General features: G+C 38.8%; 3 protein-coding genes across 6 annotated transcripts in view; 2 read left to right on the forward strand and 1 right to left on the reverse strand.

The window, feature by feature from the left end:
- The first annotated feature begins 29,106 nt into the window (after positions 1-29,106).
- Positions 29,107-137,241, forward strand: FAM184A (family with sequence similarity 184 member A). The gene is made up of 18 exons (XM_047759581.1): positions 29,107-29,754; positions 70,331-71,185; positions 72,570-72,705; positions 74,122-74,303; positions 78,308-78,505; positions 84,147-84,269; positions 92,164-92,325; positions 94,635-94,756; positions 95,223-95,373; positions 116,126-116,338; positions 117,453-117,606; positions 121,720-121,847; positions 123,166-123,350; positions 124,058-124,204; positions 130,524-130,641; positions 132,509-132,613; positions 135,106-135,308; positions 136,891-137,241. Exons 1-18 carry the CDS (start codon positions 29,587-29,589, stop codon positions 136,970-136,972), a joined length of 3,432 nt encoding a protein of 1,143 aa, XP_047615537.1. The 5' UTR covers positions 29,107-29,586; the 3' UTR covers positions 136,973-137,241.
- A 54,856-nt stretch (positions 137,242-192,097) lies between these two features.
- MCM9 (minichromosome maintenance 9 homologous recombination repair factor) overlaps positions 192,098-288,358 on the forward strand; it is a 118,887-nt gene continuing 22,626 nt past the window's right edge. For 3 of the 4 annotated variants that reach the window (XR_007132130.1, XM_047759617.1, XM_047759604.1), the window contains exons 1-12: positions 192,235-192,364; positions 195,665-195,983; positions 204,369-204,685; positions 206,519-206,600; positions 212,520-212,720; positions 216,876-217,001; positions 218,655-218,774; positions 250,279-250,453; positions 283,946-284,148; positions 285,027-285,230; positions 286,315-286,397; positions 287,259-287,404. Coding sequence is in view for 3 of the 4 variants with exons in the window: in XM_047759617.1 (XP_047615573.1) it covers positions 195,680-195,983; positions 204,369-204,685; positions 206,519-206,600; positions 212,520-212,720; positions 216,876-217,001; positions 218,655-218,774; positions 250,279-250,453; positions 283,946-284,148; positions 285,027-285,230; positions 286,315-286,397; positions 287,259-287,404 (1,961 nt within the window). In the remaining variant the exon portion in view is untranslated. Of the gene's footprint in view, positions 192,365-195,664; positions 195,984-204,368; positions 204,686-206,518; positions 206,601-212,519; positions 212,721-216,875; positions 217,002-218,654; positions 218,775-250,278; positions 250,454-283,945; positions 284,149-285,026; positions 285,231-286,314; positions 286,398-287,258; positions 287,405-288,358 lie in introns of all 4 variants that reach the window. The other variant, XM_047759595.1, reaches the window with a different exon arrangement.
- On the reverse strand, positions 222,215-235,781 carry ASF1A (anti-silencing function 1A histone chaperone). The gene is made up of 4 exons (XM_047759632.1): positions 235,244-235,781; positions 228,951-229,066; positions 223,896-224,072; positions 222,215-222,612 (listed from the first exon to the last, which is right to left on the reverse strand). Exons 1-4 carry the CDS (start codon positions 235,350-235,352, stop codon positions 222,400-222,402), a joined length of 615 nt encoding a protein of 204 aa, XP_047615588.1. The 5' UTR covers positions 235,353-235,781; the 3' UTR covers positions 222,215-222,399.

Genomic DNA, 288,358 nt, shown 5'->3' on the forward strand with positions numbered 1-288,358 from the left:
TTAAAAATTCTTAGCTTGCAAGCTGACCTTGGGCTGGGCCACATGTGGGCCTTGAGCCATAGTTGGCCAACGCCCATTCCTGTTCTAGAGCATATAAGCTAGAAGATTATAAAGTAGAAGGCAGAAAGTGCATGTTTTAAACTGAGATTTGGAGGGGGTCAAGTTTCTAAGCGTGACTATGGAAATGGCTGTGGATGTGTAGAAGGAGGAGGGAGTTACCTGGTGGCCCAGTGGGTTGGGGATCCGGTGTTGTCTCTGTTGTGGCTAGGGCTACTGCTGTGGTGTGTATTCAGTCTCTGGCTAGGGAACTTCCACCTGCCATGGGTGCAGCCAAAAGAAAAAAAAATGTGTAGTAGAAGGAAAGATTGCTAGATGTTAGGAGGCTAGTAACTAGAGGCTGGTGTTCGCAGACATGGATGTTGAAACATTGAAATTGATGAGGGAAGGGAGGAGAGAAGGTTGCCAAATAAAAAATTATGTGTTATTTGTCAGAAAATCAAATTTAATAGGCATCCTGTATTTTCATTTGCTGAATCTGACAGCCCTAGGTAGAGAGAAATTCTGAGCTGGAAACTGAAGTTTTCTATGAATAAGAGATGATAGCAAAGGTATTAAAGCTACATGGCACAAGCTCTGAAGGACCATGACTAGGGGAGGGAGGTGGAAAGGAAGGAAAATGTTTTCTGAAGTGCAACTGGGAACGAGGAGGATTCTTACCCCACACCCTGGCACTGAGGCCTAGTGGGATCTCGGGAAGGATGCAGAGACCTCAGGATTCAGTCAGGTCTCATTATAGCAATGACAGGAAAGGATGTTGAGAATTCAGAGATTTGGGAGATTTTATGGCAGGTTGAATGTTATGTGATGGTTGATTACAGTTCTAGGTGTTCAAAGAATCCCGTGAGATTGTTTAAAAGGGAATAGATGAATGAGATAAACTGAAAATGAGTGATTTGGGGAGTGGGGCTTCTGAGGCTGCCTGAGATGAATGGGGAAGCGAAGCCTGATAGTCATCATGTGTCTACTATCCTATCAGAGGAAGTTGGGCTCAAGAATTACTGTCCTGAATACTTAGCTTGGTCAATTGATGTGTTTATTTGTGTATAAACAAGGACTTCTGAGAAGCTGATGCAAATACAGATTAGATAGAAGTCCAAGATATTAATTAAAGGAAGTGCTTGTAAAGGATAATAGGGAGAAAGCAGAAGTAGGAGGAGAGAGACTTTAGCCTGCACTTCAGATCCAGCACCTGTGAACGAAGAGGGGGAAAGAATTAGAATTAGGAGTCTCAGACTGTAGTCCAGTTCTAAGAAAATGTCCCCAGGCTGGAGGGGAACCCACTCACCAGAGCTGCCTTTGAGAGCAGGGCCCTGTCTGCAGGCTGCCAGGTGCCTTGTCAGCTGGAGCAGCCCTGGGCAAGTGTCACGAGCTGTCAGTGCCCCCCTCAGCCATGATAGAGGAGTAATAAAATTCCCCCTTCTTTTCTCCCAAACAGCTCCACTTAGCATACCAAACCAGGAAATACGTATTTTAAGTGGCTTTTATAGGAGTTAGTGATTTTGTTGCTGTTCTTTGCAGAGATTCTTCTCCCTCTGTCCCACAGAAATAAATCTTCCATGATATCCTGGATTCTGCATCTATCCTTTTTCATCTTTTCTGATATTTCAAATATCTTTCTCAATTCAGAGCGTATCTTTTCTACATGTGCTTTCTTTAAAAAAAAAAAAGTGTGACTATCTCAAGTAATGAAAAAGGATGGTAAGTGACTACCACCCTCTTTCATTTATTCCTAGAAGAGTATAATTTCATTTTATTCCCAAAATAATAAAATTAATATGACACCTGTCAGGTGGCCCACTCTTTAGAGGTATAAGAGGTAACAGCTGATGGCAATCTGAATCACAATTGTTGGAATGGAAACCCATTTAACTGAAAGAAGGGAAAAAAGGGGAGACTGCTTTATGTAAAACCCGTTAAAATTTCAATGACCAGAAATCTAGAAATATTGTCCTAAAAGTTTTTTTTTAATGATTTAAATATAACGTTACGTATGACATATTCAATTTGAAATGTGACAATTCAGAAACCCTATGTAACAGGCCATTTCATGGACCCAGGAGGTCCCCACCTGCTTTTTTTCCAGAATAAATAAAATTTGGTGATTATTCAATTTTTAGCATTTAAAATAACATATACAGAGTTATGGTCTTGTTAGTTTGCTATGTTCTAAACCTACCTAGAGACCATAGAATTTAAAAAATTTTCTACAGCCGTTAAGCAGTCCAAAAACTATTTCTGGTAATGAAAATATTCAGCTCCATATACCAAGAAATTTCTTTTTTAGAGAAGTATGAATTGCCCCCAATTTACCCTTATTTGCCTTCTTCCCAGAAGTTGAATCTGATACATAGTATTTTTGTAATACATCAAATTGCCGAAACAATTTGCATAGTGATTGGAACCTGACAGTCTATATCAACAGGCAAGGGACCTACTTCTTCAGGGCTAGAAGAAACTCAAAAGACTTAGTATCAATTTGTTACTACCTGGTAATATAAATTAGAGTATGCCCAGGTTCTATATGCTATAGAATCAGCCTGCTCGCTTCCCTGGAAATTCAATATTTTAAAATTTGTTTTTATTGTGGTAAGATATACACAAGATAAATTTTACCATTTTAAAGTGTACTGTTCCGTGGCATTAAGTACATTCACATTGTTGTGCAACCATCACTGCTATCCATATCCAGAACTTTTGTATCTTCCCCCAACTGAAACGCTGCACTAATTAAATACTAACTCCCCTTTCCCTTATTCCTCCAATCCCTGGCAATCATCCTTGTATTTCTGTCTCTAGGAGCCTCAGATAAGTGAAACCACACAGTATTTGTCCTTTTGCGACTGGCTTATTTCACTTAGGATAATGTCTTCAAAGACATTCATCATGTTGCAGCATGTGTCAAAATTTCCTTCCTTTTTAAGGCTGAATAATATGCTATAATCTGTACATACCACATTCATCTGCTGATGGACACCTGGGTTGCTGATACCTCTTGGCTCTTGTATGTAATGCTGCTATGAACATGGTGTGCAAACAGAAAATTTAGTTTTTGGTAAGCATATGGCTGCAGCAGTAGCAAAGATACTCATTGCAATTTTCTTTTCACTTCCTGAGTCATTATGGTGCATTTACAGGTACCAGAATAAGTATCAAGTTTAAACTGCAGGTGGCAGCAAATATCAATAAACTAGGCATAATGCTTGACAAAAACCTGTTTTTACCTACGTTTATTTTTGGCCCTTCAAACAGAGTAAAATCAATATTTTTCTCTACATCACCTACATTCAATATAAGAAACTCTTGAAGCATTTATTTGAGGGTTAGCTAAAAAGGAATATTTTAACTGAGAAATATAAAAGACTAATGATTCAGTGGAAGCAGTATCCAAGGGTTTGAAATTCTGCTCAGAGCTTGCAACAGTCTTGCCTGAAATGTCTCAACCAACCACACACAGACTGTGATTGTCTTGCCACATCTTGAAACTGTGAAAGTAGGTTAAATCGTCCCTGAATGACTTGCCTCTGGCTTTTCTGTGATAGACACTGCTAGTTGTTTATCCAATATCATTCTCACTATCTTCCGTAATAATAAAAACTCAATTTTTATTAGGCCAACTGTGTACCAAAATTAAAAAAAAAAAAGCTGCATTTCCTCACCTTCACTGCTGCCAGAGGATACCACACGACACAGTTCTGTCCTTGACATGTAAGTTCAAGACTGCTGCAGATCAAGAGTTTTATATTCTTGATATAGGCTCTCCTCCTCCCTTGTTGTTTTTGTGGTTTTCTTTTTTGTTTGTTTGTTTGATTTGTTTGCCTCCTACCTAAAACTTGGATGGGGAATGAAATGTAAGGCAGCTGTATGGTAACCATGAGACAACCAGGAAAATAAAAGGCATGTGTTCAACATTGCGCAGTAGATAAAGGAGCCTGGAGAAGATGACCCAGGTGAGGAGCTAGCCGTCCCTGGGCCCCCATGTGTAGCTGGATTACTTAATTTTCAGTAGGACTTCCTATTTCCTGTTATGTGAGAAAAATATTCTCCTCTTTGCTTAAATCACTTTAGTTGGTTTTATGTCAGTTAGGCAGACCCAATCTCTAAGTCAGATGGATGGACATTCTGAGATGGATAGGTGACTCCTATGTTTAGAGACAGGATTAATAAATGTACTTTTTTTTTAATTGAGAAAAGGTGTTTAAAATATAGTGCAGAGTTACATTTTAATCCAATGTGCCCCTAGAAATAATTCAGGAAGGCAGACATTGTGCAGCATTACAAGTAGCAAGTTAGTAGGCCTTTAGATAAACAAAGGAGTGGCATTTAGGAGTGGAAATAGCAGAAAAGAATGACTTCTAAATAATAAAAGTAGAGTTGAGTTTCTTAATATTTCTCATTAAAAAATCCTCAGGAGTGTGGGAATTCTTATTCATTAAAGAGTTCAGTTTATCAGATTTTACCACATGCTATAATATCTCATTTGTGAAATGCCACAAGGTCAAGATAATGCTGTTCGCAGCCATATTCTGTTCTATTTTATGAGAGCATTTTATGGTCTGTATACATAGCTGATATGCATCCTGTGAAATGAACATTTATCAATATCCAAGAGAGAAAGATAAGGATTCATTTTAAAAAGCAAAATAAGAGAGTTTAGAGAAAATATTCCAGAATCAGGGCACATGGTAGAACAGAACTAAATAGAAGGAGGGGCAGAGGCTCAAGTGCTAAAACCACTTCTAAATCTGTGACTTTATTTTCTACACTAAGAGCAGGTTTTTGCATTTGTAAAGTGAGAGATGTGAAATGTCCCATGACACTTATAATTTTGTTGACGTATAAAAAAAAAAAACCTAAGAGTTGTTTACAATAGAGCCAACAGTGTGGCACAATTTATAATTAATGGCTAAATTATATGGTTCAGAGAATAAGCGCTACAGAAATTGAGACTATTAGGCCAAGAATATTTGAAAAAAGTTTCCTGGAGGAGATGTGAATAGGAGGAATTTATGAAGGGAGAAGTTTAAGAAAGAAAGAAAAGAACTTTCCAAATAGAAAGGATGGAAAGGCAAGTAGGTATGAGCACAATCAACTTCTTTATGGGATGGAGAGGGAAACTTGTTTTGGAAAACAGTGAGGAATAAATAGATTTAGGTTTGCAGTGTTGGGTCAACTCATGGGTGCCCTCACAAACTAAGAAGAAAAACCTTGATGCTGACTAGAAGTCAATGCTATTTCCTAGAGAATACAGGTTATTGGTTCCAGCATTCCTAGCTTCGTTCAAACCCTCGAGGACTAGAAAACATAGGAGCATCTCAGGGTGCCAAGTTTTCTGCCAAACAGACTCAAGTTTGTCTGAGTCTCAGTTCATGGACCAAGAGCTCTCTTCACTCCATCAAACCATCCATTGAAGCCTGGTTGACTCCTTCCAAAACAGAAGCCAACCCAACCTCCGGAGGGCCTTGTCATTTCTAATCCGTGATGAGGGGCTAGGAAACCAGCTGGTTTCTGCAATTGGAAGAGAAGTGTACAATTTGAAAGGGTAGCTAGAGAGTCCTAAAAAATTTCAAGAAAAAGGTTCTCAAGAGTACAGCCAGCATGGGGTATAGGACCTTTAACAGTGTTTCAGAAGAGAGAAGAGACCCTCGGTCCCTGGCTGTGGTTCTACTCTGGTCTAAGCAAATTCTCCAGTTCTTCCTGCTTCCACATCCTCATTCAACAAAAAATAACTATTTGGTAAGAGTGTCAAAGAGAATTCACCCATTCTATATCAAGGCAACAAAAGCTCTGGATAAGCTACCTATGCTAACTACAAATAGAAAGAAAAGGAACATTATGGCAATCATGGAAGAACTCTGCACGAAAAATTATCATCAGCAGCATCATTATCCTTAGTATTTCTCAAACTTTAGAATACATAGAATTATATGGCGAGTTCATTAAAACAGATTCTGGACCTCACCCACAGAAATCCTGACTCTACTCTCTGGAGAACCTTGCCTGACTGACCTTTTATTCCAAGTCAGTTGATATTTGTAAAGAATGTTGCTACCTGGTGAATATATCTTACATTTCCTCAAACTATAAATAACAGGAAATATCAACTTTTTTTTTTTTTTGGTCTTTTTAGGGCCACACTCACGGCACATGGAAGTTCCCAGGCTAGGGGTCAAATCAGATCTGTAGCCACTGGCCTACGCCACAGCCACAGCCATGCCAGATCCAAACTGAGTTTATGACTTATACCACAGCTCACAGCAATGACACTGGGTACTTAACCCACTGAGGCCAGGGATCAAACCTGCCTCCTCATGGATACTAGTCAGATTTGATCCCACTGAACCACGACAGGAATTCCAATATCAATGCTTTTTTAAAAATGTATATCAAAAACTCAAAAAAAGAAAGTTTGGAGATTCTCTATCCCATATCCTTCTTAATATAGAAATTCCATCTATGACATCCTTTTCAAAAATATACCCACCTGGATTTCTCTTGGGGTGCAGTGGGTTAAGGATCTGGCTTTGTCACTGCAGTGGCTCAGGTCACTACTATAGTACAGGTTCATTCCCTGGCTGGGGGAACCTGCGCATGCCACAGGCACAGCCGAAAAAACCAAAACAGAACAAAACAAAACAACAACAGCAAAAAAATAGTCCATCAAATTTATCCTGTAGCCTGCAGTGATGAAGTGCACATCATTTCACATGTTAGCCCAACTCTTTGGAAGCAGCTATAAAATTGCTATAAAATCCTTCATGGAGGTGCTAGTCTTATCTTTCCCTGGAGAGATTTATTTATATTTCAAAGGGTAAGAGTAAGAAGCTAGGATCCTTCTCAAGAAACAAAGATTTTTGTTCCCACTTTTCAGGAGAGGAGGGGAGACAGCAGTCCTTTATATATAAACACCTAGATTTATATTTTAAGGGTTCTTAACCATATTGTAAATTCTGATATGTGTGGAATAATAGCAGATCTACTGCTCCTCACATTACAGTGTGGTTAAGAATTGGGACAAAGGAGAACTGGCACAGTTATTTGCTGTAAGCAAATAAAACTCTGATCTGCTTCAGAAACCTTGAGTTCACATTCAGGGTAATATTAACAAACCATGACAACCTAGGAAAGCAGTATGAACATAAGTGTCTGTGAGAGAAGGCTTTGAAAAATTGAGATCATGCAAAAATTATTTTTTCCTATGCAGTTTATACACTTAACATTTAAGCGGTATTTTCAATTATCTTTTGTTACAGATTTAGGATAACAGATTTACCCTCAAATTTTGATTTTCCTTTGAGAGCTGTGAAAGGAATATATGCCTACTTCATAAAGTGAATAACCTGGATAAATCAGTATGACAGATGTAAATGGGTTTTTTCCTCATTTTTGGAAAAAAGTTACTCCCAATTGCTAATCTCTTCTTATAGAATATTTCCCATTCACCATAACTTCTCAGAGATTTTTTTCAGTGAATGTTTGTATTTACAGAGAACTTTTAGTATTCTGAAAGATAACTTACCTACCACATACTTTATGCTTTATTACTTTACTTATTATCATAACAACTTTGTATCATATGAGCTAATTACTAGCCATCATTTTTAGAGAAGAGAAACTGAGACATAAAAAGATTAAGTAATTTACTAAAGTTCATCTAGTTAATTACTTTTAAAGCTAAGGTGAGAGCCAAGCAATTAAGTAGCTATATTGAGTTTACTCTGAATAGTTCATGTAACCTCTAGTTGTAATAGTTGAATTAGTAAAATAACCTAGTGGCCTTGTCAGTACTTGGCTTACTATTTTTCAAAATCATAAAATTGTGGAAACAGATGAGACGACAAAAGATTACATTCTGGATAATAATTGCAGAAACTATTGTTCAATACATTATCTTTTTAAATAAGTCAGTTTGATTTTTTAATAGCATTTCTCTTCTTGGTAATATGCAGTTCACAAATGACAGTTTATAATAAGCATGCCAAGGATTTTTCTTGTGGGGAAGCTGATTAAGGATCTGGCATTGTCACTGCAGTGGCTTGGGCTACTGGTGTGGCATGGGTTCAATCCCTGGCCCAGGGGCTTCCACATGCTTGGATGTTGCCAAAAATAAATTAATCAATTAAAAAGCATGGCAAAATTCCAAGGTAATTCTCTGAAATTGGATAGTGATGTAATTTTTTAAAGTATAGAATTGGTAACTTACACTTGGCTGTTCATGACTAAGGTCTTTTTTTTCCCTTTTTAAAAATGAATTTTATTACATTTATAGCTGTACAATGATCATCACAACCAATTTTAAAGCATTTCCATCCCAAACCCCCAGCCCGTCCCCTCCACTGCCAACCTGTCACCTTAGGAAACCATAAGTTTTTCAAAGTCTGTGAGTCAGGATCTGTTCTGCAAAGAAGTTCATTGTGTCCTTTTTTTTTTTTTTTTTTTGATTCCAGATGTAAGTGATAGTATATGATGTTGGTGTCTCACTGTCCTGACTAGCTTCACTTAGCATGGCAATTTCTAGGTCCGCCCATGTTGCTCCAAATGCCGTTATTTCTTTCCTTCTAATGTCTGATTAATATTCCATTGTGAATATGTACCACATCTTTATCCACTCCTCTGTCAATGGACATTTAGGTTGTTTCCATGTCTTGGCTATTGTATATTTATAGTGTGGCAATGAACATTGGAGTACATGTGTTTTTTCAAGTCATGGTTTTCTCTGGATAGATGCCCAGGAGAAGGATTGCTGGATCAAATGGTAATTCTATTTATAATTTTATGAGGAATCTCCATCCTGTCTTCCACAGTGGTTGAACCAATTTACATTCCCACCAACAGTGTAATAGGATTCTCTTTTCTCCACACCCTCTCCAGCATTTATTGTTTGTAGACTTTTTGATGATGGCCATTCTGGCTGGTGGTACCTCAGAGTGGTTTTTTTTCCCCTCTTTTTTTTATTACTCAAATGAATTTATCACATCTGTAGTTGTATAAGGATCATAACAATCTGATTTCACAGGATTTCCATCCCACAGCCCAAGCACATCCCCCCACCCCCAAACTGTCTCCTCCAGAGACCATAAGTTTTTCAATGTCTGTGAGTCAGCATCTGTTCTGCAAAGAAGTTCAGTCTGTCCTTTTTTCAGATTCCATATGTCAGTGAAAGCATTTGATATTGGTGTCTCATTGTATGGCTGACTTCACTTAGCATGATAATTTCTAGGTCCATCCATGTTGCTAAAAATGCCATTATTTCATTCCCTTTAATGGCTGAGTAATATTCCATTGTGTGTATGTACCACCTCTTCTTGATCCACTCCTCTGTCGATAGACATTTAGGTTGTTTCCATGTCTTGGCTATTACAAATAGTGCTGCAGTGAACATCAGAGTACATGCGTCTTTGTGAATCATGGTTTTCTCTGGATAGATGCCCAGGAGTGGGATTGCTGGATCAAATGATAGTTCTATGTTTAGTTTTCTGAGGAATCTCCATCCTGTTTTCCACAGTGGTTGCACCAATTTACAATCCCACCAACAGTTTTTAACAGGGTTCCTTTTTCTCCACACCCTCTCCAGCACTTATTGTTTGTAGACTTTTGGAAGATGGCCATTCTGGCTGGTGTCAGATGGTACCTCATAGTGGTTTTGATTGGCATTTCTCTAATAATGAGTGATGTTGAACATCTTTTCATGTGTTTTTTGGCCATCTATATGTCTTCTTTGGAGAACTGTCTGTTTAGATATTCTGCCCATTTTTGAATGGGGTTGTTTGTTTTTTTTGTATGGAGCTGCAGAAGGTGTTTATAAATTTTGGAGATGAATCCCTTGTCAGTCGATTCACTTGCAAAGGTTTTCTCCCATTCTGTGGGTTGTCTTTTTGTGTTGTTTAGGGTTTCCTTTGCTGTGCAGAAACCTTGAAGTTGAGTAGGTCCCATTTGTTTATTTTTCTTTTTATTGTCAATACTCTGATAGGTAGATCTGTGAAGATGTTGCTGTCGTTTATGTCAGAGAGTGTTTGGCCTAAGTTTGATAGTGTCTGGTCTTATATCTAGGTCTTTAATCCATGTTGAGTTTATTTTTGCATATGGTTTTAGGGAGTATTCTCATTTCATTCTTTTCCATGTGGCTGTCCTGTTTTCCCAGCACCACTTATTGAACAAGCTGTCCTTTCTCCATTGTATATTCTTGCCTCCTTTCTCATAGTTGAGTTAACTGTAGGTGTGTGGGTTTAATTCTGGGCTTTCTATCCTGTTCCACTGATCTATATTTCTGTCTTTGTTCCAGTACCATACAGTTTTGATGGTTGTTGCTTTGTAGTATAGTCTGAAGTCTGGGAGCCTGATTCCTCCAGGTCCATTTTTCTTTTTCAGGATGTCTTTGGCTATTCTGGGTCTTTTGTGCTTCCAAACGTATTTCAAAATATTTTGTTTGAGTTCTGTGAAAAATGTCCTTGGTGATTTGATAGGGATTGCATTGAATCTGTAGATTGCCTTAGGTAGTATAGTCATTTTGATAATATTAATTCTTCCAATCCATGAGCATGGTATATCTTTCTATCTATTTGTGTTGTCTTTGATTTCTTTCATCAGTGTGTTATAGTTTTCAGAGCACAGGTCTTTTGTCTCTTTAGGTAGGTTTACTCCAAGGTATTTTATTCTTTTGGATGTGATGATAAATGGGATTGCTTCCCTAATTTCTCTTTCTGCTCTTTCATTGTTAGCATATAGAAATGCCGTCCATTTCTGTGGATTAATTTTGTATCCTGTGACTTCACCAAATTTATGTATGAGCTCTAAGAGTTCTCTATTTTGTTCCATTGGTCTGTATGTCTGTTTTTGTACCAATACCACACTGTCTTGATTATTATAGCTTTGTAATATTGCCTGAAGTCTGGGAGAGTTATGCCTCCTGCTTGGTTTTCATTCCTTAGAATTGCTTTGGCAATTCTGGGTCTTTTATGGTTCCATATAAATTTTTGTAAAATTGTCACTCTATGCAGATGACATGATACTACATGATTATATGTAGAAAACCCTAGGACTCCACACAAAAACTACTCAAACTGGTCAATGAATTCAGCAGAGTAGCAGGATACAAGATTAACATTCAGAAATTGGTTGCATTTCTGTATATTAACAATGAAATATTAGAAAAGTTATATTAAAATGCCTTTTAAAATCACACCCCCCCAAAAAATTAAATACCTAGGAATAAGTTTGACCAAGGAGGTGAAAGACTTATATGTTGAGACCCACAAAACATCAATCGAGGAAATTAAAGAGGATTCAAAGAAATGGAAAGATATTCCATGCTCCTGGGCTCGAAGAATTAACATCATAAAAATGGCCATAATACCCAAAACAATCTTCAGATTTAATGTAATCCCTATCAAACTACCCATAACATTTTTCACACAACTAGAACAAACAATCCACCTTTTCTTAATATTTGCAAAATCAAGATTTTCTATAGGGCACTTTCTCTCTACTTTCCTGATAAAATTGAAGCACATTTTTGCTATAATTTATATTCCTTTGTAAGCCTGATTCTAATTAGAGGTTATTTTAGGCACAGAATTCCTTTCTAAAGCCTTCTTGGTCTTTGGTTTATGATAATTTCTTAGATAATTTTTCCCCTTCACCTCAGCTCAAAAATAGCACCTGCTTCTTACCCTAAGGAAATAGCTCTTTACCCTGGAAGTAGCTGCCTACCCTCTGTTTTGCTTTCCTAGAGTCCACGGATATGTTCAGAGTTGATATATAAAGAGGCACTGAGTGTTTCCAATCTGGAGTGAGAGAGGTTTTTAGATTATCAACAGTGAAACATAAAATCCTTTATATTGTACACTTTATGTTATATACTATGTATACATTCTTATTATATACTTCCTTCACATTGCCTTGGGCATTCAGCATAGGCAAGCCACAGGCATCTTGAGAACATAGAAATGGCACTGTCACCTATTAAGTCTACTTGTCATCAGTAATTCTTACTCCAGCAATTCTCTCTTTCACTTGTCCATTAAACTTGGGGGAAATTAAGAATTCTACTAACCATTTTCCTACAGCAAATTCTAAGTGAGTTGCTGTGGCTCTGGCGTAGGCCGGTGGCTACAGCTCCAATTTAACCCCTAGCCTAGGAACTTCCATATGCCACCGGAGTGGCCCAAGAAATAGCAAAAAGACAAAAAAAAAAAATTCTAAGTGACCAATATCTTACGTTTATGATCAAATTTGCTCTTTTCATGAAAATTACTCTCCAGATCTTCTGATGTGGGAAGTAAAATGATCTGCTGCTTCCTTCTTGTTCCCTGCCTTGACCCTGTACCCTGTTGGAATATTGCTCATTTTCTTCCTAATATTTCTCTATTTGTAATGGATTTCTTTTATTCTTTAACTTTTTATTTTTATCATGGTCTTTTGTCTTCTATTATGAATCTCAGATACAACAGCAAAGGAAATGAGTATGAGAGACTCACATGATTTGTACTTAATATTTAATAAGTGCTATTAGTATATTACATCCCATACTTTTGCTCAAAAACAAATGTGTGCTATTACTGGAGACAATGGGAGTAGGGTAACCAAAATTAGTCAAAAGAGCCAAGTTTAAGCCAGCAACTTACTTGTTTTATGACCTCAAGGGAGGCTATTTAACTTATCTTAGCCATAATTATTTTATAGTAAAGTGAGGCTAAAAATATTCGTCTCAAAGACTGTTTTGAGATTAAACAATATCATTGATATGAAAGTGCATTGTGAGAAACGTAAGGCATTCTGGGGGATGACCATTATCATAGAGCCTAGAAATACACAACAAGGATATGGAAAAGAAATTTTTTTTTTTGTCTTTTAGGGTCATACCTGCAGCATGTGGAAATTTCCCGGCTAGGGGTCGAATTGGAGCTATAGCCGCTGGCCTACACCACAGCCACAGCAATACTGTGACCCATACTACAGCTCAGGGCAATGCCAGATCCTTAATGCACTGAGTGAAGCCAGGGATCAAACCCGTGTCCTCATGGATTTTGTTAGGTTTGTTACCACTCAGCACAATGGGAACTCTTAGAAAAAATAAGTTTTACTGTTTTAAGAAACCTAAAACAACTGGTCAATACAGAGAGATAAATAAGCAGAGGACTTTTAAAGACAAAAATACACACCTCTGACATCAATGTCCTGCTCAAATCCCCTCAGCCTACCCTGCAGGTCGGCTGTATTTGGGAGACAATTTGCTTACCTCCAGTGACTTCTTATTTTAAGCATTTTCCTACCTTAGGGCTTGTGGAGAGTTAATGCCTCAGGAGCAAACTTCAACCATCAATGAGTGGATATTGATAGGTAAAATCTCCCACTTCCTTGTCCTTTTTTGAAACTATTTCAGCTGTGTTTTACATAGTCTCCCAGAGGGGCCACAGGGGAAGTGATGCCAGTTGCTCACTGCAGTCACCTTTGCAGTAACAATGCCCTTTTTTTTGGCCCATCTCCTGTTTTCTGTCTCACTTCCCCTCTCCCTCATCCTGCTTCCTGCAATCATTTCCCAGATAAACCACTTGTACCCAAAGCCTTGTTGCAGAATCTACTTTGGGGTGACACTCAAAGGAAGACATCCCACTTTTCCATTTTCTATATTCATTGTGGATGTGTGAACCCTGTTTCTCAGGTGTCGGTTTGTAAGGGCTCTCATTTTGTTTCAGGCTTTGGTTTTCATCACTCTTTTTATAAAGGTAGCCTGAGAAATTGGAGAGTAGGACAGGAAGAAGAAAGAGGAAAAGAGGTGGAGAATTGAAAGCTAAGTTCTTTTACTTACATGAATAAGCATTTTTGAAGAAGGAAGTAGCACTTTTCAAGTTGTGAATAAAACCAGTCATGAGGCAGAGGTGAGAGAGAACAGTGTGAACCACTAGATGGAAAGGATGGAAGATAATGTCGTCATTGTTCAGACCCCAATATTCCTTTAAATATAATTTTCCTAAATCTGGACTCTTCTGGCTTCTATGCTTTGTATTCCCTTCATTCTTCCTTCTCACCCCCCACTCAGGGTGACCCATCAAATCTTCAAATGAGAAAAGAGAGGGAGCTTTGAGTAGTACATGCCAAATGTACTCCTTTGTTTCCAAGTTCTAAACTTGAATGGGCTGCCTGGAAATCAGCCCACATCTACCAATGCCAAGGACAGGCCAGGACCTGAGAGGAACAAGGCGGGGGGCGGGGAGATAAACATGTCTCCAAACATTTACCCTAAGTGCTGTCTCTCCCTGCTGAATCTCAGCCTTGATTCAGACACAATACTAATGATACTCTTAAGGACCACCCTTTTCTTTCTTACTATTCTTCCCATTTTCTGGAAGGATGGAAGATGGGCCAGAAAGTTCACCAAAGAATGGAAAACTTTAATATCTTCTCTGGAAGGGACCCTCTAAGAGACTGCCATGACAGGTAAAGCAAAGTTCTATCTCCTGGACACTGGATTTTTGAGCCTGGAGCAAGTGATTGGACAATTGATAATTTGCTTATAGTTCTTCCTCCAATGCCTTAACACAGGTTAACACACACACACACACACACACACACACACACACACAAAAAAAAAAAAAAAAACCCTGACAGGAAATCACGCAATCACACAACTCCTAGGAGCTAGGGTCTTTCCTGACCTCAACATTAACTTTATAAAACGTCCAAAGATTGTTTCTTCTCTCTCCTAGTGCCTTCAAGGAGACAAAGGTTATTCTCGTAAGAGTGGAAGGGCTTATAAAATGGGAATATGAACCAAAGAAGACTAGGAGACCACTTACGGTATACAGGGTTGGCTTTGGTAATGGAGCAGATGCTCTTAGTAATCTAAGCTACATACACTCAGCCCACCTTTGATTTTTACTGCACTTTCCCATGCGTGCTGGCAGAGTCTCATCCCAAGAGACCTCTTCATCTCTCTGACTTTCTCAAGTCTTTCTCTGAAGCTCTGGGAGTTTATACAGCTGTGTCCAGGACAAGCTCAAAGTGTAAAGAAGAAATGCCCCTGCCCCAAGAGGCATGCTTCAACCAATAGGGCATGGAAACCATGGGATACATGCTTCACTTCCCATTCATTGGAAGGAAATTCTGAACTGTATTCTACATGGTTCCTCAGAGGATCCTCAGAGGCTTGAGCCCTGTTGCCCTCAGTGTTAGTTAGCTCAGTATCATAACTTCACTGACTTTTCTTTACCCAGCCCCACTTTATTTATTTGTTTACTCTTGTGGTGGTATAACTGACATACACGTTATATTAGTTTCAGGTGTGCAACCTGATTCCATATTTGTATATATTGCAACGTGATTGCTGCATTAAGTCTAGTTAACATCTGTCACAATACATAGTTACAAATATTTTTCTTGTGATAAGAATTTTTTACAAATTACTCTCTTAGCAACTTTCTTTTGTTATGCAGTGTAACATTATGATTTATTTCATAATCAACATCATTTATTTCACCATATGTCCTGGGTATAACCATGGGCTGTCCTGATGCTTGCACTAGGCTCTTAATAATTCAAGGAATCAGTAAATTTCTGGGTGATACCCAAGGCTTTCACTGTTCAGCTTATAATTTACTGACCTTTTAAAATGAGAACTTTTTATTTCTGTTCCACCTCATAGCCATTAATAGTTGATAAATGTGTATAACATCAGGTGACATGACCCGTAAAAACTTGTCCTTATGAGGAATTATTGAATTCTATCCAACCTCTTTTTAAGCCCAGTAGTAGTTAATTCTTAAATGTGAGATTTGTTGAGATATATGAAATGTACATACAGTGCTGATGATTATGGAACAGGGTATCTCAAGAAGATTAACATGAAGCCAATAAAATTTGTAACATATCTTATATGTTTACAGAATGGATTCTTGAAGGTTATTGAGCTTTATGTTTCTATGGTTCTCCAACCTCTCAAATTCTTATTGCTTTTCTAGCAGCCTTGCCTATAACAAAATACTTACCAGAGTTAAGAGTTCAAGCTGGGTATTTAAATGATAAATTTGGCTTATTTTACTGACTTGATCCTTTTAGAGTGCAGGAATATTGTAAAAAAAAAAAATGAGATAAAGAATACGCCATGCTTTTAAAAAAGTATGTTAACTTATTCTAAGTGTATGATAATAAAAGTCAATAGGGGAAATAAGTTTTGATATATAATTATTAGCTTTTTGCTGACAATGTAATACGTAAAATTGGGACATTCTATGTGCCTTTTTAAAAAAATACTTAACATTTAACTACTACTTATATGTTTAAGATTCTTAGGTGGTTTTCGGTTTGGTAGCAAGATTTTAAAATACTTCCTTCAATTCTAGTGTGTTAGAGATCTTGGAGAAACATGGATTTGAGAAGCCAATTTCATTTGTTAAAAACACACAGTCTAGCTCCAAAGAGGTATGCAAGCTGATGGTTAGATTGACCAGGCACACTGGTCAGAAGTGAGTAATAAACAATAAATTAATTGATAATTGTGTGTGGTTAAAAATAAGTACTAGTCCTTTTCTTTCTTTCTTTCTTTCTTTCTTTCTTTCTTTCTTTCTTTCTTTCTTTCTTTCTTTCTTTCTTTCTTTCTTTCTTTCTTTCTTCTTTCCTTCATTTGGGTTATAATTGACCAACAATAAATTGCGCATATTTAAAGTATAGAATCTAAGTTTTGATATGTGTGTCTACATGTGGAACCATCACCTCAGTCAACAGAATGAACACATCCCCTATCACTCCTAAAAGCTCTTTCTTGCTCATTTATAATCCGTTCCCTACTCGTGCTTCTCCCCATCACACCCCCATCTCCTCTCCAGGCTACTTTGATCTATTTTCTGTCCCCATATATTACCTTTCATTTCCTAGAATTTTATGTAAATGGAGTCCTATAGTACACACTTTGTTTGGCTTCTTTAACTCAGATTAATTATTTTGTGATTCATTCATGTTGTCTCATGAATCAATAATTTATTCTACTTCATATCTCTTTTAGCAACTTTCAAACATGTAATACAGACAGTATTATTAACTCCAGTTGCCAAGCTATACATTACATTTCCATGACTTATTTATTTTATAACCGGAAGTTTGTACCTTTTCACCCCCTTTACCCGTTTTGTCCACAATATCCAATTTCCTCTGGCAATCACCAATCTCTACTCTGTATCCATTAGCTTGTTTTTCATTTATTTTTTAGATTCTAAGCATAAGTGAAATCATATGGTATTTGTCTTTCACTGTCTGACTTATTTCACTTGTAAAGCTCTCAATGGTAAGATTTTATTTTTTATGGCTGAATAGTATTATGTCACATTTTCTTTTTCTATTCATCTTTTGATGGCCACTTAGGCTGTTTCCATGTCTTGGCTATTGTAAATAATATTGCAACATAGGGGTACATATATCTTTTCAAGCTAGTTTTTGTTTTCATTGGATAAATACTCAGAAGTGGAATTGCGGGATTATATGGTAGTTCTATTTTTAATTTTTTGAGGACACTCTATGCTGTTTTCCACAGTGGCTGAACCAGTTTACATTCCCACCAAGAGTACATGAGGGCTCCCTTTTATCTAGAACCTGGTCAGCATTTGTTATCTCTTGCCTTTCTGAAAATAGCCATCCTAAAGGGTATAAGGTGATATCTCATTGTGGTTTGAATTTGCATTTTCCCAGTGATTAGTAATGTTGAGCAACTTTTCATGTGCCTGTCAGCCATCTGTATGTCTTATTTGTAGAAATATCTATTCAGATCCTCTGCCTATTTTTTAGATTGGATTGGTTTGGTTTGGTTTGGTTTTACTTTTGAGTTGTAAAAATTTTTAATATATTTTGGATATTAACCCATTATCAGACATATGATTTGTAAATATTTTCTCCCGTTCACTGACTTTTTCATCTTCTTTCTCTCAGTAAGCTCACTTCCCTCTCCAGCAAATTAATTTTCTAAACTCAAATCCTTACTTCAGGCTCTGCTTTTGAAGGACCCCAAATTAAGGCAATAATACCAGATATAACCTGTAAAGCAGACCTCAGTTTAGTATTCTGAAAATGGTTCATTCACCACTCAGATGTAAACAAAAACCCCATTGCTGGTGGTTTCTGTGGCAAGATACCAAGCTCTCAACTATAGTGGATAGGATGTACATGCAGAGGGAGCTTTGCTTATCCAGTATCTCTAATCTTGGAATGAAAAGGGATAATGGCAATTATATATGAAGTGGAATGAAACTGCCTTAGGAGTTTTGAAGCACGCTTTAAAGGAAGAGAGATAAGTTCAACTCACGGCATTCTGTGAAAAGCAGAGTACTCCATGACAAACAGTAAAGAGACCCTAAGGCGAAAGGGCAGACTATGCTAAAAGCCAGGTTCAGAAATAATCTTAGGAGTGACAGAATGGCAAAGAAGACTGAACATGCAGTTCTCCTATGTTAAAGGTCTCTGCTTAAGTGACAGATTTGACAGATAAAGACCAGGATCCCAACACTTGGAATGTAGGCATCTGGGAGGAAATGTATGCAGACCTTAAACCCTGGATGCTCTCCAGTCATGGAGGCTCTAGAGGCCAGCTCTCCCCCCTCACTAGAGGACAGCTGTCTTCCCTTCCTTGAGAGGATAAACACCTCCCTGAGATGAAGACCTTGCAAGATGGTGCTCTCCTTCTTGGAACCCCTTCCACTGACTACTCCAGTCGCTTTCAGATTGATAATGTGAGTTAGGACCTAGCATACCATAAGTGGAGGGCTAATCTCCACTATGGTAAGAAATCATTTACTGAACTGAATTACAGAACTTGATTAGTATGTACTGACAGGAGTGAGGGGAAGATCTATGGGAATAGATTAGAAGGTGTTAAATTGAATAGTGAGCAGGATATAAGAATAAATAGGGGAGAGTTTATTAGAATATATAACATGACATGGGGTTTGACATCCTCTCGATAGCACCTGGAGCTTGTCCCAAAACACTGCTAAGATGGTGCTTTGAAGTTTGGAGAAGACAATGATGAGGAGATGCCAGAACTGCCATCAGAGTATTAAAGAACAGGGCAGAAGGCTCAAGGTGGCAAGCATATTAAAATGAGGTTTTTATGCAAGTCCCACTGTTGACTATGTTTCCTACGGTACTCCCTTCGCTAGGGCAATAAGAAATTCACTAGCATTTTAAAAAAGCCCAGTGACATTGTTGTCTGTGAACCAGGGCTCATAGAATAAAGTGCTGTCACATAATTGGGTTCCCTAGAGTCAATGGGAATGAAAGAATTCCCTGATATTAGAGGCCAAGTAGCTGTACTTAAACATCAAAGGCATAATTATATAATAGGCAATAAGATTAGAAGGGTAACCAGGGCGCCTGGACCCAGGGATTTGGAATAATTGCTAATAGACCTTTGTGTTCCTAGGGATAAGACAGATAGGCAGCCTGTAAGAGTATTACTTGACTTTCATATTGAGAAAAAAATTAAAAGCAGGTGAGCAGCAGGCTAGGATCAGCAACCACAGTATAAAATCATAATCCTTTGTTGAGTTTCCATATCTGAGATAGTTCTCAGACCAGGGCACACTGACCAAAGGGGAAGCCTAATCCCCCTTCAGGAAAGACCCTGCAACTTCGTTATGTATGTGTGTATATGTATGCATGTGTATATGTATGTATATATGTACATACATATATATGTGTATGTGTATCTATATATATAAACTCTTCAGTTCTTCCCCCGAAGAAACATATGACCATTTACCCAGAACTTTCAAGGGCTGTTAGACACAGAATCTAAGGTGACACTGATAATGGGGAACCAAAATGCCATTATAGTCCCATCAGTTTAAAGTGGAAGCTTAAGGCCAGGGGATACATGGAGTACCTGGTACAAGGTACCTCCAGTGAGCTCCCAGGCCAGCTTATGGTCACTCTCCCAATACCCCAGTGAATAACTAAGATGAATATACTCAGTTATTGAACTTTGCATTCCTAATGCTTTGAAAGAAGTACAGCACAAGTTTGGTCTCTTTTAATTTTTTGGAGGCATCAGGTATCCCATGAAGTATACTTCTCCAAACCATTTATTGACTCAGGAATTTTCCAGTTTCAAGTAAGGCCCAGAGCAAGAAAAGATCCTACAGCCAGCATATTCAGGCAACAGTGCAAACTTCCTAGTAGCTAGGACTATATGACCCAACAGATTCAGTGGTACTAGAGATACCCCACCAAAGAATGGCAACTCAGAGCTCTGAGATTCTGAGGCAAGGCATGCTTTGTGCTACAGGAAACCACCTGCTGTTTGAAAAACAGTTTCTGATATACTCCAGGGTCCTTCTAGAGACTGAAAACATGGCCAGGGGATATCAAGTGATTGAAGCTGGAAAGGTCAAATTATCTTCTTGCATAGCAATTCATCATATGATAGAAATGATACATATAGAATCGGGCCTGAGAAAGTCTGGAAGGCACAAGTAAATTTCATAAAGAGGTGGCCAGATTACCAAGTCACTACCCCTCTGTGGCATCAGTGAGTCTCTATCAGTCCACATCTGTGGCCTCGTGGGATGTTCCCTGTGACCAAATGATAGAGGAGGAAAAAAATCAGAGCCTATTTAAAGATGGCTTGTCTCAATATGTTGGTACAGGTGCCAATGGTCTGTTGTTGCATGATATCCCAGTCACAGGGAGTGGGAGTGACACAGTGGTGGAGAGAAACTCCCACAGTTCTCAGAGCTTAGCACAAGCACTTGGGGTATGGAGGAAGAAGTAGTCTGACATAAGGACATATATCTCTCCTATGCAGTGGTGAATTATTTGGCTGATTCATCAAGGGCCTAGAATAAGCAAGATTAGAACATCTAGTATAAAGAGATTTGAGGAAGGGGCATATGTGAATATCTAAAGGAGCAGAAATAAATTTGCACATCTTTATATCTAAAACTAACATCTATCAGACAGCATCTGTCACTGAGGAGGCTCTTAAAATCCAGGTAGATAGGATTCTTCTCAGGTAAATATCAGTCAGCCCCCATTCTTGACACCTCGATGTTAGCACAATGGACCCATGAACATAGTAGCTTTGTTGGCAATGTGGAGCCCATGCATGGCCCCAGCAGTATTGGCTCCTTCTTGCCAAAAACTGACATAGCTACTGCCTCTGGGGAAGTTCTGACATGTCAGTGGCAAAGACCAGTACTGAGCATAGGATATCAATCATCAAGGACATAGCCAGGCACTTAGTGGCAGATTGACTACATCAGATCTCCCTGCCCCCACCCCATCCTTAAAGCAAGCAGCCCCCATTCTAGACATGTGCTTGGCTTCCTTGCTCATAGTATATCTTTCAGGATTATCATCTAAGAGCTCAGGTTAGTTTGGGGACGACATCCTGCATGGTTGAGAGTTGTCCCACAGGATGTGGGACAATGACTGATATAGGCAATGACTGGTATATGGGGCTGTGTATTCAACAGCTAAAATGGGAAGTAGGAATGTCTCCTCTCACCATCACGCCCTGTAACAGAAATACTTGCAGAATTTTTGCTTCCTATTCCCACATCCTTAGGTTGTATTATGTTATAGGTCTTGGTTACCATTAAGGGTGGGAAGAAGAGAATCACTTCTAATAGAAGACACAGTAAGAGTCTCACAAAACCTATAACTATGACTACCACCTGCTCACTTTGGCTCTTCACTCCAGAATAGTTAAATAAAGGCACTTTTTATACTAGCAGAGTGGTTAATCCAATTATCATGAGCGCTTAGGATGGCTGTAAATAATGGAGGCAAGGAAGAGACTTTCTAGATCTCAACAGATTCATTGGGATTCATCTTATTCTTCCATGCCTGGCGATAGTGTTGAATGAAAGAATTGTGGCAACCTAAGCCTGACATGAGAAAGGTTTAAACTCCTCGGGGATGAAAGCCTGGGTTCCCCCCCACACACACCAACAAATAACTTAGACTAGCCGGAACCTGATGAATATCTTACAGCATTTGGACCATTTGCAGCAAGGAACCTCTGCTTGCTATAGTAATTTCTTGCCTTAACTCCTTTTGAAAATTAACAGCTGGCCATGACATTAAAGAATTGGTGAAAGAATGGATTTTATATAGGCCAAAAAATAGATCTGAAAGGTGCAAGTGATGGACTGCAACAGATACTTTTGGTATCCTGTAAAACTTCCTTTGATTTCAGCTGAAGAGATGCTGGACAGTTCCTGTGTACGCAACAGTACCCCTTAAGATGCCTGCTGCATCCATCTGTCTCCTAACTCACAGCTCTCTCTAAAGCTCCAGGAGCTAAACCCACACAGAATGACCAGACGCACAGGGAACTTACTTCCCCTGGAAGCCACCCTCAACCAATGAATGAAAGGAGACAGTGGATAAATGTGTTGGTCAGCCTTTGTTCTGGTGGTGGCAGGGGGGTGGGGTTTTGACATGCATTCTACACAGTTCCTGAGAGTCCTTAGTGAGATTGAATCCCAATTGATCAAAGTGGTAGTTGAATTAATAACATATCCTTCTTATCTCTGTTGGTTTCTCTGGCTCCCATGTTAACCTACCAAGTAAACTCCCTGATTCAGTCTCTGCTTTCAGAAAAACTCAAAGTAGATTGATAAACCAGTTAGCTGCTGGATGATCATGGTATTTATAGGAAAACTTGGCTTTGTTAATAAAGAAAAGTTAATAATAGTTTGGTGGAGGAAGTAAAGTCAACTAAAATTCATAAACAGTCATTAAGCACTTATTATGCATTTTAGAAGGTATTCAGTACCATTCTCCATGGATTGTTATGACAGAGATGAGTATTTTGAACTCATGGGGAAGGAACAAAAAGATAAATAAAAAGGTTAAAAGAGAAAGAAGCATATGGCAAGAAATTAATGAACAGTCAAAACTCTTTTATAGTGATGTCCACCAGCTTCTGGATTTATCTGGACATATTCACAACCTGATTTAGGATTATACTGTATACCATACTTTGGAATGTGTTTGAAGATGAAAGTGAGGGTTGGGACCCGATTGGCTTGTTTTATATCCAGATTATTATAATGAAATCATGTCCTAAAAGTATGAGATGATTCATCATGTAATATGTGAGAAATATAAGAAGCCGTCTAGATCATTTGGTCAATGTCTTTGTTTTAAAGATGAAGAAAAAGAGGGGGCTTAGGGGCATAGTCAGCCTGGAATATCAGGATTATGATACTCTTTCCATTATACTTGGAGCCTTTCATCAAGGGAATTGTTGACATATGAAAAATACTTAATGCAAAATACTTTCTGTATTTGTGTGAAGTCTTACACAGATCAAGTGTGTTTATTGACTCCACTGGAGTTCAGCTGCTGTATACAGCATTGATTCTGAGTCCTTTATGCAATTAAGCCTTGGTCCATGATCTTAGATTAAGACCCATTCAAGTACTGAATGTTCCTAAGAGGTTTAAACAATATGATGCAAAAGAGAAGAGAACTAGAAGGTTCCTTGGAGATTATTGGGCTAACCCCACAGCATTTCTGTAGCTATTTGATAACCATTCCTAATTGACTGATTTGATCTCTATGATTCTTCTGGCCTAAGTGAGAAGGAAAAGAAAAAAGAATATTTCCCCACTTCTTTCTTCTTTCGAACTTCAAATCCAGATGTTCCCTATAGTTAACCATGACCTCAGGTAGAACATGACCATTTCACCTTCACAAAGGAAGCATTCAAAAAGCGCTTCTTGGTTGATAGAACAGCATTCTCTGGTTGTTGGCTGAAATGGATTTCCCATGAGTAGCAAGGATATCTTTCATTGAAGAAATCAGTGTCCTTTTCTTTTCTATTGTGGTAAAACACATTTAACATAAAATTTACTATTTTAACCCTTTTAAGAGTACTATTCAGGAGTTCCCTTGTGGCAGAGCCGGTTAAGGACCTGGCATAGTCAGTGCAGTGGCTCTGGTTGCTGCTGTGGTGTGGGTTCGGTTTCTGGCCTGGAAACTTCCATATGCTCAAGCATGGCCAAAAAAACCCTCCAAAAACAAACAGAAAGGGTATGATTAAGTGCAATAAATATATTTACATTGCTATGCAATTATCACTACCAATCACCTCTAGAACTTTTTCAACTTCCCAACCTGAAATTCTGTGCCTATTAAATAATAACTCCCCATTCCTACTACTCCTTTCTGTGTCCTGGCAACCAATAGCCTACTTTCTTTAAAAAAAAAAAAAGAGAGTAGTCTGTTCCATTCCTCATTTTAACTCTTAAGTTTAGGTACTGCTGCCTGGGGTTAATCTAGGTTTTCTGGAGCCTGAAGTATATACAATTTGGGAAGCTCAAAGGGAAAATATTTTTAAAATGTTATTTTTATAAATTTTTACTAGATTTTATAGCCACATTATCACTTGTGAGGATGCCTCCTGGAGAAATCATGTGGGTCTCATTAGCTTCATCATTAATTGGTCTTTACAGCCTCTGTTACTGCTTTCTTTTCCTCTCCCCTCACCATTTCTAACAATTGGGAAAATGTATAGGGGATTCTCAAGCCTATAAGAAATCACTGCAAATATTAATCATAATTGAAACATCAGTGTATAGAAATATCCTAATAAGAAATATCTAGTTAAAGAATATCAGAATAGGAGGAGTTCCTGTTGTGGCTCAGCAGAAATGAATCTGACTAGTATCCATGAGGACGCAGGTCTGAGACCTGGGATTGCTCAGTGGGTTAAGGATCCGGCATTGCTGTGAGCTGTGGTGTAGGTTGCAGACAGTGCTAGGATCTGACATTGCTGTGGCAGTGTCTGTAGGCCAGCGGCTATAGCTCCAATTCAACCCCTAACCTGGGAACCTCCATATGCCTCAGGTGTGGCCCCAAAAAGAAAAGAAAATATATCAGAACAGAGATTCTCTAATAAATAGCTTTAAACTATATTTGGTAAACCAGGGAGAACTGGGGTTTAATGTAGTTAAGTCATAATCTAGCTCTAATTGGTTTTTTAAATCTGTGCAATTCAATCTTTCTGATCTTCAATAAGTACAAAATAAGAGGCTTGGAACTGAAGCTCTCTTCCAGTTCTAACTCTCACAATTACTTTTACTTCCAGCTCATTCCTCTACTTGCTTTCAGTGACTGTTCCTCTCCATCAGCCTCTACCCTTGCTGTGCCCAAAGTCTGCATTACTATGAGCCCACTTCTCAGGTATCATTCCCTTGGGCCTAATGCTTCCGTCCACAGGTTATGAGTCCCTTCTCAAGGATAAGATGCTCCTTTGTACATACCAATGGCTTCTGGTCTACACTTGTAAGCAATAGTTCCCTTCTCCTGTTGTATTCAAATTTGATTATTCTCATCACTTCTCCTATTCTGTATTCAATTGCAATTTAATCTCTCCACTTAGATGCTCTACAGATATCTCAAAAATAATATGTTCTACCCTGAATTTATTACCGTCCCCCTCTCTCCCTCCTTTTCTAATTCCTGTCTCAGGAGGAGCTCTTAACTACTCTTTCCTCCTCAGTCTCCATGCCCTGTCTGTTTTACCATATGGATGTCTCAGATCCATCCCTTTCTTCTATTTTCATTGCCCTGTTTTAGAACATGGTCCATCTTCTCTCACCTGAATAAGTGCAATACTCTCCTCATTAGTCTCCATGTCTACAAAGTTGCCCATGTAATCCGTTTTCCACAGTCATAAGGATTACATTACTAAAGTACAAACCCGATTATTTCATTCACCTGCTTAATGCCCTTCAGTGGCTCTTCATTGCCTTTCAAGTCCCAACCTCCTCATCAAGGCTTGTAAATTCTCCCTCCCACATAATCTTTCTGCATGTTCTGCCTCATATAGTCGTGTGTGTGTGTGTGTGTGTGTGTGTGTGTGTGTCTTTTTGTCTTTTTAGGGCCTTACTTGCAGCACATGGAGGTTCCCAGGCTAGGGGTCCAATTGGAGCTGTAGCTGCCACCCTATGCCAGAACCACAGCAATGCAGGATCCAAGCCGTGTCTGTGACCCACACCACAGCTCATGGCAATGCCAGAACCTTAACCCACTGAGCAAGAGCCAGGGATTGAACCTGTGTCCTTATGGATGCTAGCTAACTGCTGAGCCACCATGGGAACTCCCTGTTCTGCCTCATATTTTGACATCCCATCCAACCCTCTGCTCCAGCCACATTGTGCCACTTGCTGTTCCCTAAGTGGGTTGTGCTCTCTCTCACCCCCGCTCAGCTTTGCCCTTGTATCCTCAGAGCCCGCAGCACACATCTACTGTCTTTATCTGCAGAACTCATCCTTCAGGAGCCCTTTCAGACATGACCTTTCCACGTGTGTGAAGCCTTCTCTGACACTCCAAAGGGCCTCTCTCAGGAATTCCTTTAACTGACACCACACTGTGCTGCACCTTATTACTTGCCTGTCTTTCTCACTGGACTGCTAACTTCCTGAGAACAGAGACTTATTCTTAGTCATCACTGCTACCTTGGCACCTAATGCAGCACCTGGCACACAATGGGCTTTTGAGAAATATTTCTACAGAAACCATCTCATGAGAGAAACAGGTGCTAAATAAAGATTTCTTGCCTAGCTAACTTTTCCTGTTTTCTCTCCTATTACACAACTCCTTTACTAGATTTTTAAAAATTGAGATTCTGGGTAATAGAATTATGAGTATATTGGTTTTTATGTTTCCATGTATTTATTTATAATTAAATAGCGTTTTATATCAGATGACCTGGTTTATCACATTGTGGTCAGGTAAAACTATTAAATTCTCAGAATGACACTGGGTTCTATTGAGCTGAGTATTTAGGAAAAAGCTCCTCTAGGGCCATGTCATATAGCAATGGCAGGAATGAGTGTGATGGGTTTCAGAATGAACTACCAGTGGACCAGAGTTGCAACCCCTATCTCCCAAGTTAGAGCTGGAAGGATCTGATAACACTGTCTTTCCAGAAGAGAGATGAACAGGATCAGCGACTCAGCTGAGGCTACACATTGGTCTTATTTCTAGTCCTACATTCTTTTTTTCAGCCCACGCCTCAGCCACAGCAACGTGGGATCCGAGTCACATCTGAGACCTACACCACAGCTCACGGATCTTTAACCACTGAGCAAGGCCAGGGATCAAACCTGCAACCTCATTGTTTCTAGTTGGGTTCATTTCCCCTGCGCCACCACGGGAACTCTCCAGTCCTGTATTCTTTCCACTATATTGTAGGAACAAAAAACAAAACACTTTCTTTGTTCTTGCAAGACTTAGCTATAAAACTTAAGGAAACTTTGGGAGCATTTTGAGCCTACTGCTTAGAATGTAAAGAATATGAGTTCTAAAATGATTGTGAATCTTCCATGCCTAAATTTGATGAACTCTAGTTCCTAATTCTCTTTAATTTCATTTAATCATTAGCACTTAAGAAAGGAGCAAAATTTGCATATTTGTTTCTGGCCATCTGCTCCATTCAGAACCTTGGAACTAGACAACTTACTTTCTGGAAGTTCTATTAGAGGGAAGGCTGAGTACCTAGCACCTGGGAAAAGAGGCAGCCAAGCTTCTTTTCTGGAATTCCAACGGTTGTAGAAGTATGTCAAGAGACTATTTGGGAGTTCCTGAGGTGGTATAGTGGGTTAAGAATCTGGTGTTGCTGGAGTTGTAGCTCAGATTGGATCCCTGGCCTGGGAATCTTCATCTTGCTGGCTTAGATTTTGTTCTAATCAAGTACTTTACATTAATATGGCCCACATTTGGATTTGTTAATAATCTCGGATTTATATGATGGTTAGTTGCATGCTAAGTAGAAATTACACATTATAACATAAGGGGATTCAGTCCTGCAAAACTGAAGGAGAACGGATTTTTAAAGAATAGGCATAATTCTACTTTTTTTTTTGGCCATGCCTGGGCATGCTGAAGTTCTGGGGCCAGGGCTAGAACCCATGAGACAGCAGCAACCAGAGCCACAGCAGTGACAATGCCGGAACCTTAACCACTGAGGAGCCAGGGGACTCAATAATTCTATATTTTTAAAGTTTGTGTGAAGAATGCTCTAAAACAGGAGTCTCCATTGTGGCTCAGCGGGTTAAGGACCAGACATTGTTTCTATGAGGATGCTGGCCCTCCTCAGTGGTTTATGGATCTGTTGTTGCCGCAAGTGCGGGCTAGGTCACAGATGCAGCTAGGACCCCAAGTTTCCCTGGCTTTGGCATAGGCCAAGTATCTGCAGCTTGAATTGACCCCCTAGCCTGGGAACTTCCATTTGCCGCAGGTGCAGTCGTAAAAAGAATGCCCTAAAACAACGGATTTACTTAAATACAAGTCATTTGTTTAAAAAAGAAAATCATTTGACTTGCAGGAGTAGAGATGTTAGGAGAAAATTAGTAGGCGATAACATATTTGGTAAGGTGAAAACGCACAAGTAATGACACAAGGTGCTAACATCTCTTTCCAGCTCCAGTTTTCCCCTTTACTTTCAGACTTCATCTATAATTGTCCAGAGTTCCATTAGACTAGGAAAAAGCAGTGGTGCAATGCTATACCAATCCACTGATTACGTGTGTTCTTTCCACACATAGATACTTGGCATTAAATGAGGGGCAGTGCCTGGCACATAGTAGGTCGGACTAAATGTTATGTTTAAGTTTGGAAAAAAGGGCCTGGGTAGGAGTTGCCGGATTCCCGGCGACGTCATTCCGCGTGTCTCAGGTGCAAAGGTCTTGGTTGAGACTGAGCTGGATGTGAGTTTGCCGCTCTTTCCGAGGAAGAGCCGCCTGGGCCCAGCGCACGCGATGATGCACGTGGAAAGGCTCAGTACATTGGCACGCGTTCTGCAGATCGAAGGTGACCACGGTCCCATCTTCTCTGGCTCGCGTGGCACACAGGGCTTACCATCGCCCGGACTGAGCTCGGGGGTCCCCTCCGCAGAGGAAGCCCTTGGTGATGCGCCCCTTGAGAAGGACCCGCACGGGCCGCGGGGCTGCCAGGCTGCGAGGTCGGCGGCCCCAACGGCGGCGCGAGGCGGAGCTTGGCTGCGGGGAAATGACGTGGCGGTCCCCGCGCGCTCCGCGGGCCGCACGCCCTGGTAACGGCGGCTCCGCGACTCCCGCGTCCTCTTCTATGTCCCCGCCTCCCCCCGCAGCTGCCCGCCCCGCTCCTCCTCCCTCCGCAGCCCCGGTGGCGGCTGCCTCGCTGGGTCCCGGGTGCCCGGTGGGAGTTGGACCTGCCGGGCCACGCCGGTCACGACGCCCCCGCCAGGCGCGAGCTGAAGAGCGGGTGAGAGCTGATCCAGCTCCGGGCCGCCGCTTTCGCGGCCGCTGCCGGACCCCTGGCATCTGCCCCGCGCCGGTGTAGCCCGCAGCTTCGGGCCGGTGGGGCTGCCCCATCCCTGGACGGCGGTGACCCGGGAATCGCGGGTGGGTGGGTACGGGTGGCCCCCGCAGCCCGGCGCCGGGTGTGGGGTCCAGAAGCGGCCGCCCCGCCTCCCGCCTCCCAGTCACCGTTGCTCGGCGGGCCGCCCCCCGAGCGTGGGGACCGGTGCCCCGGCCGGGGTCTGCCGGGAAGATGGCGACCCCGGGCATGAGCTGGCAGCAGCACTATTACGGCGGCTCGGCGGCTGGGGCGGCCAAATTCCCGCCCTCACCGGCCGCCGCGCATCAGGCGGGGCACAGCATGGATTATAGCCAGGACCTGCACCTGAAAATGAGCAAGAAAATCGCCCAGCTCACCAAGGTAAGGGCGCGACTGCGAGGTGGGCACCACGGAGACCCCATACGGGCCACTCCGGGCCCACCCGCCCGGCTGGGAGGCTGTGCCCCCTGCGCCCCGGGCGAGTTGAAGGGGGCTGTTCTGGGAAATCAACAGCCAGAGACTTACCTCTTAACCTTTAAAACTTCGGTGCAACACCAGTGACGTTAATTTAAACTAAACAGCTCCAAAGCATGGCTGCGTTTATGGGACTTGTACCCTGCTACCCTTTAGGGTTGAGCCAGTACACAGTAAATTAGGATCTTCTTTTATTGAACAGTAAATAAGTCACATTAGTTTTGCTCTGGTACATCTGTCAAGGCTCCACGAGACTTTATACTCTAGTACTGTATGAAGTACAGTACTGTTTTACCCAACATGACCTGGAATCTTCAGAAATCATCAGTGTCTTTTATTGGTTATGTAGTTAGGGGAAAATAAATCTTCTAGGAGATGTAGGAGGGTGAAACATACCTTGCATCCCATTTTGGGACTTAATGAGTCATTCCTTATCCTTACAAAACGTTCAACAAGGCTTTTTAGATGAATCATGTGTGTGTATTTAGTTAAGTGCTTCGATCTAACAGAAGATAATTTTGAAAGAGCAAATAGCCTGCAGATTTGGCCACCTGTAGTTTAGGATCTTCCTTGGATGGTGAGCTTTTTTCTAGTTTAGTAAGTGTTGCTAATGAGAAAGAATTGGTGTCTGTGGAGCTGGGGCAGTTTAGTTCCATTATATTGCTCTGTTTAGATCTTGGGAGCAATCTTTCAATACCCATTAACTGAGAAGAAGTGATTCATGGTTTCTGAAAGTTAGTAGAGGTGATAGACCTTAATGTGTTTAAACTGAGTCGACTCACCACTTGTTAGGAATGTTGGTACTTGAAGAAAGCCAGGGGTTAGCTACTAGATAACCTCTAAAGTCTGACTCTTTCAATTCCCAAACTCTTACTTACATACTTCCATGACTAGCTGGCACTTTTGAGAGGGTAAAGTTGTAAGGCAGAGTTGGAAGAGAGGAAAAGAAAGAAATGGGAGTGATACTCATGTTGCAACAGAAGAAAGGGTGGGGGGAAAAATGTAATTGTAATGTATACATGTAAGGATAACCTGACCCCCTTGCTGTACAGTGAGAAAATATATATATATATATATATAAAGAAAAAGAAATGGGAGTGAAAAGAGATGACAAGAAAGTAAAAATATTTTGGTGAAGAAATGTAATTAAGAGTAAAAGGAAAATAACTTAAAGGATTAAAGCATGAGGAATCAAATGGAAGAGCAAAGGAAAAGATGCAAATACATAACAGTGAATCTCATCCATGCAAAGAGCAAGGCAACATTGTGGGAAATTTCATTTGTTGGTGTTTGGGTTTTGTTTTATGTCGGCACTGGCCCAGAGGATGCTGCATGTCTGGTTTTTACTGTTTCCTGTCGTGACAGAGGGTCCTCAAATTCAGGGCAAGGAAGGCCCAAGGAGGAACAATAGTCTAGCATCAGAGTGTTTACTCATTTGGGAGCTAAAAGCCAGGCTTCCTGAAATCACGTTTGGTCTTCAGAATACTGATGTCCAGAATGAAGCATATGTATATTCATTTTGATTTTCTCTTATAGTGTGTCCCAAATATCCATTATTCTTATTTTAGATTGTAACTCTGTAGGGCCCTGCTATAGAAATGCTCAATAGGTTGGTAGTGGAACTGTGTGCAGTTTAAGAAAGAAAGAAAGAAAGAAGAAAGAAGTCTTTTCTTTCCAGTAAACTGCTTTTCATTTTACTTAGGCTTTTCAATTTCCTGTCTCTTATTGGGAAAAAAAAAAAAATTCAGTCCAGCCCTTCAAGGTGGGAGTATTAATAGAAGTTGCAATCACTTTCTCTCACTGCCCATCTCAGATCCAATGAAGCGGGAAGCCGCCCTCATACCGTGCTCTCCTCATGGCTTGAGAACTACATCTAATCTTTACTGTGTATTACCTAGACTCCCATTAGTGTTTGTAGTTACAGTCTCTAAACACTCATGCCACCCCTCTGCTAAGTAACTCACACATTTAACCCCTTATAATGTAGTTTCTCAGCCTTGGCACTGCTGACGTTTTAGCTAGATAATTCCTTGTTGGGAGTGGTCAGGGCTATCCTATGCATTATAGGATGAAATTTTTATCACCCTCCTTGGTGCTACCTAGTGGGTTCTGATAGCACCCCCACTTGCATGCACAGCTGTGACAACTAAAATGTCTCCAGTTTTTATCAGATGTTCTGGGGCAGAGGGAGGAGGGGTTAAGGATCACCCTAAATGGAGAACCACTGATTTACACTGAAAAATCCCACCTCTGTCTCTTACTAAGACAAGGCAGGAGAATGAAACAGTCTGATAATAGGACTCTGTTTCAGCCAACACCTGAATGTTGCTTAAACATACAATAAGACCTACTTCCCTTATGTATCAATTTTATAGTCACATGTATTTATTGTAAATACTATGCCATAAGAATGATATCATGAGTAATACATCAACTGTTATAAACTTTACTGGTACCTGCTATATAAAATTTTCACTCATTAATAAATTCACATCAGTAGAGATATGTTAATAGAACTATGGTTAGAACTTGGCAATAGCTTGTATTTCAAAATTAGGCATTATAAATGTAGGCATTAAGGTAGGATTTTTTTCTTCTGAAAATGAGTCAACAGAACTCAGCTCTTCAGCATTACAGTCAGCATGGCTTGGGAACCTGACACACTGTCTTGAGTTAAAACTCCCTCTCTACCATTTACTAGTAGTATAACCTTGAACATGTCATTAACCTCTGGGCCTCAGTTTCCTTATCTTTAAAAAGAGATGATGATATCATGACTCTAAGATAGAAAGCTCTTAATTCAGTCTTCACTGAAAAGAGATATATGCCAACAGATTATTAGTAAAATACTGGATAATATGTTTTTAAATTGCTCCTTTGTTTTTAAAATAAGCCATTCTGCATTAAAAGAGTTATGTGACACTATTATTGTGAGGGTTTTCTGCTAAATTCTTTAAAAATGTATATAGTAATTTTTCTTGTATTTGAATATCAGACCTTATATCTTTCACATTTGCTCTGTGTTTTCATAGTATAGTACTGAAAATACAATATGCCCTTTTTAGACATTTGGCTGACAATAAAAGGACAAGGATGAAAGTAATCTACTATAACTTTACACATAGTAAGATACTTTTAGCTAACTAAAAAGCGTTCTCAGCTGCAGGCATATTTGTTCAGATTCTGTTTTCTAAGAACTTAACATAGCAGCCATCTCATGGAAGGGACATAGTTCTTTAAACATCTTTTTTTGTAAGGGGCACTTTGCTAGGTGTTTGAGATATATCAAGGAACAAGGCAATCTCTGCCTTTTAAAGTGAGTTTATTGTATTTCGGTTACTTATAAGAATTGCTATTAGATTCCTGACTCATGTCATGGCAGATTTCTGGAATTTTTAATGACTGAACTATCTCAAGATAGGCAGAGAAGCTTGGATGGGTTGAACTATGTTTTATAAGATCACATTGTGTACTTCTCTACTCTCCACTGTGTTGATTTTTTTTTTTTAATAGGACCGCATCCGAGGCATATGAAAGTTCCCGAACTAGGGGTTGAATTGGAGCTGTGGCTGCTTGCCACAGTCACAGCAACTCCAGATCTAAACCTCACCTGCTGCCTACACTGCAGCTCATATCAATGCTGGATCCTTAACCTACTGAGCGAGGTCAGGGATTGAACCCAAGTTCTCATGGATACTAGTCGGATTCCTTACCATTGAATGTACCAGGGATGTGTTGACTCTAGTGCATTTGGTTGAAAAGCAGGATAGTGGGATGAAATTATAAAACAGCTTTACTTTTGTCACTCACTCTCCCTTTCAATTTACTCTGTGAGACTGGCTCATTCTGTGCACCGGGATAAAATTGACTTTTCTTTTAGATAATGCAAATTGCCCTTCAGTAACTAAGTCACTGAAGACTCAATTTGATTATTGAAATGTCTCATACCAATAGATAAAAACCCCAGAGCAAACCTGAATTAAGGATGAAGCTTCTCCCCAACGCTTCCTTTAGCATTGCCTATTACAAAGGGAGAAGCCAGTAATCAGGGAAGGAGGCCATCACTGACTTTTTCTCTGACTGGGCTTTTCTGTTCCTCCTTCTTTGCTCACCAATCCTGTTTTCTGACACCTCCAAAGTCGGACAAGGAAGAGAGGAAAGAAGAGCAGCAGCTAACTAACACTTGATTAGTGCCTGGTGATCCAGCTTCTATGCAGTTGTAGACTTGGCAGATGTTTAAAGTTCTTTCACCTGTGGATTCCCCATCTCCCACCTCAGTGGCTCACCTCAACGTTGCTTGACAGTGAAATTGCGTCTATATTCTGGCTGGTTGTTTATATCTTCCTCAGCCTCTTGGCCCTGGCAGGGCCTGCATGTTCATTTTGCTGAGGTCTGTTCAAGCCCCAGATAACCCTTTGAGATGGAGGATGCTGTCACCCCACCTTGCTCTGTCTCTCTCTTATAGGGCCTACATTGGTCCATAAAGATCACTCGTTCTTTGTCCAGACAGATTCTGGAGGTGGTCCCAATTCACTCATCTTGCTTTTGCTCTCATATGCCTCTTCATCCAGCTTCTTATCCTTTAGAATTTCCAGAGGTGAATCAGATACCAGTGCAGTAAGTTCTTCAAAGTGCTTGAGACTTATCAGGCTCTTCAAGTGGTCCCATCAGAACCTTTTCCTCTAGGCTTTAGGTGAGGGGCAGGCATCCACCTCTGCCCTTGCCTGGAAGGTAAGGGCAGCTGTTCCTGTTGCTCTCCCCGAGGAACCCTTCTTCAAAACCCACCTCTTTAATCTCATTCAAGCCTCTTCTCTTGGGGGTAGGAGGTAACTACACACCTCAACACTTTCAACTGCCTCCTTTGAAAATTTTGAGAATATTCTAGCACTTGCTATGGGATGTCTGTTGTCTTTGGCTCTCAGTGGAAATTTCCCTTTTAATATCCTGCTATGTTAGCTGTTCCCCCAACACCTCTTTAACTGATTGCACTGTCAATATAGTTCAGTTATCACCTATGGATATGACTACTATAAGGTAGGGAAAAAGAGCAGGAACAGGTCCTTGTGTTTTCTTTGGCTTAGCATCAAAACCTTCTTAAAAGTCGTCTTTTAATACCCAACTTGTGTGTCTCCTCCTGAGAATTGCTCTAACCAACCTAGGCCTTTTTGGGTTTGCCTTACTCTGAATTACTCTAACCTTCGTCTGTGCTTCTTATTTTATACTTCATAATACAGATTTGTAAACACTGTTTATTGTGTTTATAAATATACTTTGTTTCTAATTTGAGTGTAAAAACTGTATCTTTGATGTAACCTTAATATGAATGCTTTGCACAAAGTATAAAAACTTAATAAATATTTATTGAATGTGATGATGTATTAAGTACTTTCGCTATGTAATAGAGATAGTAAATATTTTTATGGAGTTGTATCTGGTATCCTCCAGGATTAATGCTAGATCATTTCAGCTGTGTTAAATTACTCTTAAATATTTAAATATTTATTGACTTCCCCTTTAAGATGCTTCAAAAATCTATATTGTTTCATAATATATTATTTTTGATGCAAAAATAAAAATTTAAAACACTTTGTCTAAAATGTAAATATTCATGGAATTCGTTGTGGCACAGAAGAAACGAATCTGACTAGGAACCATGAGGTTGTGGGTTCGATCCCTGACCTTGCACAGTGGGTTAAGGATCCGGCGTTGCCCAGAGCTGTGGTATAGGTTGCAGATGCGGCTTGGATCTGGCATTGCCATGGCTGTGGTGTAGGCCGGCAGCTGTAGCTCTGATTCAACCCCTATGCCGCGGGTGCAGCCCTAAAAAGACCAAAAAAAAAGTAAATATTCTTTATCATTTCAAAAAGAAGGTAATTGATAGACCAGATTCTTAGCAAATACAGAAAAATAGTCTTTTAATCAGTCATTTAATACCTATTCTGCCTTTACTGTATTCAAAACCAAACCAATGAAATTTTCAAACAGGTCTGTTTTTTCTGTGTTAAATGCACCCAATTTCTCACTAGTTGCTTTGTTAGAATTACTAGATAGTATTCCATCATATTCAGTTTTGGTTATGACTTGGGTTATTTTAGTTTGGCACATGCCAAATGTATCATCTTCTCCCTCCCTTGTTATATTGCAGCTTTGCCATTCTATTTTGCAATAGCTTGGATGAAATCTTTTAGTCATAGTTGAGTGATTTGAATTAATTTCATGTATTTTACTAATGGGCACAAAAGGATGATATGCTATTAATCAATTGTCTAAAAACTTTTAAAGGGGCTGCCTTTAGAGTTAAAAAGTTTAGAGTTAGAAGAACCCACAGATTCTTACCGGCCCATTAGGTGTGGAAGTTGAGGTCCTTAAGTCATTTGAAGATTATACAGTTTGTCCCTGGCAGACCTTGGACTCAAACCCAGGTCTCTGGAATGGCCCAGGAGAGAGGGAACTAAACTAGCTGGCCTCCTTTTGCAGTGTATGCCTTTCCTTCTAAATAATACTACCCACTCAATTCCTAAAAGGCCACGGAGTTGTTTTTCCCCATATTGGAACCATGCTTTGCTTACCATCTGAATCACAGACTTGATGAGACTGAGACCAACATGCCTCTCCCATGCACTGCACAACTTCTGGGTGTGTAGGTTGTAGAGTTTGTAACTATGGCTTTGGTAAATTAGCTATTTTGTTGTATTCTCAGATAAATGTCATAATATTTTCATGTTTTTATTAACAGCTTTAGTCATTCCAGACTTTAAAAATTCTTTAATTATGTTGATTTAAATATCGTCGTACTTGGTGTCCAAGTTACTACTGTGTGGTTATTTTAAATGATTTGCCTTTGACTGTTTGCTTTCTTAATTGGATTATTGCTTTGGTCCCATTCCTGAGGGCAGTGAGTTGGAAGTTTTTCAACTTTTCTCCCCCACCCACCTGTGTTTTGTGTGTTCATGAAAATCTTTGCTGTTGCCAGCTTCTTAAAAAATAGTATGAAAGATAAGGGTTCAGCAAAATGTGATTGAAGCAGTGTATTTATTTTAACTAATAAGTAATTTCTATACTTTCTTAAAATTATGAGTATTTCTGAAAATTTTGTGTCTCTTAAATTTGAGATGAGAATGAAGAGTAACCTGGGTCTGTAAAGCCAGTTAGCTTCCAGGCTGCCAGAAGGTGATGGGGGTGGAGTGAGGAGTGATAAGATACTGTTCTTGTACAGCATTTATCTCGTGAGATTAAAAAATTTTTAACCTGTGAGCATTCAAATAAGCTTGAATATTATGCAGTGAAATGGGATTAGTGTGACTAATAGAAATTCTTAATGCCATACTATTTTTTTATATCACAGAAACTTTCTATACTACAGGCTCTTTATGAATAAAAAGTATATAAAGTCTCTTGGAATTGGTGTCCCCCATCCCTTTTGGAAGATGAGCACCTGAGGAAAGATGGAAAAAATTGCTACCTGAATTCAAGATTTTTTTTTTTTTAAGGGCCGCACCAGTGGCATATGGAAGTTCCTGGGCTAAGGGTCAAATCAGAGCTACAGCTGCCAGCCTACACCACAGCCACAGCAACGTGGGATCTTGAGCTACATCTGTGACCTTCACCCACAGCTCACAGCAACACCAGATCTCCGACCCATTAAATGAGGCCAGGAATTGAGCCCACATCCTCATAGACACTAGTTGGATTCATTTCCACTGTGCCACAATAATCCCAGGATTTTTTTTTTTTTTTTTGGTAAATAAAAACCATGTTATAAACATGTGAGGTAAATATTACTATCAGGTTTATATTTTATATTTCAGATGTGATCTTTTTAGGTTGATCGTAACTTAACAGTCCTTTAAAATATATTGGAAAGTAGTCTCTGACTGACAGCCAATTAATATATAAAAACGAATTTTGAAAACACCAATCATTGCAGGTTGAGGATCTCCAATTGTAGTCAGTATTTTGGTGTACTTAATGTTTGAGGCCAAAGCAAATATTTTAGAAAAGAAACCTTTTATTTTTAGCTTTCAATTAAACTATAGCAATGAGTATTGTCATTTGTAGGCCTCAAACTATTTCATTAAATTACATCTTTCTTTTCTACCAAAACTTTGACAAGAATGTATAAAAAGTAGTGAGGTTGAATATGTAAATTTCTTGTCCTACATCTTTTTTTTTTTTTTTTTTTTTCTGCTGCACCTGTAGTATATGGAAGTTCCTGGGCCAAGGACTGAATCTGAGCTTCAGCTGTGGCAGTGCTGGATCCTGCACTGTCAGGGGTGGAACCTGTGATTCTGCAGCCACCTGAGCTGCTGCAGTCAGGTTCTTTACCCACTGTGCCACAGTCGGAACTCCTATATCTTTTACTATTGTCGTTTTGAGATACAAAAAGAGGCAGAAGCTGTCAAAGGACCTGTAGTGGATGGAAAAACAAGACTTAGTAATCAACCATAATACTTGGGATTTGAATAATAGACCTAGCTACTGTGTACCTCCTTATTAATTATAAGGGAGATAGTATTTTAATGACTTCTAAAAATTACTAATCTGTATTTATTTATATGTACCATCTCTGTTTTGTGGTTTTAGAAAGGTTTGAGAATAAAAACTTGGTTCATAAAGTACATTGCTAATATTTAAATTATCAATAAAATTGCTTATTTTGGTAAAATGTTAGGATAAATCCCTATTCGAAACTGTTAGAGAATGAATTATTTTAGTCAACTAGAAATTACTATAGTGATTAATGATTTTCCACCTTCTAAAATAATATACTTACATTTAAGTCCTACCTTTCATAAATTACATGAGATCCTTTATCGCTTTCAGATCCTCATTGATAATGCATTTATAGGAGATTAGGCCAAACATATACTAATCCTGTGCCAAATGCTGAAATTTTATTTCTGAGTAAGTTCTGTTACTTTCATTTTTATTTGCCATGTCTGTCTTAAAATATGAAGTGCAAAGTTTAAATATTTGCATACTTTAGATATCGGGCTTTCTGGTTAGAAAGATTTAGTTTATTCTGCTAAATGTGTGTCTGTATGTTCACAGGTATTTGCATTTTTCTTTAAGCACAGTTTCCTGTTTATCCTTAACCACAGTCTTAACAGAATCTCATTTCTTTCAGAAAACATTTCATAAAGAAAACACTAAACAGTATTCCATTGTTAGATCTTTTGCCTCATGAAACACTATGTAAACTAAGTACCAGTAATTTTTAGAGGAAGTTGTGTGTTCAATGTAATGGTCCACTCAGAGCAATACAGAAAAGTATACTTAAATATGACTCAGAGCTTGTTGATGCATATAGATGGTAAACTTTTGTTGACTACATAGTTCATGAAAGATACTATGCTGGGCACTCTTAATTAATCCTGTTAATTAAGTGTTCCACTTTTAGACTATAAATTTTCCTTATTTTGTTTCCTATAGACTTTTGTGACCAGAGTAAAGTAGATGAACATTTTAATCAAGAGGTTAATTTGTTCTGACAAATTTTTAATGCTTTATTATAGGCAGCTTTTTTGTTTGTTTGGTTTATTTGTTTTGAGTCTGTCTATATCTATATCTGAGTTTCTTAGTTAAAGAAGCTATACTAGTACATTCCAACTTCTTTAATAAGGCTTTTAAGAATAATGTTGATGCATTCTCTGGTTACAAATCTATGTAGTGACCAGGGGTAAAGGGAATAAGGGAAATTTCAGTCTTCTGAACCTAGGAGTTATAGGTATGTATTAGGTTTTGGTCCCTCGTGGGTGGCCCAGAGCCACATTCCCAGAGCCACTGGCCCGGTGAGGTAGCAGGGACCGCCATACAGGTTGGAGGTGTGGTTCAGTGGCTTAGACCTCAGTTTGAATTTCACTCAGTGAGTGTTTTAACCTTGCAGCGCCTCAGCCTCCTCATCTGTAAAATAAGAATGACAAAGTCTATCTCACAGCATTATTATAAAAATTAAAAGAGGTAATTTGGGTAGGGAGAGGAGGTCACTAAGTGTCAGTTTATACCCACGTCCCGAGGCCCCTCCCCCTTGGTTCGGTCTTTGTTGACATTGCCTCTAACAATCAAGTATGTTTTTGTATATATTTTCTCCTCTGATGGAGATATATTTTACATTATTAGGGACCACGGCTATCTAAAGTAAAGGTCGAACAGAAAATAAAACACAGTTGATTCTCATTATTAGAGATAGTTACATTCTATCAAGTTATGTGGAGGAAATAAGGGCTTATGTTCCTGACACCCTCTGGTCACATTTTCATCAAGCCATCAATATACATAACCTTGTTTTAGGTGTATTTCTGTTCAATGTCACCTTATTTAATACATACTGTTGATTCATTAACAGCAAACTTACAGCAAACAGCATGCCTAAATGAAGCTTATCTAATACACTGTTTGATTTTGAGGTTACATATACATTTTAGCATGTAGGTGAATTTGGAAATAAGGAGTTCATGAATAATGAGGATCTGCTCTGTCTAACAATGGATGTAGACTTTGCATCTGCTGTTTCCTTAGCCCTGCTCTGGTTTGTCAGATCTTGTCATGGGCCTGTGAGACTCTGACTCTTATTACCATCCTAAATACCCTCACACAAGTGTGAGTATTATTTCCCTAAATACTCTGAGATGAGTAGGCTGGAAGGGATGGTGGGGGTGGGAATTCTCATCTTATGTGTGAGTTGCTAATCGCCTAGCAGCCACCTGCAATCATAAGCATGGGGTAAAATTACAGTCAGATTCTGTCCTTGAATGTAAATTGTAATTTTCATAATTTGAATTTGGATCTATCACCTTGCCCTAGGTCGGAGAAAGAAATAAAATATATAAATTATTTCATGGCATGAAGTGAGCCCTTTGAAAATATAATGTTGACTTATTTTAAGTAAAACAAAGTCTTATTTTTTATAGTCATCATTTACTTAAAATGTTTGCAGTTACAGTTACTTCCTTCCCAGCACAACTGTCAGTGTGGGAGTTGGTTTTGTTAAAAGCCTTTGTCTGGGTACCTAAAGATAACCAGAAATCTCTTCCCCCCTGAGGATACAGCACATTCGGTCAGATGTTTCTGGATAAACTTTATGCAACATGCAGAAAATTCTTTAAAAACTATTTGTTCAAATATGGAATATGTCTGGCAGATAATTAGTCCTCCTGGTGTCCTGACATATACTTTCTACCTTAAATGATCTAGAAGAACGTGCTCTTTCAATGTTGTTAGTTGTAGGTTATGTTCAAATGGGTACACACTTTCTTGTCTCTATCACCTGGTGATTATTCAGAAAATACTGGTGAAAAAGGAGCCCAGATAAAACTATTCTGTGGTCATGAAGGAATTAGCAAAATAAACAGCTGTAGAAAAAAATAGGAATTTGATCTGAAGCCAAGTCTGTCACTTTAATATTACTCTTTAGGATTCTCCATATCTTTAACCTTCACTTGTGAGTTGCTCTTGCTGTTTGTTTTCTCTATTGTTATTTCTGGATTGTGGAACATTGCTAGAGAAAATTATGGGACTGGACCATGGCAAACTAATGCCACCCCTTCCCCATCACCTCCAAGATGTCCGTGTCATAACCCTGTAACCTGTGAATATGTTACTTTACATTTGCAGGTATGATTGAATTAAGCATCTTGAAATGGAGAGATTATCCTTGATTATCTAGACGGGGCCAGTATAATCACAAGGCTTCTTCTGAGTGAAAGAGGGAGGCAGGAGAGTCAGTGTCAGAGTGATAGGATGTGAGAAAGACTTGACTGGCCATTGCTGGCTCTGAGGATGGAAGTGAACCATGAGCCAAGGAATGCATGGCCTCTAGGAGCTAGAAACAGCAGGGAAGCAAATACTCCCCAAGAACCTCCAGATTTTAGCCCAAACTCTTTTCAGACTTCTTACTTCCATAATTATCAATAAAATTGTGTTGCTTTAAGTCACTGACTTTATGGTCAGTTCCAGTAGCAACAGGACACCGGTGCCAGGCTGTCTGCAACATCATGTAGCCCAGGGCTGTCGAATCACTCAGTACTACTGCCCTGTGCTGTGTGCTATCTCTGAATTGTCCACACTTACAGCCTCTCCTCTTTCTGAATACACATTGGGTAGGAAAGCTACCTTCTATTTTACTGAAACCATGAAGACGGTCAAGCTTAAATTACCTGTCGGCAGTTATTATGGGGTCATTTATTCTTTGCGAGAATTTTCTCCTGGTTGTGCCACCTTAACTCTTATATATGTGCTGTTTCTCTATGTCCTAAGTAGATCACTCTTAACAGGGACAGATGAGAATCAAGGAAGCAGATTGGGAGTCAGTTTTAATATAGTGCTTGTGGAATTGTGAGGACCTGAATTAGGACTATGGTGACATAAAGGTGATTTGAGAAACCTCAAATCTGAGGCAGATTTGAGAAACGATTTAGAGATAAACTTGTCTAGATTTTGTGATAGTTTATTATAGGAAAGGTTAAGGATAGCAGGTCTCTGTCATATAGTTAAGTACTCAAATATTGGTTAAATGTATGAGCTACTAGATAGATGTCGATGTCAACTAAGATAGAAATATAGGAAGGACATCTGTTGTTGTATAACAAATTACCCCCATATTTAGCATCTTAAGACAACAAACATTTCTTACCGCTCAGTTTCTGAGGTTTGGGAATCCACGTGTCACTTAGCTGGGTGGTTCTGGCTCAGGGCTGCTCATGAGGCTGCAGTCAAGCTGAAGACTTGACTGTGACCTTCACGTTGACTCATGGCTATTAGTGGGGGACTTTAGCACTTCACCATGTGAGACTCTCCATAGCAAGTGGGTCCAGGGATGTTGAGGGGAGAAAGAGACCAAGATGGAACTTAGTCTTTTCATAATATAAACTTAGAGTGACATATCCCTTCTGCTGTATTCTGTTGGTTAATGAAGGAGGTGACTACACAAAGATTTGAATACCAGGAGACAGAGGTCATTTAGGGGCCATTTTGGAGGTTAGTCCCCACAAGGGGGAAGCAGAATTGAGGGGAGAGATATAATGAGTTCAGAAAATTTGAGATGGCTGTGTATATCTAGGTAGAAATATCTAGCAAACATTTGGATATGTGTCTTAGCCAAAGGGATAGATCAATGCTAGAAGCAAAAAATTCAAAGTCATTAGCATACAGGTGATTATTAAAATTATGAGTTGTTAGGGCCTTAAGCAGGATAGAAAACATTTAGAATAGTTGCTATGGGAAAATAGCTGATCAGATTCAAGCGAAAGGATGTGTGAGGTGTGTGGTTGTCTCAAGAGAAAATTAGGCACGATGTCTGGCATCAATTTGAATGCTTCACAGTTTGCTGCGAAGTCCTCTGCCATCCTGTGGAGAGGACCATTGTTTACCAAATGTAGGGGAGAAAGCACATTGTTAAAGGATTAATCCAGAGTCTGAGAGTTTGCCTGAGAGGTATGGTAGAGTTGGGGTTTAAGAGAATTAAAGAGGAGTTCCATCATGGCACTGCAGAAACTAATCTGACTAGCATTCATGAGGCTGCAGGTTCAATCCCTGGCTTAGCTTAGTGGGTTGGGGATCCAGCATTGCCGTGAGCTGTGGTGTAGGTTGCAGAGGCAGCTTGATTTGACCCCTAGCCTCGGAATTTCCATATGCCTCAGGTGAGGCCCTAAACAGCAAAAAAAAAAAAAAAAGAAAGAAAGAAAAAGAAAAAAGAAAAAAAAAGAAAAGGAAAAGTGAGAGAGAGAGAATTAAAGAGCTTCGGTAGAGAGTAGTTCAATTTACTCTTAATTGTGTGCTGTACAGGGAAGGAATGAGTGCTGATAAAGGACAATTTAGGAATTGAAAGGACCATCGATGTGTAATATAGATAATGGCCAGTGGTCAGGGGATAATGTAAGTGGTTGTAGCATAAGAGGGGGTTATATTAAGACTTCTGAGATGGAATCAGTTATAACAAAATCCAGGGCACAGTCTTGAGAATGTTTATAGGGGAGCAAGGTTCTTAGAGTTAGGATCCCAAAGAACTTTAAGTCTGGTCTTTTGGAGTCTATGTGCATTTTTGAAATCTCCAAAGATAACAGCCAAGTGGGGATAGGAGGAAGATTTGTGAGTCCCATGCCTAAATTTACTCTGAATGTAGGCAGTGACTTGGAGCCTATTTTGTTACTATGATAAGACAAATCGAGTGATAAAGCTAAGCATAGGATGAATCACAAGACAAGAGGCGTTTTTGATTATGGGGGAAGAATAATGATTTGCAATGGTTAACAAAAAATACCATTTTTAAGCAACCATTGCATGCTATTTTCTTTTTTTCTTTTTCATTTTTAAAGTTTTATTGAAGTATGGTTAATTTACAGTGTTGTGATGTTCTGTTTTCTTATAATACTTAATTCTTACCATGCCATGTGAGGTTGCTATGAGACTTCGTGAGGAAGTTGAGTATTGCGCAGGTTAAGTCACTTGCCCTAGACTATGCTGCTGGAAGAGCTAGGATTTGAACCTCAATTTGTCTGACTGCCATGTTGCCCTTTTTAGAAAGCAGCGTTAGGCAGCTAGGTGAATGCCCACATCACTTCCACATCCCTTGCTGTGTTAGGTGCAACATAAAGTCTGGCTTCTGTTGAAAGAAAATCTGTTGCTTTGGCTGAGAGGAGCAGAAATGGGGTTCTGAGGATGTAGGGAGCAGAGAGTGTATGTGATTGTGTGTGATTGTGTGTGTGTGTGTTGCTATTTATTGTTGGGGGTTTTTTTGTTTTTGTTTTTGTTGTTGCTTTGGGTTTTTTTTAGGGCTGTGCCTTTGGCATATGGAAGTTCCCAGGCTAGGGGTCAAATTGGAGCTGCTGCTGCCCAGCCAGAGCAACTTGGGATCTGAGCTGCATCTGCAACCTACACCACAGCTAACAGCAATGCCAGATTCTTAATTCACTGAGCAAGGCCAGGGATCCAACCTGTGTTCTCATAGATACTAGTTATGTCCGTTACTGCTGAACATGGTAATGGGAACTACTATGTTGCTATTTAAATACCAGCCCAGAGAATGCAGAGCATACAATAAAGGGGAGGGGGTATGATGGGTAGTGGTGAAGGAACCAGGGAATGAGGATGGATACTAGAATTTAACTTGCAGACGTTCTGCAGTCATATATCTAAATAAGATGAGATATATGGTCTTACAGAATCTTATTATGCTTAAGTTTTTGTTTTTGTGGGTTTTTTTTTTGTTTTTTTGTTTTTTGTTTTTTTTTTAGTATCAACTAGAAAATTACAGATATTCGGAGTTCCTGTCATGGGTCATTGGAAACCAGTCTAACTAGTAAAAATGAGATTGTGGGTTCAATCCCTGGCCTCACTCAGTGGGTTAAGGATCCGGCATTATAGGTCACAGATGCATCTTGGACCCTGCTTTGCTGTGGCTGTGGTGTAGGCTGGCAGCTGAAGCTCTGATTAGACCCCTAGTCTTGGAACCTCCATATGCTGAAGGTGGGGCCCTAAAAACAAAAAAAAAAAAAAAGAAAGAAAGAAAAGAAAATTATAGCTATTCAACAAACGTTAAACAAGAGGTTAGAATTTTTTTTAAAAGTGTGATGTTTTTAAGTGAATTATTTGATCATGTTATCTTTTTAACTTGATTGTTAGTTTGTTTATATAAAATTCCCTGCTCCCAATACAGCCCCCCTGGGTCACCTGGCTTACTCGCAGGCACTTGTACTTTCTTTTCCTAGACACGTTTTGGGTTTATATACTTGCTCTCTGAAACTCTTATTCCATGTTCAGCAAACTTCTCTGCAGCCACATCCCTTCATAAAATACCCCATCTCTTTACTTTAATTGAAAACCTGGCTCCCTCCCCAGGATACTGCCTTTCCTGCTACTCTGCAGGTGCACACTATCCATTTTCACACTTTTCATCAACTAAATACTCATAAAGAAAATGAAGTTCCATAAGGAAAATAAAGCGCTTGATTTTTTATGCTATGATTTGTGAGTGACCAAGTTATACCTATTAAACATAGTAGCAAGTTAGAAAGTAGGCTATATCTATAAAAATGCAATGGTTTGCAGAGTTTATATTGACTGTATACCAAATAATAGGTTTTTGGGTTGAAAGTAGTAAAATGTGCTTTTTTACAAAATAATATTTGTGGATGAGAGTAAATATGTAAAATTCAGATAGCCAATTCTCATTAATAAAGCATTTATAATGATAAATATCTGAAGTGTCAGTATAGTGTTCTGTTTACAAGAAGCGCTGAATAATTCTTATGCCTGACAGACTATTTACTTATCATGGTATAGTTGGGTGCACAGAATTTGGTTCAAGTAATTATGTCTTTAGTCGTGACCTAATTCAAACACAGATTGGAATAAAAGGGTAAAAAAAACTGAAATAATTCCAATAAGGGAAGAGAATGTTAGAAGCTTTTAAAACAAATAAGCTGGAAACTAAGACCTAGGAAATAGTTTTATTGGATGTGGTGGTTTCTAAACATGAACTGTCAAAATAAATTGGGGAAATTAACAGCAGACATCTATTGGCAAAAACAATATTTGGAAATGAAAGTTTCAGTAGAGGGGAAGAAAAATGTGGAATATGGTCATTAAAGTGAGGAGATTGCTGTGTCACCTGTGTACACTCTGGTTATCTATTGCTGCCTTTCACACCACACAAAAACTCATCTAAAACAACCATCATTTCATTCTCATATATTCTTGGGTTAGAGTTTCAGAACAGAGTCAGTGGGGATGGTTTGTCTGCTGCACAAGGTCTGGATTTTCAGATGGGAAGACTAGAATGGCTAGCTGTGACTCGATCGGGGGGAGCTGGAGCAGTGGAGGTTGGAGAACCCACTTGTAGGATGACTTCTTTACTGAAGTGGTGCCTGGCTCAGCTGGGGCAGTTGACTAGAGGACCTACGTGTCCTCTCCATATAGCTGGGGCTTTTCACAGTATGGTGGCTTCTGGAGACTCAGTCCTCCAGAGACAGAAGGAAAGCTGCAAGGCTTCTACTAGGCTCAGAAATCTCAGTATCACTTTTCCCACATTCTGTTGGTTACAAGTGAATCATTAAGACCAACAGTGTAGATTTGAGAGGAGGAATGTTGGACTACTTCTTAAAGGGGGAGTTGCAAAGTCAAACTGCAGAAGAGCATGTGGGATGGGAACTGTTGAGACCATTTCTGGAAAATACAGTCTGCCAAAACATACACTTTCTGGGAATATAGGAAAAATTTTAACCCACATTTAGAGCTTTTTCAGTGATTAGTCACAGACTTTTCAGGGATTAAAAAAAGAGAGATGGTAACCTAATATGCATTAATAAGAAAGATCTTAAAAATTTTTAAAATTTTTGTTGAGGTAGAGTTGATTTATAATGTTGTATTAGCTTCAGGTTTGCAGTAGAGTGAATCAGCTGTACATATACATATATCCACTCTTTTTTCCCATATATGTTATTACAGAACATTGAAGCAGATCTTCCCATGCTATACAGTAGGTCCTTGTTAGTTATATACTTTATATATAGTAGTGGGTATGGGCCAGACTCAACCTCCCAGTTTATTGCTTCCCACCACAGTTTTCTCCATGGTGACCCTAAGTTTGATTTCAAAATCTGTGAGTTTGTTTCTGTTCTATAAATAGGTTCCTTTTTATCATTTTTATTAGATTCCATATACAAGTGATAGGAAGTGGTATTTGTCTTTCTCCGACTTACTTAGTATGATAATCTCTGAGTCCATCCATGTTGCTGGAAATGACATTCTTCATCCTTTTTCATGGCCATTGTATGTATGTACCACATCTTCATCCATTCTTTAAATGTTGATGGACATTTTAGGTTGTTTCCATATCTTGGCTATTGTAAATAGCATTTCAATGAATATCAGGGTGCCTTTTTTTTGCTTTTTTTTTTAAATTATTCTTTTGGCTTTGTGGAGCCACACCTGCAACATATATAGGCTCCCAGGCTAGGCGCTGAATTGGAGCTGTGGCTGCCAGCCTACACCACAGCCACAGCAACATGGGATCTGAGCCATGTCTGTGACCTATACCACAGCACATGGCAATGCCGGATCCTTAACCCACTGAGTGAGGCCAGGGATCAAACCCGCATTCTCATGGATACTTGTCAAGTTTGTACTCACTGAGCCACAACAGGAACTCCTGCCTGTAACTTTTTGAATTGTGGTGTTCTCTGGGTTTATGCCCAGGAGTGGGATTGCTGGGTCATATGTTATTCTGTATTTACTTTTTAAAGGAACTTCCACTATACCAATTTATATTTCCACCAACAGTGTATGAGGTTTCCCTTTCCTCCACAACCTCTTCAGCATTTATTGTTTGTAGACTTTTTGTTGTTCGTTCATTTGTTTTCAGCCACACCTGTGGCATGTGGAAGTTCCCAGGCCAGGGATCGGGCCCATGCTACAGTTGCAACCTGTGCCACAGCTGCAGCAATGTCGGATCCTTAACCTACCATGACACATGGAACTTTCTGTTTGTAGACTTTTCGATGATGGCCATTCTGACTGGTGTGAGGTGATACCTCACTGTAGTTTTGATTGCATTTCTCCAACAATCAGTGATGCTGTGCGTCTTTTCATGTGCTTTTTGGCTATCTGTATTCTTTGGAGAAATGTTTCTTTAGATCGAATGACCCTTTTTTGATTGCATTATTTGGGTCTCTTTGATATAAAGCTGCATGAGATGTTTGAATATTTTGAGATTAATCCCTTGTCGGTAGCTTCATTTGCAAAGATTTTCTCTCATTCTGTGTGTTTTACTGCCATTTTAAACACACATACAGAATCTCCAGATTAGCAGAGACACTGCCCCTCAACATTTAACAAAGGCATTATTAGATATATGGTAATCTATGGTAATAGAGCTTTTTTATTATAAGCATAGCAGAAAGTTAGAAAATATAATGGAATACACTTTGGATGTTGTCACTGCTTAGCCACTTGCCAATCTTACCTGTTGGAACAATAAGCAAGAAGACTAGATTTTTAATATTTTGGAGATTACTTGCAGGATTTGGGAATCTTTGCTCCAGTGGTAGTAGTACATATGTGAGTCTTTGGGCAGCAGCTTTTATTGGTTTCAAGTTACACACCATTAATTTTAAGCCATATTGTGGGAGAAGTTTTTTAGTCTGATTAAGCTCTTATTTCTGTCCTCTTTGAGAAAGGGGCAGATGGTGGTACTTACATAAGTGTATTGTGTTAGGAAAGAAGAAATCCCACCAAGCCAGGCTGATTGAGGACATAGTCCCATCTAGGGGGATTTAAGATTTGTGATCTTGTGATTTGAATACTAAATGTTTATGATAGCCCTTTCCTTTGTATTTGTCCTTGTCTTCATTTTATTGCAGTGTAAATGCTCAGCATATGTGAATTTACATCACTTTGGAAAAGAAAGAAGTTCTTAGTAGATCGTATGAATAACTTTAGTTTGGGAGATATTTGAAGATGAACTTAACCTCATGGTAGAACCAGGATTCAGTCACCAGTTACTTCAATGCCCAATGTCAAGTGATGCCCTTGAATAAGACAAGAGATACACTATAGGGAGAATGAAATGTGCTGTGGGATAGTGGAGCCCTAAATTAATTTTAAGAAGCTTCTGTCCATTTCATTTTTAAGACTGTCATCTGAACCTGGATGTCTGCCATCACCTCAAATACCACATATCCAAAATTGAATTAATCTTCTCCATCAGACATCTCCCACATGCCGGAGAGTAAAGAAATAAGCCAAAAAAATCCTCCTTTCCTGTCACAACTCTAGCATTTTTGTCTGACTCCTCTACCCTTCTCTGAGAGTGGTACTTTGGGATTAAATTTTTCTTTTAAGTATTTTTGTTTCTTTCTTTGGTATTTCTTTTAGATTTTCCTTTTCATTTGCATCCCCCCAGGTAAGAAATCAAGGTAGTCTCCAGATTTTTGTGCTCTCCATACTTCAATTCATCTTGCTTCTTAGTGCTGTGGTACTACTAATAAATGTAATTAATACATTTCATTACTTATTTTCTCTGTTGTTCACTAGACCAGAGAAACAGCCAATAGGATATATATTGTTCAGTTAATTCAACAAAGAGACTGTGATGGCCTAGGTAAGCAAACCCAAAGCTGAGCCACTAAAGTTCTCATGATTATGAAATCTAAACCTAATTAAGAACGACCAGTCACAAAGAGATAACTGGGCTTTGCGCCGTAGCCAGCCAAGTAATTTTCCTTGCTTTCCTTCCACCTCTTCTCTGTGAAAGTCCTTTCCAGGCCTCCTGGAGTGGAGCATTCCTCATCACTTCCATTTTGGCACTGCCCAGCTTGACTCAATCTTTGCTCAAACTCTTGAAATTTGAAATATCCCTCAGTTTATCTTTTAGCAACATATAATAGGATATATAAATAGGATAAGGCACTGGCTTACATGATTATGGAGGTTGAAAAGTCCCAACATCTATAGTTAGCAAGCTGGAGACCCAGGAGAGCCCAGGTCCAGGCAGGGAGGACAAGTGTTGCAACTCAAAGGGGACAAAGACATTCCCTCTTATTCATTGTTTATCCTAGTCAGGTCCTCACTTAATTGGATGTGGCTCCCACATTAGGGAGCAATGGGCTTTACCCAGTCTACCAATTCAAGTGTTAGTCTCACGCAGGAACACCTCACAGATGTGCTCAGAATAATGTTGGACCAAATGTCTGGGTGCCCCACGATCTAGTCAAGTTGATACATAAAATTAACACTTCACACCGCTTCCACTGGAAAAGATTTTCTTCCATCACTGCTTTTAGTCACTTAGAATTCATGTAGCAGACAGAGTCCAGGCTATAGTGGAAAATGGGGAGTAAAGAAAGAGAATGGGATAACATTTGATAGAGAGGGTCGGGGAAGGGCTAGGACGCAGGGGTTACAGCCTGAGCCTATCAGGAGGGAGAGACTGGAGAGGACCAGAGGGGCTGAGAGGGCCGGAGTGGAAGGGAGAAGTGCTTTGGAATGAGAAGAAATTAGGACGGACTTGGAAATGGGGAATGTCAGATTGGGAAACAGAAGAGGGCATGAGAGAATGGGAAAAGCTGAAGTCTGCAGAGGTAGGGCTGATAGTGCCACTGGGTAAGGGTAAAGCTGCCCATGTGTTCTGGGCTGGGAGCAGGAGAATGATAAATTGGAGACTGCAGGCTCTGGAGGAGGACGAAGAGAGTAGCTGTATTAGACAGGGGTGTGGCTTTGGGGGAGGCAATCAAGACAGGAGCTGATAAACCACATCCACCGCAGAGAGCAGTAGTGGGTAAAAAGGTGTGTTGTAATGCCAGAAGAAATGCCGTGTGGAGGCTCGACACCAGAGATGGGTATTATTTGTACCACGTGGACTTTTACGGAACTAGGTTACCATCACTAGTCCTTGGGAACTGTACATCGAGCCACAGTGAGACATCACTTCATACCCACTAAGGTGGCCATAATTTTATTCTCTTTCTTGTGTGTGTGGTCTTTTTAGGACCGCACCTGTGGCACATGGAAGTTCTTAGGCTAGGGGTCAAATCGGAGCTGCAGCTGCCACCCTACACTACAGCCATAGCAACTTAACTGACTCCTTAACCGACTCAGTGAGGCCAGGAATCAAACCCGAATCCTCATGGATACTAATCGGGTTTGAAACCTGCTAAGCCACAATGGGAACTAAGGTGGTTGTCATTTTAAAAGTGCACAATAAATTGTTGGCAAAGAGGTGGAGGAATTGGAGCCTCGTGCATTGCTGGTGTGATTGTAAAATGATGCTGCCATGTTGGAAAATAGTTGTTCAGTTTCTCAGTAGGTTAACATACATGGAGTAACCACGAGACCTATTAATTCTAGTCTTAGGTATATACTCAGGAAAATTGAAAATGTGTCTTCATTAAAAACTTGTACATGAATATTCATAGCAGCATTACTTATAATAGTTAGAAAGTAGAAACAACCCAAATGTCTAATAGCTCATGCATGGATAACAGGAGGTATACAATGGAATTTAGAAAAAGGAGTGATGGAGTTCCCTTGTGGTGCAGCAGGTTAAGGATTTGGCTTTGTCACTCAGCCGCTTGGGTCATTGCTGTGGCATGGGTTCAGTCCCTGGCCCGGGAACTTCCACATGCCATGGACGTGTGCTGAAAAAAAAAGGGGGAGGAAGTGCAGTACTGAATACATGCTAAAACATGTGTCAGCTAAGTCTTGGACACACTGTGAGTGAAAGAAGCTTGACACAAAAAGCCACATATTGTATGATTCCATTTGTCTGAAATGTCCAGAGTAGACCAGTCCATAGAGACAGAAGGTAGATTAGCTGTTGCCAGGAGCTGGGGTGGGGGAAGGGGTGAGTGGGAGTAACTGCTAGTGGTAATGGGTTTCTTTTTAGGTGGCAAAGATATCCTGGGATTGGGTGGTGATAATGGTTATACAACCTGTGAATATACTCAAAACCACTGTACACTTTAAAAGGATGAATTTTATGGTATGTGAATTATAGCTCATTGTCACAATATTTGATTCCTCAAGGCTCAGAACAAGAGCCTTCCTGAGTGTAGGGCCTGTAACACAGAATGTCTGTCTGAATTCTTCTGTCTGCTTTCATTTTATCCTAAGCAATAATATAGGACTTCAGAGGTGTGAGGAGTCCCTTATTTCTAGGGGCCATTAATATAAATGTGTTTATTACTCACGATGATAACATTGCAGTTCCCTCGTCCCCACCCTGCCATAACAAAACATTGAAAAGGCGGGCATTTTACAAATTTATTGAAGTGAAAGTACTTTTTCAGAGAGAGAGAGTGTGTGTGTGTAAAAGAGGGGCCCATCTCACTTCTACAATTGTTTTTATATCCCCTTGCTGCACACCCAGTTTCTCCTGTCCCAGCCCATCCGCCTGTGTGTAAGGGCTGAGTGTTGTTTGATCTCTGTGTGGGCATATTTGATCTTCTGATTAGTTTGGGGCAGGACACCTTATTTGCTTGGGGAACAGGTTATATGGAGGCTGGGCGAGGAATGGGCAACATTCCTTCCCTAGTAGGGAGTGAGCAGCCCAGGTTGCTCAAGGTAGAGGAAGGGACATTACAATGAGCCTTGGCCAGAGACTTTGGATTTCATCTCCTCGAAGGGGGACTTGAAGCCTACAACACTTGAGCCATCTTCTGTGCCACACTTTGGAAAAATCTGGATTATTGTGTGTACTTACCAAGCCAGCATGCTTTACTTTATTGTAATTCATTCATGTACCTTAGCTTTCCTTTCAGGGTTACATACCCTGTATTTTCTTTTAAATTTTCTGTTAAAATAAAAGCAGGGACAGGATAGTAAAAAGAAGAATATGTGGGTTTTTTTGTTTGTTTGTTTTTTGGTTTTGGTTATTAATTTAATATGAATTTTTTTCTTCAGAAAATTTGAATATTGACAATTTTAAAGCTCTTTTCTAGAATTTCATTACCTTTTTTCAGATCCTTTCAAATGGCACTGAGGTTTTCTCAGTAGGGAGAGCATCATAATACTCGTCTCATTAAACTATATGTAGTTCCTGCTGAGAAATGGATTGAGACCTGAAAATGTTTACCACCATAAGAAACAACAGAAAAAATATTTCAAAAAACAGAGTAACTTCTCTTAGAATTCAGTTTAGTATACTACTGTTAAGATTCAGAATTTATTCTTATAAAATAGGCATAGTATTTCTTCTTTTTGATGACTGAATTGATTGTATAGGCCCTTTTCTTTGCATTTATTTAGCAAAGCAGTAGGTGGTTCGGTCTTTTTTCAAGTCCATCACTCCCCCGGTGGGTGTGTGGATGGCCATCAGAAAGGGGAGAGGGAAGAGTGTTTTTAAAAGGCCGCTTGGTGATTCACATACTACATCCTACCCCTACATCAAATTGAGAATGATTGCCGTAGAGATCGGAAGTTATTAATGGGAGCGTGATATCCCTTTGGTTGTTGGGTTAAACACAATTAGCCTTATAGAAGACTAGAAAAACTTGGGGCAATGTGTCTTTAGAAGTGCCTGCTCTGCTGGGAAGACAGAGGCTCAGAACAGAACTGTGGACCTGGAGTCAGAGGCTCTTGAGTTATACCCCATTCCAGCCCAGATATATCGGAAGCCACAGGTCACTGTCATGGGCAGTGTGGGGAGAATGTGAGTAACCTCACATTAGCTGTACAAGTTAGCTGTACAAGTCCCCTGAAACTCATAAGATGTGAGCCCTGATTGAAGATGGGTTGAAACTTGCAGAGATCCATAACCTCCTTGACTGACTGAGCAACTGGGGAAGGGTATCTCCCCTCCCACTTTGAATCCACCACTAAATTTTCTTGCTGCGTATACTTCCCAGGGAGCTCTTCAATCAGGCCTCATACCTCCCTGCCAGGGTTTATGTGAGGAACCTCAGGTTGTTTCCTAAGTTATTTTGATGTGTTTTGACTGTTCTTTTGTCTCATCCCATCCAAAATATCCTCTACAATGCAACCAGAATTTTCATTTCTAAAATGCAAGTCATATCAAGTTATTTGTCTGCTTAAAACCCTTTACCGGTTCTCCATTATAGACAGAGAAAGGCATGGTTATTGAATTCTGTAAAAAGTGCTGGACCTTGACTTTTGATTGACCCATTATATTGGGGTACTTCCTTTAAGAAAACTTAGTCTCTGGTGGTATGTTTGTTGATTCATTTGGTGAAAGTGGCTTTTAGGGTTAGATCAGGATTGAGGACCAGATCAGGTACAACTTTGAAGGTCACAAAAAAAGGGATTTGGGCCTTTTTTTTTTTTCCTGTATGTGTGTTATAGAAGACTGTTAGAGGGTTGCAAGCAAGGGTTGGTTATGCTTCATATTTTGAGAGGACACCTTGACGTTGAATGAGGGTGGATTGCCGTGCAGTCTAAGGGGGAGCAGGGAGGTCACTGAGGAGACCACTGCAGTAGTCCAGGCCCATGAGCCAGAGGTAATGGTGGCTTGCCCTAGGTTAGTTGCAATGGGTATGGAGAGAAGTACAGAGATTCATGATATATCTGGAAGCATAACTGAGGGGATCTAATAATGGCTTCATGTGGGGGGTAAGGAAAACAGTGGAAGGAAGAATTCTTAAGTCACACATTTGTGTATTTTTCATTCTTTAATAGCATATTTAGGTGTAAAGTGAGGAAGTGTGAAAAATACAATGTAGTTGGATACTGTACAATCCAATACAATTGTGTAGTATCCAGTATAGCTGGATTATTTCAAGTCTTGAATTACACTTGTGTTAGGAAGGGAATGTGTGACCTGGAGGATATAAGGACCAGTCAGGGGCTGATGTAGTGGAGGTCACTGTCTGAAAGACAGTGATTATACCTCAGGAGGAAGGAGGTCCACACCCCAGCTCAGAGCCCAAGTCCTGTGCTTCAGTGCTAGTACTGGGAACCTGGGCCTCTCTGGCCACTGGCTCTGAAGGCTCTGACTTTTCAAGGAGGGTAGCTCCCCAAATTCACGGAGGTTCTGCAGAGCTTGGTATATGTTGCATAGAACAATCTTATCCCAATCCTACCTGATTCATCTCATTGAATTTCACCAACATTTCAGCTCTTATTAAAAAGCCTATTTATTTGAGTCCTGTGGTGAGACAAGATAGCACATTACAGCTCTTCCATTTAACTCCACCTCTCAATCCAATGGCAGGATGTTCTTACCAATAAGGCTTCTATAGTCTTCTGGATCCTGTGATGTGCCAGGTAATGGTTGTAGTGACATTCACTCTTCTTATCTGTTCTGCATTCTTATCTGTTCTTCATTCAGAGGTATATTATTAGAGTACCTAAGAGTAGGGCTGGGGTCTGATGTGGCCTTGCCCAAATACCAGAGACACGCCAGTCATATTGGCTTCACTCTCTTGATATGTGGCCCAAGGAATTCATGCTTTTGATGTGCTGCTTGAAGAGGCACAAAAGTGGTGGAAGATTCAGCTCCTTGCCTGGGCATTCTAAAAGAAGGTACCAGTCAGCTGGTGGAACGTAACCTTGGCTTCATCTTCCTTCTTCCTGGTTGATGACACTTTACTCTTCATTATGTTTCCATAGCACATAGGATCTTTGGAATATTATTACGCTCCTATTTTGTTAGAACCTTTTAGGGCATGTGCTAAAATATTGGTTAATAATTCACTAATACTGCCCAATGCACATTTACATATAAGGTGCTTTTTTTTTAGGGCCGCACCCATGGCATATGGAGGTTCCCAGGCTAGGAACCGGAGCTGTATCTGCCAGCCTATACCACAGCCACAGCAACACAAGATCTGAGCCGCACCTGCGACCTACACCACAGCTCATGACAACGCCGGATCCTTAACCCACTGAGCGAAGCCAGGGATCGAACCTGCATCCTCATGGATGCTAGTCAGATTTGTTTCCACTGAACCACGATGGGAACTCCCATATAAGATACTTTATATGGCCAGTTATTGCAAAGACTCTAAATATGGGATAAAAAAATAGATTTTTGTGAGGATGGAATATATCATGTCATTTTAAATAGCTACCATAGCAGGGATGTTTAAAATGTTATAGGAACTTATACATTGTGGATCGAGGGGAAGACCCCGGGAGGTGGGGGGTTCTGAGGATCACAAGGGCACTTGGGAGTTATATGAGGAACTTACATTTGTCTGTGAGAGTGTGGGCTGTTTTCTAGGGCATGGTGCTCAGTGGAGGGGATAATATCAGTTTGAGGCCCCGCAGGCTGCTCGGCCACACAAATTGGATGCCGAGGCGGCAATACTGTGGAGCAGTTTAGCTAAACCAATGCTCTACCTTTAACAACATGTTATAAATTTTAGCTGAAGTCTTCTCACCCACTTGTATGAGAGCCTCCTCTTCCTTCTGTGCTCTGCCGTAGGTGACCCGGAGTTTGTGTCTTGTGGGTCCTGGGAGGCGTATCTTAGGTTTAAAGCTGGGAGGTATTGTCATGATTTTGTCTCTCTGATAGGTTCAGGAAAACTTATGATTTTCTAGGTTGTTCGCTATTTTTGTTGTTCCTGGGGAGTATTGCTATTTCCACCTTTCTATATCCTGCATAGACACTAGAAGCTCATCAGATGATCTTTTTAAATTGAGCACATACACCCACATATCATTATGACCAGCTCTTTGAGTGGTTCAATTCCTCCAGAAGGCCGTTTAGTCTGCTGTCAGGGACCTGTTATAAACCTGACTCCTGCCATTTGGAATCTGGGGAGGGAAGGGAAGCTGAGGACTCACTCTTTAGGATGCAGGGTTTTTTTTCATAGACTTTATACATTAGAGAAATTTTTGAGTCACAGGAAAGTTGAGTGGGGAGTACAGAATTCCTGCACATCCTTCTCCCCTAATGTACACAGCCTTCCCCATCAACATCCTGTGCTAGAGGGATTCATTGTTCATTGATGAACCTATGTTGACACATAATTACCCCAAATCCACAGTTTACATTAGAGTTCACTCCTAGTGCTGTACGTTCTATAGAGTTTGAAAAATGATTGTAATGACATGTATCTACTATTGTAGTATCGCACAGAATACTTTCACCAACTTAAAGATCCTCTGTGCTCTGCCTTTTCACCCCTCCCTCCTCTTTGGCAACCACTGATATTACTGTCTCCAGAGTTTTGCCTTTTTGAGAATGTCATATATATGTCGCCGTTCTGACAGGTGTATAGTGGTAACTCATTGTTTAATTTGCAATATCCTAAGGACGTGTGATGTTGAGTATTTTTTTCAAATGCTTATTTACTGTTTGCATATCTTCTTTTGTGAAGTGTCTGTTCAGATTTTTTGCTCATTTTTAATGGGTTATTCATTTTCTTCCTGTTGAGTTTTAAGAGTTCTTTGTATATTTTGGGCGACAGTTCTTTGTCAGATGTCTTTTTTAGTTACTGTCTCACAGTCTGTGGTTTTTCACTGAATCCTCTGCTCCTGGTACAATGCCTCATCCCTGCCCTCCTCTGGTCCCCCAGGCTGGAGCAGCTCCAGCTCATTTCCCCAGTTCACTTCTCTTCTGTTTGTTGTTTTATTTTTGTTTTTGTAGTTGTTTTGCCAGCATAGAGGTGAGTTAACTGTCTGCTTGATACAAGTGATGACCTGGGGGCTCAACTGCTCTTGACAAACTTGGAAACAGCCTCTCTATCATCAGCCTCTGGTTACTTCCACTCTGACAAATAATTTACTATTTCTGCATTTTCTTTCTATCCTCTGGTTTCTCTGGCTTGAACTCTTCACTGCTGTAAGGACTCCATTTAGGCTTGTTCCCATGCCTTCCTGCTGTACACCATCAGGTTTCTTATGTTCCTTGTGAGTAGGAGGTTCAGACAGTTTTTGGTAGAGTTGAGAATTGATTATGTTTTACTTTAAACACTTTACTCATTCACTCTTCCTAATGACACCACAGCACTCCTGATTCATAATAGTGGTTGGTTTTTAGGATGCATCATTATTTTTATGTACCATTTTGGGGGAGGAATGCTGTCCATCTATGATACATAATTGATTATAAGATTCTTCCTGACTTAAGAGATGTTTAAATGTTAAAAAAAAAAAAAAATGTCTTAGAATCATTGTCCGGCACCATTGTGAACATACAAACAGAAAAAGATGTATAGATTCTGAATCTCCTAAGATTCCTAGAGAGACTAATTTTCCAATTAAATTTCAGGGACAAAATTAATCACCAGGAAAGATTTAGGACTTTTTTGACTCTAACCGGGTTTTCCTGGCACTCACCCATTTCTCTGTTCAGAGTTATCCGAGGACATCAGCCACCCACCAAAACCATTCCTGCCTTGTGCCTCAACTCAGGTTGCTTTCCTCAAAGTTGTCTCCACTGCCTTTGCCCTTTCAAGCCTTTCTGTTTACTGCATTCTTCATCCAGTTCCTTTACTGAAAACTTCTCGTGCTATATACAGTATTCTGTACTTGACAGCTTGACACTTTACATGTATTATCTAAAATTGTCTGCCACTATTTTGTGTGTGTTTTATTTTAGGCAGGTCTATTTAAGTTAGACATTTATACTTTTCCTTACCAGAATGCGTATAAAAAAGTACTGAAACCACAGTAAGGCATTGGCTAAAAGTTTGTTGATTGATTGTTAAGATTTGGTAGCACAGTTCCCATTGCATGGATCTTACTAAATAATAAGCCTTATAATAAGACTTCTGTTTGCTGTTCCAAAAGTCAAGTTATCTTCTGGGGAAACAGATGTATTCTCTATTGCCATTGAGGAAAATACCTCCAAAGTTATTAGATTTTATATTTTTCCAAAAGACTTTTCTAACAATAATTATATAAAATGCATAGACGGCAACCATATCTTTAAAGGTAATTCTTTCCCAAAGCAATTGGATTTTAAAGCTCTTTTTAAATTAGAGTTTTATAGTGCCCTTGGCTTAAATAAATCCAAATGAGCTTTTTTTTTGGTTAATTGCCTTATAAATGTTTTATTTGGACAAAAGTCCATTGTTGGAATTAATTTGATTACATAATGAAATAAAGCTCCTGTTTTTTTCTTTCTAAGTTATAACAAAAGAAAGTGGACCAAGAAAAGAAGGAAAATGGAAGTAATTCATGGCCATGACTAAATTACTCTGTATGGGTAGTGTCTGTTCTCCTTCACTCACCTTGAACCACAGATCTTCAGGTGCATCTTTCTGGTCGATGCAGTTCTATAGTTATTCATGGCAAATGAACATGTGGCTTAATACTTTGTAAGAATATGTGTTAAAAGATTTATATCTCATGTCATATTCCAAAAGACTGTTAAAATCTCTTTAAATATCTAGCATGTCAGTTGCCTTATTTCTTTACCACACTCACAGCATCTTTGAAAAATGCCCTCTGTAGTTATAAGCAGTTCAAGCCTGGCCTTTGATCAAGTAGCCCACAGGGGCAGCTCTTCCTATGCAGGCAAGCCCCCTTGGAGGGCTTGTCACACAGAGGTAGGATGGGTTTTCAGAAAGACTAAACCTTTTTAAACAAAATTAAATTCATTTCATAATTTTTTTCTCATTTCTTTAAACTGAGGAGGACATCATAAAAGAAAAGCAGTGGGTTGGAAGAAGGTGGAGGAACAGCATTATTTGAAAAGCAGACTGATAAATGTGCCTTCATGATGTGATATTGAGTACTCTAAATACCCAATAGAGTGGACTGAGAAAATCCAACATAAAATTTCCACCAAGAGGAACTTGACATAATTTTGGGAGGTTTTATCATATGTATTCTACAAGACAACCAGACTGATCTCTTCAAAAATGTCAATATTCAGATAAGGGAGACTGAAGACTCAGTACAGTGTGGGATCCTTGATTGGATCTGCACTGATAGAGAAAAGGTGCTATAAATTTCACTATTGAGATAATTTGGTAAACTTGATTACAGGCTGTATATTAGATAATATTCCATTAGGCTAAACTTCTTGGGTGTAATAGTGCTATTGTCTTTGATCTTAGGAAATATATACCTAAGTATGTAAGGGTGATAAGTACCTAGAACTTATTTTCAGTTGGCTCAGCAAAAAGAAAGTGTGTGTGTGTGTGTGTGTGTCTGTGTGTGTGTGTACCATTATGCATGTGCTTGTTGCTGAATGAGTTTGGGATTTTTTTTTTCCTGACACTTATTTTACACTAAATCATGTTCTGTGGGTTTTCCTTCTTCCTATTCTTTAGAATAAATGCTCATTTGTGACCTTCTTATTTTATTTTTCTTCTTTTGTCCACCTCATTTTGATAGCATGGAGCTGCTTGGGACTATTTCTTGAATTCAGTTCTATAAATCCATATTTATAAACTAAGTTTCTTTTCTTACATTGCAGTGATTAATCCTGTACTCTAGGTAGCATAAATATATACTAATATTGTTCATCAATAGAATAGGTAAGAAGGAGTTCCCATCGTGGCGCAGTGGAAACAAATCTGACCAGGAAGCATGAAGTTGCGGGTTCGATCCCTGGCCTCACTCAGTGGGTTAAGGATCCGGCGTTGCCCTGAGCTGTTGTGTAGGTCACAGATGTGGCTCTGATCTGACATTGCTGTGGCTGTGGCCTAGGCCAGCGGCTGTAGCTCTGATTAGACCCCTAGACTGGGAACCTCTATGTGCCACTAGTATGGCCCTATAAAGACAAAAGACCAAAAAAAAAAAAAAAAAAAAAACAAAGAATAGGTAAGAAAATGTGGATGGATGGATTTGTGTAATTTTATCTAAAACACCTTTTAGACCTATTTTATTCACACGCCTTTAAGAATGCTAGTAATATTCAGGTTCCGAAAGGTGAACTGTTTTATAGCAACTTTAGATTATCTAAGTAAGCTACTTAGAGCTCATCCGGAATATTTAATAATTTGTGAAACATTTACTTGTAAGGCTGGTCTGGGAGTGCCATTGAATATAAGTTGAAGTACAGAATTCTCTGGTCAGTGTTGTTGCTGTGGAATAATAGAAGAGATGATATTCCCCATGCTGTACATTTCATGCCCATGACTCCTTTATTTTGTAACTGGATGTTTGTACCTCTTACTCTCTCTCACCTATCTCACTCCTCCCCCACCCCTCCCTTCTGGCAACCACCTGTTTGTTCTCTGTATCTGAGTTTGTTTCTGTTTTATTATTCTATTTTTTTTTGGGGGGGGGGATTCCACATGTAAATGAAATGATACGGTATTTGTCTTTCTCTGTCTGACTATTTCACTTAGCATGTACCCTTTAGGTCCATTCATGTTGTTGCAGATGACAAGATTTCATTCTTTTTATGGCTGAGTAATACCCTGTTGAATGTGTTTATGTGGGGGGGGGGTAGTATGTGTATATACTACATCTTTATCCATTCATATATTGATGAGCACTTGGATTGCTTCCATATCTTAGCTATTGTAAATAACGCTGCAGTGAACATAGGGGTGCATATATCTTTTTGAATTAGTGTTTTTGTTTTCCTTGGAAAATACCTAGAAGTAGAATTGCTGGATTGCATGGTAGTTAAATTTTTAATTCTTTGAGGTTCTGTTTTCACTATGCATTGGTGCATAGTGGCTGTACCAGTTTACATTCCCACGAATAGTGGGTGCACAAGGATTCTGTTTTCTCCACGTTCTCATCAACTCTTGTTATTTGTTGTCTTTTTGATAGTAGCCATTATGACAGATGTGAGGTGATATCTGGTGATTTCAATTTTAATTTTGTTGAGTAGTGATGTTGAACATCTTTTCATGTGTCTCTTGGCCATCTGTAAGTCTTCTTGGCAAAAATGTCTGTGCAAGTCCTATGCCCACTTTTTAATTGGGTTGTTTGATGTTGAGTTGTATGAGTTCTTTGTACCTTTTGCATATTATCCCCTTATCAGACAAGTTGTTTGCAAATGTCTTCTCCCATTCAGTAGGCTGCCTTTTTTGTTTGGTTGAGTTTCCTTCACTGTGCAAAAGCTTTTTAGTTTGATGTAGTCTCATTTGTTTGTTTTTGCTTTTATTTCCCTTGCCTGAGGAGACACATCCAAAAAAAAAAAATTACTAAGACTGATCTCAAAAAGGGTACTGCCTACATTTTATTCTAGGAGTTTTATGGTTTCAGATCTTAATTCATTTCGAGTTTATTTTTATATATAGTATGAGAAAGTAGTCCAGTTTGATTCTTTTGAATGTAGCTGTCCAGTTTTCCCAACACCATTTATTGAAGAGGCTGTCTTTTCACCACTATATATTCTTTGTCATAGATTAATTGTATCAGATTTAAAAAAAAAAGTTGAATCTGAGTTTGCTCCTTTTTTTCTTTGTAAGTTCTCTTGTGCCTCATATAGTGCTTGTATACTCTGAGGATGAGTTCTCTCTCCTTCTTCTGTTGGTCCATCTGTCTCTGGCATTGATCAGAGGAGAAAACTGAACAAATATCCAGAATTTTCAAATAAGCACAAAATAAAGGAAAAACACTTGGAGAGAGCAATGATGAGAAGGATCTGCTCATGGTTGCTGTGTGGTTGAGTCTGTCTTGAGGCAGACATACTGGGAAGACTAACTGGGACTGGCCTTACCAAATTTGTAGCATCATTTATGGCCAATAGAATAAAGCTTCTGATAGCTTCTGCGTTCTAAGAACATGAGCTCATCTCCCTATTAACAAGGAGTGTGAAAAAAACAGGCATGAGTTGTCTGTCTTCCCTCTTCACCTCAAATCCCAGTCTTTAGCCTTGCTTTCTTGGGAGGAATTATTCCCTACCTTCAGTCAGTATCAGTCTCTCCGCCTGTCTCAGGCAATGCTTACCTCAAACTTTCTGCATGACTTTGGTGCAACAATTAGCGCTTTCCTGGATTACATTTCCAATTCCTCTTAAAACAAAACAAAACAAAACAAAAGTCTCCCTGGACTGGACTCTGCTGCCTCCTAAGCCATCATGCTAGATGTATTTCCTTCCTTTTACTAATTATTTCTTGGAGGTTTTCCTCTATCAACTGACTGCATTCACTCACCATCCACTCATGTACGTTTTCCAGTTGTTCACTCACTTCTGCCCTCACCGTTCTTCTGCATGTGCTCTCTCAAAGATTATCTCTGAGATTCAGATTCTGAACGCAGGGGCTTTGAGTCTTACTTTTCCTAATTTTTGTGCACCCTTTGACACGATCCGCCGCTGTCCCCTCACACCTCGGACAGTGACGCCCTGCTTCCGTTCCACCCTCGCTCATTTCAGTCTGTGGTCCTGGCCCTCCTCCTGCCTCTGAACCTTACCCAGCGCCTGGTCCTCAGCCTTTTTCATTCTTCCCCAGTAGCTTTTCCCTTCTGGATTCTGTCTTGCTCAACAGCTGTGAGTATGTCTGCGTGTAGACCATGTTCACCTTTCCAGTTTAGAGCCCCTTCCCCCTCAGAGTTCTCTGCTTTGCCATCTATGTTTCTGCAGCCTATAATTCCATCTCTATAGCTTTCCTCTTAATAGTTTGACTAAAAGAGATTCTGGTAATGATAAAGTAAACATTATACTCAGAATAAGGGAAAACTCGTATGTAACCACTCCCACTCCCATCCTGGCAAAGATTTATTTTGTATTTCCCCTCCTTTGTAAGACTGGTCAGAATTTTACTTTGACTAATTGAGGAAATAGTTCTTTAAGGTCAGTCTCCACTGAGTTGCATGAGAATAGACATATATGCATCCAGTTCACTGCTGTGCTTTCTGTACCAATTAGAGGGTCTTGGCACATAGCAGGTGTGCAGTAAATTTTTATTGAAGGGAGGACTGAATGAAGTAGGAATTGACCATTAAAGATTTGCTAGTAAGCTATCAAACTTTATGTAGGTAATTGACTTTTTTACATTTTCCTCAAAATAATATGTTCTCTCTTATAATGATTAATATTCAATAATCTTAAAGAAGTTAAAGGATAATTTTTATAAATCAGTTTTGTCAGTGATTTTTAAGGAAATTTGAAGGGTATCTGTTGGTAGTTAATATTCCTTTAATTTTCTGTTTTCATTGTTATATTTTTCTGCAGCTAAGGCATTTTGAGTATTGATTCATTCTCTTAGCACTGTTAATGTTAATCTTTTAAAATAGTTTAATGTTTTCTGATTATAACAGTAACATAATTCATTACAGAAAGCTTAGAAATACTGAATATCCTCGGTTACAATTTGGTTAATTTCTTTATACACCTTTGAATCTATATCTGCGCGCGCGCGCGCGCGCGCGCGCACACACACACACACACACACACACACACACTTGCTTTTTTCCCTGTATAAAATTGGATCTTACTGTATATGGTAGCATGTGTATTCACCTTATACAACAGGCTTTTTCTTATGAAATATTTCCCTAAGTGAGATGTGTTTTTTAATGGTTTTATGGCATTATACTATATGGATGTACCATCATTAATTCAATGAGTTCCTTATGTTAACAATGTTAAACCTGTTGGTATAATATGTAACAATTAAGGTCCACTTAAAGTACTTCAAGCTAATATACCATACTTTTTCAGTGAACATACTTTATTACTAGTGAGTTAGTTGGGTTTTTTTGTTGTTTTTTTTTTGTTTGTTTGTTTTTGTTTTTTGTTTTTTGTCTTTTTGTCCTTTTAGGGCCACACCTGTGGCATATAGAGGTTCCCAGGCTAGGGGTTGAATCAGAGCTGTAGCCACTGGCCTATGCCACAGCCAGAGCAACAAGGGATCTGAGCCTCATCTGCAACCTACACCACAGCTCGTGGCAACGCCAGATCCTTAACCCACTGAGCAAGGCCAGGGATCCAACCTGCGTCCTCATGGATGCTAGTCGGGTTTGTTGACTGCTGAGCCATGATGAGAACTCCACTAGTGAGTTAGATTTTAGTGGGAACATGTTTATATTGCCAGTATATTTGCTATGTCTACCATAAAAAATGCCATAGGCCTTTTTGCTGTGTCCTCATGTGGCAGAGGGAGAGAGAGGAAGTAAGCACTCTGGTGTCTCTTCTCATAAAGGCACTAAATCCCATCATGAGGACCCTGTCCTTGTGACCTTCTCTAAACTTAATTATCTCCCATTTTCTCCATCTAACGTCATGTTGGGGGTTTGGGCTTCAACATGTGAATTTTGTAGGGTTGGGGGGAACCCATTTCAATTCATAGCATCAACAATGAGAACTATTTCAGAATCAACTTGTTTTTACCTAAGTAGCCTTTTAAAACTAGGATTTTGAATTGTTCTTATTTTATCTGAAAATCTTCATAGAAAAAATAAAAATTACTCACAATTGCTTATTCATCGTGGAATATATAGTTAAAGTATGCATTACTGGCGTGAAATTGCATGAAATTGCTGAATGATTGTACTATCCTATTCCATGAACGTTCATAGTTCCAGAAAAACGCAAATGGCTCTTAATGTTTTTTAAAATAGTTTATGAAAGGAGACATTAGAGACTTTCCTTTTCTTATGTGGAAAATGCTAGTCAGTTTTATGGATGATTACAATCACTTACTGAAGTTTCTTTTAAAATTAGTCTCATTCCCTCCATAAATAAATGATACATCTAATCCTTGGTATCCTATACTGCTTTATTTTCTAAAAAATATTTATATAACATTATTTTTTAAAATGTCAATATAAATTAACCTTATAGCAATGTCACTGGGGTAGGATAAAAACAATCTTCATTTACATTGAGAAACTTGAAGCTTGGAGCAATTAAGTTATTTTACTTAGGGTCAAAAATTCAGTCTGGGTCTATTACGTTATTTCAGGTCATGTATCTTCTATGTGTTCAGAAAACAAAGAACCATTTATATTGCCTTTGGCTGAGAAATACTAATTAATCAGAGAAGATACTGATAAATGATTACCTTTGTAATTATTAGAAAAGTGAACTGTTAGAGGATATTATTTACACTTAAGTTACTTGAAAATTCATATATAGCATTTTCGCTTTTAAAATAATATAATTAAATAGTGGCATATTTTAAATGGTCATTTATGAGGGCATTGTTAATTTATTATTGTACTTGGCATTCTTTCATTTTTCATTTTTAAGGTTTTAGAAACTTATTTCCTGGAGGATACAAATATATGTGGTCAGTGTAGTACTGTATTTATTTTATATAATGTATGTTAAGGATCACATAATTGGCATACTCAGCATGTGAGTTGTAGTGGTACAAAGCCTGTACTATTTAGAATAAAGTAAACAAAATTATGCAAATTCAGATTTTTTTTTAATAAGCTGCCCATTTTGGCTTGTAAGATGGACTATGTATGTATTAGAACAGAAGTTGGTGATAAAGTCTTTTCCACAACTACTCAACTCTGCTGTTATAGTGGGAAGGCAGTTGTAGGGCAGTCCACGAAGGAATGGGCAGGGCTGTGCTCCAATAAAGCTTTATTTCTGAAGACAAGCAGCAGCAACATTTGGTCTGCAGGCTCTGGTTTGCTAGAATATAAAATGAAATAGAACTCCCTACCATAATATTTCCCTACTATTTCTCAGGTGTTTTGTTTACTTAAATTCCATTCTAAATTAGAATTTAATTAATTAAAACATGAATATTTTAATTTCTAACCTCTGTCCCCTTTAACTTTACTGTTTAATTCACGTTTTTGTGTGCTCCTGAGCATTTATATCTTCATATACTTTTCTAGGCTCTCTAACATCCTCACACAGCTTTCCAGCCTTGCTGTCAAGACCCCAATTTAATCAATCCAACATTTGCTGAGTTTCAGGAATGAATGGTCCTAAGGAAATAGTGATGGTGGATATAAAGAAAAGCTAGAATCCCATGAATATGGGTGATCTTGGAAGACTTTAAAAGAGACAGGACTTGAGCTGACTCTTGAAGACTGAAAGGAAATTAAATTCAAAAAAAGAAAAGAGTATTTCAATATTGTGTTGACAAGGGAAAGCTCATATTTGCTTCCCTCACTCTTTTCATCCCTAATTATATGGAATTTCCCTACCATGGCCTGGTCCTTTTCAAGATCACTTCCTAGAGCAAAGTGCAAACAGTGTGATATTTTCTTTGGGGATTCCATCTCTTTGGGTTCTCTCTTTTCCTTCCACATGCTTAGGAAGATAAAAAGGGGATGCATGCAGACATGCCCTGGGGAGGTCTGCAACCTGTGGTCCAGACCAGCTCTGTTCTAGGCATTCTGGAAGATGGACTTCTCTCCATCTGGTTCGTGTGTTTTCCCATAGTGCCCTTTCCATTCTTTTCTGGCATTGATGTGGTGGACAGGTGTGACCCTGAGGGAATGGAATAGGCAGCCAACCAACTTTCTTGCTTATGGGCTACTTTTAAGATTAAATGTGCAGGAGGTCCCGCTGTGGTGCAGTGGGTTAATGATCTGTGTTGTCTCTGTGGTGGTGTAGGTTTGATCCCTGGCTGGTGCAGTGGGTTAAGAAGGATCCAGAATTACTGCAGCTGTGACATCAGTCACAGCCGCAGCTTGGATTCAGTCCCTGGCCCCAGCAACTTCTATATGCTATGAGTGTGACTGGAAAAAAAAATTAAATGTATACATGAAAATCTTCCATGGCGATCTGTGTTAGCTTATTAGGCACAGAACTTAGAATTTGAAATTAGGTTTACCAAAAAAGAGAGACACTAAGCAAGCATTTATTTCCCTTCTGTGCATGTATTTTCCTGTGGCCCTACTAGGAAAAGGGGTAGTTGTGGTAAGACAGATGCAATCTTGCCATCTCTTAATCCTTTTTCCTTTATATGATTACATCTCATACCTGCTCTCACAAAATCCATACAGCATGGGGTTCCCATTGTGGCTCAGTGGAAATGAATCTGACTAGTATCTATGGGGACACAGGTTTGATCCCTGGCCTCCCTCAGTGGGTTAAGGATCTGGCATGAGCTGTGGTGTAGATTGTAGACACGGCTTGGATCTGGCATTGCTGTGGCTGTGGCTGTAGCTGTGGGCTGTGGTGTAGGCCAGTTGCTACAGCTCTGATTCGACCCCCAGCTTGGGAACCTCCATATGCCATGGGCAAGGCCCCCAAAAGACAAAAACAAAAACAAAAAACTGATGTGGCAGACCTAGAAGCATATGGACAGGGGACTGGATCTGGAAGACACAGCCCCTTTTGAAGAGAGTAAAGCCCCTGTGGGGGGTATCTCCAGTGTGAATTCTTCCTTCTGCAGGTGTAGCCACTTGGCTAGCAAGTGGCAGCCTAGATTTAGCAGCAGGACCTCCAGTTACCAGGATCTATGGAGAGGCAGGTAGTCTGTCTTGGTTGCTCAGGCTGCATAAACAAGTTCTCTACAAGAGGGCAACAGTTTTGCATCTTAATTGCAAAAGCATTTGGTGCCAAACTTCATTTCTAAAGCCAGAGTAAGATCACATTAAAGTGAGTAAAGTTCTAGGACACTGATTTTTAGCTTCTAGATTGTTGAAGTATGTAGTATTCACTTCTTTTTGCTTCAGAATGACAAGGGCACATCTCTAAACCTTAAGTAATAGTTAGGAAGATCGTTGGTTGACCACAGTGGTGCAATGGAAGACCTCAAGGAACATGCAATAATGGAAGTGTGGAGTTCTCATCATGGCACAATGGAAAGGAATCCAACTGTGAGGAACCATGAGGTTGTGGGTTTGATTCCTGGCCTCTCTCAGTGGGTTAAGGATCTGGCGTTTCTCTGAGCTGTGGTGTAGGTCGCAGATATGGCTTGGATCTTCGTTGCTGTGGTTGTGGTATAGACCGGCAGCTGTAGCTCCAATTAGACCCCTAGCCTGGGAATCTCCATGTGCCGCAGGTATGGCCCTAAAAAGCAGAAAAAAAAAAAAAAAAGGAATGGGAGTGTTACTGGAAAGAGAAGATGCTGTTGTTGGAATTAAGGTGGGGAAATCTCAGTGAAATCCTTAAAATTCCAGAACTGAAATGAAAGTAAAGACCTGTACTCAGAACTCTTTGGCTCTAGGAATCTGACTTGCCTGGAGGCAGAGGGGAAATTAGGCAGTGAGTAAAATCACAGGATTTGATTGGTGAGCACAAAAGTGCTAATCGGATTTTGTAAGACCATTTGGGAATGAAAAGCATTAGCTTATTAATGATGGCCATTCTGACTGGTGTGAGGTGGTGTCTCATGGTAGTTTTGATTTGCATTTCTCTAATAATCAGTGATGTTGAGCATTTTTTCATGTGCTTGTTGGCTGTCTGTATATCTTCCTTGGAGAAATGTCTATTCAGGTCTTTTGCCCATTTTTCCATTGGTTGATTGGCTTTTTTGCTGTTGAGTTGTATAAGTTGCTTGTATATTCTAGAGAGTAAGCCCTTGTCAGTTTCTCATTTGAAACTATTTTCTCCCATTCTGTAAGTTGCCTTTTTGTTTTCTTTTTGGTTTCCTTTGCTGTGCAAAACCTTGTCAGTTTAAAAATTACGTATACATGTATGTGTAACTGGGTTCCCATGATGTACAGTGTAAAAAAAAAAAAAAAAAAAGGAAAGGAAAATGTAATAAAAAATTTAAGAAAAAAGAAAAGCATTAGCTTTAAAAACAGTTGAAAGAGGCCTTTGGGAAGACACAGGGCCTGGATCTCCCGCTCATGCAAAGCCTCCTTCATCTCTAGGCCTCCTGGGTAGGGCAGAGACTTACTATGAGGCTTTTCTCCTGATCCCACCACAGCCTCTAGGAAGCTGGACTGGGCTAGAGCAAACTCTGCTCTCAAAAAACAGGTGGTCTCCTTTGTCTCTTTCCTCATCACTGTTTCATTTCTAGGAAAACATACTTAATTTTGAATGCTTTAATCCTACTTAAAAAGTCTTCAAATGCAAATTTTAAGATTGTGCTTAGTAAAGTTAATCTATGTGTACTTAAATCTATGAGTACAAAAGTAAAATTAAAGTAAATCTATGAGTATAAAAGCAAGGCATGAGGTTTTAGTCCTTGATATTTACTGTAGCCAATATTATGTGTATAGAAAAAAAATCAATGCAAATGAAAGAATTAACTTCTAGAAAATAATATAGTTTATTGAATTCTTCTCCTTTTTTCTTAAAACCATGCAGGTAATATATGCTTTGAACACTAAAAACGATGAGCATGAATCTGCAATTCAAGCCCTCAAAGATGCTCATGAAGAGGAAATCCAACAAATTCTTGCAGAGACAAGAGAAAAAATATTGCAGTATAAAAGCAGAGTAACAGAGGAGTTAGACCTTAAGAGAAAGATTCAAGTTTTAGAAGCATCATTGGAAGATCACATAAAAATGAAGCAGGCGGCTTTGGCAGAATTTGAAGCTTATAAGCACAGAGTTGAGGACATGCAGCTTTGTGCAGAAGCCCAGCATGTCCAACGCATCGTAACCATGTCTAGAGAGGTCGAAGAGATTAGAAGAAAGTTTGAGGAAAGGTTACGGAGTTTTGGACAACTCCAAGTACAGTTTGAAAAAGACAAACGGTTGGCGTTGGAAGATTTGCGAACTGCTCACAGACGGGAGATCCAAGAGCTGCTGAAGTCACAGCAGGATCACAGTGCCTCAGTCAATAAGGGGCAGGAGAAAGCAGAGGAGCTGCACAGAATGGAGGTGGAGGCCCTAAACCAGACACTGGAAGAGCTAAGGCTTGAGCGGAAAAAGCTAATTGAAGATTATGAAGGCAAGCTTCATAAAGCTCAGTCCTTTTATGAACATGAGCTAGATACTTTGAAAAGGTCACAGCTTTTCACAGCTGAAAGCCTCCAGGCTAGCAAAGAAAAGGAAGCAGATCTTAGAAAAGAGTTTCAGGGACAAGAAGCAATTTTACGAAAAACCATAGGAAAATTAAAGACAGAGTTGCAAATGGTACAGGATGAAGCTGGAAGTCTTCGTGACAAATGCCAAAAGCTTCAGCTAGCACTTGTTACAGCAGAGAACAATGTTCAGGTGAGTAAAGAATATTACCTTCAACACATGGATTTTTTTTCCAGTTTTCTCTTTTTCTTTCTGATTAGACCACTTTAACTTTTTTTTATCCATTTTGCTTTTTTTTCTACTTTTGTGAGAAAATCAATGGAAAGATAATTTTTACTACCTTGTAGCTGTTACTTCCTACAATGTATGGTATATATATGTGTGTGTGTGTATATATATATATATATCAATGTGTGATATGTATATATCAATGTGTGATATATATATGTGTATATATACATATACATATACATATATTTTAATGGCTGCACCATGTATTTTAATGGCTGCACCTAGGGCATATGGAGGTTCCCATGCCAGGGGCTGAATCTGAGCTCCAACTGGCGGCCTATGCCACAGCCACATCAACACCAGATCTGAGCCACATCTATGACCTATGCTGCATTTTGGGGCAATCCTGGGTCTGTAACCCATTGAGCAAGGCCAGGGTTCAAACCCACATCCTCATAAAGCCTGTGTTGGGTTTGTAACCTGCTGAGCCACAATGGGAACTCCCAATTTCAGGTATTAAAGACCCCAAGAGATAAGCTCAAAACTTTGTTGATTGTTTATGAAAGGATTTTCTTTTCCTTTTCTTCTTTTTGTTTTTCTTTTTAGGGCCATACCCACAGCATATGGAAGTTCCCAGAGCTAGGGGTGGAATCAGAGCTGCAGCTCCCAGCCTATGCCACAGCCACAGCCACAGCAATGCCAGATCCAGCAGCATCTGGGATCTGTGTTGCATCTCGAGGCTAAATCAGATCCTTAACCCACTGAGTGAGGCTAGAGATTGAACCCTCATCTTCATGGATATTAATCAGGTTCTTAAACCCCCTGAGCCACAGCAGGAATTCCATGAAAAGGTTGTTTATGGATATTAAAGAATATTTGAATATTTTCACAGTGATTTGGGAAGGTTGAAATATTGGTCTTAGGGTTTAATTATGTCTTTTCCCTTTCCTTCACTAATTATGGTCTGCACATCAGCTGATATCCAGACACTGAGCAAATAATTAAGATTGCTTTATAAACCTGAATTAAAAAGGAGTATGGCACCAGTCTGAAAAGAAGCCAAAAATTCTCTACAGAAAGCCTCTTTGTTTTATTGGCATAGGAAATTTTACAGCTGTGTTTTTAATATCATGGAGCATTTAAATATATTAGGGAGGGTGGAGTAGGCTTTCATGATTGAGTCATATGCCTTATGAAGATAACAGGTTATCACTAATACAGCTTCAAAACTAGGCATTGTTAATTGTGACTTTTGAATAAGAGAAAGTTACTGCTGGTAGTTTAAATGAATTATTACCTTAGCATCATTCTTGCATATTAATAATGGCTATTCAATCTTTCTTAGGTTCTTCAGAAACAGCTTGATGATGCCAAGGAGGGAGAAATGGCCTTATTAAGCAGGCACAAGGAAGTGGAAAGTGAGCTGGCAGCAGCCAGAGAACGTTTACAACAGCAAGCTTCAGATCTTGTCCTCAAAGCTAGTATGTCTGACCACAGTTCTTGGTGTATTCCCCAGCTAACAGCCACACTTAAATATTAATTCAAGATAAAATTAACCTTCTCTTCTCATATTTTGAAATTATATTTAGACTCTAAGTATATTTAAGGATTCTATTATGGTATTAATTAATCATAAAATAAACAAATGATAACTTATTTTTAGGAATACATTTCTATAGGAAAAATTAAGTTATAGGTTTTAGAGAACCAATAAAGTCAGTCATTAAAAGAAAAACACTGAGGCTTTTTCCTTTTGAAACATTTAAAATACTTTAAATATTCAAAAATACTTTAAAATATTTAAAAATACTTAAATTAGTGGAAATATTTAAATTAGCAGCAGCCTCATTTCATTTTAAGCTAAAGCTGGGTTGCCCATCCTGCCATGGCTGATGTACTCACTTGATAGCCCTTACTAGTGTGTGTGTTGGGGGTATCCATGCCAATCTGAAGTGATATTTTTGCCCGGGTGTTTGGTGAGCCAAGGGGAAGCCATTTGAACAGGTTCTATGAGGATGTCATCTGATTGGTTGGCTCATGGGTGAATCCCAGATACCCCTTCCCTGAAAGGAGTAGCTTTGCAACTTTAACCTGTGTGAGAACCACCTGGAGGGCTTGTGCAACCACAGTTGCTGGGCCTCAACCCCAGGTCTCTGGTTCCATAGGTCTGGGGTGAGCTTCACTGCTGACTGGTGGCCCAGGTGCTGCTGGTGCTGCTGGTCCAGGGCACTTGGAGGACCACTATCCTAACGCATGCCTCCTGAGGCTTTTTTCTCACACTCACTTTTCATCTCTCTGGCTCTGTTCATACAGCCCCTCCCTTTTTTTCTTTTTTTTTCTTTTTTGCTGTTGTCATTTATTTTAGTTTTTCATAACCTTGCTGTCCTTATCTGTCTCTTATTACTCTGCCTTGGTTCTTTATGAACTCTGTTGTCTACAACAAATTTAGTTTCAACCAAACTGCTGCCTGTCCTCTTTACTTCCTGAATACATTTTCTCCCTTTTTATCTTAGAATTTGGGGGGAGAAAGAGATTAGAAAAGAATAAATTACTCATTTTAATGCCATAGTGCCAGTCAGTGCATCTTTCCTTACTTTGTTTTAAGGAACTGCTTCTCCAACTTATATAACTTGAAATCTTCAAAAAGGATTGGAGTGGTCCTCCAACATCAGTGATGTGAGAAGGGACTTCTTTCTAATTTAAGTTATTCTTCTTAGATAGTTAAGTATTCTTGTGGTAAATATCTCTATTTTATACAGTGAAGAAACCAAAGAACTGTTTGTACATATAGACCATTGCTTTTACTTAGGTATTAAGTACATTGTATCATTAACTAGAATCTGTTTTATACCACAATGTAACAGATTTTAAACTGGGGTTTTATTTTGGGGGAGTAGGTCATATTGGAATGCTTCAAGCAACTCAAATGACCCAGGAGGTTACAATTAAAGATCTAGAATCAGAAAAATCGAAGGCCAATGAGAGATTATCTCAGCTTGAAGAAGAAAGAGCTTTTTTGCAAAGCAAAACCCAGAGTCTGGATGAAGAGCAGAAGCAGCAGATTTTGGAACTGGAGAAGGTAAGGAGCAGTGGAGGACGCCACAGCCTCCACCAAAGAAAGGAAGAAAAGTTCAGTTTTACTCTTTTTCAGATATGATTTATTTAGAATGTTTACTTCTATTCCACAATAACAGTCTAGTGATTTTTTGGTTTTCTTTTAAAGGGAAAAGGTACAAAGCTGGACTACTTCATATTGTGTATATGTTCAAAATATTGTCAATAACAATTTATAATATAAAAAGTTAGAACATTTCAACTTATTTCATGCCAAAAACTGAAGAAACCTTTATTTCAATGAAATGTCTGTTATGGTTAAGCATATTTGTTTTTCTTTTTTTCTTTTTTTTTATTAAGCAAAATGAAATATGCAGAGTTTCTTTGATGCTGTCAAACTAACTGATAAAATCAAGCTTTCTTTTTTATGTATTTTTTTTATTAAAGTATAATTGGTGTACAGTGTTGTGCCAATATGTTTGTTTTTCTAGTGATGGAACATTCACCTAGGAAATGTTCTTGTACATTCACCTAGGAAATGTCTCTAAAACCAAAAAAGATGACAAGAATCAACCTCTGAAAATTCATATGCCAGTGTACTGAATTTCTGAATTAAAAAAATAAGACATGTCACGTGTAGAGTAATTACTGAATATTTATTCCAATTTTCCCATATCTACAATACAGTGTAGATCTACAATCTACAATACCAGCTGGGAATTTGGGACACTCTTCCTCCTTCTCTTGAAGCTGAGTGTATTGAATATGTCTGGTCTCCCTGCCATTACTCACCTTCCATTCATCCCACTACCCCAGTGTGAGCTGGTTTCCCTTGTCACCACTCCATAGACTCAGCATCGGGCTCAGCCTCTGGTAACATCTGGGTTGCTGGACTTGGTGGCCCTGGTCTTACTGTGGTACTGACTCTTCTCTGGCTTTCAGCATCTCTCTTTGGTTCTCGCACACTTTCCTCCTGTCTCCTGACCCTGCAGTCTTGTTTGGGAGCTTTCTTTCTCTGCCCTGCATCCTTACCTTGGATGCTCCTCTCGAATTCTCATCTCAGTCCACAAGTGCCTCCATTGCAGTAACATCAGCTGTCGCTTGTTCAAGGAGAGCTCCTCAAGCTGTCCCTCTAGGCCAGGTCCTTCCCTGAACTTGAGTCCTGTGTATCTCACTCCCACTAGATATCTTTGTTTCTCATAAACGTGTCAAATCAACATGCCTGAAATTTTCTCCCCACAAAATAGCATATTTCCTTTAGTCCTTTTTTCAACCAATAGCCCTATAGTCTATCTAGTTTGGTAAATCAGAAACCTAGGAGACATTCGCTATTACCCTTTTCTTAACCCCCTTATCTTTTCCCAAGTTCTCTTAAGTTCTGCTCCCTTAATGTATTTTTATTCTATCCTCTCCTCTTCCTATCCATTTTCATATCCCAGATTTAGACACCTCCACTCTCCCTGCCTTCAGTCAGCTCACTAGCCTACTGCCAAGATAATTACTTTTTAAACTGAAGAAATTCTGACTGTGGGCAGCAGTTTCAGCCATGCCCAGGAATTCCCGCCCACCCTGCCCGATGGCCTCTCTGTTCCTCATCATCACTTCCTTCTTTCTTTCCTTGCTTTTCTGATTGAACCCTAACCCGTACAGTGTTATAGATGGAAGCTGTGATCTACAAGAAGAGGGACGTCATGTCTGAGCTGTGAAATGAAAAGACCTGGAGGTGATGGTCTTTTTAAAAGACCCTTAAAAATGTTTCTTTCAAGTATTCAAGTAGGGGCTCTGGATTCTGGGGCCCCCAAGTCAGAGAGAGCTAGAAGAAGGGTTGGGATCCAGCCCTAGAACACTGCTCTGAGCTCTGAACCCCAGCACCCCTGAAACCTGTAGGGGAGGCTGGAAAGGAAGAGCTGAGACCCAGGCTCTCCCAGGGAAGAAGGGACAAGGCTAGGGGTTTGTTTTCTCTATCTACACCTCTGCCTTTGAAAGGAAAGAAAGTCCAGTACCTTATATTCAAGAATCTTCCTTAGGGCTTTTCTTCCCTCATTGGGCCTTGGGAATAATTATAATCTCTTATGTAAAATAATTGCTAACAACTGTAAAATATTTACTGTGGGCCAGATATGTTGCTAAATATTTTGGGGCAGCTTATCTCATCTTCAGCAACTCTGTAAAATGGATTCTGCCTTATCATTCCCATTTCACATAGAGAAACTGAGGCTTGTGGATGTCCCATGGCTAATAAATGTCACAGTCACATGGCTAATGAATGTCACAGTCACATGGCTAATAAATGGCAGAACTGGAACTTAAACCCAGGTTTGTGAGACTCCAAAACCCGTGTCCTCCACCTCCACCCTGTGCTGCTTCCTACGTCATGAGGACCTTTCATCTCCACCTGGGTAGTTCTTGGAACCTGCAGGCAGAGCCGGGGAGGCAGACAGCAGCTGTTGTAGAGGCTAGACAGCAGGATGGCCCTGCCCACCTGGGAGGCATCAGTGACCCAGAGGAGGTGTGTTGACCTCTGAGAGTCTTCTAGAGCTTTCCTCCTTTCAGTCCGGCTTCCCCTCTCCTGCTCTGTTGAACTGGATTCGATGGCACCCATGACAACACAACCACCACACCCAAAAGCTGTGCCCATTTTCTCAGCAGCACTCACACCAGTTGCCCTCCCTCCTTGTAACACTTCTCCCCACAGGCCTCCGTGGTGCTCCTGGCCCTCCTCCTCCCCTAATCCCTCAGTCCCTCACCGGCCTCTCTCCTTCTCCTCCTCCTCCCTACATTCAGGTGCTTCCCAAAGTTCTTCCTTTCTTTGTTTCTTTTCTACATCTTCCCCATGACAAGTTGACTAGTTTGCTGGGGCAGCTGTAATAAAACCACATAGCCTGAATGGCTTAAACAGCAAGCATGTTTTAGACAGATATCAGTTACTTAAATTTCAGTGATTTCTCATTCTCATCAGAATAAAATCCAGCATCCTTAGTATGAAAGAGCCCTTGTCATCATCTGACCCCTGCCTGCCTTTGAGCCCCATCCCTCACCACTCCCAGCCTTGCATCCCTATGTTCCAGCCACACTGCTCAGCCCCCTGAGCTTCCCGCCTCCCTAACTTCACTGCCGGGTCAACTGCTTCTCAGCTTTCAAAATGCTGGAAGTGTTTATCCAGGCGGGCTTTTGACATCAAATCTAGGTTTGAAATTTTCTCCTCTCTGGTTTCCTGATGGACTTGTGAGAATTAAATGAGAATGTGTCACTATCATCAGCTCAGACATTTTCTCTTCTGGAAAGCCTTATTTTATCTCCCTCCCCCTCTCTTGCTCTCTCTCTCACTCTCTCTTGTTCTCTCTCATACACAAACATTCCACATCTCCTTTCCTGTACACTCTCACAACATGCAATGTATACTACCTTCATAGAACTTAAAACATAGAACTTAGAACATTATATTGCCACTGTCTTTTGACTTTTTCATCTTTAGACTGTGAATGCATAAAAGGTGTATAATCTTGGGATAGACCATGATGGAAGATAATATAAGAAAGGGAATGTATGTATATATATATGTGTGTGTGTGTGTAACTGGATCACTTTGCTATACCACAGAAATTGGCACAACATTGTAAATCAACTATACTTTAATAAAAATAAATTTAAATGAAAGGCATATAAGATGTTCAGTAAAATTGTGACTAATAAGATCATTTGAGTGGGTAAGTTGGTAAGCTGTTTTGTGTGCAACTTTAAAAACATGGGAGGCCTTTTTCTCTAAAGCTTGCAGATGTGCTTGCTCACACTTGGTTCAAACCTAATAATAGTGTATTTTATCATTTGTCTTAAAATTTCTCACTTTGCCTGTGCTACCGTGTGATTTTCTGAGAACACCAATGATGAATTCTTATGTACCATAGTCTAAATCCTGTAGCACTCGGGTCATGCAAGTTTACCTTTTTACTGAGTGTTCAAAATACTAATAGCAGTAATGGAAAAAAAGCAGATGCCAATTATTGATCTTTATTTTTTTTTCAATTTTAGAAAGTAAATGAGGCAAAGAAAACCCAGCAAGAATATTATGAGATGGAGCTAAAAAACCTGCAAAATAGACTGGAAGGGGAGATGGCTCAATTAAATGAGGCCCATTCTAAGACTTTGGAAGAATTAGCTTGGAAGCACCATATGGCAATTGAGGCTGTCCACAGTAATGTAATTCGGGATAAGAAAAAGCTGCAAATGGTGAGTAAAAATTCAACTTAACATTGCATTCTAAATTGGTGGGGTTTCTACAGCGATCCAGCTACTGTCCTGTGATCACTCTGTAAATCTAGGTTCAAAGAGTAACATACATAAAAGTAGTTATATGCAATGTAGTTTGTTAAATTAATATGAGCCCTTTCTACTTTGTGTAAGGTGTAACAGAAACACTCCCATGATCCTGAGCTGCCTTTTCGTGAGGCAGCAACATAGGTGTGCTCCTCAGGAAGCCTCACTAGCCAAAGCACTTATCCTCCTGTAGACAGTTTTCTTTCTGGGAAGATGATTTGTTTTGTTTTGTTTTGTTTTACCATCAATCATCAAGTAATCAGCTTGCTAATAGTAATGCATAACAGACAGTAATTATATAGGAGAAAAAGCAAGGTGTCTGACAGATTGGGGCTTTACACTGAGCTCTTAGCTTATTAGCTGCTTAATCTGGGGCCAGCAATGCTATGCCTCAGGCTCCTTATTTGAGAGATGAAGAGAAGATCCATGTTATAATATCCTTGTGAGTGTTAAGTGAGATAAAGTGTTAGGAGCCCAGACATGTCTGAGCATATAGTGATAAATAAATATTAGTTATCAGTATTTTTTCTTTGGTCTTTTTAGGGCTGCACCCGAGGTATATGGAGGTTCCCAGGCTAGGGGTCCAATCAGAGCTGTATCTGCCAGCCTATGCCACAGCCACAGCAATGCCAGATCCGAGCCACCTTTGCAACCTACACTATAGTTCACAGCAATGCTGGATCCTTAACCCACTGAGTGAGGCCAGGGATCAAACCTGCGTACTCATGGATGCTAGTCAGATTCATTTTCACTGCACCATGATTGGAACTCCTAGTATTTTCTTACTAGTATTTCTTACTCCTAGTATTTCCACTGCGGTGATTTTGTACATTTATTTCTTTATTTAATTCTTGTAGCATTGCTATTGGTTTGACTGTTAACTCATTTTACAAAAAGGAGGGAGGTTAAACATTTGCTCAAACACATGCAATAAGTAAAAATCTGTCAGGCCTTGAATTCAGGTCTTGAATATCAAACCTGAAGGCATTTTTAACCACCACATCATGTAGGCATGTATTAATTATGGTTGTTATACAAATAGCACTTTATAGTTTACTAAAAGCTTTCCTACGTATTCCTTATTATTTATGTCTCGGAGATTGTCATTTTTATTACAGAGATTGTGAAACAGACTTAGTAAACCTAGATGATTTACTCAGAACCACAAACCTAATAAATAGAAGAGGTGAGATGTGAATTGAGATCTTCTGCCTCTTTGTTGTCACTTCCTTTTCTGAGAACTAGTTGAGAAAATATTCAACACCCAAACTTAATTAAAAATTCAAATGAGGAGTTCTTATCGTGGCACAGTGGAAACAAATCCATCTAGGAACCATGAGGTTGCAGATTTGATCCCGGGCCTCGCTCATTGGGTTAAGGATCCAGCATTGCTGTGAGTTGTGGTGTAGGTCGCAGACGTGACTCGGATCTGACGTGGCTGTGGCTGTGGCTTAGGCCAGAGGCTACAGCTCGGATTGGACCCCTAGCCTGGGAACCTCCATGTTGCTGCAGGGGCGGCCCCCTCCAAAAAAAAATTAAAATGAAAATTCCTTTTAGAATGATATTTCTATTTAAACGTACTGTTATATGTTTATATAGCTAAAGACAAAACCTTTTTTAAGTGGACCTGCACAATTTTATTTTTTTATAATGATTTTTATTTTTTCCATTATAGCTGATTTACAGTGTTCTGTCAATTTTCTACTGTACAGCAAGGTGACCCAGTCACACATACGTGTATACATTCTATTTTCTCACATTATCATGCTCCATCACAAGTGACCATAGTTCCCAGCCTTATCCATTCCAAAGGCAATAGTTTGCATCTATTAACCCCAAATTCCCAGTCCCTCTCACTCCTTCCCCCTCCCTCTTGACAACCACAAGTCTGTTCTCTAAGTCCATGAGTTTCTTTTCTGTGGAAAGGTTCATTTGTGCTGGATATTAGATGCCAGATATAAGTGATATCATATGGTATTTGTCTTTCTCTTTCTGATGTACTGTAATTAGCATGAGAGTCTCTAGTTCCATCCATGTTGCTGCAAATGGCATTATTTTGTTCTTTTTGATGGCTGAGTAGTATTCCTTTGTGTGTATGTACCACATCTTCCTAATCCAATCATCTGTCAATGGACGTTTAAGTTGTTTCTATATCTTGGCTATTGTGAATGGTGCTGCAATGAACATACGGGTGCATGTGTCTTTTTCAAAGAAAGTTTTGTCCGGATGTATGCCCAAGAGTGGGATTGCTGGGTCATGTGGTAGTTGTATGTCTAGTTTTCTGAGGTACCTCCTACTGTTTTCCATAGTGGTTGTACCAATTTACATTCCCATCAACAGTACTGGAGGGTTACCTTTTCTCCACACTCTCTCCACCATTTGTTATTTGCGGACTTATTAATGATGGCCATCCTGACTGGTGTGAGGTGGTACCTCATGGTAGTTTTGATTTGCGTAATAATCAGTGATGTTGAGCATTTTTTCATGTACTTGTTGCCATCTGTATATCTTCTTTGGAGAAATGTCTGTTTAGGTCTTTTGCCCTTTTTTTCAATTGGGTTGTTGGCCTTTTTTTGCTGTTGAGGTTGTATAAGTTGTTTGTATGTTTTAGAGATTAAGCCCTTGTCAGTTTCATCATTTGAAACTATTTTCCCCCATTCTATAAGTTGTCTTTTTGGTTTTTTTGATGGTTTCTTTTGCTGTGCAAAAGTTTATCAGTTCAATTAGGTCCCATTTGTTTATTTTTGTTTTTATTTCTGTTACTTTGGGAGACTGACCTGATAAACATTTGGAAGGTTGATATCAGAGAATGTTTTGCCTATGTTCTCTTCCAGGAGTTTGATGGTATCTTGTCTTTATGTTTAAGTCTTTAAGCCATTTTGAGTTTATATTTGTGCATGGTGTGAGAATGTGTTCCAGGTTCATTGATTTACATGCGGATGTCTGGTTTTCCCAGCACCATTTGCTGAAAAGACTGTCTTTTTCCTATTTTATAGTCTTACCTCCTTTGTTGAAGATTAATTGACCATAGGTGTCTGGGTTTATTTCTAGGTTCTCTATTCTGTTCCATTGGTCTGTATGTCTGCTTTGATACCAGTCCCACACTATCTTGATTATTATAGCTTCATAATATTGCCTGAAGTCTGGGAGAGTTATGCCTTCTGCTTGGTTTTTGTTCTTCAGGATTGTTTTGGCGATTCTAGGTCTTTTGTGGTTCCATATAAATTTTTGGATTGTTTGTTCTAGTTCTGTGAAAAATGTCATAAGTAATTTGATAGGGATTGCATTGAAACTGTAGATTACTTGGGTAGTATGACCATTTTCACAATATTAATTTTTCCTACCCAGGAACATGGAATATCTTTCCATTTCTTTGAATCCTCTTGAACTTCCTTGATGAATGTTTTATAGTTCTCAGCATATAAGCTTTCATCTTCTTGGTCAGGTTTATTCCCAGGTATTTGATTTTTTGGGGGTGCAATTTTAAAAGGTATTGTATTTTTGTATTCCTTTTCTAATATCTCATTGTTAGTATACAGAAATGTGACTGATTTCTGAATGTTAATCTTATATCCTGATACTTTGCTGAATTTGTTGATCAGTTCAAGTAGTTTTTTAGTTGAGTCCTTGGGGTTTTCTATATATAGTATCATGTTATTTGCCTACTGTGATAGTTTACCTCTTCTCTTCCAGTTTGGATACCTTTAATTTCTTTTGTTTGTCTGATTGTTGTGGCTAGGACTTCCAATACTATGTTGAATAAAAGTAGTGAGAGTGTGCATCCTTGCCTTGTTCCAGATTTTAGTGGGAAGGCTTTCGGCTTTTCACCATTGAGCGTTATATTTGCTGTGGGTTTAAAGACAAAACTTAATGATGTTATTTCTCAAAGTTGTGGTTGTTTTCTCCATGCCAGCTCACTATTCCAGGACCAGTCCCTCCAGCTTTGATTTCATGTGCGTGTGCATGCTTACCGACTCAGTTCCAGGCTTTTGTTTTTGTTTTGCTTTTTAGGGCTGAATGGGCATATGGAAGTTCCTAGGCTTGGAGCTATAGCTGCTGGCCTACACCACAGCTCACAGCAATGCCAGATCCTTAACCCACTGAGCGAGGCCAGAGATCAAACCCCCAGCCTCATGGTTACTAGTCAGATTCCTTTCCACCACACCACAATGGGAACTCCTGTTCCAAGTTTTATAGTAAAGTGTTTAGTGGTAACTGTAGCTTCAGTAATCTCCCCTATAGCTATTCTTCCTTATTCTTTTTTATATCTACATTCCATTTTCACCTTAGGCTCCTCTTTTCTTATTAGAATATTTAAGTTGCAGGTGCCTTTTGCCTCTCTTTATCCCTTTATACTAAGCTCTAAGTGCTAGAATCAAGGCATCTTTCATCAATATAATTTTTGCCTCATTACTACACTCCTAATCATCCCCTGACCCATTAAATTTCAGTTGCTGAGTTCCTTGAAAATCTACTTTCACTGTTTACATTTCTTACAAGCTCTTGTTGGTTGCCGTGAGATAGATGACTTGAATTTGCATTATGTGAACATAGACAAAACCTCTTGTGATAGCCTCATCTCTACACTTGTCTTTTCTCAAAATCACTTATCACTTGCTCCTTCATGCCTTTCTTGCCCAGATAGCTCATGTCTGAGCCTAAGCTAAAACTAGCCTCCTTCCAAATAGTCTTTCTCCACTGTCAATTATCTTTTAAAGAACATTTAGCTAAAGATAACTTCACCATTCCTTGTTACTTAGTTACCAAAAAGGATGTGAATATACAGAGCCCATGCAGAAAAGAGATAACACATCAGACCTGAAACTGCCATCCTTAGAAAACATTGTGCAAGGCTGGCCCTTGGCTGGTATCTGGAACTTGAATTTTAGGAGTGTTCCCACCACTCCCTGGTAAGAGTGGCTCACTGGGCCTAAATTATGTAGGCAAACAATATGGTTTATGCTGAACCTATACTTTCCTTATTGATCTTTGGAATTTTTGTGCATGCTAGTCAGGGGTATCTATGTGGCCAGTGCCCAGTAAGAAACCTGGCGCTAAGTCCTTCATGAGCTTTCCTAGATGACAACATTTTTATACACATTGTCCCAACTTGCTGGAGAGTTCTGTGTGAGAGGACTCTTAGAAGCTTGAGCTGGGTTTCTTGCAGACTATAATTAAGGGTAAGGCTAATTTGAAAAGCAAAGCATGAAATATGAAACAGAATAGTCTTTTTCTTGGAGTCTTTGAACTACACAATATTTGCAGTTTTGTTAATTTTTTTCTTTCCTCTTTATGGCCACACCCTTGGCATATGGAAGTTCCCAGGCAGGAGTCAAATTGGATCTGCAGCTGCAGGCCTATGCCACAGCCATGGCAACACCAGATCCAAGCTGCCCTGTGACCTACACTGCCACTTGCAGCAACACCAGACCCTTAACCCACTGAGCAAGGCCACGGATGGAATCTGCATCCTCATGGAGATTATGTCAGGTTCTTAACCCACTGAGCCACAATGGGAACTCCTGTTAATTCTTAAAAATTTCTTTTTCTTAAGGAATTGGAGGAACAATATAAAAAGGAGAAACTAAACCTGGAAGAGGATAAAAATCAGCTTCAACAAGAGCTAGAAAACCTGAAGGAAGAAATGAAAGACAAGCTGAATTCAGCCAATCAAGAGGTAAGAGTTCTTTAGGCCAATCAATCCCCTATGTTATGTCTTACTGATAGTATCTTATTTGATGACATAGTATAAGTAGGTGAGCCTCAGTGAAAGTAACATATCTAGAGTAAAAAATAATTTTAAAAAAACCTTTCTTTAATGTGCATTGATTATATCTCACCAGTTAAAATTTTACCACAAAAAATATTGGACCAAGGTGCTTTAATGGGGGAGGGCAAAACAAACAATAACATCCTCTATAGGAAAGAAAACAAAAGAGGTTTCTCTACCCTTTTGCAAAACATTGACTTTGTATTCTCTACACTCGATCTCCATTTTTATTTATTTATTTATTTTTATTTTTTTGAATCTCCATTTTTAAAAAGGGGACTTTACTGGAGTTTCCTAGTGGTCTCGTGACATTGTCAGTGCTGTGGCTCAGGTTCGATCCCTGGCCTGGGAACTTGTGCAAGCCAAGGGCAAGGCCAAAAAAAGGGGTTGGGGAGAGACTTTACAAGTTCTAGACAGTGACATTTAAAATAATTTTTAAATTCTATATGAAAATAGCATTATTTAGCTTGGAAAAGAAAAATCTAAGAATAGGATATAATAAAATATTATAAATCAAAAATGAAGAAATCAATGAATAAAATAAATGTAAAAACAGTTGAAAAGCCATAATATTTTGTCCCGTCCCTTTCCCTTTTGCCCTAGTTCTCCTGTGTCCTAGAACAATCCCTCTCTTGTCCTCTTTTCCTTCCATTCCAGTCCACCCATCGTGTGGCTTGTAGATCTAGTCTTCCTAAAACAAGTTCTCGTTTTGACCCATCTTCGTCTTCTCAGCTGTCCCTACCTCACTAGCCTTATCTTTCCCAGCAGTCTCTAAGTCCTGCTTTCTCATCACTCTGCTTCTGCTCACAGAAACCACACCAAAACACATGAGTGCCCCTGGGCAGGCTAATGATTTGAACTCAGTATTCTTTAGTTATCTTTAAACACTTATCCAGAGATGGTACCAAGCACAACATTTGGGTGTAATAGAAGATTAAGATTGTTATTAGTAGAAGCTCAGTCCCTCCTTGATTGTCCGAGATTGTCCACTGCACCCCACTCTCCATCTGTGTTCCTTGTAATTCTGGTGTCCCACTGTCACTAGAAGGTAGTTTCGTGACCATCTGAGTTTCTCAGGCAGGTCCCCTGGAGTTCTGCTGTCAATTGCAGGAGGGTTAAGTATTCCTTCAACCTACATATGTAATCTCACTGAGAAGAATTCTAATAAATATGTAATTGATTTTCCTTCTGGATGCATTTTCAATTATGTTTTAGCACCTCAGTAATATTATGGTGCTGCTTCAGAATGGCTCCCCAAGAATCTCTCTGACTCATCTGTCATGTGCACCTGCCTTTCCTGCAACCCAGGACATCTCCTAGCGTCTCCAAAGATAATAAGCATTCTGTTTTTTGTTTCCTGCTCTTAAAGTGAAGGATGTCAACATTTCACAGTTAATTGTGATGCTTCTCATGAGTTTTATTTTGTAAATGCTCTTTATCAGGTTTAGAAAATTCTCTTGTAATTCTAGTTCCCTTAATTCAAAATGAAGCCCCCACAAATTGATATTGATTTTTCTGCATCTACTGGAATCATACCCATTTTTCTTTAATTTATTAGTATGGTACTTATGTTAATCAATTTTATAATTTTAAGTCAACCTCGGAGTTCTAGAATAAGTCCTCATCAGTCATAACAGATTATATATATAATTTATATCTTTTTTTTTTCGTTTTTAGGGTTGCACCCATGGCATATGGAAATTTCGAGGCTAGGGGTCGAATTGCAGCTGAAGCTGCAGGCCTACACCACAGCCACAGCAACACCAGATTTGAGCTGCATCTGCAACCTACACTGCAGCTCAGATCCTCAACCTTAGCAATGTCAGATCCTTAACCCACTGAGCAGAATCAGGAATTGAACCCAAATCCTCATGGACACTAGTTGGGTTTGTTACCACTGAGCCACAATCTTTTATACTGAACTAGATTCAGTTTTTCTCATATACATTTTAGGATATTTGAGCCTAGGCTTGAATAAGATTGCTTTGTACTTTTCCTTTTTTATATCATCCTTTTCTGGTTTTGGAATCAAGGAATTCTCCTAACCTCATACAATGAAGTAGGACTTATGTCATTTTCTGTTTTCTTGAAGAGCTGTATGAGACTGACATGCTTTTTTAACCTTAATTGCATCATGGTATGTATGAAAACAATTTTGGAAACTTGTTAAGGCTAATAATGTATGAGAAAAACTTAATGTCCTGAGTGCATCCTCTTGTTTAATGCAGTGTAGTCTGTATTCTGTCCCATTAAATCAAGATTTTTAAGATATCTTCTTCAACTCTTCTATATTCCTTTTGACTTTTATCTTCTTAATTTATCAGTTCCTAAAAATTGATACTATGATAGTGGAATTGCTTGTTTCTCCTCACATTCTGTCAATTTTTGCTTTATATATTTAGAGACTTAGCTGTATGCATACAAATATAAAATTGTTTTAGCTACTTAATCATATTTTTTGGCTCAGCCTGTGTTATTTGATATTGTATAAGTACCTTTCTTCTAGTTTGGTGTGACTGGTACATCTTTCTTTCATTCAGTGACTTTCCATTTTTCTGCTTCCTTGTGTTTACATGTGCCTCTTGCCAACTACCTATAGTCGCATTTAAAAAAAAATCTAGTCAGAAGTTCTGCCTTTTAAATAAGGACTATTCTGCTTATATTTAATAGATGGAAAATAGATACATCTCTGGAAAGACAAGAGGAAAGAGGGCATAGTTCATAAAGACTGAAAGCAGTTGTTTTAGAAAAAATTAAAGAATGTACGATCTTCATAACTTGTTTGATTTCATACCCTTGTAAGTGAAATAGCCTAAAAATATAAATAGTTCAACTATGGATTTAGATGATAAATTTATGAATGCCAGAATCATAATAGGATGTTAAGGGAAGCTAATGAGTTTAAAATCCCAGGTGAAGGATAACCCTATTATCCTATTTATTTGGGATTACCTTTGAAGACAGAATACTAGCTGAATCATCAATAAATCCGGCCATTATGGCCTTTTTAATGTTCTTATAATATTTAAGTTGTAGATTTTCTTCTAGAAGTAGGCTTTTTAAATGTATATGTTTTTTCAATATTTTACTAAAGTGAAAATAATTTGGATTTATTATAAAGTGTTATTATGGTTGTTATGCTGCTTGACACATGGTGAGAGATCAGTAAATATTTGACATAAATCATGGCAATATTTTTTGGATCTGTGTCCTAAAGCAAAAGAAATAAAACAAAAATAAACAAGTGGGGAATTCCTGTTGTGACTGCAGAAACAAACCTGACTAGTATCCAGGAAGATGCAGGTTCAATCCCTGGCCTTGCACAGTGGGTTAAGGATCCGACATTGCCCCAAGCTGCGGTGTAGGTTGCAGATGCGGCTGGGATCAGCCATTGCTGTGGCTGTGGTGTAGGCCAGCAGCTGTAGCTCTGATTCATCCCCTCGCCTGGGAAATTCCATATGCTGCTAGTGTGGCCCAAAAAAGGGGGGGGCAAATAGAACCTGATTTAAATTAAAGGCTTTTGTACAGCAAAAGAAACCATCAACAAAAAAAAGAAAGCCTACTGAATGGGGGAAAATGTTTGCAAATGATATGACTGATAAGAAGCTAATATCCAAAATATATAAACAGCTCATATAACTTAATATTGAAAAAAATAGCCCAATCAAAAAATGAGAAGGCCTAAAAAGACATTTTTCCAAAGATGACATACAGATGGCTAACAGGTACATGAAAAGATGTTCAGAATTACCAATTATTAGAGAAATAAAAAATCTAAAACAAGATCTCATCTCTCATTTGTCAGAATGGCTATAGTCAAAAGATCTACATATAGGAGTTCCTGTCACAGCTCAGTGGTTAACGAACCCAACTGGTATCCATGAAGACATGGGTTCAATTCCAGGTGTTGCTAAGTGGGTTAAGGATCCTGCATTGCCGTGAGCTGTGGTGTAGGTCACAGACGCAGTCAGATCTGGGGTTGCCGTGGCTGTGGTATAGGCCAGCAGCTGCAGCTCTGCTAGACCCCTGGCCTGAGAACCTCTATGTGCTGCGGGTATCACCCTAAAAAGACAAAAGACAAAAAAAAAAAAAAGTCTGCAAATAACAAATGTTGGTCATGATGCAGATGTGGAGAAAAGGGAACCCCTTAACCCCTTTACAGTGTTGATGGGGAAATTCCCTGGAATTGGCAAGACATTGAACTGTTTGAATATGCTGACTTTGAGGTGGCTGTAAAGACATCTAGGCTGGAACCAAGGAGAGTGGACAGGCTTGGAGCTAATGATCAGGCCTTCTTGAAGCCACTGAAGTAGAAGAGCTTACCTAAGCGAAGCCGATGGGAAGATTGCTGGTAACAAGAGGAGCACCAGTGTTGAGTTGACAGAGCCAGGGAAAGAGACTGAACAGGGGAAATCAGAAGCCCCATCACCGGGTTTAATGGATATCAGAAAACCATAAAAGCAGATGCTCGCTCACTAGAGAATGGAAGTGCCTCACAGTGTCAACAGTGACTAGAGTGAGAGCATGAGGCCCCAAAAGGCTGTACCGTCAAGGGTTCTCTGAGGACCTGTCTGTAATTTCAGTAGAAAAGTAGGACAGAAGCTGGAGTTAATGGGTGTGATCTGAATCATAGTGGATGACAATACTTTTTAAAGACTGTGTAAATGGAAGAGAGGAGGAAAATGAAGTTAGATTTCTTCTTCAACTTTGTTCCAAAAAAGCTCCAGATGGGCCAAGCATGGAAACGTAATATCAAATCATGAATGTAAATAAAATAGGAAGATACAAATGACAAAATACAAGGACAAAGAAGCCTTTTGAAATATGATAGCAGTGTCATGAATTAAAAACAGAATATTTTTATGGCGAAAGCTAAATTATGAGAGAGGAAGAACTGGGGGGGGTGGAATAAGTGATCGACAAATTGTGTAAGTTAACAAAATTTATGTCTTTAACATTGTAAGAGTGTATACAAAAGAGTAAGGAAAATACAGGCACCCTAATTTTTTTAATGGACTAAAGAAAAAACATGAAAAACAATTTTATTATCACTGTAATTTAGAAACTGGAAATGAAATCTGTGCGATGCCATTTCATTACCATAAAATTAACAATGATAAAATATTGAGATCGTGTACTGATAAGGACAAAGAAATAAGCACTCAAAAGCTGCTGATGGGACTATAAAATCATACAATTTTACTGGAAAGGAACTTAGCTGCACATATAAAGGCCTTAAAGATGGGAATATACATTTAAATGTATTTAACCTAAGCAAGGACTTAAAGATTATTGATAAAATTTTAGCACTGTTTAGTACTGTTATAGTAGAGGATATTTGATAAAACTTACAAAATGGTGGTAAGTGATTAACAGGGGTTTGCCCCAAAAATAAACGAGGAAAGCTTATGCAAAGGCCCTGAGGCATGAGAAGATTCTCAGAACTGGAGAGATACCAGTATAGATGGAGTGCTTCCAATAATAATTAATATTTATTCGGTTCTTACTATGTCCTAGGATTGTTTTATATAGTCGCTCCTTTATACCGTTTGTTCCTTTAATTCTCACAGTAACCCTATGCAGTAGATATTAGTTACTAATCACAAAAAGTTATGTAACTGGCCCGTGTCACACAGTAATTGGGTAAAGCCAGAGTTCCAATCCTGGTGGTGAGATTTCAGAACTCAATTCTTCTTCTTTTTTTTTTTTTTTTTCCTTTTTCTTTGTATGGCCACACCTGTGGCATATGGAAATTCCCAGGCTAGGGGTTGAATCAGAGCTGCAGTTGCTGGCCTGTGCCACAGCCACAGCAATGTGGGATCCGAGTCACATCTGCAACCTACAGCACAGCTTTTGGCAATGCCAGATCCTTCACCCGCTGAGCAAGGCCGGGGATTGAACTTGCATCTTCATGGACCCTGTGTAAGGTTCTTAACCTGCTGAGCCACAACAGGAACTCCAGAACTCAGTTCTTAACCCAGTGCCTCTCTTCCTCCCAATGGGGATAAGACTAAAGAAGAGTGTTGCCAAGCCAAGGCTGCAGAGTTAGGCAGGAGCTATCCCAACAATCTTGTAAGCCCCTAGAAAGATTTTGGATATTATCCTAAAGGAAATGGAAGGGATTTGGAAGACACTAAGTATAAATGTGTGGATGCTGGTGTCAGGGTGGGGCTTACACTCATGTTCATGTTTTTAATTATAGCAAATTGACTTTGCTGTTTCAAGGAGAATGGGTTAGAGGAGAACAAATGTGGATAGATGCTCCAGGGGAGGTGGTTTCTACTTACTGTAATTTCCTCAGTGTGCACATTATCAAGAAGAATGTGATATTGATCTCTGTGACACATGACAGAAATCCCAGCACTTGAAACCAGATTTTCAGCTAAGTTTAGTACTCTTAACACTGTTACAGTTGTTTTTCTCTCATTTATTTATTCACTGCTGCAAAATACATTCGTGGCAAGCCAGATCAACTCAAAAAGTAGAGAAGATAAAAATAAGCTATATAGACCAGGGAAATGTGACATAAATACAGTGACAGAGAAAATTGTAAAACATTGTAAATGACTGTTATATACAAATATGCTAGAAAATTTTAAAACTTTGAGAAAACTGATGTCTTTGAATGAAACTTTAAATTTCTAAAAAGACTCAAAGTAGTTGAACAGCCTGACCAAACCAGTTATAGCCATTAAAGGAACCAAGTAGTCCAACATCTGGAGAGGCACTAGATCCAGAGGATTTTAACGAATGGATTTCACTAAAATTTCAAAATACAAGTGTTAGCTATGAAAACATTTCAGAGCCCAGAAAAAATGGAAGCTCCCAGCTCATTTTATGAGATTGGCACCACTTAAAGAATACTAAGATAAAATGCTGTCCTCACCAGAATTGTTTGGCATGTACACATATCTGCATGGAAAGGAGACAGGAAGTTGGGAGCAGGGGTTGCAGATCAGGGGGGTGGGGTGGACCGAAGAAGGAATTTCAGTTTTCTTTGTGATGTGTGTATTTACAGTGAGAAATATTCAGGTATTATTTTTTAATTACCAGTTGTCATTTCTGTAGAGTTTTGATTGGTTTGGCTGTTTTACAAAAATGAGAGGGTTTTTTTTGTTTGTTTTTTTGTTTTTTTACTTCATAGATTTTTCTAGATAATTTAAAGCATTTCATTATTGACTTTAGTTTTCACTACTTGAGGGTATGGATCTGCTTAATCAACAAGTTGTCTATTAGCTCCTAATTCCCAGAGTGAGTGTATAAATTCAACTCTTAAAAATTTTGTGACATCGATTTTGTACAGAAACACAGAAATCACAACTTATCCTAATTTAAGACACAGTTACCAGCTTATCAATATTAACTTAAATCTGTCACCTTTGTAAATAGATGGAGAACAGGGCACAAATGAAATAGAAGTGATTCAATTTTAAAGAGATGTATATAATATTTAGATAATATTTTTATCTAAAAAATACATTTTCCTCAGTCTTGGATATAATCTTTATCTTACATCAATTCCTTATTATAGGTGATTGATTATATAGAACTAGGAATTCACAGGAGCTTGAGGTATCAATTTATTCACAGGGTTGTCATGACAAAGGGAAATCATGAACATGGAGGTCTTTTGGAAAAAAAAAAAAAAGCAGATGGAGCCTATTATGATTGCGTGCTTCTTCCAGATTCATCAAGGAAGATCCATCAGTAAAATTATATCTAAAGTATATAAGAAAACAAACATGACTGTTTTGCTAGTCAATTACAGTAGGTGTACTAAAAATACTGTATTTACTTGCAGATTGGCCGCCTCCAAGATATAGTAAGCAAAAGTGAACAAGGTCTTGGTTCTGCAGAAGGACTCATTGCTAGTCTTCAGGACTCCCAAGACAGGCTTCAAAATGAGCTTGAGTTGACTAAAGGCAGGCTGAGGGAGACCAAGGATGCTCTGTTAAATGCTGAGGTAATGTCATTATTCTGCTCTAATCTAAATATCAGCAAGGTAAAAATATAATTGAGTTAATCTGCTTAAAGTTTATTATAAACATCACGTTATATATAATTAGTGTATTGTTTCCTAGGACTGCCGTAACAAAGTACTAAGGTGGCCTCAAACCAACAGGAATTATTCTTTCATCTCACCAGTCTGAAGATTAAAGTTCAAAATCGAAGTTTTATCAGGGCCATTCTCCCTTTTAAGCCTCTAAGGGAAGTCATTCCTTGCCTTTTCCAGCTCCCGGTAGCCCCAGACTTTCCTTGGCTTGTGGCAGCACAACTTCAATCTCTTCCTATATCCTCACATCTTATACAGATACCAGTCATATTGGATTAAGGGCTTACCCTACTCCAGCATAACCCCGTCTTAACTAATTACATCTGCCTCCCGACCCTATTGCCAAATAACATCATATTCTGAGGAACTGGGGTGTTAGAACTTCTATGTATCTCTTGAGAGACACAATTTAACCCATAACAATTAGTAGTATGGACAATTAATTTCCTAGTAAGAGTTCAAACTCTCATGTATAGCAACTGAGTGATTCTCTATGACCTATAGATTTCAGAAAGGATCTGTCTTTCCCCTTCCATTCTCATGAAGCAGAGCAAGTATTTAGACTGCCTTAGAAGATAGAGAAATGAATCCATACAACTAGGGGGATAGTAGCCAGAGATTTATTTTTTCTTTCAGAGAGATGATTTAGTGTGGGCTCTGAAGTAGGCTAGTTGGGTGTTAATTCTGGACCACCACTTAGGGTGTAACTTTGGTAAAGTTATTTATGCTAAGCCTTAATTCTCTCATCCATACAATGCTGTAGGGATGGGGGATAATAATACACTTTATGCTATTGTCATAATTGAATGAGGTAAACCATTACAGCACAGTGCTTAGCAGAATAGTAAGCACTCAGTAAATGTTGCCTTTTATTAGTATGATTGCAAATTTTTTACACTTAGAATTGGATTCAGCTTCATCTTTTAAGGTGTTTGCACATATTTACATTGTTCTTCTGTCAAATATTAGAACATTATAAAAATTGTAAGCAAAACCTTATCAACTGTTCATTTTCTGTTCTGCTGGACAACTTTAATTGAGAAAATACTGTATCCTGGTTTACCATAACTCGGGGAAGCTCCTTAAGAGCAAGCATTTTCTTACTTTAATTGAGAAAATACTGTATCCTGGTTTACCATAACTCGGGGAAGCTCCTTAAGAGCAAGCATTTTCTTACCTCTTTCCCCATCCCAAAAATGTCTAATGAAGTGCTTTGCATTCAGTAAAAGAAATACTTTAAAGTGATTCTGCTCCTTTTAATGTGCTGTCTTTGGTGGAAAAAAATAATTTCTAGAGGCAGAGTACTTAGTGAAAATGACAGTTGGCTAAGATTGCCAAATTCGAGTTTTAGTATTTTCTGCTTAATAGCCAGCTCAACAAGGTAGGGTGGCATTTCAGCACTGACTTGCTGCTTTCCCATTAACCTGGATACGCCTCTCAACAATGCTGCAACACAGGCTCTGAGAAAGTGGCTGATCCAGAAAGGGTCACTATGATAATAGAAGGATGGACCATCATCTGTTCCTTTTCTTTTGTACCCTAAGAGCAGCTGTGCTGATAGTAGGGATCAGTGATTGCCAGTGTTGTTCAAACAGGTCACGTCCAGCCCCAAGCTCTAGAAAACCTCTTGATTTATGCTACTTTACAGAGATTTCGTATGATATATGATATATGTGGAATATGTATGATACATTTGTCATACTGTAAGACTAAATCCATGGACCACTGGTTTGAAGTGACATAATAAAAATAATCAGAAGACTAAATTTCTCATGATTAGTTTAATCATGTCAGAGAGGTACAACTGTAATATTTAAGCTTTGAATATATAGCATACTTTTGATATGCATTATGAATACATTTAAATAACATCTGCTTATGTAATGTATATACATGTGAAGATAATTGAATTGTCACATACCCATGACAAGGAAAGTCTAGTTAAGATTATTAATTTAATGCTGACTTTAAACTATTTAAAATAATGTAAACTTATAAGCCTTAATAAAAAATAGTTTTCACAAGAACATTTAAAATATAAAATGGCATACCATAATTTTATTGTCAGAAAACCTCGAATAATTTTCATAAATGGCAGTATCAATTATTGTGCTGAGAGAATGTAAAAGTTTTAATCCAGACACTCTCCTTATTTGAAATAAGCAACAGTGAGTTTGCTTTTGAAGACCCGTCTTCATTGAAAAGTTTTTACTCTTCAGGGTGAGCTAGAACAAGAAAGGCAACAGCATGAAGAAATACTTGCTGCCATGAAAGAAGAAGAGAAGCTCAGAGTGGACAAAATGGCTCATGACTTAGAGATAAAATGGACTGAAAATCTTAGGTACATTCTTTACTCTGTAATGTAATCATATCTATAATAGTTGTGCAAAAAGTGATTTTCTGTTATATGGCTTATATTGTCTATTGTTGAAGATGTAGTTCCAGCAATTTTAATGTATTTTTGCCATGCTTAAATGCACAGAAATTGGAATTCTTTTTTTTCCTGCTTAAATACAGATTACTTTTGATGTCATGTCCTTGGCTATAACATAGGCAGAGTACTAACCTGAACTCAGAGGACTTACTGTTCTAGTACCTATTCTGCCATTGGTAAATTGATAAGGCAATGATTTTGGGTAAGTTACCAGTTTACCTTGTGGTCCTTACCTATGAAATAATCACCTCTTATTCCTAGTTGACTTTTGAGGAGGATTAATTAAATACTTAGAAAACCTGCAAACAACTATACTACCGTTATTAAGAGGAACAATTCTCTTTACAAATTAAATGCATTTGCTTTACTTTAGACAAGAGTGTTCTAAACTTCGTGAAGAGTTAAGGCTTCAACATGAAGAGGATAAAAAGTCAGCAATGTCTCAACTTTTGCAGTTAAAAGAGCGAGAGAAAAATGCAGCCAAGGATTCATGGCAGAAGAAAGTAGAAGATCTCTTAAACCAGGTATTTAATACCCTGTGTATTATGAAGTTTCTTTTTCCTTGACATTCTCTAGAGAAATATAAAATACTGTGTTAATTCACTGCATTTTGTTATTTTCATAGGGCATACTTAAAATTTTAGATGCATAAAATCAAGGAGACATATTCTTAAACTTATGAAACAGTATACTAAATAATTTTGTTACATCTGCTGTCCTAGATACTGAAAACACACGTTTTTTATTTAATATTTGAACAGAACATAGTAGAGATTTTTAAATGGAAAAGTTACTTATTTTTTGGAAGTATAACATCTTTTTTTCAAGCCTTTAAATACCATTTAGGCAATGGAAGGTAAAATGCATCAAATGTTATCCTGATTTCCTGAAACCACTTACCAGAAGTGAGCAATTTACTTCTTTCTCACCAACAGGATGTTGTTGCCTGTTGTGTTTGAAAATGACATAAATGGAAGGTAGTGGTACTTCTTCTGGATTATGTCAGCCTTATTTCCAGAGCATTTGTTAACTGTAATTAAAAGAATTTTCACATTTTCACTCACACAACTTCTCAGTTTCTGAATTCTTAATATTCTCCTGCAAAGCCAGTAATTAAGTAGGACTTAATGAGTCACCAGTTGATAAGCAAGTCCAGGACTTGGACAAGAAGCAGCTCAATAATTTAATGTCAGAAATCCTCTATTATCTTTATTTTGTGATCATGACGAATTTCAAAATAAACAGGATAAGCTTTCTGTAAGCTTATTTATTATACAGGAACATGCATGTAGTGTCTTTCAAGAGTGCTTTGAGCCTGCCAATTTGTGACTGGTATTTCATAATAACTTATCATGTTACTCTGAAAAGGGGCATGTATATACATGAATATTTATGAGCTTTTGCAAATAAATTTGAAAGCTTTGAAACTCAGACAAAAAATGAGAAAACACTAACTCTCACTAGAAAATAGTTACCTTGATAGCATTGTTTATTAGTTACCTTCTGTATACTTATTTTATATTCCTATTTAGGGATCTAGAAGTATCAATTTTACTAGATAGAGTGGTAGTACTTCTCTATGATGTTCTGTACTTAGGAAGATTTAATTAGTTAAATTGTCTCATAAAAATAAAAATCATCCTGAAAAGTCAGCCTTGTTTTTCAGTCATGAAGTATTATGGACATAGACATTTTCTGGCTGAATTTGGCACTGTAAAGAGGGCCCACCCCTTCTCCCACCTGTTTTCTATCACATTATTTTATTCATTATTCATTTTGATCATTATTCATCTCCCTTGTATTAAATTGTCCCATTTCATCCATGCTTCTCTGATTTCCTGGTATTCTTTTCTTTTTTGGATGTCTATTTGGATGTTCATTCCTGAAGGGACATAATGCTTTCCATCTTGTTCTAGTTCTGTGTATTATAAAGTAATTTATTACATGCGACTCCAGTTTATTCTAGCCTTACAGGAAGAATTTTACAATCAGTTTTCAAAGCAGATTAAACATAAAGATAACCAAAAGTTAATTCCCTCCAAAGAGTAAACTGTTCTGTGCTGCTTCAGGCCACCAGACCATTTCCCAAATTATAGTATCTTCCTTTCTCCCCACTCTAAAGTATGCAGGGCATACCCTCTACCATAGACTGGCACCTGGCTTTTGCCTTCCAAGATTGTCTGTACCTGAAGAAAGTTAAGAAAACAACCGAACAAAGGATTTCACATGAAAGTGAGAGTGGGTATTATATTAGAGGTTTTACTCTTGTAGACATACAAGATGAAAATTCTAGCAGGACCCGCAGAATCTTTAATGGACCTTGTTCTGGACAGAAAACTCATCTTGGCCCTCTGGCTCTTGTTCTCTTGATTCTTTCGGATGGTTTCCTAGAGCTCATGCTCTGACCTGCTCCATGCTTTCTACCTGACTCCTGCTCAGCTCTGCTACAGCCATTTCACTCTGCTCACCCCAGCCCTGCCCACACCCCTCCACACTTAGGGAAGGCAGACCTGGCTGGGGTTTGGACATTAAGGGACTGAGAGTGGGGAATAGAATTGGAACAGCTAGGGCTTAGGCAGAAGCATGTGCTTTGAAAGATTTCAAAGGATCTGTGTTTTCATGTGTTTTAACTATTTCTGAGTGAACTGAACCCAAGTCTGTTTTTGTGCCTTAGCTTATACATGTGTTTCATCTTACTTAGAGCAAAGAAGAAATAAAATAATTTGTCTTTCACATGAACTTAAACTCTCAAGGGTTAAATTTGATTTTAACTAATCTTTATGGCCTACATATCAGAAAACGGTCATGGAAAAGCTTAAGAATTTCACTTTTCTTTATCAGATGTTTCTTACTTTATGAAAACTTCAAAAGCTATTATTTTCATTGTGTGCTCCAATCAGAGTCTAATTTTATATATTTTAGTTTTCTTTTTATACTGCATTCTTTTTTTCCTATCCAATGATTACACTTTAGTCCAAAACTAATTCTGTGTTCTGGGCTAAGTGGTATATACACTTGAGTTCCTTTAAGGCAAAAGAACTGTGTTCTTATTCTTTAACTCTGTCTAAAGAAAAATGACTCTATAATTCTTGTGGAATCATATTTTCTATTTGTGATCCTAAACTGACATCATCTATTTCTTTATTTTCACCTTTTTCAAGGCATATTTTGTTTTGGGTCTAGTATGACTTTGTATTCTAATAGTCGTCATTCAGATCAGTGGACTGATAAATTTGAGAGACACACAGATCATTCAGACAAAGAATTAGGGAATTTTATAGTTTACATCTGACTCTAATTTGAATTTTCTCCAATGCCATTTATGGTTATGGTGGTTATGGTGATATATATGACACAGTGTTTATTTTCCACATGGTTGCAGTCTAATAGGGGAAAGATCTGTGTACCTACAGAAAAGTCACTGTGCAGTAAGTGACTGGGCACATGCTCTGGACAGTCGGTACTGTGGGAGTACTGGGGTAGGAGCTCCACCAGCTCACAAAGCTGAGCGTGGGTGTGCCTTTTCAATTCTGGATTCAGGTTTGTCCTGGCAGTAGGTTGCAATCATCCACGGTGGAAGCATTTACACCACAGATGCAGCAAATGCTACAAATCCGGGCTTTGTTTTTCAGAGAGGTATTAAACATTTACCAACATACCACTGGGTAGCTGAATAGGAATATAGGTCTAGGGTAGAGAAAGATAATATAGCCAATGTAATTGGGAAGATTTCATTAAGGAGGTCACTGTTGGTGTGATGTTTGAATAGGGTGAAGTATGAACACAAATATTTTTCTTCATTTACCAAACATTTTCATATCCTCTTATTTCCTGGACACTATGAGAAATACAGAAAAATAAGAGGACGGTGAGGGAGAGAGACTGTGAAAAACTTTGGCTTAGGAGTTCAACCGTTTACTCTGTAAGGTTTATGGGTAGAGGAATAACATGCTGAAAGTTGTATTTTAGAAAGTATAATATGGCTGTGCTATTGAAGCAAGGATGAAAATCTAAATTACCATGTCTGAAACAGGACACTTGAATACATACTATGCACTCCTCAATAACCTCAGCCTAAGCCAGACTGCTCCTCCTACACACTGTCATCCCTTACTGTTCAGCTATCTCTACCTCCTCTTTCTCACACTGTACAGCCAACCCATCACCATTCCCCACTGTTCTGCCTTCAGAGTGCATCCAGGGTCTTGCACCACTTCCTCCACTCTACCACCCTAGTCCAAGCCATTTGCAGTTCTCTTCTGCACCTGGGACCTACATTTGGTCTCCCTGCTCTTCCTCTTGCCCGCCTACAAATTATTTTCCAACCAGCCAAAGTGATGATCTTAAAATATTAAGCTGGATCATGTTATTCTTCTGCTTCAAATCCACCAATGGCTCCCCATCACCTTTAGAATACAATCCACACTCTTACTATGGCCTGCAGTAGCCTTGTGATTTGACCTCTGGCTGCATTGCCAGTGTCATCTTCTATCACTTTCCCCCTTCTGTCCAAGCCATATGGGGCTACTGGGAGTTTCTGGACCACACACACCAAGCATAATCCATGTCAGGGCCTCTGCATCTGCCAGTCCCTCCACATGGAATCTGGTCTTCCCAAATCTACATGGCTGCTTCTTTCACTTTGTTCAATTCTCTGTCAAATCTTATTTCTTCAGCTAGATCTTCCTTGACCACTTTCTCTAAAAGAGCATTCTCGATCTCTCTCCTTACTTGGCTTGCTGTCTCTTCACAATGTTTGCTACTACATCGCATCAGACTGATTCTCGTTCCTATTAGAATATAGTTGCACAAGAGCTGGGTCTTTAGCTGTGTTGTTCACCGCTGCAGCCCCAGCAGCTTAAACTGTGCCTGGCATATAGAAAGCCCTCAGTAGTTGCTGAAAAGAGTGAAGAAAAACCAAGGCACAACATCCAAAGAGGAAGTTGTCAAATATGTGAAATACAAGTAATTCTACCCAATTAGGACCCGAATTAAGCTTATTTCACTGAGAATTGCAAGAGAAATCGTAAAGGAGTGAGTCATGCAATTTGATGGAATACTTTGGTAAAGGAGAAGGAAATGATAAAGCTGACTCCGGTTTTGAAACCAGGATAGTGAAAAGAAGATCATCCTCTGAGATGGGGAGGTCACCACAAAAAGCTACTTCACTGAAGGGGTGAGGTGGCAAGTTTCGTCTTAGATGCATTGATTCTACAATTACAGGGTATTTTGACATTTTTCACACCCTGTAGGAAAGAACAATGACATGAATGAGAAATAGAGTGTTCAAATAAGTGCTCTTGATCAAGAGCATCTGAAAAGCCAGTTTCTTAAGGCTGTTGCAGGCTGTTTTCTGATTTCCAGACGGCTATGTAAAATGGTAACTACAGGCTACACATGACTATTGAGCACTTGAAATGAGCTTCATCCAAATTGAGATGTCGGCCTATACTGGGTTTTAGAAAGTTAGTATAAAAAAAAAGATTTGGAAGTCTCACTTTTCCCCATAATTAGATATTGAGATGCTAATATTTGGCTTAAATTTGTGCCTAAAAATAATTTTCCCTTTTTTAAAAATGTGACTACTGAAAAATTAAAATTACACACGTGGCTCTCGTTATAATTCTATGAGACAGCTCTGGTCTAGACTATTTAGAACACAAAACTTTTGACTATAATTGGCACTAGAAGCTCAGTACTCATTCTGCTGGCTCCATCTCTTAACTCTTAGAAAGTTTTATGTTAGGAAGGAATTCTCTTTCTTTCAAAATTATATTACTACCTATTGAAAAAAGATTACATTTTCATCAGTTTTATGCCCATTTTAAATGAGCAAAGATACTTTTTTTTTTTTTTTAAGGACTGCACCCGCAACATAAGGAGTTCCCAGGCTAGGAGTCGAGTTGGAGCTATAGCTGCCAGCCTATACCTCAGCCACAGCATTGCAGGATCTGAGCCGCATTTGCAACCTACACCACAGCTCACAGCAATGCTGGATCCTTAACTCACTGAGCGAGGTCAGGGATTAAGCCCATGTCCTTATGGACACTAGTCAGGGTCATTACTGCTGAGCCACAATAGGAACTCCTGCAGTACTACCTTTCAGTGGCAGAATAGCTGCAAGCAGATTCTGAGTGAGTAACAGTAAGGGATTTGGAATAGTCGTCTCTTCTCAGCTGACCAGGGCAATGGCCCTGACAGAAGCCCTGAGCAGTGACAGGAGATCAGAGATGCTGACCCTGAAGGTTTAAGGTTCTCTTCCTAGAAATTAGAATTCTCTTTCTTTCAAAGAAACTGTAAAACAAACAACAGAGATCTAGCCTTAACCCTGGGAAAAGAGACGACTTGAATAAGGAAGAGGGAAGTCAAAGGAGGCAGCAGGAAAACAAGGGGAAGTGACAAGGAGAAAGGAGAAAAGCCAGCCAGAACAGACAATGAGAATAGCAGGCGAGTCTCAGTTTTGCTTTCTCAGAAAATGTGGAATGGAATTAAAGTCTACCCAAACCAGCCAACATCCATTATACCTCATTCTTCCTACTTCAGTTCCTGGATTCAAAGTTAATTTGCAGTATTTTCCTTAGTAGATGTGGAAGTTTGTTTGGAATTTTTCTTCAAAAAAATTAACAAACTTTTTTTTTTAATGACATTCTTCAACTATATTATATTATCTTTATCAGACCCAGGCTATTGTTTTTCTGCTTGAGACTTTTTCTCTTCTAAAATAAATACTACTAAATTGCTTTCTGAATTAATTTACAAATCTAAAAATATTTTCTTTTCCCTGCCCAAACCTCCCTTATTAGAATTTAAGTCTATCCAGTTTTTATTTTTTGGCCACTCTCTTGTCATGTGGAGGTTCCCAGGCCAGGGATCAAGCCCAAGCCACAGAAGTAACCTGAGCCACAGAAGTGACAATACCAAGTCCTTAACCACTAGGCCACCAGGGAACTCCTCCAGTTTTTATATTGGCACCTTTAGGAGAAGAGATTAAAAGATGAAACTATGGTATCTATACCTAGCTTTAAAAGAGGTGTCAAGGAGTTCCCATTGTGGCTCAGTGGGTTAAGCACCCAACATAGTGTCTGCAAGGATGCCGGTTGATCCCTGGCTTCACTCAGTGGGTTAAAGATCCAGTGTTGCCACAAGCTGTAGGTCCCAGATGTAGCTGGAAACTCACGTTGCTGTGGCTGTGGTGCAGGCTGGCAGCTGTAGCTCCAATTTGACCCTTAGCCCAGGAATTTCCATGTGCTGCAAGTGTGACCATAAAAAAAAAAAAAAAGGGTGTTAAAGGATGGTTTTAATGTATTGTTTGTGTGTGTGTGTGTGTATTTGTTCTGCAAAATACAACAGTTAAGACTATGATGAAATGCAAAGCAGTTTGTGCCTTTAGAGATACTAGTGCTCAGAACACACCTGAAAAATACTTAAGAGCTTTTAGATAGTAATAAATCAATTTAATCTATTTCTCTTTCATGTGACAAGATACTAAAGAGAATTAAAATATTTTGGATTTGAAAGGGTTCAGTGGATGTATGATTATAAAGTTATTTAAAGACCTAGTTTCTGAGAAGTATTAATAATTACCTAACAGGAGTTCCCGTCATGGTGCAGCAGAAACAAATCCAACTAGGAACCATGAGGTGGCGGGTTCAATTCCTGGCCTCACTCAGTGGGTTAAGGATCTGGCATTGCCGTGAGCTGTGGTTCAGGTCACAGATGCGGCTTGGATCTAGTGTTGCTGTGGCTGTGGTGTAGGCCGGCAGCTGTAGCTCCAGTTAGCCTGGTAACCTCCATATGCTGCAGGTGCAGCCTTAAAAAAAAGCAAAAAAAAAAAAAAAAGACTTACCTAACATATTATCTTATTTCCACCTTAATTTCATTTCTATGACTGTTATTACTAATTTAGTTTAAATATTAAACAATTGTTCAGGACTTTTTCTTCTATTCTTTGCTTCGAGAGAATTATTGAAGTTTTGATTCCCACTTCTAAATCTCAGATTTATTGGTTGCTTTTTTCTAGATATTAGTATGCTGGAAATTAATATTAGAAAAAACTTTACATAATTTGCTTTAAGAAATTAAATATTCTATTAAATATTGAATTGTTGAACATTATATTAAGCTCTAACATATTTTGCTTGAATTGCTGTGTAAGATTAGTGTAGCTGTTGATTCAAAGAATTTAGAAATTTAACAAATGACATTTCTTTTGTCAGTAATGAGAATTTTATATCTTGGCATTTGATGACATTTTGACATATGTCAGAAATTGAGTGCTTCTGATATGCCAGGCACTGTGCCAGACCAGTAATGGGTCATAACAATCTCTGCCTGCCCAGTGCTTATTATCTAGAAAAGAAGGTGAATAGAAGTAACAGTGTGACACTTAAATTCATTATAACCATGGTACCCAAGCATGTGTGCCATGGGGACCTAACATGGTCTGGAAATGTGGGGAAGGCTTCTCACAGTGGGAGACTTTTACCTGAGACCTGGAAGCAAAGCAGAAATCAAGCCAAAAGGAGAAAGAGAACAGCATTCTGGGCGGAGCGGGAAGCATGTGCACAGGCCCTCAGGCAGCCCCTGGACCCCTTTGTTCTGGAGAGTAGAGAGCTAGGAGGGCAGCAGGGAGGCAGGGTCACCTGAGGCTTTGTTTGCCAGGTAGAGACTTAAGGTGCAGTGAAGAGCTTCTGAAAGGTTTTAATCAGGAGTGTGACACATTCAAATATTAAAATTTCAGAACTCTGACTGTAGTGTGGAGAACAGAGTGGGACAAGATAGATGCCACTCAGAGTACACAGCTTCTCTCTTGGCAGGCCTTCTTTGTTCAGAGTAATATTTTCTAACAGATATTTAGTATATTTAGTATACTCAGTTCATTTCTTAAGGGGATACATTTCTATGTCTTAGATTCTGTTGGCTTTTGTCAACAGGATTTCTGCAAGATATATATGTATTTTTTTGTAAACTTCTTTTTCGTTATCTAGAATTTTCTCATTGCTGCTCCTGTTACTATGGAGGAAGGGGAAAGGAGGAGAGTAGCAAGAACTAACTCAGTAATAAAAATCTGTATCATTCATTTAGTCCCCACATTATTCATTTATTTACTCTTTTCCAGGTACCAAGTTTGGCACTTTGGATACAAAATATGAATGAAACAGGGTCTTCTAAAAGCTTGTGATTCAGTAGATTTCAGTATTTATATACCAATACATTTGCAGACGTCAAACATGTAAAAAGCCTTGTGCTATTTTTCTAAATGAATAAACCAAGGTTTAGAACAATGAGATTACTCCTAAGAGCACAGTTTCATATGTACAAAGCCGTAAATTTCTAATTAAGTGCAGCAAATTTTTTGGTTTTTTTTTTTTCCAATTTTCTTCCTCATTTAGCTGAGAGTCTGATTACCTTTATCCTTCAAGACTAGAAATCCTGAAACACATTGGTGAACCTTTTATGTTGAAATATCCAAGTAATCTCAGTCCATTAAAGAGGATCTCTTGAGGCTCTTTTCATTGACCTCAAAAACTAACAAGTAGCTTAAGATGCTTTCAAACAAATTGACTATATATAGGGCCTCGATTTTTATAACGTGCATCTCGCCCGTATCATATAGAATGCTTGTCAGATAATTTTGCATATAGATTTTTAGTTCATCCATTATTCTTTCAAGAAGAAATTTCCTTGGAGGATCTCATCCAGTCTTGTGCTGTAGGTTTAAATACCACCTATATCTCAGTGACTTCCAGAGTTAAATCTCCAACCTTGATGTCTTCACCCAAATTGACAGTCACTTGGTTGTCTAATAGGCAACTCCAACTTAGCTTTTCTGACCCAGAAGTGTTGATTTTCAATCTCTATCCCATCATCTTCGCTTCTTGAAGCTGCTTGTTGCTCAGAACAAAAACTGAAGAGTCAACCTTGCTTTCTGCCTTTCCTTTAGGTCTCATGTAATCTGTCAGTCCTGTTTAATCCACCTCTGAAACATACCCCAGCTCCAATCTGCTTCCATTGCCCTTACAAAATGCTAGTCCACACCACCATTATAATAGCCTTCTGTTTGGCCTCCCCAGTTTCACTTTTTTTTTTCCCACAAATTTGAAGTAATCTTTTATGATGTAAATCACATTAGGCCATTTTCCTGCTTAAAATTCTTTCAGGTACCCCACTGAATTAAGGTTTTTAATATCTCCCGTCTCATTTCAGCTTCACAAATACCCACCGACACCCAGCCACTCCAGCTCACTTCCACCTGAGGGTCTTTGTGCTGGCTGATCTATTTGCTTGTCCACACTTTCCCCCAAATCATCTCGTTTCGTGGCTTGCTTCTTCACTGATCCCAAGTTTAAATTTCATTTCTTCAAAAGGTCTTTCCTTACCATCAACCCAGTATCACCTCCAGTCATTTCCTATCACATCAACCTTTTTTATCATAACATTCATCACGAACTTTTTATTTTTTAATTTGTGTATGTTTTACTATCTTATCCATTTCTCTATGTCACTCTGTACTTGTAGTAGAACTCTAATAAAAGATTTTTTAGTAAGAGAGTTCCCGTCATGACTCAGCAGAAACAAATCCAACCAGTATCCATGAGGATGCTGGTTTGATCCCTGGCCTCGATCAGTGGGTCAGGGATCCAGCATTGCCGTGAGCTGTGGTGTAGGTCACAGATGCTGCTTGGATCCCGAGCGGCTCTGGTCACCTGTGGTGTAGGCCAGTAGCTGTATCTCTGATTTGGCCCCCAACCTGGGAACTTTCATAGGCTGCATGTGTGGCCCTAAAAAGCCAAAAAAAAAAAAAAAGGTTTTTTAATTTAAAAAAATCTTACTTTATTTATGTATTCACCAAGTGAGGGTATTGCAATCCAGCAGCACTGCTTGCCTTTTCCAGTTGCTGCCACCAGGTCTGTGATGTAAGTCACCCTAGGTCACAATTTAGGGGCCATGCTTTTTGGTGTAGGTGTTTCTATGGCCTGCAACAGTATGTTGACAGAGGTAATGACCATATGAGTTTAGATTCTAAATATTCAAATATACTTCTGTCATAAAATCTAAATTCCTACTAAAGAATCCTTGATCTGTCATTAGTCTAATTTATCAGGAATCCTAAATAACATATATTTTTGTCTGATAATACTTTAAAGAATGAAAAAATCTACTTCATAAGTAAATGCCATACATTTTGGATTAATTTCTAGTAGCAGGACATCAGTTCAGAGAAATACAAAGAGGTTGAAAAAAAACTATAACTTAAAAATCCCCCAGATTTTTGTAAGTTTTATAAAGTCTGTATAAGTTAAGTGTCTCATTGGTATACAAAAAATATGAGTATGAGAAAACATAAAAAAGAAGAACTAATATATATATAGAAGCATAAGAGTTTAAACTGAGAAGTTATGGAATAATCAAATAATCATTTTTTCTCAACTTATTTTTTTCAACTTTATAAACTATATCCTGTATTAGTCTTAAGTTATTAGTAAAAAATTGTTTACCAAATTGCCAGCTTTAGTTTATAACATACCAAAGGATAACCACATTATGGGGAAAAAAGATAATTATGCACTGTCTGAAAATTTAATTAGTGTCCAAAGTAAAACTACCATTTTATTTATTTATGTATTTGTCTTTTGAGGGCCCGATGTGCAGCATATGGAAGTTCCCAGGCTAGGGGTCGAATCGGAGCTGCAGCTGCCAGTCTGTGCCACAGCCATAGCAATGCCAGATCCGAGTCATGTCTGTGACCTACACTACAGCTCACGGCAATGCCGGGTCCTTAACCCACTGAGTGAGGCCAGGGATGGAATCTGCATCTTATGGATCCTAGTTGGGTTTGTTACTGCTGAGCCACAACTGGAAACGCCTAAAAAAACCATCTTAGAGTAACTGTTCTATTAAATCAGTAATATAAATTTAAAATACTATTTTGTATTTTTGGAAGGCAAAAAAGTGAAGCAGTTGAAAATAAGTCACATTTTCTCCATTTTTAGGGTAGGGAAAGTGTATGTTTTTCCAGTTTATCACTCAACATTTCAATGAATTTATAAAAAAAAGAACCCAGATCATACATAATTTTACCAAATGTACCCTAGAAAACAGAGTCGGAAAGATATGAAGGCAGCTCTTTTTCCTTTCCCCCAACTATAAAACCAGATTATTATTACATCTGTACATTTTCAATCTATGTCATATATATTTCTGGCCCCCAAATTATATAGTCAATGAAGTTGGCGTCTCAGTGCTCATCTGCTCATTTCTCATAAGATAAATCCTTTGAGAATCTACTCTAAATGCTGAGTGTAATGCTTTGAAACATTATATTATGGACTTCTGGGAAGAATTCAGAATAGTAATATTTCTTTTAGGTGCTTCAATAACTATTATCTTTTAAACTGACTTCTGGTTTCCATGTACTAGCCTTTGGTAGCTTGCATAGGTAAGTCTGCCGGCCCACAAACACCAGACACTGTCTCTTAAGAGACTAGATAATTTAGACTGTATGTTATGAATTTCTTTTTGTCTGATTTCTTTCTCAGAACTGTTCTCAACTTATTCTTTCTTGAGCATATTATAATTAATGTTCTGTGTCTTACTCTCCGTTTCTCTCTTTCTTGCTTTCACTTATTTGGTTTCTGAATATTTCCCTTTATTTCTGTGATCTTTTCCTAGCGGCACTGTCTGGGTGAAGCTTTGCATAAATCTATCAACAATGTAAGTGAGCGGCACTTACAGCTTGTATACCAGGGCATGTTGCACTTTTGGTTTTGCATAAACATCATCGCTGCTTGAAAGCTTTAACTTATGATATAAAAAATACACTTTGGCATTCAGTAATCTATGTTTTGTATACGGGTAACCAAAGCTTCTAACTTGTAGCCATTCATTTGTGTATGTGCATACATCTAACCACATTTTATTAATAAACATTTTATTTTAAAGCTAGGCAAGATTTTATTTTATGTCTTTTTTTAGGGCCACACCCGTGGCATGTGGCGGTCCCCAGGCTAGGGGTCCAATCAGAGCTACAGCTGCTGCCCTACGCCACAGCCACAGCAACACCAGATCTGAGCCGTGTCTTCGACCTACACCACAGCTCACGGCAACGCTGGATCCTTAACCCACTGAGCAAGGCCAGGGATTGAACCGGCAACCTCATGGTTCCTAGTCGGATTCGTTACCTCTGTGCCATGATGGGAACTCCTCAGGCAAGATTTTACCTTTCAAATATAAAATTCAGTATTTCGATGTTTACCTTGAAAGAGTAATATTTTTGAAAAACTTTTAACTTACTGACCATCATAAAAGTGGAAATAAAATGTAAATGTCTTTCTAGTTTTGTTAAACTAGTTTACTTTTTGAAAAAGTAGTAGCAGTTAACTTATTAACAGTATTAGATAGGCATTCCCTTGTGGTGCAGTGGGTTAAGGATCCAGCACTGTCACTGCAGTGGTTCGGGTTGCTGCCGTGGTGCATGTTTGGTCCGTGGCTCAGGAACATGCCACAGGCATGCCCCCCCCCCCGCACCCCCAGAAAAGTATTAGATAGTTGTGCAGGTTCATGGATTCAGAACATATTTTACATATTAATGTTATAATTTTTAAAATATTTTGAAGCAAAATGGAGTATATCCCTTACCTAAGAATTGACAAAGCTATTCTTTTACTCATGTACATGCATATAACATGCAGAAATAAAACTTCAAGATAATTTTCTGTTTGAACTCATTAAAAATTTTTCTTTACATATGAAAAGAAAAAGATGAGATTTATTTTCACATCAAACCCATACCCAACTTGTTCTTCAAAATAACTTAACAGAGAGCTAAACATCTTTGAATATTTTTCTTGCTATCCGAGGGCAGAGGTCAGCAAACTTAATCTGTAAAGGGCTAGACTGTAAATATTTCTGGCTTCATAGGCCATGTAGTTTTCGTGGCAGCAGCAGACTCTGCTCTTGTGAAAGTGGCCATAGACAGTACATGAATGAAGCCGTGTGGGTGTGTACCAGTACAACCTAATTTACAGAAACAGGCTGTAATGTGCCAGTTCCTGACCTAGAGGAATCAAATCTTGAGGTCTAGAGATGTCCTATGAAGTTTTGATACTTCTAGAGCAAAACTATGTTCTCTTACATCCATAATTTCTTTCTACTAAGCAAGAAAATAAATTTTATCTACTCTTTATACAACTTTACTGTCTATATAAAAAGTAACTGAATACATTTAATGCCATTTTCTTTAATATAATTTGAAATAAGCAGTAAAGTTATTTGTCTCAATGTTGGTGAAATAAGGCTACATTTAAAATTTTCTAACAGTCACATAGAACCTAGTAATAATTTGGGTTTAAGATAAGTTTATTTAAGATTTTTGGGGGTGCGGGGGGGCATGCCTGTGGCACGTTCCTGAGCCCAAATAAGATTATGGTCAAAAATTAGTTGAATTGTACTTTGGAATCCTTGTGACAACATAGTCCCTTTTTCCAAAATAGTTATAAATGAAAAAGCATTCATTAAAATAAAAACAACCTTACTGAGGTTGAATCTGTGTGTAATTGAAATGAGAATGCCTCAACTCATCTCCTACAAAATAAGTAAAACAGGTTTGTAACAATGAAATCAGCATTAGTTCATGCTCTTCTGTAACATCATAGTCACTCAAGACGACCTGTTCACTCTGTCATTGTCCAAACGAGATGTGACCCTGTCATTCAGGAGGGTGAGGTACCCGCCCCTTCAAACAGTGTCTGTAGTCAGCCTTCCATGTGAGAAGTTTTCCACTCTATGCTATATTGTTCTAAAAAACAATCAATTAGTGACACCTCTGTCCTTTATAAAAGCTTTATAATTTTTTTCAAATGAGAATACGAGGATGATTGGAAACATATTCCAGAAATGTCTTAAGGACATTAAGTAGGCATTATTGTAGTTGTTAATCAATAAATTCAGTTTATAGCTCTTCTTGGAAAATACCAAAAAATTGTGAACAATTCAGAATTTTTCATAATGGTCATAATTTCAGAAGCTTATGTTTACTTTTTCTCAACTAAATCTTCAAAAGTAGCAAACTAGAGGTTAAAAAAAAAGGAAAAACCATAAAGTTAAAATATTCATATACCTTCAAACATTCATGGTCATTTGTATAAGTTGTTGACATAGCAATAAATTATCCTTACTGTCCTCTACCAAGCCTTTGGCAGCAGTTTTTAATGTTGCTTTATGTATTTTCAAGTACTGAATTGAATATTAATGTCATGTGATTTAGACTTTCTAATAGCTTATATTGACCTTTCTTGTCAAAATTAGTAAGTATTCTGACTCAACACAACTCCATGCCTATAATTTATTGAAAAATGAAATTACATGGACACATCGTGGTTTTCAAATTGTTTTTTCTTGCTAATTTTCCTGCTTTTACAAAAATGAATGAACCTCTCACACAAAACCTCTAATCTAAAAGCAGATTTTTTTTTTTTTTTTTTTGCTTTTTAGGGCCACACCCATAGCCTACAGAGGTTCCCAAGCTAGGGATTGAATCAGAGCTACAGCTGCCAGCCTATGCCACAGCCACAGCAACATGAGATCTGAGTGGTGTCTTTGACCTACACCACAGCTCATGGCGATGCCGGATCCTTAACCCACTGAGCGAGGCCAGGGATCAAACCCACAACCTCATGGTTCCTAGTTGGATTCGTTTCTGCTGCGCCACGACAGGGACTCCTAAAAAGCAAATCATTTTTGAAAAATCATGATTTATATAACAGCCATCTTCAAAATCACACAGAAGCACAGGATAAACAGTTTACCAATATATTGATAAATTGATCAAAACTACAGGAGAGAAGGCCATCAGTAATATTACTTGGGGAAAAGATTTTGTTTTCCTCCCTATCTCATAAAATGAACCGAGAGTGGAGGTCAGGTAAAAGGCCAGGGCTTCAAACACTTCTCTAGACATTGTTTCAAGATTATCATTAAAGAAGCAGCCAAATCCTTTCATTTTATGAATTCCAAGGCAGTGGTTCTCAACTGTGACTGTGCATTAAAGTCATCTGTGAACCTTAAAAGAGCAAGTGAGTTGAGGCCTCTGATAGACTCACATGTGAATGTTTAAATTATTTGTTGTGGGTGGGTTGTTTAGTGCAGTATTTGTAATAGCAAAACCAGGTGAGAAGATCTGAATTTCCATCATGAAGGATTAAAGTAATTATAGTATATTTATATTTTGGAATGATGTCTATTAGGATACATTGGCTATTAAGCAGCAGAACACCTAGTTAACAGTGGCTTAGGCTGTCAGGGCAATTCATGCTCAAGCACTTTCTGTTCTTCTGCTTTGCCTTACAAAGTTTGCTAACTTTTTGACCTCAAGTTTGTCGTTTCATAGTTGCAGTGTGGCTGCTCCAGCTCCAGCAAGCATGCTCCTGGACAATTGTGCTAATGCAGGAAACCCTCCTGAAGCACTTTTTGCTTTTATCAGGAAGTGAAATCTCTGCCCCGCCACATATTTCCTTTTAGCTTGTTAATGGGGTGATACGCTCTTAGATTACTGTGACTTTCTTATCCCAGTCATAATTCACTCCTTAGGGTTGGGAGAGGGGCCTGCCTTCTTGAAGATAGGAATTTCCATTCTGTCCCCAAACAAACTTGAGTTCAGCTAACTGGGAAGAAAGGCAGGGAGAGATGGGCATTTGGAGAGGCAAGAAACAGGTGTAGCCATTGAAAAGAATGGGGCATGCCTACATGCCATGGGTTGTGCACCCTAGAAATTTTGGCATGAAAGGGAAAACTGTCCTTTAAAAACAGACTCATTGGCTTCCCCAGTGGAGAAATCATTGACCATCATTGAGTAAATCCATGAGTATAGTCATCTCGAAGGGAGCTACTTAGAGTTGCGTGTGTGAAAAGCACTCCATCACATAACAACGCCTGCAGGTCTGGACACCCTCATGGTTTCACGAATGAAGAATGAAGTAGTGTTTATTTCTCTGTGTGAGACGCAGGGAATGTCTGTCTCAATCAGCAGACCCACAAGTCTCTGTTTCAGCTACTCTGGACATTAAGCACTAGCCTCTTGAAGTGTGGCCTTGGGTCCCCAAGTAACTTCTGTGTGTAAGACATAGCCAGCATTTTGTTAGATCACGGCAGATGTACTCTCTACATGGTGAAAATCATCCAGCCATTAACACATTATGTGGTTAAAAAAAAAAAAAACAGGAAATTATATCAAGAGAGATAAGTCTGGGAAGACAGCAAAGTGTTAAAACTGTTTACCTTAGGGACAGGGATTTGGCAAGGAAAGGGAAAGGAGGAAATTTCTGCTTTTATCTTATAAACTCTTAAAAGTTTTTTTTTTCCCCACAGTGAACACTTATTGCTTTGATAATTAGGAATAAAAATATGTTAGGTGGCCTGGGCTCAATTCCAGACCTATTTAATCAGAATATCCAGGGATCAGGTCAAAGGCAAGTAAATTTATTAAACTCTACAGAGATGATTCTGATGTACAGCCCGGCTTGAGAACCACAGATTACATTTGCTATCTCAAGAAGTGCTTTGTTTCTAGGATAAATTATTTGTATACTTTGTTTTCTTTCATTTCTATAATAAGACTAATTTTTAGGGGAAAAAAATAGTGCATCAAAACCGACATTTAGGGTAGGCTGTACATAATTAATGACACAGCTCATGTTGACATCCTGTCATGTCCAGCACCTAAGATCTGATGTTTTAGTGTCTATTTTGAGGGAGTTCTGCAAGCACCAGGGTGGAGGTTCAGCATCTTTGTGAAAATGCCCTGTAGGAAACAGGTAAAGCTTTCCCTTCTTCAGAAAAAATGTATCTTATCCATATGTTTTTAATTTTAATTTGCCTATTTCCAAAAAGACAATAGTATTTTAAGTGCTAGAGATCAGAAGGTGGCAATTACTATCAGCGAAGTTTGGCCTTAAAATGGTTTGCCAAGTATCTGGTACATGTTGGTCAGTAGAATGTATTATATAGTTCACATCTAAACTGCTGTGGTGAGAGTTTTTTTAACTTTTTTTCTAAAGTAAGGATTCTCTTTGGTTTACTTAAAATCAGCAAAATAAAAAGGCTTAAAATTTAAAATTGTAACAAATGTATAGAAACTAATACCATATACTATATAATTTAAATGTATAACTTGAAACAACTACTGCTTCTCATTTACTCAACAAATGCCTTTAACACTGTGATAAAAGTATTGATCAAGGTTGCCCAAACTATTTAACACAAAATCTTTGTTCTCTTTCATTACGAATTAAGTTTTTATTAATAGGTATTTCCATAAAGTATACTAAACTCTGCTACTTATAGCTATAAAACATTAGTTCATTTTACATTGCTTTGCTCCTGATTTCTGTCTTTAAAGTGCCATGTAACTTTCATGCTGAATAAAGGCTGTCCATTTAATGCAATCTACTAATTTTTTAATTTATAAAAAGAACTAAGTAAATTTTGGTGCTGCATTGCATGATAAAGGCTTTCTGCATATAATTCTGTCTTGAGCATGAATCCAAAGATTTTAAGATAGCCTTAATATTATTTTGATTTGCTTTCAAAATTAAAAAAATATCTAAACTAAGTATACTTGAACACTAAATTGCGTGATAATGTCTTTTTGCCTGTATTTATATTTTCTTGAGTATAGATACAAAGATTAATCATATATACTAAAATGAAAAATATTACTTTGGAGTTCTTTCAAGGTAAAGTATATTATGATATAAAATATTTGTGTGTTTTATTTAAGCTGGAGAGGTTTGAAAGTGTGCTTAGATTTTAAATGTATAACTATTAGTGTGATACTTCATTAATTTTTAACTGTTGTATTTCTTCATAAATTTCATCCTTAAATGGTTCAGGTATAAGTCAAACTATAGTCAAATTAACATGTGGGAGCTCTTTTTGATGCAGTAAACTTTAGAAGTAGATATTTCAGAAAACAAGATCACCGCTGTGAACTGATTGGCTTCTTACTAACCTAAGTGCACACTTAATTGGAAGACAGGATCAGCCACTTCAAGCCCCTATCATTTGTGCACAAATCAGAAAATCATGCCTGTTTTCTTGGAGTGGACACAGATGTGTACCAGGGCAGGTGGTTTGGCCAGCAGTTCATTCACTGGCTATGTTGGTCCTCACTTGTTTAGGGGGCAAATAATAGCTTTGACAGTATCAGTCATTGTTGTACATGTAGCAAAGTCTTTTTCTAAAGTTCCCATATATATTCTAACAAGTTATCACCAGAAACAAACTAGTCATGTGGTTCCATATGCGGGGTCTGTGTCTAGGCTTGAATTTGGGAAGAGCGGATAGGTGCCCTTTTAATTTCAAGAACCAGCTTAGCTGGAAAGAAAGTAGCCCTACCCCATTAAACAGCAGGGTTCACTAACACATCTTTTTATTGCCTTTTACCCTTTTGTGATTTGTTTTTATTCCTGGGTTGTCAAATACTCTTGAGTTTCTTTGCATAAAATGGTGAGAAATCACATGGCATACTTTTTTGGTCCTCCTGCTCCACAAATCAGGTCTTAACTGTTGCTGTGGACTTTCTCCTACAGTTTTCACACTTGCAGGCTTTATTTGAGCTGTAAATCATGAGTGCTGCTGCCTTTTAGAGGTATAGGGAATTGCATTGCCTGGAGTCAGTGTTGCAGTTCACCTTGACTTGGAACATATGTAATAACCTCTGAAATCTTAGGTTTGCATAGAAATTAATATGTAGAATTCATATAACTTTCAATAGGTTGAGTTAACTTCTTTGGAAATAGAAAACAGACTGAACATGTGTCAGTTGTATCATTTCTCACCAGTGCTTGACCCTCTGCATAAAGGCACATGCTAAACTTTACAACTAATCCTGAGGTATAACTGTCCAAAACGCTTCCAGACACCTGTCATCCATCCTAAGCGCTGTACAGTCTGTGACTCTTTTCTGCTGCTGACCTCTAACCTCTCCTGTCTTCCAGATCCTTCTTTCTTATTTTTCCTTCTAATTTTGCATCTCTGATGATTCCCCACCCTTTTGCTCCCCGCCCCCAGGTACCTTCCTTGGTAGAACATGTGAGGCAGCCTATATCTGCCTTCCATCAATCAAAAGACACTCTTTTCAAAACACTCACTTTAAAGTTTCCTCTTTCTACTGGATTTCTTGGCCACAGAACTGTTTTACTTGTATTTAAACACAGCATCTTAAGTTACTTTGTGGGACACATTTGATAACTTTTTATCTTAACTCCTTTAAGTTCCTCTTAGCCTCAGACTTCTACTGAATATGATTGAGTTATCTGGTTTCAAGTTTAGTTTCCTATATGTGAGAAATCAAATAAAATGGTTTCATCAAATGTGTATATGAATTCACACACACACACACACACACACACATGTATATATACAGGTGTACGTATTTTGTGCTTTTATTGTTAAGGCGGACTTGATTTTAAGTATTTTAAAGCACACAGAAGTCACACAGACATAGGAAGGGTGATTTATGTTTTCAAAAGTAGGAAAAAAATCAGTTTTCCATAGTGTTAAGAAAAGCACCTGTCATTATAATAAGTCTGGGGTTAGAGAAATGTGGGGGATTTGTGATTTTTTTAAAAGCTTTAAGGTTTGCAAGTCCTGTAATTCAAAATTTAAAAACAATACCTTTTTTTTTTAACACAAGGATTCTAAATTAAAAAATGATAAATCTTTTAAAGAGTAGTTTTTAAATCCTCAATCCTAGCTAGCTCTGAGTGAGCACTTACTGCACGGCAGGGACTATTCTGAGTGGACCGTGTGATAACCCTTTTCCCGCTCACTCAGCCCATATAGTCTTAACCACTCAACTCTGCTGCCTCAAAAATAAGCAATTTAACTTTTCATACTTGATAGCGCAATACCATAAAGTGACTGTAACTTAAATACACTAGTTGTCTTCCATTTTTATTTCATATTATGAATTTTTAGTGCAGTGCAACATAGGTATTTATTATATTTCTAAATGTGGGCTGCAGTGTTCTTTAGAGAGTCTACAAACAATACCACGAAAGCAGTCTATTTTTAGGGTAATTACCAAAAACAGAATAAAATTGGTAATATCTAAAGATGAGGTACCTGTGGTAAATTGTAAAACATTTTAAGTGGACACTTTGTTAAAGCAGTTCTTTTGCTATTATTAATATCTTTGAAATGCTTTTTTCCTTAGGTAGGCAATATGTAAACTATTCCTTGTGTTGATTCTTCTTTGTGTATTGTTCTGTGGCACAGATTTCCTTGCTGAAACAGAATCTGGAGATGCAGCTTTCCCAGTCTCAGACCTCTTTGCAACAACTGCAAGCCCAATTTACACAAGAACGGCAACGACTTACCCAAGAGCTTGAAGAATTAGAGGAACAACATCAACAAAGACATAAATCTTTAAAAGAAGCACATGTCCTTGCATTTCAAACCATGGAAGAAGAAAAGGAAAAAGAACAAAGAGTAAGTTTTAAAGTGACATATTTTCAGATGTAATCCAACCACCTAATAATTATTAGCCTTCTAATTTTAAAGAATTCATTTTTTGCTCCAAAAAATTATGTATTGCTTTATTTCAAGGTGTTTTTAGGCTATGACTTCTGGTAGGGGTTACAGTGATCAAACATATACTCATATAATTGTACACAATAGCAGACAACGTTTATTTCTGTTTCCCATCATAATGCCAAGTTCATCATGGGACAAATACACTGTCATATGTTTGCAATGATTAAATATAGTTTTAACCACTGTAATCACTTAATACTATCGTGAACTTATAATAGCCTTTCATCAGATTTTTAATTTTTCTCTCTCCATCTAGATCTACAAAAGACACATGTTTTAATGATTAAAGAAATACAGCCCTATTTTACAATGTGGTGTCTTGCTCAGAAACCTTTCATGTTGTAGATTATAGTAAACACAGTTCAGTCTCAAAATTTGTACCCTGAGGTCTATTTTTTTTTTCTCCTGTGACTACATTCTCTTTGTCTTAGCCATGTGTAGTCTGTTCTCTCTGGCTAGTCTTTTGAAACTAATCACATGAAAGGCTTTAGTACACTTTCAGCTACCTACTGTCAGAGCTTTTGCTTCTCTTCACAAATGCAGGCACAAAGAGTGACTGGAGAAAAGAGCTACAAAAATTATAAGGTTGGAATTGTTAAGAGCCCTCATCTCTCTTTTCCCAATCAGAAGATCTTTTCTGATCTGGCCTCCTTCACCTCTTTCCTAGGTCTATGTCTGTGCACATAGAGGAGTTATTCCTTAATTTTAGATGGTTTACATCCCTTAGCAGCTTTAGAAAATAGCTTTGTTCGAACACTGATTTAGGTAAAGGGTCCACATCCCTGTTCAAATACTATATATTGACTCAAACTGGTTTCATGTTGATTATTCTACTCAAGGGACCCTACTAATTTATTTTCTGATGATCATCTCATATCTAATTTTCTTGAAAATGAATAAAAATTGCCTTATTTTCCTTAAATAATGACTTTCAGTATTTTTTAATTTTGTTTGCATTTTCCTTCTTATATTCTAGCATAATAACTTGACTATATTTCTCTTGTTTTAGGCTCTTGAAAATCATTTACAACAGAAACATTCTGCAGAGCTTCAGTCATTAAAAGATGCACACAGAGAGTCCATGGAGGGCTTCCGGATAGAAATGGAACAGGAACTTCAGACGCTTCGGTTTGAATTAGAAGATGAAGGAAAGGCTATGCTTGGTATTTTTAAAAGATTATAATCCTATCATATTTATTTTCAAATCCTAATTTAAAAAAATTCAACAAGAAATCACAAAGTTCTGTTCTTAATTTTTGAAACAGCAAAGTGAATATGTGAGTGTTGTGCATATTTTATTTGAAGTTACTGGATGAAGGAGCGAGTAAGGTGAAGTAGAATGGATAGAAAACCAATGGTAAAGTGAGGGCATCTCAGCCTTCTCTGTGCTCTGGCTGTGTAAGCAACACCCAGTGGTGCTTCCATCTGACTAAATGGAGTCAGGACACTGGGGCTTCCCACTCTTCAGTGACTGAAAGGAGTAGATAAGCATGGAACCACATGTCTTGAGATTAGATTGTCATATTGGTGCTTCCCAATTAAGGATTTTGTTTTAAAGAGAAAAGTCATGTTTGGTCTGAATTTCTGTTTGGGTGTTTTTCAGATTTTTATTAAATAGGATTTTTAGGAGTTCCTGTCGTGGCGCAGTGGTTAACAAACCCGACTAGGAACCATGAAGTTGTGTGTTCGATCCCTGGCCTCGCTCAGAGGGTTAAGCATCCGTTGTTGCCATGAGCTGTGGTGTAGGTCGCAGACACAGCTTGGATCTGGCATTGCTGTGGCTGCAGCATAGACCAGTGGCTACAGCTCCAATTAGACCCCTAGCCTGGGAACCTCCATAAGCTGTGCATGCGCAGCATGTGGAGAAACAGACAAAAAAAAAAGTATATATATATATATATATATATATATATATATATATATGATTTTTTTTTATCTTTGAGTTGTTAAAATTACCACCCTTTTTACAGGAGATCAGTTGAGTTTCAGAGACAAACTGAACATGCATTTAAAGGTTTTTGGTTTTAGGTTTTGGTCATTTGGTAACTTTTTATTCCTAGCATCTCATTTTCCTTCTCTTTGGCTTTTTCCCAAATTCTCCTAATGTTTTTAACATCTGTTGTCACACTTCAGTGACACACTCTTTCCAAGTAAGAATTGGGAACAAAGTATTGTCAATATTTGGGGCCTCAAGGGGAAAGCCAGTTGACCCAGTTCATCATCTCTACTCTTGCTGGGAGGTCGAGGCCAAGTTGTTAGAGCCCTACCCTCTTTCTGAAGAGAGGTAAAAGTGGGCCAAGTGTTGGAACTCTTGTCCACTGAAACATGATACCTCTTTGTCAAGAAAAGGACTTTTTGTGATTTCTTAAACTTTTTGAGATAATTGTAGATTCATATGAGGCTATAAGGATCCTCTGTATCCTTTAATGTTTCCCCATTGATAATATTTTCAAAACTAAAGTGCATATCACAGCCATGATATTGACATTGATATTGTCAAGACACAGAAGATGAGGATCCTTGCTGCCTGATTACAGCCACATGTACTTCACTCCCTCCGTGAAAGATGCTCCCTCTGCATCTTTAACTCCTGGCAACCATTAATCCTCTCCATTTCTATAATGTCATTTTTAAAATGTTATAATGGAATTGGACAAACCCTTTTGAGATTGGCTTTCTGCACTCTGTAATTCCATGGAGACTTATCAATTATTGTGTGTATCAGTTTGTCCATTTTATCGCTAAGTAGTATTCCATGGTATTGATCTACCATATTTGTTGTCCTTCACTCACTGAAGGACATCTGGGTGTTTTCAGTTCTGTGCAAGTTTTTGTTGGTTTTTTTTTGGGGGGGGGGGGGGATAGGGGCTATGCCTGCAGCATATGGAAGTTCCTGGCCCAGGGATCGAACCTGCACCACAGCAGTGACCTGAGCTACTGTAGTGATAGCATTGGATCTTTAACCCACTGCACCACAAGACAGTGTCAGTTTTGTACAGATTTAAGTTTTTATTTTGGGTTAAATGCCTAGTAGTTGAACAGCTGGGTCATATAGTAATTGAATTTTAGTTTTTTAGGAAACTGCCAAAATATTTTCCAGAGTGGTTATAACATTTTACATCTCAACAGCAATGTATGAGTGACCCAATTTCTTCACATCCTCACCAGCATTTGATACTGTCACCATTTTGTATTATAGCCGTTCTGATAGGAGTATAGTGATATCTCATTGTGAATTTTACTTTGCATTTCCCTAGTGGTTAATGATGTTGAACATTTTTTCATGTGCTCATTTGCCATTTGTACATCTTCTTTCCAATTGGATTGTTTCTGTTTTTATACATATCCTTGGCTTCAACTATCATCTATTGTGCTTGTAACTCCAAATATGTATTTCCAGACCAAACTGCTTTCCTTGAGAACCAAATATATATATATATATATTTACTGCTATCATACTGTTAGATATTCTTGCTCACACTCTACATTTTAAAATATTACCTCACCATCACCCTTGGGTCCAAAATATGTTTTCATCCTTATACCTCCCACTTGAATTTATGGTATCACTGTCTACCAAGTTGCCAAAGCCACAAATCTGGGAGATGCATTAAACTTTTCTTTCACTTCCACATCCTGTTAGTTCTTCCTCTTAAATATTCTCTATATCTGTTTTTTTCTTTAGTCCTCCTGCCATGTGTAATTCACAGTCATATCACTGCTTAGCTGGATTATTGTTGTGACCTTCTCGCTGATCTCCCTTCCCATGGTTCCTTCTCCAGACTCCACAGTTGGATTTGGGAGACTCACATCTCACCATGTGACTTCTCAACTTTAAATCCTTCAGTGATTCCTCATGTCCTTCCCCATGACCTGTCAAGTTTTTCCACTGAAGCAGCCTTCAACATTAGCAGAAACTGAACTTAAGCACTACATGAAGGTCTCAGGAGGAGCCTAAATTGACTTGCTACAAAGCCCAGCATTTCTTTAAAGTCTCATGTTTTAGCTTTGAAATTTGTAATTTGAATTTTACTCGTATCTGCAGTATTGTTTATCTGATGGATAGGTTCTTTCTGCTTTTGCATACATTATCCTTCTTCCTAATTTATGTTTCTCCACTTGGAGAACCCTAACTCAGTCTTTTAGTGACAATTCCTTTGTGATAGCATTCCCAGTTTCCCTCTCCTGGGAAATTTGGGTTCTTATACCACCCAGGTTTCATTATAACTAATCTTCATCTCTGATATCCCCCTTAATTCTTTGACAGTAATGCCTTTCCTTCTTGCCTGTGCAGTTATAAGAACAAGGTCATATTTTATTCTTCCTTACTATAGTACCTGGCATTCAGTAAGTGTGGATTGTATGAAATAATCTCAAATTTAGGTAAAAATGATGATGGAGAATATTAACCAGCTGGTGTTTAACATCTTTCAAGAATATTGTGGGAGTTCCCATCATGGCACAGTGGAAACGAATCTGACTAGGAACCATGAGGTTGAGGGTTCGATCCCTGGCCTCGCTCAGTGGGTTAAGGATTCAGCATTGCCGTGAGCTGTGGTGTAGGTTGCAGACGTGGCTCGGATCTGGCGTTGCTGTGGCTGTGGCGTAGACCAGCAGCTGTAGCTCTGATTGGACCCCTAGCCTGGGAACCTCCATATGCCTCGGGTGTTGCCTAAAAAGCTAAGAAAAATAAAACATACATACGTAAAATATAAACAGAAAAATAAAAAATAAAAAAAAATATTGTGGAAGAAGTCTTAACTGGATGGGAAGTTGCCTCCTAATATGCCATTCAATCCTAAAATTGATTATTTTAATAGCGAATGGGAAGAGTTTTAAAACTTTATTCTGCATTAGCACTTACTTGCACATTGAAAGCATGTATAGAAATACCTTGATCCATTTGAGCAGCTGAAAATTTTCTTATCCTCATCAAAGTTAGATGACCTCTAAACTTAGGATATTCTACAATAAGTCTAATATTTTAAGAAGCATACAATTCCATGATATTTTAATTGGCATGTATGTGTCTTAATTTTAGAAAATAATACTCTAACTTTTATAATTTTTTTTCTTTTTTCTTTTTTTTCTTTTTTTGGCTGGATCCACAGCATATGGAAGTTCCTGGACCAGAGATGGAATCTAAGCCACAGCTGCAGGAATGCCACATCCTTAACCCACTGAGCCATAGTGTGAGCTCCTAACTTTTATAATTTTTATCTAAAATACCAATATCTTAAAAATACACTGAATCTCTTTTTCCCCCTGGATTCCAGCTTCTTTACGCTCAGAACTAAACCATCAACACGCAGCTGCGATTGACTTGTTACGGCATAATCATCATCAAGAATTGGCAGCTGCTAAAATGGAATTAGAGAGAAGCATAGACATCAGCAGAAGACAGGTAAAGAGCATTCTGTTCTGACTTCTTAAATACATGGGAAAAAAGTATGAATGTTCATAATTTTATGAAAATTATTTTGTAGTAACTAGTACTTTCACTAGTAATTATTTACTATCTATACTAAGTTTTATTTTAAAGGGAAATAAGTAATTCAACTCTGTACCATAATGGTCAGTTTATGATCTTTTAATTGAATATTTTGAATTTTACCTGCATCTTGAGAGTGAACAATGAAGTATAAATAACACAGAGTAAAAACAGAAGACTGTAAAACAGCAATGTCCAGTACAACTTTCCGTGATAACTCTGTTATATGTCTGTGCTATCCATCCACTACAGAAGTCACTAGCCATGTATGTCTGGTGTGACCAAGGGCCTGAATTTTTAATCTATAATTAATTTCAGTTAATTTAAATAGCGCACCTATAGAGGTAGCAGGTCCTCAAGAAGAAAAAAAGTTTTTATTTCCATATCACTAGCACTTCTACTATTCATGCTTTTTAAATTTTGCTTATTAGCCATGTGTACTTCCTTTAATTTGATAGTTTGTGATCTTGAGTGTATGCCTGGATGTACTAGGTATAGTACCATAAAGGCTTTTCTTTATTAGTTTATTACTTGTGACTTACTTGGTTAGTCCTCAAATATGTAAATATTTAGCTCAAATTTTTCTTCATTACTAGAAGTTTTAAGTGAGCTACTTTTTAACCATGAAGGGAAGTTACGTTCTCTTCAGCTAGGCTGACAGTCAAATTGGCAATGTCTAGGCCCACAGAATGTGCAGAAAACAATGACTTCTAGGAAAAATGGAAGGCAGCTCATCTACAAACAGGATAACTGCTAGGCCAGTATGAAGCAGACAGCCTTCTTTCTAAGCCATGGGATGTATGTGTATTGTGATGGCCTCCAATAGATGCGTGCTTTTTAAAGGACAGTGGCACGAGCATTTTACTGTAAGACCATATAATTTATTGAATATGTAAGAGGCCTGTGTTCTAATCTTGGCTCTGCATTGATTATAAATCATCCTTGGACAGATCATCTGCTTGGTTTCTTCATCAGTAAAAGAGGGAGATTTGCTTATATGGTCTCTTGGGTTCCCTGTGGCCCTGAAATTATTGAAGCTGCATCCATATAAGCACTTCTTATACATATGAAAGTAGAAGGGGCCTTTAGCTTTCCTTATTTCAGCAGTTTGTTTGCTTTTGAAGCCATATCAGATTTATTGCATTCAGCATTCCATTATGTCATTTTTCTTTCCCTGAAACACAGAAAGTAAAAATGTAGAAAACTTTTAAGAACTATTTGTATTTTTCAGAGTAAGGAGCACATGTGTAGAATCACAGATCTACAAGACGAAGTAAGGCACAGAGAGCATCACATCTCAGACTTGGATAAGGAGGTACAGCACCTTCATGAAAATATAAGTGCCCTAACCAAAGAATTGGAATTTAAGGGAAAAGAAATTCTCAGAATACGAAGTGAATCCAACCAACAGATGAGGTATGCCATTAATTACCACAGCAGGAATTTGCAGTGTTATCTGAAAGACTGTTACAGTGGTTTTTAGCAATACATGCCTATTTTATGACTAGATTCCGTTCTAGTAAGATACTGAAGGCCACTTTTTATTTGTTGACTATGTTATAATTGAAATGTAAAAGAAATCTTTATATTTTGAATGATGTACATATATTCACTAACTTTGGAAATTGTATATGAATAACTAAAATCTTTTAAAAATGTTATTTAAGGAGTTTCCGTCATGGCGCAGTGGTTAACGAATCCGACTAGGAACTGTGAGGTTGCGGGTTCAATCCCTGGCCTTGCTCAGTGGGTTAAGGATCCGGAGTTGCCGTGAGCTGTGGTGTAGGTTGCAGACGCAGCTCGGATCCCACGTTGCTGTGGCTCTGGTGTAGGCTGGCAGCTACAGCTCCGATTCGACCCCTAGCCTGGGAAACTCCATATGCCACGGGAGTGGCCCAAGAAATAGCAAAAAGACAAAAATAAAATGTTATTTTAAAAAAGCATTAAAGGAGACAACTATAACAAGTTAGAATATTAGAGCAAAGTAAGTACCTTACTTTAGGCTGTTTCCATAAATTTTCTGTATATTATACCTAAAACCATTTCCAATCTGGTAGACTATAGAAAGTTTTGAACGCTTGACTTCAGAATAACATTTTCTTAACTAAAAATAAATTAAACAGGTTGCATGAACAAGATTTAAACAAGAGACTTGAAAAAGAGCTGGATGTCATGACAGCAGACCACCTCAGAGAGAAAAATATCATGCGGGCAGATTTTAATAAGACTAACGAGCTACTCAAGGAAATAAATGCAGCTTTACAAGTGTCGTAAGTCATGTTATATTAAAGAAAATTCATATGTGGAGAATAAACTGAGGAGCATTGTGTCTAATCTCAGATTAGCTAGTCTTGAGTTAAATGATACCTAGAAAATTTAGTTGCTATAATTATAGATGGTTATTGCTATATGATATATTCTTTAATTAGAAGAAGGCAGTTGAATGATTGTTATATCAGCTGCTACTGCTCTGATTCTGCTAAGACAGTATTTGTCCAAAGACTGTCTTTCAGGATCATGCATTATCATGCCATGGTGAAACCTCAAAAGAGAGCCATTATAGTTATCCTGTGGCATGGGGGGTTAAGGATCCCACGTTGTTACTGCAGTGGCTTGGGTTGCTGCTGTGGCATGGGTTTTATCCCTGACCTGGGAACTTCCACATGCCACAAGCATGGCCAAAAAAAAAGATAGCCATTATATAATGTCAAGTAAAAAGAGCATAGTGTGACCAGTGGGAATACTGTGATTGTATACGTACAATAATAATAACATATTTTATAAAAAAATATCAAGAGATCTTAAATACAAATTTTAGTGGTAGTGATTCCCTCTGAGGACTGAATTAAGAGGTACTGGAGATGGGGAATAGCAAAAACTTCCTTTTTATTTTATATACTCAGACATTGTTTGAATTCCTACAACAAGCATTTGATTTTTTATTTTAAAAATCAACAAAGGTAAAACATCACAAATGAAACTTACTGTTTATACATAGTAGCCCCAGTATTGTTAAAACCCAAAATTCTGATTATTGCTTAATGTTTTTAAAAAGTATTTACTAGCCCCACTCTTTCCTACATACTTACTTATCAACTTCCATAGCCAATGCAGCTAGCATTCCCTCCATCTCTGTGGCCTTAAACTAAGGTCCAACTTGTTATTTCAGAAATAATCTACTCTTAAGATCCTACAAATGGTTTATCCACTCTTGGACTCTCTTCTTCCAGTCAGTTAAAAAGGCTTCATAAAAAATATAAATCTTTCCACATACTTCAGTAAAGTCAAAACAATGACTGATCCCATTACCCTCAGTCTTAAAGTTGACCTTAGACTCTAGCTCCAGTGTGCCTCATCCTGCCTCACCCCACAGCCACCCATATTCCCTGTCTGCTACCTTTGTGTCAGCCACATTGACCCCCTCGGTTTCCTTGCGTCCCCTGCCCTGTCCTCTACAGTCTAGAATAGCCACCTATGTCTCTTGCCTTCTTCCAGTCTAAAACTCATCTCACATTCCATCCATTTAACCACTAAGCCTCATAGTAAATGTTGTTGCATATGTAACACATAGGCCCACATTCACTCAGGCTGAAACAGAAAACAGACCCCCTGTCCCTGGCATTTACTTCAGTGGCCTCAGAGGTGAGGTGCTCTTTCTAATGGTCACATACAGAATTTTCACATCCGTAGGCACTCAATGACTTTTTCACAAATAAAATTTTTGAGGACAGCCTCTGACATTTACCACTTCATAAAGTTACCCTTGAAACGGTCTGGAGACTCATGACTATTTCCCCAGTCAGTGATTTTTGGTGTTTGCTATTATTGGAGGTAATTTTTAAATCCTTTTGAGCCACAGTAAGAGCTCAGATACCTGCCATGTATAAGAGCTAATAACCTCAGGCCTTTTGCAGGAATGAGCTCCAGTAAACCCCAGAGCCTGGACTTTCCCCTCTCCTGGCCTCAGTGTTATCTGTCAGGCAGAGGCTGAAATCCTGACACCCCACCCTGCTTCATAATCTGAGAAAACATGCTCACAGAAAGAATAACACCTCTGTCTGTCCATGTGTCCTGTCTCTTTAGGAATGTTAATTTACAAAGAGTAAGATTATATCCTTATTTTTATTCTGTTTTTTGTAGTTTTACACATTGTACATTTTCAATAGATAGTAAATAATTTTTATATCCATTTTTAATAAATCAAAGAATATTACTTATAAGTCAAAAAATTTATATGCTTTTCTAGATCTACCATTTGTTTTCTATTTCAACTAGGTCTATGCTAACCAATCATTTTTCTTTCTTCACCTGCTGTCATCTTGTAATTAGCCTCGAGCTTTAGGTATCTACTTGTTTAGTTAAAAATAAACACATATACAAATCTATTTAGACCAGAAATGTCCAATATATTTTTCTGTAATAACAAAAATGTCTTATATATGCTCTGTCCAGTCCAGTAACTACTAGCCACAAAGGCTTTTAAGCAGTTAAACAGTGGCTCAGGCAACCAAGGAACTGAATTTTTCACTTCATTTAATTTTAAGTAATTTAAATGTAAATACTCACATATGGGCTAGTGGCTTCCATACTGGAAAGCACAGTTTTAGACAATTGGATATTTCTGGCCCTCATCCTCAAACACAGCCAGCTGGAATCTGCTGAATTGTTTGGATTTAGACAGCCTTCGAGAGCAGGGAAGGTCCATTCCAATTTAAGGAACTGGGGAGAACAACTTTTGAACTGTTCTCAGCCCATTTCAAAGGACTACGGGTAGCCTATTAAAGTTCCTAATCAACTGCATGCTGACTTTAAAGCTTCAAAATCAGAAAAGTACTGTGGATTTTTGGAAGTGGATGTAGTGGAGGGACTGTAGAAACGGGTTAGCCTGTCAGACAGAAACCTGGAGCCAAGGAGCCTCTGGAGCATCTGGAAACTGCTTGCTTCTGTTCCTCCTGCCCCAGACCCTGCTGGACTCCAGGGAAATGAAATGGAGACAAGAAACTTAAAGGAGGAACTATACCCTCTAGCCATTGTAGAAATGGTAATAAGAGTTCCATATCTCTTATGATTACTAGAATCCTCTTCTGATGCTAGGTGTTAGAGTCTACTTAGATTTTCGGATACTCTATAAAAATTGTTTTATTTTCTTGAGTGGTATAGTACCTTAGTAAAAACACTATCCAAAAAATGGCATAGTTTTTGCTTCAGAAACAAATGAGAGAATGGTCTATATTAAAGAACTTTGTTTAAGCTCAATATAAATATATACAGAACTTGGAGTCATGGCAGATCTTTATCATACAAAAAAGGTGGTTTGGTTCAGAGAAAGAAATCTGATTGTTTAGGTTTCACTATAGTGTGCTGAAACCAAGAGATAATTTCTTCGTGGGGGAAACATTGAGTTTTTGCACTTGGACTTTAAGTAGGTCAGTAATCCCTAATTAAAAAGAAGCTCTCCACCACACCAGAATTACTTGCTCTTTAAGAGTTGAGTGTTTTTAATCTGTAATGCCCTCATGGTTTTATGTTGTTGTGGTTTGATTTTTAAATTGCCATACAGGTTATTTTCATAAGCTTTTTGAGGTGAGGATGTAGTTGTCCTACTGCCACTAGTGCCTAATAATTTATCTGAAAAGAGAAATTTGGCGTTAAACTGCCTGAATTACTGTATGTCCTTTCCTTGTGTCTGCAGGAAAAAGGACAATATTAGAATCCTTTCATCTTCTACAATTAATATTTTAAAATATGTATGTGCCCAATAATACTGTTTTTGGCTCTTAAATCTCAAACTTAAGTGATTTTTTTTATCAATTATTTGTTTTAAAAGCATGGAAGAACTGCCAACTTGGAAACTTTTCATACAGCTTTTAGGCATTCATATTTTTGATTTGTGTTGTTCGTAAGCCATAGACATTGACCTATATATTCTCGGAGCCAAAAAATAAAAGCAGGGCCTGAGTACCTGGGGAGAATCCAACAGTGACCCTAATTAGTAATTTTATATCTTCTACTTCTGTCTGTTCTCTCTTTGTATTACTTCTATTGGGAATCTGTATCTTGAGTTAAAGGCTGTATGTGTACTTGCGTGGGTCCCTCAAGGCAGTGCTTCCTGGGCATTAATCCTTCCTATACAGCCTTTGGGAATTTGGTCTTTTCTGACTTAACCATGATATTATTTTCTCAATATTTTTAATAGACTCATTTTAACTTTTCCTATTAAATTTTTATCTCTGCAGTAGAACCATCATCACCACTGTTCTAAATAAAAGCTAAGCTATAATTACATAAATGTAGCTTCTGTGAAAATACCAGTGTTATTAGATCCTGGCTAGCACTGATGCTCAAGGTCTGCCTGAATGTTTGGAAACAGTGTGATCGGAATGTATGTTATGAGGGCCAGTCAAGGTACACAGAACCAAACAGACTTTCTTCCTCATGATCTGAAAGATTAAAGGAGAACAAACTAAAAATCATCCCCTGTATCATCACTAGTCATTCACACCTAGTCTTTGGGAAGCAGCTGCTTAGAGAGCTGCGTGGGGCAACTGAAGAAAAGGAACTGTTGGAGTTCCTGTCATGGCGTAGTGGTTAACGAATCGGACTAGGAACCATGAGGTTTCGGGTTCGATCCCTGGCCTTGCTCAGCGGGTTAAGGATCCGGCATTGCCATGAGCTGCAATGTAGGTCGCAGGTTCAGCTTGGATCCTGTGTTGCTCTGGCGTAGGCTGGCGGCTACAGCTCGGATTGGACCCCTAGCCTGGGAACCTCCAGATGTGGTGGGAGCGGCCCTAGAAAAGACCAAAAAAAAAAAAAAAAACTGTTGACTGGTGTTGGTTTGAATGGATATTGGAAGAGCACTAAGTGTTCTTCCCATCAGGATTTCAAAAGACTAATAATTCTGCAAATGTGTTTATAAGTTAAATCTATATCATATTACCTGTTCTCTCCTTTAATGCTTTCCTATTTGTGTTTATATGGATTATGTTTCTTCAATTTAATCAATTATTTTTTCCCCTTTAATACCCAGGTATCTTTTAAGAGAGTTTTTGGTGCTGTAAAGATATTTTGTGGAGATTAACTGATAATTTTATAGGTAAAGAATGTTAAACAAAAATGGACACTGGAACTTAGTTCAGGGATTGTAACTGACTGTTTTGGACTCAGTTTAACTTCTCATTATTTAAAATAATTAGATGTAATTATTTTAAATAAGGCTTTTTTAAATTGTGTTTTTTAGCTACATTTACTACCAAGTAATCTTATTCAAAAATCTCTTACCTCGCTTTTACTGATAAAGAAAGTACTCCAGTGACACCTTGTGGCTACTCCAGTATTAAACTGTTTCTCAAGCTTCTCAAAACCGCTGGCCATAAAATATATATAAACCTTTGTCCATGTGATACCACATCATGATAAAATGCAAGTCACTTTATGTGAGCGCAGTGAATTGTCACAGGAGAACAAAAGTGAAGATAAGGAACCTAGCCTCACACTGATCCCTAAATCCACACTTCCTTGCTCTCGAGCCTCCGATCCTCCCAGGTTAGAACAGTAGTCCTGTGGGTGGTAGGGAGCCAAGAATGTTATCTCTCAGTCTTTGGCTTGAGCTGAGTTAGTGAGTTTACTAAAAGTACTAAAATGCACAGGTCTGGTGTCCCTCTGGAATGGAGTGGATCACTGATTCCTAGAAGATAGATCATTTAGAAGTTACTCAATATTTGTAGATTACTCAATTATTTGTAGCGTTAATCAGTTTTTCTGTGAATCTTCATTAACTGTAATTTTTATTGAGCTTAATTTTGTTTGTATTTTGAAAAGTTTTTTTAAATTGTTCTAATTATTTTAATTTTCTAGAATTGAAAGGTAGCAGTTTCCATTTGCATCCTCTTTAGTCTGCCCTGTCCTATACTCTTAGATTCTGCAGGGTCCGTAGCACCTCTGCTCATAAAAAATGGCTTCTAGAGTCTTCAGCGGCGTTTAGTCCTACCACCTTCTCATTTCATTCAGGGCAGAACAGGCCTAGAAGGAAATATAATTCTTCTCTTTATCTGATGAACTTTTTTCATTTTATATATATTAGCTGATAATATAATTTGTAAACTGCATTTCCTATATGCCAGGAAAAAATGATGTCCTATGTGTGTGTCCTTTGTTCCCCTTTCCTCTGTATCTTCTGTCCTTTTTATATATGTTACCAAGCCTTATGTTATCACATAATATTGTATAGGTGGTAAGTTCTAATAAATAGTAAGTCTACATTCCCAGCATCAAATCTGAATTGCTAGGTCAGTATTATTCAGCATATTATTTCTTCTACAGAGCATACCTCACCTCATTCACATATATGCTTAAATGATTTAAAATGAGTGAATTTTTCCAAATGTAACCTGCAAAGCCTTTAATAACATCATCTACCCATGGAAAGCCTTTAATAACACTACCTCTTGAGGCAATCATGTCATTATGCTTACAAGTTTTAATGAAAAACTTTAAAATTTTTGTGTGGTCAACTGAACTAATTTGGAAAATGTAGGCATTACAAGAGAGTATGTCCAGGTCATATCAATGAACTAAATGTTTTGTTTTTAGACTAGAAGAAATGGAAGAAAAGTATCTAATGAGAGAATCAAAACCAGAAGATATACAGATGATTGCAGAATTAAAAGCCATGCTTACAGAAAGAGACCAGGTCATAAAGAAACTAATTGTAAGTTGTGTTGGTTTTGAGGGAGAGGGTTGTAATATAACTATGTTATTGATAGACTGTTCCTTGGGAAAATATGAAAAAACATTTTAAAATAATGCTAAACAAATGTGAAAGTAAAAAATATATGTATTGTGATTGAACACTTATTAAAATGTTTATATATGAGGATAAGAAATACAAAGTAACTTTATAATTTAATTGGTATTAGTGTATGTGGATTGTGTCTTTTTTTTTTAGTAATTTTTAAAAAGAAAGTCTTTTTAATACATACAGAATGCCTAATAAGTCATTGCCAGTACAGAGTTAATATACCATTGAAATGTGTGTGTATTGTACATGTAGAATTGGATAGCAAAGAACAGTCAACACATTCACACACTAGCCTGCATTGTACACTTCTGTTAGTCATGCTAACTTCCTAACGTGTGTTTCACTAAAACCTGATCCAAAGACATACTTCATGGAAAAAGGGTTCTGTTTTTTTTAGGGTTCCAGCCTAAGATCTACAGGCTCTCTCTTGAGAGTCTCAGTCCACACTGAAGTGTTCGGGGCTCTGAGAAGTCCATCCGGGAAGAAAATACAGAATTAACAATAAATGCACCATCTTCATTAAAAGTCATTATTCCTCAAGAATAAAAAATACACAAGTGTTTTAAAATTCATAAAACATTTCAGGGTCTTCTAAAAATGATATGACCTGATCAATTAAAATACTGCTTTTTATTACCGCTAACAAGGAAAAATCATAGTAAAACTAGATATAGAATGCTAATCTACATCTAGTTTGCTCATTGATCTCTTCATAAAAACTTTGGACATTGGCATGTAAAAAGAGCCTAAGAGGAATTATTTCTGAAGTCCTTTTACCTAAGCCTTTCTTTGAGCATTTAGGAAAGTCATCCTGTTTTCTGGGACTAGAAGTTCCTGCCAAAAACAAAGGTAGTTGATGGAGGTTCATACCTGGAACCCAGTTGCAGGTGTTGGAAGGACAGAGTTATGTACTGCTTCATCTCATTGACCACCCAGTTTTCCCAGCTTTGTGAACATGAGCACAGGCCTCAGAGCTTGCTCTGATGGCAGTAGATTCATGGAAAATTACCTTATATTCCACATGTGAAATTAGCAAATATATTAATGTGTTTCGACTATGGTAGAAATAGCTATTGATTTCCCAGTTCTAGACAGGGGGTTGGTTGACATTCTTTTCACTACACCCTGATCCTGTGGACTGAGATTAATGATGCAAATGATAGTCAGTGGTAACTGGGAGGGGGTGGAAGAATAAGGGGGTTTACTTATGTGTTTACGTCCTACAGTCTAGTTGTTCAATTAGCACATGTTGGTGAAGCCAAAGGAAAGGGCCTATCTCTGTATGGGCCGTTCACTTTTTCCCTGTTCTCTGGTTACCACTGCTGTAATACATCAATGTCTCAGAGAGGAGATTAGGCAAGATCAAATACTTTTCCAGTACTCAAGAATAATCATACATCATAGTGTCACCTTCACATATAGATGCAACTCAGCCATGCACACAGCTCCATGAATGCAAGTTAAGCCTGCTCAAACTACACCGTCAACCCTCTGAAAAAGAGATAGTCCTAATAAAACATTTAGATCCAGTCTTGGAGGGAGAAGCTATGAAAAGGGAGAGAAGAATCCTGGAACATAGGGTCTGAAAGGTGTTGCAAATTTACCCATCCGCAGACTTTTAACACCCTAGCAATTGGATCTACAAATCTTTGAATAAGGTACATAAATTTTCACTCGAGTTTCATATTAAATTTTGAATGAAATGGCATTTATACAATTAAGTTTTTAAATATCCAGGAGAAAATATTTAAGAAATGTTTGTAATTCTTTTAAATAGGAGGATAATAAATTTTATCAGCTGGAATTGATCAATCGAGAAACTAACTTCAACAAAGTGTTTAACTCAAGTCCTACTGTTGGTGTTATTAATCCACTGACTAAGGTATGTGCTGTAAACATTGTAAAATAGGAATGTGGTTTAAAACTTGGTTAAAACTTTTATAAAATATTTAGAGCAGCATAGGATATAAAGCTTAAAAATGTTTTCCTAAATAATTTAGCACTAAAATCTATGAATTGAATTCTTTATGTACTCATTTTTAGAATAAGATGCTAATAATACTCATTTGTTGAAAATTCATATTCCTTAAAACAATATTTTATGAATATTATAAAACCATGATTATTTCATTTTTGTTTTTCATATCTCTTAAACAAAAAACTTAACTTCTGAATCTCAAGATAATTTCTCGTCATTTCCTTAGTGTTCACTATCCCCTATGGGGTCCTAAAATCTGCTCCAAGCCCTGTATATCTAACAGCTCTCCCTGAGTTAAGGCCTGTCATTTTAATGGGTCTTGGGCTGGACATGTATTTTATTGCCTACTAAACTTCAGAGAAACAAAGGCCTTACTTCTCTGTCTTACCTAACCTTCCTTAATGATTAAGAGTGAACATGACCTATTCTTACACTTTGTTGCTGTCTTAGGACAGATGGAGGAATCTTGTAGACAAATGAAATGGACATGGCTCAGTCTTATACAGCTTTGTATCCCAGCTTCCTGTGGCTCCCACCGTAGTGCTATGGGTATAGTGGGCATTCAACAAATATTTGTTCATTTGCAAAATTCTGTTTTCTGTAAGCTTTTACAGATTATTCTAGGGAACAAGGTAATAAAAGTTTACATATATTGCTTAATAGGGATTATATATCTATCTTTTAGCAGAAATCAGTAGTAGAAGTAAAAGTGCTAAGTGAAAGTGGTTTTTTTATTCAAATTTAATTAAATTGAACATCACATCTAATTTCTCTTAGGCCCTTAGCCATAAAAATGTCTGCTTTTAACATTCACAAAACTTCTCTGTTATAAAGATGGAATCTATACTTCCTTCACAAGTTAAAGTGCTCCAAACATTAAACTTAATTTTTTTTTAAATAGAATGACTTAAATGATTTGTAAAATGTAATGACTAAAGTAGGGAAGCCTATAGCTGTCTCTCCAGAGCCTGAAATAGTGCCTGACACATAGAAGCCTCCCAAATAATTGGTGAATGAATGAGTATAGTTAATTACATTTTTTCAGTTCATTATTTAGGGTGAAATAAGCTTTTAATTAAAAACTAGATTATAAGACTTGCTGAAACAAGGTTAGAAATCTTTTCTTTTTACTTATTTTATTGGAATTACATTTTTAGCCACAAAACTATTACTGTAAACTTTACCAGTGATCATTTTGATTTCTTAAATAGAAAGCAGAAGTAGGTTTAATTATGCCCTCTCATGACTACAATAAGAAGATGCAAAAGATAAACTTTGTAAATTTTGACTCCTAATAGTGATCCAGTTTTCACAAATAGTTTTGAAAAAGGTATTATTGTTCCTTTTTGTAATTATGCAAAATAGGCTTTTTTTTCAGAGACTTTGTGATGCAGGGAAAACATCATATAGAGAACAATGTCTAGATAGATCATTATAAATAGAGGAAAAGCACCATCTTTTCTATTTAGAATTGTTTTCAAACTCTGGAATCGTTTTGCAAAAAAAATTATTTCATAAAATTAGCATGCACTTCATTAGTACAAGGAATATTCAAATTATCATACATATTCATTTTTGTTCCACGTAGCAAGATGATGCTTGTTGGTTCCACAGATGTGAGTAAAATAGAGACTAAAGTTAATGATTTGAAAGCAGACAGATTTTAATACTCTGCATTTGTATTGCTCTTTTCATCTATTAATGCTAAATATCAAAAGATGAAAATGTTGATTGCTTTTGTTTTATAACTTTAAAATTTTTAAGATTGTGAGCCAATAGTGAACTAATTGGTAAATGAGACTTAAGTATGCAGATTTAATTTTCCTTTTTCAGAGAGATGGTGCAATGAATTTAAAGCAAATTATTTCTTTAGGTCAGCTCTAAGTCTTAGGTAGGAATGTGAGCTTTGTTTCAAACTACTTTGCCAAGCATTGTCTCATTCCTTTTATTTTCCAGGCAAGGACTGCCTCCCTTTGACAGATGGCTAAAGTTCACGGAACTCTCTTTTAAAATTGTTAACTTTTCACCTTCTCCTAATTTTAGCCTAAACCCATTTACCCTCATGATATCCGCAAGATCTCCTCTTTCCCTTCCAGTATCTCTACCCTTGACCTTCTTTCCATCCCCTTCTCCCCTCCCTGTGAACAATCCCTTAACATTTCTCCCTCATTCTTTCTGTCCTAGCAGCATGTCTGTCTTTGAGGATTCCATGTAGCTAAAGAGCACCTCCAAAGATCCCCAGACCACACTTTGGGTAACACTGCTTCATTTTAACATCCCAATTTAACATCAAGCTTTCAAAATTTTCCCATGCCAAATTTATATCTTCTACAGTTCCTGTTTTCTCATTCGTCCTTATGCAGGGACCATCCTCACATGTATTATTTTTAATGCAGCAAAAGAAGAAGAATGATAAATCACCAACAAACAGGTTTGTGAGTGTTCCCAATCTAAGTGCTCTGGAATCTGGTGGAGTGGGCAATGGACATCCTAACCGCCTGGATCCCATTCCTAATTCTCCAGTCCACGATATTGAGTTCAACAGCAGCAAACCACTTCCACAGCCAGTGCCACCCAAAGAGCCCAAGACATTTTTGAGGTGAGCCCCGTCTCACCAGTGATTTCTTTTCTTTTTTAACTTGAGAAATTTACCTTCTTCTATTGCAGACATCTACTCCTTTAATAACAGCCTAGGAAAAGAAATTTTACTGTGAAATATTTGCAAAATATATTTATTACCTCTCTAGAGAACTTTTTGACTGTTAAAAAAGATTTTTTCTATTTTCTTGTCAGTCAATTTTCTAAATGCTTCAGAGGTGCTAATGTAATTCATATTCTTAAAATTTTAACATTTATAAACTTGCTTCATTTTTAGAATTATCAATTTTTCATTAATCATCCATCCTTATTGCAGAACTTCAGAATTTTTGTATTTATTAAGTTGTTTTTCTTTCTTATTCTTATATGCTTATTTTTCCCTTTTTTATAAATATATGTGCTTATTGCCAAAATAAAAAATACTTAAGGTCTGGGGACTTAATGATAAAAGTAAGTAGGAAATTTAGAAGAAAAAATAATTTTCTATAATTAACATTCCAATTTTAAGTTATCTCAGAGTTCTTGACTAAATGTATTAACAAGTAAGATTTGAATAAAATCCAGTTGTTTATCCATTAAATAAAGTCAGGAAGTACTGTCATCTTATGCTTACTTTACTATAACTGATTTTGTGCCGTTTAAGAATTTTTTGACTATTCTTACTAAATCTCAGTGTCACTAATAATAATCTTACAAGCAGACGGTTATTTTTCTAGGCTAAGTGATTAATGACCAGTTAATGACATTATTTTTAATAGAAAAAAAATAGCAAGAATGAAAAGTAGTCAAATACACCTTTGAATGTGTCTCCTGCTAAATATTCTGTGTTGCTTATTTCCCCCTGTGCATGGGTATGTTCAGGTATCAGTAAGATGCATGTGCATGGGCTCAAGGAACATGACCAGTGGATTTTCCATTACACATTGTTGCGTGCCTTGTAATTTCCCCCAAAGACGGTAGGGATTCTTTTATTTTCTTAACTAGCCCAAAGACTCTTTAGTTAGAATTAAGATAAATATAAATTATATAACTATTAAATGGAGGGGAAATTGGCTTTTTAATACACTCCTTTCCCCTAGAGTATTTGCTTACGGAATTATGAAGTTTAATATAAATATACATATGGAAAAAAACTATACTGTAGTTACCTAACTTAGTTATATTTAAGGACACATTCTGTAAGAAATGCTTGTGTCGGAGTCTAAAATTTTAACTAAAAAAAGAAAAGGTGCTGAACGAGAAGAATGTTATCTTGTTCTCTCTTATTTCCCACAGTTCCTCCTGAACTTTTTTATCCAAAGAAGGTCACGTTATTTTCCTCAACTGTTTGATTTTTTGTTTGTTTGTTTTTTGGTAATGGTTGTAATGTGGCTCCTCCTTAACGGACTTCATCCCAGCTGCTGCTGCACTCTCATGGAGTGGAGAACACAGTCTAGCATAGAGGAAGTAGCATATCTTTAAAACGCATCTTCCTATGTAGGGTACCAGTCGTGGTCACCTGCCCTGATGATTTATGTGCTTTTCCCTTCATTTGGCAAAACAGCTTATTGCTGGGTTACATGTCTCTCTTTTTATGAATTCAGTCCTCCTCAGAGTGAAGCTTCCCCGGCGGCTTCTCCAGATCCCCAGCGCCAGGAGTGGTTTGCCCGGTACTTCACATTCTGAAAGAATTGTGTTGGCACAGCTCTGTGTGGACTGTTACTGAGAGCATGACCTTATACAGATCATTATGTGAACGGGCTTTCCTGTGTCACACACTGTGAGTGAGAAAGTATTTGTCTCTCCAAGTGAAAGTACACTGTATTTCCTGTGGTATTTATTGGAATCACTCAGTAAGGTACTATATTATGTGTGTAATTATAACAGTTATTTTTATTTGAGATGGAAGTCTTTAACCTTTGTAATTACTGCATAATAAATTTTGTTAGAACAAACAATGTTTTTCTTTTTTTCTAGCAAGTTTTAATTTTTGAACACTTTAAAATTACAGGTAAGACTTGCCAGAAAAAGTTTTACTACATACAGTCATAAAATATCAAATTATTTTACTTCAATAATAACAAAATCAAGATAGGGAAATAATGTTATAACCTATTCATTTGCTTCATTACTGTATATAACTATGAACTGCGTTCTCTAATTTTACAAGGCTAGAATGAAAACACTTGTGGAAATTATGGGCTTTCAAGTGTATAAAACACTGCAACTTATTTATAGTGTCTTTAAAAATGATTCTGATAGTTGAGGACCTAGAATTTCTAGTACAGCATCTATGCTCAGTATTATTAACCCAGCTTCTTAGTTTTCTAAGTAGGCAATTTAATATTGATACATGAACAAGGACTCAACCTACCACTATCCTACGTTGGCGAGACCCTTGTTCCTTCAAGTTTTCAGCCCACCTTGGCCTGAAAGAGTGCATCAATTTCCAAGAGTGCCAAATTTAGCTGATTAGGTAATGCAAATTTTAGAAGAACCTGGTGAACAATAAAAATGCAAATACATGATCTATGAATGATTATAATAATGTTAAAGGCCAACTTTTAAAATGATTGTTGTGTGTTAGGCACTGTGCTAAGGGGCAAGTAGAAAGACTGCCTCATTTAATCCTCACAAAAATCTTCAGGGAATAAACCATTGCATATGAGTAGGCATAGCTGGTAGTGTGTTTTTGAAATTATCCTGGGGGGAAAAAAAAAAAAGCTTTTATAAAATGCTTGCTTTGAATATTTTCTTCAACTAAGTGATTGAATTTTCCAACAAAAAGTGATTAATATTTATATCAGAAGATATAGCTATAGGCTAACTTTTGCCCCTAGTTTATACTTATCTCATAACTTGAACATTTGTTACCATGGATTTGATGATTACACCTCCTGCAGGTGACATCCTAGATAAGGGGCATACAAAGATGATGAATGCCTGTCCCCCAGGAGCTAAACATATACTTACAGAAATAGTTCAGAACCGAACTTTTTTTAAAAACAGCAATATCAGAAGGGCCATAAATCAGATTTATGGAGTGTACAGTGGGAGCAGAGAGGAGGAAGTGATTTCTGCCTAAGTGATGACTACCTACCCAAGGTGTCAAGCTACCTAAGCAGGATATGAAAGTGGTACCCAAGTATAGTATTGAAAGATGAGTAGGAATTAACTAGACAGACCCAAGGTGAGGCTATGTAAGGCACAAGCTGAAACGACGTTCAGGAAAGAGCAGATCAGCTGCATCCAGAGAGCTCAGTGTAATCCTGTAGAATCATGGAGCATAATAAGAGAGCAGTCATTTCTTGTGCACCTACCTTGTAGTATAATTTTAACATGTTTAACCAACTTCAGCCACTCAGATGAAGAACCTGAAGTATCCTCTTTGTGATTCCCCCAGACACACACACATATAACCAGGAAATGTTGAAACCCATACCTTTTACGCTACAGACAGCCTGGGATGCTTAATAAGAAATTCAGCTTGATCCTCTAGACTTTGGAGCAGGTAATAAATAGCATGATTAGGTTTTAAAATTTTTAAAGTCAGCATATTGGCCACAATTTGTTCAGAAAAGATATAGACCTGACTAACCACAAGACCAATTCGAGACTTATTTAATTGGTTCTGATGAGGAATGGAAATGAGGAAATAAAGAGTGAAAATGCAGAACTGGTGGGAGTTGGTGACAAATATGTGTGGAACATGAAAGAAAATGAAGAGTGGGCAAAAGATGCCTGTGATTTCAGACAGGCTGAAATTAAAGTTTCTCTGGAATAATAAAGGCAGTTAAACATAAGGGTCTGGTATATGGCACACGAGAAAAATAAAGCCGAGGCTATGTAGATAAAAACAAGGAATAGGGTTGTACACAGACTTAGAGGACACCAACACTTAAGGGAAAGCAGGGCTTGAATGAGAATGAGAGTTATAGTTATAGGTCCCAAAAAGCATGATGTTGTGGAAAAAGAGCATTTCAAAGAGAGCAGCATCCAACAAGATCAAGTGCTGTAGAGATGAGAAAAGGGAAATAATGAAAAATGTCCATTTGCTTTGACAATTAGAAATCAGTCTTAGCAAAAGCAGGGTCAGGGTAAATGGCAGCAGCAAAAGCTATACTCCAGAGAAGTGAGGTGAAACTTAAGAGTAAGTGAAAACCCCTCTGAAGAAACTTGGCTCAGAATTCTCATTGTGGCTCCACAGAAATGAATCTGACTAGCATCCATGAGGACAGAAGTTCGATCCCTGGCCTTACTCAGTGGGTTAAGGATCCGGTGTTGCCGTGAGCTGTGGTCTAGGTCACAGACAAGGCTTGGATCCCATATTTCTGTGGCTGTGGTATAGGCCAGTGACTACAGCTCCAATTCGACCCCTAGCCTGGGAACCTCCAAATGCCGGGGGTGTGGCCCTAAAAAGACAAAAAAATTTTTTTAATTTTAAAAAGGAATGAATAAAAGAAACTTGGCTTACACAGCTAAGGGGAAAGAGAAGGTGATATGGAGTCAGATGGCATTTGTTTTGTTTCATCATATTGTGATACTGGGGAGGGAAAGAAGGAAAAAGAGGAGAAAAGGGATAATTTTGTAACAATCTTAAACTGTCACTGGGTTACATGTAATAACTTTAAAGAGATGGTTAAAGATGTACTGTAACATTGTTAACACTGTGATTGAAGATAAAGTTTCTGCAAGACATTTTTGATAGATTATAGAAAGCAACATGGAATCCTACAATCTTGGGGAGTTAGAAGAGGACTTAAAGGCCATCTCTTCTAATCTCCCACGAAATACTTGAATCTCCTATGTAACATCCCCAGGTATACTGTCCTACTTCAGTGATAGGAAGTTTATCTCCTCTGAGGCTCCCTAGTACTGGCTCTGACACCAACAAGTATATTAACCTCTGTAAGTCAGTTTCCTGGGCTATGTAGCAAAATGGACACTTTTTACCCTACCTTCCTAAAAAGACAGTGAGAGAGTTTGAGAAAGGTATAAATTACTACAGGTGAGTAAACAGTTGTCTTATCAAGTACGGCACATGTACTGGAGAAGCACAAAAGGGTCAGGCCGTGACTGAGCTCAGAGGCTATGTCTGAGCACCCAGCAGCATGACTGTGTTCCTTGACCATGTTGAGCTACTTGGATGCAGGTTTACATGAATGGGTAATTACAGGTAACCAGGACTAGGATTTTGTTAGGTAAGTACAGCAGAAGGAAGGAAGTCAAAGGAGCAAGAGTGTTTGCAGAGAAGCGATTATTACTATTTTTATGCTAGAATTTTTAGACAAATTGGTCAATAATTTCCAATTTACGTTGCAGGAATTTCCCCACACATCCAATTCTCTGACACCAGTGGGATGTCCTCTAATTCGACTCAGTTCTCAAAAGAGCTACTGTCCTTATGAGTTTGGGGATGCAGAATAGTGGCACAAAAAAGTGTTTGGGTGGCCTAAAACCTGGAAGCTCTCAAAACCCCATCCTTTGAATTTTATGGAGGCTTCATTAAATAGATTAATTAAATTAATTGACCATTGGTGATTGAACTCAGTCTCCAGCCCCTCTCTGCTCCTCTCCCCAGAGAAAAAGGAGCTGTAACCCTTTAATCACATGGTTTGTTCTCTTGGCAACCATCCTTAGATGGAATCCAGATATCATCCTATTAACATAAGAAAGACACCTTTTGGGAGTTCCCATCGTGGCTCAGTGGTTAACGAATCCAACTAGGAACCATAAGGTTGCAGGTTCGATCCCTGGCCTTGCTCAGTGGGTTAAGGATCCGGTGTTGCCATGAGCTGTGATGTAGGTTGCAGGCACGGCTTGAATCCCATGTTGCTGTGGCTCTGGTGTAGGCCGGTGGCTACAGCCCCGATTGGACCCCTAGCCTGGGAACCTCCATATGCCACAGGAGCAGCCCTAGAAATGGCAAATGACAAAAAGAAAAAAAAAAAAAGACACCTTTTTTTTGCTCTTATCACTTAGGAAATGCCAATGATTTTAAGGGCTCTGTGCCAGAAACTAGGACATACACCAAATATATAATCACAATATCATTCTTCTACTTTTTTTTTTTTTGGTCTTTTAGGGCCACACCCATGGCATATGGAGGTTCCCAGGCTAGGAGTTGAATTGGAGCTGTAGCCGCTGGCCTATACTACAGCAATGCCAGATCCAAGCTGTGTCTGCAACCTACACCACAGCTCAAGGCAACTCCAGATCCTAAACCCACTGAGCAAGACCAGGGATCGAACCTGCATCCTCATGGATACTAGTAAGATTGTTTTCACTGAGCCATGACAGGAACTCCAGCAATATCATTCTTTAGCAGTTTTCAAATTGATTTTTACAGTTAAGAACTAAGAATTAAATATCTTGACCTATTTCATTCTGTCATCTTCATAACCAATCATATGTAGGTATGATCAAAACTTATGATGGCAGAGTAGAGGGACTCAAGCTCACCACCTCTCATGAAAACACCAAGACTACAACTATCTGAATAACCATCAACAAAATAGACTGGAAGCTACCAAAGAAGATATCCTACACTCCAGAACAAGAAGCCACACTGAGATGGTAGGAGGGGCAATTTCATGATATAAGAAATCCCACACCCACAGAGAGGATGATCCAGGACTGGAAAGTAACTATATTGCAGAGGCTCCCCCACAGGATTGTGAGTTCTGAACCCCACATCATGTTCCCCAGCCTGGGAAGTCTGGCCTTGGGAGGAGGAGCCCCGATTGAAAGTGGAGCTTATGCACAGGAGCTGCACAGGATGCGGGGCAGGGGGGGACAGAGATCCCACTCTTGGGAGGGTGTATGCTGGGTTTAATGTGCACTAGGTCCCAGGGCAAAGCAGGGACTCCATCTGAATCTGAGTCAGACCTACCTCTGGTTCTTGGAAGGTCTCCTGGGAAAACAAGGGTCTGCTGTGTCTCACTGTGGGGGCAGAACATTGGAGGCATAGAATAACCATCAGGGAATAACCATAGCACAAATTCCCCTAAAGGCCACCATAGTGGAAGAATCTGGCTCCACCATGAGTGCTGAGAAGCCCCAGGCCAAACAGCAAACAGGGTGGGAACACAGCACCACCCATCAGCAAACAGGCTTCCTAAAACCCTCCCAGGCACAAAGCTCCCTCTAATCACACCCAGAGTCAAAGCCCCACCCACCACAGGGATAAGACTCAGGTCCACTGACCAGTGGGCAGGCACTAGTTCCTCTCATCAGGAAGCCTGCCACAAGCATCTGTATCAACTTCCCTGACAAGGGGGCAGACACCAGAAGCAAGAGAGGCTACAAACCTGTAGCCCACAAAAAGCTAGACAAAATGAAACATCAGAGAAATATGAGCCAGATGAAGGAACAAGACAAAATTCCAGAAGAACAGCTAAGTGAAGTGGACATAAGCAACTTACATGAAAAAGACTTTATAAGGATGATTCCAAATCTTGGGGGAAAAAAACTGGAGGCAAAGATTGATAAATTACAAGAAACATTTACCAAATAGAAGATTTAAAGATTAAACAAGTAAAGACGAAAAATACAATAACAGAAATAAAAAAATTCACTAGAGGGAACAAATAGAATAGAGGAGGCAAAAAATGAGAAAGTGAGGTGGAAGACAGACAGGTATAATTCACTTACATGGAACAGAATAAAGGAAAAAAGTGAAAAGAAAAATGATAGTCTAAGAGAACTCTGGGACAACATCAAATGTACCAACATTGGTAGAGGGATGCCAGAAAGAGGAGAGAGAAAGGGGTAGAGAAAATATGTGAAAAGATAATAGCCAAAAACTTCCCTGACATGGGAAAGGAATCACTCACTCAAATCTAGGAAGCACAACGAATACCACATAAAATAAACCTAAGGAGAAACACCCCAAGACACATTAATCGACCTGACCAAAAATAAAGACAAAGAGGAAATACTGAGGAAGCTGGGGAAAAGGAACAAATAACATATAAGAGAACCCCAATAAGGTTATGAGGTGATTTTTCAGCAGTTAACTCTGCAGTCCAGAAGGAAATGGCACAATATACTTAAAGTGATGAAAGGAAAAAACCTCTAGCCAAGAATACCCTACCCAGCAGGCTCTCATTCATATTTGAAGGAGATATCAAAAGCTTTACAGCCAAGCAAAAGCTAAGAGAATTCAGCACCACCAAACCAGCTTTAGAATATTAAAGAACTTCTCTAGAACATGGAGGTCTAATATGGCAAAGTAGCAGGATGTAAGTCTCACCTACTCCCACAAATACATTGAGAATAATACAACTACATGTAGAACTAGTCACACAGAAAATTTGTGAAAACTGACAACAGACCTCAAGATTATGATAGAACAAGAAAAACATTATAAAACCAGATAGGATGTAAGAAAGAAGAAAAAACAAGAACAAGAGAAAAAGAAGTGAAAAGAAACGAGACAAGACCTTCTCTCCAGGAGGGAGCTGAAAAGAATAGTTCCTGCACCCCAGGAATTTCCCCCACCAGTGAAGAGATAAGACAAAAATGGAGGAGGAGCTCTAGACGAATGGCGTGAAGCAGTTAAAAAGGAGGCAATCTTCCACAAATGGTCAGTGCTACGGGCAATGGGAACTGTAGGTGGGTGCCAACAGGAGTTGGGAATTAAACTTTGGCCTCAGAGATCAGACCCAAAGAGAGAGCTGGGGTTTTTACGTGGGGGAAAAAACCAGGGTTGGCTGTGCAGAAACAGCCTGGAGGGACTAGGGCATAGGGCAACCACAATGGACAGCATCTAAGCAGAGGCAACCAAGTTGGGTTTAGAGGCTAGACACCATTGTTTGGGGGTGCCAGAAGGAAAGGGTGGGATCCACCAGTACAGCCTTTTTCCCTACACCTGCTTTCTCAACCAGCAGGACACTTACTGCAGGACATGGGGTGGGCAGGGGGGACAACTTGGTTGTAGTGGCTGTCCATCAATGGCTGGGAAGCAGCCCCACCCATGGGGCTACAGACTTCTTAGACCAGGTGAAGCAACTGCCTGGGGGGATAATACAAATTCCCAGTTCCTGCTGGTGGAGCTGCACTAATGGAGCCCAACGTGCCAGAAGAGCTGCCAGTGGTGGTGGCATGCATCCCCAGAGAGATCAGGGAAAACACATGAGCCTTGGCTCTGCCCAGAGAATCTTCAGAGGGTCATGCCAGTGGGGCAGCACCAGAAAAGCTGCTGGGGGGAGTGCCCACTCCCTGAAAAATCAGTGACCTGCTTGAGCAGGGAAAACACAGGTGTCTCAGCTTTACCTAGAGAATCTGCAGAGGCTCACACCAGTGGGGCAGCACCAGAAGAGCTGCTGGCAGCAGAGTCCATTCCCACCAGAAGGCCACCAGGGCCCACCTACCAACAGAGCTGTGGGGTGCCCAACAGGAGAAAAGCACAAAATACAGGGAGTGGCCCTGCCAAGGCTCACATCAGTGGCACTTTTTCCCCACCAAGGCAGCAAGGGGAGGCCCATTAATCCACATTCTGATCTGCAGGCCTACAGAGAGCACTCCTACCAGCAGCAAGGCAGGGGAAGGGACCACCAGAAATACACATCCTGTAGCTGCAGAGAGAACCTGTGAGCAACAATTAGGGAGAAGCCCCCCCACCCCTGAGATTTTAGAGAGAGATCCATAGAGTGGCCAAGCAAGGGGAGTGCTGGCAGAACAGCAGCGTCTGCTCCTATATCTACAGAGAGCAGTCCCTGGAGCCTACCCAGCAAAGAGAGAGGTGGTAGGAGAAACTGCTGGCATCGCAAGCTAAAAAAACAAACAAACAAACAAACACAAACAAACAAAAACCCTCAAAGCTACCTGCTAGCAGGAGGGCCTGTAAGAGATACTGCTACCCCTGCAAGCTACAAAAGCAATCCTGTGAATGATGAAATACTGCCACCCACCTTACAGACCCTATCCCTATCCTTAGCAGCCACCCAACTATAGGAGAAGAGGTGTGATACCATTACTACCAACATATGCTCTAGGCACATGTGAACCACTCCTACCCCTGAGAACACCAAGACTGGGCACCTGCTTCAACATTTACATACAAACTGTCAAGAAAAAGAATTCAGAGTGATGATTATAAAGATGATGCAAGATCTTGGAAAAAGAATGGAGAAACAGATCGAGAACCTAAAAGAAATGTTTATAACAAAGAGCTAAAGGATTTAAAGAGTAAAATGAATAGTGCAATAGCTGAAATAGAAAATAATCTAGAAGGAACCAGTAGCAAGGTCACAGAGGCAGAAGAACAAATAAGTGAATGGTAGACATCACTGCTACCGAAAAGAGTAAACACAAAAGAATAAAAACAAACATAGGACAGTCTAAGAGACCTCTGGGACAACATTAAACGTACCAACATTCATATCATAGGCGTTTGAGAAGGAGAAGAGAGAGAGAAAAAAAGGCCAGAGAAAAAATTGGAAGAGATTATAACTGAAAATTTCACCAATATGGGAAAGGAACACTCACTCACGTGGAAGAGGCACAGAGAATTCCATACAAAATAAACCCCAGAAGAAATAGAGCAAGTCACGTACTAATCAAATTGACAAAACCTAACTTCAAAGAAAAAATATTAAGAGCCAAAAGGGAAAAGCAACATCACACATAAGGGAATTCCCATAAGGATAACAGCTGATCTTTCATTAGAACCTCTACAAGCCAGAAGGGAATGGCAAAATATATTTGAGGTGATGAAAAGGAGGAATCTAGAACCAAGAATACACTACCCAGCAAAGCTCTCATTCACATTTGATGTAGAGATCAAAAGCTTCACAGAGAAGCAAAAGCTAAGAGTCTTCCGCACCTCCAAGCCATCTCTACATTAACCACTAAAGGAACTTCTCTAAGCAGAAAAGGAAAAACCACAATTAGCAATAAGAATATTAAAAACGAAAAATCTCACTGGTAAAGGCAAAGATAATTTAAAAGTAGGAAACCACCTATTGATAAATATGATATCTAAACTAGCAAGCACGAAAAGAGGAGAGGACAAATGCAGAGCATTGAAAAGGCATTTGAAATTAAGAGATCAGCAGGCAGAAACAATTCTATAATCATATAGATGGATATATCAAAACATAAGGGGAACCGCTAATCAAATAACTATAATGGTCAAACACATAAAAAAGAAAAACCAGGCCAAACACCAAACATGGTTAGCAAATCACAAGAGAAGACAACAAAATAAGGAAGGGAAGAAAAAAGACCCAAATTATCAATACAAAAAAAAATTTTTTTAAGTAAATGACAATAAGTACATACTTATCCATAAGAACACTGTAAACTGGCTACAATGGGAAAAAAATAAAAATCATTATGAAGAATTACATTAAATGCAAATAGATTACATGCTCCAACTAAAAGAAGACAACTAGCTGAATGGATTCAAAAGCAAGACCCATATATATGCTGTCTACAGGAGATCCACCTCAAATCTAAGGACACACAGAGACTTAAAGTGAGGGGATAGAAGAAAATTTACATGCATGGAATTTATATAAAAGCAGAAGTAGCAATACTCATATCAGACAAAATAGATTTTAAAATAAAGACGGTCACAAGAGATTAAGGACATTAAATAATGATCAAATGATCAATACAAGAGGAAGAAATAACAATTGTAAATATATATGCACCCAACATAGTAGCAGCACAATATATAAGGCAACTACTATCAGCCCTAAATGGGGAAATTGACAGTAATGCAATAATAGTGGGGAATGTTAACACCCCACCTACAGAAAAGGACAGATCATCCAGACAGAAAATCAACAAGGAAAGGAAACACAGGCCTTAAATGTCACACTAGACCAAATAGACTTAACTGTTATCTATAGAACTTTTCACCCCAAAGCAGCAGAATATACTTTCTTCTCAAGTGCACATGGAACATTCTCCAGTATTGATCACATCTTGGGCACAGATCAAGCCACAGTAAATTTTTAAAAATAGAAATTATTTCAAGCATTTTCTCTGATTACAATGTTATATGAGACTAGAAATCAACTACAAGAAAAAAGCAAGAAAAACAAACTCATGGAAGCTAAACAATATGAGACTAAACAACCAATGGATTGTTGAAGAAATCAAAGAGGAAATTAAAATGTATATGTGACAAATGACAATGAAGATACAACAACCCAAAACCTATGGGACACAGCAAAAGCAGTTCTGAGAGGGACGTTTATAGCAATACACTCTTGTCTAAGGGAAGAAAATAACTCAAATAAACAACCTAACATTACACCTTAAACATCTAGAGAAGGAAGAACAGACAAAACCAAAATTAGTAGAAGGAAAGAAATCATAAAGATTAAGAGCAGGAATTAATAACATAGAGACCAAAAAAATTGAGAAATCAATTAAACCAAAAGTTAGTTCCTTGAAAAGACCAACAAAATTGACAAACTTTGAGCCAGACTCATGAAGAAAAAAAGGGAGAGGGTTCAAATCAATAAAATTAGAAATGAAAAAGGAGAAGTTACAACTGACACCACAGAAACAAAAAGCATCATGAGAGACCACTATGAGCAACTGTGTGTCAATGAAATGGACAACCTAGAAGAAATGGACAGATTCTTACAAAGGCACAACCTACCAAGACTGAACCAGGAAGAAAAAGAAAATGTGAATAGACCAATCACAAGTGCTAAAATTGAAAATGTGACTTTAAAAACTTCCAAATAGCAAAAGTCCAGGACCTAATGGCTTCACAGCTGAGTTGTACCAAATATTCAGAGAAGGGTTAACATGTCTTCTGAAAATTTTCCAGAAAATTGCAGAGGAAGGAACACTCCCAAGCTCATTCTATGAAGCCACCAATACCGTGATACCAAAACCAGACAAAGATACCACAAAAAAAAAAAAAGAAAATTACAGGCCAATATCACTGATGAACATAGACGCAAAAATGCTCAAAAGAACATTAGCAAACCACACACAAATATATATTAAAAAGATCATACACCATGATCAAATAGGATTTATTCTAGGGATGCAAGGATTCTTCAATATCTGCAAATCTATCAATGTGATAAGCCATATCAACATATATGATTATCTTGATAGATGCAGGAAAAAACTTGACAAAATTCAACACCCATTCCTGATAAAAACTCTCCAGGGATTGGGCATAGACTGGAACTACCTTAATATAATAAAAAACCATTTATGACAAACCCACAGCTAACATCATTCTCAACAGTGAAAAGCTGAAAGAATTCCCACTAAGATCATGAACAAGACCCAGGATGTTCTCAAATGCTTCATGAGGAGACGGGATTAATAAGATGGCAGAATAGAAGGACTGGAGCTCAACTTCTCTCCTAAAAACAACCAAATGCTGAGCAATCTACACCAAATGGACCAGAAACTTACAAAAAGATATCCTACTCCAGAAGACAAAGAGAGGAGGCCACATTAAGAGGTGGGGGGGCAATTATGTGATATAAGCAACCCCATACCTCCTGGGTTGGAAGACCCACAGACTGGAAAGTAACTGTCACAGAGATTCACCTACAGGAGTGAGAGTTCTGAGCCGCATGTCAAGTCAAGTCCCAATGCCTGGGGATCTGGCATTGGGAGAAAGAGCCCCCGGGTCATCTGGCACTGAAGGCCAGTGGGGCTTGTGTGCAGAAGGTCCACAGGACTGGGGGAAACAGAAACCCCATTCTTAAACAGCACACACAGACTTTCATGTGCACTGGGTCCCAGGGCAAAGCAAAGTCTCCATAGGAATCTGGGTCAGACCTGACTGCAGTTTTTGGAGAACCTGCTGGGAAAATGGAATGCATGTGGCTTGCTGTGGGGGAAAGGCATTGGAACCAAAGCTCTTGGGAATATTCATCAGCATACATTCCTCTGGGGATGGACATTTTGGGAAAATCTGGCCCCACCTATCAGTGCTGAGAAGCCCCAGGCCAAAGCAACAATCCAGGTGGGATCACAGCCCCACCCATCAGTAAACAGGCCACCTAAAGACACCCCCCCACCCCCCACCCCCGCACACAGCCTCCTCTAATCTCACCCAGAGACAAAGCCCCACCCACCAGAGGGATAGGAATCAGCTCCACCTACCAGTGGGCAGGCATCAGTCCCTCCCATCAGGAAGCCTATAGCAAGCCCCCAAACCAACTTCAGCCACAGGGGGGCAGACACCAGAAGTAAGAGAGGCTACAACTCTATTATCTGTAAAAAGGTCACCACACCAGAAACCTATAAAAATGAAAAGACAGAGAACTATAACTCAGATAAGGGATAAAGAAAAAAAAAACAGAAAAACAGCTAAGTGATCAGAGGATTCTCAGCCTCCAGGAAAAAGACTTTAGATGGTTGATGCTGAAGATGATGCAAGACATGGCAAAGAAACGAGGCAAATACGGATAACTTATAGGAAATACTGATCAAAGAGATACAAGATATAAAACTTAAGCAAGAAAAGATGCAAAATACAATAACTGAACTAAAAAATTCATTAGAAACAGCCAATAGCAGAATACAGGAAACAGAAGAATGAGTAAGTGAGGTGGAGGACAGATTAGTGAAAATCACAAATGTGGAGCAAAAAAGAGAAAAAAGATTGAAAATAAATGAAGAGTCTCTAAGAACTCTGGGACAACATTAAATGCACCAACATCCATATTATAGGGGTCCCAGAAGGAGAAGAGAGAGAGAAAGGGACAGAAAAGATACTCGAAGAGATAATAGCCAAAAACTTCCCTAACATGGGAAGGGAACCACTCACTCAAATCCAGGAAGCACAATGAGTACCATATAAAATAAACCTAAGGAGGAACACCCTGAGACACATATTAATCAAACTGACTAAAATTATAGACACAGGGAAAATACTGAAAGCAGCTAGGGAAAAGACACAAATAACGTACAAGGGAACCCCAATAAGGTTATTTGCAGATTTTCCAGCAGAAACTCTGCAGGCCAGAAGAGAGTGGCATGATATACTTAACGTGATGAAAGGAAAAAAAACCTCCAACCAAGATACTTTACCCAGCAAGGCTCTCATTCAGACTTGAAGGAGAAATCAAAAGCTTCACAAATAAGCAAAAGCTAAGAGAATTCAGCACCACTAAACCAGGTTTATGACAAATACTAAAGGAAGTTCTCTAGGCAGAAAAGAAAAGGCCACAACTAGAAACGAAAATACTACAATGACAAGGATCACCATTGAAGGGATATATACAATAAAGGTAGGAAATCATCCATACACAAACATGCTACTAAAATCAGAAATTGTGAGATGAGGAAGGTACAAATGCAGGACACTAGAGATGCACATGCAAGTAAGGGACCAACAACTTAAAACAATTTCATATATATATATAGGCTCATATCAAAACTTCAGGGCAACTGCAAAACAAAAATCTACAATTGATACACACACAAACAAGAAAAATCAACTCAAATACAACACTAACAATAGTCATCAAACCACAAGAGGAGAGAACAAGAGAAGCGAAGAAAAAAGAGCAACAAAAAACAAATCTAAGACAGTTAATAAAATGGAGATAAGAACATACATATCAATAATTACTTTAAATGTAAATGGACTAAATGCCCTAACCAAAAGACATAGACTGGCTGAATGGATACAAAAACAACATCCACATATATTCTGTCTTCAAGGGACCCACTTCACTTTGAGGGACACATACAAATTGAAAGTGAGAGAATGGAAGATAATATTTCATGCAAACAGGAATCAAAGGAAAGCTGGAGTAGCAATACTCATATCAGACAAAATAGATTTTAAAATGAAGAATATTTTAAGAGACAAGGAAGGTCACTACATAATGATCAAAGGATCAATTCAGAAGAGGATATAATAATTTTAAATATCTACACACCCAACATAGGTTCACCACAGTATATAAGGCAACTGCTAACAACCTTAAAAGGACAAATCAATGAATTTGGTAAAGTCATAGGATACAAAGTTAATATACAAAATTCAACTGCATTTTTATATACTAAAAATGAAAAATCAGAAAGAGAAATTTTGTATGGAAACACAAAAGATTTCGAATAGCCAAAACAATATGGAACAGAAAAAATGGAACTGAAGGACTCAGGTTCCCTGACTTCAGACTCTACTACAAAGCTACAGTCATTAAAAAGTATGGTACTGGCAAAAAAAAAAAAAGCAGAAATATACATTAATGGAACAGGCTAGAAAGCCCAGAAATAAACCCAAACACCAATGGTCAATTAATCTATGACAAAGAAGCAAAAACATACAGTGGAGGAAAGATAGTCTCTTTAATAAACGGTGCTGGGAAAACTGGACAACTGCATATAAGAGAATGAAATTAGAACATTTTCTAATACAATACACAAAAATAAACTCAAAATGAATAAAGGCCTAAATATAAGTCCAGATACTCTAAAACTCCTAGAGGAAAACACAGGCAGAATGCCCTTTGACATAAATCACAGCAATATCTTGTTTTGATCCACCTCCTAGAATAAAGATAATAAAGCACACATAAAGCAATGGGACCTAATTAAACTCAAAAGCTTCTGCAGAGCAAAGGAAACCATTAAAAAAATGAAAAGACAACACATAAAATGGGAGATAATTTTTTCAAATGACTCAACCAACAAAGGTTCAATCTCCAAAATATACAAACAACTCGTACGACTCAATAACAACAAAAAAACAACCTAATTGAAAAATGGCAGAAAATATAGACATTTCTCCAAAGAAGACATACAGATGGCCAACAGACACAAGAAAAAAATTCTCAACATTACTAATTATTAAAGAAAAGAAAATCATAACTGCAATGTGGAACCACTTCACAGAGTGGCCATCATTAACAAGTCAACAAATAACAAATGCTGCAAGGGATGTGGACAAAAGGGAAACTTCCTACGCTCTTGGTGGGGATGTAAATTGGTACAACCACTGTGGTAAACAGAAAACTAAATATAGAACTACCATGTGATGCAGTAATCCTACTCCTGAGCGTATATCTGGACAAAACTTTCATTGAAAGAGATACACACACCAGTATGTTCACCACAGCACATTTACAATAGCCAAGACATGGAAACAAACCTAAATCCCCATCAACAGATGAATGGATTAGGACTATGTGGTACATATATACAATGGAATACTACTCAGCCATAAAAAGGACAAAAATGTCATTTGCAGCAACATGGATGGAACTGAAATGTCAGAAAGACACCATATGACATCACTTATATGTGGAGTCTAATATATGGCACAAAACAGGAAAGATCATGGACATGTAGGATAGACTCATGTTTGCTAGGGTGAGGGAAATGGAGTAGGATGGATTGGAGTTAGTAGATGAAAACTGTTGCATTTGGAGTGAACGGGCAATGAGATCCTGCTATATAATACAGGGAAATATAGATCTAATCACTTGTGATGGAATACAATGGAGGATAATGTGAGAAAAAGAATGTGTGTGTATATATACATATATATACACATACATGTAAAACTGGGTCACTTTGCTGTACAGTAGAAGTTGATGGAATATTGTAAATCAATCACGCTAAAAAATTTTTAAAAATCTGCATGCTATGCCCAGTAAAATAAATAAAATAAAGCACTTCTCTAGGTAGAAAAGTAAAGGCAACAACTATAAAAAAGAAAATTACAAATGAGAAGGCTCATCAGTAAAGGCAAACATAGTAAAGGTAGGAATGACTCACAGAAAAATATGTCATCAAAACCAGCAATTGTAAGGAAGGTACAAATGCAGGATATGGGAAATGCATTTCCTGTTAAGAGACTAACAACTGAAAACAATCTTGTGTATATATAGACTCCTATATCAAAGCCTCGTGGTAACTGTGAACAAACAAATCTGCAGTAGATACACACAAATAAGAAAAAGGAATCAAAACACAACACTAAAGATAGTCATTAAATCACAAGAGAAGAAGGGAAGAAAAAAGACCAACAAAAACAAACAATTACCAAAATGTCAATAAGAACATACATATCAATAATTACCTTAAATGGAGTTCCCATTATGTCACAGTGGAAATGAATCTGACTAGCATCCATGAGGATGTGGGTTTGGTCCCTGGCCTTGCACAGTGGGTCAGGGATTTGGTTTTGCCATGATTTGTGGTGTAGTTCACAGATTCAGCTTGGATCCTGCATTGCTGTGGCTGTGGCCTAGGCCAGCAGCTGTAGCTACAATTTGACCCCTAGCCTGGGAACCTCCATATGCCACAGGTGTGGCCCTTAATAAAGCAGAAGAAATAATAATAATAATTACCTTAAATGTAAATGGACTAAATGCTGCAACCAAAAGACATGGGCTGGCTTAATGGATACAAAAACAAAACCTGTATATATGCTGTCTACCAGAGACCCACTTCAGTCCTAGGGACACATATACACTGAAAATGGGAGGATGGAAGAAGATAGTCTGCACAAGTGGAAACCCAAAGCAATCTACAGATTCAATGCAATCCCTATCAAATTACCCATGACATTTTTCACAGAACTAGAACAAACAATCCAAAAATTTATATGGAACCACAAAAGACCCAGAATTGCCAAAGCAATACTGAAGAACAAAAACCAAGCAGGAGGCATCTCTCTTCCAGACTTCAAGCAATATTACAAAGTCACAGTCATCAAAACAGTGTGGAACTGGTACCAAAACAGATAGACCAATGGAACAGAATAGAGAATCCAGAAATAAACCCCGACACCTACAATCAATTAATGTTTGAGAAAGGAGGTGAGAATATAAAATGAGAAAAGACAGACTTTTCAGCAAGTATTGCTGGGAAACCTGGGCTGCATGAAAATCAATGAAACTACAACACATCCTCACACCATGTACCGAAATAAACTCAAAATGGCTAAAAGACTTAAATATAAGAGAAGATACCATCAAACTCCTGAAAGAGAACATAGGCAAAACATTCTCTGATATCAACCTTACAAATGTTTTCTCAGGTCAGTCTCCCAAGGCAACAGAAATAAGAGCAAAAATAAACCAATGGGACCTAATCAAATGGACAAGCTTTTGCATAGCAAAGGAAACCCAAAGGAAACAAAAAGACAACTTACAGATTGGGAGAAAATAGTTTCAAATGATGCAACTGACAAGGGCCTAATCTCTAAAATAAAGAAATAACTTATATAGCTCAATAGCAAAAAAGCCAACAACCCAATTGAAAGATGGATAAAGGACCTGAATAGACATTTCTCCAAGGAAGATATACAGATGGCCAACGAGCACTTGAAACAATGCTCAACATCCCTGATTATTAGAGAAATGCAAATCAAAACTACCATGAGATACCACCTTACAGCAGAGAGAATGGCCATCATTATTGAGTCCACAAATAACAAATGCTGGAGGGGGTGTGGAGAAAAGGGAACCCTCCTGCACTGTTGGTGGGAATGTAAGCTGGTACAACCACTATGGAGAACAGTATGGAGGTATCTTAGAAAACTATACATACAACTACCATATGACCCAGCAATCCCATTCTTGGGCATATATCTGGACAAAACTCTCCTTAAAAATGACACATGCACCTGTATGTTCATTGCAGCACTATTCACAATAGCCAAGACATGGAAACACCCTAAATGTCCACTGACAGATGAATGAATTAAGAAGTTGTGGTATATATATATATACACAATGGAATACTACTCAGTCATAAAAAGAACAAAATAATGCCATTTGCAGCAACATGGATGGAACTAGAGAAGCAAGTCAGAAAGATAAAGACAAATACCATATGATACCACTTATATCTGGAATCTAACATGTGGCACAAAAGAAACTTTCCACCGAATAGAAGATCATGGACTTGGAGAATAGACTTGTGGTTGCCAAGGGGGAAGGGGAGATAGTGGGAGGGACTGGGAGCTTGGGGTAAATAGATGCAGAATGTTGCCTTTGGAATGGATTAGCAATGGGGTCCTGCTGTGTAGCACTGGGAACTCTGTGTAGTCACTTATGATGGAACACGTAATGTGAGAAAAAAAGAATATATACATGTACATGTAACTGGGTCACCATGCTATACAGTAGGAAAAATATATATATATATATGATTAAAAAAAGTTAAAGAAAGGATGCTAAAGGCAGCAAGAGAAAAACAAAGAGTTAATTCCAAGGGAACCACCATAAGGTGATCAACAGATTTCTCTACAGAAACACTACAGACCAGGAGAGAGTGGCAAGATATATGCAAAGTTCTAAAAGTGAAAAATTTGAGGCCTAGATTACTCTACCCAGCAAGAATGTCATTTAAAACAGAAAAATAAATAAAGACTTTCTCCAACAAACAAAAACTAAAAGAATACAGCAATATTAAATGCATTCTAAAAGAAATATTGAAAGGGATCCTCAAAATAAAAAAGAAGAAATATGATGGTGGAAATCACAATTGTAATCACTTAAGTAAGCCAGTATATAGATCTAAAAAGAAAAAAACTATTGTAAAAGTGACGATAAACACAAGGAACAGGAAAAGGATAAACATGAAGATGTTAAAAAAAGTACTCCATAATCATAAAATGTGGAAGAGCAAAGTAAGAAAATTCCAGGCTCTTTTTTTTTTTTTAGAATATTTTTGAGCCTGTATGATGACTATCAGGATAAAGCAAGTAGATATAGAGAGGGATGTGGGAGGGATCGGGAGCTTGGGGTTATCAGACACAACTTAGAATAGATTTACAAGGAGATCCTGCTGAGTAGCATTGAGAACTATGTCCAGATACTCATGTTGCAACAGAAAAAAAGGTGGGGGGAAAATGTGCACATGTGAGGATAACTTGATCCCCTTGCTGTACTGTGGGAAAATAAAATTTAAAAAAAAAAATAAAAAAATAAATTATTTTCTACAAAAAAAAGATATAGGGAGGGTTAACATACCTGAGCAACCACACATAAAAACTAAATAATACATTCACAAAATCTAAAAAAAAGAGGACATAATAAAATAAAAGGAAGTCATCCAACCAAAAAAAAAAAAAAAAGAAAGGAACAAAGGAAAAACAGAATCAATGAGAAAACAAGGTTTAATGGTGTTAAATACATATTTATCAATAATTATCTTAAATGTCAAAGGACTGAACACTCCAATCAAAAGATAGTGATAGGCTAGAACAAACCTAAGCAAGGAGGCAAAAGACATATACACTTACAACTATAGAAAACATTAGTCAAGGAAATTAAAGAGGATTCAAAAAAAAATGGAAAGCTACGCCATGCTCCTGGATTGGAAGAATTAATATCATTAAAATGGCCATACTACCTAAAGCAATCAGGTAATCAGTGTAATCCCTATCAAATTACCCATGACATTTTTCACAGAACTAAAACAAATAATCCAAAAACTTATATGAAACCAAAAAAGACTTAGAATTGCCAAAGCAATCCTGAGGAATAAAAACCAAGCAGGAGTCATAACTCCCAAAGAGTTCAGGCAATATTACAAAGCTGCAGTAATCAAGACAGTGTGGTACTGGTACAAAAAAAGACATACAGACCAATGGAACAGAATAGAGAACCTAGATATAAACCCAGATTCCTATGATCAATTAATCTTCAACAAAGGAAGCAAGAACATAAATGAGAAAAAAAAACAGTATCTTCAGCAAGTGGTGCTGGGAAAACTGGACAGCTGCATGCAAAGGAATGAAACTAGAACGCATCCTCACACCATGCACCAAAACAAACTCAAAATGGCTTAAAGACCTAAACATAAGACAAGACACCACAAAACTTCTAGAGGAGAATATAGGCAAAACATTCTCTGACATGAACCATACAAATGTTTTCTTAGGTCAGTCTCCCACTGCAATAGAAATAAAAACAAAAATGAACCAATAGGACCTAATCAAATTGACAAGCATTTGCACAACAAAGGAAACAATTAAAAAAAGCTTATGGGGTGGGAGAAAATAGTTTCAAACAATGCAACCAACAAGGGCTTAATCTCCAAAATATACAACTCATAAAACCCAACAGCAAAAAAACAAAAACAAAAATGAAAAACCCAATTAAAAAATGGGTGGAAGACCTGAACAGACATTTCTCCAAAAAAGACATACAGACGGCCAACAGACACATGGAAAAAATGCTCAACATTACTAATTATTAGAGAAATGAAAATCAAAACTACAATGAGGTACCACTTCACACCAGTCAGAGTGGCCATCTTTAGTAAGTCTACAATAACAAATTTGGTGCAGGTGTGGAGAATAGGCAACCCTCCTACACTGTTGGTGGGAATGTAAATTGCTACAACCACTATGGAAAACTGTATGAAGTTTCCTCAGAAAACTAGATATACAACTACTGTATGATCCAGCAATCCCACTCCTGGGCATATATACAGGCAAAATTTTCATTGAAAAAGGTACATGCACCCCTATGTTCATTGCAGCACCATTTCACAATAGCCAAGACATGGAAACATCCTAAGTGTCCATTACAGAGGAATGGATTAAGAAGATATGGTACATACACCCAAAGGAATACTACTCAGCCATAAAAAGAAAAAAATAATACCATTTGCAGCAAAATGGATAGAACTAGAGATTCTCATACCAAGTGAAGTAAGTCAGAAAGAGAAAGGCAAATACCATATGATATCGCTTATTATCTGCAATTTAATATATGGCACAAATGAACCTATCTACAGAAAAGAAAAAAACTCATGGACATGGAGAACATACTTGTGGTTGCCAGGGAGAAGGGAGAGGGATTGGGATGGACTAGGAGTTTGTGATTAGTAGATGCAAACTATAACATTTGGAGTGGAAAAGCAACGAGATCCTGCTGTATAGCACAGGGAACTATATCTAATCACGTGATAGAACATGATGGAGAATAATGATGGAGAATAATGATGGAGAATAATGTGAGAAAAAGAATTTTTTTGCCTTTTTTTTGGGGGGGGGGGCAGCACATGGAAGTTCCCAGGCTAGGGGTTGAATTGGAGCTGCAGCTTCTGGTTTATGCCACTGCTACAGCAATGCAGGATTGAGCCACGTCTTCAAACTACACCGCAGCGCACAGCAACGCTGGATCATCAACCCACTAAGCAAGGCCAGCAATAGAACCTGCATCCTCATGGATACTAGTCAGATTTGTTTCTGCTGAGCCACACCAGGAATTCCAAAAGGATTTATATGTAAATATATATATATATATATTTAACTGGGTTACTTTACTGTGCAGCAGAAATTGACACATTATAAATCAACTATAATAAAAAATTGTTTAAAAATACCTAGAAATAAATGAAAATGGAAATACCACCCACAGTGTATAGGACACAACAAAAGCAGTTCTTAGAAGGAAGTTTATAGACATACAATCCTATTTCAGAAAACAAGTAAAATCTCAAGTAATAACCTAGTCTTATGCATAAAGGAACCACAAAATAAGAACAAACAATGCCCAAAGTTAGTAGAAAGAAAGAAATTGTAAAGATCAGAGCAGAAATAAATGAAACACACACACACAAAAAAAAAAAAAACAGAAAAGATCAATGAAACCACAAACTTATTCTTTGAGATGATAAACCTGATAAGACTTTAGCCATATTCATCCAGGAGAAAAAGAGAACCCAAATGAATAAAATCAGAAATGAAAAAGGAAAATGTACAGGCTACACTACAGAAATACAGAGAATCATAAGAGATGAATGTGAAGAACTACACACCAATAAAATGGACAACTGAGAAAAAAAGGGGAAATTCCTAGAAACATAAAATCTGCCCAAAATGAATAAGAAAGAAGTGCAAAATATGAACAGACTGATTACTAGTAATGAAATTAAATCAGTAACTTTAAACTCCTCAAATCCGCCAGTCCAGGACCAGTCTTCACAAGTGAATTCTATCAAACATTTAAAAAAGCATTAATATCTATCCTTCTCAAAGTAGTCCCCAAAATTGCAGAGAACACTTCTGAACTAATTCTATGAGGCCAGCATTAACCTGAATCCATAATCAGGCAGATACCACAAGCCAATATCACTGATGAACATAAATGCAAAAATCCCTGACAAAATATTAGCAACAAAATCCAACGATACATGAAAAGTATCATACATCATGATCAAATAGAATTTATCTCCAGGGACACACAGATGGTTCAATATACACAAAAATCAATGGGATACACCACATAAACAAATAGAAGAATAAAAATATGATCAGGAGTTCCTGTTTTGGCTCAGTGGATTAAGAATATGACATAATGTCCATGAGGACACAGGTTCAATCCCTGGCCTTGCTCAGTGGGTTAAGGATCTGGCATTCCCACAAGCTGCGGTATAGGTCACAGATGTGAATTGGATCCAGTGTTGCTGTGACTGTGGCATACGCCAGCAGCTGTAGTTCTGATTTGACCCCTAGCCTGGGAACTTCTACATGCTGTGGTGGCAGCCAAAAAGAAAAAAGAAAAGGATGACCAGGCAGAAGAGCAGGATGCCCCTGATTAAGTTCCTCACCCAGCTCTTTCAAGAGATCAAGAAAGAGATGGAGACTTAGAAAGAGACAGTGAAAAAGAGAAGACCTCCTGGAGAGCTGACAAAGATAGGGAATCTCTCCATCGTACTAAAAATGAGACTGATGAGGATGGGTGGACCATACTATGGCATTAACCTTCAAGATAATAGATTCAAATTCATGTCTTACATAGGTTTGACGACATTCAGGGATTATTATACCTGTGCTTCAAACAATCTGAATTGGATTCTTTAATGTTGTCTTACTAAAACACAAAAAGCATGAACTTATATTAATCCTATATAGTAGATTGATCATGTACTCTTATCCACAGAAGATTGGAAACCATGCCATTTTGGGGGATTTAAGATATTGCATTATTTCATCAATCATTTGTTTACAAAAAAGAAAAACTAAAAAATAAATTTAAATGTGAATTCCTCAGGTATTCAGTAACACCTGTACCTTTGTTATAGAACTGATTTTTCTTTTGATTTTGAAATATCTGATATTAATTTAGAATGAAGTAAGGTTCTATTATAGAAAATGTATTTGAAGACTAAAGAGGGAGCTGAAACAATTTTCACACCATTAGTGGTTGAGACATAATCTCTAGGTATTTTGAGGTATTTCCTATTTACTAATTTGGAAAGTTTTTAGGCTTTAAGTGCAGTAAACATTACACACATGGGATACAGCAGAGTTTTCTGTATATCTTACTCGAGAGTAGGTGAGTATAAAGCATTGTAATGACCATATTGCGCAAGTGTGAATCCAAAACTGATACAGCTTTTAAATGCATTTGGTAAACTGTTGCTGAGTTTTTTTTTCTGTTACCAATATTCAACTGCTTTTCAATTTATGGAGAATTCATGCCTTTCAAACATTTTAAATATGACAATATTTATAAATGTCTGGTTTGGAGGAATCGTTTAAATTCTTTTTTCCTAATTTTCCTTTCTCTTCAGGATAGATTCTTTCAACAAGTAATTTGTGGTAATGATTGTGTTGACTTCAATTTGGAGTGCAGTAGCTATGTTAAAGATTTACTATTTGGTTTTATTGAAGCCAACACAGAACTTGCTGCTGTGTTTTTTCTTCAATGATAAATAAAATACAGAATTCAATTTTTAAAAAAAGAAAAAATCATATGATCACTCAAAAGATGCAAGAATACCTTTGACAAAATTCAACATCCATTTATGATAAAAACTTTTAATAAAGTAAATATAAAGGGAACATACCTCAACATAATAAAGGCCATATAGGACAAACCTACAGCCAAAATCAAACTCAATGGTGAAAACCTAAAAGCATTTCCTCTAAGATCTGTAACAAGACAAGGATGCCCACTGTTGCCATTTTTATTCAACATAGTATGTGAAGTCCTAGCCATAGAAATCAGACAAGAAAATCAAAGGCATAAATGAATTGAATCAATTGAAAAGAGAGACATAAAACCATCACTGTTTGCAGATACTACATATAGAAAACCCTGTTAGATTCCACCAATATACTACAGAATAAATGAGTTCAGTAAAATTGCAGGATATAAAATAAATATACTAAATTGTGTTGTATTTCTGTACATTAACAACCAACTATCTGAGAAATTAAGAAAACAATCCCATTTCAACTGCATGAAAAGAATACCTAGGGACTGACCTAGGGACAGTCACATCAAGAGGATGGAGTAGAGCGACATGGAATTCATCAAATCCCACAAACACATACACATATGGAAAATTCTTCACTAAAAACTAATTGGTAGAAGGATTCCTGTATAAGACTTTAAGAAAGATACACACATAATTGGGAGGCAAGGGAAGAAAAGCAATCCTCCCAGGGGACCTGTGCCCCTAGAAGGGGACACAAATGAAAGGGGGGATTACATGAGTGGCCACCCACCCTGGGGAGTGAGCAATTCAAGCCACAGTTTGGACACACCAGTCATAGGGTCCTATGAGGAGAACACATGCCTCCTTGGTTGGTTAGAGAACCGCTGGGACTAACAGAAGGGTCCTTGAAGAGTGCAAGTACACAGGCTTGCCCCAGAGGCAGGGCACAGAACGGTCTGTTCTAGCAGCTGCCAGTGACTCCCTCAACCACCTCACCACACACCCTAACCTGAGCCAAAGGAGAAATCCAACTGGATTCACTCCCCAACACAGTGTGACACTGGATCTGAGGTAGCCAAGATCAGGGAAAAGACATCACTGAGGAGTGCCAAAGCCACCTAGTCCTAGGGCAGAGCCTGGGTTGGGTGGCAGTGCCTGTTATTGGCATTTACTCAAGCAGTGCCACAGAAGCAGCCCAGAACTCTGATAGCAGCTGCTCTGCCACAGCTCAAGATCAATACAAACTGAGAGTAGATCCACAAGCGAGTGGGGACAGCAGAGGATTGAGGCAGTGATCATCTGTGAAGAATAAAGGGGACTTGAGCTGGAGGCTGCATTTGGGAAGAGCTGCAAAAAACCCCACAGGCAGTGCATTGGAGTAGCCAATGTGAGCTGACAGCCCACAGGGGCACTACTTGCTTCACTATTCCTCATCTCTGGGGGAAGGGTCCCAGTGCAGGGAGAAGGAAGTACACATACTTAAAGGGAACAGATCCAGGTTAGGTCTGAACCACAGGGCTTCTGCTCAAGCAACTTTGCTAATAACAGGCCCCCCATAGTGATGGCCACTAAGCAGAGGGGAAGTCCCACCTTACACCCAGTATCAGCTCTAGCCCCTCCAGCTTCCTTTATACCCTCTCTCTAGGTGAAAGCGGCCAGCACATCCTGAGGAAAAACATGACTTGCAGCCACATCAAATCCAGCTCTCCCTCTAAGGGCACTGAGCACACACAGTCTGTATAGGGACACTCCCACCTAAGTTCACCCCTTTGTCTACAGAAAACTGAATAATAATCAAGCTAAGAAAAAATAAGAGAGAATTTTGTTTGAGCCAAACAGAGGATTATAACCTGGTAAGTACACTCACGTAAGATTTGAGAATTGTTCCATTGATGAGGAGTTAGAAATGCAGTTGTATACATTTTAAAGTAAAAAAGAATGTATGTATCATATTGACAGGTTAGGATTGTATTTAAAGTTCATCAAAGATGTTTTGGTCAGTCATGCATGTTCAGAGTGAGCTTTTGGTATGACCCCCTGTATGGAATGAAAAATAAATATTAACTTTATGTTGTTATCACATCAACAAAAGGACAATTTTTCTCAAAGGTTGATTACATCCTCCTGATTTGAGGTCTGGTTCATGTATAATGCAGAAGATATTGCACATTTGGAAAAGCCTATCATAAAGGGAGTATATTATCTATTTTTCTTTCTTAGTTTGATTGCCCTGTCAAAGAAAAATTTATGATTTTTCCGCATCACCTTAAAGACCACAACATGGCAAACTGGCCCAGATAGCAGAGTAGAAAGATCGGAAGCTCAATTCCTTTCACAGGCACACCAAAACCACAATTATTTTCAGAACAATCATTGATTAAAAAAAAGACCAGAATCTACCAGAAAGATCTTCTACAACTGAAGATATAAAAAGAAGGAACTGGAGTTCCTGTTGTGGCTCAACGGAAATGAATCTGACTAACATCTTTGAGGACTCAGGTTCAATCCCTGGGCTTGCCCAGTGGGTTAAGTATCTGGCATTTCTGTGAGCTGTGGTGTAGGTCACAGACACGGTTTGGATCTAGCATTGCTGTGGCTGTAGTGTAGGCCAGCAGGTACAACTCCCATTTGACCCCTAGCCTGGGAACCTCCATATGGCATGGGTGCGGCCCTAAGATAGATAGATAGATAGATAGATAGATAGATAGATAGATAGATAGATAGATAGATAGATCGATCGGTAGGTCGGTAGGTAGGTCGGTAGATAGGTCGGTAGATAGATAGGTCGGTAGATAGAACGAACAAACCACAATGAGATGCGGAGTCACTATACAGTCAAGCACGATATCCTTGGGTGGGCAACCCACAAATGGGACAATAATTACAATTGCAATGGTTATTCCAAAGGAGTGGGAGTCCAAACCCCATGTCAGGCTTCCCAGCCTGAGATCCTGCACCAGGAAGAGAAGCCCCAGAGCATTTGGCTTTGAAAAGCCAGCAAGGCTGACTTTCAGAAGCCCCAGAGGATTAGAGGAGATAGAGACTTCACTCTTAAAGGGAACACACAACATCTCACACATTCTGGGACACAGGGCAAAAAAAGCACTAATCTGTTAGGAGCCTGGTTCAGACCTAAGTGCTGACCTTGGAGAGTGCCTGGGGAGATAGGAGAAAACTGTGGTTCATCCTAGAGACATAGACACTGGCAACAGCCATTTTTAGGAGCTCATTCTACCACATGGACACTGGTGCTAGAAAGCACCACTGTGTAATCTTCCCTCTAGCTTATTAGCCCCAGGACACAGCCACGACCTGGCCCAAAGGCCTGCAGTCACCAGTGCTGGGAAGCCTGAGGCTAAGCAACAAGGCAGGGACACAGACATACCCCGCAACAGAGAGGCTACCTTAAGACCCCTGAACCCAGAGCTACTTCTGGACACCAGAGGACTCAGGACTAAGTGGGCACTCACCTGTTAGCAGGCACCAGGCCCTATGCCACAGCCTCACCCTCCAGGGAGCCTGCTCTAGTCTCTGGACCAATCTCACCCATTAGGGGACAGAAACCAGAAGAAAACCACAGTCCTTCAGCCTGTGGTACAGCCCCCACCTACTAACAGGCCAACACAAGCTCCTGGATGCCTGAGAGAGCCAATTATGTCAGGAACCAACCCCATCCATCAGCAACCCAACACCAGCTTAGGGATGCCTAGGCCCTAAAACCAAACTCCAGGACCCAGCTCTGTCAGTAGATGGCACTAGCCCCAGGACCTGGTGGCTTCATCCAACAGTGGGTATGAAGGCTCCTGGACGCTGATTCCACCCACCAGTGAGCCAACATTAGTCCTAGGGTTCCCTAGGGACCAAGTCAGTTGCCTCATGACACAGTCTCACCAACCAGTGGCAGGCAGTCTCTGCACAAGGCAGGGCCTGGCAACCAACAATACAAGATTGCCCACATAGCCCACTACAACAGAAGGATCCACATAGCTTTCATAGAGGGAATCCCTAGAGTATATAGCTCAGGTGATGAGAAGAGAGGGCACTGCTGAGATGCATAAGTCATATCCTAAAAAGGCCACTTCTCCAAATCAAGAAACATAATCAACCTACCAGATATGGAGAAATAAAAATAGCAATTATGGGGCAAAATGAGGTGACAGAGGGACATATTCCAACAAAGAAACAAGATAAAACCCCAGAAGAACTAAGTGAACAGGAGGTAGGCAATCTACCTGAGAAAGAGTTCAGAGTAGTGTTATTGTAAAGATAATCAAAGAACTTGGGAAAAGAATGGATGTGCAGAGTGAGAAGATAGAAGATTTTTCTTTTCTTTTCTTTTTACAGCCACACAGGAGGCATATGAAAGTTCCCAGGCAAGGGTTTAAACTGGAGCTGCAGGTGCAGCCTCCACCACAGCCACAACACCAGCTCCAAGCTGCATCTGTGACCTGTGCTGCAGCTTGTGGCAATGCTGGATCCTTAACCCACTGAGCAAGGCCAGGACTCAAACTTGTATCCTCACAGATACAACATTGGGTCCTTAACGCACTAAGCCACAATGGGAACTTCAGAAGTTAGAGAAGTTTTTAAACAAAGAGTTAGAAAATATAAAGAACAAAACAGAGGTTAATTATACAATAACTGAAATGAAAAATAAACTAGAAGGAATTAACAGAATAAATGTCATGGAAGAATGTCAGTGACCTAGAGGATAGAGTAGTGAAAAATCACTGATACTGAACAGAAAAATGAATGAAAAAGAATGAGAACTGTAAGAGACCTCAGAGACCACACCAAGTATACGAACATTACTGTTATAGGGTTCCCAAAAGGATAAGAGAGAAAGGGGCTGGGAACATATTTGGAGACATAATAGCTGAACACTTCCCTAACTGGCAAGAGGTAAGAGATATTCAAGTCCCAGAAGCACAGAGAGTCTTGATACAGAATTAACCCAAATGGGAACACACCAAGACATTCTATAATTAAAATAGCCAAAATTAAAGGTAAAGAACATTCAAAGTAGAAAGGGAAAAGCAACAAGTAAAATATAAGGAAACTCCCATAGGCTATCAGCTGAATTTTCAGCAGAAACTTTGCAAACCTGAAGGAAGTGGCATGATATATTTAAAGTGATAAAAAGGAAAAAAATCTACAAACAAGAATACTCTATCTAGCAAGGCTCTCATTCAGATTTCAGTGGAGAAATCATAAGCTTTACAGACAAGCAAAAGATAAAAGTGTAGAGAAATAACAAACCAGGTTTACAAGAATTAGTAAAGGAACATCTCTAAGTGAAGAAGACGACAAAACCAGAGACATGAAAATTACAAAAGGGAAAAATATCATTGGTAAAGCAAACATACACCTAAGGTAAGAAATAATCTGCAGACAAAGCTAGTAAATTGGTTAAAAGACAAAAGTAAAGTCACCTACATCCATAATAAGCAACTACGGGATACACAAAAACAATTAGATGTAAAATATGACAAGAAAAACAGGAATCGTGAGGGTAGGAGAGAAAAAATATGGGTTGTTAAAATGCATTTGAAATTAAGGAATCATTGACTTAAAGCAATAATTATATATAAAGACTGCTATACAAAAACCTCATGGTAACCACAGAGCAAAAATCTATACAAGATACACACAAAAAGAAAAATGAATATGGAGCTCCCATCATGGCACAGCAGTAATAAATCCAACTAGGAACCATGATGCTGCAGGTTCAATCCCTGGCCTTGCTCAGTGGGTCAAGGATCCAGCATTGCCATGAGCTGTGGTGTAGATCTCAAATGCAGCTCGGATCCTGCATTGCTGTGGCTCTGACATAGGCTGGCAGCTACAGCTCTGATTGGACTGCTAGCCCAGGAACCTCCATGTGCTGCAGGTGTGGCCGTAAGAAGCAAGCAAGCAAACAAACGAAAAACAAAGAAAAAAGAAAAATGAATTCAAATATAACACTAAAGTTACTCATCAAAGCAAAAGAGAATAAAAGGAGAAAAGAACAAAAAAGGCCTACAAAAACAACCCCAGAACAATTCATGAAATTGCAATAAGAATAAACTATCAATAATTACCTTAAATGGAAATGCACTAAATGCTTCAATCAAAAGACAGAGTGGTTTAATCAATACAAAAATAAAGGCTATACATATGCTGCCTACAAGAGACTCACTTCACCTAAATACATAAAGCAAATATTAACAGAAATTGACAGTAATGCACTACAAGTAGGGAATTTTAATACTCCATTTATATGGATGGACAAATCATTCAAACTGAAAAATCAATAAGGAAACACTGGTCTTAACTAACACATTAGACTAGACAGAATTAATAGATATATATAGAAGAATTCATCTGAAAGAAGCAGAATACAATTTCCTTTCAAATGCACAAAGAACATTCTCTAGGAATGATCATATGCTAGGCCACAAAACAATTCTTGGTAAACTTAAGAATAACCTATAATCATAAAAACATCTTTCTGGCACAATGCTGTGATATTAGAAATCAAGTATAAGAAAAAACTACAAAAAACATAAACATGTGGAGGCTAAACAATACACTACTAAACAAGAAAAGGATCACTTAGGAAATCCAAAAATACCTAGAGACAAAAGAAAAGGAAAACAAAATCCAAAATGGGATAATCAAAAGCAGTTCTAAGAGAGAAGTGTATAGTGATATAAGCCTATTTCAGGAAATAAGAAAAATCTCAAATAAACAATCTAATCATAAACTTTAAAAGAACTAGAAAAAGAAGAACAAATAAAATCCAAGGTTAGGAGAAGGAAACAAATCACAAACACCAAAGAAAAAATAAATGAAATAGATATTTAGAAAATTGAAAAGATCAATTAAACTAAAAGTTGTTTCATTGAAAAAGTAAACATAATTGATAAATTTTTAGCTAGACTCATCAAGAAAAAGAAAAAGGAGAAGTTACAGCTGACACCACAGAGATACAAAGGCTCATAAGAGACTACTATGAATAACTATGTGCCAATATAATGGACAATCTAGAAAAAATGGTCAAATTCTCAGAAATGTAAAATCTCCCAATACTGAACCAGCAAGAAATAGAAAATGTGATAAGACTAATTACCAATAATAAAATTAAATCAATAATTAAAAAAAAAAAAACTCCCAGGCATTCCCATTGTGGCTCAGCAGAAACAAATCTGACTAGGAACCATAAGGTTGCAGGTTCGATCCCTGGCATCGCTCAGTTGGTTAAGGATCTGGTGTTGCTGTGAGCTGTGGTGTAGGTCACAGATGCAGCTCAGATCTGGCATTGCAGTGGTTGTGGTGTAGGCTGGCGGCTACAGCTCCAATTGGACCCCTAGCCTGGGAACCTCCATATGCCATGGGTGCAGCCCTAGAAAGAAGGAGGAGGAAAAAAAAAAAAAAAACACCACCTCCTTAACAATAGAAGTCTAGGACCAGATGACTTTGCAGGTGATTCCCACCAAAGACTTAGAAGAGAGTTAACATTTATCCTTCTCAAGCTATTCCAAAAAAAATGCAGGGGAAGGAAGACTACCAAGCTAGTTCTACAAGTCCAGCATTACACTGATACAAAAATCAGATAAAAATATCACAGGAAAAGATCCATAACACTAATGAACATAGATGCAAAAATCCCTAACTAAATATTAGTAAACAGAATTCAACAATACAATGAAAGGATCATATACCATGATCAAGTAAAATTTATCCCAGGAATGCAAGGATTTGCTGTATCTGCACATCAATTGATGCGATATACCACACTAACAAATCAAAGAAGAAAAACAATATGATCATTTCAAAGGATGTAGAAAAAGGCTTTGAAAAAATTTAAAAACCATTTTATTTAAGATAGAACACTCCAGGGGTTCCCTTGTGGCAAAGCAGGATTAGGATCTGGCATTGTCACTACAATGGCTTGAGTCACTGCTGTGGCATGAGTTCAGTTCCTGGCCTGGGAACATACATATACCATGAGTACAGGGGAAAAAAAAAAGATTAAAAAAGACAAAAACCCTCCAGAAAGTGGGCATAAAGGAAACATAGTTCAACATAATAAAGGCCATCTATGACAAGCCCACAGCTAACATCATACTTAATGATGAAAAGCTATAAGTATTTCCCCTAAGATCAGCAACAGGACAAGCATACTCACTCTCACCAATCTTATTCAACACAGAATTGGAAACCTTAGCCACAGCAATCAGACAAGAAAATGAAATAACAAGTTGGAAAGGAAGAAGTAAAAACTGTCATTGTTTAGAGATGACATATTATTACATATAGAAAATCCTAAAGTTTCCTCCAAAAAACTATCAGCACACATTAATGAACTCAGTAAAGCTGTAGGATACAAGATAAATGTACAAAAATTTGTTCCATTTCTATACCCTAACAACAAAATATCAGAAAGAGAAATTAAGGAAACAATCCCATTTGCAATCATAGCAAAGAGAATAAAATACTTAGGAATAAACCTACCTTAAGGAGGTAGAAGATATGTATTTGAAAAACTTTAAGACACTGAAGAAAGAAACTGAAGATGACCTAAAGAGATGGAAAGACATATGATGCTCAAGAATTGGAATAATTAATATCCTTACAATGACCATGTTACCCAAGAAAAAGAAATAAAACAACTCAAATTGTAAAGGAAGAAGTAGACCTGTCTATAGATTTACAAACGACATCAAAATACTGAGTATTTTCCTAAGAATGAATGATTGAAAATTTTATATATAAATATAAAAGATCCCAAATAGTCAAAACAATTTTGAAGAGGACGAACAGAGCTAGAAGAATCACCCCTACTGGCCTAAAATTTTACTACAAAGCTACAGTAATCAAAACAGTATTGTACTGGCACAAAAACAGAACAGAAAGGCCAGAAATAAATCCATGCATCTCTGGTCAGTGAATCTATTACAAAAGCAGCAAGAATATACAACAAAGATTTTCAATAAGTGGTGCTATGAAAACTAAACAGCTACATGCAAAAGAATGAAACTAGAAAATTATCTAACACTATATATAATCTATATATAGTTTTATATATATCTAACACTATATATTATGTATTTACATATATATAAATTTGGGCTTGATTTGAGACAAGATGGTCGAATACTTGAGCTCACCTACTCTGATGAAAACACCAAAATAACAGCTAACTGCTAAAAAACCATCAACAAAATAGACTGGAAGCTACCAAAAAAAAAAAAAAAAAAAAGATATCCTATACCCAGAGAGAAAGAAGACACAATGAGACAGCAGGAGGGGAATTTTCCTGATTTAAGCAATCCCATACTGGTCAGGTGAGTGAAAAAATGAAAAACAGCTGTATCACAGAAGCACTCACAAAGGAGTGAAAGTTCAGAAACCCATGACAGGTTCCCAAGACTTGGGGTTTGGAATTGGGAATAGGAGCCCCCAGAGCATTAGTGTTGAAGGCCAATGGGCCTTGAGTGCCAGAGCTCCACAGGACTGAGGAAAACAAAGGCTCCACTCTGGGAGAACACACACAGGGTTTCACATGTACTGGGTCCCAGAGCAAGCAGGGATGCCATAAGAATCTGGGTCAGTCCTACCTGGGATCTTGGAGGGCCTCCTGGGAAAGGAAGGAAGGGTAGGTTGTTGCTCACTGTGGGGGCAGGACATTGGATGGAGGTGGAGGTCCCCAGGAATGACCACTGGCATGAGCTCCCCTAAAGTCTGCCATTTTGGAAAAATCTGTCTCCACACATCAGGGCTAAGAAGCCCCAGGCCAAAGTACAAAGTACAAACACAGCCCCACCCATCAATAGACAGGCTGTTGAAAGTCCTTCCAGGATCACTGCTGTCAATAATGACACTCAGAGACAAAGCCCCACTCACCAGAGAGACAATACTCAGCTCCACCCACCACTGGGCAGACACGAGTCCCTCCCATTAGGAAGCCTGCTATAAGCCTATGTATCAATGTCAAGCACCAGGCAGCAGACATCAGAATCAAGAAAGGCTGCAACCCTGCAGCCTACAGAAACGAGACCACAAATGCAGAAATTTACAAGAAATGAAAAGGCAGAAAAATGATCCAGATGAAGGAACAAGATAAAATGCAGAAAAACAGCTAAGTGAAGTGGAGATGAGCAATTTACATGAAAAAGACTTTAGAGTAATGATAGTAAGGATGATCCAAAGTATCAGGAAAAAAAAAAAAAACCTGGAGGCAAAGATTGAGAAATTACAAGAAATGTTTAACCAGCTTTAAACAAATGCTAAAGGAATTCTTCTAAGCAGAAAAAAAAAGGCCACAATAACAAACAAGAAAACTATAAATGAGAAGGCTTGCAAACATGTAAAGGTAGGGAAATCATTCACACACAAATATGAAATAAAAACCAGGAGGCCACCATTACACCATTACCCTGATGCCAAAACCAGACAGAGATGCCACAAAAAAAGAGAAAACTACAGGCTAGTATCATTGATGAACACAAATTCAAATATCCTCAACAAAACACTAGCAAACTGACTCCAAAAATACATTACATGACATACACAAAAATCAAGAGAAATTTATCCCAGGAATGCAGATATTTTTCAATATTCACAAATCAATTGATGTTATACACAAATCAATGTTATACACCCTATCAACAGAATTAAAAACCCATCAACAGAATTAAAAACTATGTGATAGTCTTAATAGATGGTGAAAAAGCTTTAGACAAAATCCAACACCCATTTATGATAAAAACTTTCGAGCAAGTAGACAGGGAACCTATCTCAACATAATCAAGGCCATATATGACAAATTCAGAGCTAACATCATTCTCAGTGTAAAAAACAGAAGCATTTTTGCTAAGATCAGAAACAAAACAAGGATGTCCACTCTTACCAGTTTTATTCAACATAGTTTTGAAAGTCCTAGCAATGGCAATCAGAAAAGAAAAAGAAATAAAAGAAATCCAAATTAGAAAAGAAGAGGTAAGATTGTCATTTTTTTACAGATGACATGATACTATACATAGAAAACCATAAAGAAGCTACCATAAAGCTCTTAGACCTCATTAATGAGTTTGATAAATTTCCAGAATACAAAATTAATATACAGAAATCACTTGCATTCCTATACACTAACAATGAAAGCTTGTAAAGAGAAATAGACCTCATCAATGAGTTTGATAAATTTCCAGAATACAAAATTTATATACAGAAATCACTTGCATTCCTATACACTAACAATGAAAGATTGTAAAGAGAAATTAACAGAGCTCTTGCTGTGCCACAGTAGTTTAAGAATCTGACTGCAATGGCTTGAGCTGCTGGGGAGGCTCAGGTTTGATCCCTGGTTTGGTGCAATGGGTTAAAGATCTGGTGGAGTTCCCGTCATGGCTCAGTGGTTAACAAATCCGACTAGGAACCATGAGGTTGAGGGTTCGATCCCTGGCTTTGCTCAGTGGGTTAAGGATCTGGCATTGCCATGAGCTGAAGTGTAGGTTGCAGATGCAGCTTGGATCCCACGTTGCTGTGGCTCTAGCTCTGATTGGACTCCTAGCCTGGGAACCTCCATATGTTGTGGGAAATGGCAAAAAGACAAAAAAAAAAAAAAAGGATCTGGCATTGCTGCAGCTGCAGTGTAAGTCACAGCTATGGCTCAGATTTAATCCCAGGTCCAGGAAATGCCATATGCTGTGAGTGCCGCTGTTCAAAAAAAGAGAGAGAGGCATTCCCGCCATGGCTCAGCAGTTAACAAACCCAACTGTTACCCAGGAGTACGCAGGTTCAACCCCTGGCCTTGCTCAGTGGGTTGGGAATCCGGTGTTGCTGTGAGTAGTGGTGTAGGCTGGAAACTGTAGCTCCAATTCGACCCCTAGCCTGGGAACCTCCATATGCTGCTGGTGCAGCCCTAAAAAGACAATCAATCAATCAATCAATCAATAAATAGAGAGAGAGAAATTAAGTAAACAAACCCATTTACCATTGCATCAAAAAGAATACTTAGGAATAAATCTACCTAAGGTGAGAAAAGACCTACACTCTGAAAACTGTAAGACAGCATTGAAAAATGAAAATGTAAGAAACAAATAGAAAGTTATACCATGTTCTTGGGTTGAAAGAATCAATATTGTAAAAATGACTGTACTACCCAAGGCAATCTACAGATTCAATGCAATCTCTATCAAATTACCAATGGCATTTTTCACAGAACTAGAACAAAAAAATTCTTAAATTTGTATGGAAACCCAAAAGACCCCAAATAGCTAAGCAATCTTGAGAAAGAAAAATGGAGCTGGAGGAACCAGGCTCCCTGACTCCAGACTATACTAGAAAGCTACAGTAATCAAGACAGTACGATACTGGCACAAAAACAGAAATATAGATCAGTAGAAGAGGACAGAAACCTGGAAATAAACCCACACACCTATGGTCAACCAATGTATGACAAAGGAGGTAAGAATATGCAATGGAGAAAAGACAGTCTCTTCATTAAGGGCTACTGGGAAAACTGGACATGTAAAAGAATGAAAATAGAACACTCTCTAATACCATACACAAAAATAATCTCAAAATGGATTAAAGAGGGAGCTCCTGTCATGGCTCAGCAGTTAACAACCCAACTAGCATTCATGAGGATATGGGTGTGATCCCTGGCCTTGCTCAGTGGCTTAAGTATCCAGAGTTGCTGTGAGCTGTGATGGAGGTCACAGACAACAGCTTGGGTCCTGCACTGCTGTGGCTGTGGTGTGGGCAAGTGGCTACAGCTCTGGATCCCTAGCCTGGGAACCTCCATATGCTGTAGGTGCAGACCTAAAAGACAAAAAAAAAAAAAAAAGATTAAACACCTACATGTTAGACTGGATTACTATAAATCAAATAAAGGAAAACACAGGTAGAACACTCTTTAACATAAAATGCAGCAAAGGAAACCATTAAGAAAACAAAAAGACAATCCACAGAAAGGGAGAAAAAGACAAAGAGAACAAAGAAGACAAAAAATAGTTATTATATAATGACAAAGAGTTCAATAAAAGAAGGGGATTATTATACCTGTTAACATATAAACACCCAATACAGGAGCACCTAAATACATAATGCAAATTATTAACAGGATGTAAAAGGAGAAATTGACAGTAACACCATAATATTAGGGTACTTTAATGGCCCACTTACATCAATGTACAGCTCATCCAGACAGAAAATCATTAAGACAATTTGATTTTAAATGACACAATAGACTAGTTGGACTAAATAGATATCTATAGGACATTCTGTCCAAAATCAACACAATACAAACTCTTTTCAATTGCACATGAAATGTTCTCCATGATAGATCATCCTAGGCCACCAAACAAGTCTCAAAATTTTAAGAGGATAAAAATTATATCAAGCATTTTTTTTACTTCAATAGTATGAAACCAGAAATCAATTACAGAAAGAAAAATGAAAAAAGAACATGCTGAGAAAAAACAATATGAGAGTAAAAAAAATAGTTTAATGAAAAAAATCAAAGGGGAAATCAGAAAATACCTTAAGACAAATTAAAACAGAAACACAACATTCCAAAATCTATGAGATGTAGAAAAAATAGTTTAAAAGGGAAGCTATGGTGATACAGTCATTCCTCAAGAAACAGGAAAATCTTAAACAAGCTAGTCTGCCACCTATAGGAATTAGAAAAAGAAAAAACAAAGCCCAAAGTCAACAGAAGGAAGGAAATAACAATGATCAGAGAGGAAATAAATAGAAACAAAATGATAACAATAAAAATATGAAGCCAAGAGCTGTTTTTTTTTAAGGTAAACGTAATTGATAAACAATTAGCCAGAATCACCAAGAACAGAGAGAGGACCCCCAAAAAATAAGAAATGAAAGAGGAGAAGTAACAACTGATGCCAGGAGGACACAGAAAAGCATAAAAGAATACTATGAACAGTTATGTGTTAATGAATTGAACAATCTGAAAAAATGGACTAATTTCTGGAAACATACATACAACCTGCCAAGAATGAAACAAGAAGAAATTGACAATTTGGACAGAACAATCAATAGTAGTGACACTGAATTTGTAATATAAAAATTCTAGCAAACAAAGGTCCAGGGCCAGAGAGCTTCATAAGGAAACTCTATCAAATATATGAAGAAGTAACACATAGCCTTATCAAACTATTATACAAAATTGAGGATAGAACACTTCACTGTATGAGGCCACCATTACTCTCATACAAAAACCAAAGACACTATGAAAAGGAAATTACAGGCCAATATCTTTGATTGATATCAAAATTAATAATGCAAAAGCAAAAATCCTCAACAAAATATTGGCAAACCAAATCCAACAGTACCCAAAAAGGATCAAACCCTATAATAAAGTTAGATTTATTCCAAGGACACAAAGACGGTTCAATATTTGCAAATGCACATGATACACATTAAAAGGAGGGATAAATCATATGATCATATCACTATATGAGAAAAACACTTGAAAAATTTCAACACCCATGCATGATAAAAACTCTCACTCAAGTGGGTATAGAGGGAATGTATCTCAACATAATAAAGCCATTTTTGAGAAACCCACAGCTAATATCACAGTCAATGGTTAACAGCTGAAAACCTTTCCTCTAAATTCAGGAATAGGGCAAGGATGCCCACTGTTGCTACTTCTATTTTATATAGTATTGGAAGTCCTAGGCACAGAAACCAGTTAAGAAAAACTGCAAAGGAAGAAGTAAAACTCAATATTTGCAGATGACATGATACTTTATATTAAAAACCCTAAAGTCTTCACCCAAAAACTATTAGAATAATGAATTCAGCAAATTTGCAGGATACAAGATTAATATCCAGAAATCTGTTGCTTTTCCATATGCTAATAATGAACTATGATAGAGTTTTTAAAAATCTCTTTAAAAATCACATCAAAAATAATAAAATACTTAGGAATAAACTTAACCAATGAAGTGAAAGACCTGAAAGCTATAAAGTATAAAACACTGATAAAGAAAACTAAAGATGATTCAAATGGAAAGCTATCCTGAACTCTTGGATTGGAAGAATATTGTTAAAATGGACATACCACCCAGAATAATCTACAGATTTAATACCATCACTATCAGATATCCATGACTGTTTTCAAAGAACTAAAAAAAAAAAAAAAAAAATCCTAGGAGTTCCACTTGTGGCTCATCAGTAATAAACCTGACTAGTGTCCATGAGGACAAGGGTTCACTCCCTGGCCTCGCTGAGTGTGTTAAGGACCTAGTATTACCATGAGCTGCAGTGTAGTTTGCAGACATGGCTCAGATCTGGCTTAATTGTAGCTGTGGTATTGGCCAGCAAATGCAGCTCCAATTTGACCCCTACCCTGGGAACTTTTATATGCTGTGGGTGCGGCCCTGAAAAAAATTAATCAATATGAAATAATCTTAAAATATGGAAACAGTAGTGACCCCAAATTTCCCAATCTTGAGAAAAATAAATCTGGAGGTATTACCCTCTCAGACTTCAGATTATACTACAAGGCTACAGTAATCAAAACAGCATGATATTGGCACAACAGAACAGAATAGAGAGCACAGAAGTAAAGCCACACACCTCTGATCAATCAATCTATGACAAAGGAGGTAAGCATGTATGAGGGAGATAAGACATTTTCTTTAATAAACATCACTGGAAAACCTGGACAGGTATGTGTAAAGCAGTGAGATTAGACCATTTCCTTATACCATATACAAAAATAAACTCAAAATGGATTAAAAGCCTATGAAAGACTTGAAACTCTAAATAAAACTCCTAAAAGAGAACATAGGTAGAACAGTCTTTGATATAAGATATAAGTTATAGCAATTTTTTTTGTATCTGCCTCTTAAGGCAAAAGAAAAATAGATTGGACCTAATTAAACTTAAAATCATTTATACAGCAAAGGAAACCACTGATAAAATGAAAAAAAAAACCCTACAAAATGTGAGAAAATATTTGCAAATTATATGACAACGGGTAATAAGTCAATATTGAAAAAAAACAAACCACCCAGTCAAAAATGAGAAGACCTGCATAGACATTTTTCAAAAGAAGACATACAGATGGCCAAAAGGCACATGAAAAAATGTTCAGCATTACTAATCATCCGGCAAAATCAAATCAAAAACACAGGAGTTATCACCGCAAATTTTCAGAATGGGTATTATCAAAAAGACCACAAATAGTGTTGTTAAGGATGTGGAGAAAATGAAAACCCCATGCATTGCTGGTGGGAATGTAAATTAATGCAGCTGCTATGAAAAGCGGTATGGAACTTCCTCAAAAAGTGAAAGAAAAAAAAAGTGCTATATGATCCAACAATTCCACTCCTGGGTATTTAACCAAAGAAAACAAAAATACTAATTCAAAAACATATATGCACTCCTATGTTCACTGCAGCAATATTTACAATAGCCAGGATATGAAAGCAATCTTCTTGTCCATCAATAGATGAATGGGTGAAGATATGGTATGAATATTACTCAACCATCAAAAAGAATTTAGTCTTGCCAGTTGTAATAATATAGATGGACATTCAGGATATTATGCCAAGTGAACACTAAATACACTGTATGATTTCACTTAAATGTGAAATCTAAAAAAAAAAAAATGAAACAAATGAATAAACATAAGGAAACATAAATAGAAGCACAGATATAGAGAACAAGCAGGTGGTTGCCAGAACAGAGGAGACAAATAGGTGAAGGAGATTTTATAACTGCAAACTTCCAGTTATAAAATAAATGAGTCATCAGTATGAAAGGTACAGAGCAGGGAATATAGTCAATAATAATGTATTATCACTGTACGGTGACAGATGTTAACTAAACTCATTGTTGTTTTGTAATATATAGAAATTTGAAATCAAATCACCATATTGTGCACCAGGAACTAACATAGTGTTGTCGCTCAATCACACTTCAAAAACAAACTTAGATAAGATTTATGGTTACCAGAGGTGGGGCCAGGGGGAGGGAGAATTGGATGAAGGTGGTTGAATGGTATCAACATTCAAGTATAAGAAAAGTACTCGGGATGCCATGTACAACATGATTAACTGCTGTATATTACATATGGATGTTGTTAAGATAGTAAATCCTAAGAGTTCTCATCTTTTTATTTTTATCTATGTTAGATAACGGATGCTCACTGTACTTATTGTGGTATTCGTTTCATGATAGAAGTCAAATCCCTATGCTATAAACCTTAAACTTATACTGTGCTGTACATCAATTATATCACCATAAAACTGAAAGAAAAAAAAAAGTCCTTCCAGAAAACAAAGTTTCAATTTTCTGGGTGACAATGTTATAAACAAATAACATACTGTGGAAAAGCCACTAATTTTATTTTTCACTTAATAACTTTGTTGCATAAACATTACATGCTAGTTAGTGTTCAAGACACATTTGTAGTTAATATTCAGCCACTTTTTTCTAATAAGTTAAAGACAGGATCACAATTCATGTTTCTTAAAAAGTCTTATGTTGGGGAAATTTGTCCTTTTGACTATAACAGCTAGACATGCTTCAGGGTGATACCCAACTCCCCAAATAATCTAGCAATCAGAATAAGCTTTAAAGTGTTCTAGTAATGAAAGATCATCACTCTGTAATTTATTCAGTTTAGATATTTAATAAAATTATTTATGGCAAGAGGGTTCTGAATCCCAGCATTGGTTAGTTGGGTAGTTATTTGGGCCCCACAAAATTATAGGCATTTGAGGGCTTCTGAGAATTATTGGGGATATACACCCTGCTAATGAATCAACATCTGTTTTCTCTAAGAATTCCTAAAATGACTCCTTGATCCAGAGGTCTGGCCCCCCAGCAGGTATCTATATGACCTGACCAGAATTACTGTAGCTCATTGAAGCTCTAACTAGGCAAACCCGATTCTCTCACCAAGAATCTCAAACTCAGCAAAAAAGGAAGTTGAGTTAGTTTTATCATATAGCTGCACCTGCAGCATGTAAGTATTGGAGCTTCAAGGCAACCAAGTTCAATTAAACTGAGAAATAGGGAGGAGCAACCCACAGAAGAAAAACCATAGGGCAAATAATTATGAATGAGACTGAAGATGCAGAGATTCCTGAGGCCATTCCCTTCTTGGCTTAGTCCTTATCTTCCCTGAAATGTAGCTGCATTCCTTCTCTTTGGCTACATAAGGTACTTAGCATCTTTACAGGAATTTGGCTTAAACTATTTTTAGTTTCTGCTACTTGCAGCCAAGAACTCCTTAAGAACACATACACTGAGAAACAATATCTATAAATTTATTAACCTTGTCAAATCTGTGCCCTCTTAATGACAACTTGTTATTTTGAAGTTAAGAGGTTTGCATTAAGATTTAAATTTACCTTCCTGAACTGTCTCTATCAAGGCAGTTTTACATATTGTCTTGCTGACTTACCCAGGTGTTTTCTGTTTGTTTGGTTGGGTTTTTTTTTTTTTTTTTTTTTTTTGCCATCTCTGCATCATGTGGAAGTTCCTAGGCCAGGGATCTTACACATGCCACAGCAGTAACCCAAGCTGCTGCAGTGAACTCCAGAACCTTAACCCTCAAGAGAACTCCTTAGCTAATCTCTCTGCACTTCCCCGTAGTCTTAGGTAAACCATAAGCTAAAACAAAATGTGATACTCTCTTTGCACACACAGGTGACAAACCCACTGTTCTCTTTCTGTCACTATTTTTTTAGTAGGAGATGAAAACTTTTTCATGGGAAATTGGGAATGTTCAAAAAGATCTTTAGATAGCTGACCTCATTTTAGTTCTTTAAAATACTCTTATTTCAAATATATTTACCAATGGGTTCAGGAGTTGTTATTTTGAAAATTAAGATTGAGGAGAAATAATTAATCACCATCTAACACAGTGGTTCTTACATTTTGGTGTGCATGAGTCACCTCAGTTACTTGTTTAAAATACCAACTTCAGAGCCCCACTTCCAGAAATTCTTATTCTATGAATCTCAGGTGAGTCAATGAACCATCATTTATTAAGGAGTCTGAGTCACATGGTCAGCTACAGAGATGGTAAAAAAAAAAAAAAAAAAAAGGTAAGGATAACTTTTTAATAAACCTTCACCCTGGTTCCTAGAGCAATGCTTTTTCATCACGCCTTCGTGGTAAAATGTTTGTTAGCACACAGCCCCAAAGAAGTAACTAATTTATATAGATGCATATATTATTTTACTGTTATACACGTTATATAAAAGAAGAAAGATCACTATAGTGATAGCATTTATACTTCAAAGCCCCTTTATGTATAGTTCATGGCTAATGATAGTGGATAATGTAATCTGAGGTTTTTTTCTATGTTAATTAGGTAAATTTAGAGACATAAATCTGCAGTGTGACAATAAACCTAAATAATATATCATTGTTATAGATTGTTATATAGTAATCATTGCTATATATTCATGTAATATATCAATGTCATTATATTAAATATAAGATATCTGAACAATATTATAATCTGTAACATATACAAACTGCAAAAGAGTCACAACAGAAAACAAAGAACTGGAGTTACAGGGTTACTATCCAACCCTGCAATTATAGACCTCCCTCCCCTCAGAAGAACTCAAAAACTTTACCTGAAAAGCATCTGACATAGACATAAGGATCCTGTGGCAAGTTTTTACAATAAATACTTACATATCTTATTTTTAGATTTGAAAATAAGCAGAAAAAAATATAAATTCCAGTAATTATCTCTTCATCACAGTGCTTCATCCTGCATACTTCTGAGGTTGAACACTGCTCCCTAAGAGCACAGATAAAATTTCTCTACCTAAACTTTCTCCTATACCTTGCTCTTCTAAAGAATACATTATAAATTACTGGAGCCTGAAATTTTCTCTTTTGATTCACTGATGAGTGATCCATGGGAAAAGAGTCTTCCAATCTATATTCTAAGAAGGATTCAGCGACATCATCATCTATAGAGGCACGTTGACAAATACGTATTTGTCATATGTATGTATGTTATTGGTTGAACTGAGAGCAGGCAACAAAACAATAAGCATGCCCTCTGGAAGGAGAGGTATAAACAGGTATTAAACATCCTTGTTAGGAAGCCAGATCTTGACAGAATGAACCTGTGAGTTCAAATTGAGTTTAAAGAGAACCATTCTTTTCTAAGGAGGGGTCTGAAACATATTAGGGAGCATGGTTTGAATTCACAGAGCAGGAAACATTGAAGGGACATCCTGGGAAGTTTGGGATCTATGCTCACAGAAAAACTGTAAAAACAAAAGTCAAAAAGGTGAAGTAAATTTTTTAAAAATTAAAGTCATGTAAAGACAGCAATATTTATTGCACACCTATAATATGCCAAAGACTGATTTAGGAATAGGGGTATACCAGTAGGGGAAAAATGCAAAAACCCCTGCTTTGTGAAGTCTGTGGAGCTTTTACTGGTGTGTGTGTGTGTGTGTGTATACATAAAATAGATAAAAAGATCAATAAACAGCACTGCTGTGTCCTGTAAGATGGTAATGATAAGTACAATGAAGAAAAACCAAGGAGGGAAGACAAGGAGTATGACGCAGGGAGTGGGGATGTGGAGGCAGCTATGAGGGGACTGAACCGGGTAGGTTAACTGGGGAGGGGGAAGGATGTGAGCATTCCAGGCAGGAGAAACAGCAAATGCAAAGCGCTAAGAGAAGCAGGAATGTCTGAGCAGCAGCATTGTTGCTGTGTTGGAGTGAGTGAAGGAAGAGAGCAATGGATATGCAATAAAGTGATGAAAGATTATAAAACTTAAAAACCTAGAGACTAGAACGAAGTCATAAGAACAAACATTTCTGTAATATGACAAAAATTCAACAATGTTATGAAAAGCCCTGTTTTAGTAGCTTCAAAACCAACAAAAATTCCTGCTCTCATTTCAGCTGATTGTAAATGGTGAGATAAAGCAGAATAAAAGAAAATAAAAAATAGGAAAAAATAGAAATTATGATTTCTTTTAGAACAGTATAATTTTAACTATACAGCTAGTTTATAGAAATTAAACAAGATAAACAATTCGAAACTACGTAACTGACAATATGAAAGATAAGTGGTAGAGAAATAGATACATAACAGAAAATATTTTTTAAATGACCCAAATCTAACTTCTAGAGATGAAAACTTTAATAGCCAAGATGTTAACATACATTGAACAGAATTAACAGTAGATTAGGCTTTGCTGAAGAAAAGATTCGTGAATTTAAAGACAAAGCAATAGAAACTATCCAAAATCAAAAAGAAAAAGGAGTGCCAAAAATTCAAGAGTGTATCGGTGAATTCTGTAGTACAATGTCAAGCAGCATAATATATGTAAAATTGGAATCTCCAAAGGACATGGTGAGGGAAGGAGAAAAATATTAAAAGAAATAAAATTCAAAAATATTTTCCAAATTCGATGAAAACTAAAACCTCACAGATCTGGAGTTTCTGTCATGGTGCGGTGGAAACGAATCCCACTAGGAACCATGAGGTTGTGGGTTCGATCCCTGGCCTCGCTCAGTGGGTTAAGGATCCAGCATTGCTGTGAGCTGTGGTATAGGTCACAGACTCGGCTCGGATCCTGTGTTGTTGTTGGTCTGGCGTAGGCTGGCAACAACAGCTCCGATTAAATCCCTAACGTGGGAACTTCCATATGCCGCAGGTGCAGCCCTGAAAAAAAACCAAAAAACTCACAGATCCAAGAAACTCAACACATCCAAAACACAAGTGTAAGATGATAGAAGATAGGTACAGCTGACCCTAAACAACATAGGTCTGAACAGTGAAGGTACACTTACAGATGGATTTTTTTCAATAAAAACATACTATAGTATTACATGATCTGAGGTTGGTTGAATCCTTGGATGTGGACTGAAGGTACTGGAAGGCCAATCATAAAATTACACTTAAATTTTTCAGCAGTGTGGGGATCAATGGCCCTAACCCTCACTGTTCAAGGATCACCTGTATTGGTTGGTCTCTGCCTCTGGTTTCTGGCATCCCTGCAATTTGTTCCTGAAATTCTTGTAATTTTCTAAGTGATAAAAACACTTTTCCCCTTAATATTTGGAATTTTTCCAGTATTTATCTTTGGTCCTGTCCCTGACGCAGTGCTCTGAAAATCCTTGTAAATTCTGAAATGACATGAGCACTAAGAGCATCTTTTGCTCCACTGAGGCAATTCTGAATGGGCTCCTGAATCAGGGCTGGCCACCAGAAAAGCCAAGCCATGATTAGAAACCTGGAATTTTTAGTCCATCTCCCCTACTTCTCCAGAGAAGGGAAAGAGGATGAAAACAGTTAATAACAGATCATGCCTGTGTGGTGAAGCCTCCATAAAATCCCAATAATATGGGATTTGGAGAGATTCCAGGTTGGTCAGCATATCCACCCTGGGAGGATGATGCACCCCAACTCCATGGAAATGAAGCTACTTAGGGATCTTCCCAGACTTCATCCTATGTATTTATTTACCTGGTGTTCATCTGTACCCTTTATCATACCTTTTAATAAGTGTAAAGATAAGTATTTCCCTGAGCTTAGTAAGACCCTCTAGCAAATTAATTGAACCCAACAAGGGGGTCTATAGCAGATTGGTCAGATGCATAGGTGATAACCTGGACAAGTGTGTGTGTGTCTGTGTGTCTGTCTGTCAGGAGTTGGGGAGGGTGGGGAGTGTCAGCCTCGCGAGACTGAGCCCTTAACCTACGGTATCTGACACTATCACTGGGCAGATAATATCAGAATTGAGTTAAACTGTAAGACACCCCATTTTAAGACTTGCTTGTTGGGGAAAGCCCACACCCATTTGGTGTCCAGAAGTGAAGTGTTTTGTGTGAGGAGTAAAGGAAACTCGCAGAGAAAAAAAAAAAAAAATAGTAGGCAAAAAAACTTTTTCCCCCAATAGAGAAAGGAATTTAGGAAAGAAAAAAAACTGAGTTTTTTATTTTTAACAAGAAATATAAAGAAAAATACATCAAAGTACATCCTAAATAGCTCAACCTAGTGATAAATAGAAAATGTGCAAAAGAGTCAAAGAGAACAAGCACAGAAAAATACTTGAATAACAAAAGGGCACAGGAAATCATAATCACATGAGTAAATATATACAATTATTTTCTTGTTATTTAAATCTCTTTAAAACATGACTGAGATTTCTAGTCTCTGGTCCAACACGTAAGAAACCTGCAAATTGACACTAAATTCTAACAAGTAAAAACCCTGAAACACTGAAAAATCAACGGGTCTTCTTAGACCTATGACACTAAGTTCTAACAAGTAAAAACCCCGAAACACTGAAAAGTCAATGGGTCTTCTTAGACCTGAGAGGTCACAGGGTAAACAACTGTCCCCTCTCTGACACCCAAATTGGACAGAGAATATAGAAAGCCACAACTTACCAGAGTAGAAACTCATGAGCTGAAAACCTCCACAGGAACTGGGAAGGGAAACTTGAACTGTAGTTGACAAACTACTGAAGGCTCAGTGTGGGCAAGTCTGAAAAATTAAAAACCCCAGAGGGACCCACTCACACTGTTGTGGGTTTTACCTCCAGGAGCTTGCCAGGTCCCTAGAGTAAATATCAGAGAAAACCCCCCTCATGCTTCTGGTAGAGGCTGGGGAAGGGGAACCATTTTGAAATCTGCCAGAGCTTTCTGTTCTTAATAAGCCCTGACCTCAGCTTAAACTATTTAACCATAGCCTAACCTGCTGGGATCTATCAGAGCCTAATTGATCTTGGGGAAGGGAACTACCCATCCCCAGCTGGCTCTAGCCTTCCACATGGAGGAAGGGAAATACACAACTCTGGCTTCCTTTTGCCTTCCACATGAGAAAAGGAAAATATCCAGTTCCAGCCCATTCTAACCATCCTGTCCCACCTAAGAGGGGAAGAAAGCATGCAAAATTCACAATCCAGAGGCAAAGACTCACTAAAAGATTGAGATCTAATCACAGGACTATAGAAGGCGTCTCCCTCCACAACTTACTACAAAATTACTAAAGCCTGTTTATAGCACTTTCTCCCAGTTCATCATGTCCAACTTGCAACAAAAAATTATAAGATATACTAAAAGGAAAAAACAAAAACAAAAACCCACAGTTGGAAGAAAAAGAGCAAGCATCCAAACCAGGCTCTGATATAGCAGGGATGTTGAAATTATCAGGTTGAAAATTTAAAACTTAGCATATGATTAATATGCTAAGAGTTCTAATGGATAAAATAGACAGCAATCAAAACAGATGGGTAGTGTATGCAGAGAGGTAGAAATTCTAAGAAAGAATCAAAAAGAAACACTAGATTAAAAAGTCTTAACAGAAATAAAGAATGCCTTTGATGAGCTCATTAGTAGACCACACACAGCTGAGGGAAGAATCCCTGAGCTTGAGGATATGTCAGTAGAAACACCCAAAACTGAAAAGCAAAAGAAAAAAACAACCCACCAGAATATTAAAGAACTGTGGAACAATTACAAAAGGATTAACATACACATAATGTGAATGCCAAAAGGAGTAAGCAAAAGGAACAGGAGAAATATTTAAAGTAATAATGACTGAGAACTTCTCCCCAAATAATATCAAAGGGAAAAAATCCTGAAAGAAGTCAGATGGGAAAAAGCACTTCTATGGGAACAAAGATAAAAAATTATATTCAACTTTCCCTCAGAAACCATGCAACCAAGATGAGGGTGGAATAAAATATTTAGTGTTGAGAGAAAAACCCCACCAACCTAAAATTCTGTACTCTACAAAATTACCCTTCAAGAGTGAAGTAGAAATAAAGATTTTCTCAAACAAAAATTGAGGGAATTTTTTTTGGCCAGCAGATTTCCTTACAAGAAATGTTAAAAGTTCCTTGAAGAGGAGGAAGATAATACAGGTTAGAAACTCAAATCTATATAAATTAAGGAAGACTAAGTGAAAATAAAATGAAAACCTCTGTTATTCTTAACTGAGCTGATGAGAGTTTGTACAACATAATAATAGCAACAATGTGTTCACATTATGTATCTAAGTCTTATAAACTTATATAAGCAAAATGAATGAATGCAATGATATAAGGGATGGCAGGGAAGATTCAGGGTTACTTTGGTTTGGTTTTTGTTTTTGGTTTTTGGTTTTTGTTTTTTGTTTTTTGTTTTTTGCTTTTTAGGGCAGTACCTGTGACATATGGAAGTTCCCAGGCTAGGGGTATAATCTGATCTATAGCTGCTGGCTTACACCACAGCCACAGCAATGCCAGATCAGAGCTGCGTCTGTGACCTACACCACAGCTCACAGCATCAACGGATCCTTAACCTACTGGGCAAGGCCAGGAATCAAACCCATAACCTCATGGATCCTAGTCAGGTTCCTTAACCACTGAGCATGAAGGAAACTCCAGGATTACTCTGTTGATACAAAATACTTGCACTACCCCTGAAGTGGTACAGTGTTATTTGAAAGCGGACTTAGATAGTTGTAATGTACATTGCAAACTCTAGGCCACCAATACAAATGTTTAAAAAAAGAAGCATAACTGAATGCTAAGAAAGGAGCAAAAATGGAATCATAAAATGCTCAATTAAGATCACAAAAAGCAGAAAAAGTATGGAAGACAAATATGGGAACAAAGAACAAGGGCAACAAGTAGAAAAGACTAACAAATATAGGTGATATTAATCTGACAATATTAATACTTCACACATCAAATAGTCTTAATGCATCAATTAAAAATTAGAGATTGTTGCAGTGTCTGCTATGGTACAACAGGATCGGTGGTGTCTCTGGAGCGCCGAGACACAGGTTTGATCACTGGCCTGGCACAGTGGATTACAGATCTGGCATTGCCACCATCTGTATTGTAGGTCACAATTGCGGCTCGAAGATGATCCCTGGTCCAGGAGCTCCATGTGCTGCAGGGAGGAAGCCTAAAAAAAAAAAAGTTAGCTATTGTCAACATGGATTTAAAAAAAAGAGGCCCAACTAGATATTTTCTATAAGAAATCTACTTTATTTTATCTTTTTAATTTTTTTTATTTTTTTGCTTTTTTAGGGCCACACCCATGGCATATGGAGGTTCCCAGCCTAGGGGGCGAATCAGAGTTGTAGCCGCCAGCCTATGCCACAGCCATAGAGAAGCCAGATCCTAGCTGCGTCTTTGACCTACACACAACTCACGGCAGTGCCAGATCCTTAACCCACTGAGGCAAGGCCAGGGATCGAACCTGCATCCTCACGGATACTAGTCAGATTTGTTTCCACTGAGCCATGATGGTAACTCCCAAGAAATCTACTTTAAATATAAAGACATATTGGTGGCCTAGTGGTTATGAATCTGGCATTGTCACTGCTGTGGCTTAGGTCGCTGCTGTGGTGTAAGTCCAATCCCTGGCCCAGGAACTTCTAGAAGACATACAGCTTAAAAATAAAGAGAGGGAAAAAGATATATTCTACTAACATTAAACAAAAGAAAGCAGCGGCTATATTAATTTCAGACAAAGTAGACTTCAAAATAAGAATAGTTGTCAGGGACAGAGAGGGGCATAACACAATGATAAAGGAATCAGTACTCCAAGAAGGCATAAAATTCTTAATATGTGTGAGCATCAGAATAAGTGAGGCAAGGAGTTCCTGTCATGGCTCAGGGGTAATGAGTCTGACTAGTATCCATGAGGATGTGGGTTCCATTCCTGGCCTTACTCAGTAGGCTAAGGATACCACATTGTGGTGAGCTGTGGTATAGGTTGCAAATGCAGCTTGGAACCTACATTGCCGTGGCTGTGGCATAGGCTGGCAGCTGTGGCTCCAATTCGACTCCTAGCCTAGGAACTTGCATATGCTGCAGGCACGGCCCTAAAAGGCCAAATAAATAAATAAATAAATAAGAGAAAAGAAATTGATGGAACTCAAAAGAGAAATAGATGAATCTAAATTATTATTGGACTAGTATCCCAAAGAACCATATTACCTGAGTAGAATTCAAGCTTCTTTTATACTAAAAGGAGCGGGGGTATTGCTAGTGTTACAAACTTCGTTCTTGCAGCTATCCAGCCACAATATTCCTATCAACTTCAAACAAAACAAGAATTATTCTTAGCCAAAGCAATCCTGAGAAAGAAAACTGGAACTGGGGGAATTAGTCTCCCTGACTTTAGAGTACATTACAAAGCTACAGTAATCAAAATAGTATGGTACTGGCATAAAAACAGACATATAGATCAATGGAACAGTATAGAAAGCCCAGAAATAAACCCATACACCTATGGTCAATTAATCTATGACAAAGGAGGCAAGAATATACAATATATAATCTCTTCAATAAGTGGTCCTGAGAAAACTGGACAGCTACATGTAAAAGAATGGAAATAGAACATTCTGTAACACCATACATAAAAATAAATTCAAAATGGATTGAAGACCTAAATGTAAGGCTGGATATTATAAAATTCTTAGATGAAAACATAGGCAGAACACACTCTGATAAAAATTGCAGCAAGATTTTTTTGATCCACCTCCTACAGTATGAGAATAAAAACAAAATAAACAAATGGGACCTAATTAAACTTAACAGCCTTTGCACAGCAAAGGAAGCCATAAAAAAATGAAAAGACAATCCACAAAGTGGGAGAAAATATTTGCAAATGAAGCAATCAACAAAGGATTAATCTCCCAAATATACAAATATCTTATGCAGCTTGATGTCAAAAAAGACAAAAAAATCTAATCAAAAAATGGGCAGAAGATCTAAATAAACATTTCTTCAGTAAAGACATACAGATGGTCAAAGCACATATGAAAATATGCTCAACACTGCTAGAGAAATTAGAGAAATGCAAATCAAAACTACTGTGAGGTATCACATCACACTGGTCAGAATGGCTGCTATTAATAACACTACAAATAACAAATGCTGGAGAGAGTGTGGGTAAAAGGGAACCCTCCTACACTGATGCTGAAAATGTAAATTAGTACAACCACTATGGAAAACAATATAGAACTACCACATGATCCAGCAATTCCACTCCTGGGCATATACACAGAGAAAACCATAATTTGAAAAGATACACACCCTAGTACTATTTACAATAGCCAAGACATGGAAGCAACCTAACTGTCCACTGACAGAGGAATGGATAAAGAAGACATGGTACATATATACAATGGAATATTACTCAGCTATAAAAAAAGAATGAAATAATACCATTTGCAGCAACATGGACGAACCTAGAGATTATCATACTAAGTGAGTCACAGGAAGACAAATATCATATGATATCAATTATATACGGAATCTAAAAAAAATGACATAAATGAACTTATTTACAAAACAGAAACAGACTCACAGACTTCAAAAACAAACTTATGGCTACCAAAAGGGAAAGGTAGGAGAAGGGATAAATGAGGAGTTGGGATTAACGTATACACACTACTATATGTAAAATAGATAATAAAAAAGACCTGCTGTATGGCACTAGGAATTCTACTCAATATTCTATGATAACCTATATGGGAAAAGAATCTGAAAAAGAATGGATATATATATAACTGAATCATTCCTGAATACCTGAAACTAACACAACATTGCAAACTAGCAATACTCCAATATAAAATAAAAATTAACTTAAATTTAAAAAAAAATGTTATTCTCTGTTCTGCAAAGTTTTATATGAAAGGGAAAGTGTTTACCTTCAAAGGTCAGAGGTTTGAGAATGGGCTACCCTGTATATTTCAGGCTAAAAACAATATTCTTTTATAAAAGGTGCAGAGCCCACATGACTAAAAACGGAAAACACAGTGCAAAGCCTAGAACTAAAGGAATAGATTCAATGGAGTCAGGTTTTTCTCTTCTCTCTTACAGCACTGAAAAAAATGGACATCCACATGTGTTTGCACATACACAAGTGTAGATGCATGTTTTACAAACTTCACAAAAATTAACTCAAGGTGGATAACTGACCTAAATAATGTAAATCACAGAACTATAAAAGTCCTTGAATATAGGAGAAAATCTAGATGCCCTGAGGTGATGACTTTTGAAATATAACACTGAAAGCCCAATTCATGAGAAAAACAATTGATAAACTAGACCTAGTTAAAATTAAAAATCTGCTCTGTAAAAGAAAAACGTCAAGAGAATGAGAAGACAAGTCACATTTGAGGGAGGAAATATTTGTAAATATTTGTAAGACACATCTGATAAATTTAAACTCAACATTAAGAAACAATAACAAGGACTATGATTAAAAAATGGGCAAAAGACCTGAATAGACACTTCACAGAAGAAGATATACAGATAAAAGTTAAGCACATGAAAAAATAGTCAACATCATATTCATCAGAGAAATGCAAATCAAAACAACAATGAGATACTACACACCTTTTTGAATGGTTAAAATCCAAAATAACACCAAATGCTGGAAGGGATGCGGAGCAACAGGAACTCTCATTCCTGGCTGGTTAGAATGTAAAATGGTACACCTACTTTGAAAGACATTTTAGTAATTTCTTACAAAACTGAACATACCTCACCAGATGATCCAACAGTCATGCTCCTTGGTATTTACCCAAAGGAGCTGAAAACTTAGGTCCACACAAAAACCTGTATGGGGGTATATATAGCAGCTTTATCTACAACCTGGAAGCAACCAAAATGTCCTTCCATAGGTAAGTGGATAAATAAAATGTGGTACATCCAGACAATGGAATATCATTCAGTGCCAAAAACAAAGGAGATGCCAATCGTAGAAAGGTATAAGGAATTTTTTTAAAGAAAAAACATAATTTAAGAATATATGTTACTAAGTGAAAAAGCCAATCTGAAGAGGCAACATACTATACGATTTCGATTTTGATTTCGACAATATGATATCCTGGAGAACTATGGAAACAGTAAAAAGATCAGTTGTTGCTAGGGCTTAGGTGGGTGGGAGGGATGAATAACCAGAACACAGATTTTTAGGGCCTTGAAACTATTCTGCATGACACTACAGTGCTGGATACATGTTATTATATGTCTGTCAAAACTGACGATGTGTAACACCTAGAACAAACCCTACTATAAACCATGGACTTTGAGTGATGAAGTGTTAATCCAGGTTCATTAGTTCTAACAAATGCACCACTCTGGTAAAGGGATACTGTTAGTGAGGGAGACTGTATATGTGTGTGTGTGGGGGGGGGGGGACAAGGATTATGTGGTAAATCTTTGTACTTCCTGCTCAATTTTGCTATGAAAAATAAATATTATTAAAAATTTAATAAAATTTTAAAAATCAATTGTATTTCTACGTGCTAGAAAAGAACCACCAGAAATTGAAAATATCATATTCGTAGCATCAAAAGTATGTTTCCTCTTTCCTCATGATTTTTGGGATAAATTTGAGAAATAAAAGATCACACATTGTTGAAATTATATAACACCAAAATAAGTGATCAAGTAAATTCTTCCCATACTGACCTAGAGATTCTATGTAACCCCAACAAAAATCCCAGGTTTTCAACAGAAAATGACATGCTGGGTTTACAATTCATATGTGAACAGAAGAGCCCAAACAACTTTGAAAGAGAACAAAATTGGAAGCCAAATACTATCTGATTTCAAGACTCATTACAGTTACAGTAATTAAGACAACGTCGTGTTTTCATAAACGAGAGAACCTGGGAACAGAATTTAAGTCTTAGACCAACATACATAAGGACAACTGATTTTTGAACAGGTGCAAAGGCTATGCGGTGGAAAAAGTTCTCTCAATAAATGGTTCACATGCCAAAAAGTTACCCAAGATCCGTACTTTGCATCATATCTCAAAATTACCTCTAAATGGATCATAGACCTACACATAAAAATTTCATTTTGAAATTTCTTGGAAGAAAACATGGGCGAAAATCTTTGTGGGCTTAAGTCTGGCAGATATCTTAGCTCAAACCGCACAACCTCTCAAGAACAGCGCACAGCCCCGCCACTCCCCGGCGCCCGCTCCGCCCGCCCGCCCGGGCGCGGGCGGGGCGGGGGGGTTTCCTCCCGGCCAGGCCCGCCCCGCCTTGCCCCGCCCGGGACCCTCCCAGCCAGTCCCGCCCCGCCCCGCCCCGCCTCTCTCCTCCCACGGCGCCTGGCGATGCGCGCGCCCGCCCGTTTCTTCACCGGAAGAGCCACCAGAGCCGCCAAGTTGAGGCGGTGCGCGGCCCGGCGTCGGTCGGGAGCGCGGGCCCGACCGAGCCGCCCGCGTGGCTTCTGTCTCACCCAGGCGCGAGGCGGGCCCGCCGGAGCCTGCGCGCCCCCGCGGCCGACTGCGCCTGGAGCGGCCCTGCCCCGCCCCCATCTGGGGCCTCCTCCTGCCTCTCCAGCCCCGGCGCGACTCCACCACTCGGCCTGAGTTCTGTTCGCCCCTCGGCCTTGGGAGCAGCGTTCTCCCGGGGACTTCTGACTCCGCGTATCCGCCAGTAAGTGAGACCGCTGCCTCGTTTTACCATTATTTATTTCTCCTGCAGGGCATCCCAGGTTTCACCCACACCTGGTTAGTTCCAAAACTAATGAACTCCAGGACCAGGCCGGCGACAGAACGGCCCGTAACCGAGCCTGGGAAGTGTCTGAGACCTGATAAGTTGTTGTAGGGTACGGCCTGCGACCAGAGACGGAAGTGTGGAACGCGGTTCTCTCGGCACAACTCTACTCCACATTTGCTGAGCGCCCGCGGGGAGCCGGCGGCGAAGAAGCGCCAAGCAGAAGCTGGCGGGCGGGGAAGGGGCGGTGCTACTTGGGCGGGGCTTAGGGCTCGAGGGGCGTGGCTCCCTCCCGAAGGCGGTACGGCGGGTGGGCAGGCTGCGATTCCCTGTGATCTAGCTAGAGGTTGGCTCGTCTGAGTACTCCCAGGTTTTTTTTCGTTGGCGCGTTACTTTACTTAGAGGATACAGTAGCAAAATTTGGCCTTATTTATTTTATCTTCAAATAGTCAAAAGGAAAAGGAACTTGAAAGTTGCAAAACACTGCCACCAGTCTAAATCTAGGTGAGCATGTTTCTAGGGTTAGCAAACTGCTTGGAACAGTTGTGCCCAGATGTTGAAAGTGAATGCTAGTTTTTTAGTGATGTTATTTCGAAAAGACTAAGCCAAATCTTAATATGAACCATGAAATCGGCTGCTGCCCTCTTCCTGCCGTATGTGAGGCTTCCTTTAAAATTGCTAAATTTGTGGCTCCAGATTTAATATGCATGTATAGAACTTTAGAGATTGTCTTATAGCCACTCTTGGGATTCCAGATATTTTCTTTTAAGCAAAGGCCACATCATGAGAATACTGTATGATTAGGTGAATGATTAGATGGTTACTGTTTGATTAGTTGGAATGATTAATATGATTGTGATATGACTGGTTGTTCCTTCCCAAATGCTTTTTCTACTTTAGACTTAGCTGATTTTTATTTTATTTTTTTTGGCTGCACTCCTGGAATGGGGAAATTCCAAGGTGAAGGATCACACACTTGCCACATAGCGGCAACACCAGATCCTTAACTCACTGAGCCACCAGGGAACTTTTTGCTTAGCTGAGTTTATATTTCCTAACCTAAACAAAATACTTAAATCAATAGTGACCATTTTTTACTTTCACAAGTTGTCTTGCCTATACCATGCTCATCTCTTGATCTCATACTGGCATGGCATAAGTGTCAGATTTTTAACCTAACTATAGTATACCCCCTTTACTCCTTCCACACTTCCTAGGAGGTTCCCAAAGAAGGCAAAATATTGCTAATAGCGTGTAACATGTATTTAGGATGCTAAACTGTGAATGTCATAAGTCTTCTTTTATCTATTTCTAGAGCCTAGTACAGTAAATGGTAGTTGAATGAAATAAGTCAAAGGACATTTGTCCTCCAGCAGTCTGTTTACAAACCAAATAAGAACTTAGATGATCCACTTGGACAGTTTATTTGTAACTGTCCTTTGCCATGTCTGGATTATCACCCCATTTAAATTTAACCCTTTTCTCATTTGCGCTCCTATTTGTATACCATTTTTGCCACTGTTAGAGCACTGTTTCGTTTGATCTGTTCCTTGGTTCTCTGAGGGCATAGAGGACCTTTTATTGTGCTTTTTCATTTCCCACAACAGTGCCCTGTACATGGTAGATATCTACATGTATTCATGAAAATGGAATGGAGGAAGGCCCTTTTAAACTGTAGATAAAAATTTTAAAAATATGTATTGCCAGTAATGTACTATATTTCAATCCTAGTGATTTAAAGACCAGTGACCACTCTTGACAGCTGCTTTTGCTGAAGCTAATAGCTTTCCTAGGTTAGGAAAAGAAAATAGGAAAAAATTCATCTCCAAATGTAACTTTCTAAAGTCAATCTATTATTTACGTCAGGATTGGCTACCAACCTGAATAGCAGTTTTTGTTCCCTTTATGTCGCAGAATACAAATGAATATGTGTGTGAATAAGATCTAGAACCAGGATGCTTGCAAAGAACTCTACTAGGAGTCACTTAAACCAAAAGATTGGCATTTAGGATTTTAAATTTAAAGCAAGTGTGTATATGGAATGTGATTAAAGAAAAGGTAAGGGTCTTTTGCATAATATATTGTAAGATTAATAAGGAGGAGATTTTGGGGAAAAGATATGGGAAAGAAATTGGACCATTTTGGATTTCAATAAACAGTACCATCATAATTCTTTGACTTAAGGTTAACTTCACTAAAAAAATAAGTTTACTAAGTGACTGTGATAGATAATTCATATCTAATTAAGATTTGAATTTCAAGTAATATATATATTTTGGGGGGGGGTCTTTTTTTTTTTTTTTTTTGTCCTTTTAGGGCCGCACCTGCAGCAGACCCAGGCTAGGGGTCTAATCTGGGCTGCAGCCGCCGCCGGCCTACACCAGAGCCACAGCAACGCCAGATCCCAGTCACATCTGTGACTTACACCACAGCTCAGGGCAATGCCAGATCCTTAATCCATTGAGCAAGGCCAGGGATCGAACCTGCAACCTCATGGTTCCTAGTCGGATGCGCCACAATGGGAACTTCTCAAGTAATATTTTGAGATTAATGTGTGACCCAAAGTCAGAATGATTTACAACCAGTCTTTTTACAACCAGTCTTTTTTGTAAACTAGTGTGTAAGTCTAGAAAATCAGGAAGTTCCCAATGTGATGCAGTGGGTTAAGAATCCGACTACAGGAATTCCCGTCATGGGAACCTGGGAACCTCAATATGCTGTGAGTGCAGCCCTAAAAAGCCAAAAAAAAAATTTAAAAAAGATCAGCTCCGGTCACTGCCTAGGTACAAGTTGGGTACCCTGTCCAGTGCAGAGGGTTAAAGGATCCGATGTTGCCTCAGCTGTGGCTTGGATTCAGTGTCCGGCCTGGGAACAAAGCCGTATGCGGTAAATGCGGCCATGAAGTTTTTTTTTTGTTTTTTGTTTTTGTCTTTTTTTAGGGCTGTCCCTGCAGCATATGCAGGTTCCCAGGCTAGGGGTCGAATTGGAGCTACAGCTGCCAACCTATGCCACAGCCACAGCAAGTCAGTATCTGAGCCACGTCTGCAACCTACACCACATAGCTCATGGCCGCACCCGATCCTTAACCCACTGAGCAAGGCCGGGGATCCAACCTGTGTCCTCATGGATGCTAGTCAGATTAATTTTCACTGAGCCATGACGGGAACACCCAGATTTTTTTTTTAATTAAAAAAAAAAAAGAAAATCAAAGATATGACACAGTCCTTTCTCTTTCTTTAGTTACCTAGATACAAGATGAATAGCGATCAAGTTACACTGGTTGGTCAAGTGTTTGAGTCCTATGTTTCGGAGTACCATAAGAACGATATTCTTCTCATCTTGAAGGAAGGAGATGAAGATGCTCATTACCCAGTTGTGGTTAATGCCATGACCCTGTTTGAGACCAACATGGAAATTGGGGAATATTTCAATGCATTCCCCAATGAAGTGCTAACTATTTTTGATAGCGCCCTACGAAGATCAGCCTTGACAATTCTTCAGTCCCTCTCTCAGTCTGAAGGTGTCTCCATGAAGCAGAATCTTCATGCCAGGATATCAGGTGAATCACTTAAGGATTTTACTGCCCTGTTATTCTTTAGGAAGATTTTGAGAAATCCCAACGTACATTGAATTCGAGCACTAAGAAATAATTGATATTTTAAAAATATCCATGGTGTAGTTTTGTCCACTTTCGGAGAAGAATAATGATTTTATACTGTATTCTCTGAATATTTGGAAGGCTTAAATACTAGCCATGCCAACTCAAGGGAGGGAGAATGTAGAGAGATGGTATATTTGTGTGCATATATACACATACATATGTGTGTACAAAACAGTAATTCAGCTTTCTGAGCTTTTGTGACTACTGACAATAAAAGAATTGATAATTACAAAGAGTTAGAAAAGTAGTGGATGCAAAACAATTTTAGGAAATTCATTATTTTTATATATCAAGCTTAGCTTTGTGCTGGTCACCATTAGGCACACTACTTTTTGTTACATGAATGACAGATTTAGCATCTTAACTTTAAAGAAATTGTATTGGAGCCATCAGCAACTTGTGGCATCAAAGCTATGTCTTTGAATTCCTGCAATCTGTGATGAAGTTGGAGAACACACATACCACTTTGTTTGAAAATAAATACTTCACAGCATGTTTCATAAAGGTAGGGATTTACTATCAACAGAAACTACTGTTAGATGATTCCAAAACATTTAGGAGTCACTATAGAATTCCTTGGAGGCAAATTAAGATTCCCAAAACACCAGACGCTTGATTTAAGTGGAAACAATAGTATCTGTGATTGCACTTACTAGAATAAAATTATGAAGATTATTAATCTTTATGCATCAAACGCTAGATAATCTCTTGTAGGATCAAGAAGATAAAATTCTCTTCTGATAATGTTGTAGAGGAATTGTTAAAAGGGGCTCTAGTTAATGTTACTGAAATGTTATTTAGCACATAGTTTTAGGCTGTTTATGTTTAGATTCTTTTCTTGTATGCTCAGTTTAAATACTAAATTTTTTTTTCTTTTTGTCTATTCTAGGGCTGCTCCCATGGCATATGGAGATTCCCAGGCTAGGGGTCTAATCAGAGCTGTAGCCACTGGCCTACGCCAGAGCCACAGCAACACCAGATCCGAGCCACATCTGCAACTTGCTCCACAGGTCATGGCAACACTGGATCTTTAACCCACTGAGCAAGGCCAGGGATTGAACCCGCAACCTCATGTTCCTAGTCGGATTCGTTAACCACTGAGCCACAATGGGAACTCCTAAATACTAAAAATTTGTTTGCCTGAGTGACCCTATTGCTTTCAGTGAATTAAGCCTATTTCTTCATTCTTCTCTGAGAAAGTGAATTGTACATTATTTACTACCATGGTAACATTCATTTCCTTTGTAGGCATATGCTAGACCCTTGGGAAACCAAAATGAATGTGGGATAGTCTCTCATGTAAAGGAGCTCAAGGCTGTAGGGGCTGTAGTCAAATATTTACCAAATCACATATGTATGCCCACATACCTGCAACTGTGCATATTAAACTTAATTGTAAAGGAGCTTATTGGCAGCTTTTATTATGTGAGGCATGCCTCACTCAAGATGCTGCAAGATCTGTTAGCTCATAGAGCAGGGAGTGAATTGTCCTAGAGGATTCACCCAAGATTTCAAGACGGAAGGTGAGGTCACGGAGGGAGATGATCCAGGCAGAATGAACCAAGGAATAGAAATAGCCTGGTTTTAGGTATATTACACTATTTTAGACTCCAGGCAAAGCATTTAATTATTAAAACCCAGGCTGCCACTGTGGCTCAGTCTCCATAGGAACATAAGACATTTTCTGGTTTTTTATTCTAGGATATGCATTGCTTTGTCTTACAGGATTTTTACTGGTTTAAAGTACTTGCTATTTCCAGTAGTTTGTATGAAAGGTACTCAAAAACAGTTGGCATCAAAGTAAATGAGAAAGAAAAAATAACGCTCACATGTTGTTTAAAGTAGTAGTTCTCAAAGAGGCATGGGCATCAGAATCACCTGGAGGACTTGTTAAAATGCTGATTACTGGGCCTCAAGCCCACAGTTTCTTATTGAAGAGGCCTAGCCTGGGGCCTAAGAATTTTCATTTCTCAGAGCTCTGAGGCCGATCCAGCTTTCCAGGGACTGTAGGCTGGAAACCACAGAGCCGTAGTAATTGATCTGGACATATCGCAAGCAGAAATGTAGACATTTCTCTCTATTTTAAAATTTTCTTGTTTCTTTTATCAGTGAATGAGTCAGAACAAGCTAAAGGTTTTTGTCATTCAGCACTCTGGGTGGCTTAGTGCCAGCAGTACCTGTTGCTTCACTGAAATAATTGAAGAGGACACTTAGTAATATGTATAGTTAAGATGGAAAGGTTAAAATGCATTGACATTTCTGTCAAAACATTGTCCCTTATCCTTTATTTTTAGTACCAAAATTTAGTACTGATTCTGTGATCAGTTTTTCTTAACACTATATTGCTTTTATCTGTCTATATTATAGATTTACTTAAAGATTGTAATATAAAAAACAATCTGAAGATCCAGTAATGTACATACCTCTGTGATACTTTACTTAAAATAATACACTTTACTGTATAAAATAAACTACTTGATGGTAATGATAGTCATGTTCTAAACTAATTTGCTTGATTCTAATATATGTATACACACACACACACACACACACACCATAGTCAGTATCATACGTGATTCAGTTTAATAAAATAAGAACAATAAGAATGGCACATTTCCCTGGATTTTAAAAGAATAGAAGATAATTAAAAGCTGATTTTCTTAGAAAAATTAGTTGTAATTGTTTAGATAGTATTTTCTTTCTAGATGCTGTAATTGAGTATAAATATAGCCCCCTTGTTGAGGTGGGCAACAGGGAATTCACTTGTCCTGGCCTCACTTAAGGAGAAGCACAGGGGGCTTGGTGAGCACGTGAGGGACCCCTGTGGCTGAGCCCTGACTCCCTCCACCTCCCACCTGCCTTCTTCATCAGTGTGTAATATCTCTCCAACATATCACCTTATGCTGATTGAGATAAAACCAGTATTGTATAGACTTTGTCGTGACCCAGCGTGCACAGACCCGGGTCATCATTTGCAAGGAAAGGAAGGCATCTCTAGCCCCAAGGAGTACCTTCTTTTTCACTCTTCCTGGCAGAAGTTTCCTCCAGATTTAAAAGGCTTCTTTTGGAGTTCCTCTTCTGGCTCACTGGTAACAAATCTGACTGGCATCCATGAGGATGAGGATTCATTCCCTGGCCCTCCTCAGTGAGTTAAGGATCTGGCATTGCTGTGAGCTGTGGTGTAGGTCACAGACACAGCTTGGATACCGAGTTGCTGTGGCTGTGGCATAGGCCAGCAGCTGTAGCTCTGATTCAACCTCTAGCCTGGGAACTCCCATATGCCATGGGTGTGGCCCTAAAAAGCAATAAATAAATAAATAAAAGGCATCTTTTATGCAATAGTGCATTCATTTGACCGTTTTGCTTAGCTCTTCTAGTTGTGTATTTGTGAGGTTCTGTCCTGGACTTAATAAGGGAGTTTTCTTGCAGAAGAGTAAACTTTAGTGCACTCTTCCTGGCTGAGTGAAAGAAGCCCTACAATAGGCACAGAAAGATTCATGCATTTTGTCTGGACTAGGAAATTGGAAGCCAGATGTGATAAAGGCAAGGCTAGAGAAAGAGAGAAAGCCCATTTCCCCTTCTCTTTTATTCACTATTTTTCTCCTTACCTTCTCCTTACCTAAAAGTGCCTAATAAAGCACTGGGCTGGGCAGAGGGGCATGAAAAGGATCTCAGGAAGTGACCTTACCCTCCAGATATAAAATGGTTAAGGAACAGTGCCCAGAAAAATGTGACTAAGGACCTAAATGAGTGGTCCCATGGTCATAGCATTTGTGGGAGGTCCTGTAGGATATGATCTCAATAGGAGATGTGAGCAGGCAATGAAAGTGTAGGGCATTACTATTAAATGAGAGGAGGGAAGGGAGGTTAAGCAACTGTTCCCATAATGTAAGTCCCTTCTATTCTTAGAGGTGATGATGTGCAAGTCAATAGAACCATGGGACTGAGGATTTAAGTGGTTTTCCTGGGTTGTATGTTGAGAAAGTTACAGACCCTGTCCAGAAGATTCAGGTGTATGTATACATAAAATTTTGCCTGAATTTCAAGAGGTTCAGGACTTTCCTGAAGCCCAACCATGGCCCCTAATCAAGAACTTCAATTTAGATGAGACATCAGTCTGCATCCTGAGGTCAGTGAGGATGGGGTAAGAGACCAACTTAGGGAGACACGTGAGCCAGGTGCTATGAAGTCAGTCACCCACTCAGGCCAAACCCAGCAGGGGAGTGGGGTGGGGGGAGAAGCATAGAGCCTTTGGTGGGGGTGGCCAGAATGACCAGGAGAGACCCCTCTTTCAACTCTGTGTCCCCCTTTATCCTCTATCCACTCTTCTTTTCACAACCAAATGTTTTGACAGAGTACGTGCCTTCTTCAGCATGATGTTCTCCCCGTCATACTTTCACCTCCATTGCACCGAAACTATCCTTTCCCGGTTGCCAGTGACTGCCTCATGGCCAGAGTGAGAGATGCTTGTCAGTTTTTGTCTTCTGTTATTTCCCTGCCTGGACTGTCGACCCCTCCCCTTTTGTAAAACTGCATGCTTTGCCCCATTGACAGCACTCTCTGGCCGCTTCCTCCCTCTCTAGCTGCTCTGGAAGTCTCTTCCCTTTCTGGTTCTGTAGGTGTTAGGGCCTCAGGGTTCAAATGACACCATCTGCTCCTGGATCCTGCATTCTCTTCCTGATGGGGTAGCCTCCATCCTAAACCTAGCAGCAAGTGCCAACTCTGTTTATTTATTGATTTTTTTAAGCCAGGATCTGTCTCTTAAGCTTGGTATCCAGGTAGCCTCTTGTCTGTCAGATGTTTCAAACTAGAGATATTTTCTTACAAACTCAGTGTATCAAAAAGTGTAGTCATAATTTCCCTCTGCTGAAAATGCTATTTCCTTATTTATTCTTTTAACAGATATTTACTGACTGACTACCATGTGCCTTGCAGAATTCCCAGACTCAGTTAATGGAACCAGAGAACTAGAAGTCACTCTAAATGTCACCTTCTTCCTTGGACTTTATCTCTAATTGGTCTCAAAGCTCACATAGTACCTTTAATATCTATTCCTCCCCTCTTCCTTGCCTGCCTTTCATCTATCTTTTAGTGTTTTTAAAATTTTATTGAAATATAGTTGATTTACAATGTTGTGTTAATTTTTGCTATACAGCAAAGTGACTCAGTTATACATTATATATATTCTTTTTCATATTCTTTTCCATTATGTTTATCACAGGGTATTGAATATAGTTCCCTGTGCTATACAGTAGGACATTGTTTATCCATCCTATGTATAATAGTTTTGCCTCTGCTAATCCCAGACTCTTAATCTTTTCCTCCTTTCCACCTCTGGCAACCATAACGCTGCTCTCTATATCTGAGTCTGTTATTGTTTCATAGATATGTTGATTTGTATCATATTTTAGATTCCACATATAAATGACATCATATGGTATTTGTCTTTCTCTTTCTGACTTTACTTAGTGTGATAAAATCTCTAGGCCCATCCCTGTTGTTGCAAATGGCATTATTTCTTTTTTCATGGCTGAGTAGTCTTTCATTGCTACTGGAATGGATATCACATCTTCTTTATCCATTCATCTGTCAAAGGACATTTAGGTTGTTTTGAGGGTTTTTTCGACCCTTTTTGTCACAGCTGAACCTGTGAAATATGGAAGTTCCTAGGTTAGGTGTTGAATTGGAGCTGCAGCTGCTGGCCTACGCCACAGCCATGGAAACACCAGTCCGAATCACATCTGTGGACCTGCACAACAGCTTGAATCCTTAACTTACTGCACTGGGCCAGGGATCGAACCCTTTCATCCACAGCAACATGAGCCACTGCAGTCAGATTCTTAACCCATTGCACCACAGTGGGAACTCCCAGGGTTTCCTTTTGAAGCAGTGAAAATATTCTGAAATTAGACAGTGGTGGTGATTGTATAACCTTGTGAATGTACTAATAACCACTGAATTAAATACTTTAAAAGGGCAAATTTTTTTATGCATAAACTATATTCTCATTTTTAAAAAGCATTGAGAATCTACAGGCAGAGTGAAGACCTGTTGCCATAATATACATCCAATTCAGGCCAAGTAAGAAGAGACATCTCCCACTTGGTTTTTTTTGTTTCTTAACATTGTAGCATATGAACTAAAAGAGAACATTGTGCCCCTGAAACATAAGCCATGGGAATATGAAGACTAGATCTATTCTTTTTTTTTTTTTGTCTTTTGTCTTTTTTGTTATTGTTGTTGTTGCTGCTATTTCTTGGGCCACTCCCGCGGCATATGGAGGTTCCCAGGCTAGGGGTTGAATCGGAGCTGTAGCTACCGGCCTACGCCAGAGCCGCAGCAACGCGGGATCTGAGCCGCGTCTGCAACCTACACCACAGCTCACGGCAACGCCGGATCATTAACCCACTGAGCAAGGGCAGGGACCGAACCCGCAGCCTCATGGTTCCTAGTCGGATTCGTTAACCACTGCGCCACGACGGGAACTCCCTAGATCTATTCTTAATGAAAATCTTCGGGTTGGTTAGTTTGGCTTTTACTTGGTTTTAACTACAAATATTGGTGTGTTCTTGGTAGCTCAACATTTAGCTACGTGCAGCTGATTTAGCAGGTGCCGGAGATCAACAATGAAGAATGAGTAGAGTGAATATTTTTTAATGGATAAAACACCTGCTTTAATCCTTCCCCAACCTCTCTGTCTATTCCTGCACATGTCAGCCTCAGGGTGTTTTAATGAAGTATTCCCCAGGAATTTGGAAATAGGGAAATGAGCTTGTTTTCTGAGAATTAAACTGTAAAGTCAACACAGATTAGAGCATAGATACACAAAATCATCCTAAGCAAAAGTATGGCTCCCTTACTGGCAAAATATGATGCAATCCAAGTTAATATAAATAAAGAATATTTCCATTAGAAAGCAGGCAAGCCATGAGTTCCCGTCATGGCTCAGCGGTAACAAATCTGACTATTATTCATGAAGATGTGGGTTCAGTCCCTGGCCTCACTCATTGGGTTAAGGATCCGGCATTGCCATGAGCTATAGTGTAGGTTGCAAATGTGGCTCGGATCTGGTGTTGCTGTGGCTGTGGTGTAGGCTGGCAGCTGCAACTCCCATTTGACCCCTAGCTTGGGAACTTCACTATGCTGCAGGTGCAGCCCTAAACAAACAAACAAACAAACAAACAAAAAGCAAGCAAGCAGGCAAGTTAACCTCAGAAGTATAGAAAAAGGAGTCATAGTGGCAAATGAATGTCACAGTGCCCACCCTGTTCATATAGTATGTGATATAAAGAGAGTCTCAGCCAGCAGCAGAGAAAATTTAAGTATGTCTGTATAGTTCTAACCTGTAACACCAGATTAATGTAGCTTTCCCCTCATCTAACCATTTTACGATTTTTAAAAAATTCCTTGCCTCCCAAATTGCCTTTTGATGATGACAACAATAATGATGACAATGGCGATGATTTGGCTTTCAGAGTAAATATATCACCAGGGAGAAAATCATACCCATTATGGTCATTTCTCATGAGCTTGGTAAATTTCATAGCTCTGTACTCAGTGTTCATGTTTATCAGATTTCAGAGCTACTAAGTTTCAGGTACAAGGTAACAGACCGTAGGTCATGAACCAGAGTTAAATTCTACATTAATAAACCTGTTAGGAGGCAGCCCTTGACCATCACAGCCAGCATCTCTCTATTCCAGCGGTACCTTGTAGTCAAATATGTGGGCATTTCCACATCAGAATTTTCTTTGGCATTTTGCACGTTTTAAGTTGCCTGTTTATTAATGGTGAAAACCCACAAGGTTTTTAAAGGATAAAGTGATGCTGTAGGTTAACCTCTAGGTAATTCAAGGCTTGAAAACACTGTCAGCTTTATGTATTAATAAATCCCGAACCTAACTGGAAAAAGCACTAGCCTTTGGTCATTCCCCTGCCATCTCTTTGTCACTCAGCTTGGGCGTTTTACTCAGAGTCATCAGTTGATTTTATGTGTGGCATATGGTGGTCTATTCTTCATTAAATGAGGTTAAAATTATATACTATATTTACATCCTACTGAGATAGCCCTTTGAGGGAATTAAAAGAGACTCTATCAATAATTGTTACTTGAAATAATTCTTTTCTGTTTTCTTGAGTTGATCTGACTTTTTTCTTAAGTAAAACACGAAGATTTTTTTTCTGAAATTATACTTTCCCCTTCAGGAAATATGAGAAAAATATATTGCATGGAGTTAATCCCCAATGTATAAGTTAATGTGGTTTTGTTTTGTTTCTCCTCAGGATTGCCTGTTTGTCCCGAGCTGGTGAGGGAGCACATCCCAAAAACCAAGGATGTGGGACACTTTTTATCTGTCACTGGGACAGTGATCCGAACAAGTCTGGTGAAGATCCTGGAGTTTGAACGGGATTACATGTGTAATAAGTGCAAGCATGTCTTTGTGGTCAAGGCTGACTTCGAGCAATATTATACCTTCTGCCGGCCATCCTCATGTCCCAGCTTGGAGAGCTGTGGTTCCACAAAATTCACTTGCCTCTCAGACTTGTCTTCCTCTCCAACTCGGTGTAGAGATTATCAGGAAATCAAAATTCAGGAACAGGTAAATGATCAAATAAATGAGAAATATAACAAATTTGAAGAAATGTTTTTCAGCTGTAGGTAAATTGCCAAGATGCAAGAATCCGTAAAGGATTACAAACGGAACTTGTGTCATCACTTGGTAGAATATCAAGTGTGAAACTGCCACATAGAGGATAAATTTAGGGGAGTTCCCAGTGTGGTTCAGTGGGTTAAGAACCTGACTAGTATCCATGAGGTCATAGGTTCGATCCCTGGCCTTGCTCAATGAGTTAAGGATACAGCATTACCATGAGTTGCAGTGTAGGTCATAGATGCAGCTCGGATCTGGTGTTGCTATGGCTTTCGTGTAGGATGGCAGCTACAGCTCCAATTTGACCCCTAGTCTGGGAACTTCCGTATGCTGCGGGTAAAGCCGTAAAGAGGAGAAAAAATAAGAGTGTAAAATTTAGGAACCATAAAATAATCATCTTTTTATAGCAAGCATTGGCAAGAGGGTTATGAAATGACTTAAAGAAGTGAATATTTAAGAAGTTCAAACTATTTGTGCTTAACTAAGTGACAGGAAAAAATTAAATGGGTTTAATTGATTGTTAAACATTACTGTGGTCAGGAATTGGGGTTTAGGTTCAATTTACTTGCTGTGCCAAATGAGGCAAACATAAATAAACACTCTTTAACATGTGGGAGTGAGCCTGATCTTCCTTCATTTGCTGCTTAAGCACAAAGGCTTATCCAATATCAAGGACTCAGACCCTTTCTGTCTTTCCACACCATTCTTAACACACAGCTTCTATTTTTTTTTTCAATGTATGAAGTAGCTTTATTAATATAGGATGCTTGTAAAGGAGAAAAGCAGGCAGGCAAAAGGGCTCTGCCCTGAGAACTAAGTAGGCTACATTTTTATAATCAAAGGAAAAGTGGGAAGGGGGAGAAGACCATCTTCTTCTTTGTCCTTCGTGAAGGTGTTGCAGGAAAATGGGGCACAAGAGCATGGCCATGTCCCCGGTCTCAGATGAGTTCCTTGGACAGGCAGCTAAGTGAAGGTCCTTGGCTTCTTGCAGGAAAGACTTCAAGGGTGAGCCATAATGCAGTGAAAGCAGGTTTATTGAGAGAGAGACACATGAAGCTGAATGTGGTCTGTCTCCTAAGGCGAGAGTTGCCCCAAGGCATGGGGTCATCTTGGAAAGTGAGAGCAGCCACATGGCTCTCTTCTTAAGGTGTGTGGTCTAGGATGGTGGCTACAACTCTGTCATATCTGTCTGCCTGTTGAAGAACAGGAAAAAGAAGACGAGTGCACCTGTCATCTAACCCAAGTCTCCATTTAATCAGCCTCCCTCATTCTCCTGCAGCTCATCTGCTTATATGTTGGTGGTCAGAACTTAGTCATATGACCACACCTAGCTGCAAGGAAGTCTGGGGGATTAGCCTTCTTACTGGGCATGTGTCCTTGTGGGATACAAAACCAAGGTTCTGTTACCAGAGAATAGTCAAAGGAACTGAGTGATTTGGCCCCAGTCCTAGGATTAGAGGTCAGGAAAAACTGCTTCTCTCTTTTAGTTAAGTAACTTTGTTATTGTTTAGTAGTTGTAGCATACATTTATTTTGACCATCTATAAAGTAGATTATATTTGGAGATATTTTTCATATTGGTGTTTTTATTTTACTCTTGTTTTGGTGAATTCTTAAATGGATAGTAGACAGAATTTTCAAGAAAATTCCATAAATCCCCATCATAACCAAGTTGTATCATAGTACCTCAGAAATAGAAACAGTAATTTGAAGAACTGCTAGGCTTCTGAATACTTAGTGTGTGTTTAAGCATCCTCAGTATCTGCTTTCTTTTCCTCGCTAGGTTCAAAGGCTGTCTGTCGGAAGTATCCCACGGTCTATGAAGGTTATCCTGGAAGATGACTTAGTAGACAGCTGCAAGTCAGGTAAGAATGAACTCTTGCTAGCTTACCTAGTAGGTCCTGAAGTCTGAATTAGGAAAAGCCACTTTTTATTTTCCCCAAGATCAATGGCAAGTGAGTGTGGAGGCTTGGTTGCTTAGTTGCTCACCTTGAGAACAGAGGCTGGTGAGAGATGGGTGGTGATAGCAGGAGAGAAGCTAGGCTGGAGTCTAGTGCTCTAGTCCAGCTGCTTGTTCTATAGATGAAGAACCTACATCGTCCAAGGTCACTGGGAGAAGTAAGTGGCCAAACTGGAATGTGAACTTAGATCCACTGACCTCTAGTCCAGTGCTCTCTTAGGTGCACCAGAGCTTAACAGCAGCAGCATTGAAAAATGTAGTGGTTTTAGTGGGCATTTATATAAAACGCAGCAGAGGAAGTGACTGTCAAATGCTACGGTACTCTAACTAGTGTTCTTCTCTGTTCTGTGCTGGTGACACCACTATAGAAGTCACATTGACTTGGGTCTCCTGACCTCAGAGGGTCCTTAGTGTTTCCATTGGCCAAGTGCCTGAATTGGGAGGGAACTCAAAACCATACTGACAGAAGAACCGTGGGTGTTTAGCCTCAGAAGCCTCAAGAAGAATGTGACAGCCAACTTTCTTTAGTTGGAAGATTGTTGGATAGAAATGGAGTTGTACTTAGATGTTGTTGGACGTCAGTGGGTTGGAGCTGCAGGAAGGTAGATTTTGTCTCAGTATCTAATATACAGAGGTGTCCAGCATGAGCTCTGGATGATGGTGAGTTTCTTTTCTCAGACAAGTAGAGGATGTACAGCAATTTATTAGCAATCTGGGCCTCATGGTGATGGTTAATCTGGATGGTCTTCCATGTTCCAGGCAAATCAAAGACTCTGAGCCTCCAAGCTGTTCTGGAAATTTGAGGATTTTAGAAGCCTGGTTGTTGCAATCTCATTCTAAGCCATGTTTTGATCTTTGGGGCAACCAGACAGCCCCTAAGCTCTCCTTTGTCCCTCTCAACTCATCTTGTCCCCTCTTACTCTCCTTACTGGGGAGCTTGAGAAGAAATCAAACTTAAAATATTTGCAGAAGGGTTAGTATGGACCCACATCTATAGAGACATGTTCTATGCTGAGTTAATAAAATCACTGTCTTTACAAAGAAAATGGTAGGGAAAGATTTTATTTGAAAAATAAAGATATTAGGAGATTTTATAAAAACAGCTTTGTTGCTCAAGAAGGTAAATACTATTCTCCCTTCTGCAGTAACTATATTTAAATATCATAAGAGATATTCTTTTTTTTTTTTTTCTTTTTATGGCCACACCCATGGCATATGGAAGTTCCCAGGCTAGGGGTTGAATTGGAGCTGTAGCTGCCAGGCAGCCACAGCCACAGTGACTCGGGATCCCAGTCTTGCCTGTGACCTACACCACAGCTCATGGCAATGCAAGATCCTTAACCCATTGAACGAGGCCAGAGATGGAACGCATGTCTTCGTGGATCCTAGTCGGGCTTGTTAACCCCTGAGCCACAAAGGGAACTCCCATTTATTCTTAATAAAATTTGGTGTGTTTTAAAATGGATGTGGTGGTGATATGCAAATATAATGCAAAAGAAAGCATGAGAAAACAAAGCTTTCTTCAGTTGGTAGGGAGTAGGGCTATAAAATTGATAGGGTACTGGTCAGCTAGAGGCAAAGATCTCAGATAGAAGCAGATGGGCTTCAAAGTGATAATCTCAAAGTTTTAATCAAAAACTTTTTTTGTAACCAAAGTGCTTGATATTTTCTGTATTTCACCACAGGTACCCTCATCTGCCCTGCTTCTCCCCCACTTTCTCATTAACAAAACTGACAGGCCCTAAAGACTGAAATGTAAAGCTTATATAAGTCTTTCAGATTTATACACTTTCAATCCCAAACCAGGTCGTCCTCAGAGCTGCAAAGCTTTCAGCATCTTCTCTGAGGCTACTCTTTCTAGCCTAAGAAAAGGTGAATGGAAACGTATTCCCCTAAAGCCAGATTCTTCTGCTCCCTAAACACATTCCCGGGCCTTGACCAGACCTTTGTTATGAGAAGGATATGAGAGCTTAGTCTTTCTTTTTCCTTCTCTATTTCCATATAACTTAAAAACTGTTGCTTTTACTGTTTGCCTAACAATTTCTTTTTTCATTTGGGCCACACATTTGGGCATATAGAAGTTCCCAGGCTAGGGGTTGAATCAGAGCTGCAGCTGCTGGTCTATACCACAGCCACGGCAATGCCAGATCAGAGCCATGGCTGCAACCAGCGCTGCAGCTTGCAGCAATGCCAGATCCTGAACCCACTAAGCAAGGCCAGGGATTGAACCCGAATCCTCACAGGTACTCTCTCAGGTTCTTTACCCACTGAGCCACAGTGGGAACTCCAGCTAGCAATTTCTATTGGCTACTTAACATTTAATTTAAATTGAAAGTGGATCAGAAAGTGGAAATGATTGTTTTCAATGATTGTCCTTCAGTTCACTTCAACATTTTCTGCTTTAAATATTTTCCACTAAAACGCCTTAATCTCTGAATGAAACAAGTAGCACCAGCGTTTCCTTGGGCAGTAACAGGCATGTCTGATTTCTTATTTCATGTCCCAGTGCTCCGCTACTGGACTCATTGAAAATGCTTCATTTTCTCTAAATTCTATCATTTTCCTTTTCTTAACCCTAGGCTTCTCCAGATGCCTCATTTATAAAATATTTACTGAGCTGACACTTCATTAAAATGATGAGGCAAAGCCTCTACAGAAACAAAGATTTCAATATCTAGAGTCAAGAATAATTCTTTATCAAAGACGTCCCCCTTCCACCCAAGAATCACCAACCCATAGTTTGAAATTTGTGTCACATATGTCAGCAGTTTATAGTTGTCTACACAGTGTTCTGAGTAAATACCAACTGTGATGGTGGGTTGCCTGCTAAATGGACAAGACTATATCAAAGTACCTTGTTCATAAGATTCTAGTTTTTAACTAGACGCTGTATGTCTGGATCAGCAAAGCAGTGCTTATGTGAGCTTTGCCAGACAGGAAAATGTCCTTTGATGGGGATTAAGATGTTTTCATGCAATTTACCTAAATTGAATTCTGTCTGCACTTAAAAAAAAAAAAAAAAAATCTTAAGCTGTTTTTCTTTCACACATCACTAATAATAAAGAATGGATGGAAGCAGCCTGTCAATAGCTATTTCTTCATTTATCCATGGCTACAAACCTCTGTGAGAATCAGAAGACATGAATAGCATACTCCTTGCCCTTGAGAAATTTACAGTCTAGTTAGGAACCCCAATCTGACATTGCAGAGTAATCAAGTTGGAGGTTGTGTCCTGGCAACAGGGAGATCAGAGGTGGGTCTGACCAGCGCTCTTTGTGGTAAATTTGCTGCAGAAGATAGGGGGCCACAAAGAGATGGGATAGAAAAGTTAGAATTTTAGCTTCCTGAAAATAACATTGTTTATAGTAACATTTACTGTGGAAAAACATACAAGTTTCAAACAAGTGTTTATTGCCTTGGACTATCATGTATACCTCACAATTGTTCTGATAATCTGTCACAATAAATATCTGAGTAAATTAAAACATATATATTGAAGGTTGTTTTTTTGTTTGTTTGTTTTGGGGTTTTTTTGTTTTTGTTTTTGTTTTTTTGCTTTATAGGGCTGCACATGCAGGGTATGGAAGTTCCTAGGCTAGGAATCAGATCAGAATTGCAGCTGTTGGCCTACACCACAGCAGAGCAATGCAGGATCCAAGCCACAGTGGCGACCTACACCATAGCTCACGGCAACCCTGGATCCTTAACCCACTGAGTGAGACCAGGGATGGAACCCGAATCCTTATGGATACTAGTCGGGTTCGTTGCCGCTGAGCCACAGTGGGAACTCTTATTGGAGGGTTTTTTTAATGGTATCAGTTGCTCTACAAATGTAAAGTAGATTTACTAATAATAGCTAATATTTATTGAGCACTTATTCTAGATATTGCATTAAGTACTTTATATGCATTATCTGAGCTAATTCTCACTATAGTTCTGTGATGTAAATATAATTATTCCCATTTCGTAGATCAAAAAATAAGCTCAGTTTATTAGGTAGCTTGCCCACGGTCACATAGCCAGTGAGAGGTGGAGCTGGGATTTGAATCCACATCTGATGAGTCAGTGCTCTTGGGCATTCTCTACATTACCCCTGCATAGTGAAGTCAGCTTATTCCTAGTGGGTCTAGTTTCTGAAAGTGAAGCTTCTCATTCGACTAATATAGAAACAATCTACTATAACTCATTAAAATGACCATAGATAGTAGAGAATGGTTCCAAGCGCTCATATAAAGTTGCCATGGTCATTTGCATCTAAAAAATTGGGGACAGATAGTATAGTAAATGATCACTATTCCTGATTGGATTTGCAAACAATCCAAGGAGTAATTTTGGAAGGATGTTGAAAACATATGTAAGGAACCCATTTAATATATTTGTTACCATTTACTATGAAGTCGCCTTTGGCTAGAAATATGCCTTCTATTGTGTGAATTGCTACCACCAGTTCCATGCATATAGCATTTATAAAACACTTTTCTTCAGGAAATCAAAAACCCCACAGATTACACATTACACATTGATGTTTAGAGAGTGAAAGGCATTTTACATCCACAAATATCCTATATTTGACACAGGCTCAGAAATAAAGACTTAGATATTAGTTCAGAGACAGTGTTTGTTGTGCAAACTAAACACTAGAGTTGGATTGAATGTACTCCAACATCCTATGTTCAACAAGATTAAAATCTTGGGGACTAGGATTATGTTTTGTTTTGTTTTGGTTTTGACCTCCGAATTTTCGTCAGTACCAAAATATCAAATGTCTAGCATTCACCTCTACTTGTTAATTGATGCATCAAATTGTATATAATAATAAAAACAGATGTCAGTATTTTAGCAAATGTGCCTAAAAGTTACACAGGCCTCTTAGGCAAATTCGTAAAAGTTAAATGTTCTACCCATCAATTAGGAATGGGAGAGTTCCCTTAGGTGGGAAGGAACCAATCAAGAAGGAACAGGCAGGGTTGTTTTCTTGTGTTTTCATAGCTTATAGAAAGGAGCTTTGAAGTAGAACAGCTATTCATTCATTTCTTAGTGCACACATCCTTTTGTGCATTAAAAAAAAAAAAAAGACAGTGAGTAAATGTTAACAAATGTGGTTAAGTAAAAATAAATATGTAAGAAACTAAAACTAGTATCATAGCATCCATCATGATAAGATTGTCATTTTCTGACACCAAATTGATTATGCAGTTGACCCTTGAACAACACAGTTTTAAACTGAGTGGGCCCACTTATACACGGATTTTTTTTTTTTTTATGGTATATACTGTAGTAGTTCACAATTCATGGTTGGTTGAACACGTGGATGTGGAACCACAGATTCAGAGGGCTGACTCTGGGACTTGAGCATCTGCAAACCTTGGTATCTGAGGTGGGTTCTGGAACCTATCCCTGTGATCCTGAGGCTGCAGTATAACCTGGCTATAATCCCCACATCTTCTTTAAGTGAGAACTATATGGTTAGGAATTCTGAGAGGAAGGACACTGCACCCGATATAATCAAGGTGAATATATCATCCTGTAAACTATTTTCCTAGAGAAAGGTTATAATCTGGTGTGGGTACCATGTGGCAGATAAAGAAAAGTTAAAATACTGGCTCTAGCTTTTAGCTGTGCAAATACAAGTGCCTGTTTAAAAAAAAAAAAAATCAGGACTCCATGGTGTTCTTTTGTTCCAGATAGCTTCTGGATGAAATGTGCACCACTCTAAACCCTGGTGGGGTAGCGGTTTATTTCTTAGTTGTGGTCCTTTGTCATGCAAGTTTGTACCCAAGTAGGCAGGATGCTACTGCTGGACTCACTTGGTGCTTTTTCCCAGGCGATGACCTCACTATTTATGGTGTTGTAATGCAACGGTGGAAGCCCTTTCAGCAAGATGTGCGCTGTGAAGTGGAGATAGTCCTGAAAGCCAATTATGTCCAAGTAAATAATGAGCAGTCTACAGGGATCAACATGGATGAGGAGGTCCGAAAGGAATTTGAGGATTTTTGGGAATACTATAAGAGCGACCCCTTTGCAGGTTTGTGCTTAAGGGTTATGCGCCTGATAATTATTAATGGCATTTCACTCAGCAGTTAAATGTGATGTTTAGGATTTACATGCTGTGTGTCAGTGCCTGTGTTCAAAGGGAGTAGCACTAGTCAGTACCTCTAGCTCTCGTCTTCCTTTGAAACCCTTTTCTGCCATAATCTTTCCTATTTAGAGCTCTTATTGGAAATTTCAAAAGATTTTCCATTACTGTTTTCTTTTTAACATCTCTTATGTTGCCAAAACAGTTTCAGTTTTCTACTTTCTTTACCAATTAAATATATAGTTGCTCCTTAAACAGGCAAAACTCATCCTATTGCGAAACCTCATCCTGACAAGCCATATTTCTTTTCTGATGTATATTATACAGTTAAGACAGCTTCACACTGTTTTAGCTGAAGATTTTAAAATATGGAATAACCAGGAAAGAGATGATAAGAGAAATGGCAGGAATTCCCATTGTGGCTCAGCAGTAACAAACCTGACTAGAATCCATGAGGACACATGTTCCATCCCTGGCCTCGCTCAGCAGGTTAAGGATCTGGCATTGCCATGAGCTGTGGTGTAGGTCACAGATGTGGCTCGGATCCCACACTGCTGTGGCTATGGCATAGGCCAGCAGCTGCAGCTGCAGCTCTGATCGACCCCTAGCCCAGGAACATCCATATGCTGCACATGAGGCACTAAAAAGACCAAAAAAAAAAAAAAAAGGATGCAAAATGCTTTGTTGTCACTGCAGAAATTTTTGATTATAACACTGAGTTGTAATTACACAGATTAAAACATTACAGCCTTTGGATTTGTAGAGTATTTTTTATTTAAAAATCCCAAATGTATAAAACACCAATTAAATCTTCAAATATCTGTTTTCATTCTTCTTTGGAGGCATCATCTGAGAAAAATAAATGGAAGCCAGTAATATACTAATTCTGATGAATTTCACCTCAAATCTAATACAGTGCTTATTCTTAAATCACATGCTGAACTGGACACATATCGTTTCTACCCACCCACCCCCCCAAAAAAAGGCTTTCATTTGCCTAAATACAGGCAGTTAGCTTTTATTTTGTGGGATGATTTTTTTTTTTTTTTTTGCTTATAAGTGTAACACGTATATGGTGGTGGCTGATCATTCTTTTATCTGACCCATACAGAAAGAACCAAAGTTCTCTTGGAGTTCCTGTTGTGGCGCAGTGGTTAGCGAATCTGACTAGGAACCATGAGGTTGCAGGTTCGGTCCCTGCCCTTGCTCAGTGGGTTAACGATCCGGCGTTGCCGTGAGCTGGGTGTATGTCGCAGATGAGGCTTGGATCCCGCGTTGCTGTGGCTCTGGGGTAGGCCGGTGGCTACAGCTCCGATTGGACCCCTAGCCTGGGAACCTCCATATGCCTCGGGAGTGGCCCAAAGAAATAGCAAAAAAAAAAAAAAAGAACCAAAGTTCTCTACATTGTGGCTTTATTAAGCAAGGCTATAAGAATCAAATGTATTTTTAATTTTTTTTTAAGTTGTTTCATAGAAACTAATCCTCGCAAAAATCTATAACACTTCCTTGGACCACAATCATTCCAAATCAATCCCAGTGCCACAGCTACACTCCACCTAGTAAGTGATGGAAAAGCATCAAACAGCACTCTAACCAGCCCATCAGAGGTGCTTTGTGCTGGCGATTAAAAAGAGTCTATCTTGTTTTAAGTAGGTTATGGCAGTACATCTCATTTACAGAGTGAAAGGAAGAAATAAATATAAATACTAAATATATTAAGTAGGAAAACAGGGAGAAAACGAGACAGCATTTTTCTTTTTAGTATGAACAGATTCTGCTTTCTTAGTTTCCTAAGTATCAGCCCACTATATTTTATCATTTCAAAGTGTATGTGTGATTGGGTGGGTGGGGGAAGGTAGGGAACTGCATCCAGAAGTGTGTCTTTGTCTAAAGCCAGAGATTACTTCACTGCTCAGCTCTGGGAGGTTGGCCTACTTCATTAAATCTGATGCTGTATTGACAAGGAGCTAAAGATTTTCTTCTAACCTACACTGACCTCAGGAATCGCCTGACCCTGATGTTTAGATGCAGAGAGAAACCCAAATGAAGGAATTGGGATCTACTGGGCCATCTGAACCCACTCCAGGGTGACTCATTTATCTGAGCTCTAAGTTCTCTTCACTGGGGCAAAGGGTGGCCATGCCACAAAGCGGATTACATGGACACACTATTAACATGGTCTAGAACCAGAAATTCAGGAGGGAGGGAAGGAATGGGGCAGTATTCACACTAGTGCATTCTCTTCCATGATACAGTCCCATGGGAACTTTTATTGCCAAGACCCTAGGAATCGAGTTTTGCAACTTCAGATAACAAATTTAGGGAATGGACCTTCCCCTTTGCTTGTCTCTAATACCTCAGACCTAACTTCAGAGTGTATCTTTTGTGCTGACCAGTGTGAGGAAACCTTGAGTGAGAACTAAACACAAATAATAGAGGGAATATGTTAATTAACAGTTAAGTAGCTCCTACTGTGAGCCAGGTATTGATCTGTGTGCTGTGCACTTATTAACTCATCTAATCCTTAACCCTATGCAAAACCATTATTATCACAGATAAGGAAGTGGAGACAGGTTAAGAAACTTGCCCGAGGTCAGACAGCTAGTCAGTATTAGCACTGAGCTCTGACACTGGAGCCTATGGGATGTGCTTCCGGTCAACACATTTACTCAAAAAGCTGGCTCTTTAGAAGTTTAGGCTTGAGTGTTTCCCAGGTCAGTTTGTCTACTTGTTACCTGCTTGTCGAGGCTCTTCCTTCTTTCTTTGTATGTGTAATCTCTAGATTCTGCTCAGAATTTACTTACCTGCTGTCAGGTCTTAACTGCTTAGATTTTAGATCTCTCATCTTTTCTTTCTGGGCTTCCTACCTTAGGAAACGGAGGGATTCCCTCCAGCAATTAATGATTTTCCTTCTGGGATTTACTAATTCTTTTTGGTTCCTTTTTTCCTAAAATAAATTTTCTTTCTTCACCATTTTTGCCATTCCAGGGCACATCACCATAGCTCAGTTGCCACTGAGTCCATTTTAATTCATTACCAAAAAACTAGCCTTTGTGCATAGGGTCATGAATTGAGGGGGAAGGCCCTTTCCTTTTCCTTGATGGAAAAGCTTCTGAAACTGTAATCATCAGCTAAAGTAGTAGTTCTATTTTCCTCCTCAAAAAAGCTATCACTGAAACATGAGTACAGACTCAAGCATTAAATATAAAAGTCCTCAAATGTGCAAATTGGTTACCAACATGAGGGTGTTAATTTCTGGTAACGTGAATGTGTACATAGTGCCATCACAGTAGTGAATTCCGTATAAGACAGACTCTTGAAGTTCTGAGCTTCTATTGGTTGATTGGCTGATGACAGAATGTAATACCTACTTTATTCAGGGATGGGATGGGCCGATTCTCAGATGTGGTGTTTGATGTTTCTGAAAGCAGAACCTAAAATAGTGATAATCTCTCATTTAAAGTATGATCAGAAGAATCCGAGACCTCCAGCTTGGATTGCTAGAGTTATCATTCATAATGATCTTATAAATACCCTGATACGCCGATACTTAGTCTAGATAAAACAGAATTTATCAAGCTGCTCAAAGCAAATGCTGAACTGACTTGCAGGATGAATTGGTTTTACTTCTGTTAAACCTCTGGAGAAGCTCCATGAGCTCCAAGTACCTTATGTAGTTAAAAATTACTGGCTTCTACACTCTCATTGTTTCTGAGACTGCACACCTTCCTTTTATTTAGGCAGTGGAGTAATTTTACTGAAATTATTGCACAGGAAATGCAGCTGACATTATTTTTAAGGGGTAATTATTTTTAAGGCCCCATGAGGGAGAAGAGAGATTTCTTCCTGTCCTTCTTAAAGTACGCTAAATTTGTAGAAACTTAACCAGGTAGCAACCGGGAATAAAAAGACTTCTCACCTCATGGCATTAATAACTAAAGGACTTTTAGGACAAAAAGTTACACTCCTTTTAGTCATTTAGAAATGGCCCCCTTGACCATTTTAGATAGTAGAGTGTTTACACGAAGATAGGATAGAAAGGGAAATTTCAGTTAGGATTTCTTAAAAATTATTGGTAAATTCTGATCTTTCTACCTTTCACAGGAAGGAATGAAATACTGGCCAGCTTGTGCCCTCAAGTTTATGGAATGTACCTAGTAAAGCTTGCTGTGGCTATGGTGCTGGCTGGTGGGATTCAAAGGACTGATGCAACAGGCACACGGGTCAGAGGTTAGTACCTATTTTAAAATTTCGAGAAATATTAACACATACAAGAGGAGGATCCAGAATTTTTCTTTCTTGAATAAAAATTGCTTATTGAGCTTTATTTTCCAAATGTAATCTTTTATAGGTGACAGCTATCTCATACCTAGTCCAGCATCAGCAACTACTTGGTAGAATTCCAGTCTTTCCAAAGACTTTTTCACTGAGTATATATTTTTGCTGCAGACTATAATGGTACCACAAATTAAAATCTTTGATTGGGGTCCCCAATCTCACTCAAAGAGGAAGAGATCTTTTTTTTTTTTTTTTTTAAGGGCCGCACCCATGGCATATGGAGGTTCCCAGGCTAGGGTCTAATCTGAGCTGTAGCCTCTGGCCTACGCCAGAGCTACAGCAACACTGGGTCTGAGCCACGCCTGCGACCTACACCATAGCTCATGGCAATGCCAGATCTTTAACCCACTGAGCGAGGCCAGGGATCAAACCCGCAACCTCATGGTTCCTAGTCGGATTCACTTCCTCTGCGCCACAATGGGAACTCTCACAGATCTTTTTAATGTCTCTGAGTCAGGATCTCTCCATTTGTGACTATCAGTATGTTTCTCTCACTCGGCTGCTTTTAGTCATCTGCCCGCTGCTTCCCCTTCTGCTGGTGGGTAGCAAATGTGCCATCTCCAAGAGGTGCTGCTGTAGGTCAGGCATTCAAGTAAAAATTACTGTGTGTAATTATGTCCAAATGGCAGAAAGCTCTTTTGTGGTTAACACACTTAACTGACCTATATCTGGCATAACCAAGGTTTATAATGGACCTCATATAGGCAACATAAGGGTCATGAGAGCCAAAGGCTTAACCAAAAAATTAAAAGGACATTGTAAATAAGGCTATTAGTAGGGACTCTAAAACCATATTGTACAGTATAGAATAGTAAGTATAATAAGGTTTATGTGTATTGTATGTCTTGATTACCTACTATTTACAAGGCATTCTGCTTGATATTGAGCTTAAATAGTATTTCCCTATTAATGTATTTAGGAAATATTTGAGTATTACTGAAGAAATATGTTTGATCAGTGAGATAATACATATCACAGGATATTTATATGTTCATCTATGTTATATTTGAAAAATAAGAGTACTTGAAGATATTTCAGTAAACCTCTAAAATTTTCATAGGAAGGAAAAGTTTTCCCTTTAAGTTAGAATCATAAGTGATCTGGTATTTATAAAGCACTTATAAAGTCCTGGACACTTAAAAATAATTAAATAAAAAGAATAAAAAAAATACTTGTATGGCTGGATGGAAAGATTAAATCACAGTAGTTTGATATTGCAAAATAAATGAAATCAGAAACTTTATATGCCAAAAAAAGTTTTAAGTGTTAAACACAGTCCTAAACATCTGGAAGTAGCACAAAATCTGTTAAAAGTATTTAGATTTTAAATGTTGCATTCAGAAATCAAGTAAAGATTATTATTTATGATGACATTTAACTTTTCTAAAGATATTCTGGTTAAATCCTTCTTTGAATGGCCTTAAGCAAAAGCAGTATATAAAATATAAGTTGTGTTGGCATTCCAAGTGGACCATTTTCTTTTTAACTACACTTATGAGTCTTTTCATAGGAATTAAAAGCGTTCTATTACTTACATTTTTCTAGGTGAATCTCATCTTTTATTGGTTGGGGACCCTGGCACAGGGAAATCGCAGTTCCTCAAATATGCAGCAAAGATTACACCGAGATCTGTGCTCACCACAGGAATTGGATCTACCAGTGCAGGTATTTTATGTGACAATTTCAGTTAATTTAATGTTACTACAGAAGCTAACACAACGGTTGCTGTCTTATCAAAAAGTACCTGTAATAAGTTTCAAGATCATTTTTTGAGTTACTGCCAAAAATCAAAATATTAGCATTACTTTTACAGCTTTAAGAAAATATTTTATAAGTTCCACCTTATTATTTTCCCAAAACTTAACTCCATATATCTTTTGTATCTTAGTTTTGAATGATCCTATTCAATTTTCTTATGCAGCATCTATTATTCTTTGAAGAACCAGCAAACAGGGTGTTGAAATTAAATAGGGGGAAAAATCTCACTTTGTAGAAGTAGATTGATGGTATAAAGCTGAAGGCACTTTCATGCGCCTGGATCTCACAGGCAAAGTAGTGAAATTCTACTGAAAATTCTCAGGTAGAAAATTTGTCTCAGTATGTGGAGTGTACTGTCATCACTGCAATGCGGAGTTTTATCCACACGCGGTAATGATTCTTCAACAAGTACATTGAAAAGTGTTTGCTGATAGAATGTCAAGATTTCATTATAAAGTGACTTTAGGAAAAAATTATTTTAAAAAACATGCTTTGATGCCATTTTGAATTTTTATACTGTTTTGATTGGGGAAATATTTCTCCTGTTCTTCTGTAATAGGTCTTTGGCATCGTACATCTTACAAGTGTTATTTGTTACTTGTTAAGGATGCCTAATGTCCATGGCTTGTGCTCAGATTTCTTATGAGAAGCTTATACTTTAAAACTTACCAAGTAGCAAATGCTTCATTAATGGTCCTACATAACAAGAGCCCCATTTTGAGGGGCTCTCAGGTTTTGAAATATAACTAAAGAATATGTTAAGCACTGGTGAGATGGGATTTGTGGATTGAGGAGTAGACAAGCGTTACTGGTAGGGAAGGAGGCAAGAATATAGAACACTTCGTGTGCATTTTAAAATTCTTAAGACCCAGTGTTCTATAGTTGTGGTACTAAATGATATTAACAACAACAAAAGTGTTTGCCAGGTAATGATGTGGGATGCTTCCTAAGTTAATTATATGGAGTGTCAAGAACTGAGTCCAAGCTAATTTGTGGACTACTAGTAGTTTCAGAGTACTTGGAGAGTTTTTGAAGTGAATTGCTGCTCAGTTCACTATATTAGCACTTTCTCTTTTTCTTATTGCCAAAATCATAATCCAAATGTGAGAAAAAAGACAATGTATAGGGAATATACATTTTAGAACTATAGAAAACTTATGCCACTTCTCATCTACCTAAAGAAGACTAACCTTTCTTCAAGCTGTGTGTGTATCACAACCCATTAGAGGGTCATAAAAAGTTATTTCAGTGAATCAAAGCTAGCATTTTCAAAACAAAATGTAGTAAAAGATATTAGAATATACGGCACACAGTAAAGTGACTATAAGAGTACATTTTCATGAAAGTTAATATAAATACATAATTGTGTTATGAGGTCATACTTTTTTTTTTTAACCATGAATTGTAGTAAAAAGTTTTGAAAACTCCTGATAAACACCCTCTTGGTAAAACTAGAAACTCCAAATCTTAAAACCTGAGGGTAAGACCACATGGACACGTAAGGTTATATAAGGTTATGATTGAATGAATGAGTTTTTCTCAGACTTCTGATTGTTTTCTCAGCTGAGTGATATTCTCATTCCCTCTCACCTATGCCTGTCTCTCTTGTGGCATAAATAATTTGTTCATGTTTATCTTCTCACAGCTATTAAGTATGTTCAAAAAGGGAAAAACGGATCTAAACTTTCTAGCTATAATTCAGACAGCATCTATAAATGAGGCTAAACAGGAAAAATAAAATCTGTATGTTAGTTTCTTCCTTCCTAATGTTTAAATACTAAATCTTTACATTTTAATTTTTAAAATTACCTTATAGAATCATGAAAATTTTAAATGAGATACTCATTTTTAAGTCTTAAACATATGTGAAAATTGGCTGTCAATTTACAAATTGATTAAAAACCTAACACTCTGATGCTAATACAAACCAATCATAATTAATAAGAATAAAAACTCAGCAGTGAATTGACTTGGTAATTTGGCTTATATATGCTTTATTTCTAATAAGCACATATTGTGTTCCTGTTATATTAATCACTAAGCTCTTGGTTGGAAATATTACTTTTATTTTCATTTTAATATGTAAACATTTTCTTTTAATTGCAATTAGACAAAAATGAAATTTTCTTTATATTGTTTTAACAGTCAGATGTATTTTTACTTTTAAAGTCTGTGAACTAGTTAGTGGACAGTATTTTAATCTGGCATATTAAATTTTTCAAAGTTTAACATTTAGCAAAATTTTGCTTCACAAAGTCACTTTTTAGAATGACAGGAAATATATACAACTTAGAATCCATATTCAGACAAATGCCCCTTTCCCTTCCTCAAAATAAAAGCTTTAAAAAGTGCAGTATAAAAGTTTTAGATATGAAGGCACTGCGTAACTCTGCATCATATGGCTGTTGCTCAGCAGCGAAAATAATGAGAATATTCTATACGTAATTTAATGGAGCCTAAGAAACTTTGAGGAAGGACCTAGCTCTCATCAGAGAAAAAGAACCTTTTGGCCCATTTAGTTAATGCACTCCTTGCTTTTAAGAGACTTATCTGGAAAAGCTACCTAGACTATGTCAACCACAAAGATGCCTAATCTTACTGTGCATGAGTGTCGGGGGATGTGGAGACAAGTACTACCTGTGAAAATACATAGAGTTCCAAAATAGTAATGTACCTATTATCATAAAGCTTCATAGATCTTTCCAAATCCACTGTTTTTTATATAAATGGTGCCAACAACAGATGACCTATCAAAACAGTTTTAAAGAGTTAAGTTCATAGTATTTTTATAAATCTAATGAACAGGATCAAGTCATTATACTCTTCTATTCTTAAAACTTAGGGAGTTTCTATCTGCTCTGGACAGGTAATAACAATGTATGATTCAAGGAGTGTTCTGATGTCCTCAACTGTTACAACAACAAAAAATCATAGCCAGGGGACCTTATAAACAATTAACAGTACATGAACTGAATAGTATTCATGAGAGGTTTCAAGGTGGCCTGGAAAATCAGATCCTAAAGTTCTTGGTAACATATAGTTGACTTCAAATCCCTTCTTTAAGGACATGCTGAGAAAAGAATGGAAAGCTGCCCCTTAAATCAAACCAAATTATGTGTTATCACGGGAAGACACATTTTAGCTGAAGTGAACTTTGTTCTTTCAGAGGTTTGCAAAATAATGGTCCAAAGAGTATTGTCCAAGAGGCTAAGACATTTCTACAACCTGGTCTAAGGATTCATTTTTCTTTATAAGTGCTTTAATTACATATAGAGGAGAAGAAAATAATATATATGTTTTAATCAGATTAGTTTCAGAACAAATAAAATAACACATTAGAGAAAAAATTACTTAAAAATAGTTGTATTTATATTCCACAATTTGCTCAAATACTGGTTTTCTTATAAACTTTCTACAGGATGTTTTAAAACAAATTCTTCACATTGTATCTTGACTATGTACTTACGGAATTTCAGGGAAATAGTTCTGTGTGTTTTAATAGCTTAATTTGTACTAAAGGGATGGCGGGTGGTCACATGCAGTCCATGTGGGATTCTAACATGACATTTAGTGAGTTTTCTGACGTGGACCATCCCTTTGATGCTGAAGGTAATGCATCTGTTGAAAGAAGTGATTGTAGATTTGGATTACTGCTCTCTGGATCTTCCAGTTTCTCTGTGTTATCTTCCCAGTTAATGTGGAATCTTGTGACTCGGGGATTTGATGCCAAAATATTCCTTTGAAGCTACAGGAAGAAGGAAACATATAAATGGTAAACGCTAAGAAAGTTAGATAACTATATACAAATAGACCTTAATAAGAATGGCTCTTTATTTAGTACTCCTAAGGACTAAGTTCACATACAGAGGCAAAAGTCAAAGCACCTTAAACATAACTAATAAGTAAGGACCAGGGCTGCAGCAGAGAAATTACTCTAGCCTAAAGGAAACCAGATATGGAGGACCTGAGGGAATTATCCACATCTTTTACTTAATCCAACAAAACATCCAACTCTATACTTGTTTCCTAAAAGGAAGCATATCTCTTGAATGCTTCAGAGGAAACTTTATTTAACAAATTAACATGCTTTCTAGCTTGATATGGTGTTTCTTCAGTAAAATTTCCAAGGAAAATGAAAATTTTTTCCAAATATAACCTCTCATTATTAATGGTTTTCTACCTTTTAATTATTATGGCTCCTTCTTAGAAACAGTACTCTGGTTTCTCCTTTTTGCTATACAAGGAGTCATACAGGTAACTAATAAATTAGAAATGGGAGATTCCTCTCATCAGAATACAAAACATTCCAGCCTTATTACCAGAAAGGAGAACATTCCATTCTACTCCCATGTAATTTTTCTTGCGTGGTCTGGCAAAGGGTCATGTTCAATCTCACAAACACCACCAGTTACTAAACTATTACAGTTCCCAATAGAAAGTCATAAAGTCCCCAGTATTTTTGAGAATACTAAATCACAGATTTCACCTTCCCTCTCAGAAGCTAAGCTGTTTTACCACCAGAAGTATTTAAGACCTTTAGTTTCACCTCTAAGAATAACAGATAAAGCAAACATATAGGTATACTGAGATAAAAATGCTCATACAAAAAACAAACACAACCTCACCCCCCAATTTTGGGAAGAGTCACACACAAAAATGTTAATTGAATAATCAGTACAACAAACATGAATGTGAATGTCCTAAAAATTGAAATGGATAGATTCATGATGTATGGGAAATTCCATTCAGGGAGCCATTAACAAAGGCCTGTTTCTATTAGGAGGCGCTTTCAATTTTCTAAATCATCAGAGACTCTCAAGGTGCCTAGTCAATATTAATCAGTAATGTCTAATCTGAAGGTAGGGTTTGAGGTCATACATGGTAATAGAACAATGATTAGTTTGCTCAGTTGGTACAATGACCTCAAATTTATTTTGTCTCAAAGCCATTTTCATAGTATACTTTGAAATGGCAACTGCTTAAAACATTGCATTGTAAAATTAATAAAAGAAATAATCAATACATTACCTTAGAAAAGTCTGGTTTTACAGGCGGATTTTCCCTTAATTCTGTCTCGGTATATTCATTATTTACATAATAACCAACTCTAATAAATTCTTGACCTCGATAGGTGCATGTAATTAGCACAACTGTTACACCTACTGCATCTGCATCTGGAATGAGTCCTGGATTAGGTGCATCAGCCTAGAATAATTTAAAAAGAAAAGAAATACACATCACAGGAGGCTATTAACTGCAAGCAAAACTGGAGTTCTGGTTAAAACACTGAGCACCTTCAGTTAAGGGCACAGTAACCAAAAACTTAGAAATCATCCTGAGAAGGCACATGTTCACTTTTTTTTTTGGCTTTTTAGGGCCACACCCATGGCATATGGAGGTTCCCAGGTTAAGGGTCCAGTTGGAGCCATAGCTGCCAGCCTACACCACAGCCACAGCAACACAGGATCCGAGCTACGTCTGCGACCTACACCACAGCTCCCAGCAACGCCAGATCCTTAACCCACTGAGTGAGGCCAGGGATTGAACCTGCAACCTCATGGTTCCTAATCGGACGTGTTTCTGCTGTGCTACGACGGGAACTCCACATGTTCATTTTCGAGACTGATTATAGCTAGAAAACATAGTTCATGTTTCTCCACAGTATACTGAAGTACCCTGGGTACTTGAAAACATCACTACTTCTAGATGAAAATAAATCTGGCTACATACAGTCTATGGTGGTTCATGAGGAATTATACAATATTCAATTATAAAACCTTTTATAAAATACAGTAAACAAATCAATAGTCTTATTGATTCCAACCCTTCCTAGTCATAATTTTCAGACCTAAATTAGTAAATATTCAATTATCCTCCACACAGCCTTTTGGCAGCAAATGTTGATTGTCCAATTTCCCAGGACACATTCTCACACCCACTCACCCAACCCTCACAGATATTCTCATAGTAAATTAATGTAAAACTGAAAATGGAATGGAAATAGTTACATAGTATAGTAGATTGTCAAAAAATACTAAATCACATTACTATGGAAATTCACTGATGGTAAAGTTTGTTTTAGGCAGAGGTAATCAATGATCCTGTTCTGAATCAAACTGCTGTAAGCTGAACTGTGACGAAGGCAGGAGGTGAGGCAAGTGAGCTAGAGGTGGCTGAGAGCATGAGCAGCACGGGGGCCCTGTCCATAGCCATGGGCAAGACAGTAAGGACACTGGTTGGAAGGAGGCACAGACGGGACAGGCAGTGACGGTGAGGCATCTGAGCACAACCCAAAGAGCCATTCTCAGTGGTAAGTGCTTGAAGCCCCAGCAGATTGGCTTACTCTTACTAGGGCACCAAAGCACATCCACGGGATAAGCCTGGGTAAAGACTTCAGCCAGTGCCTTAGCTTGGGAAGGCTCCTGGCTGGCCTTCTCAGTCAAGCCATTTTCGTAACAGACTAGTGACTGCTATATACCTACTACATGTAGGGGACCTAAAAAGGTATAAATAATCTACCTAGTCACCTAGACTAAAAACGTCTAGTGAGTCTTGACATCTGTCATCTCAAAGCATAATTCAAGTCTTCATCTCTTATCTGGAATATTACCAAAGCTTCCCTACTGCTCTCCCCCAGCTCTAGCCAATTTATACAGCAGCCATCTAAACCCAGATCCATTCCTATCCCTTCACCAGGTTTTAAAACCTCAGATTCTGAGACAAAAATTTCACTTCTTTAACGCTTCTAAGGCCCTTCACAACTGGTCTCCAACCAATACCACACCCCTTTTACGCCACATCTCTTCTTCTAGAAATGTAGGTTCTTTAAAATGTAGTGATAGTCTTTCCTGTCTAGCATATACTGTTCCCTTGGCCTGAAAGGTCCTTTCCTAACATTCTGAAAAATTCATCTTCTGAAGCTTTCATCAAATATATCCCTCTCAGCAAAACCCTTTCTAATTCAAAGGTATAATTAATAGCACTCTTTATGCACTCATATTACTTGAGACAAATTCTCTACTAATGTATGTCTGACAATCTAAATATGTTACCCCTCAATCTTCTCTGAGATTCTAGGCTTTATCCTGGGCAGGAGTCCTATCCAGCTCATCTTTGTAATCACAAGTCTGGCATAGCTCTAGGGACAGAGTATTTGTATTCTGAAATTCATTCAGAACTCAGTTCCTACCCTGACATGGTTTATGACCTCTTTGGAGAGATACCAGAATGGGGACAGAGGGCCTGTCCTGAGAATATGCTGTCTTTGGGTAGAGATGGGAAATAGAGTTAGTTCAGTATGGTGGGAACTTTCCCCCCATATTGCTTCCCGTCTGCTCAACAAACTCGTCCGAGGCTTGTTTGTGTTTTAAAATTTGTTTGCTAAAGGATGCAGCTTGAGCAAATTCAAGGAGAGAATTTGCAGACGTCTCAGATCATTTAGGATGGAGAAGTGATAAGCAGAGATTTTTCACTCCAACAAGCAATACTAGTTAGATGTCCGGGCACCTTCCTGCTAGCCTTTTTACACACTCAGGAGAAACGCATGTTCATCCTGAGAGTTAAAGTCATGGAAGAATAGGAGAATACTATGGTAGTTTGTTTAAAAACATGAAACAAAAACTATTTTAGTCCCTTTCTGTTGATAATGATGAATTTTAAAAAATGCATAAGCTGAACATATGATCTAAATCACACACAACTTCCTCTGTACTTTTGGCAACATCTGCATAGATACCAAGGTAAAAAAAATCACTGGAAAATCACCAGAGGGAAATAATTTTGAATAATATTTTTCCTACAACACTCCAAGGCAAAAGCTGAGGAGTATCCTTAACATAAACACATAGAAGAGATTCTTTAAGGACTTTTTCAAAAACATGGCATTTATTTGCAACACTTCTAGCAGCATCAAAAGGTATATCACTACATCCCCAATTAAGTTTCTTACATCATGAATTACTACCTGTGAATTACAGGTTCTCCAGGCTTGTGGGTCAAAGCAAATACTACTTCTTTATATAACAATTTCAGGACGCTAAAAGGGAGTTCCCGTCATGGCACAGCTGAAATGAATCCAACTAGGAAATCTGAGGTTGTAGGTTCAATCCCTGGCCTTGCTCAGTGGGTTGGGGATCTGGTATTGCTGTGAGCTGTGGTGTAGGTTGCAGATGCAGCTTGGATCTGGCATTGCTGTGGCTGTGGCGTAGGCCGGCAACTGTAGCTCCAGTTAGACCCCTAGCCTGGGAACCTCCATATGCCACAGGTGTGGCCCTAAAAGGACAAAAAGACAAAAAAAAAAAAAAAGAAGCAGCACCAGCTAAAAGAATTTAAAAAAACCTTGGTTCTAATTATCGAAATAGGGCACTGTCTATCAGTGATTGTGCTTATCTGCCAGGTTCCTCTTTTAATCCTCCGAACACTGTTATGAGGTAGGATGCTATTCACATTTTATAAATGAGTGGAGAGAACAAGGGAGGTTGGAGCCTGTCTAAAGCCACACATGGCTAACAAGCAGCAGAGTGAAATGTGACTCAGGTCTACGACTGCAGTGCTTCCCCCCACCCAACAGGCATCCTCTGATAACCCGTCCTTCACCAAGATTATTCACTCTCACAACTCAGGCTAACTATGCTTTTAGTTAATATATTGGAGCCTTTTAGTCAGTAATGTTTAAGCTTTTTCTTAATCATTTATTTAGATTTAATAAAAAGCACTAAGGATGGGAGACCAAAGTTCTGAATTCTATATTGAGGAGATGGGAGGGAGGGGCAGCAGCTGTAATGATACCATATATTTGAGTGATTCTTAGCCCATAGCTGGTGGGATTATTTGATCAACAGTATTCATTTAAACTGATCTCACCTGTGAAGTGAGAAAAGTGAGAGGTCAAGGATAGAAAAGTTAGATTTTCTTTCTGTGAGTCTTCTCAGTGAGCTCTACTTTAACCAATAGAACTCTGTTGGGTAGAAATACTTGTAACAAAATTATTAAGTTTTTTAAAAAGCTATGGCTAGTTACTCTTTGGACTATTATAACTATCTCCTAATAAACATGGATAATGGAGAAGTGATGGAATAGTTTTATACAACAATTTGCCATGGATTAAAAGAAGTAATATTTTTGAATACAGAAGACAATGTCTGAAGCCTTGGCACAGACCTAAATACTATCAGTGGCATCTGAGAACACAATTATTATTAGTAGAATTTCTCCTCATGAATGACAGAGTTGTGTATTTGTAACAGGAATTCTCTATAAGAGGTGTAGATTTGATGCTTTAGTAGACCACTGGACTTCATTTAGTTCCAGTGACCCATGATCTCGTAGATCTCTCTCTTCTAACATACCTGTTAACCTAACTGAACTACTGATTATGCTGTAATAAACTGTTGTTTTGTTATTATTCCTAGTGACTGATACTATAATTTGAAAGTGTAAATTACTAACTATACTAGTTAGTAGTAAGCATTTGGAATCCCTGTTTGGGGCCGCTGGACAGCCACCCTCAAAGTGGATAGTCCCAGGAAGAGCCCGAAATTAACCATCATGTGTGCCATGACACAGTGTAAGGTTTACTGCATGCTGTGCAAACCCTGAAGTAAACATGACAATAACTTCTTTCGGCACACAAAATAAGGAGGTGGCATTCCTTATGACCTAGAGACTTCTTTTTTTTTTTTTTGGTCTTTTGTTGTTGTTGTTGTTGTTGCTATTTCTTGGGCCGCTCCCGCGGCATATGGAGATTCCCAGGCTAGGGGTCCAATCGGAGCTGTAGCCACCGGCCTATGCCAGAGCCACAGCAACGCGGGATCCGAGCCACGTCTGCAACCTACACCACAGCTCACGGCAACGCCGGATCGTTAACCCACTGAGCAAGGGCAGGGACCAAACCCGCAACCTCATGGTTCCTAGTCGGATTCGTTAACCACTGCGCCACGACGGGAACTCCGAGACTTCTTAAAACAATGACAGAAGCAGATAAAAAGTAAATGCAACAGAGCCAGTGATTTAACCCAAAAGGAGAGGGTTAAGGACCATTTAGAAATGTATTTTAACTTACATATTTACCAAGAATAATCTTACCTGAAATACAAACATATGCCTTCCTGCAGGAACAGGGCCCACTAAAACAGAGTCTAAAACTTGATCGTATTCTTCACTTTCTGCAGAACCCACATAGATAATTTTCCATTCCAGGTCTAGGGTTAAAAACCAAAACATTATTTCATATTCAGTAATTACAAGATGACATCAAAGACCCTTTGAATGTCTACTTAACCATACATCAGCTGTTAAAATTGGCTTCTCATAGCAGAAAATCGAAAGACACTCAAGTGCTCCTTATAAAATTCTTACATTCCATACCAGAGTTTCTCAGAATGCTGTTTTATGAAACACTGGTCCCTGGTCTGGGCTCCTCAGGAACGAAACAACAATGACCAAAAATTTGGGAAATGCTGCCGCCTTCTCTTGAGGATTTATCAAGCATAATGGCAGAGCAAGTGGTCTGAGAAACCCTTCAGTAAAGACCATCGGTAACATTAATACAGTATTTCCCAAATTTATTTGGCTAAGAAATCCCTCCCCCCACCTTTCTGCATGTCATCTTTTAACAACCTGATAAACACACTTTGGAAGGGCTGCCCCATACTATGTTGCACAGATCTGACTCATCAAAGAGCTCCAAAGCAGAAAAATCATTAATTTGCAAACTTCTCTTGTGGCTCAGAAGCCCATTAGGGCTCCAGCTCATCAAATGGTAAAGATCCAGTCAGGTTTTTCCCTCATGGCACCTCTTCATGTCATTTGTTCTTTATTCTGGGAAGAAGAAACCAGGGATCATTATACCACTAGATACATCAGAGTATATACAGAGGGAATAGGCAGGAACAAGACAAAGTTAAGTGCAACTCAAGACATTCCACGTAATTCAGTCATAATGTTAATTCAGACTTTACTGAGCACCTTTTACATTGTGCTCTCGGAGAAGGACCCAGGGATGAGTAAAATGACTGCTCTTTGGAAGGGGCCTCTTTAGTAGGGAAAGGAAGATCACCCTACAGATACAAGTTATCTCTGAGACCTCTTGGTCCTCTTAGGGTGTCTGGCACTATCTGGCCTGCCTCTTGGATTCACTACACAGACTCTATACCAGCACTTCCATAGGGTTGTTTCTGGGTCACTTGTGGAGAATCTAGTCAGTGCCAGCACGTGTTATCATTTTTGTTCCCTAAATAGATGGTAAGAGTACATATTCACGCTGTATTATAAACTGCAGTTTATTGAATTAGAAGATCCCTTCGGTTTAATACTTTCTCTTCTTATATCATGGTTCTGTCCCAGACCTAGACCACCGTTATCTCCAGCTTCCAGCACATTTCTAGATGCAGCATTCTGCATCTGACATCTCATGAGATCATCTGTTTGCTGATGAAGATTAAGAGTGGGAACAAGCAGTATGAATATCTAGTCAGAAGGAACAGCAAGTACAAAGGCCTGGTGGTAGGCCTGTGCTTGGCATGTTCCAGAGAAAGCAAGGCTGCCAGAGCAGGAGCAGAATGAGCAAAGGGGAAAATAAGTGACCATGAGATTGGTCAGATGGGCAAGGTTTCGAAGGCCGTCATAAAGAATTTTGGCTTTTACACTGAGTGTCATGGGAAGCCATAGGAGGGCTTGGAGTGGAGGAATGACATGATCTGACTTTGATTTTAGGAGGATCCTTTGGGCTGCTGTGTTCGGCACAGGCTGCAAGAGGGCAAGGGAAGAAATAGAATAGTTCAGTTGAGGCAAGAAATTATGGTGGCTTGGAACCTGGGGGTGAGAAGCAGTAACACTCTGGATAAACCTTGAAGGAAGAGGTGGCAATTGTTTTTACAGGGGACAGGGGAGGAAAACAATCCAGGAGTTCAAATAGTGAAGATAATGAGTAAGTGGAGATGAAGAAAAGGTCTGTAAAAACTTAGAAACTGTTCATATGCAGAGCCTTGAAAATAGGTAGGATTCCTAGGGAGTGAGCTTGGGGCCTGGCTCAAAGAGGTCAGGGAGATGAGGAAGATCAATAAAGTAAGTTACAAAACTAATGGCCAATGAGGTAGGTAACCCAAAAGTCAAGTAGAGAAACAGTGTTCAGAAGAAAGGGATGGAAGCTACTAAACTAGTTGAGTGAGGATAAGACTGGGCATGTCACATAGAGGTTTTCATAATGCTTTTGTTAATTTCGTATGTATCTGTACTACTACCTATAGTGCTCTTGGTTTAGTTGGCATTTGTGGTCCAGCACAGAAACATGGTTATGATTTATAAGCCTTCTTTTTATAACATACCTACTATGTGCTGCCCACTGATCTTGCCACTTCACACCTGTTTAAACCTCAACAGCTTTGTATCATATGGATTTAATTATACCTATTATACAAATAGGAAAGTTGACTCTGAGGGGCTAAGTAATCTACCCAAATACACACAGCTAGTAAATCAAAGAATCAGAATCTAAACTATGTCTTTGCAGCTCAAAAGCCTGGGCTCTTTCCAAAAATCCTAGGAAGATAAATTCTTCTCTTTCTAGCTCTCAAATGAATAGTGGGTGTAATAAACCTAATTGTGGGGTGGAGGAGGGGTATTAATAGCTGAGAGCAGAGGCCATGAGGAGATAACCTAGACTTACAAATATGAACTGTAACTCAGGCAACACCTGTACCTTAATTTTTATGCTATAGGTGCTTGCTGTAGCTACTGGGTACTTATTTATAAATTAGCATCAGTTGTTTTGTTCCTAATTTTTTTTTAGTCCAGTTTTCATTTTCTTGCCCTCTGCATTCGAAAGAAGAAGGGATAGGATGAGATGCTTTACACAGATCATCAGTTGAAGGAGTTTACTCGTTTATTTAAAAATTAACTAATTGTTTGATTTAATCATGGTAATCCCAGCCCACAAGCATCTCAATTTGTGGTGGGAGTGAGGGCAGTCGCCAAGGGAATTTCAAACTAATTACACTACTTGGGAAGACCTGTGATCTAGGGGGAACTATAATAGTCTTTGTGGATTAGAACAAGCTGAGGTTTGAAAGTACGATGCACCATTTAATTCTGGTTCATTGTAAGTATTCAACTGACAGTAGCTATAATTACTGATATTGATTACTTAAAAAAAAGTTCTGTTCAATAAAGAAGCAGAGAATCAGGAATCCACAGAAGGCATAACAAAGGAAGCAGTAAAGTCAGTCAAAACTTGTATAGGCTTGGTGACCATCAGATCAAACACATACAAGGTCTCCTAGTTCCCAGACTTATAGGAAAGCTGCTTAAATCTGTGAATTGCTGTCCTAGCCCTATACAAGTCTCACAGTAGAAACAACTAAATTCTCTTAAAAGTAAGTACTCATCAAGGCTTTTTCTGAAGCAAAGCTACGGGGCAGTTTATTTATTTATTTATTTATTTGGTCTTTTTGCCTTTTCTAGGGCCACTCCCATGGCATACGGAGGTTCCCAGGCTAGGGGTCAAATTGGAGCTGTAGCCGCTGGCCTACCCCAGAGCCACAACAACTCAGGATCTGAGCCACATCTGCAGCCTATACCACAGCTCACGGCAACACTGGATCGTTAACCCACTAAGCCAGGACAGGGATCGAACCAGCAACCTCATGGTTTCTAGTTGGATTCGTTAACCACTGCGCCATGACGGGAACTCCGGGGGCAGCTTTTAAAGAAAGGTGAAAATATTTGGAGGCTACTGACAAGTATGAAAAATGGTAGCCAACCTCTGGCTTGGGACTTGAGACAAAATTATAAAGTGGAGATATCTCTTCAGAATATTCTGGTGTTCCCATTGTGGCTCAGCAGGTAACAAACCTGACTAATATCCATGAGGACATGGGATCCATCCATGGACCCACTCAGAGGGTTACGGATCTGGCGGTGGCTGTGGCTGTGGTGAAGGCCAACAGACGCAACTCCAATTTAACCCCTAGCCTGGGAATTCCATATGCCACAAAAAAAAAAGACTATTGTGTAGTTTAATTTCAAGAACAAAATTTTTAAAGAATTGCAATATACAAGATGGGACCTTTAAGAAACCTTTGCTAATAAGTGAACTCAGTTTCCTTAATCCACACAGCCTCTAGGTGGAGTACCTAAGCATGGCACCTTTTTGAAAGATTCCTTTGCAGCTTTGGTATGACTCAGCTTAAACTCTTAAAAAATACTAAATAAATGCTTACATAGGTGCCCAGGGAGGTGAGGTATACAAGTCGAAGTAGGTGTATTCCTGACATCAATACTGTAAAGATTCTGATGTGATTAGCTGGGTTCTAAACAGATCCCAGTTACAAGTGGAACACAATTCAGCTTCTACCAATGGCAGGTTTCAGCCACCCAATGGCAAAGCCCTCTAACAACATCCTGAATCATCTATCTTCCCCATTCAGAACTGGCTCTAAAATGGAAGGCATCACTTGACAAATACTTGTAATTTCGAGAACTTCCAATGCCTAAATACTCCAGTATAAGGTGGAGTTGATTCATCAAAAGTTTACCTCTTGCATTTGCCCATTTTTATATGCAACTGAAAATAAAAAGGAAAAATCAGACTAATGGGCATGAAAATGGGCCTAGTGGTTGAAATGCCTATGAATGTAGGCCTATATACTATGGGAAAGTAACCAAGTAGCTTCAGAGTACCCTATTAATCTGTTTTAATTTTATTATCAATGGCCTATTTAGGAATTAGTTCAACAAATGAATCGTCTTTCAAAACGTGCCCTACTTATATATGTGCACATAGGCTTTATGTATGTAGTAAAACTACATGGAAAAGCACAGACTAAAGTATTATAATTACTTATAGATGAGTGAGATGGGGGAGGCACTGAGTATAGAGGATGGTTACGTTATTATGTCTGTACAACTTTTAGAAAGTTTATTACAGTAAGCATGTTGTTTCTGTAATTTAAAACGTTAACACCCTACATAAAATACATGATATAGAGATTAAAAACCAATTTTTAAAGTGAAAGTGCTTTACATGCCATGGTTAGCATATTTTAAAAAATGCACTTTGTTAAACACACCTGTAAGTTAAAAGTACGTCTATTTAATTTTAAAATTACCGTTGGTGAAGTTAAAACTTTTTCCTTCTCAAATTTTCAAGATGAAGCACTGGACAATTTTAATAAAATCGCGAGAGTAAGACCTTAGCAAACTTTAGCTTTCTAAATATTACTGCACATACTAAAAATATTTATCTTTTTTAAGACCTTAAAAATGGACTTAGAAAAAATGGTACAAATTTCTGCGTTACCATCAGGACTTTACCTTTTATTTCCTAGCCCACTTTTTTGTGTTTTATGTTCAGGTTATTTGGATGTGGAGTTATTTTAATTAGAGTTCAACACGTTCTTGAAGAAAGTCTTCTTTCAGACTACTTAGAAACCAGTGATAAGGTCCTGGAAACTATTTAAATATTTTACTTATTTCTGCATTTGGGTTAAATGTAACCACCTAGCTAGCAATATTTTCTTCCTGAGAGAAGATTTCGGTCCTTAAGGATGAGGAGTCCACGCCGGTCGGGGCGAGCCTGCGCGCCAGCATCCCCCGGGCGCCTCGAGCATCCCCGGCGCCGGCCCTGGAGCGCCGGCCCGGGAGCACCCGCGGCCCCCGGGGAGCGCCGTCGCCGACCCGCGGCGCCGAGGGGCCGAGCCTGCGCCCGCCTCCCCCGCTGGTTGGTCGAGGGAGCCAGAAATCAGCGCGAGGACAGCCTCGCTCTCCTCCCCGAAGCGGCCGGGCATGGCCACCCAGGAGTGTACGGTAACTCCAGCATTAGCCCTAAAAATGGATCTGCCTCTCGCTCCGGGGCAGGAAGGTGGGCAGGCGGGGCGCCGTGTTCGTCACCCGCGGAGAGGAGGCGTCGTGACGCCGGGGTCGGTGGCCCAATTCTCTACTCTTGGTAAGATGGCTCCGCTGCTAACTCGCCGGCGCGACCACACACATGCCTCTCCCTTTCCACCTCGTCGCCGGGACCGCGGGGGCCGTGGAAGCCATTCGCGGCTCGGGGCCAGCCCGGCGCGACCCCTGGCCGGTGCCGCGGGAGAGAGTGCGGGTCTCGTGAACCGCCCGCCCGCCAGACAAAGCTGACAACATGGCTACCTCCGCTCGAACAAGTTCCTCGCAAGTTGAGCCGCAGCAGGCGCCCCGGCTGCGGCCGAACGCCGCGCGCGCCTCGGCGGCCGTCGTCCATCAACTTCAAGTTTCCCTCCGCAGAGCCGAGACCGCAGCTCGCCCGGCGCCGAGCACCGACCGCCCGCGCGAGGCCGGGCCCGGGAAACTTTCAACGTCTGCAGCCCGCAACTGACAGCCCGGCGGCTGGCGGGCGCCCGACTCACCTTCAGACAGGTCCTCGATGCACTCGAAGGTGATCTCGAACTGGAATGGGTTGTAGAAAGGAGAAGGGTTATCCAGCACCACTACATTGTTCACCTGAACCTTTGCCATATTTTGAAAAAAACACAAACAATGGGAACGGGGGCTTGTTGCGGCACAATAAAGTCCAGCGCGCGGCCGCTCGGGAGAGCGCAGACCCCCGCCCCGGCGCCGGCCCGACGTAGTGCAGCGGCGACTTGAGAAACTTTTTTTTCCTCTTTTTATTTACACGGGAACACTCCACTGTGTTTTGCAGCTTTCCTATTTCACTAAACTACAGCCCATTCTGCTCTGATAACTAGCAGCGTTGCCCGCGATTGGCTGCACCCGAGCTCTGACCCTCCTCCTCCAGCGAGGGCCTCTGCGGCGAGCAAGATGGGCTCCCGCTCCCGGAATGGACTCGGAAACTTTAACTGCGGCTCCACCTGCTGGTGTGGATTAGGACAAAGGCGGAGAACAAAGTGAGTGGAATACGGGCTGGGAGGCCCGCGCGGAGGCCGCCGGCGGCGGCGGCGGGGGGAGGGCCGGAACAGGCCCCGCCCCCCGGCCCGGCGGCTCCCGCGCCGCACGTCGGGCGTGGCCGCGGCGGGGCGGGGTCGAGGGAGGCGTGGTCACGGGCGAGGCGGCGGGGGCGTGGCCACGGCGAGGAGGCGTGCTCGCTGTGGGCCTGGCGGCGGGAGGGTGTGATCTCAGGCAACGCCCGCCTCTTGGGATTGCTTGCTGTGGGTTTTTTTCTTTTAACGCTTTTTTTTTTTTAACATCAGTCCAACGGCTTTTCCGGCTCTCTACTGAATTAAGCACATGTGAATCTGTTGTCCACAGTAGCTTAGGTTCAGCCTCTGTATATTGGGTAATAGTGGGTGTAGAGAAAGGGTTGGTTGCAGTGGAAGTATATTGTATTTTATAGACTGATGCCAACTCAAAAGGAATAAAGCCATTTTGGAAATAGTTCTTGGCCAATACCTGCGTTTGGGCACAATAGCGCCGTTAGTTAAGTAGATACAAAATGAAGGGCGAGAAGACGCTCTTCTGCACACACTTTGTGCAATAGGTAATACTTGGGTGGCACCTCGGTCTTCTTTCTCCCATTCCAATCTGGAAACTCTAGAATAAGAAAAAGGTTACTGGAGGTGGGATCAGTTACACTCCAGGTTTCTACTGTGTGGTGGGCATAACAGGAAAATAAAAGGAGAAAATTGCAGTGTGAGGAGACCAAAGGGTAACAGATATCAATAGAGAAGGGAAAAGGAGAGTAGGAATCACAAAGGAATACTGAGACATGCAATTTTCAAAAAATTCATGACCTAAAAGGTTAGTAAATACAAATTATGGCACCACAAACAAGGGAAACCGTTGCTTGATTATTCCACATTCAGTGTCTATTTGCTGTTTGACTATCTTTGTAGGGAAAAGATAATCTCATAACACATTTATAAGATTGTTGAACTGTTTCTATTTGCCAAGTAAGAGTGGTATAAAGGTTTTCTTTTTTCTTTTTCTGCTCTAATAGAACCGATATTTATAAGCCACTTGTTTTTCTTAAGAATTTTGAATGAAGTCTCTAGACTTGGTTAATTAAATCTAGAGGAAAGAAAATATTCCTTAAGTATCATCTATGCTGGAAGTTTCAGTATAATGCCCAGAATTTTAAGTTTTGTTCATACTTGAGTAGGTTGCTTTTTTTTTGTCTTTTTACCTTTTCTAGGGCCGTTCCTGTGGCATATGGAAGTTCCTGGGCTAGGGGGTCGAATCAGAGCTGTAGCCACCCGCCTATGCCAAAGCCACAGCAACGCAGAATCCGAGCCATGTCTGCGACCCACTCCACAGCTCATGGCAACGCTGGATCCTTAACCCACTGAGCAAGGCCAGGGATCAAACCCACAACCTCATGATTCCTTGTCGGATTCGTTTACCACTGAGCCACAACAGGAACTCCATAGGTTGCTTTTAATGAGACTTCTTCATCTGATGCTCTTTTGAAAGTAATAATGAACAGAAAATACCAGTGCTCCCACATTTACTACTTACACACACATTTACTATTTACTATTTAAATACTTAAGAGCGAGGGTCCCATTTTTATTGTCAGTGCATTAGCAGTCAAATAGGACCTACAAGCAAAATTTTCCTCAAGCCCAGTTGTTTGTGTGCATTAGAGTATAAGGGTCATACTGTGGTGACAGATGCATATTGTGCTGACTGATAAATTAATAAACTATATTCTCTGCTCAGTGTTATTAGTGCTGGTCTTAATACTACCTCAAATAAAGTGTAAATTGCTGTATGCTGTAAGACTCACTGGATATATAAGATAAATAACCATTTGAAGTATAAAATGTGATTCTCTTGAGAATAGTGTATGCAGTTTCCTGAATATTGCGGGCACATTTAGGAGGTTCTAATCCACTTACTCAACACAAATGGCGTTATAAGCTTGGTAAAATCAAGTGCATTTTGCAGTCTGACCATAGGTGTGTCGTAATAAGTTATGTCTTAAGATTGGTTTTTGGTGGATATGCAGCATCAAGAACAAGAAGATTGGAGTTCCCTTGTGACTCTGCAGGGTAAGAACCCAACATAGTGTCCGAGAGGATATGATTTCAATCCCTGGCCTTGCTCAGCATTGCTGCAAGCTGTGGTGTAGGTTGCACATGCAGCTCGGATCTGGCATTGCTGTGGCTGTGGTGTAGGCTGGCAGCTATGGCTCCAACTCAACCCTTAGCCCAGGAACTTCCATATGCTGAAGTGACCATAAAAGGGAAAAAAAGAAAAAAAGAATGAGATTTCCCTCGATACTATTAGTTTGGCTTATTTTCTTTAAAATACTTTGTTTACCATGTCACATATAATAGAATTTAAGAGAAAAAAAGCCCCAAGAGTTGACTCTAGGCCTTTCATGTTGCCTTTCCCATCTTAACTCTTTGTTACTGCTCCTCAAAAATACTAAGGAGCCTTTGGACACTCTGCAATAGTTTCCTCACCATTGACAATGCATTCCAGGAAAGACCAAAGGGATTCCAGATGTGCCTTTGCCTATTTCTAAATTAACTGGCAAACCTTTAGAGAAAAGGATTGTAAAACCATTATTCTGGTTTCAGAGGCAGTCTATAAGATCAGTTGCTGAACAACTTTTTGGTGACTCTCAAAACAGTTAATTAACCCTTTTGCGATAGATAGACCACGGATGTCGTTATGTATTAAGTACCCAAGGGGACCCCATATGATGCTTGTAGGGCTACATGGAATGTAATCCCCAAATCACTTCTTTCTGTACAGACTGCTTGAGGGAAGGATGGCTGAAAAAGTTTGCTTCAGCTCTAAAACAAAGCCTAAATTAATGCCTGGAACAGAGAGAAATGAACCTAGTTACCTTTTGTTAGGTACTGATTTGTGCCCCCACCCCTAAATTCATATTTTGAAGCTCTAGTACAAGCCCGGTAACTCAGACTGTGGCTGTATTAGGTGACAGGACTTTTAAAGAGGTTGTTATGTTAAAATGAGTCCCTTAATGTGGACCCTAATCCATTCTAGCTGTTGTCTTTATTCAAGGAGGAAATTTGGACCTAAAAAGAGACCCCAGGGAGACTCAGGTGCAGAAGAAAGGCCCTGGGAGGACACACCAAGAAAGTGGCCATTTGTAAGTCAAGGAATGAAGCTTCAAAAGAAACCAACCTTGCTGAGACCTGATGTTGTACTTTTAGCCTCCAGAACTGTATGAAAATAGATTTCCGTGGTTTAAGCCATCAGTCTGGTATTTTGTTTTGGCAGCCCTAGCACACTACTACAGGTATAATTTTTCCTCCAAGAATTAAGTGTATTTGGTAATCTCAGTGTATTTAATCCAGGCATTGGTCTGTTATCAAATGCTTTCTAGGGAGTGAAAAGGGTAGTCATTTAGTGAGCCATGCCAGTGGGGTGTGGTATGGTATGGAGGGCTGTGCTGTAGCTGTTCCTCAGAGGAGATACCTACAGTTGGGTATTCATGCCTTAAATTCTGAACAGACAAGATGCAGTTTGCTTCTGTGTTCCAAAGCTCAGCTACAGAGGGCTTCTAAGAATCTTCAACTTGAAGTTAAATTGAAGTCACACACAAAACCAGGTGAAAGAGTGAGTTAAAGTGTACTAGAGTTAAATTGGATTAAATTCAAATATACGCAATTAAAATGTATTAAAACTAAGAAGTCAATTAAGTTGTGGTCCCGCCTGCTGCAGAAGTTATCATAGGAATAGAAATGCTAGCCTCTTGCCTTCGTTCAAATCCTAGATTCCACCCGGAGGGAATTATATTATCACTGTGTTAAATTCTCTTTGAAAAGACACTTGCGTCATTGTCCCCATCTTTTAAAAAAGTTGTCCTTTATAAACTATAGTGGAAAAGCATATGAAAAAGAATATCTGTATGTATAACTGAATCACTTTGCTGTACAGCAAACATTAACACATTATAAGTCAACTTACCGCAATAAAATAAATTTTTAAAAAATTCTCATTTAAGGCTTCTTGTAATATGATCTTTAGTTAGTTTAAAGAGCTCCCTATTTTTAGTTATAGGATGTAAAAATTTAGTGATAGTTTTAAATGAAAATTTCTGTATAAATATCAAATGTAGAGATTTGCTGCTGTTTTCAGGCATTTCTAAAAGGAACGACTCCTACAGGAGTGATTTTAATAACAATAACATTGTATGTGTACACATAGGGAGAAAGGGAGAGTGCACATTTACTATGTGAAATTATTGTGCTAGGATCTGTGGAATATTCAAAGACAAAAACGTACATGGACGTTATCCTCAAAAATCTAATAATCCAGTAGGAAAGATGACTATTTAGTCAAGTTAGTATGATACAGAATAGGAAGTGTTAGATGCAGTAATGGTTAAAGTTCTATGGGAGACAAAATATGATATCACAATAAAGGCTATGTGTATGTTTTATATATATATATGGTATGCATATAGATATATGGTATATGTGAATATACATGTGGTATGATGTTTTCTTTGCTATTTGTAGAAAACTTTTAAATAATCTGTTTTTGAGCCTCGCAATACCCTGGTGTGGTAGGAGGGTGAGATACTATCTCCGTATTACAAATGAGGCCACCAGTGCTCAGAAACTTACTCCTTTGATTGCTGACCTAGTGCTTCTCTATTTTCTCTTCACTGTGTCAGATAATATTTAAAGTGGACTATATGTGTAGGAAAGCAATTGGTATAATTTCCTGGAAGAACCCACAGGCTGGCAGGCACTGTAGTAACGACTTGATTAATGAACTCATGAGGAACACGGCTCCTTGAATGAGGTTTGCCCAGGTACATAACGGGAGTGAGAAGAGGCCCCAGCTGAGGCAGAGCTGTGGGAGTCTCCCCACTGAGCAGATGTCAAGCTTCCTGTTGCAGAAGGAGTGATTGGGAGGTGGGGGAGGATGAGTCCTGGAATGCATCCTTATACTTTTAATAAGGTTTCCATATTTGTTACATAAAGAAGCCCCCCTCCCCCTGCCATTCTCTGCTCTGCCTCATTTATAACAGTTTCACTGTTTTGTGTTCATTGCTACCCACCATTAGGTTACAGATTTATTGAAGAGATAAGCTGTGTCTGACCCCTCATCCACAACTGAACTATACTGTTAAACACCTTTGGATAGCTATCAATATCAGTCAGCTTTCTGAAGCACCATAATTATGTTTGTTGTGGATAATTTGTTGATGTTCATATCATGGTATTGTTTGGGACCAAAAGAATGTGAATGGGAATGCTTGATAATTATATTCTGTTTCTCGTATTGAGTTTTCAACCACATGTCCTTGGTTCTCTTATAAATGAAGCTCCTTCTAAACTCGTTTCCTTTTGAACTCAGTCTCTACTTGTGGTCCACTGTCCTTCATGTTTTACAGTCTATCCTTTTCTCTTTCACCCTCCCCCTCTCCCATTCATCAGAGGCTCTCCCCTTTTCCTGGCACCAGGAAGAATTCAGTGATAGAGAGAGGACTATAATCTTTAAAGCATCTCCAGGCTAGACCACTGCTTGCACAAAGCCACAGCTAAGCATAGCAGCTTTTTTAGTTGGTTACTATAGAGACAAATGACATTAGATGGAGTCATGCTTGACAGAAGCTAGGCAAGTAAGCGTCCTGAAATTGGAGTCCTTATATGCAGGGTTATTTAGAAAAGGTAGAAAACTAGAAAGAATAGGAAGGGTTTCACAAATAAGCCAGTAGGTAATTAATTGGTAGATTTTCTGTTGGTAGAATTTGTGCCTGTTAAGGCCTTCAGTCCAGAAAACAAAGAATCTATCTCCAAGTACCCTCAGTATGATTGCACAGTGATTTTTTTCTTCACAATGACTATATTGCTATCAACATTTGTATGCAAATTTTTGTGTAGGAGATACGTTTTCATTTTCCTGGGTATATGCTTAAGAGGGGAATTGTTGGGTCATATGGTGACTCCTTATGAGGAACTATTAGACTATTTTCCAATGCAGCTGCACCATTTTACATTCCCATCAGCAATGTGTAAGCTTTCCAATTTCTCCACATCCCCACCAACACTCGTTACTATGTCTTTCTGATTATAGCTATGGGTGATGTGTGAACTGGTAACTCATGGTGGTTTTGACTTACATTTCTCTGATGGCTAAAGATGAGCCTTTTTCATTTGCATTTTGGCCATTTGTGTATCTTCTATAGGGAAATGTCTGTTCAGCTCTCTTGGCCATTTAAAAAATTGGGTTGCCTTTTTGTTATTGGGTTGTGAGTTCTTTATATGTTCTAAATACAAGTCTCTTATCAGAGACTTATCAAGGATTGTATTTAACAGGTTCAGATAATTTTGCTCCCATAATGTGGACTATCTTTTCATTTTCTTGGGGTTGCCTTTGCATCACAAAAGCTTTTAAATTGGAGTTCCCATCGTGGCTTAGCTGAAACAAATCAGACTATTATCCATGAGGATGCAGGTTCAATTCCTGACCTTGTTCAGTGGGTTAAGGATCTGGCATGCCATGAGCTGTGGTGTAGGTCATAGATGAGGTACAGCTCTGGCTTTTCTGTGGCTGTGGTGTAGGCCAGCAGCTACGACTCCAGTTCAACCCCTAGCCTGGGAGCCTCCATATGCCACTGGTGCCGCCCTAAAAGGACCAAAATAAAAGAGCTTTTAATTTTGATGAAGTCCAATGTAATGGCATAAGGATATAGACCAACAACAGAATTGATTGTCCAGAAATAAACCCATATATTGTCAATTTGTTTTTGATAAGCATTCCAAGATAATTCATTAGGGAAAGAGTAGTCTTTTCAAAAGATACTGCTGGGAAATTGGGCATCCATGTCAAAAATATGAATTTGAACCCATACTTCATTCACCCCATACACAAATAATACTTCAAGCTGGATCAAAGACTTTAATGTTAAAAAAGTATAAAACTCTTAGATGAAAACACAGGCACCAATATTCTGTCCTTTGATTAGACAATGTTTTTGAGAAATGATAAAAAAGCACAAGTAAAAAAAAGTCTGGGATGTTTTTTCCTTTATTTAAATCATCTTTAATTTCTTTCAATAACATTCTGTACTTTTCAGAGTATATAAGTTTTATATTCTTCTTTTGTTAAATTTATTCCTAAGTATTTTATTCTTTTTGATGCTATTGTAAATGGAATTTTTTCTTAATTATATTTTTGTGTTCTTCATTGCAAGTATAGACACATATGATTGATTTTAAAAATTGATTTTGTATCCTTCAACTTTGATGAACTTTAGTAGTTGTAATTTTTAGTGGTTTCCTTAGGATTTTCTCTATGTAAGATCATGTCATCTGCAAACAGGGATAAGTTTACTTCCCCTCTTCCCTTCTGGATGCTTGTTATTTCATTTTTTGGCTAATTGCCCTTCCTAGAACCTATAGTACAATGTTGAATAGAAGTAGTAAGAGTGAACAGCCTGTCTTGTTTCTGATCTTAGCAGGAAAACATTCAGTCTTACATCAAGAATGATGTTAGTTCAGGGTTTTTTGTAGATGTCCTATGTCAGGTTGAGGAAGTGCTCTTCTGTTCCTAGTTTGAATGCTTTTTTTCATGAAGGATTGTTGAATTTTGTCAAATGCTTTTCCCTCTGATGAAATGATCATATGCCTTTTGTCACTTATTCTATTAATATGGGGATGTTACATCAATTGACTTCCAGATGTTATACCACTAATCTTGAATTTCTGAGATAAATCTCACTGGGTCATGGTTATGTAATACTTTTAATATATTTCTAGATTTGGTTTACTAGTATTTTGTAGAGGATTTTTGTATGTATAGTCATAAGTGGTATTGGTCTTTAGTATATGGATAAAACTGTTCTCATAGAGTGAGTTAGGAAGTGTTTCCTCCTACTTCTAAAGAAGAGTTTGTGAAGAATTCATTTTTGATAGAATTCACCAGTGAAGCCATCTGTGTGTGGGATTCCCTTTGTGGGTGTTTTTAAATTGCTAATTGAATCTCTTATTATAGGTCTGTTCAGATTTTCTTTTTCTTCTTGAGTCAGTTTTGCTGTGTCTTTTTAGACATTTGTCAGTTTCATGTAAATTAGCTAATTAGTTGACACACAGTTATTTGTTTTGTTTCTTTGTAATCCATTTTATTTCTATAAAGTCATTAATAATGTCCTCTCTTTGATTCCTGATTTTTACTAAGTTTTTTCTTCTCTCTTTTTGGCTTGGTCAGTGTAGCTAAAATTTGTCAACTTTTGGATTCATTAATTTTTGGCTATTACTTTTATATTTTTGCTTCAATAATTTCTGTTGTAATATATGTTATTCCCTTCCTTCTTCTTTCTTTGGGTTTAGTTTGCTCTTCTTTTTTTCTAGCATCTTAAGGTGGAAGCATAGAATATTGATTTGAAATCTTTCCCCTTTTAGGCATTTGTAGCTTTGAGTTACTCTCTAAATACTGCTTTAGCTGCATGCCATAAGTTGTGGTATGTGGTATCTTCATTTTCTTTTATCTCAGTGTTTCTGAAGTTCTTTTCGTCCAGCTACCTGTTTATTGCATGAATACTTTTTATACTATCTCTTGACAAGTGGACTTTGCACTTTTGCTTAACGATTACTTTGATGAAAATTTCATTACTTTGCAAGGTAGTTCATTCCCTTTTAAACACCCCAAGGTTTCCAACAGTTCCTTGTAAAATTCTACATGTTGGTCTCAGTTATATCTTTCGAAGCCACCCCAAATTAGTCTAATTCCTCTCTGATAGGATAGTTCTCTAAACACATGATAATTACTTTCTCTTCTCTAAATCTTCAGGCTAATCATATCCTATGCAAAAACTCTTCTTTGGCTTGCATTATTTCCATGTCCTTCATTATTTTTTACTGTCTTTTTAATATTATTTCTTTTAAGATTTGATGTCTCAAAGTAGATATTAATATTCTAGATCGAGTCAGCAATTTTTTTCTGTACAGTTACAGATAGAAATATTTTATATTTTTGAGGGCCATTCAGTGTCTGTCACAACTACTTGATTCTGCCATTGTAGTGTGAAAACAGCCATAGACAATATGTAAATGATAAGCATGACTGTGTTCAAAGAAACTATTTTTATAAAAACAGGCGGTCAGGACAGATTTTACCCACAGATCATAGTTTACTGACTCCTGTTCTGGATGTTATCTAACCAGTTCCTAACGTAGTGTGATTTTATCTTCATTCATTAATGCTAGTCTTGCCTTCGTGTATTTTTTTTAGATGACATTAAAATATTCTGAGGGGAGGTTAAATATAATTGTCATATTTGCTTCTCTATAGATAAGATACTTTTCCCTCTGGCTTTTTTTCAAGATTTTTTTTCTTTATCTTCAATTTTCTAAAGTTTATTTATTTTCCTTTATATTTTTAAAAAAGTTGTATTGGGGTATAGTTGATTTACAATGTTGTGTTAGTTTCAGGTGTATAGCAAAGTGAATCAATTATATATATGCATATTTCCATTCCTTTGTAGATTCTTTTCCTGTATAGGTTATTACACAGTATTGAATAGATTTCCCTTTGCTTTACAGCCGGTTCTTGTCACTTATGTATTTTATATATAGTAGTGTGTATATGTTAATCCCAACCTTCTAATTTATCCCTCCACCCATTGTTCCCCTTTGGTAACCATAAGTTTGATTTCAAAATCTTTGAGTATGTTTCTATTTTGTGAATAAGTTCTTTTGTATAATTTATTGTTAGGTTTCACATAGTAGTGATCTCATATGATATTTGTCTTTGTCTGACTCACTGCACTTAATCTCTAGTTCCATCCATGTTTCTGCGAATGGCATTTTTTCATTCTTTTTTATGGCTCAGTAATATTCCACAGTATATATGTACCACATCTTCTTAATGCATTCCTCTCTTGATTGACATTTCGGTTTTCTAAAGATTAAATCACATGCCTAGGTATAGTTTGGTTTAGTGTTTTTCCTGCTGAGTCTCAGTCTTCTGGATCCATGATTTGATTTCTAACATTAATTTAGGAAATTTCTCATTCATTGTTGCTTCAAATGTTACTTCTGTTCCTTCTCTCTTTCTTCCTCTGATATTCCCATCACATGCATTACATATATGTTACACCTTTTGTCGTTGTTCCATAGTTCTTGGATTTTCTATTCTGTTTTTTCCATGTTTTTTCTTCTTTTCAGTTTTGGAAATTTCTATTGACTGTCCTTATTCACAGAGATTCTTTCCTTAGCCACGTCCAGTCTACAAATGAGCCCATCAAAGGCATTCTTCATCTTTCTTACAGTGTTTTTGGTCTCTAGAATTTCTTTCTGACATTTTTCTTATACTTTTAATATCTCTGTTTACAATATCAGAGATAAATTGTTGATATTCAGTATGAAGACCTGCTAGAGCTCCTGGAGGTAAAATTCACAAAAGTGTGAACATTCCTCCCCCCAACCCCCCCACACCCATGACTGGGTTCCTAAGGGGTTTTTACTTCTCAGAGTTGTCCACAGTGAGCCTCCAGCAATTTCTCAATTATAATTCAGGGTTTTCTCTCCTAGCACTGGCACCCATGAGGGCTTCTGCTCTGGTAAGCTGTAATTCTCTGTCTTTCCAATTTAGGGGGCAGTGGTGTGCCCTGTGATTGCATTTCTTTGATGAATCTTAGAACAATTGTTGATTTTTCACTTTGTTGAGGTTTTCACTTGTTAGGATGGATTAGCAACTTCTAAGCTCTGTAAATGCTGGACCAGCAGAATTTACATAGCTTTTCTCCTACATTTTCTTCCATGAGTTTTCTTGTATAAGTTTTACATTTTCATGTAGGTCTTTATTATGAGTTAATTTTTGCTTCAAATGTGAGGAATGGATCAAGATTTTTTTTTTCTTCTTGCATAAGTATCTCCAATTATTCCAGCCCCATTTGTGGAACAGATTGTCCTTTCTCCATCTAATTGCTTTTGCATTTTTATCAAAAATCACTTGATTTGTATGCCTATTTGGGGACTCTATTCCATTGTTCTCTCTGTCTATATCTTTTCTCCAATACCACACTGAATTGATTATTGCAGCTTTGTCATAAATTTAGAAATTGAGTCACATGAGACCTCCTGCTTTGTTTTTTGATTTGATTCTTCTATTTTCTTTTCTTCTCCATATAAATTTTAGAATCACCTTGTCAATTTCTATAAAAAGAAAAATCCCACTAGGATTTTTGTTTGTACTTGCATTGAATCTATAGAGTAGTTTGAAGAAACATCTTAAAAGTATTGTGTTTTCACTTCATTCCATAAACATTGAATATTTTTGGTTTGATTAGATCATCTTTGATTTCCCATATCAATGTTTTCTAGTTTTTGTACACAGATCTTACACATCTTTTTTTTTTTTTGTCTTTTTGGGGCCGCACTCATGGCATATGGAGGTTCCCAGGCTAGGGATCTAATTAGAGCTGTAGCTGCTGGCCTGTGCCACAGCCACAGCAACATGGGGTCCAAGCAGCATCTGCAACCTACACCACAGCTCATGGCAATGCCAGATCCTTAACCCACTGATCAGGGCCAGGGATCGAACCCGCAACCTCATGACTACTAGTCAGGTTCAATAACCACTGAGCCATGATGGGAACTCCCACATTGTTTTTTAAGATTGATGCCCAAATATTTCATATTTTGGGGTGCTATTATAAATTTATTGTTTTGAAATTGCAATTTCTAATTTTTGTACATAGACTTGCACCCTGCAACATTGCTACACTTACTTGATAGTTTTAGTAGCTTTCATATAGATTACTTGGTGTTTTCTACAAAATCATATTTTCTGCAGATATAAACAATTTTCTTTTCTTTTTTAGAAAAGAAGTTCCAAATGGAAGTTCCTGGGCTAGGGGTCTAATTGGAGCTGCAGCTGCCAGCCTATGCCACAGCCACAGCAATGCCAGATCTGAGCCACATCTGCCACTTACACTACAGCTCACAGCAATGCCAGATTCTTAACCCACTGAGCCAGGCCAGGGATTGGACCCACATCATCATGGATACTGGTTGGGTTCTTAACCCACTGAGCCACAATGGGAACTCCTGAATCATAGCTATAGCTGTCAGCCTATGCCACAGCTACAGCAACTTGAGATCTGAGCTGTGTCTGCGACCCACACTGCAGCTCACAGCTCCTTAACCCACTGAGCAAGGCGAGGGATTGAACCCACATCCTCATGGATACTAGTCGGGTTCGTTACCACTGAGCCACAACAGGAACTCCTATACACTTTTTAAAGAGCTTTATTTATATTCTGTATGTTTAAGACTCTATTGAGTATTTTCTGTTCTTATCCTTTTTATAAATAGATAAATAAACTGAGGCCTGGATATACAAATGTGCCTCAGAGATACTGCAGGTTTAATTGCAGGTCACTGCCATACCGCCAGTCACATGAGTTTTTTAGTTTCCCAGTGTGTGTAAAAGTTATGTTTACACTATGCTACAGTATATTAAGTATGCAGTAGCTTTATGTCTAAAAAAAAAAAAACAAAAAACAAAAAACAAACAAAAAAAAAACTGTAGGAGTTCCTGTCGTGGCTCATGGTAATGAACCTGACTAGTATCCATGAGGATGTGGGTTCAATCCCTGACCTTGCTCAGTGAGTTAAGGAGCCGGTGTTGCCATGAGCTGTGGTATGGGTTACAGACAGGCTTGTATCCCGAGTTGCTGTGGCTGTGACATAGGCCGTCAGCTACAGCTCTGATTTGAACCTAGCCTGGGAACCTCTGTGTGCTGCAGGTATGGCCCTAAAAAAGACAAAAAACAAACAAACAAACAAACAAAAAACAAACCCACTGTACACACCTTAATTAAAAATACTTTTTTGATGATGTTCCTATTGTGGCTTAGCAGGTTACAAACCCAATTAATATCCTTGAGGATGCATGTTTGATCCCTGGCCTCACTCAGTGGGTTAAGGATCTGACGTTGCTGTGAGCTGTGGTGTAGGTTAGGTCGTAGATGTGGCTCAGATCCCATGTTGCTGTGGCTGTGGTGTAGGCCGGCAGCTGAAGCTCTGGTTTGCCTCTAGCCTGGAGGAACTTCCATATGCCAAAGGTGTGGCCCTAAAAAAAAAAAAAGTTTTGTTGCTAAAATACGCTAACCATCATCTGAGCCCTCAATGAGTCATAGTCTTCTTGCTGGTGGAGAGTCTTGCCTTGATATTGGTGGCTGCTGACGATGGGGAGGTTGCTGACAGTTGGGGTGGTTTTGTCAATTTCTTAAAATAAGACAGTGATAAAGTTTGCCTCATCAGTTGACTCTTTCCTTCACCAGTTTCTCTGCAGCATGCATTGAAGTTTGATAGCATTTTACCCAGGGTAGAGCTTCTTTCAAAATCGGAGTCAATCCTTTCACATCCTGCTGCTGCTTTATCAACTAAGTTTATGTAATATTCTAAATCCTCTATTGTCATTTCAGTAATTGTCACAGCGTCTTTAGCAAGAGTAGATTCCATCTTGGGAAATCATTTTATCCATTCATAAGAAGCAACTCTTTATAAAGTTTTATCATGAGATTATCCAATTCAGTCACATGTATAGGCTCTACTTCTGTTCTCTTAGAATTCCCACCACATCTACAATTACAATAATAACAGCAAAATCACTGGTCACAGATTACCATAAAAAATATAATAATAATGAAGAAGTTTGAAATATTGCGAGACTTGCCAAAATGTGTCACAGAGACATAAAGTGAACAAATTGCTGTTGGAAAAATGGCACCAATAGACTTTCTCAACTCAGGATCACCACATACCTCCAATTTGTAACAAACAAACAAACAAAAACAGAGTATCTGTGATGTGCAATGAAGCAAACCTCAATAAAACAAGAATGCTTGTATTAGGAAACTTGCCTACAATATCACATCCAGAATGACAGATCCAAGATTCAAATACAGGTCTAGGTAATTCCAAAGCCTTTGTTTTTGACCAGTCTGCTTTACTGATTGGTATAAAGGATGACTCAAAAGCAAGTTATACTTATGAACAAAATCCTCCCCCTTATACTGTGACTGGCAGCAAACATTTCATTTTTTGAACTATAATATATACTAGGGTTTTTTTTTGGACTATAATATATACTGTTCTCTGTCTTTGGATTCTTTTGTAAACAGCGTCTAATCCAGATCTCTGGAGATCTAGGCAGAACCATTATCAGATCTATTCATTTCTTTGCTCCTTCTAAAAGTTCAGACTGCTCAGTGAGGTTACCTACCAAGGAGAGACAGAAAATTTAGGGACTTCTGTCTACCGCAAAATACTCAGTAACACATATTAGATTTTTAGAACATAGAATCTCTGGAGACCTTCCAGTGACTGGATACCTGAAGTAGCTGTCATGATGCCATCCATTCTTGGTAGAAATAAAAGCCTTGACTCTGTGCTGCTCCACTTAAAATGCAGGAATTTGTTTCTCTTCATAGTTAGAAGATAGGCTTTTGAAAATAAAAGCTAACTTAGCTTCCTTGTTTCCTTAGGTCTGACAGTAACTGCTGTGAAAGACTCAGGAGAATGGAATTTGGAGGCTGGGGCGTTAGTCCTTGCAGATGCGGGCCTTTGCTGTATCGATGAGTTTAATAGCCTCAAAGAGCATGATAGAACCAGTATCCATGAAGCAATGGAGCAACAAACCATAAGTGTTGCTAAGGCTGGGTAAGAAGTTCTTATCTTTAAAATCTGTGGGAATGGTGAGATGACTTTATAAATACACGAAAGGAAAAATGTGAACCATATTGAACTGTATGGTATGTGTGATCGTCTCAGAGATTATCAGTTAACACCCTTCAACACACATTAGTTTTCCCATGGAGATGTATGAAGTAAAAATGAGCTGTTGAGAAAAAGAAAGAGAAGACTAAAGTATAAATGTAAGTTGACTTAAATCTTGGAGAGGACTAAGGAAGGGCTTTCAATGCAGCATTCTCTCATTCAATAATTGTGCGTCTACTCTGGGCATAGTACTATGTTAAGAATTTTGAAATATTCAAAAAGGAAAAAATAGTTCTGCTTCCGATGACATTCTCCTTATATATCCTAATGGAAGGTTTATCATAGCGTATGGAAAACTAAATATATATTAGCATAGGATGAAGTACCTACTCAGACTCAGGGAGGCTCAGATGTTAAGATATGTGAGTTGCTGGTTGCACGGGACCAATGAGGAGGAAAAGAGGCAGGTTCAGATATAACCAGCAGGCTCTTACGTGGTTATAGGAAACTTATCTGGCTACAAAGGCTGACCATCACGCAGGCTGCCTGGTCATCCAAGCAAAGAACAGAGCCAGAACTATCTCAGCCTTAAGGCTCCTAGTGTAGATGTGAGGCCAGCTGATCAGGCAGATCTATCAGCAGAGACCTATCTGCCAGCAGAGTCTTCAAATAGAAGTGGGTGCTTGGGAGTCAGGCAGACACTGGCAGGTGAGGATTCTGTGCAGTCTACTTATATACACTCACAAAAAATGGGAAGGGGGAGGATGGTAAGAGAAGGATATGCCCTAGAGGAGAAAGATACAAGAAAAGCTAGGCAGAACCATTATCAGATCTATTCATTTCACTCAAATTATAACCATCCAGAACCTGCCATATACCAGGCACCTTGCTAGACACTGAGAAGTACAGAGATGAGTACAACCTTAAGGTATATCTTTAAAGTGTTCAATATTTTATTGGGAAATATAGAAGAGCAACAAAGGGACTAGTCCATAATAAAAGTATTATGAGAGAACATACTTTAAAATAATTATGGATTCTAAACTCTTTCAGGGAAAATTAGAGATATAGTTTACTAAGTTTCACAAGGTTATTTTCTCATAATATCTCCATTTAATTAGCACTTTTGCTGATTGGTAGAATCCATGGTTTATTTTGATATGCCTTTTCCAGTGGCAGTCTGGGACATTTTGAAAGATTCCTCAATTAAGCCTACATCAGGAAAGACTGGCACAAATGCCATGAATTGTTTTAGAAAAGGAGAAAATTAGTACCACTCTATGATAGGCTACAGAATAAATCTTTGGAAGTGAAAGTATTTTATTAACCACTACTACTAGCTTACCCTCTGCTAAGTGTGAATTAGTAGGAGTGTTTTGTGCTATACCTATAAGTATGTCGTAAGTTCCAAAAGAAGTGTTCTTGCAGCTAAGCTCTTCACCCACAGATTGGACAGTCTTGTCATAACTCTGTACTGGAACAGTGCTTTTTAAGCTATTTGTGGTGAAGGACCAGTCTTACTTTTTTTTTAATCCATCACAGAGCAATGTTTTATAAAATACAGTAAAAATATCTTTAAATGAAATAAAAAAGCAAAGGTGTATAAAACATAGGCCTAGGGAGTTTCCACTTTGGCTCAGTGGTTTGAGAACCTGACTAGTGTCCATAAGGAGGCAGGTTCGATCCCTGGCCTTGCTCAATAGGTTAAGAATCCGGCCTTCCACAGTGGATTAAGCATCTAGCACTGCTGCAAGCAGCAGCGTAGGTCACAGATGCAGTTCAGATCCTGCGTTGCTGTGGCTGTGGTGTAGGCCAGCAGCTGCAGCTCCCATTCGACCCCTAGCCTAGGAAATTCCATATGCCACAGGTGCCCTAAAAAGGAAAAAAAAAAAAAAAAAAAAAGAAAGAAAGATGTAAACTCTAGAACAAACACAAGAAAATAAAAGAGACAAAACTAATAAGCAAGTTACTCTTTTCTGTTGGGTTGTGAACATAAAATGATACCGTAAACAATCCAAAAGAAGGCAAGAAGAGAAGAAAAAGGGAACAGATAATAGATAATAGGATGCAGTTAGCAAGGTGATGGAGTTATTTATTTATTTAGACTACATGAAAATTCAAAACTTCTGAGTATCAGAGGTTGTAATAGAGTGAAAAAGCAACATGTGGAATCAGAGAAAATGTTTGCTAATCATATATATCAAAAGGAGTTAATAACCAGAATATATAAAGAACCCCTACAACTCACCAACACAAAATAATCAAATTAAAAACTGGGCAAATGATTTAAATACACATTTGTCCAAAGATGATGTACAAATTGCCACAAGCACATGAAAAGATGCTCAGCATCACTAATCACTTAGGAAAATGCACAGCAAACATAGTGCAGTATCACTTCACAAATGTTAGGATGGCTACTATAGAAAAACAACAATAACAACCCCACAGAAAAGAGTAAGTATTAACGAAGGTGGGGAGGAATTGAAACCCTCTGGGTTACTGGGAATATAAAATGATGCAGCCACGATGGGAAATTGTTTTGTTGTTCAGTTTCAGTTTTGTAAGATAAATTTCTGGAGATTAGTCACACAACAGTGTGAACATATTTAATGCTATTAAACTTTACATGTAGAAATGGTTAAGATGGTGATTTTTTTTATTTCATACTTTTTTTATTTCATAGTTTTATACAGTATTCCTTATCTTTTTTTTTGACTTATGAATTTTTTTTTATTATTACTCAAATGAATTTATCACATCCATAGTTGTATAATGATCATAACAATCTGATTTCACAGGATTTCCATCCCACAACCCAAGCACATCCCCCCACCCCCCAAACTGTCTCCTCTGGAGACCATAAGTTTTTCAGTGTTTGTGAGTCAGCATCTGTTCTGCAAAGAAGTTCAGTCTGTCCTTTTTTCAGATTCCATATGTCAGTGAAAGCATTTTATGTTGGTGTCTCATTGTATGGCTGACTTCGCTTGATAATTTCTAGGTCCATCCATGTTGCTAAAAATGCCATTATTTTGTCCCCTTTAATGGCTGAGTAATATTCCATTGTGTATATGTACCACCTCTTCTTGATCCACTCCTCTGTCGATGGACATTTAGGTTATTTCCATGTCTTGGCTATTACAAATAGTGCTGCAGTGAACATCAGAGTACATGTGTCTTTGTGAGTCATGGTTTTCTCTGGATAGATGCCCAGGAGTGGGATTGCTGGATCAAATGGTAGTTCTATGTTTAGTTTTCTGAGGAATCTCCATCCTGTTTTCCACAGTGGTTGCACCAATTTACAATCCCACCAACAGTTTTTAACAGGGTTCCTTTTTCTCCACACCCTCTCCAGCACTTATTGTTTGTAGACTTTTGGAAGATGGCCATTCTGGCTGGTGTCAGATGGTACCTCATAGTGGTTTTGATTGGCATTTCTCTAATAATGAGTGATGTTGAACATCTTTTCATGTGTTTTTTGGCCATCTATGTGTCTTCTTTGGAGAACTGTCTGTTTAGATCTTCTGCCCATTTTTGGATGGGGTTGTTTGTTTTTTTGGTATGGAGCTGCAGAAGGTGTTTATAAATTTTGGAGATGAATCCCTTGTCAGTTGATTCACTTGCAAAGATTTTCTCCCCTTCTGTGGGTTGTGTTTTTGTGTTGTTTAGGGTTTCCTTTGCTGTGCAGAAACTTTTCAGTTTGATTAGGTCCCCTTTGTTTATTTTTGTTTTTGTTGTCGATCCACTGAGAGGTGGATCTGAGAAGATGTTGCTGTTGTTTATGTTGGGGAGTGTTTGGCCTACGTTTTCCTCTAAGAGTTTGATAGTGTCTGGTCTTCTATCTAGGTCTTTGATCCATGTCGAGTTTATTTTTGTGTGTGGTGTTAGGGAGTATTCTAATTTCATTCTTTTCCATGTGGCTGTCCAGTTTTCCCAGCACCACTTATTGAACAAGCTGTCCTTTCTCCATTGTATATTCTTGCCTCCTTGGTCATAGGCGAGTTGGCTGTAGGTGTGTGGGTTTAATTCTGGGCTTTCTATCCTGTTCCACTGATGTATATTTCTGTCTTTGTGCCAGTACCTTATGGTTTTGAGGACTTTTGCTTTGTAGTATAGTCTGAAGTCCAGGAGCCTGATTCCTCCAGGTCCATTTTTCTTTTTCAGGATGTCTTTGGCTATTCTGGGTCTTTTGTGCTTCCAAACAAACTTTAAAATATTTTGAGTTCTGCGAAAAATGTCCTTGGTAATTTGATAGGGATTGCATTGAATCTATAGATTAGGTAGGTTAGGTAGTATAGTCATTTTGATAATATTAACTCTTCCAATCCACAAGCATGGTATATCTTTCCATCTATTTGTGTCATCTTTGATTTCTTTCATCGGTGTCTTAGAGTTTTCAGAGTACAGGTCTTTTGTCTCTTTAGGTTGGTTTACTCCTAGGTATTTTATTATTTTGGATTCGATGGTAAACAGGATTGCTTCCCTAATTTCTCTTTGTGCTCTTTCATTGTTAGTGTATAGAAATGCTGTCGATTTCTGTGTATTAATTTTGTATCCTGTGACTTTGCCAAATTCATGGATGAGCTCTAACAGTTTTCTGGTAGAGTCTTTAGGATTATCTAGGTATAATATCATGTCATCTGCAAATAGTGATAGTTTTACTTCTTCCTTTCCAATTTGGATTCCTTTTATTTCTTTTACTTCTCTGATTGCCACGGCTAGGACTTCCAAAACTATGTTGAAGAGTAGTGGCGAGAGCGGACATCCTTGTCTTGTTCCAAGATGGTGAATTTTATGACACTTTTTTTTTAATTGAACTAGAGTTGATTTACAACATTATATAATTTCTGCTGTGTTAATTTCAGCAAAGCGATTCAGTTATTCATATAATTATTCTTTTCCATTCTGTTCCATTATGGTTTATCACAGGATATTGAATATAGTTCCCTGTGCTATACAGTAAGACCTTGTTGTTTATCCATTCTATATATAATAGTGTGCATCTGTTCATCCCAAACTCTTGCTCCATCACTTTCCCCCACCCACACTCTTGGCAGCCACAAGGCTCTTCTCTATGTCTGTGATCCATTAATTTGTGGGTTTCCATGTCTTGGCTATTGTAAATATTGCTGTTATGAATGTAGGGGTGCATGTAAGCTTTTGATTTATATTTTTGTCCAGAGATATGCCCTGAAGTGGGATTGCTGGATCATATGACATGCTTTTTTTTTTCCTTTTTTTTTTTTTTGTCTTTTTGCCATTTTCTTGGGCCGCTCCCGCGGCATATAGAGGTTCCCAGGCTAGGGGTCCAATCGGAGCTGCAGCCACCAGCCTACGCCAGAGCCACAGCAACGCAGGATCCGAGCTGTGTCTGCAACCTACACCACAGCTCACGGCAACGCCGGATCCTTAACCCACTGAGCAAGGTCAGGGATCGAACTCGAAACCTCATGGTTCCTAGTAGGATTCGTTAACCACTGCGCCATGACGGGAACTGCGACATGCTTTTTTTTTTTTTTTTTATAATTTTTTTTTTTATTTTCCCACTGTACAGCAAGGGGGTCAGGTTATCCTTACATGTATACATTACAATTACATTTTTCCCCCACCCTTTCTTCTGTTGCAACATGAGCATCTAGACAAAGTTATCAATGCTATTCAGCAGGATCTCCTTGTAAATCTATTCTAAGTTGTGTCTGATAAGCCCAAGCTCCCGATCCCTCCCACTCCCTCCCCCTCCCATCAGGCAGCCACAAGTCTCTTCTCCAAGTCCATGATTTTCTTTTCTGAGGAGATGTTCATTTGTGCTGGATGTTAGATTCCAGTTATAAGTGATATCATATGGTATTTGTCTTTGTCTTTCTGGCTCATTTCACTCAGGATGAGAGTCTCTAGCTCCATCCATGTTGCTGCAAATGGCATTATGTCATTCTTTTTGATGGCTGAGTAGTATTCCATTGTGTATATATACCACCTCTTCCGAATCCAATCCTCTGTGGATGGACATTTGGGTTGTTTCCATGTCTTGGCTATTGTGAATAGTGCTGCCATGAACATGCGGGTGCATGTGTCTCTTTTAAGTAGAGTTTTGTCTGGATAGATGCCCAAGAGCGGGATTGTGGGGTCATATGGAAGTTCTATGTATAGATTTCTAAGGTATCTCCAAACTGTTCTCCATAGTGGCTGTACCAGTTTACATTCCCACCAACAGTGCAGGAGGGTTCCCTTTCCTCCACACCCCCTCCAGCACTTGTTATTTGTGGATTTATTAATGATGGCCATTCTGACTGGTGTGAGGTGATATCTCATGGTAGTTTTGATTTGCATTTCTCTTATAATCAGCGATGTTGAGCATTTTTTCATGTGTTTGTTGGCCATCTGTATATCTTCTTTAGAGAACTGTCTATTCAGGTCTTCTGCCCATTTTTCCATTGATTGATTGGCTTTTTTGCTGTTGGGTTGTATAAGTTGTTTATATATTCTAGAGATTAAGCCCTTGTCGGTTGCATCATTTGAAACTATTTTCTCCCATTCTGTAAGTTGTCTTTTTGTTTTCTTTTGGGTTTCCTTTGCTGTGCAAAAGCTTTTCAGTTTGATGAGGTCCCATGGGTTTATTTTTGCTCTAATTTCTATTGCTTTGGGAGACTGACCTGAGAAAATATTCATGATGTTGATGTCAGTGTTTTGCCTATGTTTTCTTCTAGGAGTTTGATGGTGTCCTGTCGTATATTTAAGTCTTTCAGCCATTTTGAGTTTATTTTTGTGCATGGTGTGAGGGTGTGTTCTCGTTTCATTGCTTTGCATGCAGCTGTCCAGGTTTCCCAGCAATGCTTGCTGAAGAGACTTTCTTTTTCCCATTTGATGTTCTTGCCTCCCTTGTCAAAGATGAATTGACCATAGGTGTCAGGGTTTATTTCTGGGTTTCTCTATTCTGTTCCATTGGTCTGTCTGTCTGTTTTGATACCAGTACCACACTGTTTTGATGACTGTGGCTTTGTAGTATTTCTTGAAGTCTGGGAGAGTTATGCCTCCTGCTTGGTTTTTGTTTCTCAGGATTGCTTTGGCGATTCTGGGTCTTTTGTGGTTCCATATATATGTTTGGATTGTTTGTTCTAGTTCTGTGAAAAATGTCCTGGGTAATTTGATAGGGATTGCATTGCATCTGTCGATTGCTTTGGGTAGTATGGCCATTTTTACAATATTGATTTTCCCAATCCATGAACATGGAATATCTTTCCATTTCTTTACATCTTCTTTGATTTCTTTGATTAAAGTTTTATAGTTCTCGGCATAGAGGTCCTTTACCTCCTTGGTCAGGTGTATTCCGAGGTATTTGATTTTGTGAGGTGCAATTTTAAAAGGTATTATATCTTTGTATTCCTTTTCTAATATTTCATTGCTGGTATACAGAAATGCAACTGACTTCTGAATGTTAATCTTATATCCTGCTACTTTGCTGAATTTATTAATCAGTTCAAGTAGTTTTGGGGTTGAGTCCTTAGGGTTTTCTATGTATAGTATCATGTTATCTGCATACAGTGACAGTTTTATCTCTTCTCTTCCTATATGGATGCCTTTTATTTCTTTGGTTTGTCGAATTGCTGTGGCTAGGACTTCCAAAACGATGTTGAAGAGCAGTGGTGAGAGTGGGCATCCCTGTCTTGTTCCCGATTTGAGTGAGAAGGCTTTCAGTTTTTCCCCATTGAGGATTATATTTGCTGTGGGTTTATCATAAATGGCTTTGATTATATTCAGGAATGTTCCCTCTATACCCACTTTGGCAAGGGTCTTGATCATGAATGGATGTTGGAACTTTGTCAAATGCTTTTTCTGCGTCTATTGAGATGATCATATGATTTTTGACTTTTTTTTTGTTAATGTGGTGTATGATGCTGATTGATTTGCGTATGTTGAACCATCCTTGTGAACCTGGAATGAACCCAACCTGGTCATGGTGTATAATTTTTTTGATATGTTGTTGGATTTGGTTGGCTAAGATTTTGTTGAGAATTTTTGCATCTATATTCATCAATGATATTGGGCGATAGTTTTCTTTTTTGGTGGTATCTCTGCCTGGTTTTGGAATGAGGGTGATGGTGGCATCATAGAATGTCTTTGGGAGTATTTCTTCTTCTTCAACCTTTTGAAAGTGTTTAAGGAGGATGGGCACCAGTTCCTCTTTATATGTTTGATAAAATTCACCTGTGAAGCCGTCTGGTCCTGGACTTTTATTTGTAGGGAGTGATTTTATGACCTCTTCAATTTCATTTCTAGTGATTGGTCTGTTCAGTTGGTCTGTTTCTACTTGATTCAGTTTTGGCAGGCTGTAAGATTCTAGAAAATTGTCCATTTCTTCCAGATTGTCAAACTTGTTGCCGTATAGTTGTTCATAGTATTCTCTTATGGTTTTTTGTATTTCTGCTGTATCCGTTGTGATTTCTCCTTTTTCACTTATAATTTTGGTTATTTGGGTTCTTTCTCTCCTCTTTTTAGTGAGTCTGGCCAGGGGTTTGTCAATTTTGTTCACCTTTTCAAAGAACCAGCTCTTGGTTTTATTAATTTTCTCTATTGTTTTCTGAGTCTCTATTTTATTGATTTCTTCTTTGATCTTTATAATTTCCTTCCTTCTGCTGACTTTAGGACTTTTTTGTTCTTCTTTTTCTAATTCATTTAGGTGGAGGGTTAAGTTGTCAATGTGGGATCTTTCTTCTTTTTTGAGAAAGGCCTGTATTGCTATAAATTTCCCTCTTAGCACTGCTTTCACAGCATCCCACAGATTTTGAGAGGTTGTGTCTTCATTATCATTTGTTTCAAGGTAGTTTTTAATTTCCTTCTTGATTTCCTCATTGACCCATTGGTTTTTTAGTAGCATGTTGTTTAGTCTCCATGTAGTAGGTTTGTTCTCTTTCCTTTTCCCATGGTTGATTTCTAATTTCATGGCATTGTGGTCAGAGAAGATACTTGAGATAATTTCTATGCTCCTAAATTTATTGAGATTAGCTTTGTGTCCCAATATGTGGTCGATTCTTGAGAATGTCCCATGAGCATTTGAGAAGAATGTGTATTCTGATTTTTTTGGATGTAGTGTCCTGAAGAGATCAATGAAGTCTAACTTTTCTATTGTTTCCTTTAGGATCTCTGTTGCTTTATTGGTTTTCTGTCTAGAGGATCTGTCCATTGATGTGAGGGGGGTATTAAGGCTCCTACTATGATTGTATCTCATCAATATCTCCCTTTATGTCTGTTAATATTTGTTGTATGTATCTTGGTGCTCCTGTATTTGGGGCATATATGTTGACGATAGTAACATCCTCTCCTTGGATGGATCCCTTAATCATTAAGTAGTGTCCTTCTTTGTCTTTCTTTATGTCTTTTGTTTTAAAGTCTATTTTGTCTGATATGAGCGTTGCAACTCCTTGCTTTTCTGTCATGTCTATTGGCGTGAAATATTTTTCCCCACCCTTTCACTTCCAATCTATATGTATCTTTTGTCCTAAGTGAGTTTCTTGTAGGCAGCATATTGAAGGTTTTTGCCTTTTTATCCACTCAGCCACTCTGTGTCTTTTGATTGGGGCGTTCAGTCCATTGACATTTAAGGTGATAATTGGTAGATGATTATTTATTGCCATTTTGAACCTCGGGTTCCAGTTGATTCTATGGTTCTCCATTCTTCCTTTCTTTTTTTTCTTTGGTTGGATGGTCTCCTGTTATTATCTGCTTGAGTGTATTTTTTTTTTTCATTTTTTGCAAATGCAATATTTGGTTTTGGCTTGTGGTGCCCTGTTTTTTAAGTATGCTAACCCCTTCCCATAATTGTGTATTTTAGCCTGATGGTCCTGTAAGTTCAAACACTTCATTACTATATTAAAGTTAAGAAGAGAAACATACAAACAAACAAAAAGGGTTATTTACTTCCTAACATCCCTTGCCCACATTTTATGGTTTTGATGACTCTTTTTTATTTTTTTCTTTTTAATTTTATTGTGTTTGAAGCATGTTCATGATTAAATCTGTATGCTGGCTTATTTGAGTGACTGCTCTCTGATTGCGGTTTCCTCAGTCCTAGTTCTTCCTTTTCTTCTTTTTTTTTTTTTCCTTCGCTTTTTTCTTCCCTTTCCTTCCTTTCTTTTTGGTTTAGAGAAGCGCTTTCAATATTTCCTTTAACCTGGGTTTTCTGTTGCAGTATTCTTTAAGTTTTTGTTTGTTGGAAAAAATTTTTATTTCCCCTTCTATTTTAAATGATATTCTTGCTGGATAGAGTATTCTAGGTTGCATGTTTTTTCCTTTTAGCACTTTAAATATCTCTTGCCATTCCCTCCTGGCCTGTAGTGTTTCTGTAGAGAATTCAGCTGATATTCTTATGGGGGTTCCCTTGTAGGTAACATTCTGTTTTTCTCTTGCTGCCTTTAGGATCCTCTCTTTATCACTAACTTTTGCCATTTTTATTATGATGTGTCTTGGTATGGGTCTATTTGGGTTCAGTTTGTTTGGGGCCCTCTGTGCTGCTTGTATCTTGAACCCAGTATCCTTTAGATTTGGGAAGTTTCCATCGATAATTTCTTCAAATATATTTTCCATCCCCTTATCTTTTTCTCCTCCTTCTGGAATTCCTATTAGGCGTAGATTGGCCCGCTTTATATTATCCCATAGGTCTCTTATATTGCTTTCCAGTTTTTTGATTCGGTTTTCTGTCTGTTGACCGGATTGAGTGATTTCCATTATTCTATCTTCCATATCACTTTGATTCGTTCTTCTGCATTATTCATTCTGGTTTTTACTGCCCTTAGTTCAGTTTGCATCTCTGCAAATGAATGTTCTAGTTTTTCTTGGCTCCTCCTTATATTTTCTAGTTCCTTTCTGAGGGTATCTGCATTACTGTTCATATCTTCTCTTAATTCCTTCAGTATTTTCACTATTTCTCTTTTGAACTCCAGGTCTGTCAGACTGCAGAGATCTGTTTCATTGTTGACTGTTTTAGGTGAGTTCTCTTGTTGGTTTGACTGGGGGTGGTTTCTCTGCTTCTTCACCTTGCTTGTTGTTTTCTTTCTCCTGAGGGAGTTGTACTCTCCGTGATCAGGCAGTGTTTGCCTTGTCACTGCCGTGGAATATTTCCTGAGGGCTGGCATTGTTGGTCAATCTTTTTTGAGGCAGTGTGGCTTTTCTGGAGTGTTGATGGGGCTAACAGTGTTTCTTTGAAGCAAAGGAGGGCTTCCTGAGGGCAGACAGGACTGGGAGGTCCACACCACGATGGTAGCAGATTTCACTTGGTCATGCAGAGCTTGCTCCGGTGTTTTTAGGCTGTGGGGTTCTTGCAGGGGGTTGGCAGTGTTGGGCAGCTGTTCCTCAGGAGTGCAGCACCCCCTGGGGGCTGGAACAGCTATCTGGGTCACTGAGAACCTAAGAGGCTCTTCCCTAGGGCAGCCCAACTCAGAAGGACGGCCTGAGAATGTAGGGGGATCTTTTCACAGTCTGGCCAAGCTTGTTGCAGCTTTTCTGGGCTGCAGGGGCTCCTCCAGGGGGCTGGTGGTGCTGAGCAGCTATTCCGTAGGAGTGGGGCACCCCCTGGGGGCTTGGGCAGGTAGCAGGGCCGCTGGAAACTCAAGAGGCACCTCCCCAGGGCAGCCCAACTCAGAAAGACCGTCTGAGATCTTTTCCCGACTCGGCCAGGCTTGTTGCAGCTTTTCTGGGCTGCAGGGGGTCCTCCCTGGAGCTGGCAGTCCTATGCAGCTGATCCACTAGGTCTCGGCACCCCCTGGGGGCTTGGGCGGGTAGCAGGGCCACTGGAAACCCAAGAGGCTCCTCCTTGGGGCAGCCTGACTCAGAAAAACCGTCTGAGATCTTTTCTCGACTCGGCCAGGCTTGTTGCAGCTTTTCTGGGCTGTAGGGGGTCCTGCCTGGAGCTGGCAGTCCTATGCAGCTGAGCCTCTAGAGCTTGGCACCCCCTGGGGGCTTGGGCGGGTAGCAGGGCCGCTGGAAATACAAGAGGCTCCTCCCGGGGGCAGCCCGACTCAGAAAAACCATCCGAGAATTAGGCAGATCTATTCACGGCCTGGCTAGGCTTGTTCTAGCTTTTCTGAGCTGCAGGCCTTTTCTCGGGGGCTGGTGGTGTTTGGTGCTGCTCTGTGGAAGTGTAGCCCCTCCAAAGGGCAAGCAGGCCTGTGCAGGGACAGCCCCTGTGGTGGTAGGCTTCAGGCAATTGTTGAGGCCAGCCCTCCTGGATGGCAGGCAGCCCCAGGTTCTGCAAGAGCGTAGGGGGTGGCGGGGGTGGGGGGAGGGAATGCACTGGGAAGCACAGCTTTCAGCTAGCTAGCGGGCCTGTAAGCTTGCTGTGGCGTGGGGGGTATTCTATGGGGACCCACCCCTTCTTCTCTCCCCTCCCCAGCACAGGTGCAGACCAGGCTCTTTTCCCAGGTTCCCTCTGATGCGGCTTTCCACTTCCCTGCCCCTAGAGTATTGCTCCCTTCCTCTGCGACAGCTTTGTTTTCTAGTCTCCCAGGCAGTCTCTGCCCCTTCAAATGGTTTCTAGACCTCCCAAGCAGTTTCCACTCCGCCCTGCCCCCCCAGCCAGTTCTCGGGGACTAACCTCTGGAGCCGAGGTCTCGGTGCCCAGCCCCCACCCAGACGTCTCAATTTTTGGTGACTGTGCCCATAGTTCAGATGGTCCGTTCGGTTCTTGATTGGCTTTTCCGTACTCCAACTTACTGCTACACTTTTCTCTGCATCTGGAGATTCCTTTGGTTCGTTTGATCTTTCCCCCGTGTAGGTGACTTTCCAGGGTTCGGGATCCCTTTCTCCTCTGCAGTTCCCTTTCGGGAGTGCCCGTCCTGCTCGGATTCACCTTTTCTCACTCTCCTCTTTTCTCCCATTCTGCCCAGTAATGTCACGAACTTCTTGCCGTTATTGGAATTTAGGTTCCTCTGCCAGCGATTGGTTGCTGTTCTGTGCGAGTCATTTATTCTGTAGATGTGCTTTTTTTGTTGTGTTTGTGGGAGAGGGCGAGCGTGTCCCCCTACTCCTCCGCCATCTTGTCCTCTCCCGACATGCATTTTTTTAACCGCAATAAAAAATAACAAACAGGAGTTCCCGTCATGGTACAGTGGTTAACGAATCCGACTAGGAACCATGAGGTTGCGGGTTTGGTCCCTGCCCTTGCTCAGTGGGTTAAGGATCCAGCGTTGCCGTGAGCTGTGGTGTAGGTCGCAGACGAGGCTCAGATCCTGCGTTGCTATGGCTCTGGCATAGGCCGATGGCTGCAGCTCCGATTGGACCCCTAGCCTGGGAACCTCCATATGCCACAGGAGCGGCCCTAGAAAAGGCAAAAAGACCAAAAAAAAAAAAATTGAAAAAATATAACTCATTTATCTGTTCCACTGCTGATACATATTTAGATTTTTTCCAAATTGTTATGTTTACTAATGCTGCTCTCAACAGTCTGCTGCTCTCAACCTTTTGGTGAACATATTTATGCATCTGTCTTGGGTGTATCCCCAAGAGTGGAATTGTTGGGTCATAGAGTATGTAAATGTCTAACTTAGGAGATACTACCAAGGAGTTTTCAAAATGGATTGAGCAGTTTACACTCACAGGCTTGTTTGAGAGTTCCATTTGCTCCACATTCTCACCAACATTTGGTATTGTTAGGGTTTTTTAGCCATTGTGGTGTACATGGAGCAGTATTTAATTTTAAAATTTTTGCAATACCTTTATTGGAATACAATTTAAATGTAATACTGTTGACTCATTAAATGTGAACAAATCGGTGATAGTATATTCACAGAATTATACAACCATCATCACAATTGAAGAACATTTAAAAACATTTTAATCACACCAAAAAGAAAGCCTAATCCTAGTCAACCACCAATCTACTTATAAGATGATAGACTTACATTCAACCATATCAATAATTATAATAATAAGTCATGTAAATAATTAAAAGGCAGAAGCTGTCAGATTGGGTAGAAAAAAAGCAAGATCCAACTAAATGCTGCTCTCAGGAAACTGACTTTAACTTCAAATACACAACTAAGTTAATGTAAAAATATGGAGGAGTTTCCATTGTGGCTCAGTGGGTTAAGAACCCAACTAGTATCCATGAGGACGCACTTTCGATCCCTGGCCTCGCTCAATGAGTTAAAGGATCCAGCGTTGCTATAAGCTGTGGCATAGGTTGCCGATGCAGCTTGGGTCTGGCATTGCTGTGGCTGTGGTGTAGGCCAGCAGCTGCAGCTCCAATTCAACCCCTAGCCCAGGAACATCCATATGCCACAGGTGTGGCCATAAAAATAAAAAAAAATTTAAAAGATGGGGGAAAAGTATTCCATAGAAACACCAAAACCTGACCAAGACACTACAGGAAAATAAAACTACAGACCAAAATCTCCTATGAACATAGATATGAAAACTCTTAACAATATTTTAGTAAATTAAATCCAGCAGTATATTAAAAGAATTATATGGTGTAACCAAAAAGAAATCAAAGTTTGGTGTAACATTTGAAAATCAATCAATATAGTTTATATTATTAACAGAATAAAAAGAAAAAAAATCCCCATAGATACAGAAAATGAACTGGACAAAATTAAGCCTCCGTTAATGATAAAAATTCTCAGCAAACCAGAAGAGAAGCCCCTCCACTTGTTATTTAATAAATAGCATCTATGAAAAACTTCCCCCAAATTTCTCCTACTTTATGACAAAAAACTGCATGTTTTCCACCTAAGGTTGGGAGCATGTCAAGGATGTCCAGTCTTACCTCTTCTTGTCAGTATTGTAGGAAGTCATAGTTTAGTAAGACAAAAAAAAAAAAAAAAGACATTCAGATTGGAAAGAAAGAAGTTAAAATTGTCTGTATTCTATATGGCATGATCATCTACATAGAAAATTTCAAAGAATCAATGATCAATGAAAAAGTACTAGAACTTAGAAGCAGATTTTAAAAGGTCATGGGATGCAAGGTCAATGTATAAAAATTAATTGTATTTCTGTTTCTATATGCTAGCAGTGAATAATTAGAAAATAAAATAACTAAAATAGTATCCCAAACATGAAATGTTTGCGGATAAATCTAACAAAATATGTCCTAGATTTTTACAATAAAAACTCAGAACAAAAAACTACAGAACATAAATGAAAGATATTAAAGAGAACCTAAATAAATAGAGATACCGAGTTTCATTGATCGAAAGACTTAACTATTGTTAAGATGTAAGTTTTCCCCAAAGCAATCTATAATTTAATTTCAGTTAAGAATTCAACAGATTTGTACAACCCAAAATCTATCAAGTGGTAAATGGATAAACACATTTGATATACCCATGCAATGGAATATTGTTAGCAATATAAAGGAACAAACTATTGATAAGTGCACCAACATGGTTGAATCTTAAAATCACTGTGTGAAGTGAAAGATGCCGGGCACAAAAGACATAGTTTATGATTCCATTGATAGCAAATTCTAGAAGAGGCAAAACTGTAAGGAGAGAAATCAGATCAAGTAGTTGACAGGGGTTAAGGGCCAGGGCAAGGGATTGACCTCAGAGGGACACTTTAAAAGTTAAATTTTACTGTATGTCGTTCATAACACAATAATCTTTAATTTAAAATATATATAAGCCCATATGTTTTACTTTTAGATTCAACAGACAAGAAATCATTCTGTCCAGTTGCCACTGAATTTTCCAAATACTTATTCTTTCGATGCTTATCTCTTCCCTGACTGGTAACAATGTATGAATAGGTGCAAGTTCATAGTCTGAGCTTTGACCCCTGAGGACAGACTTCCAGAGTCCACATGAGGATGGGAAGGAGATAGAAAGGACTAACAGTGCCAGGGGAGATGATACATTTATCATCAGTAAAACTTTTTTTTTCCCCTGCCACTGGAGTGACATCTTCCAAAAGAAATAATTTTCAAATTAGATTTCTTTTGTCTGTTGGGAAAAGAGAAGACTTACAGCTAGGGACAAGCAATTTGAACTGTATTTTATTACTTCTATTAATAGTCATTGTTTCTCAAATGTATGCTATATACTGAAAGGAGTTTTGCCTAAGAATCTCAGCCATTTGAATTCTTTGTGAACTTTTCTCAAGGTTCTCACTTTTAAACCATTACACCATAGTAGACATCGATGTTATTGTTATTTTTATTGTTAAACATTTGTATGATTTTTGTTTCAAGATACAGTTCTTTAGACACATCTCTTTTGTCTTGGCTGCAGAGTTTTATACCTGTAAATACCTCTTTGAACTATGGATCAGGATCAATATTTTATTTCTATCTATTTACATTGATGTAAGAATTTTTACTTTTCAAAGCATTTTAGTATATAATTTTCATTTAAAGATAACTATAATTTACCTGCATTCCAGAGTCTTTTTTATCCTCTAAATTATTATTATTAAACTAGGTCTTATCCATTGACTATCAGGTGTGGATGTTGGTGGCCTTTTGATTTATTCCTTACCCCACATAACTATCTCTGGATTCATAAAGACATTTTTATTATTTTATTTTAATGTTCTGGCCACACCCACAGCATGTGCAAGTTCCCAGGCCAGGAATCAGACCCAAGCCACAGCAGCAACCCAAGCCTCTTTAGCGACAACGCCAGGTCCTTAACCTGCTGTCCCACAAGAGAACTCCTATACTATTTTATTTTTATCATGCATTTTTAAAGACAGAGGTCCCAAACATTGCATAAGTGTATTATTATATGATAGAGGTTTGTGCCTTTTATTTCTTCATCTTGAAAGGATTTTTTGATGAATTTTTAATTACCTTGTAGTTAAAGATTTTTTTTATTACCTTTTTATAGCAGAGCTTGGCTTCCTGTGGCCTCTAGAACTTGCAGCCAGTTCCCAGGGTGACAGGTCCACCACATGCTGATGAACATTGGTGGTGGCTGCTTTTGCTTCTGAGTGTGTTTCTAATGTATGCTGGCCTTAAAATGTATTTCAGCTGGACTCAACATTTCTAACTCTGTTCAAAAATTTAAATTTTATTTAAAAACATACATCTTGGATTTGAATTTCTTCCACCTTGTGTTGTTAGACTCCATATTTTCCACTCAGAGGTTATGTCCTGAAACAAGGATCTTCAGGAAGGGTAGATGTTACTGTCCGAGAGACCAAACGCTTTTCTTCTGGAATTATTCTCTTCTTTGTAAATTCTCTGTGAAATTACTTAAAACCGCCACTATCACTATTCAGTGGTAACAAAGATCCAACAATAACAAAAGCAGTGAATGTCTCTTCATTCATTAATAAGCAAAACTGAATTGTTGATACTCTTGTTTCGCAGTCAATGTGGTTATGGTGGAAAGAGCAAAAGCTTTGAGGTCAGAGAGACCTAGAGTCCATTCCAGCCTCTTTTACTATTTCCTGATCTTGTGCAAGAGAATTGTTATCTCTGAACCTCACTTCACTCATCTGTGAAATGAAAAAAACAGCACCTTTCTTCCAGGAATGTTCTCAATTCAGAGTTGATATGCATGAATTTCCCAACTCAGTGCCTGCCATATGGTAAAATACACATAACATGAAACTTACCATCTTAGACATACAGTTTTAACCATTTTTAAGGATACAGTTCATTGGAGTTAAGTACATTCACACTGTTGTACAACCATATATGTACTTTCTAAAAAGTTTTCTAGCCAATGTCCTCTTAGGCTAGGGAGAAGAGATACTGATGACTCTCTAAAATTATTTACTTCGTTTGTTTATGAAGGTGTTCATATACAAGGTTTTTATGAACTCGAGTCTCCAAAGTAGTTTCAGAATTACTACACCAGCACCATTGCCAATAAGTCACCACACATACACATAAAACAAAAAACAAAAAAAACCCTAACAACCAAATAAGTAATATTCAAGCCTTCTTTGCACTTCTTTTTGAGTTTAGAACATATTCCGCCAAGGTGATCAGAGTGAAATGTTCAAAAGTTATTTGATCTTTGTGTGGTCATATTCCCGATATACAATTAGGAAACAAGGCTTTTAAAACGTATGTTTGTGTTCACTTTTAAAGTTTGCTTTTTTCAATCTTTTTGTTTTTTTTTGGCTGCACCTGAGGCATGTGAAAGTTCCCAGGCCAAAGATGGAGCCCCCGCCACTGCGGTGACCCAAGCCACAGCAGTGACAACGCCAGATCTCCAAACCGCTGAGCCACAAGGGAACTGTTTTTTTCAATTTTTTGATTGAATTTTTATTTTTTGATTTTGTAAAACATATTTCAAAAGTCAAAACTATATACTACAGAAGTCACACTCATATCCCTACTCCTTCCATTCTGTTTCCTTCTATTCCTTACATAAATCTTTTTCATTGGTTTCTGATTTATCCTTGCTATGTTTCTTGCTTTTTTTTTGCAAAAATAAGCAAAAACATTTGTGCATTTGTATGTGTGCATCTCCCCTTTTTCATATGAAAAGGATAGCATAATATATATGTTCTTTGGCACTGCTTCAGTGGTATCTTGTAACTATCATATATATTCTTTATCATTTTTTCATATGTTTTATAGAAATGTTGCGATACTGGTTTATAAATCCCCTTTCTCCAAAAATTTGTTTCAAAAAGTTTTTTGGGTTTTTTTGTGTGTGTGTTTTTGTTTATTTGTTTGCTTGCTTTTTATGGTTACAACTATGGTATATGGAAGTTCCCAGGCTAGGGGTCAAATCAGACCTGCAGATGCCAGCCTACACCCCAGCCACAGCAATGCTGGATCCTTAACCCACTGAGCGAGGCCAAGGATCAAGCCCACATCTTCATGGATACTAGTTGGATTTGTAACCTGCTGAGCCACAAAGAGAACTCTTCAAAAAGATTTTTCATTTTCAGGTAAAAGGACCCTTTTTAAAATTTTATCTGGTTTTATTGCATTGTTTGTATTACTTCTACTTTAAGGAACTTCATGAGACTTTTTTCCTTTGTGACCTTATATAAGGACAATTTCGTAACTGGCCCATCTATGCTTGTATGCTTGAAAAGTTATATTCTGTGTAATCAGAATGTTATATACATACACACATGTACACATACACACACACAAACACATATAAACTCTACCTTATAGGGTCTTCTTTGTTTGATGTGTCTTAGGCTGAGAGTGGTTTGTTAAAGTCTCATTATTATTATTTGCATCCCTTATAGTTTCTGCTTTATGAAGGTAGTAGTTGCTGTGGCTTTAGCATTTGCACCTTGTGTTAATGCTTTGTGACCTGAATTTTACCTTGCCTGGTATCAAGATCATAATTCCCGATTTCATATTATTTGCATTTTCCTGATATATCTTTGCTTCTTCCTTTATGTTTAGCCTTTTGACTTCAGCCGTTTGTTCTCTTGTGTACAGCATAGAGTTGGTTTTATTTTATTTTCCTTTGTTTTATGAATAACCTGCAAATCTTTTTCTTTTAATATGTGAGTTCAGCACATTTACATTTATTGCTGTTACCAATAAGCTTGGTGTCAACTGTTTCATCTTTAAAAAAAACTTGTGTTTCTTTTTTTATGTGTTTGGCATTTAGGAAGGTCTGCATTTGTGTTGTACATTAGGGGTTGGCAATTTTTTTCTATAAAGGTCGAGATAAATGTTTAGGCTTTATGGGCTATACAACCTCTGTTTCAACTACTCAAGTCTGCAGATGCAGACAATATGGCTGCATCAGTATGTCTGTGATGTAGACAGAACAAAAGAAACCATAGACAATATGTAAATGAATGGATTCCAGTGAAGCCTTTCTCAGGAAACAAGCTGGATTTGACCTGCTGGCTGTAGTTTGATGGCCCCTGTTCCAGGACTTACCTACATCCCTTTTATAATGCATTCGGCCCACTTATCTTCGCTTGAGAACTTTAAATAGTAACCTTTGATTGTTCTCCATTGCCCATGTGGTAACCGATGAGCACATTCTACCCTCCCCTTTCTCCCTTCTCTTTACTATTAAAAAATGGTCATTTTATCTATACTTTCTCAGGACAAATAACGCTTATATTTATATAATCTTTTTCCACTTGTATACCTTCCTTTGTTTTGGTCTTAGATCTAAAATTAAATATACTCAAGGCTCACCATTAGTCCTTTGCCAGAGTACCACTATCATCTCTTGTTTAAATGAAGCTTATCCTCTAACAGATTCCTTGGGAAGGGTTCCTGAGGACTAAACTGAATTTGTTCATGTTTCAAACTATTTTTCATAGCTTTGGTACTTGAAGAACAGTTTGCTGGATATAAGACCTACCCTTACACTTTCTTTCCTGTAGTCCTGCTTTGCATGTTGCTGTTGACAAATAATGCCATTCTGATAGCCTTTGCTTTGTAGCTGATTTGATTTCTTGCCTGAAGGCCCAGAAGGATTTTATTTTTCTTAGTTGTTTATGTGCAATACTTTCACTAGGCAATATCTCAGTTGGTTATTCTTCGGGTTTTGTTTTGTTTCATTTTTTAGAGGTTATTGAGCTCTTGGAAGTGTAGAAGTCTTTTTTTCTCTTTGGAAATTTTTCTTGTATTATAACTTCAGATATTCTCTTCCTTGTTTTGTTTTTATTTTTCCAGAAGTTCTAATTACATGTATGTAAGGTATCATTTGCCTAGATTCTAGAACAACCAGTTTTTTTCTTAAACTTTTTAGCTCTTTTGTATTTTGTTTTTATTCTCTTGGCATTTTTATTCCTCCCCTTAGAACCCTTCATTAGATTTTCAGTCCTGCCTATCCTTTTTTTGACACTTTAGATTTAAATGTTCATTTCTGGGAGTTCCCATCGTGGCACAGTGGTTAACGAATCTGACTATGAACCATGAGGTTGCAGGTTTGATCCCTGGCCTTGCTCAGTGGGTTAAGGATCCGGTGTTGCCATGAGCTGTGGTGTAGTTTGTAGATGCGGCTCGGATCCCGCGCGTTGCTGTGGCTCTAGTGTAGGCTGGCGGCTACAGCTCCAATTAGACCCCTGGCCTGGGAATCTCCATATGCCACGGGAGCGGCCCTAGAAAAGACAAAGAGAAAATAAATAAATAAATAAATAAATGTTCATTTCTGAAATTATTTTGTCTCTCTCCCTTCCCCCATTTTCTTTCCTGAGTCATCTCTGGATATTCATTTTCCTCTTTTTTATTCTTTTCTATCCTAAGTTTTTGAATTCTCATTTGGAATTGCTTCTCATATATGCAGTTGTTTGTGTAAGAATATGTAATTTAAATGAGGGTACTAAATACAGATTGCTTCTGCATTGTGGGTTTCTTAGGGGGAGGTGAGATGAGGGTTTTATCAACTAAAATATTTTGATTCTTGTACTAGTTTTATATGAATATTGCATGTCATATCCATTCATTTGAAATTCTTAACTTCTCCTGAATCATTGTGGGTTGACTGCTGTAGAGTCAGGTTCCAGTATCTGATCCAGCCAGTTGTCCATGTACAGCAGTTTACGTAAAAAGGGGTTGTGGAGTTATGCTCTTTGTGAGCATTCCAGTGCTTGGCTTGTCCAGGACTACAATGAGGACAAAAGAATCACTTAAGGGATATACCAGAAAACAAGTCATACATTAGTTGTGAGTAGTGGTAGATTTGTCAGTTTGGGGAAACAATATTTTAGACCGAATAGCCTGGTAAATCAATCTAAATAGGCAGTAGCTCTTTATGACAAAAGTCTTGAGCTCAGTGGGTTTCAAAGAGACAGACAAAAAGAAAGGCAGTGTTTTAAGACAGTACTTAGTCATATATGCCTAGTGAGATGTAAATTCTTGGTCAAGCTCTGTAGTTTGTAGACAGTTGTTTTCTCCCTGGTCGTAGCTACCAGGGAGATTTTTCTTCCTCCATCCAAGTTGTCCTTTTACATCCTTTTTTTTTTTTTTTACTTTTATTTTGACATCCCTGTAATATCTGTAATGTCACTCACAGAAAAGTGCAAGAACATGGTACATGTTGGTTTTGCTCTTGGGCCGGCAGTTAAGTGTGTCCTCAGTCATCATCCATCATCTGCTTGGTGGTGGGAACCAAGGGAAGCTGTCTTCAGCTTCCACTTTATCTCCTGTTAATTTTTCATAGCACTTACAATTTAAGAAAAAGTTGGATCTGCCTACAGTAGTAGCTTATCTAATTTTTTAGCTAGCAGTTTTCAGAATTTAAGTTCACTCTCCCTAATTAGAAGGCTGTTAATCTTCCTGATACAAAGTTTACAGTTAATTACCAAATGTAGAACGCATCAGAAAATGTCCCTAGAGACATACAGCATGTTGAGTTGTTTATTAGTAAGCAGATAAGAAGGGTTAAGTATGAAAACAGAATACTTAATCATGTATTCAGCTACATAAAGTAAGGATACTCTGAATTTTACTCTCGAAACACCTGAGGTGCTCCTCAGCCTTTCGTTCAAAGACTTTTCTTCCTTTGGATTCTTTCCCCTAGGAGTCCTACACTGAGCCAGCATCATCCAGATGTTCTGAGCCCATTCACTAGGACCACTTCAGGTTTTTCTTTGCTATGTTTGATACCTTGCACCACCATTTTTAGGAACTCTTAGATATGTCTGCTTTTGTTTTCTCCATCTCATTATCTCTCTCATGTCTCAAGTGACAGAATTCTGATTGACTTGTGAAGGGATTTTTATGTAAAATTATAATCTCCCTTAAGGGTATTAGTGTGAACCATTGGATCAGAATATCTGACTGGTCACCAAGGCTGCAGGGGATCTTGCAGAGGGGTGTGTGTGTGTGTGTGTGTGTGTGTGTGTATGTGTGTGTGTATGTGACTTTATAAACACTGCACAGAGGTAGGGCGCTCTTGTTAAAAAAAAAGAACCACACACTTAATCATTCCATGTAACTGTGCCAATTCCACAAACTGTTTTGTGAGTTGAGGTTAAAGTTTATGTGTTGGGAACATGCCTCCAAGGAGCGTATCATAAGCTATACACACACCATTCAATTGCGCAAGTAGCTGGGAGAGAATCAGTATGATTTCTGGAGGGTAATAGCTTGCTATGTATGGGTAGTCAGAATAGAAAAAAAATGTAAAGACACTCAGGATGTCTACCATGGACGTCTAGAGTCTACTAAAATGTAACTTATAGTGTCAGTAACCAAGATATAGGTCTAATTGAAGCCACATAGGTTTGTTTTGGGGTGTTTTTTTTTTGTCTTTTTGCCTTTTCTAGGGTAGCACCGGTGGCATATGGAGGTTCCCAGGCTAGGGGTCTAATCAGAGCTGTAGCCGCTGGCCTTCACCAGAGCCACAGCAACTCTCGGGATCTGAGTCGAGTCTGGGACCTACACCATGGCTCACGGCAACGCCAGATCCTTAACCCACTGAGCAAGGCCAGGGATCGAACCTGCAACCTCATGGTTCCTAGTCTGATTCGTTAGCCACTGAGCCACGACGGGAACTCTGAAGCCATATGGGTTTTTGTTTGTTTGTTTGTTTTTGTCTTTTTACTATTTTTTTGGGCCACTCCCGAGGCATATGGAGGTTCCCAGGCTAGGGGTCCAATCGGAGCTGTAGCCACTGGCCTATGCCAGAGCCACAGCAACGCGGGATCCGAGCCGCGTCTGCAACCTACACCACAGCTCATGGCAACGCCGGATCGTTAACCCACTGAGCAAGGGCAGGGACCAAACCCGCAATCTCATGGTTCCTAGTCGGATTTGTTAACCACTGCGCCATGATGGGAACTCCGCCATATGGTTTTATTGTTGAGAAGACCAATAGTTTTATTATTCCCTGATTATGTTAAATCTGAAAACATTTTTAAACTTTGGGAGTTTGGTACCTTACATTTTGTCCTGGCTTCTTGATGAAATAGAAGAGGAAACCAAAAGGCAAGTGATGCAGTAGGAGCTTAAAAAGGAGTATCAGTATTTGAATTTACCTTTTTAAACTGTGCAAATCAGTTCCTGCACCTGGCAAATGGCAGCACAGTGCCATGTGTGAAGTCATTTGAGAGAGCTTATGTGGTGACACAACTGTAGACTGCTAAACTAAATAATGATTTTGAAAAGATAATGTTTTGTTATTTTCCAGGTTCTTTTCAAACTTAACTAGGGTAGCATCTCATCAAGGGCAAGACAGCAGAGTCTTAAAAAATAAAAAATACCCTCACTGTTTGCTGAGGACACATTTTAGGAGAAAATTTAACATTGCAATAATATATTTGCTGCACTAAATTATACTCACATACCTAGGTAGAAGTAAAGTCCAAAATTTTAAAATAGCATGATGGCAATTTGGGGGGGAGGAGGGAGAAAGTGGAATGGATGGGGAGTTTGGTGTTGGTAGATGCACATTCTTACATTTAGAATGAATAAGTATTGAGGTCCTATCCTACAGCACAGGGAAATATGTCCAGTCTCTTGGAGATAGAACATGATGGAAGAAAGAATGAGAAATATATATACACACACACACACCAGGTCACTATGCTGTACAGCAGAAATTGACACAACACTGTAAATCAACTGTACTCTTAAAATCAAACATACAGTTGAATTTAGTGGCAAAAAGAAGTCAAGACAGAAAGTTTTAACGTGGTGATAAGATTCATGTATTCAAAATACGGAGTTATGTTAGGTAAATTATTATTCAGGAAAAATAAAGATGCTTGTGGCAGTTTATTTACTCAGTAAACATGTCTTGAGCCCTAAGTGGCATCGTGGTCTCTTCTAGCTACTAACATCACAAAGATGAAAAGACAAGGCTTTTGTTCTCAAGATGCTGACAACCTTGTAGCAAGACAAGTAAATATTTATTGTGCACTGTGATTCTAACAGCCCTACAAGAGCCACCGCACCAGCCCCCACTGGGCCCATCTTCAGTTTTTTAGCCCATACTAGGCCTACCAATCAGAATCTCAGAGGTGCGACCTGGGAATCTGTCTTGTTAAACTCACCTGTGTTCTCACTAAGGAGCCAGGCTTGGGAAGATTGCTCCACACCCAGTTTGTCTGCTACTCCCAGAATCTTGTGAAGTTGCCTCTCAGGTGGCATCCTTCACAGCCTAGTCTCTGGCTAAGGGGGGAAACCAGGACAGGACAGAGCAAGTCCTTCTCCCCAGCCCCACTGAGAGGGCTCTGGCCTGAGGGGGCAGAAGGGGCTGCCGAAGAGGCAGATCAGTGTTCCTTAGAGACATCCACGCACATGAGGTGTGAAAATCTAAGTGCAGATCATGCACTTGGAGAGTTTCCTGTTCTTTCTAGATGATACATAGGAGCAGTACTTTCACCACTTTACTCTTTCCTATTCCCATTGCTTGTGCATCTCTTATATGGAGTCAATCTAGATGTGAATGGTAACTAGCCAGCTTTATCAACCTTGTTAGAAAGCAGGGGAGGTGTGTATACTGAGCACTGAAAACTACCAAAAAAATATGTAATGGACTGTGACAATACCATTATGGTGTTTTCATATTGTGTAGTTTTGTAGGAATTTTCATACCTAATTTCATACCCATTTTGGGGGGTGCTAAGCAGTTTTTTTTTAATTGAGGCCCTATTAATCTAGAAACTGATAGGTGAGTGTCATACAGGCTGTTTTCTGACCTGATTCTATAGGTTAGGAGGAGGCCACGAAGGCATTGGGGTCTTTTTTGCCATAGCCACAGGGTTTGGCGCTCAGTAGAGAGCTGTGCTGTATGCGACTAAGGCTACGCTAACTGCTATAGCAAACAGTGACTTAACACAATCTAAGAATTAACCCTCAAGCATTACAGGATGGTTTGGTCAGGAATCTTTGTTTATGGCCATACCCACAGCACATGGAAATTCCCAGGGTCAGGTCGAATCAGAGCTGCTGCTGCCGGTCTATACCACAGCCACAGCAATGCCAGATCCAAGCTACATACAGTGACCTATGCCGCAGCTTGTGGCAGTGATGGGTCCTTTTTCTTTTTCTTTTTCTTTTTTGCTTTTTTTAATAGGGCTGCATTCACAGCATATGGAAGTTCCCAGGCTAGCAGATGAATCGGAGCCACAGCTGCTGGCCTGTGCCACAGCCACAGCCACAGCCACTCGAGATCCAAGCCATGTCTGTGACCCACGCCACAGCTACGGCAATGCTGGATTCTTAACCCACTGAGCAAGGCCAGGGATCTAACCCACATACCAATGGACTCTAGTTGAGTTTGTTAACCACTGAGCCACAAAGGGAACTCCCAACACTGGATCCTTAACCCACTGAGCAAGGCCAGGAATCAAAGCTGCATCCTCGTGGACAGCATGTTGTGTTCTTAACCCCCTTAGCCAGAGTGCAAACTCTTGGGTGGGACAATCCTGGGAACCCAACTAAGATACCATTGAACTGAGAAAGACAAGTATATCCCCCCACCCCACCCCCTGCACAATTTGTACCACAGTTGACCAGAGACTGGTTAATTTCAATAACAGTGTCTACTTAGAAAGGGGGAAGATGGGAAATACAATGCAGGCAATGGACTGTAGAAACTAGGGTCCCTTGTGGGGGGCATTATTAAGGGACGTTATATTATTAAACCCTGGTTCTAACTCTAAGATAACTCCTTTTCCATTGTTCTCTGGCCCCTGGCTCATCTCAGCACACATAAGGGTTCTCCTTGTCGTCTACCTTCCTTGGCCACATCTGGAGTCAGCGCCTGAGCTCCCAGCCTGCATCCTCCTGGAGCAAGCTTAGGGGACTAGGATTGTTTTTTTTGGGTTTTGTTTTTGTTTTTTTTTTTGTTGTTGTTGTTGGTTTTTTGTTTTGTTTTGTTTTTGCCTTTTTTAGGGCCGCACCCAAAGCGTATGGATATTCCTAGGTCGAATCGGAGCTGTAGCTGCCAGCCTACACCACAGCCACGGCAACGCAGGCTCCAAGCCAAGTCTGCAATCTACACCACAGCTCACAGCAACACTGGATCCTTAACCCACTGAGTGAGGCCAGGGATCGAACCTGCGTCCTCATGGATGCTAGTCAGATTGGTTAACCACTGAGCCATGATGGGAACTCCAGGACCAGGATTATTGCTTTTGTTTGTTTTCTATAGGCATGCCGTTTACTTTGATCCTTTCCTCTGACCTTTCTCGTATCAGCTTTGAGATTCACAGACTACATAAAGTCCACCCTTTTAAGGTATACAATTCTGTGGTTTTTAGTATATCATAGAGTTGTGCAGCTATCCCTGCTAATTCCCCAACATTTTAATCACCCCTGAGAGAAATCTCGTATCCTTTAGCTGTTGCTCCCCATTTTCCCCTCTCTCCCAAGTCCTTGACAACTACTAATCTTCTTTCTGTCCCTATGGATTTGCCTGTTCTGAACATTTCACATAAACTGAATGATATAAGATATGACTTTTTGTGTCTGGCAGCTTTCAGTTGTTTTCAAGGTTTATCCACATTGTTGCATGTGTCAGTAATTTGTTCCTTTTATGGCTGAATAGTCTTGCGTTTTATGAATATACCACATTTTGTTTACCTGTTCATCAGTTACTACAAATTTGGCCTGTTTCCACTTTTTGGCTATCATGAATAACCCTACTGGAGTTCTCATCGCAGTGCAGTGGAAATGAATCCGACTAGGAACCACGAGGTTGCGAGTTTGATCCCTGGCCTTGCTCATTGGGTTAAGAATCCAGCATTGCTATCAGCTGTGGTGTGGGTCGAAGACACAGCTTGGATCTGGAGTTGCTGTGGCTGTGGTGTAGGCCACTGGCTATATCTCCAATTAGACCGCTAGCCTGGGAACCTCCATATAACGTGGGTGCAGCCCTAGAAAGACAAAAAGACAAAAAACAAAAAAAACCCTACTAAGAAGATTCATGTACAAGTTTTTGTAGGACCTGTGTTTTCATTACTCTTGAGTATATACACAGGAATAGATGCTGGGACAAATGGGAACCCTATATTTAACTTTTTGATGAACTTCTAAACTGTTTTCCAAAGCCACTGTATCATTTTATAATTCCTTGAGCAGTGTATGAAGGTTCCAGTTTCTCTACATCCTTGCTAACACTTGTTGTCATGTTTGTGGTTATAACAATTCTAATGTGTCTAAAGTGGTTTCTCACTGTGGTTTTCATTTGCATTTTCCTAATAACTAGAGACATTGAGCTTATTGGCCACTTGTGTATTTTCCTTGGAGATATGTCTGTCCAGCTCCTTTACCCACGTTTTAACTGGGTTGTCATTTTATTGTTGAGTTCTAAGAGTTTTTGGTACATTCTGTGTGTAAGTCCTTTATCAGATATATGAGGTGCAAATAATTTCTTCCATTCTGTGGGTTTTTTCACTTCTCTGATAGCATCCTTTGAAGCACAGAAGTTTTTAATTTTGATGGAGTCCATTTGATCTGTTTTGTCTTTTTTTGCTTGTGCTTTTGGTGTCATATCTGCCAGAGGTTGTTTTACAACTTGAAAGGAACTGTGGATGAAAAAATTAATCAGTAGCCAATTGAAGAAAGAAATGGGGAATTGTATTTGAGCCAACCCGAGGATTATAACATCAGAAACAGCCTTTCAGGAAGCTCTGAGGACTCTTCTGCCCTTTAGAGGTCCAAGCCCCTTAGAAGTTTTATAAGTTTTTGAGACAAGGGATCATATGTCAAATGATGTGTTGTTGACAGTTTACACAGTCCAGATCTATGCATATTAAGTGAGTAATGGGTCCAGGGTCGTTGTGGCCCCTTACAGTATTAAGAAGGAAGGTTTTCTCCTAAGGAGGTCTGGTTAATGCAGATGCACAATACGCACTAAAGGGGAAGGAGGAGGCCCAAGTGGGCAGAGAAAATTTTTATGTTTAAATTTTCTTGTCTTGCCATTAAATGTGAATTTTATTTCATCACAACAAAAGCTTTGTCAGACTGAGTTTGTGGTCTCTTTGGCAGTACAGATCCCATGGAAACTCAGGTCTCTGATCCCTTTGCTTACAATCACTTACATATGCAAGCACCCAGAATTCTTTTCTTGACATAGTTCTCAAGCTGGATTTTTGAGGGTTTTTTCCTTCTTTGCCCTGTCTTAGCTTGGGCTGCTGTAACCCAATACCCTAGACTGGATGGCTTCAACAACAGACATTTATTTCTCACAGTTCTAGGGGCTGGGAAGTCCAAGATCAAGGTACTGACAGATTCGGTTCCTAGTTGGGACCCGTCTCCTGGCTTACAAACTATAAACAGCTGCCTTCTTGGTGGGTGTGGGGGTGTGTGTGTGTGTGCATGCACATGGAGAGAAAGAGCTCTGGTCTTTCTTCCTCTTCTTTAAGGACATGAATCCCATTACGAGGGCTCTACCTCATAATTGGGTTTAGATGACCACATCTAAACCTAATTACCTGTCCAGGACCCCAACTCTTTATCACCTCCTTGGGGGTTAGGGCTTCAGAATATGAATTTTGGGGGGAACCCAAACATTCAGTCCATAGCAGCCTCTATTCCTTTTTTAAAAAAATTATGGTTAAAAAAAAAAGCCGAAACATAAAATTTACCGTCCTAATTACTTTTAAGTATACAGTTCGGTAGTGTTAAGTGCGTTCGTATTGTTGTGCAACCAGTCTTCAGAACTCTTTTCATCTTGCACCACTGAAACTCTATACCCATTAAACAACTCCTCATTTTCCACTCTCCCCAGTCCCTGGCAACCACCATTTTACTTTCTGTTTCTATGAATGTGACCATTCTAGAAACTGTGTTATGTGGCAGGACTGCTCCACACACTCCTTCAGGTGGCTCTGTCATTCCAGGGCCTTTTCCTCATCTGTCCCAGCCAAGAGAGAGAGAACTGGGGATAGCTACACAGGGAGGCTTTTAGGAGCCCAAGCTGGATATAGCATATGGTCTTTACCCCCATTCCATGGGCGAGATTTGTTATTACAGCTTCACTCTACTATAAAGGAGGAGAGGAAATTTAATCTTGCTCTGTCCCCAGAGAAAAAGAAAAACAAGGTTTGGTGAACACAGAGCAGGCACTGCTGTAGGCTCGAGCTGAAGTTGGAATTGCCAGCACGTAGGTAGTGATTAAAGCCATGACCCAACTCGGGGCCCAGCCATCAAGCTCTAATGAGAGTAATGGGGGATCATCACAAAAACAAGAGGGCTCTCTAGAAGGCTTGTCATGGTAAAAATAATGTGTGTAGCCTAACTTTACAATGTTTAGAAAAATCACTCTTTTTTTTTTTTTTTTTTGGTCTTTTAGGGCCACACCCGAAGCATGTGGAGGTTCCCAGGCTGGGGGTCAAATCGGAGCTATAGGCAGTGGCCTACACCACAGCCACAGCAGTGCAGGATATGAGCCACATCTAGGACCTATACCACAGCTTGTGGCAACTCCAGATCCTTAACCCACTGAGTAAGGCCAGGGATCGAACCTGCATCCTCATGGTTACTAGTCAGATTCATTTCTGCTGAGCCACGATGGGAACTCTGAAAAATCACTCTTATGTTTATAGGAAAATTTAAACATGTGGATTGAAAATGGAAAAGCAGCTTTTTCAGAAACTAGAATGTTTCCACTCCTTGAAGTTAAGGCAGAAAAATACATATCTTAGCATGATTATTTTATGACTGATGAAGCTGAGTATATAAAATGACTCTGAACTTTAGAATACTGAACTAAGGGAGTTCTCATTGTGATGCAGCAGAAATGAATCTGATTAGTATCCACAAGGATGCAAGTTTGATCCCTGCCCTCACTCAGTGAGTCAGGGATCCAGCATTGCCGTGAGCTGTGGTGTAGGTCGCAGATGCGGCTCTGCTCGATCCTGCATTGCTGTGGTTGTGGCATAGGCCAGCAGCCATTAGCTCCAGTTCATCCCCTAGCCTGGAAACTTCCATATGCTGCTTGTGTGGCCCTAAAAAAAAAAAAAGCAAAGAGAAAAAAAGAAATACTGAGCTACATAAAGATTTATTTTTTTATTTATCATTTATTCAGTCATGCTTATTGAGCATTTAATATGTGACAGGTAGAATGAGCATTATAGCAATAAGTCACAGGCCCTCAAGGGGGATCAAATTAAGTGGAAAAAAAAATAAGGCAAGGAAATAAATACCCAAAACATCAAGCAGAATCTTTAAAGGCATAGGAAATGTTTAAAATAGTATGAGAAAAAGAATGTATGGCTGGGTCACTATGCTATACAGCAGAAATTGGCACAACACTGTAAATAACTATCCTGTAAAATCAAAATAAAATAAAACAAATGTTACACCATTTGCACTCTGGAGGTGAAAGAGCATTGGTTTTGGAGTTAAACGGTCTGGGTTTGAATCGCAGCTCTGCTGCTTTCCATGTAACCTTGAGGAAGTTATTAACATCTCAAACATCTAGTTGCCTTATTTCCAAGTTGGTGATAATAACACCTACCTTTCAGGTCATTGTGAAGATTAGGGGTAATATGTATACATAAAGCCTCATGTAGTCCTAGGTACTGCAAACATGGTAGTTACGTCTTCTTAGTATCATTGAGGAGGGCAGAGCTCGTATTGGATTGGAAAAATGACCCTTACCTTACACTCGTTCATGTGTTCCTCAGTCAGGAGCATTTAGCAAACAATTACTGTGCACCAACTAGACCGTGAACATGTATCCGTGTTCTCTAAAGCCCCATTTAGTTTGTAATGCAGTCGCGTTTGTATCACAGGTCTGCAACCACCAGCCTTATGTACCGTTTTCCCCTCTTTCAAGTGACCAGAGACTACTCTGTCCTTCCTGGCTGTCCCCCTAATCCTCTTTGCCACTGGCAGCTGCCTGACCTGCTGTCCCACACAATCACCTCTTCCCTCGCCCACCCGCCTTTCATTGCTCAAATTTCCACTCACTGCCCCTCAGGCAGCCTTTTTTCTTTACCTTTAAATATTCCTTAGCCCCCTTCCCTAAACTTATTCTTTCTATAGTTTCCCAGGTACGTCAGGAACAATCCACCACGTTCTGTCTGTCTCCATGTTTATTCTCCTCCGTGTTCATCACGGATAACTAAGATTCTGTCTTATAGATCTCTCTCTGCAGACACCAACGCCAATACCACTACCAGCATCCATTGCACAGCATCCTGTCCAGCAGGCTCTGTGTTGAGCTTCCTCATCTTTCAGCAGTTCTACTGTAAACTAACTGAAGGCAGGGACTAGCTGTACACCCTCCTCAATTTTCAGTACAATCCTTTGCAGACAGGAAATGAGGAAATGGCTTGTAAATATTTCTTGATCAGAGAGAAGACAATTAATTTATTTTACCTCTCAGAAAATAATTTTAAGAAACTAATTCATATGCAGTTGTGTTTTGTTTCATTGCTGGTATTACAGCAATATACTTTTTTTATGGTAAATCCATACAGCCTCACTTCAGTGTGGTTTAAGTGTGCTTTTTGTGGGATTAATTAGGAACCGTTTATTTCATTGGTTAAAGAGGATTTAGTTTCCAGTGAAAGTGCCTTGTCTTTCTCTTCTGTGTCTTCTTGTGCCATTTACCACAAATAAAGATTCTCAAACTTTTTCAGTCTTCAGGCATGAGTAATTGTTAGAGGCAACTGGAAATAGACCAGGGATTAGCAAACCTAGCACATGTTTGCTGATGTCACAGGGCTGTGCCTGCTGAGAGGCAGACATGTCACTACAAGTGAAAACAGTCGCTGACGAGAGAACATACAAACTTACAGAGAAGGGATTCCACACTTGTTAGTGTCAGTGAATGCCCTAGATTGTTTTGAGGCCTTGCCAGTCGTTGATAAGTTTAAGAACAATACCTACATTCTGTCACCGCCATACCTATCCCGCCACCACTCTCGCCTCTTCCTGGACCTTGCCCTCTCTTCCGCGTGTCCCAGCCATGGTGCTTCTGTCCACTCACCCACCACACCCAGACCTCTTCAGCCTTCCCTTCCCTGTGGCGCCTCAAAAGCACTGCTAATCAACCTTTATTTTTCCTGATTTCTTCTTCCCCTGTCCCTCAGTCTCTCCCTCCCTTTCCCTCTGTTTCTTTCACTTTTAGAAAAACCAAAACAAGTGAACACCCACAGCAAGTCCAGATGTCATGAAGGGCCCAGTTCAAAAACTACTTCCTAATGTTTCTTGGAGTGTCTCTTCCCTCCACCTGGATGAATGAATACACACCATCTTTAATTTCCCCTGGGAGGTTTATGCTTCTAGACTTATCATGTTCTGCCTCGTCTTACCATTATAGCTAGCGGATTGCAAGCTCCTCAAGAGCAGTAAGCATGTTTGGTTTAACTTTATATACATACCTCTTAACACCCCTTAGCGGAGGGTTCTGCTCGAAGTCAGGGCGTAAGAAGTATTTCTTGAACACTTCTCTTCAAGATAGGCTAGTGTAAATGTCCTTCATTTGAACTTGATGTTTGTGATACCTCCTGTCTCATTCCACATTCTCTTTCACATGAGTGTCCCTAGATTTTCAAGGTGCAAGAGCAGCCCCTTTCTGTTAACAAGTTTAATCTTACTTTTCATTTGAATCTCAATAGTCTGAATTGTACCCTCTCTTTCTGTAGCCTCGTGTGCAAGCTGAACACAAGGACCACCATCCTGGCAGCAACTAACCCCAAAGGCCAGTATGACCCCCAAGAGACTGTGTCAGTGAACATCGCCCTTGGCAGTCCTCTCTTAAGTCGATTCGACCTGATCCTGGTTTTGCTTGATACCAAGAATGAAGACTGGGACCGGGTGATTTCCTCCTTTATCTTAGAAAACAAAGGTATGTGGAGACACATCATTCAAAGTGACAAAAGTAAACATAACAAATGAAATTCTCCTTGAGGAAGAGGTACCATACATAATGGGCAACAGGGAGCTGCTTAGACAGAAAGCAGTGCAGGGAGTCAGTTGGTGAGCAGAGTGATAAGCCGGAGGGAAAGGCCCTTTCTCTGCTTGCCTTTGATGAGACCAGATTTGCTAAGCATGTCCTTTGTGATGAAAGGGGGCCATCTAATGATACCTAATTACCATGTAGTACACCTCTCACACACAAAGAAAAGTAGACAGAATTAGTGAAACAGAATTCTAAATGTGGGTTCTAGGAGTTCCCGCTGTAGCTCAGAGTTTTAAAAACCCAATACAGTCTGCACAAGGATGTGGGTTCAGTCCTCCGGCCTCGCTCAGTGGATTAAGGATCCAAGGATCCGGCATCGCTGAAAGCTGTGGTGGAGGTCGAACACACATCTTAGATCACGCATTGCTATGGCTGTGATGCAGACCGGCAGTTGTAGCTCCGATTTGACCCCTAGCCTGGGAACTTCCATATGCTACAGGCGCAGGCCTAAAATTAAGTAAATAAATAAATGCAAATGTGGAGATTTATTTAACAAATTAGATTTACCAAGTACTATTTATTACTTTATATGGCAGAAAAGAATTATTCTGAATAATTTTAACCCAGGTAGGAAGCTTAGCTTTATGAGGCTTAGAGCTGTTTCCTATAGAACTACCTGCTATGCAGAGATGGGTCTAGATTTCAATGGCCACAAAACCCAAATGTTATTTTTTAAAAAGTGAGTACAAGAACTTAGCAAAACCCTTAATATGAAATGTTTGCCTGTTCTTAGAAATTACTGACCCAACACCTGACATATACAGGTTACCCAAGCAAATCAGAGAAGCTCTGGAGCATGGAAAAGATGAAAACCTACTTCTGCCTCATTAGGAATCTACAGCCCACACTGTCTGACGTGGGCAATCAAGTTCTTCTCCGGTACTACCAGATGCAAAGGCAGAGTGATTCCCGGAATGCTGCCCGGACAACCATCCGCCTGTTGGAGAGCTTGATACGATTAGCAGAAGGTTTATTTCATTCCACAAATAATACTTTTATTGGGTGCCCAGTGTGTGCAAGGCATGGGACTTGGCACCGTGAATTCAGAGAAGAGTAAGGATAATCTCTGAGGTCGTTTAAAAAGTCAAAGCTTGAAACTATGAAACCTCCGCTTTTCCGGAGACAGGTTATAGATGTTGTGTGGAATGGAGCCTCATTAGGAAAAAGGAATCTTTGCAACATCTCAGAATCTCCTTACTTAAGATGTCATTCATTTAGAAAGTCTTATTTACTGATGTTTTGTTTCTCAATGGTTTGTTAGCATTTGGAGTGGAATATTCCCTTGTTGGAAACTGTTTCTTATATAGCATCTCTGGTTATTTTTCACTAATTACCACTCATAGCCGACCATTAACATATTAACGCTAATTTGACAGCACCATGCTCTATCCCGTCACTAAGGAATGGGACTTATATGCATGCATGTATGCAGCTAATATGCATCTCTGGACTTTTTTTTTCTAATATTGGCATTTACATTTAACCCTTACATAAATAATTCTAAAAAATAAATTCACGTGAAATAACTATATCATATGATGACATAATATAGGCTTAATAAAAAATTCTATAAAACACATGCACTCCACTTTTTCAAGGATTTCTATCTAATATTGAGGCAAGAAATATTCAAGATTCAGACTTGCGAGTTTAGTAATTTTGAAAATCTCACAGGTAGAGAGACGTGCCAGAGATGAGAAATTAATTTTAAAGTTCATTTTGTATATTTTGTAATAGATTAGAAAGTTAGAATCAAAAGTGTTTGAATATTGAATATATGCTTCTATTGCCCCTTTCTTTGTTGGAACCCAGAGTATTTTTTCATGTAAATACACAGAATTGCCATGGGCTGTGCAGAAGGATTAGGCCCATTGTTAGAGAAATAGCCTCTAAGCTGGTTGAACATAAACTTTTGTGCTTGTTCTCATAAAATACATCTGTTAGTAGCTCATTTAGAAAATATGGTTTTGGGATGGGGGAGTAGCACATATATCACCTCAATTATTCATAAAAATAATTCACATTTTCATAATTTCAAATGCACCTTAATAGCTCATGCTCGCCTGATGTTTCGTGACACAGTGACTCTGGAAGATGCTATTACAGCAGTGTCAGTAATGGAGTCCTCCATGCAGGTAACGATATTTTGTACCTGATAGTTAACCCTTCTTAGAGGCGTTGTTTAATAAAAGACAATTTATAGGTGTTTCCGTTGTGTTGTAGTAGGTTAATGATCCGGCTTATCTCTGTGGAGGCCCCAGTTCAATGTCCAACTGGAATTTGATCCCTGACCCGGGGTTCCATATGCCATGGGTGCAGCCAAAATAAAAGGAAAAAAACAATTTATAGCAAATAGGAGTTATAATAAAAATGACCATATTATAGGTCTAATAATTCCTGGAAATAGATCCGAAGGAAACCATTTAAAAGAAGGGAGTTCCCGTTGTAGCTCAGCAGGTTAAGAACCTGACATGGTGTCGCTGAGGATGCGGGTTCGATCCCGGGCCTCGCTCAGTGGATTAAGGATCTGGTGTTACCAGGAGTTGCAGTATAGGTCACAGATATGGCTCGGATCTGGTGTTGCTGTGGCTCAGACCTGCAGCTGTAGCTCTGATTCAATCCTTAGCCCAGGAACTTCCTTCCATATGCTGCAAGTGTGGCTGTAAAAAGGGAAAAAAAAAAAGGAGGGGAAAAAATTGTCATGGAAACAGTCTCTGCATCTGTAACCTTGCTTTATTCACTGGTATAAAGTAGTGAGTTGCAAACCTTTTTCTCCTCAACACACCTGAGAGATGTTTGTGGTCCCACAAGAGGCAGCGTGTCTTCACAGAGCAATGCCTGCCACCAGGAATGGGGGAAGAAGACTACTGAAATTTGAAAAAGGCTCCCTGGTGACTCATACCCACAATGGGGATGCAGGGGACTGGTCTTAGCCATCTGGGATGAAGCCTAGCCTGGTGATGCTCTCTGTGTTTTCCATTTTCTCACCCCTTCAGGGAGGTGCACTTCTGGGAGGTGTAAATGCACTCCACACTTCCTTTCCTGAAAACCCTCTGAAGCAGTACCAGAGGCAGTGTGAACTCATTCTGGAAAAACTGGAACTGCACAACGTCTTGAGTGAAGAGCTAAGAAGACTTGAAAGGTGAGAAAAGAAAACCAAGAAAAGCATGCAATGGAAAATGCTTGCTTGGCATTTAGTGAAAGGAAGGAAACATAAAGTAAGTGGAAAATCTGTCTCCTCTCTCTAGGGGATTTTAGTCATCTAGTGCTGTATAATCAACTGCTTCAAAGCTCGGTGGCTTAAAAAACAAACACCACACCATTTCAGCGCTCATTCTTATGGGAGTTAGAAATTCAAGTGCGCTCAGTGTGGGTGGCTCATCTCCATTCCCCAGAGTACCAGCTGAAGTCACTCATACACCTGTGTTGAGCTGGGAGCTCAACTGGGGTTGGAACGTCCAAGATGGCTTCCATCACACGTGTGGTGCCTTAGCTGGGGTGGCTTAAATGGCTATTGATTAGCTGGGCTCTTACTACTGTAAAGTAGAGAGAATTCTGAGATGATGGCTGAGGGCTCAAGTAGCTTAGCAAAGTGGAAGCCACCAGGCCTCTTATGGGCTGGACCAGAACTGAGGCAGCATCACTTCCGCCACATGTTATAGGTCAGAGCAGGTCACGAGGGCAGCCCACATGCAAGGTAAAGGGCAGTGGACACACCTTTTGATGGGGAAAGAGGCATGAACATATAGGAATGAGGGAATTGGTGGCTACACTGTAGAGAACACCTTCTGCAGCTACATTTCCTTGGTGTGCTGCTTTGGTAAGCCTCTTGGAGAACACTGACTGGTCCTTTACTAAGTATCATAAACTGGGTCCTGATTATTTATGAGAAGCTCCAAGGTATGGTGCTTAGAGTTCACACCCAATATGACACATAGTTTCCATGGAATCAAGTAAACGGTGCTTATTACACCACTTCCTCCTCTTCTTCTTTGGCTCATAAGAAATGGAGCAGTGCTATTCAGAGAGGTGCTGTTAAGGAAGAGGAAGTTGGACTCTTAGGAGAGTGATCGGTCCCAGCCCAGGCCAGACCCAC

The sequence above is a fragment of the Phacochoerus africanus genome, chromosome 2 (genome assembly GCF_016906955.1).
Source record: "Phacochoerus africanus isolate WHEZ1 chromosome 2, ROS_Pafr_v1, whole genome shotgun sequence".
NCBI lineage: Eukaryota > Metazoa > Chordata > Mammalia > Artiodactyla > Suidae > Phacochoerus > Phacochoerus africanus.

Bases quoted from the DNA above. Each gene is read 5' to 3' on its own strand.
- ASF1A (XM_047759632.1), bottom strand. From the start codon at position 235,352: ATGGCAAAGGTTCAGGTGAACAATGTAGTGGTGCTGGATAACCCTTCT. The intron at 229,067-235,243 runs GTGAGTCGGGCG...TTTTAACCCTAG, and splicing joins CATCGAGGACCTGTCTGAAG to ACCTGGAATGGAAAATTATC. The intron at 224,073-228,950 runs GTAAGATTATTC...AAATTATTCTAG, and splicing joins GGCATATGTTTGTATTTCAG to GCTGATGCACCTAATCCAGG.
- FAM184A (XM_047759581.1), top strand. From the start codon at position 29,587: ATGGCGACCCCGGGCATGAGCTGGCAGCAGCACTATTACGGCGGCTCG. The intron at 84,270-92,163 runs GTAAGAGTTCTT...ATTTACTTGCAG, and splicing joins TGAATTCAGCCAATCAAGAG to ATTGGCCGCCTCCAAGATAT. The intron at 94,757-95,222 runs GTACATTCTTTA...GCTTTACTTTAG, and splicing joins AAATGGACTGAAAATCTTAG to ACAAGAGTGTTCTAAACTTC.